The sequence below is a fragment of the Vidua macroura genome, chromosome 4, assembly GCF_024509145.1.
Source record: "Vidua macroura isolate BioBank_ID:100142 chromosome 4, ASM2450914v1, whole genome shotgun sequence".
Classification (NCBI taxonomy): Eukaryota; Metazoa; Chordata; class Aves; order Passeriformes; family Viduidae; genus Vidua; species Vidua macroura.
In genome coordinates, this window is record NC_071574.1 from 35,870,025 (window position 1) to 36,131,962 (window position 261,938).

At 36.9% G+C, this 261,938-nt stretch overlaps 4 protein-coding genes across 13 annotated transcripts; 3 read left to right on the forward strand and 1 right to left on the reverse strand.

Annotated features, from left to right (window-relative positions):
- Positions 1-284: 284 nt before the first annotated feature.
- ANXA10 (annexin A10) lies at positions 285-24,319 on the forward strand. Its single transcript, XM_053974893.1, has 12 exons — positions 285-302; positions 7,242-7,323; positions 9,207-9,301; positions 13,277-13,390; positions 15,514-15,604; positions 15,954-16,033; positions 19,328-19,381; positions 19,502-19,595; positions 20,971-21,066; positions 21,702-21,760; positions 22,831-22,953; positions 23,762-24,319. Exons 1-12 carry the CDS (start codon positions 285-287, stop codon positions 23,828-23,830), a joined length of 975 nt encoding a protein of 324 aa, XP_053830868.1. The 3' UTR covers positions 23,831-24,319.
- Positions 24,320-25,668: 1,349 nt separating this feature from the next.
- LOC128805906 (uncharacterized) lies at positions 25,669-36,622 on the forward strand. The gene is made up of 8 exons (XM_053974892.1): positions 25,669-26,421; positions 28,219-28,305; positions 28,493-28,726; positions 30,027-30,049; positions 30,924-31,069; positions 31,632-31,723; positions 31,817-31,912; positions 32,988-36,622. Exons 1-8 carry the CDS (start codon positions 25,873-25,875, stop codon positions 34,650-34,652), a joined length of 2,892 nt encoding a protein of 963 aa, XP_053830867.1. The 5' UTR covers positions 25,669-25,872; the 3' UTR covers positions 34,653-36,622.
- Positions 36,623-51,772: 15,150 nt separating this feature from the next.
- PALLD (palladin, cytoskeletal associated protein) lies at positions 51,773-242,506 on the forward strand. Of its 5 annotated transcripts, XM_053974899.1 has the most exons (23): positions 51,773-52,267; positions 53,509-53,559; positions 59,224-60,264; positions 117,303-117,481; positions 119,777-119,843; positions 120,427-120,532; positions 121,485-121,559; positions 124,067-124,208; positions 125,803-125,826; positions 134,330-134,449; positions 135,233-135,545; positions 203,173-203,868; positions 217,568-217,703; positions 220,066-220,167; positions 220,725-220,775; positions 222,155-222,376; positions 227,258-227,407; positions 231,211-231,305; positions 236,342-236,474; positions 237,452-237,659; positions 238,375-238,540; positions 239,284-239,417; positions 240,406-242,506. In XM_053974899.1, exons 3-23 carry the CDS (start codon positions 59,225-59,227, stop codon positions 240,576-240,578), a joined length of 4,332 nt encoding a protein of 1,443 aa, XP_053830874.1. In that variant the 5' UTR covers positions 51,773-52,267; positions 53,509-53,559; position 59,224; the 3' UTR covers positions 240,579-242,506. The 5 variants fall into 5 exon arrangements, with proteins under 5 accessions (XP_053830874.1, XP_053830876.1, XP_053830875.1 ...); XM_053974901.1 differs by lacking the exon at positions 220,725-220,775; XM_053974900.1 differs by lacking the exons at positions 51,773-52,267; positions 53,509-53,559 and adding an exon at positions 56,215-56,297.
- Positions 242,507-251,593: 9,087 nt separating this feature from the next.
- On the reverse strand, positions 251,594-258,372 carry CBR4 (carbonyl reductase 4). 6 transcript variants are annotated; one of them, XM_053974909.1, is made up of 6 exons: positions 258,207-258,372; positions 256,138-256,279; positions 255,484-255,604; positions 254,840-254,976; positions 254,111-254,245; positions 251,594-252,731 (listed from the first exon to the last, which is right to left on the reverse strand). In XM_053974909.1, the coding sequence occupies exons 2-6, from the start codon at positions 256,277-256,279 to the stop codon at positions 252,553-252,555; spliced, it is 714 nt and encodes a 237-aa protein (XP_053830884.1). In that variant the 5' UTR covers positions 258,207-258,372; the 3' UTR covers positions 251,594-252,552. The 6 variants fall into 6 exon arrangements, with proteins under 6 accessions (XP_053830884.1, XP_053830885.1, XP_053830886.1 ...); XM_053974910.1 differs by having other exon boundaries at positions 256,138-256,375; XM_053974911.1 differs by lacking the exon at positions 258,207-258,372 and adding an exon at positions 257,870-258,036.
- Between the last annotated feature and the right edge of the window lie 3,566 nt (positions 258,373-261,938).

Below are 261,938 nucleotides of genomic sequence, written 5' to 3' on the forward strand. Positions count from 1 at the left end.
TTGGGCTAATGACTCTGTTTACTTACATTATAATCACACTTATTCAACACATGGTTAATGACTAAGCACACAGTATATCTATAAAGCCCAAGGACACAAGGTACCAAGGTTCTGCTTCATTGTTACTTTGGAGCCTAATGCACTTGGTATCAGTTTGATTGGATGGCTGCTCACAAACCCCCAAAACAGAACAAGTTTTAATTATAACAATTGTATTTACTCTTGCTTTTAGTCTGGGAAGCTACTGTTCCATCTCAACAGAACTTGAAGACTCAAGTATCAAAATGTATTGTGGAGATTATGTGAGTATAATTATTTGTTCTCTGAAATCTTCCCAAACTTTTCATTTCTCTTAAGTTGTCATCATGTGTTGGTATCCATTTCCCTTCACTGGCAAAAATTAATATTAGGTGAAGATAATTTGTGATTTGGGTCTAATATATATCAACTGTCTAAACAAAGACTAAAATATAAAGAACTATCAGTTCCTGTCTCATAATTCTAGACCTTTCAAGGAAAAGCAACTCAAGCCTCCTTGTGAAGCTGTTTAGGTGGGTTTTCTATACTTGCACTAAGCTGCTAAACAAGAAGTTGAATTACATACTATCACTGTATTAAAGATAAAAATGTGAGTTTTTCAGAAGAAGCCTATTTCTGGCACTATATTGGGGGGGTTATAATTTGACAAGACCATCTCTAGATGCATAAAGTAACTAAATAGCTTTATCATTTACAAAAAATGGTTTTTTCATAGTGTGAAAAATATTTTAAGGTAAAAAATGCTACCTCTACAGGAACCACAACACAGGAAGAGTTATGGCTTTGATAGTGCTCTTTGAAGAAAAAAAATGGGTTCTAATGATATTTTAAATCTCCATTCTGGAAACTGTTGGAGTTACTATTTCATGACAACAAAATATGACATTTCTCTAAGTGATTTTGGAATCTATTCCTGATAATTTAAGGACAACAGAAAGAATACTATACCTTAAAAAGGTAGTAGATCAGTTTCTGTTGGAGAAGACAAGAAATAGAGTTTCTTTTCTTCTACTGATTTATTGCAACCAATTATATTTAAATAATTGACACTGCATCTGTATACAATATGTTGTCTAAAATTAATGGTAGTACCTTATAAAATAACTTACAGAAGAAGTAATTTTAAAATTATTACAATTTGCAATTATTAGTTGCAATAACAATGCAGTCTTGATAGCATTATAAAGAAAAGTTAATAGATAAGACAATTTCTAACTGTGGCAGATGTTTACAATGGTATGAGGCTTAATATAATGTAACTATTACATATTAGCCTAATGAACTACTTGAGCAGAGGGGACATCAGTTTCTAATTCTGATACACTGAATTACATCAAAATACTCCAGAATAAATGGTTTTAATATCAACTCTTTATACCCTCTTCTTCTAAACATAAAAAGGCACACTGATAAACCCTTGGTTCTTTCATCATCACAGAAACAAGAGAGTAGAGAAGCCACTGTAGACAATGGGGAACATACCAGTCCCAGGAAAGACAGGAAAACCTGATTACAGGCTTTCTCTGAAATGTATTGGGATGGATTCCTAGGTTAGGTAAATTTTTACTGTTTATTCCAATTTCCATGTGTTATGGAATGGAAAGGGAGAGAAAATATGAACTAGATCACTGGATCCTAGGAACAGACTTCTTTACTGAGGCATCCACACAGAATGGGGACACATAAGGCAGAGATGCATGTAAACATTCTCCCCCAAATGCTGCAGGTATTTCAAGAGCAAGTTGGTCATGAAGCAGTGGCAGTTTTCTTTGAAGAGACTCAGTAACAAAATCGCAGAAAAATCACTCTAGCAAATCTCAATCAAGAAAACAGGGCTTATACAGGACTGAGTGGTGAGACCGTAGCATTAATTTCTTCTCTACTCTTCTTAAATACTATTCTAGATTGCAAAAAAGTTCTAGAAGTACACTTTTCATTAGATATTTTTGAAGTAATTCCAGAACATTGAGTATACCATTAATTCAGAAGCATAATTAAAAAAAAAAAACACAACCTGAAGTATTACTTTCAAAATGTGCTTTGTTCTTTAAGATGATCTTTATATTTTATGCTACCCATATCAGTAATTACATACATTATCTGTGAACAATCAATCAGATAGGATGGAGTCCTTCAAGATCAAGAATGAGATGTACAAACTGATAACAGCAGCAGCCCTGCAAGGCATCATCATTATCAGAAATTACATACAAAAAATACCCTATAATAAATACCACAGGTAAAACAATGAGAAATTAGACAAGATGATGTCTATGACCTCTCTGAAATACATATACAGAGAGAGATGGAAGGCTTTGGAGAATGAATTTTCTATGTTCAGAAGTATCCCTTCCACTACTGTATCACATAGTCTTGAAATTAAATGAAACATATACAATAAACTCACAAACCAAAATACTCATGAAATTTTTATTTAATAAAGTCACACTCAAATGATATCTTTGCAAAAGTATAGCTAGCTCATAGTATGTGGTTAGCTAATAAAGAAAACATTTTATTTTAGTAGACATTCCCCATGAGAAATATTCAGACTAAGGAGTCTGACTTCAGTTGTTTGTTATCAGTAGAATGACTTACTGAACAAATATTATTAGGAGGTTGTTCGTACTTCAGAATGCTTTTCCATCACAAGACTGAATTGCCTGAAGTTTGCACACCATAATTTGATAAAAGCAGCCTCACCTTTTACTGATACTTTTGCTGAACTGCTTATGACTTTGGTCAGAAAAAGCTGTTACTTTCTTGCTTTTGCATAGAAGGAAGGTAAGTTCCAATTATCATTTTTCAGAACCATTATAAATTTTTTAGACCCTTTCCAATCTTTTTCGTTGTTTTGATTCATTCCACCAATACCACACAAACCCGTTATGTTTGCTCAGCTTATTTTGGAATCAGTTTCTTACAGGAGAGCTAAAAGAACATGTGCAAAAACAGAGATATGTATAGAGTGCCCACCTGGGCCACCTCTGTGGAGACAGATCTGTGCCTTTGAACATGAGGGTATCCTGATATCAAAGAGGATTAAATATCTTAATGAAAAAAAAAAAAAAAATCACTGAATCGTCTTTGGAGATTTACTTGCCTTATAAAGTACTTCAGCACTTTGTGAGGAAAAAGGAAAATACTTTTGATTTTTTCCTTTTGAAAAAGATACCCCTTTCACTAGGATGCTGCAGAGAAAAGACAGCATGAAAACCATTTTTCCATGTTCATATACAGCAGTTTGTCTAAACTAACCTACAGAAAGACTAAATTGCACTTTGAAATTACTTTCCTCTGGTGCTTTTTGAAGACATTTTCTTTGTAATGCAGAAAAGTCTGTCATGCTGAATCCTAATCTTGCAATAAGAGATCCAGCAAAATTATAACTATGTTGTGAGGGATGCTAGAATCCAGATATCAAAATTAAATTGTATAATTTTTCACATTGTTTCAGTGACTATACCAGACATTTCCCCCATTTTCTTCAGAAGATTTAGCTCTATTTGTCTATATTCATCAATCCACCTGTTCCTAGCTGTAACTTTGCATTCCTCTACCAATATGATTCAAATTCATTATAAAGTTCAATCTCTTCTGAATCTTTGTGGAAACATTGTTCAGGGGGATGAGGAAACTAAATTCTATTACCAGTTTAAAAAATACAGCAGTTGAAACTCAAGAGTCATTTATTTCATTGGCCTAGCATTAGCCAAATAACACATCCAGACTTTGGACTCAGTCATGGGACAAATCATATTTCACTTAGCCAGTGGTTGTCTCAGAAAGATCCCCATGGCTTGTTCCTAGATGGAACAAGGAGAGGAAATGAACTTCAAATAGGTAGCGAAACAGAGACAAAAGAATCAGGAAAAAAAAGTCGTTTTTATCTGCAGTGTTCACAGAACAAGACAATAGCCAGAGCATAATGCAAGTTTCTTTATCACTCAATCTCACATTACTGACACTAATGGGTATTTGATAATGTTTACTTATTTTAAAATTTTTATTGGAGAAATTCCTGTTAATTTATTTATTTGAAAAAAATTATAGAATTATTAGATTAAGTAGAGAGTTGGTAGGCCACCTACCCCAGTCTTTACTTATTAAGGGTAGGAACCAAAAGCTCCCTGAAATCAATAAAAATACTTTCATTGATGCTATCTGTGAAATTAGGATAAAGCTCTCATAATAAGAATATTAAGCAGTGCAAAAATGTTCCTACTCTTCTCAACTTACAAAAAGACTTCTGTTACTTTGTCACAATTTGTTTTACTTGTGCAGATGGGTTGGAGAGCATTGTATTTAGAGAAATGCTATTCAGTGAACATAAACTTCTTCTGACATCACCAAGACAACCACAATGCAACTTTCAGTTCTGTAGATTTAACTTTGCCATGAAGAGCAATTTCTGCTCATTCCTGTAGTGAACCATCTTAAGGCATGCAAAAGAAAAAACATGAGATCATACTGGTAATTTTCCTATGCTTTCCAGAGCTTAGGGAAGCAAAAAGATGTTGCAGAAGTAAAATAGAAGTGGCTATAGACTCAAAACTGGTCATCCTGATGCCAGAGTCCAGTACTCTCTCACTACGTTCTTTCAGATATTTCACCCATAGAGGCTGTAACATATAATATAAAGTTCAGTGATTTTACACAGGTTTTTCTAGCAGAGTAATACAAAAGGTACTGAAAACATAACACAGATGTAATACATATGAGATCTGCCTTACTGCCTTTCATGATATCCTCTCTGCTGCAGTGCTGGGCATCACAGGGAAGGAATTTATGGGTTTAAGTCAGCTTAAACTGACTTAAATTATTTCCAAATTGTTTTGCTACCTTTTTAGTATTTGTACTCTGTGTTGGGCTTAGGCAGGTATCCACTCCCCCCATGCTCATCTCGCCAAGTCAGGAAGACATTCACACTCTTTTAGTGAAGTCAGGTGTAAACACTTATACCACCAGTTCATCCTCTTAAATTTTAATAGCTACACTCAGTCTGCTTTGTGTTGAGCTAAAATAAGCTTTCTTTGCACCAGCTGCGGTCAGCTACATCCTGTCTTTTTCCCTGGATTCCATGGGCACACTCCTGCTCAGCTCCACTGAGCTTTCTTCTCTTAGAGGGGTCAGCCACAGCTGACTTCAGTGGGAATGAATGAAGCGAGATAACAGTACATGTAACTACACTCAGGTGTTCAATCAATCCTAAAAAAATGCCCTGCTTCAAAACAGGAGAGTAGAAATTCTCTAGCCAAAAATAACAGAAAGGAACAATCTAGTCATAGGTAGTTGCCTGTTCCCTAATCAAAATCCAATCTGTTGGAATTTCATTCAGTTACCAAATGCCTCTATTGCTCTGCTCCCTCAGTTTGTGCAGTGATGAACACCGCTGCTATTTAGGCAGGGCAAGCCTGTATAATTTTTGAGGAAACATGATTTTACACCTTGGGCCCTAGGTTCTCAAAGCAGAACTCCAGCTTTCCTACTATAACATTGTTTCAATATATTTCCTCAGCTTCTTGAGGTATTTTGAGCAAAAAACATTGTAAGCACAGATGCTTCTAAAGTATGACAAGATTGTAACAAATCTTTGCAAAACAAAATGCCTGCTCCAATGTTCAAGTTTATGTCTCAGCACAGGAGATTAATATAAGTCTTTCTCAACGACTTTAAATAATACCACCCTTCATTCTCCCCAGATAACTATACCTACTACTATATAGAGTGATCATTTGCTCAGAAAAACAAACCTCCTGAATTTTTGCATTACTTTAGAAGCAAGGTTTTCCTTCTCACCTGCTGTGTAGCATCTTGTTGCCACAGGACAGAAGTGCTGCTGCCCCAAATGCAGGCTCACTACCTGGTGCGTAAACACCAATTCACACACCGAGGTGAAGTATTTCTATTTTTTAATTCAAGTTTGCACAAGGTAATGAGCTATATTGCAACCCACAAAAGACCAAAAATTGTTCTGATCATGAGAACTCTACAGAGTTTCATTTCAACAGAGGCAGAGCATTCACTGGTTACAAGTTATATATTTTTTTAATTAGAAGTCAAACCCTACCTTACCCGGTTCCTACCTTTACTTGGTGGGTTCAAAGCAATGATCAATCGTATCAAGAAACGGCGTCTTCCTTCTCAGCTAAAATACACTGTTCTTTTTCAGTGCTTTTTAATTCCTCTGCTTAGATTTCAAGCCAGGCAAGAGTGATTAGTGGCCATGCACAAAACTTGCATGTCACCATACATGAAGGCACAATGTACAAAACACTTCAAGTATATGTAAAGCAAGCAAATTAACTAGCATAATTCATGTAAGCTCTGACTCTAGGAAGTATTTGTAACAATACCCCATTGATACTTATAAAATATATCCCATTTTTCTTTGAAATGTAAATATTAATTTAATGGTGTCATTTTAATTGGATATACTGAGTTCAGGAATCATCATAAAAGAATCTTTATATTTGGTACATCAGGTAAAGCAGATAGAATTCTCAGGTGAACTAAAGAGGTTAACCAGGAGATAGAGCTAAGTATCTGTCAACCTCAGTTATTTTCTTCTGATTGTATTGGTCTGCAACTCTATTAAAATTAGTTTATTATTCACAAATTTCTTAGAAAGAATAAGAAAAAATACATGAAATAAAATATCACTGAGAATGAGCTGACAATTTAATCAGTTACAAAGCAACTTGAAAAATTGCATTGTCTTCTACATGGCAATCTCAAAGCTATCTCACTTGGCAGTAATAGCACTGCTTTAATAAATCACCAGGTTTGTAAGCAACCTATGGATCTCATTCATAATTTTCTCATTAGTCATCTCAAATTAGAAATACCATGAGGAATAAATATTGGAGACTGTCAGGGATACCATGGATTAACTTTGAAATATAAAATAATACTTTTTTTAAATAGGTTGGCAAAGAGATTTACATTTTAAGGTAAATCCTCACTATTTTTTTTCCCTATCCAGGCCTAACTCATGCTAGGGGCAACTTCCTCCAATATGGTCTTTCTTCCTATGGTCAACTGCAAGCTTAAGTTCTGTTTCACAAATCAAAACCTACATATCCTGCTCTCCATTAAGCAAAGAAAGTTTAAAGTTATGATTGTTGGTTTGCAACAGAATTACATTTATCATGTTAAAAGTGTTAGACATTTCCATTAAAGTCTGCTTTTTCCTTTTGTAGACACAAGGAACAATTCTTCCCGCTCCAAATTTTAACCCTATAATGGATGCCCAGGTGCTAGGAGGAGCCCTACAGGGAATTAGTGAGTATCTTAACTAATTCTAACACCAGTTTCCCTTTTTTCAGAAAATATTAGGCAAAACAAACTCACAAAATTGTTGCCACCTATCTGCAGATTCTTCAAGGAATCACAATAAGACACACTGATGATGTCCAAATCATTTGCATTTACAGGAACTAAGAGTTGATCAAGATTAATCTAAAATCCATACCAACACTTACAGTAATGAACACTTCAATGAGAAAACAAGAAAGGCAGAATTCTGTGTTGGATCACTAGAGTGAGAGCCAAGAAATGAAAGGATTTTAGTTGTAACTGCAACAATTAAGTGCTACCAAGGTCTGCTAAGTCTCTTATTCACTCATAATAAATAAAAACAAATGGAGTAGAAAGTTTAAAGAATTCATATATCTTTGCAATTTTTCCTTCCAGTGTTTGTTCCAAAAAACTTTTGTTCACAAAAGCATTTTTCTCAGTTCAGATTTTTTATTTTCCTATTGAACCTTGTTGATATTGCTGAGGGTCAAAATATTGATCTATTTTTTTTTATCTGAAATGTTTTCCTCACTTTAAAACTGTTCTCTGTATCAGAGCTTTTATACCCTTTGGGCTATTCACAAGATTGTACAGCACCAAATCTTGCATGCTATTTTCAATTTCTTTAATGAAAATGTGAAAACTCAGATTTAATGTCGAATGCACCACAATAAGCATTACTCATCGAGAGGAATCTGATGTATCTTTATGACCAAATTGGATACAGATGATAAGTTTTAAATATCTCCCTACACTTCAAAGAGTACTTTTAAGGTAATGTTGCTAACATGAAAATAGAGATTATATTCTTAATTTAATACTCTAAGTACAAGTACACCAACCTTAATTTTAACATTCCTATCAAAGTACATGGAACAAAGTTGCAATTTAAAGGACAATTGACAAAATAAATATTTTATCAATTTACCTTCAGAGAAGGTGAAGTCACCATACCCTTTACAGCCACTGACACTCTGACCCTCAATCCTGCACAGGGCATTCATTCTTATGAGGATGCTCAGTCACCTCTGCTGTGCCACTGATACCAGTGGTACTACACAAGTAAAAAAAGTTTTATATTCATGTTTTATAAAATCTCCTCTATGTGGATCCTGCTCAGTTTTTACTAGAGAGGCTATGTAAGCTGTAAAGGTCCCTAATGATAGCCATTTTCTGAAAAGTAAAAAGGAATCATTATGTACAGTATCCCAACCCTTAGGATGAAAAAATTTAAATGCCACAGTTTTTTGAATAATACATATTTTTCATAAGCAATAATACTGATTCATTATCAACATTTACTAGTATGTTCTACCTATCAAGCAAACCATCATAGGCAACCTTCAATAAAATGCCCTTTGGAAATGGAGTAAAATAGTATATTTTAAAACTTCATACAGTTCCTCTGAAATTATAACTGAGTTTTTCAACAAATGGTCTAACAGCAATTTGTCATCCCCATAAAAGAGATCCCTAATTCTTAAATGACAATTTAATCAATATCAAAAAAATGCACAAGTATGACTTCCAATGCTCAGCCACAAATCCTGCTACTGGGCCTAGTTCTAAACCCATGAAAGCCCCTGTTTTATTGATGCTTTCAAATCCATTGAGCTTGTGAGAGGTGAGGATACATCTGGTAATAACAGACTGCTTCACTTTTTGATGGCATTACACCAGCAAGTGCAAGATACACAAGCACAGTAAATATAACTGATGTTGGTAAATATTTAGTGGGCTATTAGCCTATTGATTCATTTTTTCCTCAAAAAATTAGTATAATGCTCTTAAACAAAACCTGAGCAATCACAAATGTAAGTAATTAACACCAGTTTTTTAATTTGGAGTCTGTGTCATTTCCTTTTCAGGTTGTGAAAAAGATGTGTTGATTGAAATCCTAACTCAGCGTTGCAACTCCCAGCGGCTCATGATTGCCGAGGCGTACAGAGACATGTATGGCAGGGTACGATAAATACTTTGTACTGTTATTACTTATTTCACTCCTGTCTCCTGTGCAGCTGTCAGCCCTTCTCTCAAGTCACTCACTGCAACCACAAGCCTGCCAGACAGCTGGCTGGCACAACAGTTTTGGCACAAATTTGCTCATTGGCTACTGATACCTCTGATGGTATCACATTGTCATTTCTACAGCAGAGGCATTGTCTGCCACACAGAGTTAGAAAAGGACAGGAAAAGTTCCTTCTCCTATAGGCCATTCTTCTCTACTGACCAACCTAAAACATCTGAGCAGACTTATTTCTGCCTTTATGTTATTTTGGGACATTTTGTAATACATTTTGCAAGTTCTTGGAATAAATTATAAAATATTATTGCAACCAAAGAAAAACACCATACAAAGAGTTACAGGCTTTTTATCTTATATAATGATTAATGCTCACCTCTCAAGCACTGACATTCTCACACGTCATTCCATATAGTCCCATCTGTACACTAAGCACAATATTCATCTGAGCTGCTTAAAGTTATGATCTTAGAAAGGTGTTTAAAAAAATTTTAGACATAAAAAGTTTTTTTAAAATTGTATTTTATCTATACTTACTATATATAACAATGGAATTTTTGTTATCCAAGTTCTTAAAAGTACACAGAGATAGATATCCTCACTATTTCCAGATCTACTGTTGCTAACCAACTAACCAGGAAAGCTGCAGTGCCTGCATTTTCCTTACTTGCTGCAGCTATATAAGGACAAAAATAATAGTAATACTCCTTGCAAAATTCCTGTGAAAGTCATGCAAAGTACAGTGTAAAACGAGATACTATTTGATTAAGTTGACAAGACATGCCCATTCCCTGAAAGAAGACAGATAAACACTTAGGACAAAACAGTTTTCTTCATTTCCTGAAGCCGGTAAAACTAAGGGCTCACTGGAAAATTCCTCATAGGCCAGTGTCTGCTTGCCATTGATCAGCATGAGTAAGAACAATGAGTTGGTGCAAACACTACCACAGAGCCATCTCCCTTAATTAGGGTTACCTAGAGATGGTTCATTCAAAAACTCCACATTATGTCATGCTTTTACACCACCAGCTGATTAACCAGCAGAATACTTTGGGGGGCCAAGAAGTTTTCTGGAGACAACATTTGTGCCAACTCTATACTAAAATACCTCAAAACCACTGACCCCTGAATAAGCTCAAACACCCATTTACTGTCCTAGAACTGGAGGAAAAAGAGCTGGATTTAATCAGTGTAGTAGGTTGATTTTGTGTTGCTACTCATCTCCAGGAGATCAATGACTTTATTTGGGCTGTTAGAAAAAATGAAATACACAATAATCATGATGTTTTAGACATAGCCTTGAATGAATAAGTATATTTTATAGAGACCATAAAAGAACAATACTGAATCACAGCTATCCACCCTCCAGAGACTGTGACAATGACAAATCAGCACCTAAATTATTAAACTTGTTTTTTCTATTATGAGGTATTTATTAAGTTATCATGACACATGCAAAACATAAGTTCAGTGTTTAGCCATGCAATACTCCTCACCAAGTTTTAATGTTACTCATAGAAAACTAAAATATGTCAAGCTACCCAAAAGTGCCTGTGACATGAAGCACCCAAGCCCATTCTTCCCAAGAGCTCATTTATCTCCACCACTGGACTGTCCTTCTCTACTTCATCTATAGCAGCTGGCTGGTTTGTTTTAACCTTTTCTCTACAGTGTATTGACTGAACCTATCACTTTAATAAGAGAAAATATTTAAAATCTTGGTATCATGTTTTTATCTTTAATTTCCACTCTCTGATACATGACGATCTACAGATAATACAGTATCACAGTAAAGACTTGGCAAATGTCCTTCAGGAATGCAATTATTTCATATTCACAGAGAACACCTATTGATTTGCTCACCATTAATTGGCTCTTCTTTTCAAAACCAAAATAAAAATATAAACAAATCAAGTCCCTATGAAAACACATTACCTTTAAATTCATACCTCTTTCAGCTGTATGAGTTAACATGAAGTGCTATAAAGACAGTGGACACAGACCTAAAGATGTAAAAGAAAGAAAAAAGGCAAAGAAAACCTCAGACATCCTTTTTAACAATCTCAGTCTCTAAAACTATGAATGATAATAGAAGGGAAAGGCAAGAAAACTGTTTTCATATTCTAGCAATGGGCTACAGAATACTCTAAAAATTCATACTCCAACACACCCACAATTTTAATTCTAATTAATTCAATAATCACTGGGTACGCTTTACAGTGCAAGATTTATCATGATACTCTTGACAGTTTCTAAAAAAAAACTCACCAAGAATGTGATCTATCTTGCATTATATTGCTCCAGTTTGTGAAAGATAATTTAGCACACATCACACTTCCCTGGCTGCAATTTGTCCCACTGGTTATATTGCATTGAACAAATGCACCATTTGGCAATCCCAGTTTACAAGTGGTAAAGTCACCAGACAGAATAGACGTGGCAAGGCAAGAGCAGTTTTAACCTTCTTAGTTCAATTTATGGTGAACCTGTTGGTCCAATCCTTTTCCCTCTTTATTTCACTTCAGTCTGCTCAATATGGAAGCCACTATACCCATTCATTAGACAAATATAAACTGAGACACATTAGAAGGAGAGAAATATTAAAAAAAAATTAAGAGACCTGAATTAGCTGCATGATTCAGACATACAGAGAAGTTTTAAGATTCCTTCTTACAATTAGCCTCCAAGGATTTCTTACAGGAAAGATGATTAGCAAATTAAAATAATGACAATTTAGAGTTATCTTTTCTTATTTCCAATACTTCTTAGTTCTGATTGCAGGAGTAATTTTTAAGTAGTAGTAAAAATACCATTAACCAGGAACCATTTGTATTATTAATCCATTTTCCCCACAGGCATATTGTCAGAAGTAAAATGTCTTAATGAATTAATTTCTACTCCATGCGTGATTTAGTGGCTGTCAAATGAATCTAAAGTGCACTCACCAAAGACTGTGTATGTTTCTTCATCCTAAATTTAATTTTTAATATGCATATATCTTCCTTCACTGCTACTCTAGGTATTAAATTAATTATATTCAGAAATGTATTGAAATTAAAGCATAGGCATGAAAAAACACAGCTCTGGAAACATACTAGTTTATATAATGAAAACTGTTTCAGGCAGGTTTTTCAATTCAAACAGACTGGAACATCTTACAGGTGTCTATGGACTGCACAAGTGATGTCAATCAAAAACAGTGACTAGTAGTAAGTTAACAAGCTTTTGGCATTTGCAGTGTTTTGAAGGATGCTACTAGGAATGGAGAGGAAACTCTGATCCATTACTCAGCTATTTGACAAGAAAGAACTGAGAAATATGAGGAGGAAAAAGGGGGTTCCATGTTACTAATCCAGCATCTATCAAAAGTAGTGAATACAGTTTGAATGTAAAACATAACTGAATTGAAGCACATAACCTTCCAGCAATCCAAAGCTGATTTTTATGTACTAGAAGCAATACAGATGATTTTTCTTAAATTATTCACATGGTAACACTGAAAAAAATCAAAATAAACCACCTGTGTTTTATGACCTTGATTTTCCAAAGGTGCTTACCTCTCTCAGATTCACACAGGGAAGCTGCAGATGCTCTGCTGTGATATTCAGTTTTCCAAGACTTTAAGTAATAGTTGCACTTAAACAGCTGCATTTTCTTCTCTGTTCTAATGAACTGAAAACAAACAATCCATTGTGCCTACTGGCTTGTGCACCTATTCTCATCTTGCACCTACTCATACTAGTAGAAGACGCACATACTCTTTAAAAGAATTTTTTTTACTTAATCTTAGCCAGAATTCATCTTTTGACAGTTCATCCTTAATCATTTACAGAGAAAACAACTAATAATTTTTTTTAAGCTGTCTTAGTAAAGTGTGACTATAGAGATAATCCTGTCTTTCTTTTTCTTTTCAAGGATCTGATAACAGACCTAAAAGAGAATCTCTCTCATCACTTTAAAGAAGTTATGGTTGGCTTGATGTATCCACCCGCATCCTATGATGCCCATGAGCTTTGGCATGCCTTGAAGGTAATCTTCATATTCAGAATTGCAGTCATTAATTAGAGTACTGAATATATATTTATTTATTTATTTTTTTACATTTCATTGGTTAATAAACTACTGAAAGTTAGTACATTGGAATAGTGCACTATCACTTAGTCAACTAGTCAGCAGAAATACAGTGTTATTTCAAGTTTATCCATCACTGTGCTAAAACCAGCATAAATAATATCCTTGTCATGGAACATATACAACCCATTTAACACCCACAGTAAACTCAAAAGATGAAGAACAACTTATACAGGGAAATGTAAGGTGCTGTTTCTTGGAAGCATTTTTGTATGATACAAACCAAATTTATTTCCACAGCTAGTGCCATGCACTTAAGGTCCACCTCTCTAAAGAGCAATACTTCTTTAGCAGAACATGTCTTTGCATAAACACCTACAAATTATCCTGTGACAAAGCGTCACAGCATACTGCACAGACAAGAGGGCCACAATACACAGAGCACCGCCATGCAATTCCAGAGGGCTTTAAGCATTCACCCAAACAGAGTAACACCATACCTCATCTAAAGGCTTCTGCCATCTGCCCATACAGAGTAACATCACTCCACTTCAGAAAGCTGCAAGCATCTGCCCTTCTTGTTCTTTAGCCCAACATTTTATCCCCCTCACCTTACATGCATTGCACCTGTGTGTCCCTTTGGTGGTTGGTCAGTGCACCTGGGCACTCCATGGCTCATTGCTGTCAGTGCTGCTCACCTGCTTCTCACAGCTGTACCCACTGGGGATGAGGCTCAGCCGCAGCCCCATTCCCAGCTACCACAAACTGTGTGCCTACAACAAAGTAATAGTAACTCCACTGAAACAGAACTGATTTCCCATTTTGAAGGAAATATTTCCTTTTCTTCCCTGGATCTGAGACTGCAGTCCTCACACAACTGAAGTTTGTGAACAAAAACATTTTTTCAAATATCGGGTTATTTAATGGTGAAATTCATTCCCACAGGGCATTGTGGAGACCAAAAGCACAACTTAGTTCATAGAGGACTTCAATATATTCTTTGAAACCAGGTTGACTGTTGGCTATTGAAAATAATAATTCTTTTCAGGAAATTCCTGAATTACCAACTCCTAAAAGACAGGAAGGCATATCAGAGTTCAACACTATTTTCCTTTTCTTTCCATGAATATTTGCTACTGTCTGCTGTCACAAGAAAGACAGAGACTACAAAACTTTGGGCAAGATGATTTATCTTGCCAATTTTGAGAATTCTGCCCCCCCTCAAAAAAAGAGTTAATAGGTTTTTTCTTGTTCTTCAGACACTTAAATCAATTTTTAGAACTACTGGTATGTCTTTATTATATTTGGCATTAAAAAGATTGTGAAATATCATTGCTAACAAAGGAATCATGTCTTTCATTAACATTATTGACAAAATTGCCAAAGTTTATTTTTTCCTAAATGTAGATCAAACTTGAACTTTCTTACAATACTCTATCTTGACCTGGATTCATATGGCCAAGATAAAAAAAAGCAGCCCATGTGTATCTATGGGCTCTAATGCTCTCCCTTTATCCCAAATGCAGAATATGCATTAACACTATCCACGTGTATATCAAAAGCAGCATATACACCACATCTTATGTCAATTGAAGTTTATAAAAGTAATTCAAACCCTGTGGGAAAATACAGTGATTTGCAGCACTGCATGTACTCCATGATGTTTTCCTTTAATACCAAGCTCTATGCTAGATATTACAGACTGTATCATTCCTAAATAAATTATTAAAAAAAAAAAAAGATTATAAGAAGGGAGAAGACCAACATAATACCTATGCTCATGTCTACTTCAGATTTTCTGAACACTTGCTAGAGATGTATACTCAATCTTTGCATCTGATTTCTTTCAGCAAACAGTAATTTTTACTAAAGTTCTAAAATTATTCCCATTATGTTTCTGTCAACACTAGTCTTGCTTCATTTCCCACTTGCTAAGACATATGCTGAAATTCAGATTTAGAAATATACACTACAGAAACTGCTATTATTTTGTTATTTCTGATAAGGACAGCGTTGCTTTCTTCTAAAAATTGGGGTTTCTACTACACAACATCTTTTCATATTTACTTCTTTTCATACAGGGAATAGACACAGAAGAAAAATGTCTAATTGACATATTAGCTTCAAGATCAAATATGGAGATCTTCCAGATGAAAGAAGCCTACCTAATGCGTAAGCTTTTTTACCAAGTGCAGAGTAGCAGCTGTACTTTGTATGTTCTGGAGGTATTAGCACATACGAAAAATGACTCCTCAGTACAGACTGGTTCACATCCTCTCGCATACCTACATGCAAAAGGCTGAAGCAATGTGGTGGGTGGGCAGGCCAGTGGGGTCAGTGGCTGAGGGCCCCCAGATGGATGTGCCAGCCCCAGAGCCAGGTCCTTGTAGAACCTGCCCAGGTTCTACTCTATTCCTGGAATAGAATAAGCCTATTTATCCTTTATTTGATAATCTTCATTTGTACTATTCAGAGCATGTTAATTTGTGATTTAAGATTATATGTTTTTGGTTTAACCTAGAATATAATACTGATCTTCAACAAGATATTGATTCTGAGACTTCAGGTCACTTCAGAGATACACTCATGAACCTTGCTCAGGTATTGTAAAAACAAGAACTATGACTTAGATTTCTGAAAGACTCATAATGACTTTCAATAGTATTTGATAAGTTTTACATTTTAAGGTGACTGTGATTAAAGCTAGTTCAATAGGATTGCACTTTTAAACAAGAAACAGGAGGGAAGCTAATGAGGAAGAAAAACTTAATTCCTTCATCTACTCAGACTTTGGATATCAGATGGAAGCAAAGGTAAATAGATTATTTTATAAATTCCCATTGGTATTCACCTGCTGACCCTTTGCTCCATCTGTCTCATCTCAAAATGAGTCTACTTGCATATACAAATGTGATTGTAATTTTTAAAAGCATATGTTTTCTCCATGATCAGAATATAACATAAATCAGTCAAACATTATGTGAAAATAGAGATATATTCACTTTTGGCTATGAAATAAAGATTTAAAGAGTTCCCTGCTTAAAATATAATGCTCTTTGTGCTATTGCATATGCTAAATCACAAAATGCTAGCACAGGAGCAAAGGAAGTATCACTTTTACATGCTAACTTTTGCAGTTTTCCAGTCTGTAGTTTATACAAGAGTGGTCATCCTTGTCATTCTCATTGCAGTTACTGTGCTCATTATCTTTAAAATGTTTTGTAAACCTGTGAGTTTGAGGGCACCACATCGGGCAACTCCCTGAGGGCTCCCCTGGCAGGGGGAAGCCCTCTTGAAGCAGTCCTTTGTCAGGAAAAGCAGAAGACGCACAGGACTTTTTCGGTCTTCAGGTTCTTGTTTTATTGTTATCTTATCAAGACTTCAGCACACTGTCTGCACTCAGACCTTACATGCATGAAAACAGCATAAAATGTCTAACAAATTCACCCGCAAGGTCTTTTTAAGTCTAATCTAAAACTGAACTACCCAATTAAGAAGTGATACCTAGATTATTTCCCTTTCTAACCCAATAACTGAGCTCTAAAGACCCGCAAATGCGGATTTTTCTGCCCAATTACAAGATACCACCCAAACCCAAGAAGAAGAAGGAAGAAGAAGAAAGAAGAAGAAAGAAGAAAGGAACTCAAGACAACACCCTGTATCCTCCATCTTGTACCCATCTACAATATGCTAAAAATCCTAAAACCTAAATTTCTCACCTATGTAACATACTAAACTACTCTCTACAATCCCTACAATCTATTTCACACTTTTGTGGTCTCTCTTGTGCAGGGATATCTCTTTTGTGCAGGGATATTTCCCCTGCCCTGGGTTCCCACATAAACCAGAGTAACAAGTAATAAAGGACTGCCATGGGATAATAGCATACATAAGGTGTATCTGTACTTTTAAATACATGCATATCTGGGGAAAAACTTCTTACACAAATTTGAAATAACAGTAGGCTTCACTGCAGTTAAAAAGACAGAAGTTTCAAAAGTAGAAGCTATAAAAAGGAAATAATTTTTTTTCTCATGCTGGATGTTATTTCCCTAATCATGAAAATTTTTCCTTGCTTAAAAATGAAGAGCAACCTCACTTCTCATAATTATTAAAACCATGGGACATACTTCACCCGTCAAATGAACAAAATTTAAAATAATCTCTGACTATACATTACTAGTCCTAATTTTCTTAAACCCTAGGTATTGATAAAGAAGCCTAAAATCAGCAATTTCATGGCTAACAAAATCTGCTATTTCACTCATGGAAGAGTTGCAGGAAATTTCAACTTGACTCAATTATACTGAATTTCTGAAGATTGTTAGTCAAATCACTCATGCTTGCATATCATGTTATATTAAAATTCGGTGATATTTCATTAAAACATACCCTTTCTAGTTCTATAACCAGGCAACATTTCCATTGCATCCTTTAATGCTTTTTTGCAGAAAACCTCTCTTATGATTTCTATTAAATCGGACTACTGAGAGAAGTAAACGTGCTTCATATATGCAGAGCAAACTATTCAATTGCTATAATATTGTATCTACGGTTTTCATGTCCAGCCTGAGGCAGATTAGAAGTTATAGGTTATGGTCCTTCCTAAAGAAATTAACAGAGTTAAAAGAGTTTCAAATTCAGGCTACTTAATATTCTAGTCTGAGACAAAGACATTTTATTCTAATTCTCTTTTTTTGTGTATTAATTGAAATATGATAATTTTCTACAATTTAAACATAATTATACAAATTTTACTGGAGAAAGTGGGCATTTGACTCATGTAGAGTATAATTACAGTTATTTTATTGTATACTGCCCTGTCTTTATTCCCTTGTTTTCTTGTGTATGTAATTTTATGCAGCCATTCCATCACAATTCACTTCAGATAATTTATCCTGCTACTAGAAATTTCACCGAGTGAAATTCTCACCATTTAATTAACAAGTAAATTACCATTTTTAACAAAAAAGAACTACAAATAAGTCATTCTACAATCTGACAGCTGATACCTAATTTTAATCCTTCCCTTCATATATAAGGTAACATGACTGTAAATTTTAAACAAAATTGCTTCAAGCACATATCATTAAGGCGGTAATTACATGAGCTTCAGATTCTAAAGAGTTCTGCAAACAAGGCTGATTTGTATCCTTACAAGATGAATATGGTTATAAAAGCAATCCCAAAAGTAGCGTCCTCCTCTCTTTTTCTGACTATATAATTCAGATCATAGTGTGTTTACTAAAGAATTTAGCTTGGTTTGTGTAACTGAAAAGCTATTAAATGTATGGGAAAATGAGAACTATTCTTTTGGGATTTGCGTATCAAAGTTGTCAAACTATTTCCTAGCCCTGGATCTTAATTTTAGACAATGATTATGAGCAAGCAAAATCCCTATTATTTGATGAGCTTGCTCCTATGGTTTGTGCAGGAAGAAAAAAAGATTTTTCTGGTAATATGAATATTGGTAAGAACTAACCAGTGAATGGTAAATGTTACTCCTATCTTTGTTTTCCCCTCAGAGTAACATAGAGTAAACAATATAACATCCATAATTCTGAAAATGGTGGTTGGATTGTGATGGGCAGGTAAAAGGTTATTTAAAATAGGACTAAAAATGGGATAGGTTTATGTACTTCCCACACTTTTTCTTCTCACAAGACTTTTTTATTCCAGAATTCCTCTTATTAAAGAAAATTAAGACATTATGTGACAACTTGAAGATATTGTCCACATTTGCAAATTCAATCATGAAATATACTGATCCAACCTAATGGCCTATATATGTTACCTCAAGAAATTCAACATAGCTTCATACACAGTGAACTTTATATTCCTACAGTGGTTTAGGACTTAACCTTTGAAGAATATGTATGTCTTTTTTTCCCTCAGGGAACAAGGATGGAAGGATATGCAGATCCTTCTACAGCTGCTCAGGATGCAATGGTAAATATGCTCAGATGTGAAGCTCTGAAACATGAAATAAAACTACAGAAAACAAATGTTGAAAAGTGATGAAGGACTTACTTTAAATATTTTGCTTTTTTTGTTTTTCTGATATATTAGATTCTATGGGAAGCATGTCAGCAGAAGACAGGCGAACACAAAAACATGCTGCAAATGATTCTCTGCAACAGGAGTCACCAGCAGTTGTGGATGGGTAATCCAGCAGTTCAGCTGTTTGAATACAGAGTTTAAAGGAAAAATGTGACTTGCTAAGAAAGCCATGCTTTGCATACCAAGATAGTCAGTGTGCAGCAAGACATCAGCCTGAAACCAAGTGTGAACTCTTGGAGCTCTCAGACTTGCACTGATGTTAATGAAAATTTGGAAGTAATGCAAAACTGAACTTTGCCCAATGACTACTGACAGCTGTAGACAGAACAGACAGGCATCAGGATGCCTAATAACCCAGAGAAGAATGCATGACAAAGAACAGCAAATGTTACAGCTGCAATGAGTCTACACATGACACAACAGGATGAGGGAGATTTTCCTTAACTATTTTGTTCATTTTTCTTAAGCAACTCTTATGAGAGAAAACACCTAGAGAGAGCTGGATGGAGTATTTTCAACAAATGTTTGCATGTGAAAACACATTGCTGTTTTGAAGGTTTTCCCAGAAGTTTCATAGAAGTTTTTGATGGAAGCACTTCAGTGTTCACATCTGCTCTCCAGTAATGAACATAAACACAGAAACACAAGGGCCATTTTTATTTAAAATAGAAAATCAGACATAACTAGAGATTGCAGGAAATTTATGTGAGCTCATCCAAATCTTCCATTGTAGAAAATAAACCTATTTTACCTGGTGGCAAGTTTGAGTTTCTGCTCTGCAGTAGAAAAACAGTCTGTCTGCTGACAAGTTTATCACTGTGCAGCCAGCTGTATTTCTTACGTCAGCTTCCAACAGTAGCTTAGAACTACTTTGTTATCATGGATCAACAAATTCATTCAGCTGATGATGACGGGATTAATACACCTGCTCTATGTTCTGCTCTCTTCCTGAGATCTGAGGGCCCGCCTGTACTGTACTGCTCCAAAAGTTTTGTAGTCAGCAGAAAAAGAATTTTCCTCCTTCCATAATGGAGAAAGCACACCCTGGATATTTGCGTGTCTGCGTATCTGCATCTTGCAGAGAGCGTGCGCGTCATGCGAGTCCTGGCTCTTTGCCACAATCCAGGAGTCTTGCCAGTTTTAGCCAAGCCAAGCAAGGAAGTTGTCTTACTAACGGGACGTTCTTACAAGTGTCATAAACAGATGTTGCTAGATATGTGGCATGAATTCATTTTATACTGTAGGCTGAAGAACCCAGGGGGAGAATGTCCTAGAAGCCAGGTTTCAGGCTACTCATTTAGTTTGCCTGACCTGGGCAATATAAACATAATGAAACACTGAGAATAATAAGTGTAAAAAGTAAACTCGATGGTTATAGTACTGGGGAGATGCAAGGAAAAAAAAACACAAAAAGCAAGTTGATCATTATTAATGAACTAGAATAAAACAAGATCTTTTTTCCACCCCTCCCCTTTAAGTTTTCCAGGAGTTCCAAAATATCTCTGGGCAAGACATAGTAGATGCCATTAATGAATGTTACGATGGATACTTTCAAGAATTACTGGTTGCAATAGGTAATGTAAAGATATTTTTACTAGCAGCAATCACTTAATAAATTCTAGTATATCATCTCTTGTGCATCAAGAATACTATTTTTCTGGTATTTTGTCCACTGTAATCTCCTATATTGTGCAATTAAATTTTCAGAGATAATTAGAAAAGAATATTTTAACTACTTTCTCCTGTTAGTGTAAATCTAAAAATGTATCTATGCATCACTAGCTTCTGACTGAGCAGAATCAGTATCTACTTTATTTGATAATAAATTTTGTGTGATAACTGCATTTCCAACTGTTTTTACATATTAAATAACCAGCTATGTTTTCAGGCCTTTAGTGGTATATAAATAAGTTACAAGCTTTATGTACATTTATCTTTCATTTCTAGAGTAAAGATAAAAATATTTCTACAAATAGGACATGTGAGTGTATTCACTGATATTTAATAGGCCCTTTGATGCAACAGCAATGAGGACCCATCACCAAACCTTCAAAATTATAAATATAGTTGTATAAGTGAATATTGGTAGCTTAATTTTAACCTGATGCATGGACAGCACTACCTAGCTTTGTATTTCAAGGAGCCCAAAGCCTAAAGAAATTATTTTATAATAATCTTCTGTTTACCTGTCGCAATTCTTCTCTCCTAGTTCTCTGCATTCGTGACAAGCCTTCCTACTTTGCTTACAGGCTTTATAATGCAATTCATGTAAGTAGTCATTCTACCTCACATTTCATAAAAATAAGCTTCCCTATTTTTTTTTTTTTGTTTCTTTGTTTGTTTGATTATTCTAAAACAAGTACTTAAAATCAGTCACTTCAATCTTTAAGGTGTGATTGTGTGTTTTAAAACTGTTGGTACCTACATAAATTTCAAAGCAGTAGTGCCTAAGCAACTAAGCAGTAGAAGTGCCTAAGCAGTAGAAGTGCCTAAGCAGTAGAAGTAAAAGTTTAAGTAATTCCATACCTTAAAAATTATTTGTCTTGTAACTGTCAATTTTTTTTATCTGAAGGCTTTTTTCAATGCATGGAAACTCCTCCTGCTGTGCAGAACTCAATGTGCATTATTATTACTATGTAATTTTTTTGTCGGTAGAGATTTAATAAGTATGGCTAAAACTTAAATAATAAATTAATGTTACATGAAGACAAATGCTTATATTTCTTTGTAGGACTTCATGCAGATTCTTTTCTTTTTTGTGAGTGCTAACTTCTTTTGACTTTTTATTGCCACTAGATGTCCCCGTTCTTCACAGAATTACATTATGAAAACTTATTTAGAAACAGTTAAAACACATCTGAACAAAAGCTATGTAAATTCTAAAGCTATGGTTAAAAATCTCACATAATTCACATGAGGCAACAGTTTTTGTGAAATAGATTACTGGCCTCATTATATTTTGAACGGACTCCACAACAACAGTCACAACTGTTACTCAGAAAACTGAATTCCTAGGAATACTGACAGAAGTTTGTCATATTTTCCTTTTTTAAAAGTTTCAGTGCATGGATAAATCACTGGCATATAGGGACTCCCTGTTGTTCAGTTACACAAGTTCTATAATTTCAGTACATGAAAACTCAGTAGGATAAAACCCATAGACTCCTTTAATATCTAGCATACCTTTATGGGTATACCTTTTATATGCTATATATTTAAATACCATATGTAGGTATCTCTTGTCTTTATCTATTAAACATTGATATGAGCATACGCAGATGGGCAAACACATATTATCCAACTATCAAGTTTCCTCTCATTTTCTTTTTTCATTTTAGGACTTTGGGTTTCACAATAAAACAGTTATTAGGATTGTCATTGCCAGGAGTGAGATAGACTTGATGAACATACGCCAGCGATACAAAGAGAGATATGGGAAATCACTCTTCCATGACATTAAAGTGAGTTTTTACAAACTTCTGCATATATTCAGCCCTGGTACCATACAGACTGTATCACTCTGTTTAACCATTTGGTTTAAAACAAAACAAACAAAAAAGCAAGGTGTAAAAACAATAGCACATTTTCAGTGCCTCAGTTTGATTTGAGTAAGTGAGAAATTAATTTTCAACTCACTCTCTGTGATTTTACCCCTCCCCAATGCAAGTTGTGTATATAAACAGGGCATAACAGTGTGTGCTGAAGAGTTTGTAGGAATGGTTTCTACACTAATTGATAACATCTTACCTGATCTGATCTGTAATGCGAGGCTGGTACCCCTTTTGTGCAAAACTGGAGTAAATATCTGGTTTTATCCTTGTGCTTAGGTAGTATCTTCACAAACCCTGTTCCTCTTGTATGCCTGGTCTGCATCTTAAAACAAAACTTTGAATCTGTTTAATTGTACAAAAAATGTCTCTTGCTAAGACACTACCTTTCTTATGTCACTATAATACAACTGCAAGATGTGCAGTAACTTTACTGAAATTGGTCATGGTTTTTTGGTATTGAACTTGAGAATTAATAAAGAGATTTGATCCAGCCTTTCAAAGATGGATTGTCTCTAGGTGCCCAAGCAATCAAAGGCCATAGCAAGTGAAAAGTGTTTCCTTATGAAAAAGCAAGCAAGCATAGCAAGCGTTTCCTTATGAAAACAATATAATGTTTTACATAACCTTACAGTAGTCTAGTCCTTGTCACATATCAGAAAAAGAAAAATTCAGAAAACATACAGTCCCAGAAATGTTGATTTTTTTTTTTTCCTTGCAGCATTTTGCTTCAGGGCATTATGAGAGCGCTTTACTTGCTATCTGTGCTGGTGATACGGAAGATTATTAAGAAGATGTACTCTGAAGGCTGTGCAAACCTATTTTAAATAGAAATTGAAGCTATATGCAATGCACTAACTGTAAGAGATCCCTATTATACATAACAGAACAGCAAAATCAGTAATGTACATTTGCTAATATTAAATCTTTCTTGAGACAGGAAAAAAATGTTGGCAGGAATATGGTTTTATCTCTAGTTCTAATTAATATTTCTGATTTTACGATTAATGTAAATTAATGAAGCAAGCGGTAAAATGACTCCAGGTAGGCATTTGTTTATCATTTAGTGTCACAACATCCCAAACATTCATCAACAGACTCTGGAAGAATTTATTCACTTACACACTGGAGAGAAGAAAATATTTTGCTTTATGTACTTTTAGCAAGAGGATTTCTTCCTTTAAGGATTTTTTTCTTCTCTTTCCTACTTCTTATACCTCATATTTTATGCTCTTGAACATTATTGTTTTAGTAACAACCAGACTAAGCATCTACCCTCATCTATCATCACTATCAGAGTGCTTTTGTAGTCTCTTTTATTTTGCTCACATGGCCTTTCCCTTATTCTGCTTGAAACAAAAGTAAAAATTAGAATCAAGTACTCCATGCACTGGAAAACCTGGAAGACAAAGCACTACTTAACTTTCAGCAGAGAAGTTCCAGAGGATTGAACTCTGAATTCCATTTTTACCCATCTCATTTTAACCATTCATTGAATACTGACCTTCAGCGCATGGAGGTCGCTCTAGGCGCCATAATTCAAGAATTGACTATTCGTGGGTAACATTGCACCTCCGAGTGAGGCTGAAGGATGCGGCGCTCCCTGGAACACCCGCCAACAATCGGACACAGCAGCTGGTGACAGCAGCTCCCATAGCAACAAGGAAAGGCGGCAGAGCCCGGCCTCCAGTCCTCGCCCCACGGAAAAACGTGAATCTGCTTTAAATCCCCCGGGGCTGTTCAGGGCATCCTATGCGTGAGACTTCCCAGCCTGGGCGCACGTACCTCCTGTCAGCCTCTTAGGGAAGCAGAAGTGAGGGAAGGTGTGGTAGTGTTCACTAAAATATCTGTCCGTGGCTTTTCTCCCGCCGCCACAAGGTGTCCAACTGGACACAGACCTTCTGGATGTTCTTACAGAGGTACTTTCTGCAGGTGCAGTCCGTGTGACTGAATAAAGCACTGCTACAGAAAGGCACAAACACGTGGTTGCTTTTGTGCCGTTTGCACCTGTCGCTTCCCTCAGCCTCTGGAACTAGCACTGTAATTACAGCGTATCTGGCTTCATTGCAAATTCTGACATCGTGTTACAAATGTGTTGATTTAGAATAAACTTAAAATTTCTTTCGAATCTCTCTTGAGTTTGACTCACTTCCAAACACTTTGGGCGGATAACAAAATTGTTAAGTCAGAACTTTGGCGGGGGGGTGGAAGGAAAATGAGCTGAGCACTGTCCCATTTGCCCAGCACTAACATCATTCTAAACCAAAGTTAAGTTCTGATTTTGCAGCTGTAGCTGGAGGTAGCTCCCAACAGCCGTAGCTCGGCACTGCGGAGTCACTTGGTTTTAACTTCCGCAGGTTTGCAGCAAGGAACAACCCCATTTCTCAGGACTGCAAACGCGCTCATCTCCCAGCGCTTCCCGAGCTCCCGTCCCAGCACGTGAGGCGGGAGCTCCGCCCACGGCTCGTCACAAAATGGCGGCGGCGGCGCTAGGACCCCGCGGGCGCCACGGCGCGCGGGCGCTCCCGCACCAGGCAGGAGGCGGGTCCCAGAAGCCTCTGCCCCGCCCCCTTGGCCTCGCCTGCTTTTATTGGAGAAGGGCGACGTCAATCTCGCGCCTCCGCCTATCGCCAACGCTAATCTCCCGGCCCCGCCCCCCGCGGCCGGGCGCCACTTCTTGGGAAGTTGACGGCTGGAAGCGGCGTTTGGAGCGCGGCGCTCCTGGGTTCTGTAGCCCCCCGTGCCTTCGAGCTGGAAGCGGCGGGGCAGTGGTACGAGCGGAGCCCGGAGAAGCAGCAGGAGCGGCGGCCGCTCGACCCCTCGCCGCCGCCGATGGAGGCGAGCCTGACGTGCGCCGTGTGCCTGTCGCTGTTGGAGGAGCCGGTGACGCTGCCGCTGTGCTCGCACAACTTCTGCCGGGGCTGCGTGCTGGAGTGCCTGGCCTCGGCCGAGGCCGCCCGCCTGCAGCAGCCGCAGCGGAGCCCGGGGCAGGCCCGTCTCGGCCGCGGGGCGCCGGGGCCGGGCCCGGGCCCGTCCTGCGCCCGGGTGCCTTGTCCTCTGTGCAGGAAGCTGTGCCTGCTGCCCCGCGGCGGCGTCGCCGCCCTGCCCGTCAACACCACCCTGGCGGAGGTGGTCAAGCTCTACCGGTCCGGCGCGGCGGGCGCCGCCATGGCCGGGGAGGCGGCGCTGGGGCCGAAGCCGGGGTCCGACCTGCTCTCCCTGCAGGCGTTCGGGGGAAGCTGCCAGAAACATCCGAGCCGGCCGGTGCAGCTCTACTGCCGCATGTGCCGGCAGGCGGGGTGCGGGCAGTGCGTCTCCGAGGAGCATCAGGGCATCTTCCACTCTGTCAACCTCATAGATACGGTGTACCAGGAAGAGAAAGTAAGCGCGGCGCTCTCCGCTCTAGGGGTCTGGCTGGGAGGTTGGGCTGTCCACTGGAGATCCCACCGGGCACGGGTTGTTTTTACGCAGAAACACAGGAAAAAACGCGGGATGGTGGGCAGGAGAGAGGCAGAGTGCTAGTGCTGCTTTAGGGCAGTAAGGAGTTGGTGGACTGCCGGGTTGTGCCTTTCCGGGCTGCCGTCAGACTGCGTCCAGCGCACACAGGGGACCAGGCGTATTACAGCAGCAACAGATCTGAACCCAGTTTACCGAAGGATCTAGAGAGTTATTTTGGGGTGATGTCGGGTATTTGTTTGATTCTGGGGGGAGAGGTGTTGATGTTTGGTTTTGTTATTGTTGTTTCTCCAGGAAGATCTAACAACTCCAAAAACCCACCCACAGATGTTTTGTTTATAGGCTCTCTAGCTGTGATAGGTAATTTGGGTCACACATAATTACATATTTAGGGATAGATAGTTTGAGTGAGTAGTAATAAATGTATAAGCCAGATGCTTTACAGTCTGCATAAGAAGGCAGCTGCCTGCCATAATTGTTGGCTGCCTGGTTGTAGAAGTTGTGATTTTTAACAAAATAGGGACTGTTTGGGTAGAATGAGCTTTTCTTGCCCTGTGCAAGTTGAGATGCAGGGTGGTAGTTCTGTTGCGCAGTAATTGAAACAACTGCAGGGCAGTGATGAAAAGTACGAATATAAAAGTTTAAATACAGCACTGACTATTCTTTAAGACAAAAGTTGCTTTTACACTGATTTACCTTCTGCCTTTCCCATCAGCAATTGTATGTCACTTGGGAAACCAGGGGAAAACAGCCTTTGCAGTAGACATACTACTACATAATGTGAAGTAGTGATACTGCAGAGAAATAAAGGAGGAAGACTCAGTGATAATATTAGTTCAAACTCAAACAGAAATACATTGATTATGAACAGCTTTCTGTTTTAGCAATGTGAGGTATAAAAACAAAAAGTATCACACAATTTTTTGCCAAACTGGAATATCACCATTAAAACTTATATTGTGATAAATGTATGTGAGGGGAGGGGTTGAAAAAGTCTGAGGAAAACAATGTTTTAACTATAAAGTAGTCATTCTATGTATGGATTATAGGTAAGCCTAAGAACATTACTTTGAGAAACAGCAGAAGAAAGTTTGTGTACTAATCCAGGAAAGCATTAAATGTTATTAAGTGATGTTTTGAATCACGAGCTTTTTTACCATATCGTTCAGAATATCACAGAATTGATAGGGTTGGAAGGAACCTCTGGAGATCCTCCAGGCCAAACCACTGCCCAAGGTAGTGTCACCTGGAGCAGGTGACACAGAATGTGACCAGGTGGTGTTTGAATGTCTCTGGAGAGGGAGGCTCCATAACCTCCTTAGGCAGCCTGTTGCAGTGCTCTTCCACCCTCAATGTAAATAAATTCTTCTTCATGTTGAGGTGGAACTTCTTGTGGTTTAGTTTATGGCCACTGTTCCTTGTCCTGTCTTTTCAGAGGGCACCACTGAATAGAGTCTGGCACCCTCCTTTTGGCACCTGCCTTTGAGATATTTATATACGTCAATGAGATCTCCTTTCAGTCTTCTCCAGACTAAACAGGCCCAGCTCCTGCAGTCTCTCCTCATAAAAGAGGTGCTCCAGACCCCTGATCATCCTTGTGGTCATCCACTGGACCCTCTCCAGTAGCTCCTTGTTTGTCTCAATCTGATTCTAGATAAGCACTGAAATTATTTATTTTATGGAAGGATAAAGTTATAATTAAGTGTTTCAATTGTCTTGCAGTTAACCTTCTTTAGCATTCTGAAACAGATGAGGATAATAAATGAGAAGCTGGTGAATGAGATCTCAAAACGACCGAATGATGCAGATGTGAGTTACAAATGCTGGATATTGTGTGTGTATGTCTTTAATTCTCTTCTAGGGATAGTTTATTCACAACCTGGAGCATACAGGTGCTCCTTGTGGCATAGATGTGCTCTGAGCTTACTTAGAGAAGTCACTCTGTGTGGACATTGCTATTGCATTTACATCTGTTCTTGTGTTCTCGTGCTTCTAGATGATGCTGAAAAATGATGTGGAGATAATTGAGCAGAAATTCGGAGAAATTTTCAAAACTCTAGAAGTGAAAAAACAGCAATTACTAGAAGATGTTGAAAATCAAAGAGGTAAAAAAGAGAAAGCATTTCAGATTTGGAAGAAAATGAAAGAAACTCACAAGAAGACCATTGAGAATTTTTTGAAGGATTGTGAAAAGCTTGTCCATGAGTGTGATCCTCAGTGTTTCCTGGAGGTGATGGCATTTTGGTTTTGATAGCAATTGTCTAAAGAACTCAAATAGAGTCTGCTGTATTGTAGATATGATTATAATCGATCAGGAAAAACAAAGTCAACAAATGAAAAATATAGATTAAAATTACTTAACACTTCATACATTTTTTTATAACAATGTTTTTTTATTTTTAGAAAAGTTTGAGAAAGTTTTATATGCAGCTTATCTGTGATTTTTACTGTTTGCTTTCTTAAGAAATAGCATATTGCTGATTTCTGCAATGGGTCCTTTGGTGCCTCCAGATAAATGGGACGTTAGGAAAGAGCAGTTTTGACTGTCTGGTCAAGGACTTGTAAAGGAAAATTTAACTTTTACTTGAAGTAAAAGCAACTCCTACTTTTGGAAGAAATATTATGATTCCAGTGATTAGTATGTCACTAATCACTACCACATCTCTTTCTCAACTTATTCGTTTTCTTCCTTTTGTTCCTGCTCCCCCTGTTTTCTTGTCATTCCCCATCCCATTTTCATCTTCCTCCTATTATGTCTCCTGGTTTGCTTCATATTCTGCCTGTTACTTCTGTTCTTCCTCCACTTTGCCTTCTGTTCTTCCTCCACTTTTGCCTTTGGTTCCTTCTTAACTTCTTCATCTTTTTCCTCTCATTCCTCCCGTTCATCCTGTTCCTCCTTCTGCTATTTGTTTTCTTTTGCTTTAACTTAGCACCTCCCTGCCTGCCCTCTGTAACATTGATTTTGTTGTGTAAAGATCCAGTAGTGGGATCACCAGGTTTTTATAGGGAAGCAGCTCTAATCCAGTCAGGTTTTTTTCTTCTCTTTACATGTTCTTTGGAAAGTCTCATGTGAGCACAGTGTACTGCACTGCACTTCTTACCACTATTATATGCCTGATTTCAAACTAAAAGACAGCTTTTTTTAATAGTATAATAGCATATTGAGAGCACATAGCAGAGCCTTTCCTGTCCAAGAAATATAAAATAGTCCTTCATTTGAATGTTTACAAGTACCTGAACTTCTGAAACTGATCAGGTGACAATATGGGCCATGATTTGGCCCATGGGCTCTGAAGGAGTTCTTTTTTGTATTTATCACAAAATATTACAAGATAAATAATTGTCACAGACATACTTGTTTAGGTTGGGGTTTTTATATTTGTTTGGTTGTTATTTAATGTTAACAGAATTATATTCTATAGTTCTGTGAAATGAAGACAGGTACTTCAGTCTCTGAAGTATTTTGATGAAGTAATGACTTCCTGATAGTTGGAGAAATGCTCATATCTTAATTCTCATTTTATTTTTAGGTTGCCTGTGGCTTGAATACAAGGTATATTTTCTCATGTTTTGTTAGTTCTCTAATTTTCTTTCAGATTTTTAAGATTAAAAACAAAAAAAAAATAGCTATATTGGCTATCATAAGATAAGTAATTTTAATTTAAAACAGTATTGAGTAATTAAGAGATTCTTATAATCTCAGATTTTTGGATGCCCAATATTCCAAATTTTAGGAAATGTGTCAAGAATTTGAGTGACATACTATCTGGGATTAGAGATAATCAAGCTTTTGAATTATCTCCCTATTAAAAAGCGAATATAGAAATTCATTAATACTTGGGGATTGGATATTTTTCAGATATCTTATTTAAACTCAGTAACACTGAAGCATGCTTGAAGCTTTTACAGAAATCTTTCAGTGTAAGAGAATGTTTGGAGATTCTGAAGTATCTTTGTTTTTGTGTTGGTAGTGTACATACTCTGTAATGTCTTCTAAGGGTTCTTAATTACATTTCTGAGAACCTTTTAACCTGTATTTAAGAAAGAATATTGGAAATGGAGTTCTTTAAAATACATTGTGTTTCAGACTAACATTAACAATGCTCTCTGAAGGAATATAATTCATATTCAGGCAATGTACACTAAGGAAAGTGGAGGGGGTAATTTTTTGCTGACCTACTAGCACTACTTCTTGCAGTTTTCATTGATTGCGAAACCTAATTCAAGTGAACAATTCTAAGTAAAAAAACTAAAGAACTTAACATTTTATTGTAGACAGAACTTTTCTAATTCATTCTGCTTCCTAGCAATTTGTTTAATTTTTTTTTTTATTAGGCAGGTATCATTTAGCTAGCATGTAAGCATAAAGAAAAATATTCTAGTTGCATTTTTGGTTGTTTTTTTTTTTTTTTTTCTTCCTCTTCCAGAATGAAAACTCAGCTTGATGTGATGAATATAGCATCCAACTGGGAAAAACCACCAGTGTATATGCCAAAGAAGATAGATATCAAGTCTGTAGTTAATGAAATCTTAGCATTGGAGTTAACACCTGTGGATGTTAACATTGTTCAAGGTGGGGAAGAAGGACTTAATTAAGACAAGTTTTGGGAAGTCTAGAAATCTGGAACTTGTGGAACCAATTGCTGATAAACAACCTGCATTGCAAACACGCGCTAGAAAGCATCTGAGCAAATTAAATGGATGATAAATTCTTGAGGGGTTTTTAAATGCATTTTATGAATGTGCTTTCTCTAGCAGATTCCTAGGCTGTATGTTTGCAATCTGCAGTACTTTTGGTGTCCAGCTGATAGCGCCACTGTCAGGAGTGTGTTGCTGAACTAGACGGGCCTTTGTTGTGGTGTCATGCAAGTGTTGGCTATGCTCACATTAAGTGCCTTTACCTCACAGGAGGAGGTGTTATGTTTTCTGTAAGGCCAGACATTTCCAGCATTTAAAGAAATGTATTACACAGGCTTCTTGCTGTATATCACAGAAAATTCAGCAAGGACTAGAGTCTCACTTAGGGCACTATATTTTTGTTCTTAAATGGAATCTGTTTAGATGCACAGTAACCTTTCAATGTTTTCTATATTTAATATATTGTCCATCGCTATCCTCATGCTTTTTTCTAATAGAGCTACCTTACGAAGGAAATGAGAGCTCAACTCTATTTAAAGATACCTTAAAGCAGTGGCAGGACCAGAAGAATATACCCAGCACATTTCTTGTAAGTTATTGGCTATGTGTTCTTCAGTATGGTACTATTTTGGCTGTTTTGGCTTATCCAAATGAAATATGTCTGCTGCAAAATATTTTTCAGCCTGTAACAGGACAGGATGAAGCAGACGGTAGCAGGATCCCTACTCGCTTTATGTCAATATCAGAAATGTCAGCATTTCAAAATATGAGCCACGAGGTATGATTGAACATCAGTTGTAAGTATGGCTAAGTTACTATTTGTTGTGATGCAACTTTCTAAATAAGCTTTTAAAATGTTTTCAGTTTCCTCAGTAGAAAATTACCCTTACAATTCTAGAATGAAATCTGACTAGGATTAAAGCTGTCAGAATTTTACTCTTTTTTGCCTTTAGAAAGCTGAAACTTAATATTACTACTGACTTCAAATACTTGCTTTTATATTTAGTGTGGCTTCTTGAGTCACATCTGTAGCTTTCTAATCCAAATAAACTTCCCTGGTGTCTATTTGATGAGGCAGTCATCTGCCTGTATTCTGTTTTCTAAAGAATAGAGTTCCATCTTGTAAGACCACATAATAATTTGACATGAAACTGAATTCAGTCTCTTTTTTATTTCATTTCAAATGATGCAGTTATGCAACTAGACTTTTAATTTTTATTTCTTTTTACTTACTAGCAGCTACATGTGGGTGGCTGGGTATTGTTCTAAACAGAATGATTCCAGTTACAGTTAGTGAAACATGGCTGGCAGTGAATCACATTATGCATGTTCTGAGAACAGTAGTGACAGATGATTGAATTATAAAGTTGTTTAGGTCCTTTAAATACAGAATTTTTTTTTCTGCATTGTTTTGAAAAATACCTATTTTCTATTGCTGTTAAGAATGCAATTATATATAATAATGAACAAAACCGCCACCATCTAACTTAATTTCAGATGGCTATTTTTCATGGGAATTTGATTGAGAATTTGTTGCTTAATATCTAAGTTAGTGTTTTTATCTATTTTTGGGTTTGATAGTGACTTTAAATACAGTTTTCTGTAGTCTTCTCTTTCAAAACCTACTTTGTCATCAGGGTTCTATATGTATCTTGTTCAATTGTCTTTAAAACATTTTTTTCTGTAATGACTTGTGTCCTGTTGCCTTCCAGTAGCAATGGAAAAATATATTAGAAATTCTCTAGAGTACAGGAAAACTTTTCTTCAGGCTTAGTCACATGTGAGTTTTATAATCTCTGAATCTACAAATGCCATGTTAGATAATGTGATTTTTTTTTTTTCTGTAATTCTAGGAGCTACGTTACAAATACTATATGGAACTTCAGAAGCTCACCAATGTGTTTAAGACTCAAAATTTCCCTGCAAATAAAATGTATAAATTTGTAACTGCTGAGGCCTCCAAGAATAAGTCCTCAAGAACTCCTTTTATATCTTCACCTACCAAAGCAAATAAGACGTATAAAATAAAAGCGGAAGCCCTGCAAAGAGGAGGTGGCTTTGACAAAAGAAACTTTTCTGGAAGCAGTGCTCATAGCATCCCATCCACAAGTAGGATCTTTCCTGAAACAAATGGTGACTTAAAATTATTTCATGAGGGAAATGGCCAGGAAGTATCTGCTCCAGCCTTGTCAGATACTTCTCCAGACTTGTTAATTAAAGAAAAATGGCCAAGACAGGCATCAGCAGGTACTGTTTCCAAGGAAATGAACTCAAATTCTAGCACTTTATTGGACTTAAAGCCAGCAGCAACAGTGGCTGTTACTGCTTCAACTTCAGAATCTGTAGATGTTTCAGCAGAAAGACCTTCAGGTGTACCTTTTACTTTCAGTGCATCTAACAATTCATTACCAAGATTTAGTCGAGATACAGGTACATTTTCCTTTAAAAAGCAAGACAAGAGATGTGCTTTCCCTCAGTTTTATTTAGGGAGATATGATAAGGTGGATAAAACCAATAACCAGGATAAATATGGTCCTGAAACCGAAAACATAGTTTGTGATGCTTCAACAAGTCCTAATTTAGACTCAGCAGAAAGTGAGAAACCACACATTTTGTTTCCCTTTTGCAATTCAGAAAGAGATTGGTTTGCAGGATCGGAAGCTAGCAATTCATGTAAGGTGTTACCATCATCCTCATTTTTTAACCAATCTGAGAAGCCATCTGAGAAAGAAACATTATCTCACATGAGGGAAAAAACACCTTGTGCAAAGGAACTTGGAGGATACGGTACACAGAAACCATCTGTCGTAGGGGAACAAAAACCTCGCACCTCAGAATCCAGCACAACTGTAGCTTGTGGTACTTCAGAAACCAACAATGGAGCTGGAGTGAATGATGTCTCCAAGACCCCCCTTCTAACCAATAATTGTGCATTTTCTTTCAAAAGTAACTTTCCATTGCCTTCACCAGTATTTTCATTTGGAGGCATTCTCAGAAATACCTCTGATTTGCTGACTTCTTCCATGTTTTTTTCTGGAAACAGAACAGAAAAAATGGATAAGGAGAAGGTGAAATCTCCTGACAAAACACTTCTAAATCTAGGGAAACCTCTAACTTCAGAGTGTGCAGAGCCTGCTTCTCTTCAGAGTCATCCAAAATATGAAGGCTCATGTTTGCCTATGAACTCGTCTGAAAACCCTGAAAGCGCAGAAAGGCTTGGTGATGGTAACACTCCTTGTCAGCCTTTATGTTCAGGAGTCCTTCCTGTTGAATATGAGAATGCATCTTCCACTCAACTCACTGCAGCAACACAGCAACAAAAAATGGTAAAGGATGAAGAAACTGTTAGTGAAAACAACTGTGTGTGTCACAGAAGGGAGGATGAACCTGAGCCTGTACAGTTTCAGAACACAGCTTGTTCTGTTCCTGGCATGTGCAATGATCCATCTTTAGGAGGTTCTGTGCTTGCAGTAAGTGAGACAGGAGGAATGCTAAAAGACAGCACTTCTGACACTTAAGAGCTAAGTCAAACATCTGTCTCTACTGATACCAGCCATGCATCAGAATATTTTTCTGTTGCTGGAGACAAAATGTCAGGTATAACAAAATCAGATGTGAAGAGAGACTGAAAAGGAAAATAAGCTGGAATGAAATAAATGCTACGTAACACATTAAAAGGTGGGGATAGTTGTGATTTTACAGCTGTCTTCCCCACTTCTCGCCAATCAAAGTATCTCTGTATTGGAAACATAACTGCTTATGAGCAGTACAATGTAATTAAGTGATTTTTATAGTATAGTCATTATCTCAACAAACAACCAAAAATGTCGTGTCCTGCTCAAGACCAAAGCATAGCCATAGATGCTGCATCTTCAAGAATGCAAACCTTCTGGGGTATGTTTGGGGGATAGGGAACTGAGGTGTCCCAGAAAGCGAGTTGGGTGAAGCCTCGGTGGCAGGAGGTAGTGAATTGCTGTCTGTGTGCAGCACCACTTGCACTTAAATGGGTAAGAGAGCAGCCAAGAGCATTCACCTCACAGGCAGGGAGGGAGGAGAGCCACAACAAAAATAAAGGATATTGAAGGTGTTACTAAAAATTGTTTTGCTGGTCTCCCCTTGGCTGCTTCCTTTTCTGTGATGTGTTAAATGTATGTTGAAGGTGTAAGTTCGAGTGTAATTTCCATCATTTCTCTTGTTCTTTTGAAATGGAAGCATCGTATCAGTGTTCTTGTTACACACTGCAGAAGGATGTCAGCTACACTTCTGAAGTGCTGCTTTCAGGAAAAAGAAACATCACAATTAAGTTTCAGCTCTTCTTGGCAACAGTTTGGGAATACCTGGACAGATCACCTTGCTGTTTCATTGAAAGATTTTGGAGAACCTAGCTTTTAAAACACAAAAATTTTCTTTTAAAATCTGTGTGTAATGACAAGAAAAAAGGAAAACATCACTTCTTACTATATGTATTAGCAATTTAGAATTCATGGAATTAATCTAATTCAAAGTAAGGATAAAAAGACCATCTTTTCTACTTTGCTGGCTATTTGGTTGGATCCAAGAGATAACTGTGCTTTAGTTATTGGAATACACAGACAGTAGCACTGTTTCAGAATAAAGTTCTATTTTGTTTACTCTGCATGCTTCAGCAAAAGCTGATGCTAGGCTTTAAGAAATTAATTCTGTATTAGATATGTCAACTGGCAGTATTAAATCAAAATGCAGGATATTTAATATTCCTTCAGAAGTTTTCACTGGCAACTAGAAAAATCAATAATCTGCAAATTGCCTCTGCAACTCTGTAAGAAAAATACTACTTAAATTTAAATCTCTGCAGTCCTTACTAATATACTTACCGTAAATAAAACTTAGAGAAACTATTATTCTTTCAGGAAATGTTGACCTAATTTCATTTGTGTTCAGTTCTTGGCCTCAGTTTTTCTGTGGCAGTGCATTCCTTTATTAAATGTGCTGAAAATTATTAAATGTTTCTAGTATTTATCACAATTAATACTACTTTTCTGTCTGCATTATAATAAGGAAGGTGGTGAAAATTCTCATTATGGTTAGTCTTTTAGTTCTTGACATTCATCTCTTAAATCTTACTGTATTTCAATTTTCTCCTAAGATTATTTTCTGCTGTTATCCCTAGACATTCTTGTCATGTTCTGCATGTGTAAGAGAGCAATGTTAATTCAAATCAATGAAAGACAAAGGCTGAGCAAGATGATAATGGCAGAGAGTGTCACAGGTGGAGGTTGGTCTCACTCTAACAAAAACAAGAACAATTTTAGAGTCAGATGAGGCGCCTGTAAAAATCATTTTACAGAAAGTTGCAAAAAATGTTTTTTTCTACACTGACAAAAAAATTCTTAATGAGCTAGGTTTAATCAGAAACCATTAAAAGTTTCTGAAGCTTAAGTATTTTCAACCTGTCTTCTATTAATTTCTGTTATTTCATGAGCGTTTGATAAAGTTAAACTTCCATGCAGATACTTTGTCTCTTAGTGAAAAGATACCATCATAGACTCATAAAGCAAATATACTACTATGTACTACTTTGAAAGTAAAAGTTGTGGGTGTGGGGGTTTGCTGTAGTCCTGGGGCTGCTTTTCAAGCATTGTCCAAGTGCCTTATAGCTCAGCATTCAAGTTTTACAGGGCAGATCAGATTCACACAGAAACCCCCAGCATGAAGATCCTTGCCTACTCCCTTGGCCATACTATGCTGACCCAGAAGGGAGCCCTTCCCCTGTTCCCTGAAAATGATATGAGATTCAGAATAACCTCTGGGTCTTAGGCATGCCTCCTCCTGACTACTGTAAAAATTAACCTTTCCCTGGCTAGAAACAGGACAGTCAGTGATCTTGGGTGAACCAGAGCTTATTCAAAGAAATTGGATTCAGAGTTGTCCTTAATGCATATTTTCCTTTTTATCCATAGAGAATAACTTATACTGCTATCTTGATCATAGTCATAAAATTCTGTGTAGTGGTGAGGACTGATGTCAAAGCCTCACTTTCCTAAGTTATCTAAACATAGGTATATGTGTGTATTTTTTCAGATTGCAGGTAAACAAAAAGGCAGTGTTAAACATTTGTCTGAAAATACTGCTGAGAAATTTGCCCTTGCTGGGAAAAAAAGCAAAGAAAGATAAAAAACAAACAAACAAAAAAACCCCAAAGCACCAAGGAAATAACATATTTTACTAAGCCCAGTAATTTGTTTTACATAGTTCTGTATCTTTCTGATTCCCTAAGATACAAGAGGTAAAAAACAAAGCAATTCTACATGTGGTTGGAAATTTTTATTAGTCAAAATATTGCTATATTTGTATGAAGCCCTCTATATATTTCAGATTTTGTAAACTAAATCTGCAGACCAGTTTGAAAGCTTTTATAGTGGTTCATGACTATACTACTTCATGATTTAATAGAAACCTTGGAAAGCAGTTAAAACAATTTATTTTATTATAATAGCTAAAGTACTTGTTGAATGTACTTCACAAATGAGCTGAAAGTTTCTAGTGCTGTCCTACTGAGAGGCTAATGTCTCCAGCTGTCAGAAATGTGACGTTTGTTCAGTATATATCTGAGCGCTATATTAGCATGTGTCACTGCCTGGAAAAAAAAGTGCAACTGAAATATAAAGTACAATTATTTGGTTTTGTAACTATTAAAAAATACAGTTTATTAAAAACAATTGTTTAGTTGACATTAGAGCTGCTTAAATGTCAATTTTTAAAGGTTAACTTCCTAAAGCAAACTTTGCATTATTTTGTATTTTTGGTTTGTTTATTATTGTATTATTGGTATTTAACTAAAGATTTATTGTGAAATTGTATTTGATAACTCAGGTCTGGTAACTTTCTAACATAAAGACTGCTGATCTGTGTGGTAAGACTCTTAAGTACTGGTGCTTTGGTTGGTTTTTGTTCTTCAGGTAACATACTTCAGTTTCTCTTCATAGTTTTCTTCCAGCTGTTTAAATGCCAGTAGAACATTATTATTCGGATCATCACAGTTCACTCAGACTTGTTCTGGTTTAATAAAAAAAAAAAAAAGGGAGCATTGTTCCCTTTTAAGTTGCTTTAAAAGTGAAGTATATATTGTAATCTAAAAAGCACAAATTTATCACACCGAATAGATTTAATAAGGAGTGAAAAATCCTTGAATGCATAGTAAGCATGTTTAACCTGAAGAAAGAAAAAATTCATTCTTCATTTAACCTGAAGAAAGAAAAAATCAAATAGATATGCACTGGAACTGTTTCATTGTTAATAAACCCTGTTGTGTAGGTAGGGTAAAAATGAAGAGAGCATTTGGCATGACCTCAAATACTGACACACTAGTTGCCTGGGGTCACTGCAGAACATTTATAAGCTTAAACTAATAATGCTGCAAAAGCTTATGTTTATCTAATTATATTGAGCATATAAGACTCATGAGTAGTATTATAAAAGATAGTTTATTAATATTATATTGAGAACATGGTATCAACTGAATAACCTGTTGCAAAGCTAAACTAGAACACTGCAGACAATTCTGGCTAAATTGAGCAGGAGATTGTGTGAGCCTTCTATTAATTATGAAGACACTATGTTTTGCAAAAAGGACCCCTAATTACTGAAACAAGTAACTTAATAAACTCAGCTCCTAGTAATTAAGAATACCACATGGGGTTTTTTAAATACAGTCAATATTTTCTTGAAATACTGGAATTAAAGAAGGTTTTGGACTGGAAAGGACATTAAGGGCCATCTAGTCAGTCACCTGGGCTGGTGCAGTCTTAGACACAAATCCAGGCTGAGCAGAAAATGGACTGAGCCCTGCAGAGAAACACTTGGGGATGATGGTTGATGAAAAACTCGACGCAAGGCAGCAATGTTCATTCACAACCCAGAAAGCCAACGGAATCCTGGGCTGCATCAAGAAAAGTGTAGCCAGCAGGTCAAGGGAGCTGATTCTCCCCTTCAACTCTGCTCTTGTGAGACCCCACCTACAGTAGAGCATCCAGATCTGGTGTCGCCAATAGGAGAGGGACATGGAACTGTTGGAGCAAATCCAAAGAAGGGCCATGAAGTTGTTCAAGTGGAGTGGATCACCTCCCCTGTAATGAGCGGCTAAGAAAGTTGGGTCTGTTCAGCCTGGAGGAGAGACAGTCATGTGGAGACCCCATAGCAACCTTCCAGTATATGAAGGAGGCCTGCAGGGAAGCTGGAGAGGGACACCGTCAGGAAATGTAGTGATGGGACAAGGGGGAATGGCTTCAAACTGCAATAGTAGGTTTTGATTAGGGAGAAATGCATTACTGTGAGGGTGGTGAGGCAGTGGAACAGGATGTCTGAAGAAGTGGAGGATGCCCAGTCCCCTGAAAGTCTTCAAGGCTAGGCTGGATGGGACTTTCAGCAACCTGGTCTAGTGGGAGGTGTCCCTGCTTATGGCAAGGGGCTTGAAAAAAGATAATCTTTAAGGTCCCTCTCAAGCTGGGCCATTACAAAATTCTATAGTCTCAACTCCCCTGCTGTGGGCATGGACATCTTTCACTAGACTGGTTCAAGGGGTGTCTCTCATGGCTCTGCCTTGGGACCAGGGCTTGTCAGTGCCTTTATCAATGACACCCAGGGGCACTGAGCACCCCCACATTTGCAGGGGACAGGAAGCTAAGCGGGGCTGGGGCACCATGGAATGATGCCATCATCCAAAGGCACCTGGACAAGCTTGAGAAGTGGGACAAGAACCTCATGAGGTTCCACAAGGCCAGGTGGCAAGTGCTGCACCTGGGTTGGTGCAATCCCTGAGACACAAATTCTTCCATGTCAGAAGAGACCTCCAAATCCCTCAGGTTAGTGCTCCCACCACCTCCAGAAGCAGCACTTGGTTGGCCCTTGGGGCTTTCCCATGCGCTTGCCCACTTCCAGGAGCGCTGGCCAGCGGGGAGCACACACAGCCTGTGCCTGTCCTCCACAGCCCCTGTGGGCAGCATGTCTGACTGCCATGCACAGGCTCTGCTGGGGAATGTCTTTCCAGAACAAAGAAATCAACAACTGTGGCAATAATAGCAATGTATACTTACGTGGTGTCTTGGCCGGTTTTTCCTGCCATTGTGTAATAAGAATTTTTTGTGGTGATGAAACTAGGTTTCAAGGAAAGTCATATTTTCAATCTAGTGCTCCAGAGAAAAAAACGTGAGTACTTTTTGGTCTTTGCTCTGACCTGGGTCACGGAACAATTCAGAATTAAATACAAGCAGCCAAAAGGACAGGATTATTGTCAGCCTGGATCATGCCAATGTTCCATCCTATACTTTTATACTGATATAAGCATCAGTACAGCTACATTTGCACTTGCATTTGATGAACAGCAGAGGGAGGAAGAGCTGCGATCTATAAGCTGTTTAGTTTCCCCTATTCAGTCTAACACTGTAAGTATGATCTACTTTGTTGGTATTTTCTATTTTCTCCTTCTTTTCTTTGGAATCTGACAGCAAATTGGAGATTTCTTCTTCCTTCTCAGCATGTTGCCACTATCTCTACTGTAGTAACGATCTAAAAAATTAGAATACAATACATTGTATTAGTTTTCTAAATTTAATATAGCTATACAAACTTGTAAACCTCTTCAAAATGGCAACAAGAACTAGTGCTGAATCCACAGGTCAAAGGGTGATGTTATGCCACTAAGAAACACATTTTTTTTATATCCATTTGTCTAACAGCCATTGGGCAGCAGAAGATTAACAGTATGTAAATGGCCTGCTATGGACCATAGAGTTTTCATCATTTATGTAGTTTGTGTCCAACTCCTTGCCCTGCACAGGACACTCCACGAATCACACCATGTGCCTGAGAGCATTGACCAGATGCTTCTTGTACTCAGACAAGGCTTGGTGCTGTGATCTCGTTCCCTGAGAAACCTGTTCCAGTGCCCAGCCACTTCCAGCTGTAGAACCTTTCCCTGATATCCAACCTAAACCTGCCTGAGCTCAGCTTCACAGTGTTTCCTTGCTTCCTGTCCCTGTCACCACAGAGATCAGTGCCTGCCCCTTCACAAGGAAGCTGTACACTGCAATGGGGTCTCCCCTCAATCTCCTCCAGGCCGAACAGACCGAGTGATCTCAGCTACTTCACATACAGCTTCCTTTCCAGACCCTTCAATGTCTTTGTTGCCATCCTCCTGACTTTCTATAATGGCTTAATGTCTTTTTTTATATTGTGGCACCCAAAACTGCACACAGTGTGCAGGCCATCCAGTGCAGGACAATCCCCTCTCTTGCCTGGCTGGCGATGCTGTGCCTGATGCACCCCAGGACAGGGTTGGCCCTCCTGGCTGCCAGAGCACAAGTTCAATGACTCAAGTTCAATTTACCATCGACCAGGACCCCCAGGTCCCTTTCCACAGTGCTGCTCTCCAGACTTATTCCTCAGTCTGTGTGTACATCCAGGGTGTTCAGAGAGGTTTAAATCTCCTAAGTAGCTTCTGCCAATGCCCCCTTTGTGCCTGATTGGCTGCCAAGGGCTTCCGGGTCTGGGTGGGGCTTGGGGCTTGTTCGTGTGTCCCTGGGTTCAGGCATCCCTCTGTACATCTTGATATAATCCTCACTCCCAGACTCATGATTATCTTTGAACTTAATTTATTTCTTTTAATGCAAACATCTTCATGTGTATACACGTGTGGTATTCACATTCTCTGAACAGAGAGAGATGTGATTCTCTCTCCCAGGATTTTTCCTGGGAAGATGTGAGATGCAGTGAGAAAGCTCAGAGAAAGAAGAAAACAATTCTTATCTCTATTTGCTACTCCTGTTGTTTGGTACATGTGGAATGTGTTATGGAGATTGTTTACTGAAGACTGATTTGTTAATTGGACACTGGTGATGGTTGTTTGGATTGACTGGCCAATTGGGTCTAAGCTGTGCCATGACTGTCTGGAGACAGTCACCGGTTTTTCTTGAGTATCTCTTTAGTATGATATAGTTCTAGTATAGTAATAATGTAATATAATGTAGCTTAATAAAAGCAATTTATTCAGCCTTCTGCAGCATGGAATCAGAGCACGTTATTCCCTGTGCAGGGGGGTTGCACTGCTTCGATACACACACATAAACATAAATATATTAAATAAAGTGCATAGTGTATGGTATTACCTGCCATGTATCTGAGTAGAAATTTTGAACATGGGATCTCTGCCACTCTGTCTTCTGAAAATGGGAAATGGCCTTGTGCTTCAGAAGAAATTGAGCTACTCCCACAACAACAGAAAATGTGGTGATCTGTTTGAATGCGTTCTGGATTCCATGCAAAGTCCATCCCAGCATGAGAAAACTAACATCTTATGGAGAAATGCCATACAAATTATTCAGATATCAGTGTAAGAACAGTTAAGAAAAGTTTTTTAAAAAAAGGGAAACAAACGGAATGGATAAAAGAACAAGATGTGGCAACAACATAAAACACATACCAATATATCAGAAATTATCTGACATTCAGTTAAGGATTTCAGCACAAAAGCTTTGTGCTTTTCCCAAATATGGATACCATGCCCTGTAATCATTAGGGAGGTGGATATACAAAACACAAAGTAATTCAAAAGGATTTAGAATTTAGGAACTTCAAACTGGCCTTCAAGGCAACTCAAAACGCCATTAGGGGAGCTGAAAGATATTTACAGACGAATTTACATCCTTGTAGGCTAAAAGGGACAAGACAAACTTCCCTCTTGAATGGGAACCGCTAATGATAAGATTAGATGATCAACCATCTCAACATTGACCCCAAATAGCTGATTACCAGGATATTCCATCCCAATTACATTGCAGTACTAGGTGGAATATAACAATCCCATGTGTGGAGCAGATTTAATTAGGCAATAGTGTAAAAGAAATCACAGCTGGTCTGATAAGCAGTATATGCTTTTCTGAAAAGAAAAAGAAGCATAATTTAGAAAGAATATTATTGACATCATAATTTGGAAGTCAATTGGATTGCTGGAGAGTCATTTAAACCTGAACAAACTGCTGGAGGACACTGAAAAAAGCTTACACACTTCACTTCTTGAGCACCACTACCTGACATGCACCCTTCTGTGCTAGGCATTTAAGAACAGCTGCAAAAGGCAGCAATGTCATAGAATGGTAATATAAAAGGAAGTCCTTAATTGAAAGCTTTCGGTGCACAATGTGGCTACATGCACACATGATACAGTATTTCTACAGGCTTTTATAAGGTTAATTAATTAGTATGTCTAACGAATATTGTCCTATTTTAGCCCTACATTTTATTATGTCTATTATGTATGGTGCAAAACAAAGTGTCCTTGCTAGATTAAAAAGCAAGACTAAACAGAATTAGAAGGTAGCATAATATGTGAGAAAGTGCAACTACTATGCTAAAGTGACAAAGAGTTAGAAACTGTACAGCTGTACATTAAAATCTATAAAGCTACAGATATATAAAAAGCAAAAATCTTTATGCATCAGAACTACAGGCAATTATAAATAGTGTATCTCTGAACTTTACAGTTCTTGATTTTGTAATGTAAGTATGTCTCTCTCAGGGTTTTCAAATATTGTTGCTTTCAGATTTTGAGAAAAACAATTCCAACTATGCAGCAACAAATACATGTAGGAAAAACGGAAAAATAAAAAAATGTGATTATTATATTATTATAATCTGTGAATAATCCAGACTGTTTGTCAAATTCTCAAATCCTAAATATCTAAGGCATTTGGCAATCCTCTGACTATCTGTGGTCTCCAGTAAATCATGCCTTTTTTGCAGTAGAGAATGAATTCTTCTCATGCTTCAATAGTTATTAGATCTTTTGTTCTTCTGCCTTGCGGGAAAAAAGACAAACAAAAACCCTAATGATTGTCACATTCATTAATTTTACTTTTAAGAAGCTCCCCTAATAGAAGAAACTCTCAAAAATCAGTGATTCTCACAGATGTCCCAATGTGTACAGAAATCAGCATATGTTAAAGGTGTACTTGAAAATGCATGCATGTTTTCTCTGCAAAAGTACAGCATGCATTGTCCTATGATCTCCCATATCATTTTAGGCCTTCATTCCTATAAACATTAGGCACCTGCTGATCTGAGTGAATATCAGAGTTACTGATATTCAGATCAGAGTTACTGATGCTAGCCCACCCTTAATTCAGTCATTGCTTCAGGTTTAACTAGCTGTAGCTAGTGACTAGGTGTAACTGTCCCAGTTATTCTACACAAACTGATGATATGCTAAACTTTACCTGTTAGGTGATACAGCTTGAAAAAAAAAAAAAAAAACTGCAAGAAGTTAGTATGCAGAAAAGTAGAAATTATTGGTATGAAAAGGTCAAACCAAAGGCTCCTGCAAGTTGTTTATAATTCCCTTTCATTTCTAGACAGTGGGTTCATCAAAATTGCTCAAATCAAGCTGCTTCAAGAGCCTCAAACTGAATGGCCTGGGGGTCTGGGCAATCACAAAATAGCAATGCATCACCTGCACCAGGTCTTGCACTCCTTGGCTGACACTGCTGAGAGGGATTACTAAGCAGGAGAGGCCATGACACCCAGTGGACCTTTTTATACCTTATTGTTCATCCTGTGAAGAATGTATGTTCATCATCATTGCTAGGAATTTAGTAGAAACAGAATGTACTGAGATGTGCAAGCTTTACATAAGTACACCCTCAAAAAGCACAATATGGGTCTACTGTGTACCTTAGCATGTTGAAGCATTCTTTCCTCTTCTGCTATTCAGCTAGCCCAACTTAATCTACAATATACCTATCGTGAAAAATAACTTCTCACAAATCTCAGCTGATGCCAAGCTGATGAATTGCTGTTATGCCTAGAAAATTCCTCACATGCAGAATATGCCTCTTTCACAAAGTAATTTCCTTGAAGTGAGCTGAGCTGCACACAAAACTTACTATGAAAACATTACAATAGGCAAAGTTTATTAGTATGTTCTTCTTAACTCTTCGCAGAGTTAATTCCTGCCATCCCCTCCAAAGAAACCACAAAAATATGTACATTTACCTTTATCTAGGGATTGTTCTTTCCACTAAAACCAGACATTTCTGCCAGTACATTTCACAGAATTACTTTGGCATATTTCCAGGAAAACTTTTACCTTATTTATTCCAGACCTAAAATTGTGTTTAATTTGGTTGTCAATGCAAAGCTTTTTCAATTGTTTCCACATTTTCCCCTATTCATCTTTTATCCTTTTCTAATTTTGTTCTATGATTTTGCTTTTGAATTCTATTGATTGATCAAATTACGTATGAAGTATTTATGCAATTTTAGCTAAAAAATGCTAAGTGTCTTCAATAAATTCCAGGTTCATTACTTTATAAACCTGATTTATGTTTTCCATTTTCTCTCATATAAAATATTTACAAAACAAATCATAGTCAGTGCATATAGCACCAGTAGTAACCCAGTGATAATGAAAACCTATCCATATACCATGAAGAAAACATGTCCAAGGACAAAATTATATTAAGGCTTTGAGAACTCTGATTTTTGAGTAAAAGGATGCAAATGTACTTTACTATACAAGTAGGTTAATAAAAAACCCACAGAAAGCAGCAGAGATATTAAACTGATTACTTCATATATTCAGTCTAAAATACTTTTTTCTATTTTGTTATTCAAAGTTTTATAAATAAATTTATATGTTTACACTCTGTATCAGAGTTTATTACTATAAAAATCTGACATTTAGAATAAACAACCATTTGAAAATAAAAAAAAAAATTTAATCACTCATTTGCAAATTAAATGTAATAATAATAATAATAATGGTAATACCACCGAAAGCACTGATTGCCTGGTATGCATTTGCCATTCTTCTGTCCTGTCCCATTTTCTGAGTCTTACCAAGAAACAAAGTATCCAAAATACCCAAAGTTCTACCTACATAATAGTGCGAATGACTCCACCTTTAGGCCTCTATTCCCATACGAAATGCTCTGAAAAGATGTGAGGGCTGCAAGCTCAGTAAAGGGCCAATACTGACCCTTTGTTATCACTATGCATCACTAAACACTAGATTGAAGAGATTTATGATGAAGGCTTGTTAACATTTTGAACTGTACTTTTGAGGAAATGTGTGTCTGGATGTATTAAATAACAATCATTCAGATGCCAGTGTAGGAGAACCTAAAAAATAAATTAAACTTACACAGAGAGATCATATGATGAAACACCAGTCCATGGAACATCCATCTGTGCAATTCTAAAAGTTAAATTTCAGAAAGTCTTAGCAAAGATTATATAATCATGTCCAAGTATCCCTTTATTCCATCTTTATTCATGCAAAGTATAGGAATAATATTAAGGCTGCGAAATCAAACATTCAGAAATCAAATGATGCAGTGAAAGGCTATGTCATGTAAACCCTATGCAGCCTCTATGAGACCTTAGCAGTGAGGTAGATGTCCAGTCTGTACAATGCACAGACCATGAGTCTGAACTAATGTACAGTCTGCTTTCAAAGCTGTTACATTTAGGAACTTGAAAGACTTGGGAAAGGACTGAAGTGTGTACTAGAAAGGCATTAGCTTCTACTTGACTTACAACTGACCGAAATTTTAAGGTATTTGGTTAAAAACATTTTGAAAGTTACCTATCCATGTAGAATGCTGCCAAAGTATCAAAACAATGATGTCTGCTCTAATAATAGTGAAATACTTAGAATAAAAGCTCTATAATAAACATTGCAAAAAAAAAAATCGTTTAGATTAAAGGACCTTCCTCAAACCATGTGAAAGTTCTGATGTTTTTTGGGGTTTTTTTTTGTGGAACTCACTGACTGTCAATAACTGCTCTATTTTATCTCCAAGCAAATGTATTAGAAAATTCTCTGCACTTTTATTTTCGCCTTGATTCTCAAAAGATACTAATTTTTCTTACAACTTTAAACTGTGAGATTGCCCTTAGCATTTCCATTTTGAAAACAAACTGTAGATGCCATCACTGTCACCTCTTAGTTCATACAGGATTTTTAGAAGGGGTGATTTATCTCCACATATTACATTTTCTGTATATTTGTAAGGAAAAAATCTTATGAGCTTTATTAGTTAAATAACTTTATACATTAAGTCAATGAACTTTGAAAGATGGCAGCTAACTATTGTTAAAAGTTTCGTCACATTATATTTACTAATTTACTTCATAAGGATTTGAAGTCAATGGACAGCAACAACCCTAAGCATAGAATCTGACATCTCTTCTGTGCAATTCCCAAAACTGCAAACTCACTCTCACTCACACCAGTACAAGTGCACAGAAAAATGAAGAGCATCAAGCCTGGCTATGCAGAAAACCCTCGGGGCTGGAACTCCTTCACTGCTTGTTGGAATATTACACCATCCATTCAATTTGTAGAACAAAGGTAAGGAAAGAGTTCTTGGTCAAACATAGCTAAATGTTTTAAAAGGAGAGGTGCCAATTTCTATGGGCTTTTGAGGTAATTGACTCTTATGTTTAAAAAATCACAGGCAGCATTTCCCAAGGCAAAGCTTTAGATGTTGGTGATTCCTTCCTTCATTCACAAGACTGGTTTCAATTTAGGATTTAAAATGCATCCTGTGGGAAAATGCTATGAAAAATAGAGGTAAGAATCTTGTATTGGTTTGCTTATATAGATGTTATATATCAACTGATCATGAAACTCTGCAATATATTCTCATACTGTAAGTACAACTATGTGAAAATAATAAAATTTTTGTGTTTGCTAATTCCTGAATACTGTGTTTTTACATATTGTAGCTGTAATATAATGTTTCAATTATATTTTATATATATATAATTATTATGTATTTAATGCATGTATTATATAGTAATTATTCCAATTCCATATAAAATATATTTAACACCTCTTCTAAACCTGCTTATATCAACACAAACTTTAACTCTCCAGACTGTTTGGATCTGAGACTGGCAATAAAGGGAATTAAACAGCTTGTTGTTTGGTTTGTTTTGGTTAGGCCATCCTTCCTTCTCTCATTATATAAAGAAAAACCTAGATGGTTGTTTCTGTTGGATCCTAATCTTGCACACCAGATATGCCTCTATTTCTATCTGTACCACATGTGCAACAGTACAGTTAATGCTTTTGCAAAAAGTTTTTCAGTAAGACATTTATTGCCTAAATTCTCTGGGTTATAGCCAGGTTTTACCATTGCCCAAATTTCAAAGAAAATAATATACGTATTAGATTGCTCATATAGCATCTTCGAATTTTAGAGTCTTTTGTATTACAAAAACTTCCCCTTTCATCTGCCAGGTTCCTTGGATTTAGTCAGGTTTTGATGGCAAAGCCAGAAATTGTATTGCAAATAGTCTGAAAGTGGTGTTTCCAGTAATCCATTTAGATGAATCATTGTTTCAGTGGCTCTCTCAGCTGTCTCACTGATGCTTTTAACTCTCAAATGCATACTTGCATCATCATTAAAGGGTGGTTGTCTTGGCTCTCTAAGCTGCTTCCTCACAGATCTGCAGTCTTTCTCTGATTCACTGAATATTTTGCATGATTATCAGTGATATTTCACTTTTTGAAGAGAATTCATTATTTCACTGATCAATCAGACTCCCTTTTCTAGACTAGTACCACCGGGTTCATGTAAGGACCAGAAAATTGCTGTATAAAGAACCACTGAAACTCAAATGACATCTCATTGAACAACTATGAAATACATGAATTTACAATGAATTTTTCCTTCTTTGATACAGAAAAAACAATACAAGGTCCACATCTAATGCTGGAGAATTTAAAGCACAGAAAAACGTACCTTTAAATAACTGCATACTTTGCCTCTTTATCTTGATTCTAATCAAGATATCAAACAGGACAGAAAGGAGGTGTGCACATCTTATCATGCACTTTTCATGTTTAATGGTGAGTAGAAACCTATCATGTTTTGTCTGAAATACATTATTAAATGGTTTTTCATCACTGCCTTCCAAATGTACTTGATTTGCCTCTGCAATTTATTTTTTTCACCAGAAATAATCACTCTTTAGGAAAAAGAAGAAGCTGGATCCTGTCTAAATAGAGAGAGTGTTTGACAGCTTGTTTAACTTAAAAAAATTCTGGCTGTCAATTTTTCCAATCTGGCAATGCCAAAGTATCAGGATCGTACCCCATCAATTGTACCCCAATTTAGTCATTGGCTCTGAAGCCGTAATGCCTAGAGAGGGATATGGACTTCTCAGTACAAGATCATACTATGTCAAAATTCTAATTTTTGCTTTTGACAGAACCAGCGGATTAAATTTTGAGGTCTGAGCTCTAGAACTGATTCCAAAATGAAGATGTACAAGCATTCTCAGTGCTGCCACACAAGTTGTCATTGCCACTGAAAGGCCCCTTCCTCTCTCACAAGCTCGGAGGCCTACTTTATGTCATTCCTAAAAGCACCTATTTTTAAAGATTGTTTGTTTGCTACATGATTTATCTCTAAAAGGAAATTATTAATTTATAATGCAATAGTACCTTTCTGTTTGAAGGACATAGACACTTTAAACACAGCAGAAACCACATGGTTTTAGTTTTAAGGTGTTAAACATTTGCTACAGTAGAACACGCCCCTCCCAAACTCTAAATGAAGGCAGTTGTATTTTCAACCGACATGAATCAGTTCTTTGTCTGATCTTTTTTCATTTAACAACAGAAAGAGAGAAAGGAAAAATTCTGTTATATTTTTACATAGTATAGCCTATCATAAAACGAGAAGTAAGTTGCTGTTGCTTGTCTATGTGTTATTCACCATGTCTGCAATATTTCTGCCGCCACCTTTTTCAGCACCTGTCTGTTGGCCAATCAGAAAAAAGCAAAAGGCCTGAAGTCTCTCCAACTCCAGGGAAACTCTTTCCAAAAATATCCCCAAGCTAAGTGTCTCCCTAATAGGAGCTACTGACTGACAAATCTCTCAGCAGTTCATTCTAAATAGCCAGCTGTGTTTTATCTTTTTTTTTTTTTTTTTTTTAATTTAGTTCTACTGAAGCTAACAGGGGAAGTAATCAGCTGTTCCATTTTCCTCCCTCAGCATTCATTCCTCTTTCCAGAAGTATGGATGTCACATTCTTGCACATTTGTCTTTGTTAGTGCTATGACTTCTGGCAGCAATACACAGCTGTCTACCCCCATCTGGCATCAGACATGTTTTTAGGTGGCAGGTGGAGTCTTCCTACGGGCCATAGGAATACATTTGGCATAATGAAAAGACAGCATGCAATAGCTGTTACAAAGGTAAAGCAATGTAAAGCTGTATTATGATAAAAGGAGAGAGAAGTAAATATTTATTTTCCTACAGATCAGCATCTCACATTTTGTTGAAAGAAGCACATTCCTTTTTCAAAGTTAATCTCCTTGTAAAGAAAGAAGCTTTTATCTGGTATTGAAATTCAGCACTGTCTGTGCCTGCTCAGATCAAATACATTTCACATGCTAAGAAGGAATCCAAATACATGACTGGCTGTGAATATGAACATGTAAAATATGCACTATAGGCTTGCAGCTAAAATTGATCTAATAGAGATCATTTTCCTCACAAGGAGGAAAGTCTAAATCTTAGCACATATAACATTAAAGAATGACATCTGATGCTATAAAGCATTTTTCTCACTGCCCAGCTATGGGAATTTTATGAGATGCATAAGTGCAAGTAGTTTTTATATGAAAGAAAAAATCAGCTCTGTTTGAAATATAATCTTCACAGAGGTACAGGTAATATCTAATGTGAATAGGACTGCAGCACTTAGAATTAAGCAGTTCCATACTCTACAGGGCATAGAAGGAGGAGTAACTTTTCAGATAGAGCACAGGTAGTTATATCAAGTGTGATTAATTTTAAAATAAAATAATTGGTAAAGCCATAATGAATATGACTAACATGTACAGCATACAGGACAAAATCAACTGAGAGAAGAGTAACACTTGAAGCATTTAAGTTAAAAAAACTGGACAAAATTAGAGCTAAGGTCTTGTATATGGACTTCTTAAAAGAAAACTTAATTTTAAGAAAGAGACTAGTGTTAACTCTACTTTGCAGAGTCGGGACAAAAATTAGCTATCTAACATTAATGGGCTGCTTTTCTTCTTTCAAACAGCTTGTTTGAGTGTTACTGTTGTGACAGATTTTCCACTAGAGTGTTTTAACTCTAATTTATATCCCTTTTTTTCTTCAGAAAATTATGTAAGACTACACTGAGCTGATACAGCTTGGATTTCTTAAACTTACCATATAATTTGAAATCTTTACATGCTAGATTGTATAGTCATACAATCTTGATTATATTGCCATGTGCTACATTGACAAATGACATCCTTGCTTTCTCTATCCTTATGAGATTGATTGCATTGGTGATGCCTTCTTTAACTTTCACTCATTTCCCTCTTGCTTCTTAATTCAACGTGAAATTGATTTTTTAAAGTTTTTGTACTAAAACCAGCTGTAACACAGGCTTGCTTATTTGTATACATTCCCAAATGCTAAAATGTGGAACGGCCTTTCTACTTGAACCACAGAAGACTGTCAATTCAGAGTTTGTTGACACCTCATTTCATTTCTTTGCTACCACTAGATAACACGCCTTAAGTATTGTAATAGAACCGGGCAGTGGGAAGGCCTTCTCCAGGCCATCTCACAGCGGTGAGCTCCGCCGGTGCGGTGCGGCCGCAGCTCCACGACGCACTGCACAGCAACATATCCCGCAGGCCGAGCTCGGCCCGTGGGCACCCGCTGCCGCCACAGCCGCACAGACCGGCAGGCTCCACGCTCCCTGCCCCCCACCGCAGAGCCTCACCCTGCCTGCCCCGCCTGAGCAGCCGCTCTCGCCGAGTCTGGCAGGCACCTCTTCACCTCCAGCACCGTCGCTATTCACCGGTGCCCACTCGCTTCTCCAAACCCCGGACCCCATCCGCGTGTTCCCCTCAGCGCCTCACGCACCAGAGTGTGCGCGGGGCTGGGAGTGAAGGGTCTGGCCAGGCCGCGAGGCAGGCCCCGAAACCAGCGTGTCATTGTTGTATTGCACTACGTGTCATGCTGGCATGGCCCTGAAGGGAGTCTGATGAACACAGGGTCTGGCAAGAGGCAGGCTCAGACAGCACCGCCTTTCCCAGGGCACCGCCCGCTTCCAGGTAACGTGGACAGAGACATCTCTACCCTGGGCACACTGTTGATAGGCAAAGATCAAACAGCTTTGCCCTACGTGTCTTCGCCTGTGTGATAAATCCGTGAGAGCACAATGTGCTTCACAGCCGCAGATGCAAGAGTGTATTAATCACAGTGCACAGGGGTGCAAACTCCTAACAAAATTCCTTTGACATTTTAAGGGATGCTGGGGGCGCTCACCAGTCAAGTAGCTGTTTGTACATGAGTTCCATTATTACCTGTGTGGCTAATAAAAGTTAAAGAAGATGGCATCTTGAGACAGAATGATATTCCAAGTGTTCTAGTAGTCTTGAAATAAGGGAAGCACAATGACAAGTTTCTCAGTATGAGGTAGTTTGCCTCATCAAGACTTTAGATAGACTATAGATCTTGGACTGAGAAGTTTTCATCTCTTTCCCAGTTTACAGAATGGTATTAGTTCTTTGTGAGTTACTTAGCCTTCCTTTCTGTTTTATGGTTTCCTTTCCTATTCACAGCTGTAGTAATTCTAGCAAGTTGTATTATTTTCAAAGTTTATTGATGTGTTGTTACTTGCAGCCCCTCAATCTCTTTGTTGATGAAATATTCTGTAAAAGAAGGCTGGGAGTTACTATTTCTGTTCTCTTATTAGTTTAATTTTAACAATTGCTGTATTTCTTCCAGACCAATTACCAATACAACTTCTACCAAAAGCTGAAGGTGTATAAGCTTTCCCACTGCACACCTAAGATCCTCAGAGAAACTTGGAAAAATTGTATTTGAATACTATTGACACTGCTTACTACATTTGACACTTTCATACATATATGACAGGTAGATACTTCCAATGCACTCCATGAAAACATAGATTAGCTCTAGCTATGTAAAAAAATCCATTTACTATGTATTTACAAGCAAAATTAAATGTTTTTTGCATACTGAGGGAAAACTAAAGAACAAAGCAATGCAATGCATCAAACTACAGCAAGACATTGGCCCAGTCTGTTTAAGCACAGGCAACCAGATTATTTTCTTTGCTCTTTCAGAGGTGGAAAAAAATGTCTGTTAGTAACTCAAAATAACTGGAGGTTTCTGTGGCAACTGGTAAAGGAGGTTGTATCTCTCTCTGCTGCTTAAAGTAGAAGCAGTTCTTAGAGATTTCTATTTGAAGTTTGCATACTGGTATTTGACTTCAGGTCTTGGAAAGGAGATTGCTTATCTACTTGTATTTTATCTTGTTGCTATTTAGAGTAAGAAACAAAATAACAAGGACCATAACAGAGGAGTTCTGCTTTCTCAGGTAAGTACATTAATCATTCGGGTAAAGAGCTTATTACTGTATTTTGGTTTTACGTAATTAAAATCTTAGGATGAAAATCTTTTGCATTATGTAACATCTTCATCAGATCAAATGGTAAGCTGGTACAAACAGAATAGTTTTATGGTTTTTGGCATGAGATTTGGAATGACTCGAGCTGACTAGTGTTAGAAACTATCATTAAGGTTTCAGGGAAACTGCAGCTGCATTCTATCAAATCTATTGGTAGTGAAAACTGTTATCTCTGTGGAGTTCTGTTCATCAGCTGAATTTTCCATAATACTGCCATAGGAATGGAGTGAGCATATTAGCTGTATATCTCTAATCTTGTTTGATGCTATTATTAATTTTAAAATATTATATGCAAATGCTAAATTGTTACATCATTGCACATTAAAGCATGTTTATCTTGCAAAATGTGTAACTGTTCCAAAGTTTAGTGTGCTTTCCATTTGTTTATAGTGATTTACTGCCTTTACTACTTCTATAAAGGAGAATACACATTGTTTTTGCAATAAAAATGGAAGATCTTGATTCCAAAATATTCAGTACAGATCAAAAGACATAAGCATTCCCTAAATCATAGAAGAACAATGTTGGGAAAATTTACTCATAGCTTAATAGAGCTGTATAAAACCTTGCCCTATTTTCAAGTTATGAAGAACATTTCATTAACAGTTGAAGAGGAATTAATTGAACACAAATCTTTCACTTTCTGGGCAAATGTTTCTATCATGCTATACAAAAATTATTGGGCATACTTAATTTACACAAAACAATACTTTATTTGTATTCAGAAATCTAAATTTCTTTTAAAATATCTCTGCAAATATCTACAGGCAGATATATTTTCTTCCCAGAACTGAAAATTTAAACAAATAATTGCAAGAACCAGGATTTCATCCACCCACTCCCTCTAGAAAATGCTGAAGATAGCCCAAGGCAGCTTGTTGCTGTTTATATGCAGGCTATTTTTTACTCCCATTCCAAGGTGGCAAAGTCTTAGGCATTTAGTGGAGATGCTGGGTGTCTGAAAAAGGACCTTGATTTTACTCTGTTTAAAAATTAGGCATACAGTGATTAACTCTTGGATAACCAGTTCCTTCTTTGTGCACAGTTTTCAGCTTGAAATTTTTAGAATCATGGTTCTGGTCTTATTTGACACACTGAAATCACTGTAAAATGACCTGAAATAAAATCCTTTTAACTAATTCCACTACAACATGGTAAGGATCTCAAGCTGCAAAAATGGGGTTTGTATACATTGTGAAGCATTCCCAGTCCTGCAGTGAGTCTGTTCAAGCTGTGATTAGGGGACAGTAATTGCCTGTATGAAGATGCCAAGATGCTCTATCAACCACTGAATTAGGATGTGTGGTACTGGCACTTGTTAGTACATAATGATGGTCTGGATCCTGTGGGGTGCTCTGAGTGTCTTGTGCTCTTCTGTCACAAGAGTACATCTACTGCACTTCCATTGTTGCCAAGGGACAAATTTTAGTAAAAAATGCAAGGCAGTATCTAGAAGACCTTGAGCTAAGAGCAAATGCCAGTGTACAAAATGATTTCAAATCTGAGAGCAGATATAATGGATGCTGGCAGAAGGGACGGAGGTCTGTAACATCTCTTTGGAGCTATAATTTTGTCTATCCACTCTGGAGCATGTGACTCCCAATAGGGTGCAATCTGGCAGAAACCACGTTGCCCACACATTGCTTTTATTTCTGGAAACTATGTGATAAAGTCTCTAGATTAAACCAACTGTCTTCATGTTTACTTCTTCCTTTCACTGAGTTTTAACAGAAATTATGTGCTTGAAAAAGTGCTTTTGGACAGGTTTTTTTTTTTTTTTCCCCTGGGACTAAACTCTCACAGGAGTTTAATGAGGTGAAAGTACTTCCTTAACAGAGACAGTAAGGGAGAATTGACTCTCTTACACGTTATGCTCTACCACTCTATAGAAACCAAAAATGTATATTGATTGTTTCAGTGGTAATACATGTGTCAGAGTTGTGGGGTATTTTTAAAGCATACATGTTTTCCAGGGATTTTCTGTGTCTTTTCTGAAGGAGATACTTCTTTTCTGATTATAGTATTATTTCACTTGAGATATGAAAATTCAGTAGGTTAATTTATTTATACAGTGTAGTATATGGTTACAGATTATTTATTAGTTATTACAAAAAGTATTTCTGCTCATAAGTCCAAAAATGTTAAGGGTCTTTTCCAACCTAAATTATTCTAATTTTTTGTTTTCTACAAGATTTTAAGGTACACAAGGAAGCTATTGATTTTAAACTATTCTTAGTAGAAAAAGGCAATTATTTTATTTATTATCATGAAAATAATAAATTAAAAACATTAAAAATCTGTTACCATAAAATGGTATAGAAAGGGAATGGATAAGTTCTCTGAATTTCTGAGTAGTAAGCACACAGAACTTTGTGCCACATCCAGGCCTAACATTGCTTCTGCTGGAATTCCAGATAGTGGCAGTCTGCTGAAACATGAGTTCAGTTACCAAATATAGATGAGTGGGGTACGAATTTCATAGTCACAGAGGACGGATGTAACACACAGGCCACAGTCTTCTCGACTAAGGACCAAGCAAGCTTCAGTGAAGAGCTGGAGCAACTTTAAGCCTATTCAGATAGAGAAGGAGAAAAACAACTTTACCTACTATTAATTATACTTGAACTCTTCATATTGGCCTGCTCATTGTAAGATCTGTTTTATATTTTCTGCTAAACATAATTGTTGTGTTTGTGGAGTAATTTTGCAGGATTTCAAAATTCAGAGAAAAATTATGTGCCTTTTTTGTTTTAAAAAATCTTACTAGATACATTTCATCCTTCATACGATTCTTTTGAAGAGATAGGTCATGTTAAGTAATAGTCAGGTCATGTTAATTCATAATTTCTTATTTGGCAGGTTCTGCAAATTCAGGATGTTTATATTTCTCTTGAAATGAGTCCTTTATTTTTCTATGTTTTTCCATATTTTACTATATATCTCTACAAAACCTTAATTTGATTCGTTACTCTATTTTTTTCTGAAATTATTGTAATCCAGTACATTTCAAATTTAATATTTACCATATGATTCTTTAGAACATCTGTATTGGGATTTGAATAAGTATTTAAACTGCATGATAAAAATATGTGGTTTTACTAGGGCATAATTTTTAAATATATACAAATAGGACCCCATAAATAATCTGTATGTAATAATGTTGATCTGCATGCAACAAAATTTATGCTTGTGTCTTTAAATGATACAGTATATGGCTTTACAGGTTACCTAATGAGTAATGATGATGAAAACTGTTATAAATATATTGTAGTCTAACTTGGAGAAGCTAGAAATAGCATTCAAAATTTCTAATTATGATCTTTTAAGCTACTTGATAGGGTTAGTGATACTTCACCTCCAGTTCTCTGTGATTACAAGTTGCTCTAAAAGAATAGTGACTTTATGTATTACAGTATGGCTGAAAAACATCTTTCTCCTGGAAGCTTCCATTCAGCTCCCTAAAGCTAGACATATAAACCCATTTTCAGGAACCTTCTCACCAAGAAGGCTTATCAGCATTAGAAATTAGCAATAAACCAGCACATTTAAATCCATCAACTTTATCTAAATATCCAGGTGTAGACTGATTCAGCTAAATTTAGACACCAGGCTTTGAAAATTACAATATTTGTAGCCATTATATTTTCCCAATGACAAAGCTGAGTATTGGGAAGAAATATGTTAATTCATAATAAACTAATTTTAATCATCATGTTGGGTTACAGTAAGTGTAACAATAAGTAAGATTGTCCTCCTACCCATGAAACAGCCCATTGAAACATTAGAGCAGCTCAGTGTTGGAAGTCAGGGAAGTTTATCTGAGTATGTAATGTGTCACTTTGAGATGTGAACAAGCTAGGAACCAGTGTGTGTCCGATTTAAATAAAGATATCATTTGAAGCACAGATATTTACATGTTGTCTAAATAGCACCTTTGTTCATTTGAATACGAAGTTTTAAAAAATAACTAAGATTAAAGAGGCAGAAACTCTGCAGTTTTAACCCTTGTTTCCCTGGCATTCATCCAGTTTATGCCTGAACAGCTGAGCTTCTAGACCAACTGTTTGCTGGGCTTCTCAGATTCTTTCTTTAAAGCTGCTATGTGGTAGTCAGTTATACTGTATATACTTTTTTAGATTTTGTTGACAAGAGATTGGCATGGTTGCTAAATTTGTTGCCCTGTAAACACACATAGCAGGAAAGGAAAACTTAATCCCAGCAAATAATAAACTTATCACTGAATTCTATAAAAACATCTATCAAACCCTAAATAACCCTAAATGCTTTGGGTTTCTTAGACTTCTCTTTTATGCGTTGAGTTGTAATCTGTTGGCAAGACAAACAGGCATATCAAGAGATACATATGCTAAGCCAAGAATTCCAATAATCTATCAGTCATTTAATGACTACATGCTGGGTAAGCCCTGGTTTAGTGACTACAGGTAATTGGAGCCTGCACAAGCTGATGTAAAATACATCCGAGTGCATCGCGTGATTGTCAAGCCATTTCTCCACTATCAGTAGAGAATTAAAGGAATTTTTTTTTAATCTTATGTAATTTTTTTTCTTGTAGAAATTATCATTAGAATAAGAGAATTTTTCAGGGTAATTAAAACCACTGATGTTCAACTCAATTAAATGCTCTGCAGAAGCAATAATTATGTTTCAGATCTCATCAGCCACAATCTACTGACCAGTTAGACAAATACATTTCAGCAAGGAGATTTTCAGGCCAGTCCTTTCCTTGGGGAAAGTGTGGTTTCCCTGATGTCTTGTTTCTTGCTGACTTTAAAGAGAATGCTCAACGTAATTCTGAAGTCATGTTGGGAAACTGGAGAGGTATAAATGCTTCTCTGCTTTGTGAAACTGGTACAAAATATACATTATACACTTCCATTGAGGAGGATGATATATAGGTCCTGAAATCTATTTCTTCAGTGCTTTACTTCTAGCATATGGTAGCTTGATATTTCATTTTTCAGTGTTGGGGGAAGTGCTACTAAATTGGTAACAAGTTAAAAATGTTAGCACAATAAGTAAAATAATATTAAACATTATCAACATTAAACAGAAAGGATAACTTGGAATTTCTAATCCAAATATCCTTATGTGTATCCTCATAACAGTTTCAAGTTGAACACTACTCTCAGAATTTGATGGTTTAATGTCTGGAAGGCAATGTTATGGGAAAGAGAAAAGTAAAAATATTTCCAAAATCTTCATAAGGCTAAAACCAGAAAAAAAAGAAGTGTAATAGAATTGATGTAAAATAACTAATCAGATGGGAAATAACAGCATATATACATATTGATCCAGTGGAATCAAGATTGTGCTAGGCAATATACAGGCAAAGGATGTCTTCATACTTCTGAGGGAAGATTCATGAGGAAAATTACTCCTAAGTGCTCTCACTTCCACCTAGACTATTTGCAGTCCTGGCTTATTCTAATAGAAAACAAGGTTTATGGTATGTCACACACCATTATGTTCTGCTTATCTTAAAGCTTTGTGCCTAGCTTATGGGAACTAGGATATAACTTTTTTTCATTAAGGAATTGTTCTTGTGTCTTCCAGGATGCAAGACAGAAGCTGTGGCCGACCATTGTCTCTGTCTTTAATGCTGAAGGAGACTTACTCTCCAGAAAGAAGCAGCAGTAAGGGATATCCTGAAAATATGTCAGAAGCTTCATCTTACCATGACTTTTTCTGTGATTCCCTGTCAGACACACAGAATGGTGAATTTTCAAATGAACTTTCTGCCTTCCTTACCCAGGAGGAGATAAGTAAGAGCCTTGACATAGCTAGAGAAGCCATTGCCAATTCCATGGAGGAAGATGAGAACACAGCACCGGACTTTACTCATTATCTCAACACCTCTCTTTCTAGCCCTTCAGAAAACCCTTCTTTCAGGGACACCAACCTGCATGAGCAAGACACTTTACAGACACCTCAAGCAAGCAGTTGGACTTCATCTGCTGCAAGTCCAGTTCTCCCAAGGAATCAGAAAGAGCAATCCACTGCACCTCAGACAGAGGATAGTTTTGTCACTAGGAGACAAGCAAGCACCTCACCTTTTCTACCTGCTAGTCCCAGCTTTGTCAGAAGCCTGAAATTTTCAGAGAAAGGTGGTCCATGTATGCCTAAGACAAGCCCGAACTCTGAATCGACATCACAGGGAGAAGCTCCTTTCAGGAACAAGCTGTGTGACAAAGCTGCCACATTCATAGAGGAGTTATCATCTATATTTAGACAGGCAGCGAAGACAAGAGGCCGTAGTCCTGATGGGGACTCTTCTTCTCCAGACAGTGGATACCTGTCACCTAATAAGAAACAACCAGCTTTAAGTACCTTGGTGAACCAGGAATTTGACAAACCACATCAAGAGACTGAGCCTGAGGAAAAATTACCTGGAATTCATCTGAATGGAGAACACTATTCTGGAAGGGGGAGCATCATGGAGAGCAAAATGGTCCTGTGCCGTCCCTTCATCAACATGGAAGAGCATGAACTTTCACCACCTCTATTCACTCAGAAGCTCCGGAGCCAGGAAGTTGCTGAAGGAAACAAAGTATTGCTGGAGTGCAGAGTTGCTGGCAACCCAGTCCCTGATGTCAGGTAAGTGCTAGGTCACCTGATTGTGGAAGATACCTTAAGGACAGCTATGACAGTGACCTGCTTAGAGGCAGTCACATGCAATTTTACAAAGCACAAAGAATAACACATTCTAATGTCCTTATTTCACTAGAATGTTTCACTCTGTTTGCTTAGGAAATTAACATCTGCTTGATTTAAGAGCCACAGTGCAAAATTAGAAACAGAATTGGCTCTAGCAACATTCTATGTGATTGTAACTTCATCAATCCAGGTAAAAGAAGAGACACCTTGCTCCTAAGGAGCATATCTCAAAAAGACGATACAGTTTTTGCTGCTGATTAATTAGAATGTCTCCAAAATCCTTGTAAACTGTTTTTTGGAATTTTAACTTGGGCAGAATCATAAAATAAGAAGGCTCTTAATGACTGAGGAAATGAGTAATGAAAAACATTGCTGACATAATGGTTGGTTATTGTAAAATCAAGTGTACTTTTAAGTAATCACATCAGTATAAATTAATTTGTAACTTCTGTCTTATTTCCCTTTTGACATACATACTTGTGCTATGTTAGCAGTCTGTAGATACAGCCATTACTGCATTGTGGCAAATATGATTCATGCTAACTTTCTGGCTCTTGCAAAGCTCCCTGACAGTCAAATTAATACATGGTCCATTCTTGAATTGATTTTATTTAATAATTATTAATAATTCTCCATCTGACAACTGAAAGAAGACATATCAGTTACTAATAAAAATTGCTTTTTCAAAGTTTCCACTAAAAACAAATTTCCCCATTCGTCTCTGTTTCCTTATGGATTTTCAAGAGACGGCCGCTGCACCTCAGAAACTACTGACTTCGGAAGTCCATGCACTTCTTTTGCGTGTCCTTTCTGTAGTGACACCGACTTGGCTGAAGAGGTCACTCACACACAGCACGGGCGGCACAGAGTCCGCAAGTGAGCACTGCTGTGGAGCCAAGAGAGCAAAAACCAAGGCTCGCTCAGGGGTTAAGAGACAGCAAACACTTGAGTGATGTTTGGGTGAGACTCCAAAGTCTGATTCTTGGGGAAAGGAAGGGGTTCTTTCCAGATGAGAATGCATGCAGAAAAATATGTTGTGGATTTTTAACTATAAAAGCATTACTGGGAACTTCTGAACAGTTTCATAGTATCATCTAGGCACATCACTGTTCCTCTTTCTGGATATGAAAAGGAGTTTTATGGTGTATCCTATATATATCCAGTAAATAGTTAATTTGCTGCAGTGGAAAAAGACAAGCATATTTAAAACCACCCACATATTGCAGAGCAAGCAAAGAATGTCTGTGCTACTTTCAGAAGTATTTTCTGTAAATGGGAGTTTTACATGGTTTAAAAATAAAGCAAAACATCAGTGATACAATAATAGTTGACCATTCTCTTGTATTTTGGTAATGAAAATAATCCAGTTTTTTAAAGCGCTTTACTTAGACAATTGTTTCATTAGACTGGGTTTCTGGTTTGTAATATATGTGGGAAACAATCTTCAGACCATAATCATATGAATTCAAAATATTTACAGTTTTCTGAAGTAACTGGACAGAAAAAGAAATGTGTAAAAGGCATTAAGTTTTTGTGAAGATTTCTGAATAGGTAGAAAGTAGAAATGGATATTAGGAAGGTATTGCATTGCATTGCCAAAAGAACTATGGAACAAGCTGAACAGTTACCTGGTGTGAGAAGTGTAAGAGTGAGCCATTTGGCATATGCAAAATCTGCTCAACAGGAAATGTAGAAAAGGGCATGAGCCAGGGCTGCCATAGTCTGTACATTTGCATATAGCAATGCAATCTGTAGAAATTAAGCTGCAGCTCTTCTGGTTTTTCCCAGAAAACCCAGTTTCAATAACATAGCCACTGTAAAGGCTGTTTTTGGAACTCTGTGTGATAAGCGTGATTAAAGTAGAAAGCAGTTCAGATTTTTGTGGGGTTTTTTTGTTCAGTTGTTTTTTTTTTTGCCTCAGCTAGGAAGAAAACTGGAAGCCACATTTCCTAAAGTCATAAGAAAGTAACAATAGTTTAATGGTGACAAGAAACTCACTAAGTTCTTATTTTGCCAGGCACTCAAAAAGATGTCCACTGCAATAATGAATACAGCTGATATTTAAGCTGCATCAAGCAATGACAACTATGAAATCATCCAATTGACACTAGAGGAAAAGGCCTTCAAAAGAATCTGCATAAGCTTTTCTGATCTTTTCTCATGTTACTGCTTTTCTATGCCTCATATTTTATCCTGGACCCAAGTAATCTTCAGAACTGGCTTTCTTCCCTTTTCATAGCTTTTTGTAGCTAAACTTTCTAAGTCCTCAGTCTATACAAAGTTGAGCTAGAATCCTTCTTTATCCTGCTACTTTTCTTATGAGGATAGAGATAACAATGCTGCAGAATATTAGTATAATTGAAGAAAACATCAAATGTAGTGTAAGGACATAGTATATATTTGAAGGTTATTTGATTAGGAAAGCCTCTTAAAATTTAGGTTCCTTAGATGTTCATAGCCATACACAGCTGAAAGTAAAACAGTAAGTGTTATGGTGTGAGTGACAAAACTTGACCAAAGCAGCTTTGTACTACAAGTAGAAAAAAAAATATTTTGGCAGAAGAACTTACAATTAGAATCTTAGTGCTGAAATCCAAAAGCAAATAATCAGTTACATTTCAAGAATCATTACTTTTTTTTTTCAAAGTTCAGTGTCTAACTTACTAGTTCTATTAGCAGAAGATCAGATTTCTTAAAATGAATATTTTGTCACTGGTCAGAAGAATTCTTACATTTCTGAGCAACCCAGATTCCAGCCTAAGACCTAGTAAAGTACAGAGTGATTTAAAAAGTTCTAGGATATCTGCCTTCTAAAGAAGGTCTAAAACATGTAAAATATAAGTTGAAACAAAATTTGTCTTACTTTCAAAACTAATTTATCAGTCAGTAGTTGTCCTTCAAAGTGCATCTGCAATGCTGTGTTTAAAATACTCATATTAGCCTTGAGCTAGCTGAAGCAAATCCCAGCTGGGTGTAACTTAGACCTCTTCAGCATTCACCTCACTACCTGAACATTTAATTGCTTCAGAGGTCTGCCTGGAGCTGTAAGCCGTGATTAAAGTATTTTCTGAGGTCTACCCTGAGCTGTAAGCTGTGATTAAAATATTTACAGATATTCACCCAGCATCTGTAGCATAAGAGGCATTGAAATTTTTGTGCAAAATATATTCTTTTCCTTTTACCACAGCAAATTGATGCAAAAAAGAAAAAATCAAAATCAAAGCTAAAATAAGGCACTTTCCACATACTACATGACAAGAACAGAGTTTCTTTGCTTTAAGGAAATAATTTGCTCTCATTATAATCCTTTTCTTCTCGTAAGTACTGTTTGTCTAGATTTGACTGTAACAAATATGCAAAATCCCCACCTAGAAACATTAATTAACAACATTAATAACATTGCATGTAACCCAGAACTGTTCTTAGAAAAGAAACAAATGCAAAGTACAATACTTAAATTTATAATAAAACCAAATTATGTTGACTTCTACAGCTTCAAAATCTTACCCAGTTTTACAGGCTTTAAAGGCATTGAAGACTAAAAACATGCAATAAACTGTGGCACCACCATAGTCCTCCCATCAGGCAGAGATGCAAAGAAAATTGAACATCAGATTAATTCATGCTTAACACAGATCTACACACAGATGTGTAAAAACCCAAGTGTACAGGACAACAGTGATTAAACTACCTACACAGCAGTTGGTAGTTTTAAGTCTTGGAAATTTGATAGTTTTAAGTCTTGGCAAGAGGTGTCCCAGTTGTAGTTTCTGCTTCTTTGCTGGACTTGATTTGAGGTAGGAAAATCTGAGGTTTAGAGATAGAATTTAGTTTTATTTCTTGAAGTCTCTTATGAGGTAGATTTTGTAGTTGTAGTAAAACACCAGTGCCTTGGTGGGAGATAGAGATGTTCTACTAATTCTATAATGGCAAGGCTTTAGTGCTACTTATTTTTATCAAATATGAATAGTTATTTATGTATGTGTGGTAATGGGACATACTTGACCATTCTAGGTGTCCTTACTTAAAAACAAAACTTGTTTCATGAGTGTGTTCCTTGCTTTCTTATAAAAACTCTTTATTAGTCATCTTCAAAATTGTTGTGTTACTTTTTTATTTGTAGAATCTTAAGTATTTATGTTAGATTTTAGAATTAGATGGTGCAGGTCCTGCTTTTAAAATATTCTCATTAGCTTATATACATACTTGTGTTATTCAAGATGGAAATTTTAGTGAAGATATTTTATGATGAACTTGTTTAAAGTATTTGCTAATTCCATTCTTGTTTACTTCCCCCAGACCAAAATTTGCTTCTGAACTATGAAATCTGTCCTAAAACAGAGTTTAGTAGATTACAAGCATTATGGTAGCTACAGTGATTGCAGAAATAATTCATAAAAGATAAAAAAAGATTAGGATATATTCTGTGTGAGGGCTCTTGTGACTTGAAAATCAATAACAGCTATATATATTATTTGTATACAATAAAAAATCAATCCTGTATTGAGCTTTGAGGTGATTCTTACCTGAGTCCCAAAATGTAATATTTTGCAGTTAGAATTGATCTAAAATACTTCGACAATTTATGCAATTGTTTCTGCTCCATTATTTCAGTGTTATAATATTTATTAATATCTAGAACAGTGCAACAAGAAATAGTGGTTTATTTATTATGCAACCTTTTGTAAATAATGTCTCCAGAATATCTTACATTTATTTCCTAAGGGTGATAATTCATGAAGTTAGTTGTCAAATTGCTCACAAATATAAACATTTTTCTTAAATTCTCCCCATAGTTTTCTCTACTAAAATGTTTTTCCAATAAACATACTTTTATACAGAAATCTCCCATGGTCCTCCACTAATCTTTCCAGAGCAGAATCCTGCTAATCTGTCTTCTTACTAGCCTTTTGCAAACAGAGGGTGCTTGTTAATAATGGAAGAATATTCTTGTACCTAAGGAATTCCTTGGGTCAAAAATGTGCTGTTTGCAGATCTGGATGTTTTTCTGTGTATGGAGGGAGCATTGACAACCATCTGAAAGTGTTAACAGCATACTTATTGCTGAGATTAAATAGAAAAATGTTTTTAGCCATTTTAATCTGGCAGTACACTCATTTAAGAAATCTGCTCAGCAGTAATATGTTGTCCTTTAGTATTTTATTTGCACTCAAATGAAGATAAAATATCTTCAATATCATTCCCTTTCATATCAATATGAAAATTATATGTCAGTATCCTCATTATTTTTCTGACACAATATTTTTTTTTATTTCTCTTTATCAAAAATGTCTTTACTTTTGTTGGGCTTTTTTCTTCATTTCTTTCTTCTTTCATTTACAAGTTGAAATAATAGCTATTTGCAGTTGACCTCATTGACCTCATTATTCTTTTAACCCTTCTTCCCTCCTCATTTATTTACTTTTATACTCTTTGTTTATTGGACCATACCACGCTTTTCTTGTGTCTTTTGTTTCTTGCTTTTGCTGATTTTCAGGTAAGGCCTGGCCATCTCCAGGCATCTCTGGAATTTGAATTTTCTTTCAGAGCAGATCTGGAATGTAATGTTGAAAGTCACCTCAGTGACTTGTGAAACTGCTCTTAATTCTGCTTGTTTTAGAACAGTGCTCTGGACCAGTGGGCTTTGCTGAGGAATCGAGGGGTAATAGTCCAGCACAAATGGTAAAGCTATTGCAGTGGCTGCCTATAGGGATTTCTGGCCTGCAGGTATGAGGTGGATAGCATGCATCTTTCAGATATTTCCTTTTCCATTCTCCATTCATTTTGTGGCAATAAGAGGCCATACCCTCAGGATTTTCTGCATCTGGGGAAAACACACAGTGGGGTTAAGGCCATTGTAGGTCATGTACCCACCTGCTTTAAAAAACAGTTTGGCCTATCAGAGCAACACTAGTAGTGCATCAGTTTTCTTAACTTGTAAGTAAGTTCTTTTACCTTAGAACCACTTGGAAAGAAGATTTGCCATGGTGCTGCTTAAGAACAGCATTTGGGAGACTCTGGTATATGATTGTCTGGTTGCAGAGAGGGGGCAGAGCTTAGTGCCGTGTGGGTGTAGCCAGGTTGTTACTCTATAGGAATGGCAGGTTACCACCTTGCTCAGTCTGTTCATGGTGGTATGGCACCTAACCCAGTCCATATGGGTTTTTCCAAGTAGGAAGAGGGATTAGGATTGCTTTGTTGATGTACCACAAGATCTTGGTTTCTGACATGGTGGTGTCAAGGGCAATGAGGGTCATAAGGGATGTGTATATTCCGTGTTGTTCACTTGGCCTGGTCTTGTCCGATACCTCTGGGTATTCATCAATAATCATACCCAGACTATAGGAGGAACAGAGGAGGAGGATTTTCCACAGCCTTCCACTCCCTTCTCCTCCTTCAGGTCTGCTACAAAAGATTTTGAAAATTTTGAATTCTCTTTAGATGTTAAGAAAACCATCTTTCACTAAATTGTTATCTCAACCCATAGGCTCTGCTTTTGCCCCTCCCTCACCAGAAGGGGCAGGGAAAAGGGGAGTGGCTTATTTAGAGTTTAATTTCCTCCTAGAATTAACCCGCAATAATGATAACCAAATGTTTTGTTTGAAAGGGTGGGTTTTTTTTCCTTGCTTGCCTGTCTAACACCACATAGAGTACAGTATTTAAAATCGGTACCTGGAAAGCACAGCTCTTTTCTGTATGAAATTATCTTTACAAAGGATCATTTATAGAGGTCTTACAAAAGAAACAAATTGCTAGAAAACAGGCAGAGCAATCTGCTGATGTTACAAAATGAATATTCAAAGATCTAAAAGAATGTGTGGATGTGGTTGGGAAGATGGCCTATGGGGACACAAACTCTTTACTTGTTGGGTTTTGTAAAAGCCCCAAGGAGGAACTTTAGATTCTGGACACTGGAGTTATTCTTACGTTTCATTTATTTGTTGTCTCTCTAGAACAGTTTTGACTACATGATGTAAGCATTTCCTCATCTTTATTATACAGGCTCTGTGCATCACCAGGCTCTCTTTCTTTGCAGCTGTCATTTTTCATGAATGTGGAAATGACTCTTGTAAATTTTGGGGTTTAAAAGTTTCATGCTTTTGTTTTGTTATTTGTGTGGGGTTTTTTTCATCCTGAAAACTGGAAAAATAAAGCCTGTGAGGTGCATGAAGATGAGTGCTGTAAGAGACAGATGTAAAAACAAAGGGATAGTTATTGGAACTAGAATTGCTCTCTTAAACTGTAATTAGGAAGAGAATTCCATCTCAGGTACTTTATTTTTCTCTGTGAGTGCCAGTGTCTCTGGTTTAGTTTTTCTGATTGCATTTCTGAAACTTTAAAAACATTTCAGTTCACTTCTTTATTCTTTTATTCTTCTTTTTCTCCCTCTCATTAAAAGAATGCAGATCTAAAGTTCCTTGCTAATATTCCCAAAATAAATAACATATGGACTAGTATTTATAAAAAGACACAGAGATTAGATGAAAATGTTATCAAAATACTTGATGGATAACATGAAAAGCTTAAAAGTAAAGTAATAAAAATTATGCTGCTATCTACATAGTAGAAAAAACATAAATGACTTTTGCCTTTTATTTACATAGGAATTGGATGAGACTTGGATGAACTTTAAAATAATGTGGCACCGCATGTCTTCAGAAAGCTCTTTCACTACACAAGCTTTGTCCATGTTAAACATTTTTAGTTTAAAAACAAATTTTAATTGAAGTAGTTTTAAAATACAGATTTTCCACAAAAGTGGGGCTGAAACAGTGCCAGAGGCAGAATTCCAAGAGGCTGCTTTTACTTCATGTTTCAGAATTTATTTGTATAAATCTTATATGCTGTCTCAGGGCCTTTCCAGTATTGTGCAAAGCATCAACTGCCAAGAAGCCTGACAGTGAGGAAATACGTCAGCAATCTGCTTGTCATGGACTAATTGAAAGTGATCTGTGAAAATTAAAACTAAATGTAGAGACTAAGTAGAACAGAGGCAGGAATTAACCTACATGATTTAGGCATATTTTACTTGTACTGAAAGAGAAGAAAAGACTAGTGAGGCTTTTCACAGAGAAGTGTTTGAAGTAAGTAATTCTAGCATCATTACTTATCAGTGTTCAACAGGTATGAAGTGCCATTCCAAATCCCATTTAAAATATCATGCTTAATACACTTTGACATGTTTGCTCCTTTGCCTAAAGGCAGTACCACATCTTGGGTTGCTTTAACCTTCTTAAGGGCAATTATTGCAGTTTATTAATGTTACTTAAACAGGACATATCTTTTTAAAACACAATACATTGCTTTATAAATATAAATTAAGTAAATATAAGTATAACTTTGAAACTTGATGCTTTAAAAATTCTTTCTAATAAAAATATGTCATGTCTGAAATATACTCTGTAAATGCATTCTTGGCAATGTGAAAGCTACCTTTAAAGATATGGAAAATGAAATCGAACAAATAGGACTTCTCTGCAAACATTCATAGCCGATGGCTGAAAATGTTAAACTTCAGGTTGGGCTCTAAGAGCTGGCAGGGCTTTGCGGGAGGTAGGAAAGGCTATGGACTAAAAGCTTATAATAGAACAAACATAGAAGAAAAATTGTTAAACAGCGGTAAATAATGAGCTTATTTTATTGGTTCTAGGACCCATCTGGAAAGTGTGTTTTTTCTAACAAGTGTTATGGTTTGATAGGGCTCTATTAAGTGGGCTGGAAATGTGGTTCATTTACTAGTAAATGGACTTGCCTTTCCAGCCCATGCATTGGTAAAAGGAGTAAAAGAAATTCCTTTGTCCTCCTATTCTGTGTAACATAGGAAAATAAACAAGTAAGTCATGGAATCATAGGATATCCTGAGATGGAAGGGACCCACAAGGATCATCCAAGTTCAAGTCCTTCTCATAGTATCCATATTTCATTTCCTGAGCAAAAAGATATAAAGAAAGCAGGAAAGTTAAGGAGTTAGCTATGGAGGGTTTTATACCTTGTACAATTTTGCTCACATTTTGGGGTGTGTGGTGGGGGAAGAACATCAAGTACATATTTTATGTTGTCATGAGTTTTCACATTCTGCATGCTTTAGAAAAAAAGTGAATATTAAAAGATTATTTGGGGTTTTTACACTTTGGGATATTTAAAAATGATGTAGTTATGTAGTGAGGAGGTAGAATTTCCTTTAAGATAATGAACAAAATTTGGAAGATTAGCTTTGTACAGAATAAATCTTTACTAAGATATTGTCCCCTTAGAGATTTAAGTGTTTTGTAGCTTTTGTGGTCAAGAAAAACTTTCACATTTATTAATTTAAGAAATGTACTTTATTTCTGTTTCTGTGCTTCTGTAAGTTGCCTTATCTGAAGTGACTCACAAAAGGGGAATTGATCAGTAGGAATAGGAAAAAATTTGCAACAGCTGAAACACTGAGGGACTTGTTTAAGTATTGAAAATTTGAATCAATACCCATATGATATCTTTCTATAATCAGGAAATTATCCTACTTAAATAAGTAGCTAATCTGGATAGAGAAAAAGTGCAGTTTTATTAAATAAGAGGAATTATTATTTATTTATATTATTGTTATTTATTTATTTATAATATTATTTTTTATTATAATTATTTATTAAATAAGAGGAATCATTCGACTAGATAATTTCACCTGTATTTGCCAGGGGAAAGTTGCAGAAGGGCCAAAGACCTATACAGAAGTATCTCATCTGATGTACTGAATTACTGCATGTTCAAAATGTTTGTTACTGATCTGTCTCCAAGAACCTTATTGCCTACAAGTAGTGTGCTACCAGTTGGTGTGATACTACTCTGCATAGATGAGTACACAGCTTTAGGATTGGGAGTAGTGTGAACTTGAATAGGTCTGACTTCTGTGGGAAAGGGAAATAAGTTAAAATGCCTGAGGATTGAAGGTAATTTACAGATAGAATGACTCCTAAAATACTGGGGTTCTTTTTTTTTTTTTTCAGCTACCTGCAGGTCAGAATAGAGACTAGGAGATTTAGGATTAGATTCAGGATAGATTTTAGGAGACTAAAATTTTTCTGCAACAAATCTGTTATGAAGGCATATCTGTTATTTTTCCTTTAGTCTAATGCTAACATGCTGCTTCAAATCAAAGTGATTCATTGTTTAATGTTATTAATACTATGTACTTGCAATTCATGCATACATTAGCATTATAAAAATAGCTTACTTTGCAGTTATGCAGTGCCTTTCACGTGAGCATTTCAGCGCTTTATAAAATCAGTTTGTATAATATGTGAACAGCTTTTCTTTATCTTTACCTATTTGATAAAGTTGTGCTTTTCAGGTGGCCAAGGGAAAAAGTTTAGACAAAGAGAATCCATCTCTCATTTATACAACTGATGGGCACCTATTACTAACTGTGAACTCTTTTAACATCCCAGAGAATGTGAGAACATTGATCTTAGAGCAAATTATTCAATCTAGACTACTGGTTCCCCATTTTCAAGTGAAATTAAGAGAATTTATCCTAATCTTTGTGAAAACCAAATTCAGTTCTGTTTTTTGGGAAAGGCCCATAATCAGACAATTTTTATGGGACATGTTATGAATCTATGAACTTAAGTTCACTTTTCCAACTGAGACACACTACCTGATAAATCTATTATTGACACTGTTTTTTACAGAGCCTTGCCAGATCCCCTTACCCTCCACCATCAATTAAACTAGCAGTTGCAGTAATCTCAGTAGACCTAAGTATGTTTCTTTTTTTTCTTTTCTCTTTTTTTCTTAAAAAAAATAATTAATCTTACTAATCTTAACATTTGCAGCAGGGATTATTACAACCTGAAACCTGACTCAATGTTGTAGTAGGGTTTATACAGCTGCAAGAACAAACATGGGACAAACAAAAGCGCAGCAGTCTAGAAAACAGAAGTCTTCACTTAAGTTAAAGTTCTGTTTACACCCAGTTTACATGGTGTTCTATGAAGTTTGCTTTTCCAGTCCACAGGAGTTTTGAGAAACAAGCTGAAGGCAAAACCATTGTTCTGTAAATAGATTGCCCTTTGCTGCCTCCAGAACTGTAGGACTAATACCAAGGTATGTAGATTAGAACAATTTATCCAACTTCACTGCAATTCAAAGTGAAATGTCTGATTTTTTAACTGAAATTTGCATAGTGGTGGCTGGCAACACTGTAGCTGCACTTTTGGCAGCTATCTGGGCTTACCCATGCAATAGGTTAATTAGATAAGGAATGTCAGAGACTAAATAAGCAACTCCTGATTCCTTAGAAAGGCTCTCCACACAGCTAATAAAGATTCTCGGAATGCAAATGTCTGACAGTGGGAGATATGAGGAACCACAGACCCTATGTGTGGCTCTTCCCATATATGACTAAGGCATTCTGTGAATTGGCAGTGCAAGAAAACTACACTGCATACAAATGAAATGAAAGAACTGAAGAAACAGCCGCTGCTTTGCAATGCTAGAGAGAGGCCTAAGGCACAGCCTTTACTGGAACTTTTTCTTTGCTAGTACAATCTGGTTTTGACATCTCTTTTAGGACTCCCACTACTATCATCAAAAATCTTACCTCCTGCTCACAAATGATGAAGCTGAGGTTACTGGGAGCAGATTTAGAAGGAATACTACAATCTGACTCCTTTTTTGCCAGCGACACTGTCTTTCAATTGAAATATCCTTTACTTATTTCTACTAATTAAACTACAAGTAGAACATTATAAGAAGATACATAAACATAGAACAGAACAGATGAAGTTCCTAGTGTTTTACTGTATACTTTTTGTCTATATTACTAATGGAGTATTCTGCTTTTGAAAATTATTTTAGTAATTTGCAAAAACAAAAAAGAGATACCTTTTTTGTGGAAAAGCATTTAGTACTACAATCTGTGCCTATCCTCTTATTGCTTTTCCTAAAACCTGTACTTCAAGTAACAGCAATTTCTTTTCTCAGAAGGTCAGTTATCTCTGAGAAATAAAGTGCCTTCATAACCCTTTATGTCTACCAAGAGTCTTCATCTCTCCCTACTTTTTCCTTTAGGTATTCAGAAAATTTTCACTTTCACAGTATAAAATAGTTCACTCATGCATAGGATCCAGAATCTAAATCTAGGGATATTTCTTCCTCAGATTAGGTCTGGTTTTCAAATATAATTTGAAGATCGAAGCAGGCTATGGAAACTCAGCTGCAGATGTCTTGATTAGAACGAGAAAGCTTCATAATGTGTTGCAAGGTATTTTACTAAGATGCTAATTCTGCTCCCACTGGAATACAATTAAGACTTTTAAGTAGTTATACCTCTACTTTAGCCTCTTGCTGTCTTTTTGTTTCTTTTTAACTGCCTCAGCTGAGCTAGTACATTTAGATACATCGAACGTAGGCTGTCCTCCATTTCCAGAGAGAAAGAGTGATGCTGATTTTTCTTGTCTTTCCACAAATAGAACCAGTCCGCCCTCAATATGAAGTTCTTGATATGTGAAATGTGTTAAGAATTTCATCAAAATGCTGTTCTGTTGTTCTTTAGAAGAACTCTCTTTCTTTAGTTGCTTAGAAGTTTTCAACCTTTGAATTCTTTCTTGATTGCTGTTTGGTGAGTAGTGCACAGGGCATAGCTTCACACCATTTTATTTTTGCCTTGCATATTATATTAGTTCTATTTTCTTACTTGCTCATTTACTCCTAGTGAGCAGCACAAATACAGTTTCTTAGTACTTTTCCCTGTACTCAAAATGGAAACTATCTAGTTAGTTATATAATCTCCCTCAAAATAGTTGGTCATATAGGAGGCATCTAATAATAGTCTTTGAACAGAAATGCTTTTTTCCCTCATTGGTCATTAAAAAACTGCGACTAAATTCATGGCTGACTTAAAAATAAGTAAAGATTAAAAGATCCATGTAGACATTAAGAATGGAAGCATCAAAAACTTTGAATATGTGAAATCAATTCTCAAAGATACTGGAGCATGGGAGCTAGTGGGGGATTTTTAACCTATTCCATTACCCATTCCATTTATATTACATGTATCTCTTAGGTGTAAACATGGCAATGAACTTTTCATTCCAGTCTTGAAAAGTGTAATAATAATTCTTAACACCCGCCATCTGAAGTAGAAGGAATTTCAGAGGTGACGTAACACACATGTACTCCTTGCTATAAAACAATTATTTGCACCTTTGTTTAGAGTGTCAGTAGGCTGTTTAAAATGTGGAGTTTCTTTTTTGGTTCTTTGTTCTGCAGTGTATCGAGGGCTAACATAACCTTCTCAGGAGGAAGACACATGACTGTCAATCTCAGGGAAATTCACTTATTTTACCATAAAGAACTGTGCTTTGCTTTTCCTTACTTTAATAAAAATAAAAACAACAACAACAAAGCACCAAAACAAAAACAAAAACACCAACCAGCCAAACAAACAAACAAAAAACCAAACAAAAAAACCCAAAACCCAACAACGACTCTCTCCCCCAAAATGAAACAACAAAACCCAGCAACAATGGAGCAAATTGCATGGCATATTGAAGATTACTGAAACAAACATAGAAATTGAAATAAAGGAGTAGTGGTTGACATACATGAGCATATTTCTGGTCCATTTTAAGAAGATGCTATTTATTCAGTTTTAAGAGAAGATGTTTCTGTGAGGACTTTTAATTGGTCATCTTCCATGTTTATTGCAGTGAATGTAGGTTTCATATTGTGCTTAGTGTATCACCAGTATTATTCAAACTTTATGCCTGGAAAACAAAATGTATGAATAAGTGCACATGAGATTGTCATCTATTTGAAGTCCTATGAGGTAGTTTAAAGAACTACTGTGTTGTTTTTTCTTAAAAAAAAAAAAAAACCAAACTATTTAACACACAGTATCAAATATTCAATCTGGCACATATCATTTTGACTTCCAAGAAAACAGTGTATTGTGGGCCAAAGGGAAAAGGAGGAGGCGATTTTCTGAGGCTTCTACAATACTGCAGGCAGCTGGTATTCTAAAATTAATCTTTCTTGCATAAGCTGAAGCAGGATAGCTTCAGCTATAAAATCAATTATATCAGATGTTCTGCTAGGTTTATTTAGTGAATCTTATAGAATAAAATGGAACCTTTTCTCAGCTTGCTGAAGAATGGAATAACAAAATCTTTGAGATTGACCATTTAGGTTGGAGGGAGATTAATTTCTGACAGATACACTTTTTCTACATAATAGCTCTGGGAAAGTTTTAAATTATTCCTGCTAGTTATACTGCTAGTTATTCACTGTTTGGCAGGGAGGGGAGGAAAGATCACTATTTTAGTACTGCCTTTAATGCAAGCTCTTGTACTAAAGAGTTCTCTTAAATCCAAGGCCTGAATCAATAGAAAAGCACAATATGTAGTAAAGGACCCCATTGCAAAGGGACTTGTTTCAGGCCCATGATAAGTTTGCAGTCATATTTTGCAATGGCTTGGAAGTGTCCAGTTCTGATTTGGTAGTTAAGTAAAGCAAGAGGAATTTGCATGATAGATTGATTTTGAAGCCCATCAGTGTTTAAAGAGAGCAAGCAAGAGACAGGAAGGCTCCTGACTGTTATTTCAGTATTCTAACAATCTTTCATACTTTAAAGCTTCAACAAAGCAAGCATGTTACACAATTAGTTCCAATTTCAAAATGCCCTTCATCATAAACACAGTGCCATAAATAGAAAGCTAGGAGACTGATTTCAAGGGTCTTACAGGTTAATGTACTTTCCACGTATTTCTCAAGTCTTAAACTCTTGTAATAAAGCATGGCACCAGTGAGAGATAACTATGGGGCAGGGCAAGCTAGTGAACTGAAAAGAGCTTTGCCTTCTATCTGATGTAACGAGCTTAAAGAACTAAAGAAATCTGTAGAATATCAGACCTCATGGTCCCTTAGTTACTTACTCTCCTAATGGACCACAACAATATCACGTGATGCAAGAAAAGCAAGTATCACTCTGGCCTGTAAGCATAAGGCATATCTGGTTGGATGGAGCTTGGGGTTTGCAGCATTATTATTATTATTATTATTATTATTATTATTATTATTACTACTACTACTACTACTACTACTACTACTACTACTACTACTACTAATCTTGTGAGAGTGTTGCAGTTTTCACCGGACTTGAGTTTTACTGCATTTTTGTAGCTCTATGGCACCGTAACTATGGCCACATCTCATCTGGGATATAGAATTTCATTAAGTCACTCTTTTGTAGAGAATGACTATGACAAGGCTGTGGTGGTTGTAACCAGAGCATCAAGTCCCATTCCAGAGCTACCATTAGAATTTAGAACTCCTGACCCCTTTATTCTGCTCCTTGTTAACAAATCAGCCTGTACCTGCTGAATCTGTCCCATACATACAAACAGACATTGTTATGAAAAGATGATAGTCTACCGTGCTTTCACAATACACTGTGTCTCTCATGCAAACCTCTGTATTGGCCCCTTGATGATCAAAACCCTATTTCTTCTAGGAAGACAAATTAGAGATGCTCTGTGTAATTTCACTCAATACAGCAAGTTCTGTAGAGATTCTCTTGTCTTGGTTTGAAAATAAAACTACTTTTGTTGTTGCTTTTCTGCAGGAATCAGGAAAGGAACTTGATGTGAGAAAAACAAATAAATGACAATTGTTGCAAGTTTTTAAAATGTATCTGAATCTTTTTTCTTATTTCCATGTGGTTATATTATTTCTGTAAGTACCTCTTCTAGATATTGGATTTAGAGAAATAAAACTATCCTTTCACTTAATATTTGAATCCTTTCACTTTTCTAATTTTATGTTTCATGAAACCTTATAGCCTGAGAACCCTTTGAGAGTAGTCATCATAGATCTAACAGAATACTTTTGATATTTATCACAGCATGAAGGCAAAATGAAGAAATGCTGAGATTTAATGATGTTTTTCTTCAGAGCAGCTACTAAAAAATACCAATGGAAAAAATGTTGATCTGTGTTAGGGCCAAATATTGGCTAGAAAGGAAGTGTTTTGATTACATTGTAGTAGTATGAAATATTGCCTAAATAATGAAAGGCAAAAGGCCTCTTACTATATAATCTCTTTGGCCATCAGCCAGAGCAGGAAATTTTCTCTGGGAGAGTGAAGGTATCGAGTAACTTGAAAAGTAATATATTTTTAAAGACACTAACTTCATTTCACACTGCTTTCTAGAATTAGATTGTCACCTTAAAGAACAGAACTTCTTGTTTGAAAAGTCGACTGCGGAGTCGACTGCAGTCTAACTCTTTTTCAGTATTTATCTAAAATATGTTTTAATTGGGTAGGGAAGAGGGGGAAAACTACAGAATACCATTGTTTTAGTAAGAACTTTATTACTAGTGAATAGCAGTATACTGGGAAATATACTAGAGAACAGCATATATTATTCATGACTATAGTACAAATGTGTCACCATAAAGTCAAACACTCAAATACCATATTTGCAGTATTTCACTTAACAGAATTGAGTCTTGGCACAGTCAATGTCAGCAATAAGTCTTGAAAAGTTCAGTGATGGGTCCTGCAAATATATTCTGCTTCTCCTGTTTTGTTGTACCAAGTGAGTTTGTTCACTTTTTTGAAAGTCTTTGTGGCAAGACCATTGCATGAATGAATCTATACAAAACTAAGGCTGGAGGAGCAAGGACAAAGGGGAAGGCTGTAGATGGTTGGAGGGATTTCAAATCAATCTTGAAAGGATTTTGGTTACTGATTGAATCTTTAAAAGAACTGTTATTTATTGTACAGAAAACTTCACGCTGCTAAAATTTGAACAGTGAAATAGGATTTTGCTTAAGACAGTTGCAAATTGTTGACTACTATTCTACTTCTGGGGACAAAGCTACCACAATATGTTATTATGTACTAAAAAAGTTCTGTTTCAGAAAGCACACCAGTTTATAATGCTTTTGAAATGTCACTACTTGTATTACATTTGCTATATGAATTGTGACAGTGATTATTTCTTAGTGAATAATTGAACAATCACAATATTCATGTACTTCATGGTGAAGTAGAGGGAGTTAAGACTTAGACACAAACATTCTATTCCATCAAGGCAGCCTGATCCCCTCTCTTGCTCAAGTAGGATGGATGTTGCAACAGAAAGTGTCTTGGAGAGAATGTGAGATTCCTTCTTCTTTATCAGTCTTGTGTAGGAGTTCTACCATGGATAACATAGGAGAATCAGCATCAGTCCTGCTAGTTCTGCAGGACTGGTGCATTCTGGTTAATAATGCCAGATACTGTAATGACATCACATTATAAATTATTTCTTTGGGGGCATCCACACCTCTCTTAATTGGTTCTATCCTTTGAAGACTTGCTGATTACAGCTTCGTTATCCTTTAACTTCAAAAGTCCCAACCAATTAAAAGGTTCTGGGAAGGATTTTGTGACTGCTAAGGGTGTGGGATTTTTAGGTTTTTTCTTTTTAAGAGAGGAATGAGCAGAAAATTAGGTGTTTCATTTGCCTGAATTAAAAGAAAATCGTGCCCAGTAATATATGTATTATCCTGCCAATTCTTTAGGGCATATTTTGAAATTTGATATAGGGCAACCTTTGTGCTAGAGATGTGCCTTTTGCCACTCCTATGAAAATCCACTCAGAGCTGGCCAAGTTGCAACCTGCAGTTCTTTCTGGATTTGCATGTAGTTCCATGATTGAGGAATTTTGCCTTAAAGCAAAGATTATGTATTGTACTTGCTATCTTCATCTCAGAACCCAATCCAAGAAGCATAAACCTTCACAGGCTCGTGGATTTCTCTGCTCTCCATTAGGCTAAAGAGACTGGGACAGTTCAAAGAGAAGCTTTGGCCAGGAGTACAGGGTGCTCTTAGGATCAGCACTGAATGACATAAGAGGTCAGTGTCAGGAGCTGTGAACAAGCTGGGAACTGACCAGATAAAAAGCTCTTGAAAACCAGGGCAAGAGGGAAGGAGAGAGTGCTTGGTTAAGAATATTTGAATTGCAGTCCAGTAAGGATAAATGGAAGGAGATGGGAAAAAAAAGAAAATTGAATGAGAGGTTAGGAGGCTGTCCTGGGAAGTGTGAAGTACATGGTTTAGAGCTGCCTGTACAAAAAGATAAAGCCATGTAAAGGATGGGACCAGGATGGGTGGGGACAAAAGCATTCAACTCTCACTTCCTGTTTAGTAAGAACTTCTCATGGTAGATCAAAACATTCTGATGTGATTTCATGCCTTTTGTAATGTTGTATGATAGAACTTACCTTGTTGCCTTGGTCCAAGAAGCATAAAAATGCCTTCAGTTCTAAATAATTATTGAAGTTAGAAAGTTAATGACTCAAAATGTAGAAAACCAGTTTTCACTCAAACAGTACACCACATTATGGAGTTATATAATCTCATTTGTGACCCCCCCCCACCCCCGCATGACCTTATTCAGCAGATACAGTAGAGGGGTAAAATCAAGAAAGGAATTTTGTGGGATTCATAGGTTTTTTTGTTGCTGGAGCTGGAAAACTAGGTATTGAATGACTATGCATAGTTATTGATTGAATACTGAAGATTACACATGTTATTCTAGGTAATGAGGTTGATGTTTTCAGCTGCAACTGAAATTAATAGAAATTCTGCTCTAAATACATACTACATTATTTGCTCTCTGAATAAACCAGTTCCTAAATATTTCATATTGAATTTTGCAATTCCCTTTACTAAGCAATAATAACACTTTTTATGTCATTGTTAATTGAAAAGGAGTTGCTTATGAATTGTTCATGTAGAGGGAAATAAAAAGACAACAACTAATAATAGTTTTAAAAGTAGGTAGACATGCTATAGCAAAGAAGTCCAAATGTTGTTTGATGAAATCAAGGTTCTAAAGGAGATGGAAGAGGAACAGACACGGATATATAAAGTTAAGGAAAATGGAGAGAGAACAGGCTCCTTTCAGTCTCTCAGATCTTTATTCTTGCCCCTCCTGTGCTATTAGTATATGTTGGGAAAAAAACTGGTAATGAACAGTCCCATCCTTTTCCCTCCCAAACACCATTATCTGCTCAGCTAATTCTCTCCAGAGTGTGTGTTTGCTGTTTGGCATTTCCTAGCATCTGAATGCTTAACCTCTTAGCAATGCTTTTTAATGCACTAGGCTTGTATGCAATGCCTTTTCTTTCCAAATATAATACCGAAAGCTCAGAACCCTCTGTCATTCATTACTCATGAGATGCACAAAGTCAGCTTGTCAGATATACAGCTGCTTCAGCTGACTTTAAAAAAAACCCAATAAACTGTAAAATTATTTCAGAATTATTGTTTAACCTGTGGTGGGAAAAGATTAAAATACACTACAAATTCTATGTGCCTTTTGAAAAAACATAAGGTATCATTCCTCCAAATCTGCTAAAAGGAAAGGCCAACAACAATGGTATGAAAACAAAAGTTTCTACTAAATGTGTGGTTGGTTGTGAGGCATGAGTTTAACATCCTCCAAGCACATAAAAATGACCAGTTTTACCTGTGGGGAGTATTTTAACAACACATTTTATTCAAACAATATCAACCAGAACCAGGTTCAGTCCTGTTAATGGGATGAATTGGCAATGACTTCTGTCTACCTAGCAACCAGCAAATATTGTTCCAGTGGTCCAGAGCAGCCAGTGAGAGGCGGGGCACTCAAGGGCAGCTTTACTCATGCCCATAGCACCGTGCTGCAATGCCTCCTCCTGACAACCCCCTCCCCACTTCACGGATGTGAACATTTTTGAGTATGATCTCATCTGAAAATCTCAATTACTTGGCACTTTTATGACAGGAAAGTATTACAAAGTGCTGAGGCTTGCTTCATGAAGAATTTAGGTAGGAAGCAATTTTAATTTTCTTTTATTAATGACTTACAAATATTTACCAAAAAACATAATTATGCTAACTTATTCTTAATTTCAGTAAAAGTTTGTGTGTGCAGTATTTAGTGTTTGCAAGTCCTCATTGTCCTTAGGGCCTCTTAGTGGAAGCGCACTCAGCTACTTTTTATTGTTCATAAACAGGCAGTGACTGGGAAAAAAAGAAATCTTTTCACTACTATTGTTTATAAGATTTTAACATCTGCCACCTAGTAATGCCTCTTTCATTTTGTTCGGAAATTCTTAATTTTGTTGCTGAAATGCCCTTACTTCACTCTGGATAGAAGAATAAACAATGAAATACTATATTGCCTCCTTTTCCTTTTATATTTTCTTACTATGGAATATTCATCTTTATATAGGAAATACTTAATGTATCCAAAGAGATGAACTATATAAGTCAGGAAGTATTTGGAACACTTAACATAGGTGGTTTATATAGGTGTCTATCATTTAATGGTGTTCTCTATATAAAAACAATTTCTATTATAGAGACTTCCATCTCCATTTTAATTTAAACCCAGTATTTTGAGGTTTTTGAGTAGAAGTTTTAATAGGTATATATTACACCAGTGAATAGGATAAAGAATAATATCTTGTACTTTTTGCATATATGGTAGGGAATCTAGGTTTTAAGTCCTTTGGGGCCAATAGGGAAATTGCTGCCTTTCGTTTTAGTTGAATTTTTCTTTTAGATATACAGTTATTTCATGTTTTAAAGATAATGTTTCTGACTTGAGGAGAGAGGTGAAATTAGATTGTATATGCGAATAGTAGAAACAAAGGTCCAAAAATAACAAAAATACAAAAGTAGTGTTTCTTCCAAATTCTAAACTCAAATTTTAAGCTGAGGTATTTTGATTCTAAAGAGTTACTTGAAGTTTAAATTTTTTAGCATTCAGTGTAGGTGTCTGAATTCAAATTCATGAAATAAAACCTGCCACTTTTCATACATGACTCCAAACCAGTAGGATTATATTCTCAAAAGCTATCTGCTGTGGACCACTTTCAGTCAGCACTGTGGAGGTATATTCTATCAGATTTTTTTTCTTGAAGTCAGAAAGAACAGTTGTTTAAATATTCAGTGTCTGTACAAAGATTAGTGCTTATGCAAATTTTTAATACAAAATAATTTCCTATGCCATAAACTCATGCATTGTATATAGAGCATGTTCTTGCTGCTGATTGTACAGATTTCCTAGTGATTTTAGTAGGTCACTTAAAAGGATCGGTCAACTTCATCTGAAGATCAGAAAGCTCAGTGATATAATGGTTTCTGCTCAGTCCTTAAACATGAGTTGCACTGTTAAATTTAAAATTGGTTGGGATCTAAAAGTCTGGAACTCCAATGTCCATAAAGTACTGCTGAGAAGGAATATGAAACAGATTTTTAAAGATTAAGCAGATTAAGCAGAAAATGTTTCTAAGCATAGGAATACACTGATTTTATTTAAATCTCTTGCCTTGAATATTTCCCTGAAGTTTTGTCTTTACACTATGGTTTCTGCCTCTGTTGGTTCTATTCCTGAATTTAAAGTGAGTTAATGTTTACCCCATCCAGAAGACTTTTTGCTGAAGGGCTTGCCCGCAATATTATGTGTTCTGTGTAAGAGAAGATCATAGATTGAAGCATTTTTGGATGCTATTAGAGAAAACAAAACTGGCATAAAATTTAGGGTGTTTAAGTTCCAACATTTATGCTTGCTATTTATGACAATTCCCTCATTAAACATTAATTCTCTATCATAAGTTTCCCTATTATGATCTTGACTTTGTGGAGACAAAGGAGTAAAATGGGTGTTTAAAGACTATGCAAATTAAGACTATGTAGAAAAGGAATCGGTAAGCTTCCTTGCAGGTAGAGTAAAAGCACTGGTAACAAAGCATTTTGTTTTCATGTTCTGTCCTGGAGGAACTCAACCCATGGTAATCAGTATCATGCTGCTGGTTACTTGTACCAGAATTGCATAAATATGGTCCCCATAAGACAAATTTTATTTGAAATATCTCACATTAGGACACAAAATAGATTTAGTCTGTGTGGTAGCAAGATAACAAGAGCTTCCTTTCATATGAAATGTGTGTCATCTTACAGCAGTAATTCTTCCACTCTTCACTATGGCAACACCAAAATGATGTCATTATATATTCCATTTATACATGTTTGATCTTGAGCTTCCCATAGAACACTTAGAGAAATTCAAGCCCTGAATTATATGGTTTCCTTTGGATCCAAACTGCATTGTGTTATTTTAATTAACATTTGTAGTCTCTGATTTCCACATCTTGATGACAGATTAGCATACCAGCAGAGTGATAAAATAAGATTAAAAGGTAGACAAACTTCTGTTTTTATTAAGCCTGAATGTTACAAAAGAAGACAGGAATTTGATCATGGAATGTTCCTAGATTAAAGATCTTAATAACAAACTTCCATGGTACTTCTTTAAAGCTATTAATTGTTTACCTCTGGATTTGGATGTATTAGGAACTTAGATTTTTGACTTGTGAACCATTTTAGCTTCATAGCTGTAGAAAGCTTGAGTGCTACAGAAACTAAAAAAAGGCAAGTGTGATTGCATACCTAAATATTTCACCTAAATACTTTTTTCTTTCCTTTTTTCTTCAGTCAAAACATTCTTATCTGCTTTTTTCTAAGCTCCAAAGGAATAGGTAGGGCTTGCAGAACTGCATCATGAAGAGTTGATTCAGCTTTTTAATAGGTAGTTATCTATTATAAAGTAACATCTACCCTAGGCTCAGGAGAACCTACTAACAATTTCAGTCTTGGGAAAGATGTACAAAATGAAAATTCCATAGTAAGCGGTTAGGTCTTCGGCTTTTTAATTTTTTTTCCACTTTCTGACTAGAAATATTTGTATTGTATGCAATAGCATCTCAAATTAAATGTTTCTATTTTATAAGCTAATTCAACCAAACTAATTGCAGTAAATAAGCTCAGCATACTTGAATTCAACTTGTCTTTTGGAGTTATGGGCATTTTGATGATTTGAGCATATGTCACACTGCCATATTTGAAAATGCAGGGGAAGCAGTTTTTGAGCTTGAAAGAAAATTGACAGATAGCTGTTATTATTCCTGGATATCCCCTCTAAATTAGAGTAGTAGCAGGTGCTAGTGAGCTCCCATGATCTTATTCCTAGAAGTGCCCACGTTCATTGGGAAGAGATGCAATCAACATCAGTAACCTCTACTGAATATTATCTATTTTGTATTTAGCTTTTCCAAAGTAGCAATGTGCACTCCATAAATACATCCCTGTTTTTTTCCAGAGAGTATTGAAAGTCCTGGCCAGAGGGACTGTTTAAAGCTCTGCCTTCAGAAAGCCATCAAGGAGGAAAGGCCATGTCACATTCTGTAGGAGTACAGGGAGTAAGGTAGAGTGCTCAATTGGTAAGCTGGTGCTAGGCAGGAGTTAGTTACTTTTGCATTATGTATTAATAGTAAACTGGGTGCTCCTTTGTATAGATATATGTATAGTTTGGTCTGGTAAGTACTTTTATGTACAGTAAGTTGTCACATGGGATATCTGTCATATTCCTGATCCTGCCCTGGCAAAGAAGGCTAGAAGTATTTTCAAAGCATACTGCACAGACTGGTAGGGAAACTTATCAGTCAGCAGTAACCATACCCATAGGATTTTGAAAGCAAATTTTGTTTTTGTTTTTTACCAATCCTACTAGGCAAAGATCTATACAATGTAGCACTGGGATTTTCTCACAGGGTAAGAGGTAGTAGGGACTTGGCATTATTAGTACAGAAATAACTTCTGTAGAGATTTGTATCCAATTTTAAGATTGCTATGAATGAAGCATGAATAAAAATGTATATATAAGCAGCAGAAGAAACAGCATAAGTGTTAAAAGAATGGCCTCAAATGGTAGTAACGAAGGTAATTCCCAGCTGATCATATGAAATGCTGTGTTACTTCTATCATAAGCCAAAGAAGCCTCAGTAGGTCTTTAGCATTTTGTCAGTGGAAGACTCTGCATTTTGATAACAGAAGGATGGGAACAAGATTGTAGTATGTGCTTTTTCTTTTTCTGTTAGCCCAAGAAAGAAGAAATTTTATAGCAAAAGACTTTCCATAACACAAAAAATTGCTGCTGATCAAGAAGAAACTTCCAAGAAAACACAAGATCTTGATAGCCAGCATCCCTTGTTATCCACATTGCATAAGAGTGATCCTGGCCAGACCACTAAATACATGTTTTGCTTCTTGTAAATATGTGGGTGTGAGAGTATATGTTCAATCAAGAGTGGATGAAAGCTACAAGGGAATGACGGTGTAGGTAAAATCAAATTACCTGGAGATGCTGCAAATGCTATTTTATCTTCCATAAGGTTTTGCATAGAGATTTGTTATTTTTGTTATTGTTATTTTGCACAGAGATTTCTACACATCTAGCTAAAAATTATGAGGGAAGCATTTAATTTTAGGTATGCACAGCTGAGAAAATCATACTGAAATTTCATCTAATGAAAAATAGAAACCTGAAAAAAAAGTGTTAATTTGATGCACTTTGTTCTGCAGGAATGGTCTTGCAGTAAAGGAAAAAACTCAAACATCTGACTCTACCACCAACTCCATGTTACACACCACTACAGCCAGGGAGGGCAAATGCTATACAATTTTTAGGATGCTCAGTGCTCCAAACACTTGAAGGTGACATCTTAGAGTCTTATTTTATGAAGAGTGCTTACATCAGGGACAAATCAACTTACCATAGAATTAGCATTTTTGGTGTAAGAGCAGCAGATGCATGTAGCATTCCAATTTAGAGCTAATTAATTTGTTAGCCAAATCTTTCTCAATGGTCACTTCTTTGGTTGACTACATATTGACACTAGCAAGCCTCAGATTGCTACTCTTCCTTAAACATTACAGCACCCATTTTAAAGAGCACTTCAAGGATGCTGGAGGAAACTGTTGTTGTTCAGTCCACATGTTAAACTGAAACTTGTACAATATACTAATTAATAGATATAGGTTCCATCACCTTTTATTGGGTGGAAGAATTAGGTAATGTTACGTTTCATGTGACTGTCCTTCTAGCTGGTGTGGTATCAGCCTGTCTTCTTTGGTGATAACTGAAAACTGATAGTCCAGTCTCTAGCATTATCACTGCCATTAGGTAATGTTATGTAAATACACACTCTTAGAAAGGAAAGCTGCAAGCAGCTGTACTTCAAGTGTGGTTCAAGTCTTGGTTTTATCCTCCTGTGAGTTAGTTTGTATTCATTACTAAATGTGGTGGGCAAAACTTCAACTAAAAGAATGGAAATGTCAGATTATATTTTTTAGTCAATTGTAGGACGTTTCATTTTGGATCCTTTTAAAAGGATGGGTGTGGCAGAAGGATTGTCAGCCCTTTGCAGATTGTTTATGCTCCTACAGCCTGGATTTTGTGTTCTGTGTAATATATCTGCAGGCACACTGTTGTTTATACCTAATCCCCTTTTTAAATTTCACTTGACTTGACTTTCAGAGACTTATTGATACCATTTTGCCAGATTAAAATACTCAAAGCCTAACACCTTCATTCCACGCTGTCCTTGTCAGGAGCAGGACAGACTCTCCCTCAGACGCCTCTCTACTGCACTCTAGTGTATTGTCCGGAGATTTCCCCCATCCTATGCGAACACACGGTACTTCCAAAATTCTCATGACTTTTGGATGTCTAAAGTTGTTTTTTCCCCTCTTGCTTTTCGATACAAAATAATAAACATTAAAGCAAAATGTAATATTCTGTGGGTTGCTTCCTCTGTTGAGATTTGCCATCTATTAATTTTAGTGACCTTATGTTAACAAGTGGAACTTCAAACTGCCTGCTTTCAGTTGTGTGCTGATGCTTTCAGGGATCTAGTGAAGCTTTTCAGAATGAATCACCTGGAAGAAGATTTCAATATTTCCCTGCTTAACTTTGAGTTAACGTTGCCTGTACTTAGGTGCTTAAAAGGATCTGACCTTTGGGTAGCTTATCTTTGCATTTCTCTGACTAGGGAATGGTGCCAATGGTGCTAGATATGCTTTATGGTGACATTGAGCTGGGATAGCCAGAACTTTTGCATGAGAATCCATATTACACAAGGCGTCCAAAATCTAAAGAAAAGTAATCTCTTCTGATGGAGATAGTTTTTTGTGTGCCCACAGTCTGTGTCAATCACTCAGGCTCCTATGTATGTAATAAAATTCTGTCTACAATACAAATAGCTGTTAAAAAAGTAAACTAAATCCTAATTAAACCTGTCTTTTTCTCTAGTGAACACTTCAGAATATACACTTCTGTGTTCTAACTAATTTTTTTTTTCAGGTAGCAAAAGGTGGGATTGCAAAAGGAAAAAAACTGAAATTCTCATCAGAAAAAGTCCTTAAGCTTTGTTTCTGATAAGCAATTTGAACAGAAGCAAGTAACTTTTATTTCTTAGAAATATTTCAATCTTATGTACAATTTTAAAATGTATATCTAAAGGAAAAGTCTTACTCTCCTTTTAAAAAGCAGTGCAGCATTAACTATGAGCTGCTACCAGGAATTTGCTATAGAGAAGCAAGTTCTTGAACCTCTGACTTCATGATATGAGTTTAATATGGATGTGGACTATTTATCTTATTTATTGGGTGGCATCTGGTTTTGTTTTTTTTCTCTCTTTTCAGATTTGATGGGCATGGAAAGGAAGCCAGAAAAGTTTCTTGGTTTTGAATGCATATTTACAGGGAAGGTCTTCAATATTTTAGTACAGAGATAATATAATGCTGGCAAAATTGAGACTGTGCAGTTTGAGGTGCTTTACATAAATCATATCATGAGCTCTAAGTAGTTCAAAGTCTTTATAGTCTTGTTCAGTACTTCAGTTGTACAAGTCACTACTCTCATATTTTTATTCAATGTTGCATTTTGAAATGAATGCATTTTAATATCAATTATTTTAGATATGTACTAGCAATTTTAATAGAAACATTGTTCATGCTTGTGTGTATTGACCTGCTTGCCCTTTATATTAGAATATTACTTCATGTCCCCAGTAAGTTGTATTTGGAGCAACATTCACTTGACTCTCCTTGTCATTCAGCAGCTTGCTACTCTTCCAAAGAGAAGTAAAATAAGAGGGCATACAAAGTGGTTGTCTGTGAACCATCTAGAACCAGCCAGGCTCATCCCTTCCTCCCCAGACTAAAAGGGTGAATGCAGTTCAGCACGCTACATGCTTGACAGATTTAGAAATGCCCAGCTTTCCTTCCAAAGACACTTCTGTTGAAAGGCACTTACTGTGTGAGTTCTCCTAGAGACAACTGCCCTTGGAACAGAAGAGCTTCTGATGGAACCACAGTGGCACGGACAGACTTTACTTGGTTTATGTGCTTTTTGGCTATTTTCAAAGTGAAAAAAAACTGGCTATAGAAAATGGAGCACTATTACCTAACAACTTTAATTTCTTTGTAAGGCTAGAGCATAGCAATATTTTTCTGCCTTCACCAAGTCAAGGGCCTCAGTGTTTGTAATTGTGTAAATATATAAGCAAGTAAGTGTAAATTTATTCCAATTCCCCACATGCATGGATCACTGCAACAAGTAGTGAGAAATCAACATTAATGATACCTATATTCAGTATAGTAAGGGAGAAAGAGAAGGAAAAGGAATTAGAAGTTTTGCATTAGTTCACTACACACATAAAATTAAATGTTTTTCATTTTAAATGAGAATTTGGTATTTTCAATGGTATCCAGAGGGTAGCCTATGAATATACAGAAGAGATGATCTATCTGTGTCCTGAGAGCTCTGACTGGTATGTGGCAATTGGATGTTACTTCTGGCACTGTGTGGGCTTGATCATCTGATGAGTCCCTGGCACAGCAATCTGTGTAGCAAAGATCTGTGAAGACATCAAGGACTTGGCAGCATTGTCTGTATCTTAACAATACAACAAGCCTCGATTTGCCAACAGGTATTGCTGCATGAGTTCATTCACTGAAGGCAGAAACAAAAGCCAGTTTTTCACTGAGAGGGGAAGGAGAACAGTCTTGCCAGCTGCATTACTCATTAGTCCTTTCAGCCTAGCTTAACCCTTTTGTGCACAGTGAAGCTGTGAGAGAGCAACAACAGCATTCGTGAGTGTTCGAATGCTTTGTGGATGGTTTCTGCATTTGTTCATCAGCTGCTATAGAGCAGCTGGCCATGCTGCAAGAGGGAAACTCAAGGAATGTGTTTCCAGAACTGCTTGGGCAGTTTGCCCTCCAGTTTGTGAAGCTATTGTTGAAGGTATGCAAGGATCACAGATACTGCACTGAAGAGCAGCAGGATATCTGCTGATTAAGAAATTTGTGATAGTGTATTGCATGGACTATCCATTTTTCACCATAAATCCTATTTGCCCTGCAATTAGCTCAGAACTTGCATAGCAGAATGATGGGAAATGTGACCAGGTTCTACCAGGCAAGTCTCTTTGCTTTTATTTCTGGATACTGGTTACTGGTGCTCATCATACTGAGGGACTACAGAAAAACCTTAATTTTAAAATCTCATTAACAATGGCAAAAAAAATCTTGAGTACAGCTTTGGCTACTACTGGCTAGAAACACTATCAAACCCAGGTGTCAGCATTTATGTATGAAAAATCCTCTTCTTCGATGTTTAGGCAATGCATTAGAAGGGAAACAGCATCATGTGTTCAGTATGATTTTTCTGGAGGGTTTTAATTTTATTTTTCAATTTACCTATGAGTTCATTTCCTGACTCATTTTCCTCTGAATTTAAGAATAGAAATATGTGGTTTACCTCAAGTTACTTTTGAAGAATTACTGCTGCATGGTTAATCCATCTGAATAGCATTTTTAAGATTTTTTCAAATCATGAAAGGGGATTTGTACCAGAAGTAGGTGAAGCAAGCGGCCTGGTAAAACTCAGCCTTCACTCCACAGCTATCCAAACAGCCAAAGCAAGCTTGAATCTATATAAAAAGTATTGATTGATGTTCCAGTGAGGTCTGTTCCAGGCGATGCATGAACTGGGACCCCCTTAAGATCCCGTCAAACAGTCTCTGCTAGGTGATCTATTGGGAAGTTTTCCCCCCACCCAAACCTAATCCTTCGTGTTTGTGCCAAAATATCTTTTCTGGAAATCATCCTTTGAGACATTACAGTTTGTTTAAAAAAATTATGCATCAACTCCAAAGTGAATATGCAAAGAATGAGATTTTATTTTTAAAACTTTTATGAATAAGATATACTTTTGGCATGTTATTTAAATTTACTTTTAATTTCATTTTCTGTTGATATTAATGCTTCCTTTATGCCAAATGTTAAGTCCTAAGTTATTTCTAGTCCTTATGCTCTATATCCAAATGCAATTTCTAGTTTTTTGTTTCTTTGATATAGAAAATATTCTAATCTTAAAGGGAAATATAACTTCTTAATATAATATGTCTCAAAATATAATGTCACAAAAGCGTGAGAAGGAAAAATTGTGGCTACCTTTGTAAATTGCTTTTAAAAGACCAGTAGTGATAGTTCTTTTTCTACTTAAGTAGAAATGAATACAGCTCTTACCATAGCAGTTGGGTATGGATTTTTGGCTTACTTAGATTCTTCTCTTGTCTAACAAAAGGCATTTGTACAAACAATTTATGTTTTCTGTTAAAAGTAATCCCAAGAATCATTGGGTTTTTGAAATCTAAGACTTGGTATTCTGGCTATAAGAACTCCACAAGTATTGATTAAATTTAACATCAGAATCCAATAAAGGGTTTTTTTTTCCTTCAATTTATCTACTTTCTTGATGGCAATTTATAAATGCTGGCTAACCATCAAATCCGTTAAATGCTTCTACTGCTTAGTAAACACATCTTGGGAAAATGCAGCATTTTTCATGTGGCTTAAGCTAATCACTGTGTTTCTTTACAAGGTGGTTGTTCTTCCTATTTAAAAGCTTTTTGGTTGCTGGTTGTCAACATGCTGTTTGCTGATAATAGAATGATTTATTCTTTTATGGTGAGAGGGGCAGGATGGTTATAATTTTGCATGGGTTTGTGGTAAATAATGCAACTTATTTTTTAATAGGTGTTATGTGACTTTCAGGGGATGGCAGATGCATTGCTGTCAGTAAAAGCCTTGATCACAGTTCAAGAACAGAACCCTTAGGATGCAAGAAAAAATAGGGGGATTCCTTTCTTGCTTCAGCTACACTTTATTTAATTCTATTTTTTAGAAAATGCTTGTTGTTTCAATGTTAAATATATTTTTATTTAAATTGAAATGCAGCAGTTGCTGGATTGTTTCATTTACTGTTTCTTTCACTAATCAATACTGTAGAAATGTATTCTTTGAAGGACCAACTAGAATGGGATAAAATGATGCCTATACTTTTGAAAATAATTGTGATTTTGAAAATAAACCAGCAAACAAAAATCCCACCAGAATATGAGATATGTGGTGGGTGGAAGGGTTTGTTCCTCACAAACCTCTTGCTGTATTGCTACATTTAATTATTTAACTCCTGACAGTTACTAGATCATAAGCTAATAATTTTGGCATTGCTCATATTAAAAACAAACAAACAAAAAACACATTAAATAAGCCCAGAAACTATGCTAAGAACTAATAGTTCTCCTTCACAGACTGTGTTCTTCAACGATTCTTACAATTGCAAATGAACAAGGGGGAAATAGTATATTGTAGAGGATTTAGTGAAAATTTTGTTAATTTAATGAAAACTACTTTCCCTTAGTTTAAACTCAAAGAATTTTTTATGAGTTTCTTCTTATTTTGACTCCTCGTTTCTTAGCTAAAATGGATTTGGTGATCAGTTGGCAGCAGCATTATCTACTGACATCAGTTTCCATAGAGAAGGATGTAGTGGTAGTGTTGGAAGCCTTAGTTTAAGAACTGATAGCAGTTGCTCAGCTTCCACAGAACACAAGAGTTGCATTGATGTTTCTTGGAGTCTGGTCAGTTGTCCCAACCATTTGCCTTGTCAGCCTGGAAAGAAAGACTGTGAAATGCCTGTGGTTCCAGTTTCTTTAGTAATGTGATCATGGATTTTCTACACTCTGTTCAAGCAATATCTTTTTCTGTCATTCTTAATAGATTTTCATTAGTAAATAGTAGCAGGTAATGGCAGAAAACAAAATGAAAGGGGGGGGAAAGGAATGGAATAGGGGCAGAACTAGGGAGCATTAACACTGAAAATTATTTTGTAAGATTAGAAACAATTTTTAGGTGTAGCTCCTTATTTTTTACAACCAAAGCTGATGCCTTTTTCTACTTCTATGCTGGATTTATAATTTCTTATGAAAGGAGTAATGTAATTTTCTTTAACATCTTTTGAAGTATTCACTTATTTGTGAGAATCTTCAATTCTAGCTGAGAATATGTGCCCTATCCAGAAAGATATAGTTTTTTTATTTTCTGGTAGAATATAATGGAGAATCATTACCAGTTTCCAGACTCTAGGTTTGTATTTTCTCTCAACACGAGAATAAAGGTGAACTAAAACTGCAGATAAATAGAAGCATCAGAGAAGGCATAAGATTTTCACATTAGCTAGCAATTAGAAGAATAATTCCTATAAGCAATAATCTCAAGCAGAATATCTGATTTCTGTTAATCATATGGACAGTAAATGAATTAAACAAGTAGATGAGTTGAGTTTTGGAAATGTTTGGTTCCCTCATCTCCACCTTACCATTATCCTAGTCCATGCATCCTTTTAAAGTGCTTTTATTTAATCACTAAGCAATTAAAATGGAATCTCTTTCGGGGCTAATTATTATATACTTATCCTGGGATAACAATGAATTCCATAAACAAGGAAAAAGAAGTAGATGGTTCTGGGAACAAATACTTCAGCCATTTGACTTGTTTGGGCTTGGGATACCTGCATATATCCCCCTTAAATGTAAATGAATTTCCATTGAAATCAGATATAGCTTCTGATTTGGAGAGTATTCATTAATGGTTAATAAAACAGCTCATGGGCATTTTGATCTTTGGGGAATTCCTGTTGTCATTTAAATGGCAGATTCCTACATTCTTCTCTTGCTCTAAAATATCAGTCATGCTACTTGACAGACATTCAGGTCTAAGTACAGATGAGGATGATTTTATTTGTGTAATTGTAGCAAACATGTGCTTCTCTCAGTTTATGTTATGATGCAACTATAGAGCATTTGGAAAACCAGGCTTGTGTGATCATATACTGTTAGTATGATATAGTTATGAAGTTGGAGAGCATTTTGCTTATAGATACCATTTGTTTTAATAGTTACTGACTTTGAAAATCTTGTGATTTCTTTAAAATTCCCATTTAGGTGTGGTGTTAATTCTGGCCTTGGATTGTGTGGAAGAAATCTCATTAACTAACTTGTTCTGAGATGCCTGAATACATGCCTTTTTATGCATACCTTATACAGCTGCTTCTAATACCTTGTTCTTCTCCATCTCTACGGCTTATAAGCAAATGAACAATGTTTATAAATAGAAACGCTGGACAACCAAAGACAGAATTATGTATATTCTTTTGTCTTTAAAATAAGAAAATATTCATACAAAGCAAACATTATGAAAAATTTGTTTTCCTCTGATTCAAATCATATTATCTGTGAAAGTTTATTGCACAGATAATGTGAAATAATAAAATAAAATATTTATTTTGAAAAAAAAATAGGGAAGGAGGGAAGTTAGTTTTTCATTTCAGGTAATATAACTTAAAATATACCTCTGAGGCAAAAAAATATTTTAAAAATGATTGTGATAAGTCTAACTTTTAAAAAAGCCTAAATGCTCTTTAGGCCTTTTTAGTGTTGGAGAAGGAAATTTCAACATTAAATAATTCCAGAACATGCAAATACTTCACACATTATCTTTACAGAGAAAAAGTTCCTCCATAAACCTATGCCACAAAACCACTTTTCACATTTTAAAAGATCACAAGTCTTTAGGAGGAGTGAAGAGAGCAAAGGAGATGATGAAAAAACAGGCTTTGGGTCAGTAGCCACAGAAACCATGAAAAGGATGTATGGATAGAAAAAGTAAAACCTTTAAATGTTTTATAATCAAAGATAAATTCAGCCTGAGTCATCATTTAAACAATTTAGGTATGTAGATACCGAAAGGAAAATGTTTGAGTTAGGAAAATACAGGCTGTCTGACCTCAATCTTCCATCTTTTTGCATTTTTCACCACTCTTGTCTCTTTTATTAGATTATAGCCCTTCTCTTGCAAGTGCTCCCTACATCCAAGCAGTGTGTAATCTTTACTGCCGAATGCCAAATTTGCATAGGCTATAATGGAAACGCATTTATTTGTGTGTACAAAATACATGACACTGAAGTTGTTAAATTGCCCTGTTTACCAGAATATGTGTCTAGTAAGTGCTCAAAATAAGAGAGTAAAATATGTTCTTTCCTCTAGATACATGGCTACTATTTTATTGTACTCTTATTCTTGGGAGACAAAAAAACTAAAATAAGATGGCTTCTTGATGCAAATAGTCCAGGAGGGTCTGCCATAACCTTTCTGAATGGGCCTTCCCATACAATAATATGAGAAAATCTTGATGGTACTGCCAGCATTCAGTTCATACTTTTCTTAGATCATGGTGATCACACTTAAAGACTTTCTAAAATTTGTTCTTTTTTGCTAATTATAATTTAGATGCATTTATTTACTGCTTCAAAAATATTACAACCATTTAGTCTGAGCACCAATCAATCTGTGATGGCTATATACTACCAGTCAAAGCATTTCTAACACAAAGTGTCTCATTTCTGCATGTAACAAGAATGACATTTCAATCAAAGAATTTTTAATGTATATATTTTCGTTTCCCTTCCTTCTTTAACTAGAAATGAGAACAGTTGGAAAACAAGCTGAATTCTGATAGATCTTCATCAGAATTTGAATCTTGCAACTAAATTGTTTGTAGGCAGAAAATAAGACCTTGCTTGGAGCAGATCAGCTGCAAATTAGAAATATACCGTTATTGTAAGTTTACTAAATGTTTCAGGGTTGCCTTATATTTAAGTTAAATAACAACAATATTAGTGTTTTAATAGTTTATGCAAATAGACCCCCAAAAAAATTCATTCTAGTTCACTAATTACCCAATAACAAATAAATCCAGGGTTTGGGGCTTTTTTATGTTTCATGTATTTTTTTTATGGTTTTTATGTTTCACCTATGTAGACATTGGAGAATAACAATAATGTAGTATCTATGCTAGTAATGATTTTTTGGCTAAATGAACATTGTGGAATATCAGCTACTGAAATACTCAACCTTAATTTATCCTATGATATTGGAATTTTAAGTTGTCTGGATTCAAATTCTCCAGAAAACAGCTTTGAGTCTGGTTATGGCAACAGACAGATGAAAAGAAGGTGACAGCTCCCTAATGTTTTTTGGTTTTTGTTTTTTGTTTTTTGTTTTGTTTTGTTTTTTTTTTTTGTCTTTATGTTGTGTAATTTTGCTGAATTCATATTCTTTCAGCCTGTGCTTTTCCATAATAGCAAAACAAATTCAAATGTCTGGACTAAAACTAGGTTTTGGACTAACCTCTCTTGTGTGGAGACTGTATTGCATAGCTAATTAAACGTGGGCTTATTGTTGTCCACTTGAAGAGTGTTTTTCAAGTTAGAACTGTAATTAGTCAGTTCAGCAAATTTAATGCAGCTGATGTTCAAGATAGGATGAGGTGTAGACTAAAAGCCCTCAGGTAGTCTTATCTGTTCTTGATCTTTCCTTACGTGTGAAATTTGTTAGGTTAAATTTTGGCTGGCAAACTTCAAGACAACAAAGGAAGCCAATCTTTGTAATGCTACCAAGTACCCACAGGAAAGTACACCACACAGTAGGACTGAACTTCCTGATACAGAACTTGGATTTACTGTAACTTTTATGGCCTTCTAATATATTGAAATTCAGTCTCTAGGGAATATGCAGGAAGGCAAACTTAAATCATCATAACTTCCTTACATTCCAGATGGTTTCTATAGGCTTCTGAGATTTACCTTCAACGTAGAGTGTATTTGTAGTTTTAAAATTTATCAGAAAAAGTTTTCCACTAGTAGCTTTGGAAAAGAACTGTCATTTCTTTAATATAATGGGAATAAAGGAAAATGTATTATATATGTTCTATAAAACTAAGCTCCTATCCAAAGCTTCATTATTTTTACTAAAGGATAAAACAGGGGTGGGTCCACAAGTACTGACCCTAAATATGGAAGTCACTGTGTCTGAGCTACACTGCCTCCCATATTGAGGAACAAAGTCTTGTGTAAACAGGTGGCTGGTTTATGCTGTCATTGTTGAAATCAGCACACTAGACCCTATTTTCTAATTAGTTTCTGCCTTCTTTACTACTGTTATTTCTGTTGTGAAAATTAGTATTTCAAAACCATTCATCACTGAAGTTTACCAATTCTGCTTTTCTTAAATACCTAGCTCCACATCAAACACCTCAGAATCATGGGCCAAACTAATCTGCATCATGAGATTAAATTAAACCCAATTTTGCTTTGACCTTTCTTTATATTGTAATGTTTAAATTAAAACTTAATTAAACACTTCACAGAGAGTATCACAATAAAAGTATGACTTGCATTGTGTTATCTTACTGTATTTTGAAGGGAGTTCCTTGAGACTGAAGTCCTACTAGACTGAGTAAAGATTCTTTAGAAATGTTAACTAATCATAGAGACTCTTCCTAAGTTTATAAAGAGTTTTAGAGGTCTTAAGTTGATTTGACAGAAAGCAAGTTAAATACAAGTACTAAAAATAATACTGGGGCTATCATGAGATGAGCTCAGTTGATCAGAGCACAGTGCTAATGATGCCGAGATTGTGGGTTCATTTCCTCCATGGGCCACTCACTTCAGAGTTGGACTTGATGATCCTTATAGGTCCCTTCCAACTTGGAAGGTTCTGTGATTAATGGATTATTATTTTTCTTTAAATTTGTTCCTCATTTGTTAATGACTGTTTTTAAGATTTTTGAAAGCCCACAATTATTGAAATCAGTATTCTAAAGGATTTTAATAGAATAAGAAAAGTCACAATAGTTACATTATAGCTTTCTGATTATTCAGGAAGGATTTTTTTTTAGGTGAAGTTTTCTTGTTTGTGTTGTTTTGTAGGTGTTAATTTTCTTTTTTACACAATACTCTTCTCTATATGGAATTTGTTTTAAATAACTGTAGAAAAACGGGGCAAATTTAAACTATATAAAGATTTTCATATCCCTATTTCTGCATTATATTGTAAACTTGCAACATTTGCTATTTTGAAAATCAACACTAACAGTATCTGAAAATACCTAGGGCTGGAATTTAGGATCTTCTGGACAGGCAAATGTGACACTGTTTTTTCTGCTGTGTAGTAAACTACATTAGTCGTTTCTGATTTTTCTCTCCAGTTTGCAAACAAATGCACACAGTGTGAAATGCATGCTGGCTGCAGGATCATCAACTAAATTTCTACTAAATCATGCACTTCGTGACATGTTCTTGTAAGTGTACAGCTCCCCAGTTACAATTTAAAAGCGCAATCATATGAACTGCAAGTTACAATGGAATTTTTTCTCTACCTACTCTTGAGATCAGAATCTTAGGCTAGCGACACTCTCAGTACATGCGATAAGAAAGAAGAGAATGAGGGGAGACGGATCACTACTTGACTTCCTTCATGTTATTTTTGGATATGACTAGCATTCCTCCCCTTACACACACCCTCTTTTCCCCCAGCCCCCATCTCTTACACGCGTTACAAGCTCATGCAAACACTCTCACGTACTCTGCAGCAGCAGCAAGAGCAACAGTTGGACTGGAGCCAGAGGACTTAAACTCTGCTTCCTCATTGCCAGCAGGCTTTGTTCTTTGGACTCAGTCAGAACTAGGGAGAACGTCTTCATTGCCGGTCGTGGTGGTTGGAATTTGGCAGCTCAGCTGTCTATTAAATTTTTCTGTGCTCCTCTGTGGACTAGAATGAATTTAGAGCAGCAAAGCTAAGAGCCGGGGCTAGTCAAGAAATCAAGGACCCAGAGACCATCAGCTCTCAGCCTCTTTGCGGGGGTGGGGTCCCTCCGTGCCACAACGGTAAGTGCCAGCATTAAATGTGTATAAAGGTGCAGGAAACTATAAGGGTGCTTTAACTTACTACAATAGGAGAGGGGGTGAAAGTACGAGTGAATCACAGTGTGTGCTATTATAGTGGTCTTGGAACAGTGCCTAGCAGTAAAATGTTCCTCATTTCTCCCTTTCCAAGAAGCTTTATAAGAATGTATCTATTTTAACAAAATTCATAAGTGTCTGTACAATTTTGGAAAGCTTTACAAAATGGCTTTATTACTAGGTTTTCTGCAAACCTGTTTTGTTTTGAACCATGTGTAGTACTAAAGAGTAACTTTAACTGGCAGAGTAACTCATTTGTTTTAAGTGCAAGAGCTGAACCTGGGAAGTAAAGGTGTTCCATCACAGAGGATATGAGTAGAACTAAAGTTCAGGAGGATGGGGAGGGTAAAGAGATGATATGCATCCCAGGACTAGTTTATAGGCACCGAAAATAAGTTTGTTTTAAATGACTGGCATTCATTCAGAGCACATCCCCTCCCCCTTCCTTTCCCCGCTATTAGGAGAAAGTGAATCTCTTTTTAAAAACAAAAAGCTTTGAGTCTACTGTTCTAGGGAATCAAGTGAGAGCTAATGTACAGTATAAAAAGAGTATAGGCTTGAATAAGTGACTCCGAGAGAGGACAGGAGTCCTGCAAAAGAGACTGCTTTCTTCCCATATGCAAAATGATTTAGCTGTTCTTGCTTTTTCAAAGTGTTAAGACTGCTGCTTTATAAGTTTTCTAGCAAAATGGTTTGCTTTGTTACAAAGACTTTTTTTTTATCTCTCAGTATTGTCTTCAGGAAAAGTTTTATAATGGTCAGAACAGAGGCAGGTTAATCCAAATGCATTGCTTTCAGAAATGCCATCTAGCTGTCAAAGGAAGTTCACTGCAGGGACCCATTTGTTTTAAAAGTACTGATAAGCCCTGCTATCAGCATGCTATTATGTCTTGCTGTGTGGGTTATCTTAATAAAGTGATAAATAAGAAACCCTTGAAATCCAGAAAGTCAACTGTATAATAAATTTGACAAAGGGGGAAAGACCAGGTGACTGACTTTGCTTTTATGTACTTTTAAAACAAAAACTCTAAAGAAACCTTACTAGGACAATAGATCTTAAAAGGGGGAAAAAATTCCTTTCCCTTGCCTTAACTCTGGCTCCATCAATTACTTCAAGTACTTATTCAAATGTCTTTTGTTGACAAAGTGAGAGTTCCCTTCCCTCTACCCAGTTATTAACTGCTGGTGATCAAGTATTTGTGAAGGTGAATCTAGTCACATGAAAAATATGCTGAATGAGCAAATATGTGATTGTGCGAAGTACAGCAGTCACAGTCAATTAACTGTTTGTTTGAGGTCTGTGTGTTTGTTTTTTCTAATTTAGAAACTCAAAACCAAAGCTTTGTCATTCTGACTTTCACCCTTCATTTGGGAGAATACTCAGTTAAGTGTGGTAATTGTTAAAAATTATCTGCTAAATTATGTTTCTATGTATTGACTGTGAAACAGTTCTCAGCAGCACAATGTACAATTAGTTAGGATATTGGGGATGTTTAGTACACTTTGCTTGCCAGGTACTAAGGCATTTCTTTCTATAGTAGTTACTAGCTCTATTTATGGCAAGTTATTCACTGAATGGGAATCACACACTAAAACTAGCAAAGATTGTTCTTCAGAGCTAAAAATGGAATGTTGTTTTTCTCAGGTGGACCCCCCTCTGCCAATGGCACCATGTCAGGTTGCCTCAGCAGCAGCTGCTTTCAGTTTCACAATTTACATGGGTGCTATAATGACATTTTTTCTCATTGATGTGGTGGAAAAATCTGACATCTTTATGCTGTTTTTCCTGCTTTGATATGTTAAAGCATATTTTCTATTGACTGTGAGATTTGGCAATGAGTGTTGAGTTCAGAGATGGGCCTGTACTAAAATCCCTGGATTCCTACATCCATGAAGTATAAGAAGGTTAATAACTGGATCCAAATGTCTTGGCTCTGGTCTATTCCTGTTTTAAATGCACATCACTTTGGCCACATGTTTAAATTGTTTTTTGAGGTGATTAAGACTGAAAGAAATCTTTCAGGCTCCAGACACAGTTTTAAAGAGGAAATGGCATTTAAGAATCTTACAGTTATTTAAGCAAAGCTTGCTCATTTGCTGTTTAAATGTGACTTTTAGGAGCCCCCAAGGACCTACATTCCCTTTCCTCTGTTATAACTTTAGATGTAAGTAATATTTTGGAACTCTTTCTGAGATGTGCTGAGGAAGCTAAGATGGTTTTGTGCCTGTCCTTTCTATTTGCTTAAGGAGATTGGTGAAGAAGGCTAGCAGCAAACATTCAGATAATGCAGATACCTCAAAACAGTTTTGGATCCTAAGTGATCTACCTATAAGCTTTTAAGAAAGTGCCATGTATGTATATACTAAACTGCAAAAAATTGTGGTGGCCTATATAGTAAGCAACACTGTAATGTCGTGTAGGAGGCTGCGCAAATTGTTGCTGAAATGGTGTATATTCTGCTTTTTTAATTGATCAGCTTCTTCTACTCTGGCTAGCTTAATGGATTTAGTGGGTCTCTGTGAATACAATTACATATGCATCTGCCAGCTGCTTGTGGTATCCCTGCCTCAGCAAGAAAAGCTGTTCTTTGGCTGTGTTGGCTCACTGTGCTTTGTGGCACACAACACTGATTTATTAGGCAGTAGATGCATTTTTTTCTTGAATGATTGAACTATGATGTCACTTTTTGTCTTGGCTTTAACCTTTTAGAATTTTTTTTTTTCTGCAGACTATTCTCTTAACACTAGAAAAGTGGGAAATATCTCAGTGTTCATTGCAGAGCAACTCTGTCTACCCCAGCACATTCCAGGGCCACCGAATCATTTGTGGTGAGAGTGATTCAGATCTGGTTAAGATGATTTAAAAGAGAGGTTATGGGCATACTGCAGTTGTGCATTTAAGAAAATACGGAGTTTTTACTGCCTGATTGAGACCACATGGCTCCATGGCTTAGACTTTTCTTTTAGCATGGAAACCATTGGCTGGATGTACTCAAACGATTTATTTTTTTTTAATTGCCTAGAGGCTGAGAGTTTGGGTCATAGCATTTAATGGTAAGGTCAGGGTTAAAACAAATAGTTTTTAGTGTTCCTTTGAATAAATGAAAAATAGCTTCTTTGGATATTTTGCATGGGATGAAAACACACTTCTCTTAAAAGAGAGAAAATTTATCTCAGAAATTCTTTTGGACACTACAGGCTAATTGGTGACCTGATTTGAGAGTGAGAAGGATAGAGATAAGGGAAGATCTCCCTGTCATAAATCACAGTAAATATGTTCCACTCCAAATACATTATGGAAAATACCAAAAGTGAAAAGGAAAGACCTTTTTTTGCTGTATACAATTTAATTGCTTACTCTCAGCATTTTGTGCTGCTCTTAAGAGGATTGAAAAGTTTATATAACTAAACTGTCTTTAATTTTTGTAACTATCTACCTACAGTATATCCCTATTATGAAGAATGAAATTGTAATAATCTATATTCTTTTTATGCATATTATTTATTCTGAAATTTTATTTATTCCCTCAGTGTTCTCACTTCTTTCTTTTGGATTATAGCATTTCTCCCATAAACTGATGCATACCTTTGATGTAAAACTTTCATCCAAATAAATTTCCCTCAAATGAGAGTATTAGATTATGAATGTTATTTTATATGGATACTTTTGAAATGAGGGAAAAAGTCCAAGGTGTTTCAAACACAGAATGCAAATCAAAAGTTACAGCATTGAAAAACGGTTTATTCTTGCATCTGGAAGATGAAGTAATGATGAAAGGCAATTCTTACACTAATTCACTGTAATTTATCTAGAAATAATACAGAAGTAGTATTCTACAACAGGAAACCGAATAAACAATAGTTACGAGATTTTTGCTATCTTTAAGGATTGGGATGATAAATTTAGCTAGGGGAAAATGGGAAAAAAGAAGAAAATATCAGTCATGTAGCTGTGTACATCCCTTTCAGCTAGTTCCGTGCTTAACATTACATCTCTCTCAAATTTACAGACCATGCATGAACTTTGTTCTTAACTTTAAAAAAGTCTAAAAACTAAAAAAATACCCCAACAAAACCCAAACATTAACCAGAGTTCATTAATCACTGTTAGTTAATTTCTGCCTCACATAAACTACAACGTAAATGTTTAAAAGTTATTTGCAGATTTTTTGTGACTTTGAAGTGCATAATGCAGGTGGGAAAGCTATTATTATTTCTGAGTAACTGCTATGAGAATTAATCAGAGGTCAAAATACATACTACAGTGCCTTGACATTCCTGCCTCTGGTATGTTAATGTGTTGTGTCAGTGTTCTGTTTTACTGAGTTAAGGCATATAAAATACATAGAATCAACTGGATTTGGTTTTATACTACACAATCCTAATTGTACTGCGGATAAAACAGTACAGTCTTTTTACAAATACACAAGAAAGCCTGGCCTTTAAGATGCCCAGTCTTAAAAGACATATCTTGTGCCTGAAGTCCTTGACAAATTCTGGAGTCCCTCAGTGCTATACACATCAAGTGAAGCAAAGGTGACAAGATTCTGCTGTGTTGTATAGGTGGTAATATTGGAATATTCCTGTGTCTTCACATATATACCAGAATATCCTGTTCTTTGAAGCATCTTTAGGCCAGCTTTTATAGGGTATGTACATATACAGTTATTCATCTGTTAATAGAGTGAAAGTTGTCATTCTTCTTAAACTGTGACTACTTACATTTTTTTTCTGATTGTAATGCTAGTGCAGTCTACATTGCACTGTGCAATGTAAACTGTGCAATATGTAAAATAAACACTCTCTCTTCAGACAGTTTCTCAAACAATGGAGTGAGGCATATTGGGGAAGGAAATAAGAATCAAGGAATTTCAGGATTTACAGGGGTCATAGCAAGCATATATAAACTTGAGTCATTGCAAAGAGGAGTAGACCGTAAAGCAGTCTTGAGTGTTGACCCTCAACCTGTTGGATTCCTAGGGAACTTTTGATTTTCCACTAAAACCTGGTCTTGGTATTGTTTCATATTTCAGATATTGGTTGTGAAAAACATGCATGGTATTCTTTGAGGCATGGCTGCCTAGGCCAGTGTATGTCAGTATGTAGGAAGAATCTTAAAAATTTGAAAATAATCTTGAAATTAATGTACATGCATGCTCTAGGGTTATACCATATTGACAGCTGTCAAACATGGATGTAAGCTTGCCTGATAAAGCTGAAAGTAAAGACTGAAGTGAGGGCTGGGCTGTGTCTTGCAGCTAGTGAGGTGTGTAAAGGCACTTCAACTGATACCTGAACAGACAGCATAAGTCAGTCATTATTATTTAGAGAAAGGTGATGGCTAGTCCTCAGACCAGGCTTAGGAAGTAAATATGATCCTCCCCTAAGGAAGATTGCTTGTGTGTTGTAAAATGCACAGTGCTGCAGCGGTTAACCCTAATGACAGGTATCTCGTTGTATAAACTGAGCAAATCAACAGAATGTAATTTCAGTAAAGGAGTGCTCTTGTGAAGGATGCTGAGGAAAAATTGGCATAAGTTTTGGGAGAGCTGAGGCTCCATGACAGGCAATTTTCCTTCCCCACCCGTTCTTTCCTATTATCTGCTGTTTCAACTAGAACTTTTTATACAGCACTCTAAATCTGTCCTGGGATACCACAGATGTTATCCCAGAGTCCAAAGTCTTGAATCTTGTTTTACTTCTTTTAATGGGTAACCTTTTGCTATGTCTATGATTATATTTGCCTCTGAGGTAGGACGTAAGAAAATAGCATGCTACAAAAAAGTACCGTTACTTTTAAATATGATGGCTATTTACGTAGAGATCAAGCCTTTTTCCACAAGCAACTGTGAAAATGATCTTTGATAATATTACATATGAATCAGAACAGGTATTATCAATATTGTTTTACTAGTTCGTTGGAAATTAATTCAGAAAGCTTTCAGTTTCCTACAGACCAGTAGGCATAGAGACTAACTTGTTAAAATGGTACTTTTTCTATCCATAAATACATGAAATAAGCAACAGTTGCAAATGTCTGTGAATATAGGGCATCCTAATCTTGAGTTCTTTGATGACAACAGTTTCCTTCATTGACATCCCAGCCTTCCAAGACCTGTTGCCAGTATTGAAAACCACAGTCAGAGCAGGACTGAGGTGCTTGTTCTCTACATCCTATGGCACTCTGCTGAGTGATGCCAATCTCTGCAGGCTGAGTAAATTCTCACTGAGTAAATTTGACTGCTGTCATATGTAATGCAAGGCACTAACAAAACTGCTGACAGCTTCCTTGCTTTGTTGTCAGTTACTAAGTTGCTGACCTGACCCAAATGAATCAAGTATTTTAGCTTCTGCTCAGCAAATTATACTGACTGTCTCTAGCTTACAAATAATCGAGCAGAAAAAGGGAGATGATAGTAAGAATAGTACCCATATAAAAATGGAATCCTTTTGTATTGGCTATATACGGTTTCATTTTGCATTTAATTTGATCTAGTTTAGCTAATGTTGCAAGTGCCAATTAGAAGTTTATCTATTAAGCTACTATCATGTAGATAACTGTCTTCTATAGGCATAATTTAGTTGTGCCTATAAAATGCACAGTGATGGCAGTGTATGTCACAGTTGATATAATAGCTTTCTAAACATCTTTCCAAACATCTAAATATCTAAAGATGTTTTCCAGTTTTCAAGGTAAACCAACAAGTTCCATGGTTACCACTTCCATGTGTTCCGTATGAACAAGACTATACATCCTGAATGGAGGTTTCCTTTTACTTATTGTTGATTTGCAAGTTATTAAGGTTTCGTAATTTAATATTGTTGGTTTGTTTTCTGTGGACTAGAGTGGTTGGTCTCAAGCAGTTTTCATCTTCTTCCCCCTTTTAAGTATAATGGTTTTGAGTAGAATTATTACTTCTTCATATTTTATACATATTACATAGTCATACATATTACTTCTTCATGATATGTCTGTTGTCAGCCTTGAGTTGGCACTGATTAACTCGCCACAATCATATTAAATACAATCTACCTTATGTGTAGAATTCAAATTGCATAAATGCAATTTCATCCTTATAACTTCACATCTTTTTTCTTACTTCTAACTCTTTACAGTCCTTCCCTCAAAGTTCAGAATGGTGTTTCACTGGAAGATTATGCCTGGCAATTCTGTAATAGGTGCTCTTCCCCATGAAGGCAAAATAATGACAGCGTGCTCTTTGAAAATCTGTTTCTGGCCAAAGGAGTATACACGATAGCTAAGAGTGGCATTTCAGTTATAGGCACTATGCATTCAATTTCAGCTAGACAGGGAATCATGTTAATCCTACAAGACTCGACAGTTCTTTGTGTCTGAAAAATGTTCAGCATTTCACACAGGATTATTAAATGCTTTTTTTTTTTAACCTGCTCTAACCATCTTCACTGCCTTTTAATTTTTTTATTTTCCTTCCTTCCATGATTTTCTTAATTTCCTATCAAATATCAGAAGTAGTAACTCATTTAAGCATAGGTCAACATAAACCAAGTGATGGTATCTTCAGTCTAAGTGAACAAAGTTACAGCTATTTACTGTGCTTAGGTGCATGACTGCCTTCAGATGTCATGGAAAGTAGTCACATAATATCCTTCTGCAACAGGTAAGCAGACCACTAAGAATGAAATTCCAGTATTTCATTGGCATGCAGGGCTGTACAATAACTTACATCCATCTCTTCATGCCAATCTGCTAGCTTCCAAAAAGATTGAATAATTTTATGGCTAGCAGTACGTCTGGTAATGCAAGGTCAGAATCTGCTCTTATTTTAGAGACATGGTCAGCACATAGAAGGTGGCCTTCGAGTTAAGACAGTGGAAATTGAGTTCTAAGATGGCTTTCACCTTTCTTGGGAGACAATGGACAAAGTGTTTAACCTCAGTTTCTCAATAGTAAAACATACCTAATTATCTCATGTCCAGTTACTGTTTCAGTGCTTACAGATCTATTCATTGAGCTTTTCTTTAGAGAAACATTTTTATTCAGCAGCTGCGACACAAGAACATTCATTGTGCAATAGATTCTGTCTAGACTGTTGTTAACAGGTAGTCCAATGCTTATATTCAATAAGATGTGCCATATGCTAGACACTGTGGAAAATTATGGTGAATGTTCGTACTGAAAATAGACATAAGGGTATACCCAACCTAACAGAGAAATGGTGGAATAAAATGAGGAAGGCCTAGGCTGCTCTAGTGGGCTCTTTCAGCATGCTCTGAAGCTGAGAAAAATCTGAATGGAAACAGGCATGTTATCTCTAATACCATATGTGTGTTTTCTCTGAAGCACTAAACTTTAACTCTGTTCTCATATACTTTATGCACTACTTCTGTACTCTCAGTACAGGGCTGGATGCATTTGAGGACAATTTTTAATATATTTGGAATATCTTTCTGTAACTTTGTTTAAACAAATATTTGAGGATGCTTCATGGGACATAAACCAGGCAAAATTTCCTGAATTAACTTTCAAGTCCATTTTGGAGAGAAGATTTGTGTCTGTGTATTTCCATGCAGAGCAAAATCCTTTAGCTACAGGGTGAAAAATACAGAGCAGCATCTCTACTTTGGAAATCTAACATTCTGATTTTTGGGAGAAGAGATTATAATCTTTGCATTAAACAAAGCAGCAGATCAATCAATTTTTTTGCTGGCACAGCTACAGACACAAGCAGAAGGGGTCTGCTTGACTTACTTACAAATGAATTAGTGGAACAACCTGAAATGCAGATAATGTCTACCACACTTTGACTTCAGGGTAAGATGTTCCAGGCCCCTGAAGGAAGTTGTACAAAACCAGTCAATTTAATTACCTGTCAGAATGAAAGAAATTATTGCTCAGTGTCTGGCTTTTCATGCCCTAAAACTATAGGAGTTCCTGTGTAGTAGCTAGTTGAATGCAAAAAGTGTATGTTTCAGGTGCTGGGGTTTTTCCTCTGTTTGGTGCTGAATTCTTCTGTGTAACATGTTTCATAGTTTTGTGACAATCCTCTGAAAGTATAAAACTCTCAAAGGGTGTTAAATTAATGGCTTTACCTGGTAATCATTTAAACCTGAATTACATTAAAAAATTAACAAAAGCATCTACAGTAATATTAAGCACAGAACTGCAGAGCCAGCTATTATCAAACTTTTTATGACTGTACTTGCTCATTCATCACATTTATAAACTGTTCTGTCTTTGTGCTCTGACACATGGAAACAGCTTCCAGGTTTTTTGGCATTGGAGACAAGCTATTGCAGTGGAGATAAAAATGTAGAAGATATTTCAGAAGAAAAAAAACTTGCTGTGAAATATGAAACCTAAAAATACAAAATGAGAAAGTTACATGTTAAGTTACATGAGAATGTTAAGGTTATAAATTAATATAAGTTGATCTTTTACTCCACTTAATTCTTTCTGTCATTTCCTGCTCATATCACCTACCGACTTCAGTGTAAAGACTTCTGAAATACAGGTAAACGTATCACAAAACTAGTATGGGAGCATTTTTCTTCTGTATCTTTCTGTATCTGCTCATTTGCTTTTTTGTTTTTACTGAGCCATAATAGAGTATTGCATTTGTAGATAAGTCAGAAGACCAAAGAATTTTCCTTTTCAATGCATTTTAATTAATTTTGGAAATTGTAGACCAGATTGTAACTCTTTAGAATCTGCAGGTCTTAATTTGTGATTTTTTTTTTCTGAAACCAATAAAACCCAGAGAGATTACAGATACATTTACAACTATATTTATGAAACAAACAGCCACTTTCCAAAAGTAAATGGTATCTTTTGGGATTAAAAACAAGTGGAAATTTGCAGCTATTCAATTATTTTGCCATATCTTGCATTTAATAATATTGAAAAAAATATACTGTACTGTAGATTATGGAGATATATATATAATAAAACTGTTGAGTTGTTGCAAATTGGAGGTATTTTCAATGCAATATTTTTTTCTGCGTGATATTTGCAGGTTTTATACTTAAATGTTGGGGTCTTATAGCTGAGGAGAACAGATTCCAGTGAAGGGAAGAGAATTTAGCCACCTGAAGTTGAAAGTATTTTGTTGTGACACAATATTGGCTTTGTTCTGAAGGAAATTTATTTCCGTTTCAACATGTAATGGGAGCTTGAAAAAAATTAAATATTGTCAAGCGCAGCCATCCAAGTTGTTGAGTGATGACGTTCATTACTGAAATACAGAATTGTAATTGGAGCGAAGCAAAGAGTTCTTTTGACTCTTCAGTTGTGCCAGAAAGTGCATATTCTGAATTTTCAGGAGAATAGCAGTTTTCTCTTCGGTTACTCTGATTTATCCTTCTTCAGTGTAGCTAGCCTGGAAGACAGCAGAGTTATTGCTTAGGCACTCACAAAGAGGCTCTAGCTAGTTGGCCCAAACTGCACTGGATCTCAAAACCCCTTTTTACATTTATCCCAAATGTATGGCTAAGTTGGAAGTGGTGGTATTATGCATACATGTGGCAGGAACTCAGGTTTAGTCAAATAGATTACATAAAATACTCTTCTATAAACATTTAGATGTCAGGTACAAAATAGTGCTCCAGAAAATGCAGTGAGAATAAGTTGTCCAAGAAGAGATGATGTATGGAAACTGATACATTAAATATTGTAAATAACTTGTAATGCTATAAGTTTTCTGAATATTCTGAAGAAAACTGATGTAAAGAGCCTGCAGTTATCTAATGAGTCCAACAGCCCTTAAAAATGTCTTACAGATAGAAGTGTTGAAAGCTTCATATCTTACATTGAACATAATTTATTCCTGGATTTTTAATTCATGCTTTTTTCACATGTATGAACATGGTCACGTAGCTTTTAAATTTATACATATATTCAAATTCACTAGTTATAGAAGTTGCTAGATGAAATGAATTATTTTTGAATACATAGCTTACGTGTCACAAATAATCAACATACCTGTTGTAGGAAAGCTGGTTTGTAGTTCATAAGACATAAGCAGTCTTTGAATTGAACAGAATTTTCACTCTTTCTTGACCTGATGATTGCAAAAATATAGAAGAAAGTGAATTATCTATCTACATCTATTTGTCACTTAAATTGCAGCTTCTTCTGAAAGTGACACTTTTATAGCACAGGCTTGTGGCCAGAGGGAAAAGAAATTTCTGTGAAAGGTTTCTGAAAATGTGAAATCTGCAGGTTACACCTACACCTGAACAATGCTTTTGTCTTCAGAAAACATATAGTTAAGATTAAGAATAATAAGTACTTTGTGTTTTGTTAATGGAGAAAGATATGGAAAAAAAGATAAATCTTTTGTGGCAAAGGGTAAACATAGATCAAAATAGGATGTGATGTATAGTTTAAGCTTTGGGCTTCAAAAATGGAAAATAACTTATTCAGCATGTATTTCAGCATTCTGTAATTTCAGAAGGTTCACTATAACATAAACAATACTGTTTTACAAGAAACTTCTTTAAGAGATATTTGTTCATTCTGATTAGAGAGGTAAGCATACAGATTTTCCCTTTAATATTGACTGCTTTTTGGCCAGTTAAAGAAATATGATCTCCCTGCTGTTCTTGTTGAATAAAAACAGCTGCACAAATGTCTTTGATCTGCATGATGAAACAGGATTACCTGAAATGTGGTATCTCATTTGGATACCATTGAGCCATTTACGAAATATCATTTGCACCAACCCCACAGTGCAGCCAACAACAAGAGTCACTTCCCCGCTTTCTTTGCTGCATAGCATAAATGTACCTATGAGACTTTGAAGCCAGATCAACAACAAAGCTGCTAGATACTTTTCGTTGTTTTTATCTTCAATATTTATGTATCTTCCTTATAATCAGAGTTCTAAAAAATAGTGAGCATATCCAGTTTTATAAAAAGTTACTCCGGCAAGAAATGAATGGAAAGTAGTGAACATTACTTTAACCTCCTGCACAACTTGTTATTACAGAAATTTATATTAATCAGAAATCAATAAATTTGGATTGCATGTAAGTCATAAAGCAGGTACCTCTTTTCTACATGGTATAGTATCTCTGGTTATGTACGGAAAAGATTAGCATTAAACTTCTGCATTATAGGCATGATGTGTAATTCAGTTTTATTCATTAAATCTCATATTTTTTCCCTTTATATCCAGGTATTTCATTGCTGCCTCACAGCATACATATCTTCCAACTTTTATAACACTGCAGGATTAACACAGAGACATGCAATTTGTAGTGATAAAATTTTACTAAATTAGAATGTGTTTGTTTTATGAACTCATTCTTTTCATTAATTTTTATAGTACATAATCAAATTATGATTAATGTAAAAAAAGGTCAGTTTATTTATTTAAATTACTGTTTGTGCTTCTCTCACACCAAGGCAACTACTTCTAAACTCAAAAAAACCCCCAAAAACCACGTATGAATCTAAATGAATCTAAATATAGTTGCAATCATTCCTTTAAAAAGTAATTAATAAAAAATACCAATTTGTATTTCAGTTCATATTATAATGCTCAAAGTAGTTTTGACTATGATGCTCCTTTAAAAATATAATAGGAAGCTGAGATAAAACAGAAGGATCTAAGGAAACAAGACATAGTTGCCTCAGTTGCAAACTTATAGGAGTGAATTTCAGTACATTCAGCAACTTCAGAAAAATAATAATATGAGCAAATAATTTTAAATTAACTTAATCTAAAAAGTAACATTCTTTAAAATGTTTGGTATATGGAAAGTTGTACAGTCAGAAATCTTTGCTTTGCTCAATGTTGTGTTCAATTTTCATACTTTCTAGCATTGATTTTGTGTTTTCTTATCATTCAGATAACTGAAAGCTTCCATCAAAAATGTTTTCTTTAAAACTTCTATACTTAAAAACTACAAAGTGAGGTCACCAGTTGCAAAGTCAATGACAAGATACAATCTTGAAAGGAATTTAAGAATTTCTAGGCTGATTCTGTGATTTTTAAGACAGAACAACTACTTTTTAATCAAGTCTGACAACGCTGTGTTTCTTTTGTAATTAGCTGTACACGTCTACATAAGGCTGTGGAACATTGCAGTACCCAGAGAGAATGACATGAGTTACAGACTATAACTCTGAGCACCTTGTCCAAAACTATCAGAATCTCAAGCTAACTTTCAGATTATTTCCCCAGCTGAAACCGAGTAGAATCCTTGTTCCATGGGTAAGGTGGACTGAAAGAGGCTTGGTAAACCTACACAAGAATGCAGGGAAGAAATTTTCCTAATGACAGGAATAAGCTAAAAAAATAATCTTTGGAGTTTTACTGGAGGTTGCAATCGGTGACAGATGCCATTGCTCACAGACTGAAGCTTTGGAAGCTTGGAAGCTTTGTTGCCCATGGCTCAGCGGGTCTCATCTGTTACTTCTGTACCCCTCCACTTTGCATCCTTGCACAAAACATGATGCAGAGCTTCTCTTCAGAAGAAACAGAGTTAGCCTGTAGGAAATGGCAGACTGAAATGTTGATACATGTCTTGAAAATACAACAATTTTGGTAGTCTCTTGCCATTTCTTTGGTACTTTAGGAGGACAGTTTTGGTGTCCAAGTACCTAATTGTGCAATTTACTCAGCTGGATGTCAAATCCTCACTGAAATTTGTGAGACCTGGAAGAACACTGTGCAACATCTGAAGAATCAGTTAAATCAGTTAAATTAATGTACACTGCTTATAATGTAACACACTTTTTATTATAAAATTGGCTTCTATGGTTTTCAGTATATAGAGACATTTTTTAATTGCTTAACTGAAGGTTCAGCCAAAGCACCAGCATTTATATTCAGGATTTTTTTTTTTCCTTAGAATTACAGTATATAAATATTTAAAGTATGTATGTTGTTATTGGTGACTCTCTTATGAATTACCTATACAAATAATGAAATATCTATTGCACAAAAATTGGGCATTGTGTAGAGAATTACAAGCATCTGAATCATTTGATTTCTGCAGTATACTCTAAATCTTTTACGAAAAAGCTGATTTCTTTTAAAAATCAGGTTAAGTTCTTTAGGTAGTAATGTTTTATAGTCTGGAAGTGTTGGACTGCTTAGCTTCAATGGAGAAAAGCAAAATGGGAGTTACACAGTATTGTGATGGAAATGCTGACTCTGCCAGTACGGGAATGTCAGAGTATTTCACTTTGACTTTTCTTGCTGGACATACTTAACACCACTAAGGATAAGATTACTTTTTAATTTACAACTTATCTCTCTGCACTTTCTGTAGTGGTCAGAGTTCCCTATTATAATTTCTCCCTAAGGCTATATCTTAAAGTTTCACTTCAGCTGCCATTTTAAATTAACTTTAAGAGTGTGCAGAGAGGAAAACCTCTCTATTCCTCAGTGACTCTCAAAAAACATAAGTTCCAGCAGGATTATGCATTAGAGAGAACCTTGAACTGTTTTTCTTAAGACCCTTGTGCTTACTTAGTCAGTGTACTGTTCAACTCTGTTTATATTTTGTTCAGGGTCATTAAAATCCCAGACACACGTGCTCCTATGTATTTCCATGCATGGAGGATTGTGAGGGCATAAAGAAAAGACGAGTGAATAGAAAGGCACATTGTGTGCCTTGCTGCTTGATGTCAGTGTGCATGAACTGCTGCTTACCTGGCATCTGACTGTCCTTTTTTGTTTGCTGTTCTGGTTTTGCTGCAGTGTAGCCAGTGGAAAAGCAAAGAGGGTTTGAAGCATGAAAAATGAGTACCTACTCATTGTTCCCCTGCTACCAAAATATCTCTTCCTTGTCTGTTGACTTTCCAGTCTAGTGATTGTTTCACTGTCTGCATTAAATATTTAATTGCTATAATTTTAATATACAGGAGAGATAATATAGGTGTAAACTAAGCATGGTTGAAGAAAAGCAAGGCAAAGAGTGGAAATGCACACAAGAAGAGAAATGGTGGAAAGAGGATGAAGAAAAAAGTGGGAAAGAGCAGAAAAATTCAGTGTAATTTGAAATTTGGCAAGATAGTGAATGACTAATAAAATTGAATTCAGTTATATAAAGTGTTCCTTTTTTTTTTTTTTTTTTAATTGGTCAGCCATTATCTGACATCTTACAGTAGTTTCTGTTCTCCTTCAAGAGGACAGTTCTCTACAAATTTGCATGAACTGTAGCATGGCCTGCAGGAATGCTGGAAGACTTATTCTGGGGACTGATATGTACTCATATCTGCAAACCATTTTGTTGATGTCTCTGCCTGTTTTGTTTCTATTTGCACACTTAATGCCATACTGAGAACCTGCAACAAAAAGATAGGGAAATGAGTTGATATTTTTATACTTGGTATCCAGAACTTATGAAAGAGATATCTTTTTAAAACTATGGTCTCTATATAGAGAATTTTCTTTTTCTCAAAGTGTCTGCTGTGCATTTGTTCCTCTGTGTTATTTTCTTTCAGGTTGGGTTTGGTTTGGGGTTTTTTAATTTGCCAGAAGTATTGTTGTCTTCTCAGGGCTAGAAAATAATCCTCTTATCCCCAAGAGGATCAGTAGGCTGGAATAGACTGGACATGAGTTAATGCTGCCCTAGTTAGCATAAAACCGGAATTTTCTTGTAAGACTTGCTTTGTGGTTATTTTTCTGTGTCTAGCCATGAGTCCTGGTTTCTTTGGCTCAGTTTCCCTTTGATAGTGATTTGTTGCTTGCTTTAGTGATCCCTTCGCAGTAAGAGGGAATGCTTCAAAGATTTATCTTTGAATCTTTTTCAGTCCTTAGGAGCAGAAAATTCTCTTCTATGATTATTCTGATTGTAATGCAGTAAGGCTGACTGCACAAATAAATATATATATAAAAGATGAAAAAGTGGAATTCAGTCTGTGTTTGGGAAAAAAATGATTCATTTATTTTTATTTGATGACCCTTTTTGAATTCACAAACTCTCTTGAACTGAACTGGCAACTGGCAAGTTATTGCTGAATAAGTATTTAAATTGAGTATTTTCTTATTCACCTAATTTTGATGTAATCACCAAAAGAAATTCATGACAAGTAATCCTCCTTTATCAACATGTACACAGGAAAAAAAATACAATTAGAAAAGGAAAAAGAGTACAATTAAGCCTCTTCCAGTGTTCATCATTTCAAATACCTGTGCTCTTGCCAATTGTGAAGGTGAATTCTTCTTTCCACAATAAACAATGGAGTCCCACACCAGGTGTGTTTCCCATGCATCAAACATTGCCTTAATGATAGCTGAGGTAATGTGGTATTGAATTGCTTACTTATGTGCTTTCCTCTGGGGCAGACAGTGTCTGATGAAGCAGGTCAGGACTCGTTTTCAGTATGACACTGACAGGATACAACAAGTCTTAATCCCAGCTAGTGCTGAGGAATAGCTCCCACTACTTGAGACTGACCATGTGTATGCACAAATCAAGGGACAATGTAGAACTTGTCCTTCTAAGAAAACAGTTTACTTATTAAATGTTATCTGACAAAAATATATAAATGGATTTATTTTTTTTTTTGGTTTAGGTTCTCATGCTTATGAAAATTTCTTAAACATTTTGTGAACATAGAATTTAGGAAACAATCGAAAGCCATACAGTTTGCATGAAACTATAACAGGATCTGTCTGAGAAAATAATTAGGCTTGGAGGAGAGGTTTTCCTTTGCAGGATGTTTCTGGAAAGGAAAGAAAAATAGAACAAATGGTTATGTAGGTCCTCATATTACAGGCTCTTGTCTGTGATTGTCTAGAAATTGAATTAACTTCTCTCTTGTGCATATTGTTAAAAATGTAGCTTAGGAAAACCTACACAGAGGTTAGGACTCTGAAGGTCTAATAATCAGAAATAGTAGCAGAGGTCCTCACACTGGTAGAAGGGACAACTTGTGACAAGAGGAAAGGAGGGGAAGAGGGGAAAAAGAAATGTTAATTTTGGCAGTAGAGCTGACAGAATAGATTTGTCTCCAAGGCAAATAGTTGTAAAAGTAGGCCAAAGGAGTCTGCTGAGTAAACAAATGGAAGTTTGTTAGTTTTTTCCAAAAGCGATACTTTCTCTGTGCACTATCTAGGCAACAGAAGACAGAAAAGGAACTTGTTAGTATTTTAATTACTGAAGACAATTGCATATAGCTTTAATGCCACTACAAACTGAGGGTTTTCCCTTCAGGAATAAAAAACCTATTGTTCATAAACACAGAGAGCTTGCCCACAATTATGCTGTTATTAAGGGGAATTGTGTTATGTGTAAACCTGGTAGGTTTCTTAACTCAGCATTCTGAAATAACCATGACATTTCAAGTTGTACAATGCAATATTTTCAGAAGGATGTTTTAAAACATTTTTTAATTTATGTTAATTGCATGAAGTTTGTAATTAAGAAGAATAAAAGTGAGGCGGTTCAATTTTAAAGACTCCTCACTGATTGTTATTTTATAGTATCTGTCATCCTGTAGTGTTGCATGCTTTTCCTGAATAGGTAGGAAATCCTTGGGGTTATTTTGATTTTTGGGGGTAATGGGAAGTCATCTGTTAGAGGGAAAAAAATTTTAATTGTGAAGAATTACTGGAATGTAACTGCAAAAATTCTCTCATCAACACACACAAATTGAAGGAAAAATACCAAATTTTTGTGGCAAATTTTAAGTATTTAAGAATTATTTTTTTAAATTTGGTTGTCTTTTACTTTGCGTTGACTATCCATAAATTTCTGAAATTATATTTGTTCATTTAAAAAAAAACATACTAGAGTAGAAAACTAAAATTTGGGGGGGAAGTTCCATTTTGAAGCTTGCTGTCGAGAATTGCTCATTTTGTCTTTAGTCTTGTTAGAGCAAGATTTGAATATTGGAGTTGCAGAGGAAGAAGAAGGAAATGAGAGAAGGAAGACAACATGGAAAAACTCAGATTAGGATTATGGGGTGAGAAGAAGGGAAGAAAGAGTGGTAAAGACCAGAGTGGGTTTGCAGAACTGGAATGGAAATAACAGCCCTGGCAAGGCTTGGCAAAATTTGTTTTCAGGATATGGGGACAATTTGAGAACAGAAGAATGTTTGTTTATGAGTGATTTTCCTTTAATGACTCTCCAATCTGCCTCTGCTCCCTGTAAAAATGCACAGCAGACACTATAAACCAAGAATTACTGACTTCTCATACTTCCTGGGCTGCCAGAGATAGAGATAAATCAAGGCATAGCCTAGGGTAATAGGAATAGGGTAATAGGTAATAGGCTGTTGATATGAGGGCATCAAACAGAATAAAGGTGGGAACAGGTACTTTCATGGCAGCAGTATGGGCTGAGAACACAGAGTAGTTTACACTGGCAAATGCTTGATTGACCTGATGTAAACGAAATGATGCTGTGCTTTTACCTACTTATAAGTCACCCTAGATAAGTGTCTGTTTTGTCTGTACCTAAATCCAGCGCTTTTGTTGGGACATTCCTTTTTGGTAGTGGAACATATATTACTTACATGCATAAAAATCCAGGCCTAGGAAACCAGCTTATGTTCTTGATCTAAAGCAAGAGTAAACCTATTTAAAGCTTACCAATATGGAACCTGTGCCATGGGATTATGTTAGGTTGACTGGGCAAGATGGACAAAAATCCCAGAATCCCAGAACGGGTCAGGTTGGAAGGGACCACAGTGGGCCATCTGTCCCAGCCTCCCTGCTCAAGCAGAGCACATGGCACAGGATTGCATCCAACAGTTCTTGAGTATCTCCAGTGTGGGAGACTCCACACTCTCTCTCTGCAATCTCTTCTGGTGCTCAGTCACCCACACACTAAAGAAGTTCTTCCTAATATTCTGGTGGAACTTTCTGTGAATCAGTTGCCTGTTGTCTCTTGTCCTATTTTTGACACATTTTTGAGCAGAACCTGGATCCATCCTTTTGATACCCTCCTTTCAGATACTTATATACATTCGTGAGGTCCCATCTCAGTTGTCTCTTCTCAAGGCTGAACAGGCCCATCTCCTATTCTTATATGAGAGATGTTCCAGTCTCTTAATTTTCTTTGTTGCCCTCTCAACACGAGCTCCAAAAGCTCTATGTCTCTCTTGTTCTGAAGAGCCCAGAACTGGACGCAGCAATCAATGTGAGGACTCCCCAGGGCTGAGTAGAGTTGCAAGATCACCACCCTTGACCTGCTTGAATGTTCTTCCTAATGCTCCCCAGGACACCATTGGCCTCTTGGCCACAAGGACACTGCTGGCTCATGGGCAGCTTGGTGTCCACCAGCCTATACTGGTGTGTGATTATTCCTCCCCAGGTGTGGGACCCTGCATTTGCCTTTTTTGAATTTTGGTTGGTTCCTCTCTGCCCATCTCTCCAACCTACCACGGTCCCTCTGAAGAGCTGCAGAGCTTTGGGGTGTCAGCTACCCCTCCCAGCTTTATGTCATCAGTGAACTTGTTGAGGAGGCACCTTCTCAACCAGCCAAACCATTGATGAATAATACTAGGCCAAATATTGACCCTTGGGGGACACCACTAGTGACAGGCCTCCAGCTAGACCCTGTGCTACTGATTACAAGTTGAGATATTTTGTGTGCAGAATCAGTGGGGTTTAGGTAAAAGGGAGTGATAAATTATATCAAAATGGATTAGACTGTGGTCAAAACAAGACAATACACAAGTTATGCAGGAAAAACTCATTTACCAAAACCAGGACAGCAGTTTTAAAATGTAGGTGTGTTGTGTACAATTTTCTTAGTATTCAGAAATGTCTTTTAAACAAAGTTTATTTTAGCAAGTTATTTCTTTGCAAAATACTTTCTTTGTTAAGCACTTCAAAGCACTATGTGCTGATTTCAGTAGCAATTTAGATTTTTGCAGCAGATTGTAATGTCTTCTTGTGTGCAATGAGCCTGAACCAATCCTTTATATTCTTTTTTTCTTTGTCTTTCTAAATGTGTGTGGGCTGCAGATGGTTCTGTGAAGGAAAGGAACTCCAGAATTCCCCTGACATTCAGATCCATTCTGAAAGTGGAGGACTTCATTCACTAATTATAGTAGAAGCCTTTGAAGACGACACTGGGCGCTATACTTGTCTGGCTTCAAATTCTTTTGGTTCAGATAGCACATCAGCTGAAATATTCATTGAAGGTAAGAGATAAAATAATAAAATCCTTGCTGCATATAAGAAAAGATAATTAAGCTGAAGTTTACTTTTGGTTCTTAACATTACATTCAATATGGTGGTATTTTTATGGTATTCCTCTGCTTTTTTTTAACACAACACATTTTGAACATCACATCATATTAATTCAGATATTTCAAGGAATGTATCAGGAATCACTGAGTAGATTGCTATTTATTTAGAGTAAAAAACAGATAAAGAATTAAATAGAAGGAACCAAAAACTTTGGCATATCATTAGCTTTTAAGCAGTACCTCTGTAAATCACTAGTTAAAGATTTGACTAGTGATAGTAATAATGATTTTCGTGATAGCAGTAATCCCCATCTCAGTTTTGGTATATTTGCCTCCCTGTGCAAATATATGTGGCTGCCCAAAATGAGTCGTCTTTAGCCATGTGTAAATGTACTGTAATCCATTATCTTTGGCATACTGATTTTAAGTCAGATTAAAGTCAGTCGTACCAGTTTTGTCCACAAACAGCTGCTAGTTATTGTCAAAATACTTCCTGACTGCAAAATTAGTAATAACTCAAGTATTATTTTCTCTGAGAAAAGTTAATGATGAACATGACTAAAATTATTAAGTTATTTTTTAGCAGAGAACTATATTTCAGGCAAGATTTTTAACTGAATAGCAATTTTTATTTTAATTCATACATCTCCCAAAAAATTGGGTGCTATATATTCTTTTACCAGTTTTGTAATTCATTAAAGTTAATTTAAATGGTCACTTGAAAGCATAAAATAAATTAACATGAGAAATATTCATAAGAAATCTGAATAATGACATGCTAAAATTATTAAATAGATTTTAATTAACAAAACAAAACACTTTTCACTGTTAATTAGCTAAGTCATGACATATGTGCCTTTATAGGATTTCTTTCATTATGCTTTTTATTCTCAGAACATTTTAATATGCCATTGGGATATAATAGCAAAATCCCCAAGACTTTTATGAATCTTACAGATTCTAGGAGTTTTCTCTATAGTAGTAATCATGATTTCAGAAATACTCAGTTGTAGTACAAATGCATACTGCTGTGTGAAGTTATAAGGACAGAACAACATTAAAAGATGAAACTGCTAGGTAGAGTGATGCTGTGAATAAAAGAATTCATTCTTTGACATTTGCCAATTTTGTTATATGGAAGTCCTATCTTGAAGCTTTATAACATGTTACTTTGAAAGAAAGAGACGTGTACAAGTCATTAGGTTCAACCCCTGTCATTTTTAAGGGAAATAGGTTTGTCACGCAAGCGCTGCTTTGTACATTAATAGACTTGATGACACTGATGCATCATACTTTCTTTTGTGCAGCAGGCCCAGCCATCTGGTTGTTCTGTGTTCTTAACAAATCCTTTCATGTATACCCACTTTGATGACTGGACATTTACTTCTCATCTGTTTTATACTACTTATTGCTTTGGTTTTTTTTACAGCATAAACTTTGTAAATCAATAGGGTACTTGGGTATTTTAGTCCCAGCATTGTTTCATTGGAATCTGTCTATGCTATACTATGCATACTGATTATGAAGTGCTTATGGTTTGTATTAAACATACAGCTATCCATATATATGTGCAAATTCCTTGAGGAATAATATGTACTGCATAAATGTCTAGAATAAATGTGTGAAGTATCTGTTGTTAGGAAAAATTAGGACAAAGGGAATAAGTGCTTTCGCATTTTTTTCTTTAAGTAAGCTCAGGGTATTGCCAAACATATACATTATATCAAGACTTCCACTGGCAAGAAATAGCAGTACATAAATGTTATGTGTAGGTTAATGTAAATAGTCTGAAATGCGGACATCATGGGCAGCAAGTTTAGTCTGAAAATGTCTTGGTATACTGAGTTGCTCTTACTTAAGTTTGAAGATTTGTTATCTGTGTAAGCCATATGTTTGCTTAAGCTTCAAATTTAAAATTTAAGTAAATAAAATTATACATTTCCCGTAGAGCAATTGTACTCAGCATTTTTTTTTCTGTCTTGGCCATATTTGTTTCAATATGAAGGGAGACAGCTAGGAGCCTAGGGAAAGCAGTGTGCAATTAAATTGGCATGGTTATGATTTCTGTAACTGTCTAAAGTACATAGGTACAATCCTTATCAGATTAAAAAACTGCTGTAGTTTGTTACAGAGGGTTCTCAATCCTTGAAGTGAAATGCAAAAGTATCATAGTTTTTCCTTTGGAATTTAAACATTAAATAAATCAATAAAAATATATGAGATTATTGAAAAAACTTTCTTTTCCAGGTGCCAGTTCTACAGATTCAGAGAGTGAAAGTTTAATTTTCCAATTAAAATCTGGAGCTATGCCACAGTAAGTGTGCAAAGCATTATTAATATTGTGTATATGTTCTTAATAAGGGATACTGGAAAATCTTTAGTAGTTTTACAATCTGAATCTACAATCTGGGGTACACTTGTGTATGCCTTGTCATTTCTATTTCTCTCATGTGATATAAATGTGTAGTATTATAATTGTAAGTCGTATTAATTTGCTTGTTCTGTCAGAGAAGGCTGACCTTACCCTGACAAAATATTTGTTGATACCAACTTCTCATATTCAAAAGTAAGCTCAAGTTAACCAAGTTTTCATTTGTAGTCACCCACTCCAGGGCCTCCAAAGAAATACGTAGAGGAGTACAATTAAAGAAACAAAATACATTTTAGTTTCATCTTAAATCAATACTTTTTATTGTGTGAGGAAGTGTAAATTAGCAAAAGGTTGTGTTCTACTCATGCTTCATTCATCCATCTTGATATTCAGCAGTCATGTTGATCTTTTCAGTTGATAATGACACATTTAAATATGTAGAAAGTACAAGGTAGCTTATGTATCAAAAACTAACACATTCTCATTTCAGATCCTATAAAGTGCTTCCTGGGTTTTTATTTTTCAGGGCCCAAAAGAAAACCACTTCTGTTTCCTTGACAATAGGATCTTCTTCACCAAAATCAGGAGTGACCACAGCTATAATTCAGCCTATCTCTATGCCCAGTCAGCAGGTATTTTTAGACAATTTTTAAATTAGTAAAAGTATTTCAAATTTTCTTCCAAGATTTGCAGCATCTGAAAAACTCTGTCATTTTGAGGAATTATATTGTTAAACTATAAACTTATATTACTATATTAAGAATTATGATTTTTTTAATTAAGTATTTATCCACTGAATGGGACATAAAAGTAAATATACATATGGATTCTTACACAACGTGTATCAACACAGCACTTAAACAGCAGACAGATCTGGTGATGATGAAAATTACAGTTTATCACTTAATAGTGACTTGTTCTAGTCCCAAAAGAATGTACTACAAATGAATGCCTGCAATATTTTTTAGCAAAAGTTTTACATTTTGTTATTAAATTTAATATTGCTGTCATTTCTTTGGGCCTTTTAGAGAAAAATAAATTTTACTATCCAGATATTTAAATATAGAAAATTTTTGATCATTCATTTTTACTAAGTCTTTAATGCCTCTGTGGCTGACTTAGAGTTTACATGTAAATCATAAAATACAAACAAAATTAAAATCTCCGTCATCCTGTACATTGTAAATTATTTTCCCTTCCTTGAGCTAACCTTGATAAGCTTAGGTACCTGGATTTATTTATCACTGCATCAGTGTAGGGATGTAGTAGCAGGAGAAGCAAAAATGCTTCAGTGCGAAAGATTTACTTGAATCTATTAAGAGGAGTCAAATTCTCAAAATACTTTCAGGCAAAGAGAGTTGGATACAAAATGCTCATTGGAAGTATAGAAGCCTTCAAAGCCTGCATTTTGATTTCAGAATATAACAGATGTGAAATAGTGATGTCTTCCAAGAAGTATGGTAGAAAGAGAACACCACAATAAGACTGCACATGTGAGAGTTTGCATTTTTGCATATACGTTGGGGCTGTATCATTGAAACTAGTATTCTTTCCATTTCACAGCATTGTTGCATTGTTTTGCAGGTTCAAAGCCCTACTTCATACCTGCACCATCTGGATGGACCCAAGCCTATCTATTCTGCACCTATTTTTACAAAGGTATGTTTTATCCATCATGATTTTTATATCATACTCTTATAGTCCAAAAGAAAATATCAAAATTATGTGTCCTAATGCAGGAAGGCTTGATCAAGTTCAAATTTTTCAGTATCAATGACTTCCTAAGAAAATACTTTTCCACTGCAACAATGAAGTTCCTATGCATTCCACTAGTGGATTTAAATGAATATTCTGTATGAGTTTTCTTATGCCCGTGTCTACTCTCCATTGATAAATCTTTGTAAAATATAGCAAGCACAAATTACTAATAAGAGTCTTGACAAAGCCTCATTCACAATAATTTATCTACTGATACGAACAAATAACACAGGCATTTTAACTGTGATTTAGAAAAAAAACCTGTAAGTTAAAAATCATAGAACCACTTAGGTTGGAAAAGACCTTTAAGATCATCAAGCCCAACCATTAACCCAGCATGACTAAGCCCACTGCTAAACCATGTTGATAAGTGCCACATCTACATGGCTTTTAAATACCTCCACGGATGGTGACTCAACCACTTCCCTGGGTAGCCAGTACTTGGCAACCCTTTCTCTGAAAACAATTTTTCCAATATCCAGTCTAAACCTCCCCTGTCACACCCTGAGGCCATTTCCTCTTGTCCAATTGTGTATTACGTGTGAGAAGACCCCAACCCCCACTTCATTACAAATTCCTAGAGAGGCATTACATCCCCCTAAGCTTCTGTTTCTCACGACTAAACAGCCCCAGTTCTCTCAGCTGCTCCTCATAGGATTTGTGCTCTAAACCCTTTACTAGCTTTGTTACTCTTCTTTGGACATGCTCCAGCACTTCAATGTTTGTCCCGAGAGGGACAAAACTCAGCATGGGATTCGAGGTGCAGCCTCACCAATGCTGAGTACAAGAGCCAACCTTTCTCCTGCTGATCATACTTTTTAGAAGAGACATTTCTATTCAGAAAATTCTATTCAGAATTTCTTAGGTAATTACTTAAATCAATATTTATCTTCATGTTCATCCCAAATCACACTTAAGAACCAGGAATTAGGTAGCAGCAAAAAGAAGGATAGCATGCTTCCCTATCTATAAAATACAGCTTCAATTAAAAATAGTATTTCATTGTGCCTCAAACAATGATTTCCATAGTAGTAATTATTATTTAATCACTACCTGCTGAAGCCAAAATGAAGTATTTCTGGTTATTACTTCAGGAAAGCATTTGATTAAAAATTAATATGGACAGCAAATAGTTTCGCCTAGAGATAAGAGTAAGAGTAAGCAAGAGTAAGCCCTGCTCTCTACAGCTGTCTAGTTTGGCTCCAGTATATTCCTGTCTCATGTCAGGAAAGGTCCTGTCCCTCATAATTCTGCACCATACTGCAGGTGTCACAGGAGGGTGAATAGTGGAGGTGCAGGAGATTAGAGAATGTGGTTGCTGCAAGGTTGAGAGAAAGGCAATTTCCAGGTAAGAGTGGGAAACAGAAGTCCATCCCCCATCCAGAGACCACCAAAGCCATCAAAACTCTGCTGTTTCTTCCTAATGCTCATATCTCTTGTCCATGAATTTCTTTACTAACTTGCTTAAGAGAGCTGGGACATACCAAACAAAAAAATCTAATTACAGAAGAAGAAAACCAGATACGAACAACAAAATAAAAACTTAATCATAAATTTTTCCCTATACAAAGTTCTGGGAACAGCTCAAAGATTTTCAGGTTTCCATGTAACAAAATTCTTATGTATTTGATTAGAGATCTACGAATATAAACTAGAATAACTCTTGAGCTTAGACCTAACTTCAAGTGCTTTGCTGCATTAAGGTCTAACACTTTGTCAATAAATTGCAAAGGGAATGAGACAGCCGCTGCAGATTAAAAAGGACTCCTTGATTTATAATCTTAAGATAGATAACAAAGGTAAAAATAGTGGCTATCACCTGTCAGTTCTGTTACTTAAAATGTTGTGTAGCTCTTCATTAAAGATCTAGACTCTTCTGAAATTTTTCACATGTTTACAAGGATTACAGCCAGAGTACTGCCCCAGAAGCTATCCATACACTAGTTAATATATCCTAATCATATTGGTGTCATCTAATTTTGCTTGGTTTGTTATATATGGCTCAGATGAAAAGCAGATCCACCTTCTAGAGCTGGCCCCAAAAGCAGCTCAGCTACTCTCTCAGGATTAAGTCAATCAGCGTTTAGTTAGTTCCGGAATTTTCATTTCAGTTTGTGGAAGAAGAACAAAAACAGAAAGCTCAAACTGCAGTGATCTGCTTGTGTTAATTTAAGGAATTAAATACTTCTGCACTTTTCCAATCTTTGGTCTTTTTAAGAATGTATTTGTAAATAACCTATTTGATAATTTTTAACTATATAGACATATTAAATTCAATCAGAATGAAAGAAAATGTCTACTGCAAAAATATAATGAGACATAAAGTTGAATTAGGAAGGGAAGAAAATACTATTTTTAAGAATGTGAAGTGCTCCTGGTTTATTTTAATTGTGATGTTTATATTTCAGGAGCTACAAAACGCCACAGCATCTGAAGGACAAGTCGTAGTATTGGAATGCAGGGTCAGAGGACCCCCCCCCATTCATGTTAAGTGGTTTCGACAGGGCATTGAAATTCAAGATTCTCCAGACTTCAGAATTCTCCAAAAAAGTAAGGCAATGACATGGTTTAACTTCAGCCAGCAGTTGAGGACCACACAGATCCTCATTCACTCCCCCCCAGTGTGCTGGGGAAGGGAATTGGAAAAGTAAGAGTGAGAGAACTCATGGGTTGAGATACAGTTTAAGAGGGAAAGCAAAAGTCTCAGAAGCAAAGCAAAACAAGGAATTTTTTCACTCCTTCCCATGGGCAGGCAGGTATTTAGACATTCTGAGGAAAGAAAGGTTCCATTACCTGTAAATTGCTTGGGAAGACAAACACCCTAACTCTGAATGTTACCCCTTCCTCCTTCTTCACCCAAATCTATATGCTGAGCATGATGTCATATGGTTTGGAATATCACTTTGATCACTGCAGTTTGTTTGTCCTGGCTGTGTTCCTTCCCAATTCTTTGTGCATCCCCAGCCTCCTCACTGTCAGCAAGATACAAGTAGCAGAAAAAGCCTTTATAAAAAAAAGTCTCTGGATTACCAATACTATTTTAAACACAGATCTTAAACATGGCCCAATACCAGCCACTGTGAAAAAAATAAACTCTATCCCACTTATACCCAGGACATTTTCCACTCCCTTATTCCATACCATTTATGTCATGCTCAGATCCCATACTAGCCAGGAGATTCTCATGAACCACCACTTCTCATCCTTTGGTCTAGTACACAGATATCATTCCCTAAGTCTATGCATCATCCCTGTAAAATTTCACAAAACCTACTTTGAATTCAGTTAGTCCATGTCTTTGGGCTCCATCTGTTATGATGATACTCAGGACAGGAGAGGTGGTGTTTTGCATGGACTTACTGAGCACCAAAGCCACCCAAGGCAGGTCACCACTTGCACTTCTTGTACTTGCACTTCTTGCACTGCTTCTTGTGAGGGCTTCTCCTCAATTGTTTCACATTGTTCCTGGTACAGTAATTCCTATAACATGCAACTCAAATCACAGGTTACAACAATTTAAAGGTATTTCCATTACAATCTTCACCCGTGGTCCCACTGGACCCTAGCATTGGACTTAACATTGCAATTAACTCCTCTCCTTGTTTCTAGCCTGGCTAGCAACAAGAGGTTCTGGCTGTCTTCACCTCAGTCAATTCCAGATGTACTAGACACCACTTCAAGTGAAAGCCAACTTGGCCTGCACTCTGCTGCCAAAGGGATTGAGGAAAAACACATTAGTGATGCCAGTTGTGGCATCCCACTTGGCTGCCTTTGACTCCAGTTCATCTTGAAGTTCTAGCACATCTAGCACAGCTGCACTCAGCCAAAACCAGCTCAGGCAATAATCTGAAGTGGCTGCTTTTAATACAGGATGGAAAAAGATCATGAAATTAGTCTGTCAGGATTCAGTTTTGGACACAGTCCTTTCCTCTTCCCATTTCAGTGCTAATGGCTAGAAATAATAACTGGACTGCTGCTACTAACAAACAATTTAAATATTGTTGATTTTGTAATGTCTGCACAGGTTCTCTACTTATTTACAGTATTTCAGTATAATATGTTCATTCAGTACACTGACATTTATTAATGTAATCTCTAATAAATTTTTCTTGTTTGTTTTCCTTCCTTACGATGCGATATGCAGAGCCACGATCTGCAACTGAACCTGGTAAGAATCATATGAAAAAATAATCTCTTGATTCACTAGCTCTTTGAGTTTGTACTGAAGCCATAAATAGAAAACTGTTTCTGCTGAACATTGGTAAACTGAAACCCCCTTAAAGACAATGCTACTTTATCACACCTCCCATACTGTAATCTGTCCTTTACATCAATTCCTTTATTAGTTAAACAGTAAATTCCATTTAGACCAGCAAGGGGAGTAAATGGTTTGCTTGCTACTGCAGGAAAAAAGACAAGTCCCACAAAATTCCATTACCCAAATGGTGCTCATAAGAATTGCATAACACCCAGCCAATAAGTGCTAGTTTTACCAATCCAGCTTGGCAGATGTGATGTGTCTTAAACTCAAGTAAAACCTGATCCTACGAAAAAAAAAAAAAAAAAAAAAAAAAAAAAAAAAAAAAAAAAAAGTAAAAAGAGTAACTGATTCAATTTTTCTAGCCTATTCACAAGATAAAAGTCCTAGATTTCAACAAGTAAAAAGTGTTCTTCCAGCTGCATGTTTTCTCTGTCTGCTTCATTTTCCCATTATACATCATTATATACTGGGGGAGATTCTTGAATAGTAAGTGGATGCTAAAAGACTGAGAATGTTCTTTAATATTTCTAAGTCAAACATGTAGAAGAGAAGACAGCAATACAGTCTGAACTTTGCTTTAAGTGTTGTGCCAGTTGTGCTTGAATATTCTTGAATTTGGAGAGAGTGCTAATTATGACACTGAAAAAAACAGAAAAGTTTTCTATCTCGAATCTGAATGTTTCCAAAGAATGCCTCTGAAGGATGCTGGCAGTGGAGGGATGTTTTAACTCTGAGGGGTTGAATTGATAGGCAGGACAGACCTAGCAGCTGAGAGATATTTGTAAAGAGATATTGTGACTATGAGGGTACAGGCTAGGAAAAATACATCTTTCCTTTAATTTTCATGGAAATTAGAGGAAGGAAATAGGGACAAATCTTTTCTTTGTCAGCTATTTGCTAATTTTCTTGTGACTTCACAAAATTGTTATATACCTATTTTGCCTCATGTCCATTATGCATATAGATTGCACACACACACGTGCGCATGCTCTATCCTTACAGTTAATACTATTAATCATGGTACGCAGTATCGTCAGCTCTAGTATTAGCTGATGCCCTGAACACATGTAACTGAATGATTTGATTTGTGGAGGCTGGAAATGTGAGCCATATGAAGGAAAGAAGAGTATTGGAAAACCAAGTTAACCTCTAATGAGGAATTAAAACATGTCCAAGTGCTAGCAATGGGCTATTAGTATTTTATAGTCATAACACAAACTTTAGGGTTTAAATATTGGAAGTTAGGGTACAAAATAGTTTGAAGAGAGTTTCAGTATCATATCAAGCCTCTGGATATGAAAATAAATAAAAGATAATATGTTTGTGTTGAAATAATTTTAATTATATATCTTTCTTAGAACATTTTCCTGTAATACATAGTACAGAATAAGTCTCCCAGTTTAGCTGTTTTCTTGATATCTTAAAAAGAAAAAACAATCTGATCAATAGGTTGACTTTTTTTCCCCTTCTCAGAGGAACATTTCTCCTCTCAAAGTAGCAAAATCTTTTCTAGATTTAATCTATCAACATTATCAGAATCATACCTAGGATATCTGGTTCATTCTTACTAGGAGCTTCTTTCCTACAAAATCAAAAATGAACTGTGTTCAATTTGTCCTTTAAAATTATAGATAGTATCTGAAAGGAGTGAAATTTTACACGAAAATTTCCAAGAAGTATAATTTTACCAGCCTATCTTAGAGTTTTTAACATCCAATTTAAGACTCTTCTGTCAAAACTCATAGTCATGAATGTTTGCTTAGTTTTGGTAATTTTTTTTTACCCTTTCACCCTCTTTAATAAACCTAATATGTATAATGCTAGATAAACTAAATATTTTAGAGTAGGAATGCAGCATCATCTACTAGAAAGGAGAAGCACTTTTTTGCTAGAAAGAAAAGGTTTCCTTTGTGTGAATAGTTGAGTGCTAGAAGATTTTTTTTTCATAAACAACTAATTTTCATATTGTTAGTTGCAAGGTTTGTATAGCCTCTCTGAGAGTTATTGCTATGGAAGAAGTAAGAAGGTTGGTATTAGTTCATGAAACTATCAACTTGCTTTCATAACTGCTGCCTGAAATAGAAAACAGAAGGTGAGATTCTGAATCCAAAGAGATCATCACCTTGCCAGCCCTCTCACATACCTGCACTATCGTGTTGAAAGTGCTGAACATTCTCCTTCCCATTTCTGGTTAGCTTGCAGGCCCTGAGAGAAGATCCCCGAAGTCTTCTAAAGGTACTAGGGAATGGATTCTTACATGAAAGGTGCATTTCTTGAGTCTTCTTAAGTACAGAAAAGTTATTTAATGTCGAGGTATCTCATACCATTCTCAAGGGAGTTGGCAAGACAAGAATAGGAAGACATCTCAAAACAGTTTGGTATCTGTATTGCTGCAGTTTTATAAACATAACAGTAGTGAATGCTTGACTGCATTCTGGCTGGTTTGTTGTTGGATTATTTCTGTTTTCAAGCTTGTAATTATGTTGCAATATATATTTATGAGCACCTTCCTGTGCTTTCGGTCTATGAATGAATTTCAATTTGGTATTTTGTTCTCCCTGGAATCATTGAGCTAAGTACTATACTATCCCTTAAAGTTTTGGGCACTTATCTTTTCCTACTAAGCCCTATGAAATAATGTCATATCTTAAATAGTGCAGTGTCTTACACACTACAGAAATTAATGACAGTACACTTACTGGCTTTTTTGTGTAGGAATTGACACTGTGCATGCAAAGGGAATGTAAATAAAGTTTGGGCAAAATGTAAATATTTCCTTTTGGCATAAATAATGAGCAATGTTTTGTATATTAGTAGTGCCACTAGTAATAAGTAACACTGGGTTTTAGGATGTCATGAAAAATCTTAAAATTTGTACAACAGGAAGCTGGATATGGATATCAGAAATGTAATAGATGCAGCACTGGTTTGTGATGTAATTCAAACTCTTAGAAGCCAGACTAAACAATGCCTTCAGAGGAAATTTTTCATGAGCAAACACATAACTGCTATTCGATGCAGATGTTTAATACATATGCAAGATTGACATGGAAACATGCATATGCTAGATAAGTATTCAGAATTTTGAAAGATGGAAATGTTTTCTAAAAATTTTTCTAAGTGTAAAATATCCATGGAATTTTACATAAATTGTAACAAGTTGTAGTGTGACTTTAATTGCCGTTTGTCAACCAAAATCCAACCATCAATAAATACTATAGCACTCAATAACACTGGTTGTCCTTTGATAGGTCAGTACTAATGATTTAAAGGAAAAATATTCAATGAACTCACACAAGTAAGAAATTAGGAAGCAAAGGGGATTTTTGGCTACTTTTTTTTGGTTACACTCTATCTACTCTAATGTGTTTTGCACTCCTTTTTCTGTCTAGACAGAAATCAGTTTGCATTGCAAATCCCTCCAGACTGCTTTGTGAATTAATAGCTAGTCAGATTACTCAAAGCCAACATCACAGTTTGTCAAATTACCTGTTCTCTACTTCTTTCTTGGACATTTTGACTTTATATTGATTGAATCCTTCAAAAACAGGCTGCCCGAGAATGAAAAATCCCATGGAATCACTTGCCAGCTGTTGATATTTTGACCATTACTCAGCTGTCTGGAGACAGCCACAAACTGTATTGAATTACATTAGAACGATTGTCTAACAGCATGTAAGAAGAAAACTGTATGAAGTAATTTTGCTTAAATTGCCAGGGAATTGCCACATATACATGCTTTTTTTTTTTTTTTTTTCTAAGCACAATACTGTGTATGTTCACAAAACACATCTCAAAAGATAGTCATCACTTCTCTTGGATTGTGCTTTCTTGTTTCCTGTTTAACGGCTGTGTTCCAGAGTCTCCACTCTAGTTAAGTAACTCCTTTAGAAATCCCCCCCCCTATTCCTACATAACGTTTGAAACTGAAAATAAATGGAAATGTTAGAGAAATCCTTACTTCTTCCCTGTACCAAGAAAATCACCTTTCTGGTAGCTGATGAAATTCAGAACATAGAAGCTTTGGTAGGCTAGCTTGCATGCCAGATCCTTGCACTCTTTAGTGAAAACAAGAGAATTATGACTAAGTATCTGTCTTCTTTCACTGCTGAGAAGCAAACAAGGGCTTGGAGAAAGCAATCTTCTATGATCCATATCTCAAGAAGTCAGATTAAGAGAAAAACTGAAAATAGGCTAAAATTCCCCTTCATTTAAGGTGGTCTGATCAGCTTACATATTATTGCTTGTCAATTAAATTTTCAATTGTACTCTGTGCTCCCAAGATACCTACAGAATTCTGTCCCTGTCAGTGGGACTCATCTTAAGTCTGACTGCTACAACTATCCTTGCTTGTTGATGCTTCCAAATTCAAAGTAAACAACTGATCTGTTTTGTACTATGTGATTTGAAAAAAAAAACCCAACACTGTCATTCCTCTCCCACTGTAAACATTTAAAACTTTTTGGAGTACAGTAATATTCACAGCTATGTTGCTGAATGCATTCATTCCAGCCTTGATGTATATACCTGACTTAACTTCAGACTAGGTGCCTTAGGCATCTACAGTATCATAACTACCTTAGGGTAAGATTTAGCATAAACTTTTCCTTGACAGTGATAAATGGATTAATTTCTCCTCAAACCCGAACAATGTTTTAGGGGCTAAAGTTTTTGCTGCCATAGCAGTGTTCCCATTTATTGTACCCAATCTGGCTAGATAGTGGACGTCTTGGTTATTGATTACATATTGTGTAACCTAGGCTCTCCACTCTAAAACTGCATTTTATTGCTCACAATCACATTTTCTGTTGTTCAGTTTTCTTACCAGTCTTTTTTAAGTGCTGTTTGAGATGTCTTCAAATGTAGTCAGTCTTGTGCATCTTCTAAAAACTTTACTTCCTTGAGTTCATTCCTTGAGTGACATAAAGCCCATTAAATAAACCAGAACAGCTGTCTGACTGGATAAAGGTATATGCGATAGTGATTATCAGAAACAGGCAAATTGAATATATTTTTTGTTGTTATTGCAAGCTAAGGCATCTACAGGTCTGCTATAGTACCATTCATAATGCTACTCTGCATATTCTTCTCTATTTTCACTCTTCTCTATTCTCTTTATATGAAAAATGCAGAGATACCTAGATGAGAAGTAACCTGATGGGCCTATTGCTTTGAGTTTAACTGGAGTTAAACACTTGTGGAACATGAGGGAGAATAAGACACAAGTTGTCTACAAGTTGGCAGAGTTCTGTTTTGTTGGATTTTTACCAGGAAACCACAACTGTGACTTCCCACTGTCTCTGTGTATCAGAAAACTTACGGCTTTGAACCTACAGCTCTAAAAAGTGATCTTTCATTGCATGGGAATGAACAGCTACCAGCAAGGGACTGTACTTATTTCCCCAACTGTGTGTGCATTGCAGTGGAGGAAGTTAATGATCACATTCAGAAGTGAAGTTGCAGATATAAGAACTGCTCTACCTTTAATGCAATACAGAGAAACATTCTGAAGTAAACACATTGTCAGTAATAAAATTCGTTAAAATACAATAGTTTTCTCTTTTACCAAAGTTTATTCTTCCTAATAGACTCAAGAGCCATAAAGGGAAAGAGTTGCTGTGTAAAATGTCATCTTTCTTCCTAAATAACTAACAAAACAGTCAAGTACTTGCATGCCTAAGCATTTTACATGTTTCAGTGAACAAAATGCTTTTGTATTCATTTAGTCAAGTGTTAAATATGTTTTAAGGCCCTGAGAACAGCATTTCAGAGCTGCTTTCTGGAACACATTTCTGTGATGAAGTTATTTGTCAGCTGATGAACGCCAGGAAGTAGAACAGACATTATTTCCCTCAAATCTTCTGATTCTGCTTAGCACAGTAACAGAAAGTAAAATAATTACATAAGTCAGGATGTAAAGGTAGAAAAACACACAGAACACTGAGTATATCCAGAGTGTGTTATGGAAATCTTGAAAGAACCTTTCTTTTGCCAAATTAGTATTTCATTTCTATGTGTTCCACAGTAGTAAGCCTTTTAGCAAGGACCTGGAGGTGAGTGATTCTTGGCTTGGAGGACGAAAATCGATAAAGAAAATGGCAATGTGTTGTTCACATGTGCTTATTGCCCATGCTGCCTTTTGATTTGTTCTTAGGATTTTCATGTTTTCAGTTTAGCCAGCTTTCTAATGATTGATCACAAATGTGTTGCAGTTTGTTCATCTGGTTGAAAAGACTAAATTTTAATCTCTGATTATTTTCATCATTAAATTACTCTGAAACTTTTTACAACGATTTCTGTAATATAATAATAAACATATTTTAAAACACACCTCATCAGTAAGCAAAGCACATCATTGTAGAATCCATTAGAATTCTTTTGACACTGAAGAGTGAAGATTGGCTCTTCTCCTGTGATCATTTTATATATTTAAAAAGCTGGAAGAATGTTATGCATTAATTAGCTCTGCTGTTCGAAAAATAGGACTTCTGCTGGTTGCTATGTTTTATATTGCCTTTGACCTCTTTCAGAGAGCAGTTCTTAGCCTGGTGGAGTGATCTTCTTTTGCAGTCCTGAAAGACTCAGTTTTCAGCATTCTGCTGTTAAATGAACAGGAAACTAGAATGCTGCCTGTATAAGATTACATCCCCAGGGTCAGTTCAGTCCAGGAGTACGCACGTGTGGTTAACAATACAGCTTCAACTGCTTATGACACACCAAGGCTCTAAAAAAAGCTGATCTCAGTAGTTCAAAAACTAGCTTGTGTTACCCATTACTTTCTTGATAAGACCTTTCATGAGTCATTAATCTTCATCTGTGTTAGATAAGATCCAACGTGCTGCAGTGTTACCAGACATGACTCTTGCAGCTATACAGAATGACTGGTTTGCAATGCCAAAAAAAAAAAAAAAAAAAAAAAAAAAAAGGCACGTTCTGCTGTCTGAAAACCAACTCTGAGCCAAATATTTAGTCAGTCATTCATTTTTAGCCCATTTCCAGTACAGGAAGCTTTTGGATTCATTGTAATTTATAATTGGAAAAAACTCATAACTTTTTTCGTTAGCTGTCTAAATGAGACAGTGGTCTGTCATTCCATGGGGGGAAAAAAACCAAATAACCACTATTTGAAAATGCTTTCCAATTTGAACTATAAGAAGTGAAGTTGACCTTACTGAACCTCTTCTACAGTATAATTTTCATATGGAAGTTATTAGATTCTAAAGTACTTTTCCTCATTTTACGGTATGCTTTTTTTAGCTGATTATGTGATAATATATGGGAGTGTGTGTAAGTGTCCAAATTGCAAAATGCATTTTTCTTTTTTTTTTTTAATTAAACTGAACATTATAAAATTTCTCTGCTTTGGTTTTGAGATTAAAAAAATCAGCATAAACAGAAGAAACTCTGAATTATTTGAGGAGACCTGTAATGTAGCATTGTCCATGTATAAAATTTTATCTGTGTGTTGTGTAAATAGTAGGATTATTTAAATCATCTGTACTGTGACATCTTTAAAAAAACTGTACCATTACAAGTAGAGATAAAATAAAATTACTTCTTAGAAGAAACTGGAAAAAATATGCCTAAACAGTTATGTGTGCTTATTATAAATGGATAAAATGGATTTTGTAAAAGTTACTGTAAGGCCCAACCTAATATATTTCACCAAATTTTCTGACAGAAGCTGTGGTATAATCAAAGCCTATACCATGGCTTATCAAAGTAGAATGAACACATTTAAAACAGCTACAGAATCTGTCTGTCACAGCGTTCTGAAGAGGTTTTGGGGATACTGTTTTTTGTTATATTTTTAATGTATCAATTCTCACTGCTGTGCAGACAGTGACAGAAATTATTTTCCCAAACTCTGCATAAAGAGAATATTTATGCATCTGAAGTTTTTAATTCTGGTTAGTATATACAGAAGAACTAATTGGAAGTGGTGATAAAATGTTATCTAGTTTTACTGGAAATGGGATATGATATGAATGTTGCATTAAATACAGAAAAAAAACAGAGAAAGAAAGAATTGTGTGACATTTGTACTGATGGTGTTATTTAGAGATGCAAAAAGAGCTTGCAAAGATAATTGTTTCTGGAAACCATTACATTCATTTGTATTAATTAGTACTGTCCTGCATTAAAAAAACATTGAGTGGGTAAAATGACTGCACAGCCTTGTAACTGCAAAATTACTGTTCAAGCCAGTTTTGAAAACTTAGCTTGATTAATTTACTTCTTTCAGATGCAAAATTATTTTCCTTAAAGTCATTTATGTTGGAAGTTCTGCAGTTCTCACAGAATTTCTTTGTAAAAGTCTACTTTCTGTTCTTTTAATATACAGTGCAAAAAACACTACATGGTACTTCAAATAGTTTATGATGCACTTTATTTTTCTGTTTATTTTCAGAAGAGATATGTACACTTGTAATAGCAGAAACTTTTCCTGAAGATTCAGGAATTTTCACCTGCACAGCAACAAATGAACATGGTTCAGTAACAAGCAGTGCACAACTAACTGTCTGCTCAGGTATGCGACAAAGAGAAAGAGGAGCTTTTGGTCATAAATCTTACATAAATAATTTACCTGTGAGGTTGTCAGTCTGCTTTCTTTGTGGAAAACAGCTGCTGTAAGACATGGGGTTTGTCAACCCCAGTGCATTCATATAAAGCAAACTGAATGTTTCTTATGTTCATTTCCTAGTTTAATATTTTTATTAATGTGAAACACGCTCTTAAAGTTCTGCCACAAGCCTGGCATATCTTAAGCATTAGGGTTCAAGACTAGATGGCAGCAGAGGCAAAATTAAAGAGATGAAACGATGCTACTAAAGGTGGCCTTCCGTAAAATAAAACACTGTGACATAATATGTTTAGTTTTGTGATATGTTCCCATATATATTGTCATGGGATGCACTAACCCAGCTGCCATTGCAAACTTGCCATGTATACATGCTTTCTTCAGCATTTTTAAATTATTTGTTCCTCAGTGATCCTGAAGCTTCAGGAAGAGGAAGTCCTGTTTTAGCTGTTGTTGTCCATACTCATCAATCTCAGTTAGTGCCTTGATTCCTTGAAATAGATTTAGAGAAGTCCCTAAGGTTTCTAGTTGTGCCTTTTGCATGAGGCACACTCAGAAAATGAATAGCCACCCATGTATCTAATTCAGCATAAATAATCAATATGAAGACTAGAAAAATGCCTTTATAAAACCAAAGACATTTCACCTTTAAAAAACTGAAAATACACCTTGTATTTACCATGTACTTCGTCTATGACTTGTTGAAGAGACATTCTTTTTGATTTCTTTTAGCCAACTTGGAATGCTCTAGTGATGATTTCCATCATTTCTCACCACTTTCTCCTGTTGAAATTAGCTCTCTTGAGCTTCCTCCTAAGAAACTTACAGATACCCACGAAGCAAACAGCACTGAGTTGAGACCTGGTGTGATAGACCTTCAACAACAGCTCAATACATCTGAGGAAAAATCAAATGGCATTCATCCTCTTCATGGAGTAAATGGAATGATTAACAGCAAGCCAAATGGTGATAAATCCATCCCACCTCCAGCTGCGTTGCTTTCACCCACAAAGGAGCCACCACCTGTGCTTGCCAAACCAAAGCTGTGAGTATTTTTGAGTGTTTTGTTTCCTATAAACTTGATATTTGTTGACAGCAATTTTTTGCCTGAAGCAATTTAGCATTAGATAAATGGACAGTCACGGTGCCTGTCCTTTGAACAGTCTTGCTGCTGCTGTAGTTTATGTGTCAAAGAGCTGAATACAGGAGACACTTGTTTCCTTTACGTAGTGCTACATCAAAGGGAAGTACATTCTATATCCCAATGCCTTTAGAGAGGTTTAACATAAAGTCACAAACAGAGAAATACTGTAGTGGCTGTTGCTCCATGCCTTTTTTTCCCTAGTCACCATAAAGATCATAGTGGCCTGAGATTTTTGGATGCTATTTCTCTTTCAGCACTGGTTAGGTCTTTTTTTTCTGCATGTGCTTGGGTTTGTGTAGTCAGTGGATATTCAGGTGTGTAATTTTTTTATTATTTCTTATGTTTATGTATAACACATATCTCACTCTGCTTTCAGCCAGATTACAATTGCTCTCTTATAGCTAAAAATCGGAGAAGGCAAAGCTCTAGGAAAGGACAGAGAAATGAGTGGCAAAAAAGTTACTGTAACATTTTTACCTTTTGTTAATGGTGATACCTTATGCATAAGCAATATTATGCTCCCTGTTAACTCATAGTTTGATTTTAACATTGCACAGACTCCTCTTTTCCATCTCCCTCCAGAATATTTGGAATGTGATGAAGTAAAACGCTACTTTATTTCATTTGCACCAATAGTTGGAAGGAATTGTAAATTATAAAAATGTGTTTAAGAAGAACCATGAAACATGGTCCTCAAGCTTAGCGAGGTCATTTGCTTTATTCCATGTTTTCACACGAAATTTGCAAAATACAAAAATGCTGTTATTTTAGCACTCATGTTTGAATTTAAATGCACAAAAACACATTTGAGGCAGCAAGCCAACAGTATTCCCTTTCCACTCTCACCACTTTTTCTTTCAGTTGCTCTTTGTCATTCTAAGCAGTCTCTGGCAACTGTACAAGGGAATGAGGAGTGGAAGAACTAGAAAGACAGAGTAGTGAAGTAACAGTATATATGGTGGTGGTTGCATGTATGGGAAGGAGGTTGCTGAGAATGGCAACTTGCAGATGATAGGTGATATGGAGAAAGCCAGGTGGTCCTGTACCCAGCATACATATCTCTGGCAAGATTCACTCATGAAGAAAGGAGATAGTGTCTCCAGCAGAGCAGTAAAAAAGAAATTTCAGCCCAGAGCTTTCTTTCCCAGAAGCAAGGTTGCCTGAGATAAGGGAAAGAATGTGGTGTAAAAGACTTTTCACTGTATAACGTTCACTGCTATGTCTGCAAAATTTGTTTTGTTTTTAAACACAGAGTCAACATAAAATACTGTAACGTAAGAGGGATGCTATTGCAAAAGTCCCTACAGTTGCTGATGTCCAAATTGATGACCTTGGAATCCCTTGTGTAATTACACTTGATTCCTGTTTTTGGCAATTAACAACACTTGATGCACAAGAGACTGATCTTGATTGCAGTCAAGATACATGTTTTGCTCGGTCAAAGGCTGTGTACATCTGTGCTGCTGTCAGAAATTGAAATCTTGCCTTCTCCTCAAGCATTTTGCTCCCAAGCACAGTGATAGCATAAGGAAGGGAAAGAGTGCCAACAAGAGGAGAAAAAGAAATGCCTGACTGCAGAGACTTGAAATCAGCTTTCAACATTTGGAAAACTGCTTCCTTAGTAAAAATGAACAAAATAATAACATTAAAATTAGCTGAGTAGTAAAGTAGCTCTCTCAACCGTGAGAATGATCTCTCTTGAAAAGAACTGATATATGGAATTGTATCTGTCTATAGAGAATTAGATGACAGAATCAGCACATACTAGCAGTGAATAAGAGCAAGCACACTTATTATAACCTTTTAAAAAAGTTATTTAAACTTCTAAATTGTTAACTATGGAGAGAGCTTTAAGCTTCTGAAAATCATTAATAGGTTTATTTTTCAGGAAGACTGGTTTTAAATTTCCAAAATAATCTTTTGCTTTCAAGTTTATAATAAATTATAAATTACTTAACAGGTTTATCTGTGAACTCTCTGAAAACAGTTTCTTCAGCCAACACTGAAAGTAATTGCAAAGAGTTTGGGAATGATAGGCTAGTTTTGGTTTTATGTTTTTTATTATTATTTTTAATTTAACAGGAGGGAGAGACTGAGTACCTTCTTGAAGTATGAAATAAATCTGCATCTTGGCAATGTAGCTGTAACCAACAGCTATAAATAGTGAGTTATCACAATTCAATCTAATGCAAGAGTGGACATGCTATAGAGAGTTACTGTAGGTGTTTTCAGGCTTGAAAAGTGCTTTTAAAGTCCTAAAAAACATTCAGGTTATGGTTACAGACACTTTAATAATCCTTAAGCCATCATTAGTTGTTGCTTCAGTGTGATGCTAAGAATTTTTAAGAGTTTAATATGACAATATTAAACCTGGAAAAATATATATAGAATTAATTAGGGAAATAGTCAACACCAGATATTTGCTAAAGTGAAATCTAGAAGACAATAATTCTAAATATGGTTAAAAAGCACAATATTTAGCGCTGTTTTGTTTGCAACATGAGTTTCTGTAGAGAGAAAGGACTGCTGAACTGAGACAAAAAACCCTGATTTCTGTGATTCTGATCTCTGCTGCAGTGACCTATTTGAGGAGGTTGAGCTATTACTGTGCCTTGGACTTTTTGGCCCACAATGCTGTAATGCACAGATGAGGTTTCAGAAGATCCCCAGCAATGTGTGTTATCTTAAGATATTTTGCATCTCTCAAAATCAGACAAATGATGTTAATAGTAATTTCAGTGTGAAGTCTGTGTATGAGCCTTAAACCCCTCATAATCCCCAGTGTGAATGTCTGCAAAAACGACACAAGGCTGTCCTGTAGGACTTTATATAACATCTATGGTTTCAAATGAAGAATTTCCTTTTAAGTGGCTTGGTATCACTGTTATTTTTCCATGTGTCGGTTAAAACAGTAAGAGAAAAAAAGATGGTCTGGTTACTGGATATACCTGTGTGATGTTTGTTGGCTTTGTGACAAGCCATCATTTCAAAGTTCATAGACTCAGTGTAATGACAGTGTGGTGCCAGAGCTTCCTGACTGTCTAGAACTTTAACACCTGACCAGAGAGCTTCTCTGCAGCTGTCTCGTGTTCAGCCTCTTTATGTTGCAGTATTATCCAAGTCTGTCATATACAATGGCCACAAAGAGTATAAGCTTAAAGGGAGTTTATTATTTCCATAATAATTGTATTTGATATCTGCAAACAGTAAGAAACTTTTTAGAATACATTGAGAAGAGCTGGATAGAAAAACAATATGTGAGAATAGGCAACAGTTCAATGATTCATGTAGCTTTAAATTCATGAGCAAAGGTCTATCCATATCCATTTCTTTTGTTTCATCTGCTCTGCTCTTCAGAGGCTGATAAGGACCTTTGGATCTTTATCTTGCTCTTAAACCCTACCCTCAATTAAACCTTGATCTACACATACTTTCTACTGTAGTAAAAATAACTAATGCTAACTAAATCTGCTAAAATGTAAAGCAGGATAACTGCACATAAGGTTAATCTCTTGATAATAGTACAAGTCCAGAGCATTTTCTGCCTCTATTTTCACAATTAATACATTGATGTTTCATTTGTAATGCTTTTTTTCCTCTCATTCTATACCAATACATTTTTAACAGAAATGGAGTTAAAACAAGGAAAAGTTTTGTGAAGCATTTCCATTTCAGTGATCAACAGGCACTTGGACTAGGGTTTATAATTTACTAATAACAAATAATATATGAAAATAGATGAGGTTTTATGAGAGAATATACTAAGAAATAGGATTTTTCCCCATTTTCTCAGACTCATTTCTTATGCAAAAGTTGCAAATCCTAAAAAGGAATATGATTTCCTTGATGAAGTGTTATAATTTCTCCTGGTATACCTGTGGACTGAATGCAGTAGGTAACAGTAATTTTAAAACAAGGCATTAGTTGTCTTTTTTTTTGTGATCTTGGATCAGTGTGAAAATCTCTGAGACTACTGGAAGACAGAAGAGACAAAATAGGAAATGTTATAAAAAATAGGTTGAAAGTCAGATTTCATTGCTTATTTCAGATCAAGGAATAGCATGACCCAAAACCAGTGGCAGTTATTGCTGAGAAATTTCCTTTTTACTTGTGTCTTTGTTAACATAGTGTCAAAGGGTAATCACAAATGAACTTTAAGCCTTTTAAAATCTGCAGCAATAGGAGTATGAATACCTTTCTAACAATAGATGTGAAAAACAAGAGAGGTTAAAGGTGATACATTTATTTTTAGTTTTTTTCTCCTTTTGGCACTGATGTTTTCTGACCCAAGCAGGTGGAGACACTTAAGTGTACATCCTGCCTTCATAAAAACTAATCAGTATTTTAACCAGAAAAGTCAAATATCCTTGAAATAGTCATGAAATACTTATACTGTTTGTGCCACCATCATGGTATGCACAGAGAACTTTGGTATTTTATCAGATTTGTACTTTAATGCTGAAAGTAATCTAGTTTACAGGACAAGCAGGGACACGAGGGAAATTAATAGAATCATAGATTGGTTTCAGTTGGAAGGACCCTTAAGGATTATGTAGTTCCAGTCCCCCTGTAATGGGCAGGGACTCCTTCCACTACACCAGGCTGCTCAGAGCCCCATCCACCCTGGCCTTGAATGCTTCAAGGGATAGTGCATGCAACAGCTTCTCTGGGCAACCTTTTCCAGTGTCTCACCACCCTCATAGTAAAGAATTTCTTCCTAATATCTAATCTAAACCTTCCCTCTTTCAGTTTAAAGCCATTACTCCTTGTCCTATCATTATCATTACTCCTGTATGTCCTATCTGCTCCAGACTTCCACAGGCCCCCTTAAGGTACTGGAAGGCCTGCTCTAAGGTCTCCCCAGAACCTTTTCTTCTCCAGGCTGAGCAACCTGGTTCTCTCAGCCCATCTTCACAGGAGAGGTGCTCCAGACCTCTGAGCATCTTCATGGCCTTCTCTGAACTTGTTCAAACAGGTCCATGTCTGTCTTATGTTGGCGACCCCAGAGCTGGATGAAGCACTGCAGGTGAGGGCTCACAAGAGGAGTAGGAAAGGGAGAGTAAGCTTCCTCAAGCTGCTGGTCATGTTTCTTTTGGTGCTGCCTAGGATATGGCTGGTCTTCTGGGCTACAAGTGCACGAGTTCAGCCACTTGCTTGAGCCTGTGCATTTTAAGCTTTTGGTTAAATACATGCTTTAAACTTGTAAAAATCTTTAGTGCCTCCAAGAGTGTTTTCCCTCTCCTTTCTGCCTGAGTGTTGTTTTATAGCTCTGTTGCCTCTCTAACACCTTTGTTACCAACATCACCAGCTCCTCAAGGTTCCAAGAATGGGCTTTTTTCTAAGAAAAGGATAGCAAATATTGGGGGTGGGTTGGATTACGTAAATAAGGCAATTTGGTTTTTTATGTAACAAGGTTGAGTAGAATACTATGCCAACAGTTTATGATGCACCTTTGAACCACAAAATATAGCAGGAAAAGTTGTACTATCCATCTGCAAACAGTTTATGGATAGTTTCTTGATAATCATGAACTAAAAGCATTGAAATGAAATATTTCTGTTATTTTTTTGTTTGTTTGTTTCTTTCCTTCTCACCTAAATAACTGAGTGGATTTAATTAATTAACTTGGAAATTATCAAGCAAAGGAAATTGAAGTGGTCAGTTCTTCTAGAATGCAGTATTTTCTGAGAATTTCTCAGTGTGCTTTTGGATTGGGAGTTCCTGCAGAAATATTCAAGGATTCTCTTGGTATCACAGGATAGAAATCTCAAACAAAATGATTAAATGCTTCCCTGCATGCTAATCCTTGCAGTCTAATCATCATGTGTACTTAATTTTTACGTGGCTTTGAATATGGCATGCAGCCACATTTCCCTTCATATTCTTTCTTCCCTGACCATGTAAATATCCAGTCTACACATAATTTTGAAATCGTAAATATATCATCTTATGCTGGTTATGAGGAGGAAGGTAGATGAGAAGGGATATAGTTTTTGTTTTGAACCACCTTTGTTTACTCTGTCTTGATACAGCTAAACCCATTTGCCAGGACTGCTCACTCCAACTTGTAAAAGGAAGAAGATGAAGCTGAAAAACTAAAACAGATGTTGTTCATAATTTTGGATTTGGTTTTCAGGAAAAACTAAATTTTAAAGTCTCAATAATAATATAACTGTCATTTTTGCCTTCTGAGCGACTTCTTAGAGAAAGATCCCATCTAATTCAGGCGAAGAGCTTACAACTAATACAACAGAAGATTGCACTAACACTTCCTTTGGCACCCAGCTCTGTTGAGAAATTTTAAAAAAACTTCTGCATATATCACTTAGTATTCTAATCCAAAATGAGAGTCTGGAAATCCTTACTCAACTGAGATATGACATGGAAATTGATTAATATTAAAAATGCAATATTTATTTTAGAAAATCTGCTTGTTCCTTTTGTACAGGTTTTGACAATATCTTTTATGATGTTCAATTAGTCAACAAATTGAAATAAAAGATCAACCAATATCAGTTTCTGAGACAGAGAGAGGAACTGGCCAAAGCTTGTTTTGCCAGTCCTCATTTTCTTTGGAAAATGTGTTTGGTAGAGTCTGGAGAGATAAAATTCCTTTTGATTACATGAACTTCAAAGTATTATGAACACTACAGTTCTCTATGATAGACAAGCATAATTATGTGAATGGTAGTTGGGTTAAATAGTTATTATTATGTTTGAATGTGATTTCAAAGCTACATGACTTCGCCTTGAAATCTTCAACAATATGAGGACTGATTAGCAATTGTTTTGCTATTCTTTCCTTGAAGAAATAATAAAAAAAAAGGTAATTTGAGGATGTTTTTAGCGAGGATAACTTCTGAATAGCTAATTTGCTGCATGCTTTTTAATATATAGCCAAAAAAGTAGCTAAACTATCTAAACACAAGCTCAAGTTGTTAAACAGAAGTTCAGGTGCTGGCTACCCTCACACTTCCAGTGCCTACTTTTTCAATAAACTTGTTCTTGGAATTTACCCTACCATAGAAACCATCTGCAATTAGTTCTACCCGTCTACCTGCAGTTGGTCATGCCCATGCTTTAAAAAAACTCTGCAGAAGTGTGAACCCATCCTTGAGTAAGGAGACTTGCTGTACAGGGTGCTAGCTCATGCAGCTTAATAATAAACTCACATAGTTATATAGCTACTTGATTTTATTATTTTTCTGTTCCCTCTTAACATATGCCAGATTTTTTTTATGAAAGTGGTGCAGTTGTCTGATGGTTTCCATGCTTCTTCCATGTGTGATTGTACTACTAAGTTTTTCTTGTATGTCATTTCAATTTTTCATGCTTGCTCTCAGGTATATCTGCCGTTATCTCTTGCATTTACTTATATTAACTGTGTTTAAATTTTCTGTGTTAAGAAATGTTTTCTGGTGATGAAAATAAGAGGTTGGAACCCAGTGGCATTTGCTTTTTTCTAGTTCAGTGTGCATGCTATGAAACTTAAATACAGAATTTCTATATGCTATTTTTTCTGTCATAAACAGAATTAATAGAGGTAACTAAATATACCAAAGAAGACCTAAGAGTTGAGCAAGTCTTCAGGTCCTGCTCTGTCAGCCTTATTCTTGTCCTAAGAAGCCTTATTGCTCTCTTAGAGGTTTTATGGATGTAAGAATGGAAAAGGCTTATCCAGTGGAGGGAGCAGTGTTGCTTGAGTAGATATATGTCAAGGAAATAAATTGATACTTTCTAGAACACTGACAAAACCACATAAGAGACAGCAGCTGGACTGCTTTCAGAGGGCTTGTTTATATTCTATAAGAAACACCAAATTAGAAGCACAAGTCTAGAATTTGGCTGCAGAGGAGAAGTTCAGTATTTGGTTTGAAATTAGTTGTAGGGAAGGCAGAAAAGACCCCAAAGCTTTTTGACCCCAAAAGGCCAGGATAGCTGTATTTACACACAATAATTCCACCACTGGTGTAGGAAGTGCCTCCAGGGGATGATGAAGGGTTGGCCTTAGTATCAAGTAGAACAGTTGTTAACTAGAAATATAATCAGTCTCTCATCTTTTGATAAAAAAAAAAACAAAAAAAAAACAAAAAAAAAAAAAACAAAAAAAAACAAAAAAAAAAAAAAAAACAACCTAGAATTCCTGCCTGTTACCTTGTGGCTGGCCTTTAGGTATCCTTGCCAAACTCTGCAGTGTATTTAGTAAGAAAAATAATTAGCTGCATTCATTTTCCTGCTTGAAGGACTTAAATACTTGCATGATCCTGACAGATAAAATGCAGATCAAATTGTTTAAGTTCTCAGTGGGTCAGAAAGACAGGGGAGAAGCCTAAATTTTAAATATGAAAATTCTGATTAAAGAAGTTTCATTAAAGACACTTTGTAAAATGATTTTTGAGAACTGGTAAGTTCTTTGTAATATTAAATGTTTTTACTGGTTTGTTTTAATAGAACTGACATTACAAGGCCCTGTATTTAGTTTTCTAGAAATGACTGTGTTAACAGTATGCTTAGAGTTTGAATCATTAAGTCATTTTCTTACCTATTTGAGTGAAAAATCCATTCTGTTTCTTTATTAATCTCACGTTTGGTGTTCCTCCATAGTCGTGTTCTGATTTGTTGTTCTGATGTTCTTGGTTTCTGCAAGTGCTTATAATTTCTCTATGTCTTAATATTACATTTTTAATATATGGCTGTGAAACAGTTAGTGTGTTGACCATGTAAAAAAACCTCTACGTAGCTGTGGAATTGCTTATAATCCGTTACAGCTTCCTAATATGAAAACCATCATATAACACCTATAAACTCTACTGCCTTCTTGGAACTGACATATAGGTATTAAAATTTTGGTAAAAGCAGAACTTCCTCTCCATTGCATGCAGAAATGGATATGATATCAATGTACACACACAAAAGTATACATGCAATTCCTATTTCATCAATTACTAGGTGAGATATTTTCTTATTGATAAACCAGCTATTTTACCCAACGACCTGCCATGCAAATTACAAGCTGATGATAATATGTGAATGTGGCAGATGTGAGTTTAACATGCCAAACCTTGGTTCTAGTTTTAAATATATCTAAATAAAGTATAAAAATACTAGAAACATATTTGAACCTGCAAGTGGTATATGGGATAATACTTAAAATTTCTCGCTGATTGCAGAAGGATACTTTCTCATTATATGATTTTCTGCTTATTCTGTTGGTGCTAGAGAGTGACATAGAACCTGGAAATAAATGCTCTTCTATAGTGTTGTGCGTGTACAGTGTATGTGCCAAACTTTAACAGGCACTGATCTTTTGGCAATTTATCTAAGTTTATCTCTTGGACTTTCATAAAGTACCTTGCCAGTAAATGCATTGTGCAAGTCCTTTGGCATTTTTTCACCACTCCTATCTGTACCTGTTTCCTTTTTAATTTCATCCTGTAAATGATTTCTTAAACTAAGGATTTCTTTGGTTTTTATTTGTGCTGGCAAGTACAGTGCAGTGTTATTCTTTTTTCAATTTGGAAGATAATGAGGGAAGTAAGCTTACTAAGCTTAAAGCCTGCAGAGTCCTAATGAGAACCTGCATTCAGAGTACTTGAATGCCACCTCTTGCTAGTTCAGCTTCTATGACAGGAATTGTGTAAGCAAACCTTGTATCTCTGCAGAATCTCTCTCTCTCCAGGTTTCAGTAGCAGTAGGTATGCAAGTGGTGATCTGGTCGAAGAATGCAATTTTGTGGTTTAGTAGCAGTAGTGGTTTAGTAGTAGCTATTCTCCCTGATAGGTGAATAAATTGAAGCATCAACAGCACATTCCAAAAGGTAAAGCATAATGGAATGGGCTGCTGCTGTTGTAGTTTAGGGAAAGTTTAATGTCTGCTAGATAGCACCTTTCCTTTGAGAAAATGACCTGTTAATACTCAGAGAGAGAAAGTCAAGCAGTCACCAGTGACAACGGCTTTATTGCAGCAGTTTGCTTCTGATTTTACCTAAAAGATGGAGGCATCTTTGTTTTCCAGCTTTCAGAATTCAGTAGTAACATTTTCTGTTGTCACTTTTGTCAAAAATGCTTTTTATCTTATAATTAAATACTCAAAACATATAAAATTGGAGACATTACTGTAAAAGTCTGATTTTATTTTCTGACAACTAATTGCTCCAACATGCATATTACATCTTTAAAATTCATGAATTTTCATGACTGCTTACAGGATAAAATTGTCATTGGAGATTATATAGAAGTGAGAAGTCCTCTGAAGTGCTTCATTTTGTCTTTTTTTAAAATTAATATCTGTAGTATTTTAAATACTTAGGGAAATAGTTATATTGGCTTAGATGTTACTCAGAAATTGCTTAGAATTTTGAGTTTTGGATACACTTCAACTTTTGTTTACTTTTATAATGCTCACTGGGAATTAACTCTTCCTCCCTAAAGTAATGTAAGATAAGCAGTGTTTTCTGTCAGAAGCAGAAATTCACAACTACCCTTTTAGTTCCCTTGCTAATCATGTTTACTTAACTCTCAACACATAGTGATATTTCCAGACTTTGTTATCTAATAAATTCTTGTCTGAGTGAAGTTGCCAAGTCAGCCCCTGAAGGCAGAGCTGCGTGTCTTCAGCTTCCACTAAAACACATAACATGATGCTGGTTATGAGCAAACACCCTAGAAATGTGTGTAAAAAATACTCAATGTGCAGAAGCATCCTTTTAGCATCCACAGCCACTGGGATTATGTAATGAGCCTTCTCCTTGCTTTATTAAAGTCACAGAAGAATTTGATGATATGTCACAGCAGGGGGCTGTATGTCCTGCATACAGAGTCAAAACAAAATATTTGAGGGGTGGGGGCAAAAAAAGCCTTTATAATGTCCAGAATTACAAATGTCCAACCTGCTATTGCTGTAGTACAGGGAAATATTATGTTCTTTTTTTTTCCCTTCTGTGTGTTTGTGTAAATGAAAGACAAAGAATTGCTAACTTAATTAAAAACAGCATGGTACAAATGTGAAGGTCCCTGAGACAGGACTCTACAGTTTTGATGCTGATGCTTTTGCTCTGTCCCATTTATTTTTCCTAAGTGAATATTTGTCTCTTACATTAGAAAGACTAGGAACATAAGAGAATTTGAGTTTTTCTATCACTAGCTCATAGGACTTCATAACTGACTGATGTTGCAGTAATGTGTTTTATTGCAGAACGCTACAGATACAAATTTTTGAATTTTATGTTCCCCAAACATATTTTATAATTTCATTACATCATGAAGGGGTAGTTGCTGCATATAGAGATTGTTTGCACACAGATATCTTTGTCTCACACTTCTTAAGATCCATGCTCAGAGATTGTGAGGGTTAGCCCCCCTCATCATTCCTTAGTCAATAATCGGATTACGTGACAGGGATCCCAAATGCCTCTCTTCAGTATTATCCAGAATTGTAGCCTCGCCTGCAGCATCTCAAAGATGGATTAACCAATTAATTACAGATTCATCAGGTCACTGAGTGTAATCCTTTTTTTGGCCACAAAGGTTGTTCAGGGAAAAGGACTCAGTATGACTTCTGATTTTGAGTCAATTGCTGGAGCTGGCTGCGAGGGTCCTTCCCCTGGATCATCACTGTCCACTGGCTGATCGGTTTTAGTTGTGTGTTTCCCACATCTTGTGGTAGGGGCAGCAGCTATTCGTTGAGGCTCATGGTCTGGTTTAGCTGCAGGCTTAGGCTCACTGTCTGGTTTAGCTGCAGCCTGAGTGACTGGGGTAGCTGCTGATTTATCTCCCTGCCCCCCTGCCTCTATCTGCTGCCCTACAGTATTTAGCAACGTGTGATAAGCATAGGCCAGCTTATTGCAATCAGCTTTTTTTTATTAGAATCATCACGGCACTTTTCTTTCAGATATTTTCCCTTGTCACCTGGGTTCTGTATTTGTTCATGTGGAAGTCTCAGATTACAGGGTCAGAAAATTCTTTCAGAGTTTGGCCCATAGCCTCCCATTCTCCACACCACTCAAGATTTTTTATGCTTGGGTCCATGGCTGGGTCAGGTATCTCATTAGCTTTTCTAGACATATTAGCCCTCATTTTAAACAAGTTGCAAACTATATAGAGGAAGCTTATTAGATAAAATACCAAGAAAATGGTCTCTTTAGCATTCAGGTGAAATTGAACATTGTCAAAAAGTGATGTGACAGATTCAAGGCAGAAGAGGGGAAGGAAAGGAAAGGCTGAAAAGCCTCATTCCCTGCTCCTCTTCTAACATTTTGGGTGCAATTACAAATCAACTCACTAAATATGCTATTGGAACTAGGATGCAGGCTAGGACAAAGAAACCGTGAACCATACATATCTTGAACAAACTTCAGTACCTTTTTTAATTCCTTACAAACCATTATTACTACGCTCAGCACAGTAACAACCCAAATCCATAGCCCTCTATTGTAAAAGCTTCGTGTTAGGAACAATACTGGAGCTATCTCCGGATAAGAAAATAAGTCTAGGGACCAGAAAGGTATTAAAACTTTTAAAAAGCCTAGCGACCAGAAACACATGAAGGCTTTCACCCAGAGAGACATTATGAATTTAAGCAACATAGCTATTGACTGCTTTATCCCACTACAGAGTAAATGAAACTAAAATGCAATCAGTACAGGGTTTTTCCATTTTCTCAAGCCACACACTGAGCACCAAAAAGTATTTGTCTTGGTTTAGGGCAAATGTGGGAAGAAACTTTTGAATGGGGTTTTTTTGGAAAGCAAATTCAAGCGGCCCTTTTTCTCATTGGTTTGGGAGAGATTTCTTTGAAGAAAAGTGGAAAAAACTGTTTATTTAACAAGCAAAGTACTCACAAACATGAAAAAATTAGTGATATTAAACAATGGAATCTTTCATTGTTTTGAGGAGAAGGCAAATTCAGAGAGAGTCCTTTTCATGGGGTGTAACTTGGCTCTCTTCCAGTCTCTCCGGGGCTCAGGTCCCAGCCACAGTGCAGCATGGGGGCCCCCCCCAGATGATAGTCCTGGTCTTCTTGGATTGAACAATAGTTGAACAGTTCCAAAAAACTTCTGGCCTCAGCTAACTAAAAAACACTAACTAAAAGCAAAGGAGTGCTCGCTCTCGCTGTCCGTGCTGCGGACAATACAGTCCATAAAGGAGAACACGGGGGAGCAAGCTCAGTTTCTGTAAACAAACTGCACGCTTCTTTTTCCCCTTCACTCTCAGAACCAGTCTTAAAGGTGCAGAACTTAATATCCAGCATAAACAGAACAGTTGTCGTAAAGTCATCCTAGTGCAAGTAGTAAATACTATTCTCACAATAGTCTGAGAATGAGGAAAATTGGAGAGAAACAACTCCTCTCTTCTTGGTTAGTGTTGAAACAGCTAAAGCAGGTTATTAGAGATGCTGTTGAATAATCAGCAGTTATTTAAGTTATTCCACGGTATTCTCATGGCTAAGGTGATTAGTTAAATTCTAATGATTCTGTGTAAAAACTATAAAACAATGAATAGTCCAGATTTTTCTTTCACTCAGAATATTGCATGTCCATCTCCCATGGTGTTTATAAACAAACAATTTTTTGTTCAAATGTCCCTGTTGTTTGCTATCACATTGTTGTAGGCAGTATCTGGCAGCAGATTCAGTTTTTTATAAGAATTTTCCTATAGTGCAGCTATTTATTAAGACCTCATTTAAGGCTCTCTGCTTCTCTCTGTGGAGAAAAGATGGTTGTGAAGAAATCTAGTACCATTACAGGACAATTGTTTTATCCTTGATACACATGAATTTCTAACAAGTTATCAATATGCAAGTGACAGGATGATTTGAGTAGAAAAAATCATATGTGACACTCAGGAAAGCATTTCAGTTTAACCTGAGTCAGGGATAGGTGTTACCCAAAACAGGGTAATCTTCTGTGCTGATTGGTAAAGAGATATTTTTAATATCCTCCTAATTCTCTCTGTAAGTATTAAAAGGAAGGCATTGAAGGCATCTCTAAATAGCCTTGCTGTGTGTTGTTCTAGTGCCAGAATGAGAAAAATTACTAGCAAGTTACTAGACACAAAATTGTGTAAGACAGAATTCAATCATCTTTGTTTAGGGTATCTAATTGCTTTATGTAAATTTGTCAAACTGAAACTCAAAATGCTGGAAACTTTAGATTTAAGACATGCTTTTGAATATGAGTATGGGAACTTAGAGAAAATACAGTCTCATATGTGTTTTGCTTAGTAACTAACTGAACTATCCGCAAGAAATGCTATGGGACATAAAGTATAGTTCATCAAAGTAGCCAAAGGACAAAGAAAAGGGAGTTGGTTTGATTTTGTTTTTAAAGTAAGCTAAATATACAAGTGGATGAGTTTCTGAGGCTTTGATGTAGCTAGCTTTTTATTAGAGGTTTGTTCTGCCAGTTCTGACCAGGATAGAGCATGGATGTCAAATCCTTTTCTAAACAAGCCTCTCTGATTTCTTCCAGAGAACCAGCCTTACTAAAGCAAGGCAATGTTAACTCTTATTTAAGAAAAGTATAATATTATGCAAGTTGAGATAAAGAAAGAGATTATGGCTCACTGAAATGGTGCTTCTAACAATAGACATTGATTTAAGCCATTAAATAAATGATGGCATTGTTTCCAAAATGAGATAAGGACAATTCAGATTAAATAGCAAACTTTCAAGTTACTATAACAAAAGATAATTTCACAAATCATCCTTTAGTTTTTATGGAAAAATATTGAAAATATTCATTCAGCAATTCATAAGATTTTATAGCTGAAAAAAAATCAAATTTTCTGGTAAAATGTGAAGTACATAATTGTGTTTTTTATATTCTTTTACTACAGCCATACAATCAATACTGGTATTAGTAATGGCATAGAAGTAAATCCTTAGAAAATATTTACCTCTCTGTAATAAATCTTGGTATAGTATATCTTTTATGACAAAAATGAGGACAAAAAGAACAGTTTTGAAAGATTAATTCTTCTGAAAAGGCATGTACATGTTAAGAACCCCTGCTGAAGCCACATCTAAATCCCATTTTATACTCAAACAGTGAAAGAGCAAGCACTGGATTGCCAAGCTTGACCAGGCATTATTTGAACTCAAACATTTAGAAACAGTGCTGTGGATAATGATATTCTGTAAAGCTTTCAGATAGAGGTTAATATGTAATAGCAGATAAGTATGAGTATAATTTTAGTGAAAACATTGTGAAGTCAATGACTGGGGATTTGGACAACACAAATGTAACTTATTAAAGGAAATATTAGGGATAGGAAATAGCTGTTTATACTCAATTTGTTATATACCACTTGTATATTTCATGTTTACTCACCCATGGAATGTTTCAGAGAAAACATTAACTTTTTGCCAACGGAAAATGCAGTACAGCGTTATTTAAGGACAGAATAACTTTTTTTAGGAGTCCAGATTTCAGACAGTAACTCTGTCAGCTTTGGATGCTGGCTGTTGGTTGTTAACCTTGTTGAAAATAAGCACAAATTCTATAAGTATTCTGTACCCATTTGCTCTTATTTGTGTGGGAATCCATATACTTTTAAACATCATAATCAGTTCTAGTTACTGCTTTATACCACCAAGTATCCTCCATAAATTAGGATCTCTTTCTAATATGGTCAAAGGCTTTCTCATAAGCTGTCAGAAAGCAGTTGGTTTTTGGCCCAAGTATTTTACAGTTTTAATTTGTGGTTAGAAGTTTTTAAAACTTCAGAAAAAGTGAATGAGAGAAATATTCTCTCTAAAATGAAAAAGAAGTATTAAAAACATAATTCAGAAAAAGTGAATGAGAGAAATATTCTCTCTAAAATGAAAAAGAAGTATTAAAAACATAAAACATCTGATATAAATGCCAAAACAATTTTGAGAAGCCAAAGGTATTTTTGTAAATTTTGTTTTAGTAATGGATGTCAAACTTCACAAATATCAAAACCATAAACTTCCAGACCCCCACTTTAATTTGCAATGACTTGACTTTGATTTTCTTTGGATTTACTGGAGTATCTGCTTAATACCCTGTGTATATGGAGATTCTTGGAAAGAGATCTAAAAACCCAGTAATATTGCAGCTTAATTTAGGCAAAAATTCTGATGGATTTTGTTCTTGTTTGATACAAGTAAGTAATACTTTTTATTTTCTTTTTTTGGAAAGGTATAGATTTCTACAAGACCCTTTGAAATGAGATGTATATATTAACATGAAATTAAGAAGAATGGGTTTTTCAGATATTAATAATTTCATCTCTTCTGAATGTTTGCAAACCATTGTAAATTTCTGTAAGTTCTAAGCTCCCAAAAGATTTAGTCTTGTGCTGCTTGGATTAGAATCCAGCTATACTCCTTACCAGTCCTCAGAGCAATGATGTTACACACAGCTTGTAGAATGTGGAAATAATAGCTCCTTCCTTCTATGTACAAAAATTATCTAAAATATAATTGGTTATGATATTGGGTAGTAGTGTACATGTGTGTGTGTGTATTCCTATGATAATCCTTTTTGAAAATTCCTTTACTTAAAAATATTTTGCAGTACTCAAAAGGAAACCTCAATCTCTCCAATTTAGAAACTGTGCATGATAGTCATTGTGCAAGGCATGCTAAATGTGAATTCACTTTTGATTTTCTGGTGTTTACCTGGAAAATATTTCTGCATTCATTTTAGTTTTGGTAAGGGTTTTTTGGCTGTTGCTCTTGGTTTTTCCTTATTTGACAGTTGTGCTGAAGATGTATCCCTCAAGCTAGTTCTATGTTTATTGATGGAATAGATACAGCTTATAGCTACTCCAAGAGTATTAGGACATTGTGTGCTTCTAATTCTTCACAGATTCAAACTTATTAAGACTGGATCTTTTTCTCTTTGCTTTGATTGCCAAGAACTGTGTCTACAACTGCCTTCTCTACATCATTGTCTTTCAGAAGCAAATCTGAACAACCCACTATCTGTCCAGGGGAGTAGATAGAATATGCATTTCACTGGAGAGGCTCATTTCACATGGTCATTTAGAGGTCAGTCTTCAAGCAGAGTTCACACAATCTGTTAGAAGTCAGGTTTTAGGTATCTAATCTAAGCTTGCTGGAACTGGAGTCAACTTTGTATGTAAGTCAACTTATATATGTAGATAAGCATTATTTATGACAAAATAAGACTGCTAAAGCAGCACAGAAAATGTAAAACAGTGATAGTGCATTTACAATTTGAGTTTCTTGGCAGTATATAGTTGCAAGGTTATTTTTATATGTGACTGTTTTTAAATGAAACAAAAAATCTGTAGGTCTAAATGCAAACTACATTTTATACGCTCTTGTTTTACCAAAATGCCAGATGTTTCAGGTACAATGAGGCTGACTCTTTAGAACTGGTTTGTTCAGCTCAGTCAGAGACAGCCTGCCAAAACAAGGCAGGTTAACTCCAAATCACTGCAAATGTGCTCTGGGAAAGAGGAAAGACAGCAGTTGTTTCTAGACCAATTAATTACATACTTCGGGTTACTGTTTTTAGTGGGTGGTTGTAATAACCAAATGACCCACAAATACTCCATGGAAACCTTAGAAAAAATATTCTGTTTGAAGAACGTTTTTACTGTGTACTGTACAGCTGTGATCTTTCAAAGAACTTTTAATGCTAAGAATAATTTCAGAGCAAGTCAGTCATAGCAAAAGAAGGAGGTATTTTAAACTTTCTGTAGGAAACGTAGTTTTCTTAGATGGATGGGAGTCTGAAATATTTCCAGTCTTCTGTAGCTTATATTGCTTTTTCTTTCAGTTTTTTTTATGGATTCACAGTAATAGATAATGTTAGTGATATGCATTCCAGGAGGCCTCTTCTGCTTTGGCCTACTTTCAACATACCAGTACAGAAAGATGTGAGAGGATTAGTTTAGGCTGTAGTCTCATGTATGCACTTCCAACAAGCGTAAGTCAAAGCTGCCATCACCCTGTTCTGTCTTTCCTTCTGCCAGGCTGGTCCTATGGATCTTCTTTGCTTGGATCAGATAAAGAGTAGCCCAGGGTGCCATGCCAGGTAAAAAGCAGTAAATGCAGCAGAGGCCTACATAAAAGCTTGTGCTGGCTTTAGGGTGGTAGTGGGCAGTGGGTTCTGAATAACAGTGACACTTTTAAACATCTCTGTGTGAAGCTGTGACTTCAGAACTCCTGCCATTCCAGTAATGATGCTCTCCTGCTCACTAATTCTACTGGAAGAAACATTATTGTTGCTCTTGGGTTTTTCTGTTCTGCTGTTTTAATTTTTCTGTTTCATGACAGTGCACTATAAGTGGTTTTTAGTTTAAGAGTAAGGCTTTCTGTCCCAGGATTTTTATCCATGAGTTCATCTGCTCCTTATGTTGCTGATTTTTATTTCTCATTGAGGATTTACAGTCCCTTGATGTTTGGTAAATGAAAAGATAAAGCTGCAGTAACAAGTATCCTAGAAAATCAGACTGCAAAGAAACACCTGCAACTGATTTATACTCTCTGTTTCCTTTTCCTGCCTACCCCCTGTCCTGTCTCCCTCCCCTCAATTCTTGTCTCTTCAAACATAGTAGCCTCTCCCCAAATTCCTTCAAATTTTCTGCTATTTACTCAAAACCAGACAAGCACCCTTACTATGAAAATTACCAAATGCAGGTCCTCTTCAGGGTAAGCTTGTCTTTCCTTCTGTTGTACAGTTGTAGTGCTACTGGGAATCTTGCATCTTGTACTTTCAGTAAAAGTTATTTTTTTCCAAATGTATGCAATGCAACTGTGAATTTTGCTTCATAAGTCAACTAGTAATTTATTTGAGAGAGAAGAATAAAAATAAATTGTTTGTCTCTGAGGTGATGGAGATAAATCATAATCATGTATTAGAAATATTATTTATGTTACATGGCAGTCAAATTGCTCAAACAATTGTATCAACAGAGAGGTGGGAAACTATAGCAATGGTGCCTAGAGGGATGATGAAGTGACCGAATAAGAGGGGAACACTCAAATTCCTGAAATTGCAGATGGAAAATGTTTCTATTCTTTGTCCTCAGCTACATGTTGGTCTTCATCAAATTGTGCCAAGACCAACTGTGCATGTCTGAGACACTGAAACCTCTTTGCAGTGTAATGAAAATATTTCTCTTCTATGAACATCATAATAATTCATATAGAATTATGATGATTTTAGAGCCATAGAGATACTTCACAGAATTATGTAAGGCATCAGACTGTAAAGCAAAAATTGCATCAAACAGTACAATCTGAGGTAAAATAGTTAAAGTAGTCGGAAAATATGCCAAATTCTATTTCCCAACAAGTAGATAACTTGTATTTTATGGTTACATTTCTTTTTCTACAACTTACATTTGCAGTTAAGTGTTTTTCTCAGTATTAGAGAAAAGTAAACTAGATCAGATAAATTAGGATGCAGTCATGCCACCTTCTTATCTAAAGTTGGTCCACGTGCAAAAATGTTTGGAGCTTTTTTTTTTTGTTAGCTGTCAAAATTCCATCACCAAAGGACTTTCTGCTTTTGATGTCAGACACCAGTATGCAATAGTCTGAGCTTTTAAGGCCAATGTTGAAAATTCGTCTGTATCTGTGTTTTTCTATTCATAGCTCTGCTTTTGGGGGGAAAAAAAAGGAAACCATTTTTTTTAAAAAAGTAAATGTACAATTGCATGTAGTGTTTATAGTAGCACTTAGTCTAAACATCCATAAAAATGGTTGTAGGGTATCTGTGTTTGGGTATTTGTGAGTGGCTGCAGCATGGACCCATGTGCATTGATACGAGCTGTATGCTGCAGCTGGTTTTTCTCATTTTAAAGATATGACTCTAAAACTATTTCCACAAAGCAAAAAAAAAAACAAAAAACAAAAAAAAAACACAACAAAAAAAACAAACAAAAAAAAAAACCAACAAAAAAAAAACAAAAAAAAACCACAAAAAACTATAAAACTGCTTCTACAATGGCTTTCTTTTGCTGAAGTGGCAATGTGAAAAAGGATTTTCCTGGGCAGATTAAAAACACTGGGTGCTCCAGACAGAACAATCGAGCATTTCAGAATGAATTATACAAACTTGCTGAACCAGACTCTTCTCCCTCTGGGCATGTATTTGTTTGCATATATTTATCAGTCTGCTTGGAAACAGAATGAGAAACATTCATGCATTGCCTTTTAGAGAAGAATCTGAATGGAACTTTTTTTGTTATTGTATTAGGGGGAAAAAAGCATCCTAGGGAGGATTGTAGCCACTTACTGTAAAGTAGGAAGAGGCTGTAATGGCGCTTCATCCCACTGATTTTCAGAATGTGAGTTGCTAGTTCATCTTTCCTTTAGATAATTCCATGCTCCGATTTAACAGTAAAGCATACTATAACTCCCTGTCTCGTAGCTCCCTAAAGGAGGTATTTCAGGAAACCCTTACTTGCTTGTAGTTTCTTGACTGTCAGGCTATTTTACTTCTTTATTTTCATTCATGACCACACATGAAGCGCTTCAGACGTGATCTGATTGCTAGGATTTTAGCAATAAATTCAAATGCTTCCAGAATTAAAAGTTCTTAAACTAATGGCTCCCTTACTACATTTAATATTTTAACAGCTAACTTCTCATGAAAGACCTTACTGGTTTGTTAGAGTTATGACTTTATGGCCTCAAAATCAGGTTAGATCTAATATTAACTGTGGTACTTCACAGGATACAGGTCTATCTAGCAAGCACACAGAGCAATTACAGCTCCTGAAAAACTGCTGGAATTCTCTTCCCTCGTGACCGGAAAAACTGTTCCAGCGTTTGACATAAAGCAAATGCTTACCAGTCACTGTGCAAGAGGCTGCTTGCAAAGACTATGGGACGTTCACACTGCTCAGTGCACACAAAGAAAGCTGTATTAGGAACCTGCTCACACATCACTGATGTTGTTAGTAAGGAGGCGAGTTCTTAGAGTGGTTGTTTTGATTATTGGTCTGCAGAGCCCAAGAGCACTTCAGGGTCCAGGTGCCCCATCAATCCATGTCATAATTTTATCTCGTGAAAAGGCTCAGGGTGCACCATTTGCTCTTCTCAAATTTTGTTTTACCATCTAAGAAGACTGATTTTCTTGCTTTTCTTCTACTTTTTATGTCCTTGTAAATCAGTGCTATTGGACATTTGCTAATTTCTAGGTTAGGTTGCTTATAGCTCCCACTACTAGAAGTCTGAATTGAAAACCAAAATACCAATACAGACAACTTCAGCATAGCTTATACATCTTCATGTCAAAAGACATGAATATTGCTGGAAATAATGAATATGTAATCACATATTCCATAATGAGGAAAGTGTCCTGCTCTTTCAAGAGTATACTGAGGATTTAGGGATATACCCTCTTCACTTAAAGCTCTCCTTCTGTTATGTGAAAAATGTATTAGGCCACTAGAATGACAGTTCCACTGTTTTTCCTTATTTGATTTTACTTTCTAATTAATCTGACTTATTCATTCCAAAGGAAGCTGGTGCCTATCTTGGTTAATTGTGGATGTCTGTTTATGTCTTTGTACGAAGATTTCAAGCAAGGCTATTTGGCTTCCATGGCTATGAAAATATATTGGCAGGAATTTTAAAATCTTGAGGAGAATTTGCTTTTCGGTAAAAGCAGTAATGGAATCAGTCGTTCACTTTCACCCACTACCTAGTAGATTATAAAAGCTGGTAGAAGTTTTTAATAAGGAACAATGCCAAAACACTGATTGGTGAAATTGGGTAAATAGGGAACTAGGGAATAACACAATCTTTAATGACCTCCGCATTTTGATTTAATAACTGTTTACACAGAAACTGTAGATTTTTCTTTAAAATGGCAGTTGTAACCATAACATGCCATGAGGATTTTCTGCTCCATGCTTTGGCTGTTCATTTTCTGGGCCACAACAATCTTACTAATATAATCTGTATAACACTGGATTTATTTTCACGTACTTGCTTTTTACTTTTTACCCAAACTTGTTCTCTATGCTAGGGATCAAGAAATGGTTCAGACTGAAAATTATTAATCCAGTCCCATTTTCAGCTATATATAATAATTACTAAATCTCCTTCAGTTATTTTTCATGGTTAAAAAAAAAAAACCCAAAACCAACAAACATTTTGGAGTGGTGTACCTCAACCATGAGGTGGGAGGAGAGGAGAGCTTTAGCTTACATCAGACAGACAAATCAAAGTCAAGAGTTGAAGCTCCCAAAGGAAAGCTCTAAACAAGACAACTGTTTGACAGTGTCCTGTAGAATATCAAGACTGACATCACATCAATCTATGTTCTGGACCAAGTATGAAGCAATATTCCTGAAATTTATTTGTGGTCAGAATTACTCTCATAAACTGGCCCAGCATTACAGTTTAGCATTAGTGTATCCTGAAGGGTTAGTTGCTATGTAGTTGGAAAGGCTTAGAGAATTTCTTGAAAACCTTTCAAGATAGCTTCCCTTCCCCCCTTGCCTTGCAGTGAGACAAGAACCTGTCTCATGGAAATTTAGCCAGACAGACTGCCTTACAGATCTCTTGGTCCAGTGACTTGAAGCTGATGTAACTGTGGTTTAGATTTAAGGCCACTGCACATAAATTAATTTAGTTACATGATTGAGTAATATTTTTTCGAGTTGAGATGAACACTTTCAGAAACAATTGTATGTTTTAATTCATTATTCAGTAAAGATGAATTTTAGACACCGGACACTCAATAATGAGTCTTTGTAGATGGAACCTGTGGTTGCCTTATGCAGCTGATGCTACCAGACCTTTCAGTGGGACTGCAGAGGAACAGAGCTGGTGATGCTGGGGGGTAGATCAGGCAGCATGTACCTTGGCAGGTTTCTCTCTGCCAGTATAGTTATGAGTGCATTCCCAAGGTGAATGTCATTTCAGTGAGGAAAGTTTGCTTGAGTGGGTAGGGTAGTGTAAATTACCTCTTCCTCCAGCAGCAGAAATGCAGAAACCAAGCTGTTTTGCCAAGTAGGGATCTACTACTGCTCCTTGAACTGCTTGTTACAGGATTAAAGAGAGAACGGGGCTTTTTGCTGCCAACATACCTAATATCCCACAGATGTTTTGGAGAAAAAGATTATCTACCTCTCCCGTTTTGATCTGTGAATTCAACGTACGTTTAGTATCCTCTAATGTTTATTTAGTAAACCATTCTACCATATCAGGGGGACTGCAAGATATAATGGAACCATTGTTGTCAAATGGGGTTTTTTGAACTTTGCAAAGAAAGATCAGAAGGAATTTATCTCAATAGAGACAAAAAAAGGTAATAAAATCATATTCTCATTCAGAAATGACCTAGCATTTTTAAGTAGGTGGAGTTCCTTCCTCTTAATGAAATACCTGTAACCTGCTTCTCTGCTATCCTTTTTTCTCTAAGTATTTTATAAATTCTTTATGCATTGTTTGTCCAGTCGCTAAGTGTGAAGGTTCACAGTTTTTTATTCTCTTCATCTGAAGTCTCAGATGCCACCTACACCTTAAGGAAATACATGGCAGAATTTAGTTGACATGTTCATGTTGTTTGCAGTGGGTAGTTTTTTGTCTGGATTATGCTGCACCAAGGGCCATATTTTGCCACAAAAAGGATAAACCTGTCTTCCTCAACCCCCACCTTACAACTTCTTCCCTTGCAAAGGCACCAGCAATCATGCAGCCACATGACTAGATCAATTAAGTAGCTGGTATAGTTGAAAAATAAGCCCAAAAAAAAAAAAAAAAGTTCGTTTTTTCACCAGATCACTACCCTTTCAGTATTGGCCCAAAATAACAGTGAAACTGCATTTTTAGTGTGGAGGGTGGCTTCGATACATCCTTAACAAAAATCTTTTACATGTCACTTCTGGTACAGAGCATTTTAGATCAGGGGTTGTTGAAATGTAAAACTTACAAAATATCACTGGCTGTCCTGTGCAGTGGTACTTTGGGAAACTTTCTTGAACAACGACTCACTAGCAATACTTCCTGGTAACATTTATTGTGTTGATTCTGACATGACTCCCTGCAGAATAAAAATCTTGACATTAATGAATGTCTTGAAAGGTTTACAGGAATTCTTTAAAACTGCAAAATACCTGAAAATTTAACCAGAATATATATTAGGAGAAAATCAAGGGGGAAAGAAGCCACTTCGAATTTCCCATTTTATTTTGTGCAGTTGTTTTCTGTCCAATTTGTGGATTTTGTCATACGTACATTATATTATCATATGAAGGAACTATTGATCTTCATTAGCAACTCTGTTTGGACTGATTTAAAAGGTAACATTATTAAACTGATCAGAAATATTATGCCAGACATTCAGAGTAAAACAGTCTGTTTTCTGTAGTATGACTACATCTAACACCACTTCTTAAAGTTGTTTGTTTTGTAAAGCACTTTCATACTTGGAGAATATTTTTCAAAGTTACACTATCAGTATGGGTCCACAGAATTCTTTCTTTGCATTTCCAGCTGCTCTATAATAAATTCCATCTGTGTTTTAACTATATTTGTATTGAATTTTCAGCTATGCTAGCTTATGTCTGTCCTCTGTCTTACTGACCCTAAAGTCAACCAAAGTGGTGGGCATACAGCCAATTAGATGGCATTTGGTTAGTTTACTCCCTTTTAAAGTAGTTTAGGAAATGTTACTCAAATATTTCTCTTTTTGTCAAGACTGTTTAACTTTCATAGCTTCACCCCCTTTACTCTGAATTTCCTCCTTCTCAGTATTTTTCCAGTTCTAGGGTAAGGGATTAGAAATGTACCTCACCTCTAGCTATTTTCATCATAGTTTTCTTCCCAAATTTCTAGGTTTTTTTGTCTAGCTATGGGGTTTTTTTTCCTAATACTGGGTGTGCGTATAATTTTGCTTTGTACTACTTTGCATTTGTCTTTTATACATAGTTATATAACCCCAACACATAGTCTACGCTCATAACTTTAAAGGGAATTAGGCTGTGCAAGGAGTGCAAGATCAGGCATTTGGAAAAAGATCCAGTGGAATTGTTTTCTTTTCCCTGTACAATGAGTATTTGTCTTAAACAACTTCCATAGCTCTTGGAAACTTATTTCACTTCTCCTTAGGTAATCTATTACCATTAGCCTTTTTTGGTCGGAAGCCAGTTCATTCCTATAGGCTTTACTAAAGTGTGAGTTGGGTTTTTTCCCCTTCTGTTTGGGTTTGTTGGGTTGCTTTTTGGTTTGGGTTTTTTTCTTTAACCATTCTCTGAAATGATTCATGTTTTCGTGTCCCAGATCAGTGACCAGAAATGCAGCTTCTTGTTTCAAAAGCCCAGACCTTTACTTATATGTTGTTTTATTGCAGAATGGATGGGATGTTGCCAAGGCAATGTCTGATTAAAGTATGATAAGAAAGTATATTTAGTGATTAGACTTATCAGACTTATTTCATTTTTTGAGAATCACATCCCAGATCATGTATCACACCATACTATTGATAATACCATACTCCTGTCAGTATTATTTAGGACATGTTTTTTCTCATAGCTTACTGGGAAATTTAAAAAGAAATAAAAATATTGTATTGCCTTTTACATACACGTGGGACGGTTTCCTCACTTCACTGTGTGTTGTGTTCTCTGGAATGTGTACTCGAGTAAAGGAAGCTGTACAGTATTTCTTAGAAGAACAAGCCAGGAAATAAATTGCAGTGATGCAAATAAATCAGTCCGACGGACAGGGTTTTGAAGAGTGAACTGGTGTAGTTACCTAGCCGACTGTATCCAAAATCCAAAAAAGAATTGCAGTTCTTTAAAATGGGCTGAGGGGGAACAAGGCGTCCTTAAAGCGCACAACAGAAGGTGCAAGGAAGAGCAAGTAATTTAGGGTAATAATGAGATACTGACTTCCTTGTGTGGTGGTGAAAAGACCTGCCAGCAATAAGGGGATTTTGTGTGCAGCAAATGCCTCAGAGGTCCGTGCTCAGCTTTGCTCCTTTAGTTGTTGAAAAGTCAAGGCTCATTTTGGTGTGGTTTCTGTTTCTGGAGTTGTTTAAACATAGTTTCTATTGTTGTTTGTACTATTGATATCAGTAGAATGTGAATGTGTAAATAATTGTTCACCAGGATAACTGTGATACCATGAATTGAATTTGCTACTTAAGAATGACTGCTGTAATTGCATTTGCCTTCCCAGTGGGTACTTGCAGAAGTTCAAGAAATTATCGGTATCCTTAGGCTCTGGCCTGCAGCACTCCTTTTGGGGTTTATCTTCTCAAAGGAACTTTTGACATTTCAAAGTTGTAGTTGACATACAGCATCCCTGAGCATGAAGTACTCCTCAATCAAACCACACATCACAGTCTTTGTCATGTTCTGAAAACAGGTGTTGTGTGTGCTTAGCTTTGTCAAAGAGAGGTCTCTCCTACGGTCTAACACTGTAGAAAGCAAAATATCAAAGAACCTTAGCACCTATGTTATCTACTCCATTACCCTTATTAGTCTCCAATAATTTTAAAGCCTAGCTACAAATTCAAGTAGGATCTTAAAAACTAATAAAACCATGTGAAAGCAAAATGTCATTCATAACAACTCATATGGGATAAAAAAACCCAATAAATTGCCAAAATTGTGATTTTTGTTTTTTTATAGAGCGTGGTGTTTTTAAGCCATGGAAACTGCATACTTGCAAAGTTGTTGTACCTGATGAAAACCTATACAGATAAATAGAATTTCAGTGCTTTTAGAAACTCTATGTATCTGCTTCTTCATTGACTTTTCAGAATATTTTACCACAAGATACCCCATGATACCTGTTCAACCTTGTTTTTAAAGATACTTGCAGTTTTGTTTTTATTTAAATTTTCACTTTAACAATGAAAAATACTCTTTTAGAGAAGAAACATATGTAGAATACTTCAGAATCTTCTGAATATCCGCAGGTTAATATTTCTATCCTACAACAGAAGTGTGGACATTTTATTGCATGTTTTAATTGAGTTTAAAGTGAAAGCCACCTTTTTAAAATAGAATTGCACAGTGAGAGTGGTAAAGTTTTTATCGAAATTCAAGATGAAACAGCAGAAATAATTAAAAGTATGGCACAATCTTTTTACCATTTATGGTCATGGTAAAAAAAGAAATCGGAAAAAATGTGCAGCATTCACTGGAAACTAGATAGCAAAAATGAAGTGATTAATGTGAAGTAATTTAGATTAAGAAGAATACATCTTAGGAAGGCATCCAAACCTGCAGGCTTATGTCACACTTCACAGATTTTGCAGAACTGTTCCCATAATCCTACTTGAATGAAATGTAGCATTTTAATATTCAGACTTACTGCAGTATAAACACATTTGTCTTACATCACTTTCTTGAAATGAAGTTTTATGATACTACATCCCTTTATAGTTTATTTTCATCTCAGCTGAATAGCTGATGTATGCAAAACTTGATGCTTCCTAATTATACCAGTAAGAAGCCCAGAAAGAGATGTAAGGTGCAGACTCTCTCAAAGGATTTCTGTGGAAGTTGAACATGTAAGACTGGGTCAAAACCAAAGTTAAAACTAATTTGGACAAGTTTGTTCATCCATTTCTACCCAAACATATCTCAAAAATTACATGAAAATGCATTTATAAAGTCAGGTACAAGAAGTTATTTTCTTAGTCTCCTGTGAGTTCCTTTAGTCTATGTTCTCTCACCGTACAGCATCTCAATCAAGTTGCCCTGTTGTCATCTTGAACAAACATTGGGAATGAAGGCAAGATGAACTCCTTGCTTTCAGGTCTTACGCCTTTTATCTGCGAGTCAGAACAAAACGTCTAGAGCCATCCTGCTAAGCCAGGAACAGCCCAGAGATCTCACATAGGCTGCTCTATGTGTGTGATTCATGGACTTCTGACCCAATGTAAAAAAATGCTGGAATGATGATGTCATACTAAACATGTGCAAAGCTTAATCTTTTGTAGCAAGGGGTTTTGCTTGTTTCTTTTTAAATAAAAGAGCTTGTGATCAAGCCAAATATGGGCATTGTTTAGTGTAGAGAAAAAGTCTGATTTCTGGCACTATTCAGATCATCTGTCATATAAATTAATTCTCTACAGAAGTGCTCGCATGCTACAATGTCCTTAAGATGTAGTAAGCACACCCCTTTAATTAATTTCAACTTCCAAACTTCAATTTCAAAGGCACCTGATTCCCACAAATGGAAATGGTACAAAGCAGTGAGAAGCTGATTGCAGGTTCTTCTATCAATGTGCTGTGGACATCTTTCATAAAAGACGATGTTACACTTCCAAGAACGCATTGTTGCTTACCAGCAGACTGAATGCTTCCTCCATGGAAACCATGGAAAATGTCCTGGTGGGTTTTGCACCAACGTATTTGGCATAGATGAGGGTTGTGCTGGCTTAGTGTCTCTTTGGTTGCCATACAGAGAAGAATTGCTGATGCAAGATGTTTTGGTCTGTAAACAAATGCAATGGTGAAAGAGCTCTCTTAAAAAGCATTTTGTTGCAGTGTACAGTGTTGGAGTGGTTCATGATCCACTAAGTAAGGAGAAACACTAGTCAACAGCTTTTCTGTGTATTTTAGAACAATTGCATTCCTTTTTCTAAGCCAAAATATAGCCATCACCATTATATAAATGTAAATCTTTCTTGAGAAGTCTGGTTCTCTTCCTTCATTTCCTGTAGCATGTTAGCTGCAGCTTATTTCAGACTGTTTTCTCTTAAGCTCCCAGAAAATGTAAACAGGGCATAAAAATCTTGTCTACAAATCTTCTCAGTAATAGTGAACTCCCACAAGGAGTACATTACCCATAAAATCAGTTATTGCAAATTACTATTGAAGTTTTCCGGGGTTGTTTTGTTTAGTTCTGATTTTATGTGTTTTAATGTCTAGAAAGAAGAATTCTGGTTTCTAAACCAAAATTAAGTCTTTAGTATGTTGTGCTTGGACAACCGCAATCTTCATGATGCATGTCTTTTTGTTATACATAATGGTGGATTTTGGTTCCTCAAAGTTCTGTTCAGCAGGTGAGCATGCAACAAACATGATTCTACAAAGGAAGATCTTACTAGAACACTGCGCCAAGAGAGCTAAAATTATTTTGTATTGTTAATTTTTTTACAGTGCTGCTTTATTTTCTTTTTAGTACTGTCTGATCTGTGGATCTTCTATTTTGCTTGACAGACTGAGTCAAGTCAAACTATAGAATAAGACTAAGTTTTCCATTTATAGTCAGCTTCAATTTTTCACTTTCATTCAATTTTTCATTTTCATTTCAATTTTTCATTTTCACTTTTTCATTTTCTTTCAATTTTCATTCAGTCTGTGCTTGTTTACTATTTACCACTTGCAGATATCACTAGTTATCATGTAACGAAGTGATGCATTATATATTTCTTTGTAAAACCAGACTGAAAAATGGTCATCTACTTGCAGTTGACAGTGGTTTCTGTGTATTTTATCCATTTTGATGAAAACGTGTTGGTAAATTTTTTCCAGATCTAAATGCAATGGGGCTTGCCAGCCATGCATATGGAGAATAGTGTTTCCTCTTCCCAAGAATTTGTGCCCAACTCTCTCAGATATGTTCATTGTCCTTGACTGCTGCTCTAAATATAACTCAATGCATGACTTTTGACCACTCAATAACTACCTTACCTTTCAGAGTAGCTTTCATACAGGTCTCTCCCAGCACAAGTTTTATTACTTCTACACTGAAAATTCTGACAGTATTACTTTGATATGGGTTTCTTATATAATTAATGTTGCTTCCATGGGTCTATAATCATAAAAACATGCATTAAGATTAAATGATAATTCAGTTGAAACTATAAAACTGATGTGTAGTAATTATTGTTGGACAGTTGTGATAGTGAACAAACTGGCTAGTGTACAATGGTCCTGTTTTATCAGTTAAGTCAATACAACGTCTCATACTTTGGCAGGGAATTTTTTGAAGATCTGTATTAAAATGTATTATTATCAATGTATGTATCTATACAGTCAGAATATGTTAAGATGTTTAGTCTGAGAAATATGATTTTGTGTTATTCAATATGTTTTACAATATCACTAAATGTTTTCATGCTTATGCTACAATGCCAGTAGTTTTTATTACAAAGCTGAACATTAGCACGGAAAATCAGTTTTAATTTACTGATAAAATGCTGAGGATTTTTTTCATTGTTCTCACAATTCCTTTAATAGTAGTACAGATTTTGTAATTTTTGAATTCAGTATTTCCAAGCAGCAAGTTGAAACAGTTGTTGCCAGTACTCTAACCTTGGTAAGTGGTTGTGCACTGGTGCTGAATACTTTCATATTCAGATGATAAAACTACTCAAGTCTGTTGGGTTAATGACGTGGTCTTTTATGGCATATATCTGTTCCATGGCTCATTAATTGCCTTCTAGTTTTTGACTACATGAAACTGCCACAACATGGATGGGGAGCTGGACAGCATGAGGACACCCTCTGGCAGAAGTGACGGAGAGACAGGATATGGTGTGGTTCTCTGAGGAAAGTGCTTCAAACTTGTGAGAAGGAGGCTGCCATGGCTCAGGCTGGTTGCAGCTGTAGATTTACTGTGAGCTGTGGAGTAGCTGGAGTGAGGGGGTTCACTGGGAGGGGAAGCGAAGGAAGCACAAACTGGCAGGTACCAAAAAGAGAAGATGGCACAGGGAGCAGATGTGCTCTACTTGCATGGAAATAAACTTGCACATTAAAAGTTGCCACTGGGGTCAATGGCAGCAATTATGCTATCTAGAGTATGTAGAGAGACAAAACCTGTACTTTGAAACCTGTTTGACCAGACAGAGAGAGGAACTTTCATTGAAGGTCAGTTGAGTAGTAACTTCCAGACCTCTGGGAGGTCACCCTTTCTGCAAGAGTAGAAACCTAAGCTTTCATATGCATTAATTTTAGATCTTTAGATAGCTTTCTTGAGAGCATTGCCAGTTTCTGTTGCAGCAGAGACAGAAGAAGAGTAAATGTTGAACAGCGCGTCAAAGGTCGAAGGATATGTCCTTCTACCCTGAACACGTCTCTTGTGGTGTCATTTGTTCCATTCAGATGAACTGATGTCAGATGACAGGGCCTGGACAGTAAATTGCTTGCAGAATCAGCAGTGAGTTATTTGTCAGTAGCCTGAACACCTGCTGAAGATGATGGAGTAGTTCTGAAATAAACTGGTATTTCTGTAGCCTTTAGCAGTAGAAAGGATGAGCTCCATAAGATACTGCATTTTGTTTAAAATTACTATTTGAAAATGCTGTATCTTCGTTACCTTAGTTTAATTTATTCTTGAAGTATTTCTGTATTTTGGATTTTTATTTTAGCATTTTGTTTGTCAGTTAGGAATGTTTTATTTACATTAATCTTGAAACAGACAACTTGAAACCTGATCTTTCTGGGCATAAATTCTCCTAAATTGCTCCTATATGTTTCTTATTTTGCTGAAATTGTTTGGTTTGTTTGGTTTTTTTCTGAGGTGAATTTTAGCATGCTAATTTGAATATGTAGTGTAATTATGATGTCATCAATATATTTATTCTGTTATTTTATTAAGCTGTTTCCTTATGTTTTTCTAGTCTGAGAGTTTCTCACAAGTAAACAAACTTGTTCAGGCCTCTGTTGAGGGCAAGAATGTGGTATAAAAATACCAGAGTCAGTTTTCTGTTGATCTGAAAGTACAACTGACTTGGGTGCAGCTGGAGTCTTACAGGAAGGTGGTTATAAATGTACCTTTGTATTCTCCGTAATTATTTTTTTCATGCACTTGTGTTCAGGAGCAGTCATTATTGCCCTGTACATCAGTGACTTAAAGCAGTGCTCTCCATTCCAGTTTACTACTTGTTTTCTGCTTCACCCAACATCCATGGGAGCTCACAACAATGGAATGAGTTTTAGCATTATTTAAGGACTTGTTTTCATAACTTAATATTAAGGAACCATATTGAGAAATACAGAAATGCTTCCAGATTCCCAGACAGAATTAGAAAGTTTGAGAACTACACCTTCTTGATTTTTTTCAAAATGTTGTTTCGTGTCATACTTCATGAAAGGACTGTCTCAGAACACTTTTACTAATTTTAAATCACTACTTTATTAAGGGTATTCCTTTTAAAGAGTAACAGCTCAATAAGCTCCTTAGTCAGATAACTAGATCTCTGTGGATCAACTTTTGTTTCAGTTGTCAGTGTGGACATACTCAGTATATATTCTCCTGAACTGTTGTCATTTTATCATTTAAGTTTAAAGAAAGAAATCACTTCCTACAGGATACCTTGATCTTTGTTTAAAAAAAAAAAAAAAAAAAAAAAAAATACAGTGACCAGCAGGAGTGGGTTTTGGTTGGGTTTTGTTTTTTATTTAAGTGTTCTTCCTTGCTTTGTGTGGCTCTTATATAGGCATATATAATTTGACTGTCAGTTCCTTCTCATGAAGTGCTACTAAAACTAAGTATCAAGCAACAGTAGCAGCTGTAGGGAGTGTTCCCCTAGCACATTTCACTATCTTCCTGCAGGTTAGCTCCTCTTTATAAACGCTAGTTTTAAAAGTTTCAGAATATTTGGAGAGTAAAGCTAGTCTTGCTTTGTTTCTTCACGTAACATAACAGAATTGTAACTTTTTAAAAAGTAGGTAGCAGAGTTGAGGGATTCCTTTTCTCTGCAGAAAGCATCAGTGAAATCCCCACAGGACACGCTGTAACCTGTTCTAAAGAACAATGGAAAACATGACAAGAATCTGTGAGTTTTTACACTGGAACTTCATCGCTTCATTCTCCTTTGTCTTGTTGCCAGTGGTTTGCAGTCGCAGCCAGGGCGGCTCGGGAGCGCTGCTGCTCGGGAAGCGGCGGCGGCCGTGCGGCGGGAGCCGAGGCTGCTGCAGGGGCGAGCGGAGGGAGCCGCAGCGCTCCCCGCAGCTCCCGGCCGGAGCCGCGGCCCGCCCGGCCCGGGAAGCTGCTCCTTACATGGGCATGGCCGCGGCTCGCCCGGGGCCCGGGCGGGGTGGCCCGCTGGAGCCGGGCCGGGCCGAGCCGGGGGCGGCGCGGCCCGGGGGGCTCAGCCAGACAAAGAACAGTCCCGGTAACCAAATAAGGAAGTTGGAGCTGGAGGATTTCAGAATAGGAGCAGAGGGGGAGATGCCAGGGAAGCCGGGGAAGCAGTCTGTGTGCAGGGAGCTGCTCTCTCCTGTTACCCGCGGAGTGGTAAATGCAGGGGTTCGAGGCTGGCGGACTTGTCCATACGCTCCTGTGATCTTCAGCCAGCAAAGTTAAGAACTCAGGCTGTGTTTGTCATATTTTCTCATGTTTCTGAAAGCTCTCTACAGATTTTTGTTTAGAAAGGAGGGCTCTTTGGCAGCCCTGTTGGTTAGCAGACTGAAGATAAATGAGTCATCCTTTGCCAGGCGGAAAGAAGAGACCCATTGCAGATAATTTCAGGCATTACAAAAACATATTATAAGTTTTTGTCTATTGTAGTGTTGTAATGAAAACCTAGAAATTCATCTAGAAAGGGTACACAGGCACCCCTGAGTGTCAGAAGTGTCTTTGCAGTTAAGAACAGTAGTAGAGAATGAGAGAAAAGAAAGAAAATAAGAACTATAAAACCCTAAAACTGTCCTGACGATTTGGATAGAAAAGCATTTCATAACAATATAAAATATAGAAAAATGTTATGGGATTTCAGAAATGCAAGTTAGGTACTGGTTTAAACATAGGTGCAAGATTCATGCCCTGTGATCCAGTGTCTTGGGGTGTTGTTTTACCTGCTTATTTGGGCTGAAGTTAAAAGGTCTTATTCCTGGTAGAAAAACACATGGAACACCGTTCAGTTTTTCCCTTCAGACTCAAAGCAGGAAGAATCCACACAACAAATATTCTGAAGGAAGAACCATAATCTCTGCTGAGTGTGTGGAACCTAGAATAGAGAAAACTAAATAGCTGTGGGCACAAACTTCAGCAGTAACATTTAACATACTGGCCTGGTTTGCTCTGGTTTCAAAATGTTAGCAACAGAATGTGTCCTAAAGTCACAGCCTTTATAGCAAACAATTACATGCACTGTGAGCTTGACATCCTGATGAAAGGAAGTAAGTTATGCCTTGATCTTGAAATTGTGACAAGATCAGCTCATAAACAGCTACTGAAAAACATTTTAAATACTGTAGGGAAGCCTGGCTCAGAAGAAACAGCTTCTTTATCTTCCCTGACAGGCCTTACAATTACAGCAGCTGTAAGTTACTGAAGTGTAGCTAATTGAAAGATACAACACACTCACTATTGCTGTATCGGGGCTATTAAAGAAGGGAATGTAGTGTTGAGATTTGAGTTCAGAACTGGGAAGGACTTATAGGTGACATTCAAACTGCTGTGATCCTCTGCAACTTTTTTTAAGCCTTCTAACAATTTTAGCATCTGAAGTGCAGGTAGACCTCTCATAAATCCATGGCAATGCTTGTAAAAGTGAATTTCAGTATCATAGCTGAAGTGTCATGTCAGCTTTACTATGAAGTAAAACCTAAGCAGTGAATGGATTTTTTTCTATGTTATATTTTGTTATATTTAATTTCCAGAGCTCTCACACATTGCTGTATCAGTAGTTCTGCAGGCCAGGAAATCTCATGGATTACTCGTGGATAAAACAGACCAATCATGTGGGTACTGAAGTGTCTAGGAACTTTAAGGAAATCATTGGGATACTTGACTTCCCCATATACTAGTTGTTCAACCATCACTGTTCCAGTTCCTTATTAGAAAGTGCCTACATAGCAGACCCACAGTTTTCCTCTGTGCTGTCATAGGGGTTGCACAATAAGTCTGATCAATATCATTTAATTTTTTACCCTGAGGACCTTTGCTATTTTAGTCTGAAAGGTGAAATAGTGGTATAACAAGGAACACTTGAGTGTGAGTCACTTCGTCACCATGTATGTATGCACAAATGCATTTCCACAAAAATGGTAACTGCTGCCTTTTGAAAATTGACTCGGTAATAGAAACTTCTAATCTTTGGTTTTCTGTTGGTATTATTAGGAGTTTGGACAAAATTCTTCTTGTCATTGTTATTATTGTTGAATCCTGTTTTCCTAGACCAGAGACTGCAGTATGATTTGCTATCAAGTGTTGACCCTAGCTGTGTTTTCCTTTTTGTAGAGCACATAGCTTCAATGGTGTGTATTTGCAGAATTGAAAATGATGGGAAATGTTTGCTTAAATATTCTTTCTTGCAACAAACATGATCTTTTATTTTCCAAGTGCTAAGAACAACAAAAGCCACAAACAGCTTGGTACTTCTAGTTCAGACATTGTGAATTTCACCAAACAGAAATAGTACCAGACAAATCAATTTACAGTTACTACCTCAGTGTCTGCCAACACCAGCCAAGTTAAGTAGTACAGAATACTTGAAATAGTGCAAAATGCTTTGGACTGGCACATGTTTGGTAACTACCATTTCAGAGGTATAGTCAGTCACTTTTGGTTTTGGGAAATCCTAATTTTGCATTCTAAAGAAATCTCAAACTCTCACACATTCCAAGAAAATCAGTGTCCTGTTCCTGGCTTAGGAATCCACATTCAAAGCTATGCAGAAAAGTTTTGACTTTTCTGTCAAAGTTTTGTCCCACAGTATGGGAGGTGATATAGTTTTATGGAGATACTTTTTTTTGTTTTAAATAAAAAAATTAAAATCTGCAATGGTTGGCATGCCAAAGCTTATTTTGCACAGCTAGTGTAAATGGGATGCATTTCCCTTATGTAGGAAAAGCAAGGAGATTGTTGAACTGGCCTCCATAGATCATTGAATTCAGTAAGCTGCATATGAATCAGTTTGGAAGCTTGTAAACCCTTTCAATTCCCTCTTCTGGTCAGTCCTTGGGGTCTATTTTACTGACATTTCCATCTGAGTTTAATGATGTTTGAACTGTAATATGATGCAAAGCTTCATTGTAGCTAGCTGAATACTATTTGGGTTGATTTACAGGCATGCCTATATCCTTGCATTCATTTACAGATTTTAAGACAGAAAGAATCTCATGTCACATGTCTCCCTCATTAGAAAACACCATTTGAATCTCAATCACAACTTCTTCCTAGATCTCGGAATTTTTAAAGTTTCATTTGTTGGATTTTTTTCTTTTGTCAAAACATCCTGTTTTGATTTAAAAAAATTTGAGACTTCTGGTCTTAACTAGTGTGATCAGAATTGCACACTCCAGTATAGCTTTAAATGTCTCAGTTAAGTCAGCAGCTACAATGCTAAATTTTACATATCATAATGAGGGAAAATCAAGGAGGCAAAGATAAGAAAGGAAACAGAAGCGTAGTTTTTTGTATTATAGTAGCACCTGGAAAACAGCTGTTGGTTTTATTTATAAAAATATATGTACACTATTAAAATATACTTCCTTTGCTGAAGATACACTGCAGGCAAAAAGATTGTATTAAATCCTACAAATTATTCTGTAATAGTTTAAGAATTTGACAGACTCTCTCATGAAATCCATTGAGTTATTTTCATTTATTTTCACTCATTGCTGAGGATGTGATTAGTTTGTTAAAGGTTTTCTCCCTGCATGTTCAGCTTTTCTTTCCTGAAGGCATTCTTTTTAGTTTTTGTACTTCAAACAATACTAATTTAATTTTATTTATGGGGTGATTTGAAAAGTAATCTTAATTTTGTGAAGCTTTTCGAAGTCTGAATGAATGCTAGCAAGAAAACTTCAGGCAGTTTGGTGTTTGCCTGCTTTACTAGTGACATCTACCATTATCTTCCCTGGTCCACAGAAATTAATTGTTGGGCTCCTTTATTTTTCCAAAAGCAGTTTGTTTTCATTATAATTATGTTTTAATTATTTCTTTTAAATAATAGGACTTAACTGGAATTGTAGGCAATTGTCTTTTTATGTGTGAATTAGTTTCCCTCATTTGAGGTTGCCAGTCATGCTGTAGATATAGTTGGAAACTCCTTAAACCAGAAACAAATGTTCCTGGGACTGGAATTACAGGCAAAGTTGTTTACAAGAAAGAATCACAGATCATATTAAGTTAAGCATATGGTTTTACTTCTTTTCTCTTTGGATCTTTATCTTGCAATGTGCCTCATGCTTGTTTCCCAGTAAGCTGAGCTTCATTTTCACTTTCCATGCCCAAATATGCTGGGGAGTCAGAGAAAAGGAACTGTCTTAAACGAAGCTGATGTGCACAAGTTGTCTCTGCTTTCATCTTCCATTGCCATGAACTGAACATACGCATACACACACAGACATAAAATTCTTAGGTGCAAAAATTTTAAGAGCTGTGACAGAAGAAATGTTTGAGAACTTAATGCATGCCTTTGATGCAGTATTATCTCAATCTATTTTAATCCAACGCAAAGGAGAAGGTGCAGTTAAGAGATGCGAAGTCCAGGTAATGTTTTTCTATCACTGACTTTTCCTACTGTACATCAGTCTGCTCTTTGTTGCATGTTTTACGTTATCCGCACCTGTTACAGGCTGTAACAGAACTGCATTCTGCTTTTTAGATAAAATTCTTGACAAGCATACCTACCAAAAATCATAGAGAGACCTGACCAGCCACGAGTGATACTCTTCTTATCTTTGTGCTATCTTAATGCCATGTGTATGAACTGCCATGCTTCTTCCCCAGAGTCACGTAGCAGAATTGGAAACAGGGTGCTGGTGCAGCGCCAGCCTTCTGACTGCCAGGTTCTGGCATGCCACTCTGTTCTACCAATGGGGAGATGCTTCATTTTCCCCACCCTTTTTCCTAATTAGCAGCATTCCTCTGTTCTTCCTGTTGTATTCTGGAGGGATTGAGTGGTGTGGAGTGAGTTCTGAGTCCTAAAGAGGGCTTAATGGTGAAAAGGTGTGAAAGGGGTTGAGTAAGCAGAGAAATTTTCAGTGCTACCTTATTCTGCATTGTCCGCTGTGGAATGATATTTCTCAGATAGAGGTCTTGCTCATTTTGGAGGTTCATACCAGTTGGGGGAAAATAGTTACGGTGATGTTCTTGTAAACCAAACATATTCCCAGCCATCCAGAGCTGATCTGTAACACACACTGATTGGAAACTGGAGCTCAGAGAAGAAAGAGGATCACCCTTGCTTTCACCTGCCCTAAAAATTTTTAACTGTTTTTCCAGGATGTTGAACTGAGATTAACGGCAAAATGTTCATACATTCACTTGCTGCTTGTGAGGTAGAAAATGCAAGTGATCACCTCCATGGGCTAAGCATGGAATTGAGAATAGTGATTTTATAGATGTATCTTTTGAGATTATCTATCTTGTTTTAAGCAGATGTTGAAGTAGATATTACTAGTCATTAATTGTGTACTATGATTGCTTATGAAACTGATGTTGGCATGTAACCTGTAAGAAAGCACTGGATCTGGACTAAGTGGCTTATAGTAGGAAGGGTATGAACCAACAACAGAAATCTGACACTCTTTATCTCCTTGTGGGAAAAAAAGAAGAAAAAAAAAAAAAGGAGGAAAAAAGAATTGTCTACCTTCAAATTAACACCTTAGTGGAATATGTAGTAGTAATTAATGTATTTAGAGTAAGTGACACTCTGGAAGGTTTTGCATAATTAGATCACAAAACAACTAGATTTTTATATCATATAGTAATTTTTTTCTGATCACTGATGCTATTCTTTGGCAGATGAAGAAGGCACAAGAGAGTACTTGCAAAACAGATGACTACCGTGCAATAACATGATAAACATGATATTTTTTTTCTGAAAAAAAGTTTTAAAATCAGTTTAACTGAACACTTGGGGTCTTGGTAATGATGAATAGTGGCATAAGTGTTAATTTAAAAGAACACAGAAGTGTTAAAGGGCTTAGAAGAACAACTTGAGACATTGCTTCTGCAGCTTTACATTATACGTGTAGCCATCCCACCCGCTCTGTCACGCAGACAAAAATGATGTGGCAATCGTGGAAACTTTTGCCTCACAGAAGAGCTGATGTAAATTCTCGTAGCGACACTTTTGTGCAGCTGTATGGCAATATGGGAGAGCCTGGGATGTTTCTCTAGGCTGTTGCAGCGCCTTCTCAAGTTTTTCTGCTGGCTATGGATGTTCCTGGAGGGGAAAAAAAAGTTTACTTCCAGCCTGGCACGCGAGCATTTTTTTGGCAAAAAGTGTACCACAGAGTTACAGCTCTTGCAGCTCCGAGGGAGAGTAACTTAGGCTGTAGCAGCGGGTAGAAACATCCCGATGGCTTCGGGATCCCACGTCTCCCTGCCGTTCCCGGCAGCCTGGTAACGCCTCCCGCACGCATCGGGGCGCCCGGGGCGGCCGCGGGACTCTTAACGTGAAGCTGCCGGAGTGGGACGCGCCGGCGGCGGCTCCTCAGTGAGTCACGGCGCGGAGCGGCGCCCCGGGCCCGCCCTATATAGCCTGGGGTACCTGCGAGCGCCGCTCCGCTCCGCTGCGCGCCTGCTGCCGCTCGCCGCGTCCCCGGGACACCGGCGCTCGGGTATGTGAGAGCTGCCCGCTCCGCCGTGCCCAGGTAAGGGTACTTTCAGGATTTCGCGGTGACGTGTCTTCTTCAGATGAGGTTAACGCACGGCAGAAGCGGTGATGGGAGGCGAAAGGTCAGGGCGCATGAAATCATGCTGTAAGCGGACCGGGCTGACCGCCTTCCTTTCGAGTATTTCTACTTTTGATCTTCTCTTTCTTGATCTTTTGGTTTGCCTCATCGTCTGTAGTCGCGTTCGAGTGTGGTTGATGCACTTTAGTTGCCGACCCCGGCCGTCCCCTTGGTGTTTCCAGAGGCAGAAAGGATGCTTTTGTGGCGGCAGCGGCTCTGTGCATCTCTGTAGCCCAAGACTTTCTAAATCAGTCCTTAACAAATATGATAGGGCAGTAAACTATGAGTGCCTTCCCAGCCTTCTTTGTACGACACTTCTGTAGGAACCCAGTGATAGTTCTGGAGGAAGAGAATTGGTAATAGACAGGAGACTTGCTCTTTTAGAAGATTTACTACAGCTTCTTACCCAAATGAAACCAAATATTGGAGTTTTGGGTTGTTCTGTGGAATTCATATGTCTATAAGGAAGACATATTTGGTCATCTAGCACTTAATGTACGCTTGTAGCTAATTTTTTTTGTCTAATGTTTGTCACTGCTCGTTGAAAGGAATTTGGTGTTACTTAGTAACTTTATAACTTATAATAGTAACAGCTTTGGAGGTTTTTTCCTTTTTTTTCCAAGTCTACAGCACACATCAGACATGTATTTAAATTTTAGTAGTGAAGACAAAAAAAAAAAAGAAAAAAAAAAAAAAGAAAAGTTTCCTGGCAGTAGGCACATAATTAGAAAGAAGGCTGGGAAAAGTAAGACTGGCCTTCTTTATAATGATGTGTTTACAGAAACTTGGAAAGCAGAGATATGCATTGGCTATCAAAGAGAAACCAACGTCTGCTATTGGAACATTTGGGTCAGCTTTTATATTAAGGAATATGGCACTGCAGAGCACACATCTAAAAATAGGAGTGGACACAGTCAATGTTTGATTAGGCTTTGAGGTCAAGAAACTGTTTTTCCATGGTATTCTGTGGCTGTATTGCACTGAAACCATGATTCCTGTGAACAAACCTTATATTTCTGAAATTAACTTTGTAAGATGTATTACATACTGTGCAGAAAGTTTTATGTTCATTCACGGGTTTGTGTGCACAGAAGTACACTGGCATTCTGGGGTGGGAAAAGTTTTGATGATGTTCTTCAAGGAAGCCCAGCAGTTTCCAGACATCCAGAGCTGGTCCGTGATTCACAATGCATACCAGACATAAAAGGATTAAGATACAGAATTGATAACAAGAGGATGGAAAAAAAAAAATCATAGAAATATTAAATGGCTCTCAGCATATGTCCATTGGTTGTATCTAAACCACTTCACTATGAAAATGGGGCAAACACTTGTGAGAACAAGAATCTGAGAGAGATTGTGTTGCATCCTGCTTTTGGTTGGGGAACAAAACCTGAAAGAAGTGTCTGTGAAATGATGTTCTCTTACTGATTTTCCTGGCCAGAAGGAGAAACCCTGTGGGAAAAAGGTGAGGGCAGATGGATAAGAGTTTGAATAAAAGAAACTGGAAACGTGGGGTAGGAGATATACAGATGTTCTTGCAATGTTTGAAACACGTAGGAATATGTAGGTAGGATATTGTTGGAATTGGGAGTGTCTCATTTGGATAAAACAAATCCTCATCTTTGAGATAGTGTAAATCTGATAGTGGATCTCATATTTGAGATGAGATTTCTCTCATCTTTGAGATAGTGGAAATCTGATAATCACGAAGTCAGAATTTACGAAGTTATCACACGCTGCAATCTGATGTAGCACTTTTCCTAAAACTGCAATGGTGGGTATGTGGTAAAGGTTTGTTAGCAGTTGGCAGATATATGTCACATAACTTTTCTTGCAGTTTTCTGAGTCAAGAACACTTTTTTCAGTAAAAAACTGTCCTGAAAATTTGAAGTGTGTTTTAACTAACAATTAAAAATGCATTGATGTAAGATAAATGTTTTTGTTACTGAAATCCTAGAAATTTCTCTATTATCTTCAAAGTGTTCTTAAGTTTCTTTGTTCTTTTCTTTTTGATTTTTTTACTGGCAAAGCTCATCTTGCTGGACACTCAAGCACCAATTATTGTGGGCCTATTGACTAGCCTGAGCCTACTGTTTTCGCTTTGCAGAGACTATGATGGTTGCAATATATAAAACTTTGCACTGCAGAATTTTTTGAGCTGATATGATGGTTGTGGAGGGCATGAGAGTCCAAATACTCCACAAGCAGGAGTGTGATTGCAGTTTTGTCATCCACTTTGTGGTCTGTGTGACTGCAGCAGGCATTTCTAATAGCTATGTTAGAACAGCATGCCTCCTTTTTTGTAAGGACACAGTGGTAAATCCGATGAGTAATGTTCAGCTGTTGGGCTTTAGGCATTGGAAGACCAAGGAAGCAGTCTGCCTGGAATTGATCTGTGGGATACTGGTCAGCCCACTTACTTATATGGAGAATTTCTTCCTTCTCTCCTCTACAGAATTTCTTCCTATTACTCTGTTTCAAAATGATCCATTAGAGACTTACTTTATTGAACTTACCTGTTTCTCAGCTGAGCAAAGTAAATCAATCATACTTATAAAATCATGCAGTTGATGGAAAATAATGTATTCCTCTAACAAGAACCTAATTTCTCATCCAGTTCTACTTAAATTAGCTGCTTTTCAATTTTACTTATGCCAACATTCATGTGGATCCATGTGCCTGGGAGCAGAGTAGACTGTCTGTGAGTGTGATGTCATATATGTAGGTTTTCTCTGTGTGTATAGCATCATTTCCTGTAGATTATGAATATTTCTGGACACTACACCTGAAAGACATGAAGATAAAGGCCTTTGCTTTTAAAAAACTGAGTTTCCAATCTGAAAATGTGTAGATAAGTGCACAGTGCCAAGAAACTCTGAAAGGTGAAGATAGCATATGCAACATTAGTTGCATAATTTCAATATAAAATATTTTATATTATTACTATGTATTTCTTTCATTTGCTGTTTACTGTCCAAGAAAGGAGTCTTCAAGTATTTGGGGGCTGTGCTGGACCTTTACTGATCTGCAAAGAGTTGATGGCCCTAAGGTTTTGTTCTCCCAATAAAAATTTCAGGATTATGTAGAACATATAAATTGACTTATAGTCCCAGATATATTCTTGAGAACATAATAATTGACTGGAAATCTTTTATCCTTGGAATATTATTTAATCAAAATATACCTGTGGACTTTTGTATTCATGTATCATCTTCCATTGGAAACATTCCTGCTTTCTTAACAGATAGCATTTCAGTGCTAGATTAAGTAATAAAATTCCCTTTGGAGTGAAGTGCCCACTCAGTAACAGCAATACTCAGCAATGATTTCATAGCAATAATAGATGTATGGAGCAATTACTAACCAAATTATAGTTTGCATAGAAGACTAATTTTAACTTCTTACCTGCAGAAGGTGAAGAGTCTTGTGACCACAAGTGTCAGAACTTATTGGAGCATTATAGATAATTTAACATTTCAGTATTCATATATTAAAAATATAATTATCATAATTAAAGATATAATTATCAAAGAAGAAGAACCAATAATTAAGGCAGTTCTTTTTACATGTGTAGTCCACTTTCTGGGTTAGCACATGAATAGAAAATTTAGGAAATACTTTTCCTCCACATTTCTGTCTAGACACTTACATGGTCCTTTTCCCACCTGCTTGAGACATTCTAACCTTTGCCAAGGCAGGAAGTTTGTATTTCCTTTATTGAAGCAGAAAGTGATTGTAATTAGTGTATTGTGTATGGCACTCCCCAGCACTTCCCCTTCCACAAAGGGAAGGAATTTTAAGATAAACAGCACTTACTTTTATATAAATAAATAAATATAGTGGGCTCACTTTCTTGCTGGGCTTTTTCTGCCTTATTCACCTGTGTGAGGTGAGCCAAGAAGCAACTGAATCTGCTTTCCCTAGTTTTCATAGTGTGCATATATCTCCAGTGATAATTTGAAGAAATCTTTGATAACTTTAGATTATCTTAAACCATTGTCTGTAGCAGTTACTCAGAATTATTTCCAGTCCTTCCCAGGACATTCTTCTGAGCCTGGGAAATTGTATTCATTCACATCAACAAAATATGTTCCTGTTGAAATTTCTCTTTAAAATGGGCTTCAGATTTTGTTTGTTACCAATTTCAGAAGATCGTCTACATTATATGTGCTAGACTATAACACAGGATAAGAAAAAAACAATTCTTCTAATTATTATCTTTGAGAAACAAATCTGATATCACAGTTCACTGTAGTGTATTTCAAGCAGAAAGTGGTAATGTGGGGTTGAGTTCCCACCTCTTCCTTAATAATATGGAAGAGTTATTTAGTTGAAGATTTGAGTCTATGCATCAGGAGCTTCTATAGTGCATTGCCAAAATGTCCAAGTTCTGGTAAATGTTCATAAGACGGCACATACTTTATTTGTTCTTTTGGGACTGTTTAAAGTAAAGGTTTTTTAGAAAAATACTATTATTTGCAGACACGATGTGTCAGTCAGCAGAAATGTACAGGAAAATATTTTTTTGGTTTTCGTTGGCAACATGGTTACATTTTTTTTCCAGGCTTAAATGTAAAAATAGATTAGCACACAAAAAAAGCTGTTTTAGTGATGTTAACGTTTATACCAACCATATTACTCCATTGAATTCCCAGTAAAGGCTGATACTTGTTTTGTGTGCTACTCTACCTATCACAACACAGAACCTGAGGTGTACATGTAAATAATGGGAAAACAAAAGGTATTACATTTCCAACATTAATATTTGACTTTTACAATCTCAAGTGGATTTGTTTCAATCTTAGCATTTGCATAATTTCTGTTTGCTCTAAAACAGAAAGCCAAGAAGGCTGATGACATCCTGGCCTGTATCAGCAATAGTGTGGCAGCAGGACCAGGGCTGTGACTGTCCCTCTGTACTCTGCACTGCCAAGGCCACGCCTCAAGCATTGCGTTCAGTTTTGAGCCCCTCACTTTCAAAGTGACATTTTGATGCTGCAGCATGTCCAGAGAAGGGCAACAAGGCTTGTGAAAGGACTGGAGAACATGAGGATTGGCTGGGGGAGCTGAGGGTGTTTAGCCTGGAGAAGAGGAGGCTCTGGGGGACCTCATTGCTCTCTACAAGTGCCTGAAATGAGGTCATGTTGAGGTGGGGGACAGCCTCTTCTACCTTACCTGCAGTAAGAGGATCAGAGAAAACGGCCTCAAGCTGAGAAGTGGGAGATTCTGATTAGGTAAAAAAAATTATATGGTTTTGGTGGTTTAGAAGTTACAGTGGAAGTGCTGGCTTGATGGTTGGATTTGATGATCTTAAAGGTCTCTTCCAAAATATTGAACTATGATAAACATTCAGTCAGCTGGATTTAATTTTTAAATTGCAAATTAAAATGAATTCCTCTCCTATGATGAAAAGAAATGTACATCAGCAAGCAAGAAATGCATGCAGGCAGTATCTGGTACACAGGACAAACTTCATTAGGAGATCCTGCCTGGGCTCTAGTGAATAGAAAAAGAGAATGAAATATTTAGATTTTTTATACTTCTTCTGCTACAGATCCATTTTAAAAGTATTTCTTCAGCCACACTGAATACAAAAATCTGGTTTAAATCAAGACCCACATATGTTATAGCAACTTTTCTCAGGAGAGCCAACCTGCTTGGTTTAGGCCAAGCTTTCAGCTGAGCTTGCTCCTACCCATTTTTGCACCTTACTCACAGCTTGGAAGACTTATCCTTAAAATAGTGTAATTATTTTTCTGTAGTTGGATTTTGAAGTATTTTTAAATTTTTACTCTATGGTTGAATTCATTCTTCTGAATAGGCTGAATCACAGTATGAAAGCACTAACTAAAAACATAATTGTTTCTTTCAGTTCTAAGTGCCATGTGTGTATGTACATCCAGATGTGTGTAACTTTAAAGAGCAGATTATGCAGATTTTTTTTATTAAGGAAGATAATGCAAGTGTGTTTCTGTGTGAATATGAATCTCATGGTGTGTGAATATATATATATATGTGAGTGTGTGTTTGTGTGTGTCCTTACACACACACACACATCTATAAAATTTCTATCTGACTTACGAGGGTGCTTTGTTTAAAGCAGCTATTAAAGTGAAAAACTATTTTAATAGCCAACTTTGGCCAGCAAGCAGATTCACCAAGGCAATATAGAAAGTTTTGCACAAATGAAAGTAGAGTTTCCTTGCTCAGCAACCCAGTGGTGCTGTATTTCTTTTAGCCCACCTCACTCTACTTACATTGGCTCTGAAATACAAAGCTTTGCTTTGCAGTGTTTGAAGGTTTCAGGAGGGCAACCTGATTTATGGCTATTTTTGTTCTGACCCAAGATCTAGTGAAATTTTTAGTATAAGTGAAGCTTTGAAAATCCCAGAGGTGATCATAATGTTTTGTGGATGGGGTGTTTTCATGCAGTCTGTGTTTGTGTGTGATTTGTTTTTCCTGTTAAAACTTCTAGGGGATTTAATAAAGGCATGAGTTACTTGGTATTACATTACTGATGGTAAGCATATTGCAAGATGATGCTGTTTATTTCTGTGCAAATCTGAGGTACCAGAATTACAGAAAGAATATTTAAAGGGAATATTGACCTATACAGCTGCAGAGGTGTTGGTGCATATCAAGAAATGTCTTTCAGGTGTTTTAATGAAAAGACTTTCGGAGGTCTTTTTGATGTGTTTTTTGAAAGTTTTTCTGAAAGTGTTTCAGTGAACACTTTCAAAAGTGTTCATCTGTATTTCTCAGCTGACAAGCCACCTGACTGTATTTTTCTCTATAAACTTCAGATTGTTTTCTTTTCCACAGTATATATCTTCATCATCTGACATGGCCAAATTCTACTCTTTTTCTGCTTCCAATGCTACCTGATAATTTTCATATATCCATGGCGTTTCTCATGTGCATGAAATCAATGTCCTTGTTGAATAATGCTTATTTTTTCACATATAACATTTGTAGGCAATTTTTCCAGGCAGTAAATAGATTGCCATACTGCTTGGCTGTGCTCTAGGAGAAAGTGCTCTTGATTTCCTATAAAACTTCATAGTTTTCCTATCCTTTTCAAAATCTGGAGAGCTGTATGTGATGTGAAAAAGAGACCTCTTCTGTCAGTGTCTGTAGGCATGTGAAATCCGCAAGGTGAGACTGTGGAAGTTCACACTGTATTGAAAGTACATTGTGTTGTCTTATGAGTCTCTAGGATGTTACATTCCTTTATCTTTAGTGACTTTTGGAGTCTCTGCTAGAGATTTTGCAGTTATTAATGGTTTAACATTTTCTTAAGTGGTTCATATGGAATTTCTGGAAAATGGTTGCTTCTGTTTTCTGCTTTGTATTAAAATACCTAAGCCTCTTTTTTTGTTGTTGTTTGTTTGTTTGTTTGTTTTTGGTTTTAAGAAAGAGAAAAACAATCCTATCAGTTGTATTTCAGAAACACTTTATGTTTAGATGCTGCATTCATGGATATGCAACTGAATTAGATGACTGTTGTATGCACATTTTCCACATAGATGGAGAGAAAAAAGGAGTGTCTCAAGATAAAATCAAAATGATATGTCAACATTTTCTAAAACAATGAACTTTCGGCTATTGACTCTGAGGCTACATCTACAGTTGTCTCAGGCACATAAACCACAGCAACTTTAAGTGTTTCTGTGATTTCAAAGATATAAATTATACTCTGATTCTAAAACTCTAGGTTCCCATGTCTGCCATCCTTTCAAAAGTTAATGGTGATGTTGATAGATATACAGAGACAATTAATATGAATAATGACATTTGTCAGAATCACATTAAATACCCAGAAAAAGGAGGAGGAGGCCCAGAATCACAATCTCTGCCAGGTTTCCCTTGCTCTCCTACCAGTTATATGGCTGCCATCAGCAACCAGCTGCAAGCAACGCATGAGCCTTCTCTGCAGCCCTAGCTGGAGCCCATTGCACCACTCTAGTTCTGACATCAAAGGTGCGCCATGCGCTGTGCAGACTGGTGCGGTGGAACCATTCCCGGCATGATGAAGCTTAGCACTGACCACATGCATCACAGTTAGCACAAAATCAAGGGCTTGGTTTCAACTCTGAGGAATCTTTTAGGGAAGGAAGCAGTGCTTTTTGGAGCAGGAGCTGATATCTTAAAGGAGCAGAGGTTTGTGATCGTCTAAGTTTCAGCATATCCAGCTGGTGTATGGTATCTCACTGAAGTTTTCTTCAACAAACAGTCCCAGGGATTCTGCAGGATCACAGAAGTATCAAGAAATTTAGACCTCAGAAACACAGAAGTTGTGGATATTCTGTTTGTTACAGGCTGCAGTTATAAACGAGTGTATTAACATGTGAGCACAAATGTTAGGAATTAGTTTCAGGTTTTTTTGGTATCCAGGTCTTGAGATGAAGTAAGCCATTTGTGCACTTCTTTAACAGATCTGATTATTATCTGTGGGCATGGCTCTGTGTGGTGAAATGTTTGGTTCGAAAAAGTATAGAAATCTTTAATGTTAGATTTAACATGTTGTTTAGGCAAAAGGTGATAAAATACCTCTGGTTCCATAGTCTTCTGGCTGCAGTTTGCTCCTTCTACAAGTTGCCAGACAGGGCTATTGCATCCTCACTTTTAACAGTCTTTGAAACTGTTTTGAAACTTTGTAAAGCTAACATTCCTGTTGAGCACAAACTTTGGACTTTTTTTGTGGTAGACTGTAACTAGAAAAGAGAAGTGACCTAGGGACAGTTAGTTATAATAAATTACAAGAAAGCTCCGTTGACCACTGAGGCTAATTGTCAGTTTGTAACTAAAACACAGAACTTGCATTATGTCCTTTTTTGGGTTAAGAAGATAGATGTTTGTGCTTTAAGCATTACTGTCTACAAATGCAAGAGACAGGCCCTGTTTACTGAGTGAATTCTTGTAAGAGTACTGAATCAGAGGAACTGTTTGCAATGCTAATATTTGAAGGAACATGCTCATTGATAAAGAGCAGAACAGAATAGAATTGGAATGCTTTTAAGCAGGCAGTAGATGAAAGCTGGGGGAGTTCAGTGAATTTGTATTAATATACAGAGCTCTGTGATGCCAAATGTTTTTGCTTAGTAACCTCTCTTTTCTCCAGAAAGATTTATTATGTCTGTCAGAATTTCCAGTACTGGCAGAGCAAAGTTGATTATGCAGAGTAATGGAGGATTGACTAATCAGAGTGAAACTGGGATGTTTGGGAGAGAGTTGTAAAACATGTGAATAGTACCTTTCTAATTAATGGAAAGGCCAGGGCCCATATAAAGAATATACAATACAGAAGCTGCTTATCTGAGAGATTAAAATTTTCACAAATTCTTAAATAAATAATACTTACTGTGCTTCTGAGTTATGGAAATTCTTTCTGTCATTACTGATGGTCTTTTTGGTAGAGGTAGAATCACGGAAATTTTCTGTCAAACTTCCTGAGTTACCGATGTTACTCTCTGTGGTTGGTTTTTGAAATTGTTTTCAAATGCTTCCTCTGTTTAATTACCTCAGATTCCTCAAAATTGTGTTATGGGTTGTTCACTGCTTTACATGAATTTGAAAATGTCTTTGCTGAGAAATTGATAAAGGAAGGTACTAATATTATTAGTTTCTCAGTTAATTGCCCTTCATTTTGAAAACTTCAGGGTTTCCTAAAATCACTGACCAATGGTGAGGTTTGTGGAATAATTTAAGCTAAGCAACTGCAACATGCTGCATTAAGGACAGAAAAGAGGTAGTGAAATAGTTTTTTGGATACTGGGGCACATGAAAAATGTGTTTTCCTTATTGAGAAGCAAGTTAATGTTTCAGAGTTTTCCTTGGATGGTCTTGGATGTATCCATTCAGGTCTAAATTAACGGTTTGTCCTGTAAATTGCTGAATGTGCCTAATAATTTTGTTATCTGTAATCAGGTCTTGCATTGCACAGACTCCAGTCATATGACTATTGCAGGTTGATGTGCAGATTGGCATGTTGTGTGGACAGGAACATGTTGAAACTAAACCTGTGCTTTTTGTTTAATGAAACCATTTCAGTGCCTTTTTTTCAGAAAATATTATTAGTTTTGCTATTATGATAGTACACATTGTCCAGTGTTTTTGACTGCCTTTCTATTCAAATTCTCATTAAGGTGCTAACTCTTAGGATTTATCTGTGGCATGTTTGGATTTTTTGTTCCTCAGTTAAATAAGAATTACATTTATTGCTGTTGGTGAATTTACATACTGGCCTAAATACTGAAAGGCAGGTAAGCCATCAGAAATAATAGTGTTGTATATAATATCCAGGCTAAGTCAGGCAATGGCTGGGAATATCTCAAAGCTATAAAAGTTTTTAGGAACTGTCAAGTTTACTTAGTTGTGCTTCATTAACTCTAAACTTTTCTCTTTCAGTTCTATACTAAGTATGTATGCCTAAGTAGTTTGGAGCACTTGTGATAGGAGTACTTATCTGATATAATTTCACCAGCCCAACTGCTTCCTTCAGTTCTAGTTTCATGTTTCCTAGCTGAAAACAGAGGGAAAAGCAAAACTAAAAGGTGAACTAAAAGGTGAAGTACTAAAGTACTTTTCACTTTAGGTGAAAAATACTGCATAGAATTAATACAACTGGTTGCTAAGCCAAAGTTAGCTAAGTGATAATTAGGTGGTATTGAAGGTGATGCCTTCTGATTTATACATTTCTAGGCATTTTAAGCTGTTATTCAACTGCTGTTTCTTCTGAAACTTCATTGTGTGAGCTATCTCAAGATTGCACAGAAAAGACCTTTAAGATCATCAAATCCAACCTTTAACCCAGCACCAACACCATGTTTACCATTAAACATGTCCTCAGGTGCCATATCCACACATTTTTTGAACACTCCCAGGGATGGTGACTCCACCGCTTCCCTGGGCAGTGTTCCAGTTTACAGCTTGTAAGAGTTATATATTATTGCTACCTTGGTCATTTAACCAAAAAAGAGTTCTCCTGAGCTTGTGAGAAATTCCGCCATAGCACTTATTCCAATTTGTGAATCAGATGATGTCATTCATCAGTGTTATTTATACAATCAGGATTTGTATGCCATGGTAAGCCTTCTCTGTGGTCTGAGTATTTAATTAAATCTTGGAAAAAACTCCAGAGTAACACCAAAGGCAGGGAGTTAATATCCACCCAAAAAATTCTCATACTCCTTTGTATATAGGGACATCTTCCAGGCACAAAAGAAAGATTTTTGCATTTTCACTGCTTAAATATGCTAATAAAGGTTGATGCAAAAGGTAGCACATTCAGACATTGTAACAAGTTTTCTGGAAAGAGCATGGACGCTGATTAACTTCAGTCACACTACCAAATGCTGATCAGGTGTTTTCCATTTCTGTTGCTACTGATAGGACTTAACCTGGAACCTGAGTATGAAATCTTTGCATCTCCAAGAATTTCTATGCCATTTAAGTAACAGAAAATTAGTGAGATACTTCATTCTTCTTAAAAAAAATATTACTCTGAGAGCAAAAACGAATATTTTTTAATGTATTTCAATACTTGGATGAATTTTAAACAAAAATTTTCAAATTCACTTGAATGAAGTTAAATTCATACGAAAGTTGCCTGATTTTCAGAGCTACTAATTACTGTTGCTCCTGTTGGTTTCAATGGTATGTCTGTGTGCTTGAACACACAGACTACTAGTGTGAATTCGTGAATTCATTTACACAAGTTTGGAAAGCAGTTGTAGCTTGATTTTTCTGTGATAAAACAAAAAGACGATGGATTCAACATGTACGTGCCCAGCTAGCACATCACTTCTGCTTGTGGTTGCCATCTACAGTAGGATAACTTGCATAATAATAGTTGTGGGATGGGTGAGTGGGAGACTTGCAGTTGATTTTTTCCATTACAGCTAATTCTAGCAGATATTTTCTCTGATTCTAAAATGATATAGCAATGCAGTATGAAATCTAAGAGCTGAAACTTAAGAGTTATAACAACTTACTTAGGAGGACCTCTGTTGTCCAATCAGCTGGTTTTGGTGAAATTTCCTTGAAATAAGATTCAATTAATGTTAGATAAATATAAGTGCTATATTATTTTCTATTTTGTTTTGAGTTTAACTTCATTCATCTGCTTTTCCTGATGTTTTCTCAAAATCAGGCATTAGTTGAAGTAACTGCTAAAATGATAGCTTGATAAATGAACACTGGCTGATGCTAACAATTCTAATATTGCTTTAGAAAAAAAGAAAACCTAGTTATGGAGTAAGTAGCCAATTCATGGATCAACAAAAATACATGAAAGTGAAACTGGTCAAGTGAATATTGTTATTTATACCTTTGTCATTCATGCAATCAAGTCTTAAGCTACATGTCTTAATTTTTAGGCCTGTACTGGGTTCTTGGTAAGAGTGTAATATTGCACAAATACCCCTACTTGAAATCTTTAGATAGTGGAGGTGAAATTTTCTCCAATTAGTAATTGAGCACACTAACCCATTTGAAATTACTTTTCTCTTGTTGTAAATGAAACTTTGGCTTTACCTCCATTAAAGACTTAATTCATTTTTGGGGCAGTTGAATTAAAAATGTGTATGTGAAATAAAACTTCATTATCTCATTTGGTCATAGCCATTGAGAAAGTAAACAGCAAAGTCATCCTTAGAAGAATGGATATAGAAGTTCATTCTTATCCTTCACAATTACCAACTAAAGATAGGCTTTACAAGCCCTTCCTTGGCAGTGTGACTTATGAGAGGTCCAGCTTTCAGGTGCTTGCTCCTGGACAAGCACCACTTTGCTGCTGCACCAGCAGAACCCTTTGGGTGGCTGCTCTTTAGTCTGAAGGAGTGAACAGACTCAAGATTTAAAAAGGCAAACAAATAAACAAAACAACCCATCACTCAAAACCAAGCCACAGAAAACCCAACCAACAAACAAACCCATCCATTTACCCAATTCTATGTTGACTTTCAACTTTTAATTCACTTGCTCTTTCTGCTAGGGTCCTGAGCTGTTGTGCCATCACAAACAGCAGTGAAAGAACAGGTTTGGACGTAAGAAGTATTAAGGGATGTCTTGCTAAGTGGGATAGAGAATTCATGGCATTGTAAGACCAGGTGGTTCCTAAGTGAGAGCAATCACAGTGATATTCAGTGTAGCTCAGCTTACATTTATTTTTTGCTGTATACCTTTGCTGTATTTTTTGCTATATACCTTTTCTAGATTAGTATTTTCTTTACTGAGAGCCACTGATGTAAACATGGCAACAATTACTGTAAATTTTTTAAGATTGTTTGCTGCCCAGCTGCTGCTAAAAGCAGTAGGAGCCACTCAGTGAACTTCTCAAACTTTTTTGGAAAAAGCAGAGGACGAAATGACCTACCATGACTTTTTGTACTGTGATAAATACATTTTTGTGTTCATGTGTGTGTCTGTGTGACAGTGCCTCAATAAATTATGTTCTCAATAAAATTCCATGCCAGCAAATACAGCATGCAGACTTGAAGGGGAATTGGATTTTTGCTCAGCAATATGCACACTAGAAATACAATAACCGGAATTTATGTTTACATTAATTACAACATCAACATAAATTTCTCTGGGCTCTTTCCTCTTCCTGTACTATGTGGGTTGCTTTTCATCCCTCAATGTATGACACAATAAAATCTCTGTGATAGATGAGAAAAACTGAGTGCAAGGACTTGTTTTTTTTTCAGAAGAATATTGTAGATCCACTGGGTTTTGCTGCATATATAATTTTTCATTATGTACAGTCAAAAAGTCCTACTGTTTTGGTGAAGAGCTCAACCTATGTGGGTGGCAACATCTGTCTCTTAGTAAATAAATATCATATAATATTTTACAGTAATTCTTCAAAATAGAAGACTTTGTTTTTGAGAAACACAAAGAGTAAGCAGCAAATGAAACTGTGATAGATACTTGTGTCTCTGTCCTATTTATATCTGTTGGATTAGGCCTCTGTTTTTAATTTGTTGGTTTCTAGAGGAATTTCTGAGTCTACAGAAGTAGCATCATAGAAATTAGAATTTTATCCTTTTCTTTTTTCTTTCTATCCTTTTATTTTTATTCTTTTTTTCTTTCTTTTTAAAATTATGTACATTTTACACATGTCTTTTCTTAGATATTTTGCAACTCCATTGCTCTCTGGTTGGTGACATTTAAAAGGTAGTTTTCACTAGAGAATTTCTTTTAAATGTTGTATTGGGGATCCAGCTTCATGTTCTAGCCCTTTGAGGCTAACTCCTGGCCTTATATGATGATCCTCACTGAAGACTTTGTGGACACTTCTGAGTGTTTAAAGCAAGATGTTAAGTTGCAGAGAGGTTTCCTATTAAGGAAAAGTGATGTAATGTCAGTGGAACACTGCCAGCTTCTCTCTGCTCATTTTATTTATATTAGCTGCATACCAAAGAAAATGCTCCATAAAGCATGAGTGAGTGCTCCTTTCTATATTTAGCCAAGCTAATATACTAATACCAGGAGATTATGTTTATATGCAATTGAAAGAATTATAAAAAGATTTGGGGGCATCTTACAGAAATAAAAGCGGTTGAACTTGGGAAAAGTAAATGCTATATTTGCTCCTGGTGCATAAAATGACTAGGGTAATTTTTTACATTTGTACTTCCAAGATATGTATTGCTGTGCTGAAAAACAGTTTAACATTTTAATTGAACTATTTTGCTGATTGTTTAGGGAACGTAAAGTACAAGGAAGTTAGTTACATTGATCTGAGCCTTATTAGTCTAAGCACTGCAGATGTCTCACTTTTAAGCAATTGACAAGATTGGCATGATTAAAACCAAGCTTGCCATTCCTGTTCCAGTCTGATCTTCTGGTCTGAAATATTCACATTCCTCTTCATACAGAATACAGTGTGATACTCTGCTTTTTTGGCAATGCTTAAACTCAGTTTGGCATATCTTTGTCCATCACCTTCTCTGACTTTCTTTAGGACTGTTTTTTAAATGAGTAAATGAGTTTCCTTTTAAACTAGTGGATTTTTTTCCTCCTGGCTTTTGTTCAACTTTTTGTTCTACAGCTGATGGTGTTGATAAATAATCACAAGATTTCTTCCTGACTCTAACAATGTTACTTCATAATGCTGTTAAACAATTTGACCTTTTCTATTAATTCTACTCCTCCATGGTGACACTAGCTGGGTGTGGTAGTGTTGGAGCTATGGATCCTCCCTGATACAATTCCACCTAAAAGAATATTCCCCATCAAGAGTACTAAGTACATTTGTTAGCTGATAAATAAGAGCTGTCATACTAGTTAACTAAATCATAACGTATATGAAAAAAAAAAGGTACTTTAATAAATTAAATGCGAAGTCTAGTGTGACGGTGAAACCATGTGATGTATTACGAGTTCTTCAGTTGTCTCATGAGCTACTAAGTTGTGGGTGGGGGAAAGAATTTTGGGTAGTGTTATTTTTATCTGCATTACTGAGGGTGCGTTGAACATTTTATGTGTTTTCTGCTCGAATCTGAGTCGTCTGTCTTTATTTTGAAGCCTGTGGTTTATTGGGATGACTTCTAAAGATGCTCTTTGAGGGAGTCTTCATACATTCTGACATTTAGCATCAAATTTACACACTCTGAACGGCACCCTGGAGGTTTCCCTGACTCTCCAGGAGGCTGTACTACTAGTTATGTGAGATGCCAAAGAGGAGTGATGAGAACATTTGCCTATGTATCTCCTTTTGACTAGAAGAATTAGAGTGACATGACATCAAACTGAAGGATAGTAAAGAAAGGCAAATCATCTTTTAGTCATGTCACAAATCAGATGTTACAGTTTTACACATCTGGAGCTTGTTTCAGAAATATAAAGCTATCTAATGTGTAGAAGATTTGAAAATGATTGTGAGATTCTGTTGCTATTTCCAAGTAAGCAGATCTCTTCTCATTCATTCTGAGTGATTCATTGGGGAAGTAGATCATGCTGCTAAAAATCATGAGAAAAAATTTTGAGTCAACCAAGGGTCAAAAAACATTTCCTACAATTATGAATTATATAAAACTAGGATTTTTGCCTTACTGATTGCTCTTAATTTCAAATGTAAGATTTTAAACCAAACAAAAATCTTGAATCTTGAGATGCTATTTCCAGTATTAGGCTCTTGCAGGCAAATGTTCTCCCTAGTGTAGAAGATCAGACATAACTAATCTGTGAAGTATTGCCTGGACAGTGTACAGCAAGCATTATGTGCTATCAATTCTTGCTTAGCAAAGTTTGTTTCCCCACTTTTTAAATGAAGGCCTGGTGGATTACTGATTATTTGAGTAACTTATATATTGAAGTCTTGAAATTCATTTGGAAAACTGCAGTCTCTGAAGGTTTATAAAATGACCAAAAAAATGGACAGCTTCAAACAATGCTGCCTTTAGGGCGTGAGAATGTAATTAGTGTGGTAAATCTGAGTGCATGGACTCATTACAGTCTTGGCATGAGAAAGAGGATGACTGTAGGGGAATGTACTTGTTTTCCTCCAAACAGAAACACTAAGCAGCAAAGTCTTTCTGCAATTCTGGGTGCTCACTTTCCCTGATATATATATATATATATATATATATATATATATATATATAGGACAACTAGTTGGAGAACTTTAATGTCCTTGCCTTATTTTGTACCTTTATGACAAAAACTACTAAATTTTTTAATTCTTTTTGGTTTTTCTAGCTTTTTGGCTTTTTACTTATTTTTCTGCATATTTTGTATGAATTGTCTAATCAGTTAGCTGACCTCAAACCATCCAAATGCTTTTGTTATTGTGTACAATTTTATTCAGTGTTATGCTTGATATTCCTACCTGAAACAGAATAGGACTAGAAGGATCCTTCAAGAGAGAAACAAGGTCAATGTACTGTGTAAATTTTATTTGTGGCTACAGAGTAGCTTAAGTAAACTGGCCCAGAGACACAAGGGTCATGCAGGTTCAAACACCTCAAATAACTTTCCTTGAGTTCACAGTAGAAAACTGTAGTAGATGAGGTTATTGTAGACCAGTGTTTTCCAGAGAATGAAACATAGTTTTCCCAAGAATGAATCATGGTTTTCCAGAGAATGAAGCATAGTTTTCCAGAGATTCTAGCATATGTAGAGATAGAAGGTAAAGTCATGGATTTTGGCATCATACACCCTAGGAAGGTCTTCTGAAGCTCACAGGGGGTGGTGAAGACGTGCTGGTAGCCCAAGGGAAGAGGCAGGGAGACAGATGAGAAGGCAGACCAGCATTATACCATGATCTGAGTATTGCTGAGAGAATAGGATCATGTGGAAACTCATAGTGAAAAAAGGAAGAACCATATGATCCCCACTGATGCTGACTTTAGTGCTTCCAATGTTGTTATTGTCGATATCCTTCTGTCTTTGAAGTAACCCGGAAGTCCTAAATGACGTATTTCATATGAAACTATTGGTTGTTTATCAAAGCACAGCCTGATTTTTCTCTTTCTTTATATCAGCTGTTTTTGAGGTAAATGATACTTGGAGTCCAAGCTGTTATGATACTTGTAGAGAAGGTTTACACACAATTAGTGTTGGCTCCATTGTGAAAGATACATAGTGCAGCTTTTACATCTTGCTATCACTTAGAGTGATAGAAACAAAGCATGGATTACTTTTTTCTAATTTCAGTTTACTAACAGTGATTTACCAAGAGTTTCCAAATGTAATTTTAGTAGTCTACTTTTATGTGACGGAAACTTTTATATATAGAGTTGTGTAACATTTTGGGTAGGAGAGGACCTTAAAGAATATCTAGTTCCAACCTTCCTGTTGTGGGCCAGAAATGTGGGCAGGAATAAAGTGCACATACAATTCAATGTAAAAACCTTTTACAACAGGGACAATACGGACAAAACAAGCTGCTGTTGGTCAAGATAAACCAACTGAACTTTACTATAGCAGTAGGTAAACAGCTCTTCTTGCCATCCATTCTGGAATGTTTATTTTAACATAAATCTTATCTTAATAAATATGGAAAAATATAACTTGGAACCCTTAAATCAGACAAGTGCTGTTTCTAATATTCTTTCTCTGAGAGTGTCCAGCTCCAGGCTAAGAAGGTGCATGAATCATCAAAATAATGAGTCCATAAAGAGAGAATCTTCATAATTGTCAGACAAAATGGTTTTAAATCCTGAGAAATACACTTTGTAACTAGCTTTTTACAAACTACTCTGTGATCATACTGAAAGCAAAAAAAGACGTGTTTGTTTGTCTGGGAGGTTTTTATAGCAGGGCAGATGGGAGGAGTGGAATTGATTTCTGGAGGTCAGCTGCAGACAATCGAATAGGAATAGCTGTACTACAACATAGAAATAGTAAAATTGCTGACTAGAATAGGTCAATACATTGTCTCTGAATATGTAAATGTTAAATAATATGCAAGATACCCTATTTTTGACATGTATTACACATCGATATGTTGTACACTTTGAAAGTGTAAAGAAATCCTATAAAGAAAGCCCTATAAATCAAAGACATTCATTTTCAGTGTATTCATTTAGAAAGAAAGGTGATTGACTTACCAGAAATTGACACACAAAATATAAAGCCAGAACCTCTTGTGGTATACACACTTAGTTTGAAAAGCCTCTTAGATTGTATGGTTTGGCTACCATTTCACGGTAGTTTATTCAGTGTATAGCCTACATTAGCAAATAGTGCACAGAAACAAGGGTGGCTCCATAGAGTGAAAAAACATGCTGAGGGTATTGTATCTGCACACTTCAGGGTCATTGAGCTTGGGATTTTGGTTTTTCCTTTTGGAGTAGCTCTAGTCTGTTCCATGGACTGAAGATCATTAATGGCTCAAGATGGTTAGTTCATGTCACCTGATGGGAAAGGAGTTCATGTTCTCGCAAGGCTTCTCATGGATGCAAACCACAGAAAAAGGAAGTGGGAAATGGTTGGAAATTTGATTTAAAAGCACGTTTCTGACCCAAGCAAAAACCCAAATGCAGATGTGTCCTTACTGTTCCCTTAGGAGAAGTGTCAGGTTCCATGTTTTTGGCTAGTCACTGTACTGGTCACAATTACATTTGGTAAAAAATGTAATATAATTCTTCCTTTTGTTTTCTGTGTATAAGACGGCTGATTGCTTTCACTAGGAGCCAAGCAAGATTCAAAACAATTTTAGGGAGGGAACCAACCATTCATACTCATTGGCACAGTATTTGTCTATAACAAGTGTTTATCATTACATGTTTGCCTGTATGATTCCTTCTTTTTTATGTGATTATACATCACTTAAGGTGCAGCTTAATTCAGAGAATAAGTCCTTACTATATGTCTCCCGTACTCAAGGTTGTTTGCTGTAGTAAAAAACAAATAGTATCTGAAGTGAATCATATTTATGGAATGTATTTTCACTCTGAAGTACAAAAGAAATTATTTGCTCTGCCATTTATGCATAAGGTATTCCATTTAAGCTTTCCAGAACAATATACTGTACACTTAGCTAGCAGTTAAAAAAAAAAACAACTCACCATTACATCAATTTATAAGCTAAATTCTATTTAAAATTATGTGTTGCCATTGCAAGAAGCTAATATAGATTGTATGCCAGTGCCCAAATTCGTGTAATTTGTATGCATTGTTTCTCTTTATGATGACAGGGAATGTAATTAGTACTGGTCAGGTTTGTTCAAATATTCAGGCACATAATATATTCTGACTACTTAAAAGCAGATTTTGGCTGCAGTGACATTTGTGTACTGTAGGTGGATTTTGCCTCTGTTTAGTAATCCTGCTGAAAGATTTTTTTGTTTTGTTTTAGTCAAGCAATGGGGAAATTATGTTTACAATGCCCTTGCAAAAAGTAGCAGCTCTTCATATCTGAGGGTGCTTTAGCAACGTTTTGGGTACCATAGTTTTTCTTGTCTCTTTATACATCAGGAAAGATGCCTTTTGAAAACAAACAAAAAAGTTCGACCTCCAAATTCACATTTCTGAAGTACATGTCTGGCTAGATAAGGTGTGACAGTGCCCTGTAAACTATTTTATTTTTGGGGATATAGCATCTTCTGCAGTATCAAGCCTAAGTTATAGTTGTGTTAGGATTGTATTGGTTGAGTAAATGTCACGAAAGTTCTGGGCAATGCTGTAATGTTATTTTCAGTTTCCAATGTTCCTGACAACCAGGCTGAAAGATTAATACTGTCTTTAGCAGTTGATCTTACTTCTTGGTGATTCTTCTCCTTCCATAAAAGTTAGTGTAGGTTGTTGAGGGGCTTATGTTTGTGTGCACAGAAGGACTTCAGGAAGAATGGTACAGCACTAAACTGTTATGGCATTAAGATGGGGCTGACACCCACAGTAAGTCTATCATATTGTTATAATGGAATAATTGCAGAAGTGTATAATTATTTCATGTAAATACCAGTTCTTATGTATTTATTTCCTTTTCAGTTGTTCCTTTTCCTATGGTCGTTTAAGAACAGGGTGCCTCCACTGAGTTTCAGTTACATAAACTACTGATGTGTCAGCTGGTAATATCCCAGCTTTACATGAGGCAGCTACCTACTCAAATGTCAGACCTGTTTGTGAATACAGAATAGCTGGTAAAAGGGCCTAGAACTTAGGTTCTAAATCTCCCTTTGTTTTGTGAGTATTTTTAATAGAGGGTTGAAATTTAAATTTTCCTAAAAACACACTGAGAGCAACTGTGTGCTGCCTTTAATGTCAGGACATCCAGCAGATATTAATTTTTTCCCTTTTTAATATATTATCCATTCTTCCTCATGAAAGTATTTCTTTCAATAGTGCAAAGCAGTCATCTTTATATGTAACCCAAAGAATACACTTGACAGATACTGGAATATATATTGATACTGAAAACCTAGAAGTCTAATTTTAAGCCCACTGTAACAGTTATTGAGTGGGCATAAAAATAAGCAAATCTCCTCACTCTGGTGATCAGTAGTAGATAAAATGTAATAATTTATACAGCATCTTATTAATCAAATATATTAAATTTAAAATAAATATGTAAATTTAAAAAGACAACTGTGCATGTGTTGTTCCAGTGAAAAAATTTATAGTACTAGGTCTTTTTCTTCTGTTCACTTTTTTTTAGACTAGCACAGTTTTTCATACTTTGATTTTTTTTCCACCACTTATTTTCTTGGAATATATAACAACCAGCACAGAACATAACTTTCTGTGTAGTATAGCATAATCAGAGAGAGAAGATCTATTTTTCTGTTTGCAGGTCAATTCATTCCTGCATTCCAAGTAATGATTTCCTACACTTTGGGCCAATTCAGCTGCAGATTGGAACCTGTATTGTAATTAGTGTCTCAGTACAATTTACCTCTTAATAACATAACACTTTTAGCTTCCTTTGTCCGTAAAACCTGTTGCTTGTGTAACATTTTAACTGCTGTAACTGTCACTGGATAGCCTGTGCACTAGTTGTGCAACACAATTGAATTACCAAGCCAGACAGATTTTTGACTACCAGACCAATTCTTATGATCTAACCCTACCAGAGATATGAAGTTTAGTATTTTTGCTAAAGCTGTATTGTATCTTTATGAGTTTTGGGAACAATGAATGTGCACAAGAGCACCATTTCCTCTCTTTCTGTACCCAAGCTAAATGTGTTATCTCGCTAGTGCATGTTTTGAAAAATGTCCCTGTAGTGGTATTGAGGGGTAAAAAGTGGTTCCTGTCTCTGAAAGAATGGCTTGTGTTTGCTGAATACTGGCACCATCTCCACTGTTGGTTTCCTTAGCACAGAAATTACCTTGATGTGTTTGACAGATAATCAAACCAGAGTGGAAAATGGGCCCCGCTACAACAGCCACTTTTTAGGATAGATAGAAAGGTTTTTAACAGCCAAATTACAGCAGGACTTCCTTGCAAGAGAATTCACAAACAATGCAGATGGTTTACAGTTCTCATCTATGTGTATAATGTTTCTTAGATGAAAAGTTAAGCTCAGCTTCACAGAGTGCTCATAAGACAGTCCCTGTGTTAGTTCTTGCACAGTATTTCTTTTTCTAGGAGTGTGTTAGGTTACATTGAAATGAATTATAAATGCTCCTGTATATCAACCTGAAATATGGAAAATATTTGCATGAATCTGCATTTTCAGTTTGTTAAGCTTTGAAGGGAAGGTAATAAAAATGTTAAAGGGTTGCAGCTGCTGGAGATGGTTCCTAGTTATACTTCTCCAGTATACTTACCCAGCATGAGGTTTAAATTGTAATGACAGCCTGCATCCTCCTCGTAATCTGTTAGTGAGGACAAAATATACCTCTGAATATTTTCATGCTAGAGCCCAGACTGTTGCTGATTTCTGTGTGTTGTTGTTGTTATTCCCCCATCCTGTCCTCTCCATCACCTGCCTCCCTCCCCAATTTTATTTTAACTGATAATTCTAGTCTTACATAAATATGAACCCTTGCAGCATTTAAAACAGTCCACTTCCCCTCCCCCCCCACCAATATACGGGACTGTTCAGCTTCAGAAAACCTAAAGCTTGTCTAAATGCATTTGTATTGATACAGCCTGGAGGCTTTCTGTGTTGAATACACAGCAGTTTTTGTTAAAAGAGGCACTTTCTCCCTTTACTTCACATTCTTTCCTTGACATATATGTACATCTTTAACATTCCTAAAAATAAGCAAATATTTCTTCAGTAGATATTTCAGTCTGAGTTACTTTTGTAGTCTGAGTATTTCTTTTCAGTACATCTGTTAATTAATTCACTGGCAGATTAAATTATGTTTTGGGATTTTTTTGTTTTTAACAACTCAGTAATTGATAAGTTTGGTGGAAAATTTTAAATTGCATTAGGAATTTTGTCAAGAGTAGAATTCCAGATATCAGTGATTACTATCACATTTTGGATAAGTTGGTATGTATATTTTAGTCTCTTAAATAGTAACTATCAGAAGCAGTTAAGAAAATTACTAATTTTCAACAGGTACTATATCAGTAAAATACCCATGTTGTCCTGGTAGAAAGCAAATTAAATGTCTTTAAGAGCTACCTGGCAGATCTGTCCTGCCAGCTGCTGGGAGCCATCATCCTGTCTTTTATTGTATAAATACCAAAGTTTAGAGATAAATATATCTAAATGTACACATGTAAAAAAGACATCTATACATAGAGAGGTGCTGACATGGAACTCAGTGAGAAGAGCCCCTGCCATTTGATACAGTGTGATAGTGACTGTCTCCCTTTTGGTAGAACTCTGGCAGAATTCGGAAGCAATAGTATTGAGTTAGCAGCTAGAGCTTCTTTGGAAAGCAGAGTTCATGGAGGTGAGTGGTTGTTACCCCAAATATACAGACATTTTCTGGCATTGTTTTTGAATTTTAGAAAAATAGCTCAACCTTTTAAAATTGTGCTTAATTCTGATTATTTTTAATTTAAAATATTCCTGTACCTTCATTTCAGTGGTATGTTTTGTATATTTCTGTAGAACTGCACCATCTGTTTCTCAAGGAGCAGGTCACTGATAGGATTGTGAAGGGGCTGGTCTGCTTTTGGTCAGGAATGACTTAAGACAGAAAGGAGCTCGTTATTCTTCCATACCTGAAATAAACAGGACTCTTTCTTTCAAACAAAAACTATCTTTCTTTGTCTGCTTTCCATTTTCTTTTATTAAGATCAGGAGGTACAAAATTTGGAATTTTAAAAAGTTATAGAAAACATCACTTAATCTTCGTTCTTTACCTGTGTAATTTATTTCCTTTTACTTTGTATGCTGTGTTGTAAAACACTGACTAAATTTCAATGCCCTTGCATACTTTGTGGTAGGCAAAACTCAGTAGGGTTCATTTCACGTACAAAGGCTTCAAGGCTTGAACAGCATTTCTCTACTGTTTGGGAACTTCCCCTTCCAAGAGAGGTAGTTTGGATAGAAGAGCTTCCATATGAACTTTTGTGTTTAAAGGTACACAGAGTTGATGATTAAACTGCAAACAGTAAGATACTTCCCAGAAGAGGGACATTGTTTCTCTAAATAAGCTCTGTAATGTAAGATAAAAGTAAAGCTGGTACATATCCTAACACTGGGAATATGTGAATAAGCCTAGGAGAGAAGTTAAGTACGAAGGATTTGTTGCATTCCTGGAAATGCCATCTGCTGTAATGTTCTCTGCAATCCAGTAGCCAGGTCTTGTTGAGACTTTGAGAGATGTGCAACCACTACCTGTGTCCCCTCCTCTGCTCCACTGTGTTCAGGCACTTGGAGTTACAGTTCCTGATGGGGGTTGTTACCAGTTTAATTCTCAGTCACAGACTGCTCTGTTTTCAGAGCAATGTGATACAGAGGTTATCGGGAAGAAAAAGCATTATGAAAATGGGATAAAAATATAAACCAGTCTATTGTCTTTTAAACCAAGTGCATACCTCACAATATGATTATTTCTCAAGTAGCTATTAAACTATGGTGTGTGTATTGGCAACCAGTGTTGTCCACCAAGACACCTAATGTCTCATGTATCTAGTCTTTGCTTTTAACATCTGTTTTCAAATGTTTCTTGCTATCCTTTAGCTCTGAAAGTCATCACCTTACTAAGCATGTTCCGAGTGCCCAGTACCAAACCTGTGCATGAAGCTGCTCTTCCAGGCAGCGTGGCTCAGAAACCTCACCTCTTTTGTAACTGATGTCTGCTTTCATTAACATCTTACTGCCTTACTGCTTGCATTTTGGAACTGTTGTAGCATACCTATTAGATCACCTGACAGTGCATTTTAATATCTTGGTTAAGAATATCTGGTATTGGAAAAACACTGCAAATTCTAAAGCACAACTTTTAAACATATTTATGTAGTACTAGGCCTGCTTTTCAATGAGTTGATGAAATTTCTCAATATTCATTTTACCCTAGCTATGATTTTTTTTTTAATTACTTACCTTTACCATTTACTGATTGAATTTGCTAAAAAATTATTTTTAATGCTCATTCTTATGTTGTTACAATTAATTATTTGGCAAAACAAAAAATTCCACATGAGAAAATAAGTTTATGCTCTATTGTTTATACAAGCTTGATGCGTTCCCTGAATGCATGTGTGCCCTTTAAAATTGCAAAACATATTTCAACTAATTGGAAAGAGGATGTAGTTACAATGAAATTAGTTTTTCTTGTAATCTTGTCCAAAAACTAAACTCTTTTAATTGCCTCCTTTGTTTCCCTGCTAATGAGAAATTAATAATTTTCATCATTTTGGCAGCTGGGCTCTCCCTGTCTTTGTCACAGCAGTGTTATCTTTCAAGGATCTACCTATGTGGAACTTCCACCACTGATGATGTCATTCCAAAGAAACACTGGTGAATTGTTATTCTTTCCTCTCCTTTTCTTCTTCATAACAACACATCTCTAGAATACCTCTCCTCAAGAAAATAATACAGCTGTGTGATGTTAAAAGAATATCTCTGAGGTAGAGAACATTCCTTTGCAGATAAGGATTGTCCACTTTTACAACTGGCATGAAAATTTACTCTAAGATGGTCTTTGTGGCTTTTTGCCCCGTGGACTGATGGCGATAATGGTTGTGTTTGCATGCTATTTTTCAAGCAAACAAACACTTGATTTAGGTGGATTCTAACCTGGCCAAAAGCTGTTCAAGCAGAATCAGCACTGTCCTGGGCAAATAAACCCTGATTTACAGGCATGCATATTCCCGTGGCCTCAAGTCAAGCTAAGTGTGAGAGCTGAGCAACCTCATTTTTGCCTGTCACCCTTTTGTAGGCATACCCTGAGTGTGGTCTCTGCTTCTGCCTGGCGGGGTCAGCAGCAGTGCAGCGGCAGTGCTGCAGCGCTGCACTTGCATTCACAGGGCCATAGATGGGCATTTGTGGGATGCTGCTGGCCGGGCGCAGCGCCATGTGATTTGCCAAATGCAAATAAAAAGGTCTCAAGACATGACACTCCCACTTGCTTTCAGCACATGTTGGATAAACATAGTAGTGTTGGAGACAGCTAAGTTTCTTCTATATTCAACACCTCATTTACAATGCTAAATTTTCCCTTTTTTTGTTTTTTTACCTTAGTCTGTCTGTAATAAATCGAAAAAAATTGAGGGCAATTATGATGCAAAATAAAATAACTATTATTTGTTAATAATTTTAGAGGTATTGAACAGTCGGTCTGCAAATATTCAGGCCAAAGATGCAGAATGAGGTGAAAGTAGTAATCTTGCAGGGTTTTCTCTGTCCAGTCAGAAGTGACCTGAACTGTTTCTGTCATCAACTAAGAAAGTCAAATGCTGATGGAAACTAAAATTGTGTTGTTTAAACAGATTTAAATAAAAGTGACTGTTAAGTAATTTCACAAAAAATAGAAGAATAAGTTTCAACCTGTGTCCTGTGAAATGAAAAGTTGTACTGATAGGGATTTAGACTCTCTATTGTCAACATTAAAAAATTAATTATAAAATTTACAAAGGGAACTGTAACATTCAGATGTTCTTGTTGCTATTTTAAGTTATAAGAAAAAGTTAATCTCCTTTTAAGTGCTGAAATTTGTATTGTTAGTGAGACATTGCTAGAATTGATCTTTGCCCAAGAAAGGCAACTGTTAAGTAACTGATTTTTCAGTTTTCTGCCCTAAAACAGCTTGCTCCCCTTTTTCTTATCTAAGCAATCTCCTTTGGCCAGAGATCAGAAGCAGAATTATTGTCAGAAAACATTTCCTGGGAAATGTAGATGGTTGCAATATCGAAATTAATCTTCAAGTGGAAAATATGATGTTATTACCATTTCTAATTTTGTTGCTATCAACAAAAGTATATTGTTGTGCCAGAATCACACATTCATATGCCATGCATTAGGCAGGCTGCTTCTAAAATATCTGCTTAGATGACCTAAATTATACATAAACAATGACATACTTGTATACAATAAAGTATTTATATATTAAATATACAGAAAAGGTATATGTGCATATGCTGAAACTTCGTGGATATCTGGAGTATTGAGATAAAGTTATGTTTTCCAGCTGAAAAACAACAATTTTTAAGCAAGTCAGTCTGATGTATTGTCACATGATAGACCACACAGTTAATTTTAAGCTTAATGTCTTTCAAACTGCTGTACTGAGAAAAAAAACCCAGTTCTGATTTGCTTCACTGCTGGACATTTTACTTTTTTCTTTCTTTTTTCCCCCTCAATTAAGAGTTCTGAGTGCTCCTGAATATTAACTTTTTTAGTCTCGATTCTTCTTCCAGTGAATTTCTGAATTTATAAATGAAATTCTTACTTCCATTTGAGCTGATAGTACTGCAATGCCTCAGAACAATATTAAGTATCTACTAAGATTTGTCTCAGGATATACAGTTGAAAATAAAACTGGGGAGAAAAAGACCTGGGGTAGCTCAGTTCACAGCTTCCCTAGGTTACAGATGTTTCTCAGAAGTCTTTGCTCATCTACATACATGGATGGCTCTAACACAGAGGTTGGTCTCTTGTCTCCAAGTAACTCATTAAAAGTATGGCTGTAATTAGGTCTGTCTGATTGGCCCACAGAGGCTACAGCAGAAATTCAGCTATGGCTGAAGTTGTTACTGGGTAAATATTTCAGCCTTATTATTGAAACAGGGCCATTGAAAAAAAATCACAAGAAAAAAAAGAAACCTTGTTAAGAATTCCAGTACTTTTACCTTTAATTCCATTATCTGGATTGTTCCTTTAAAATATCCTAACTGCTTCAAATTGCCACATAATTTACCTTTTTGATGAATTGATGGTTCTATTAAATTCTAGTATGCATACCCTTTTTTCTTCATCTTGAGGACAAAAATGTACTTTTGTAGCAATGTGTTAATTCTGAAGAAATGGGGCTATTCAATATATGTAAATGCTTTAAACTTTCCCTTTCTTTCAATTTTCCTGGAGCACAGATCAGTGGAACTTTTACCTCTTCCCCAGTCAGAACTGCATGTCTGATCATCTTTTTGTCTATTTTTCCTTCCCACAGGGACCCCCAAAAAATACAGCAACTGCAGAACCAAATTCGTCTGGAGCAAGAAAGTGGACAGTGGTATCGTCACCAACAGCAACCTGATCATCATCAGCACCCTCCCTCTTCTCCTTCCTTTCCTCCTCCCCCCTCCTTCCAGGAGCTTGAGTCCAGCCAGTCTGCCACCTCTCCTGTGCCAATGAGTATTCTTAACTCTCATACTTCCCCAACCATGCAGTCTTCCAGCTCTTTCAACTATGCTCGGCCTAAGCAGTTCATTGCTGCCCAGAACATCAGCCCTGCTTCAGGTTATGTGACTCCATCTTCTGGGTCATCAACATCTAGCCTTCCTTCTCCTATGTCTCCAACTGCTTCTCAGAAACAGTTTGGAAGAGTGCCAGTTCCTCCCTTCTCTCAGCAGTTTGCTCCAGAAGGGGAATATGCCTGGTCTCCTTCTTCTCCATCCCCTCCACCCCCACCTCCACCTGTCTTTAGTCCAACAGCGACATATCCAGTGTGTGATTCCTTTCCACTTCCACCTCCTCCACCCCCTCCTCTTCCTTCACTTTCTTCACCTTCCCACAGCCTGTCTCCAACTCCAAGATTTCCTAATTCCAGCCAGTCGCCAGCAGCTTTTCTCAGCTCCATGCTGCCATCCCAGCCACCACCCATTTCTGTCAACGCATTAGGCCTCCCGAAAGGAGTGACGCCTCCGTAAGTATCAGCTGATGAGCTCCTTGGTGTACTGAAGATTGCAATGAAGATTATTGCACTTGCTTCATTTATGCTTTTCTAGGGTCCTTTGCTGTTAGCGGTTATCTGAGAGGGAGAGATGTGTGAATAAATTGCAAATGCTTCTGTGCTAGAGATGTGAGATAGTTTTTTAACCCTCACAGAAGTGAGGTTCTGAAAGACCTCTACAGTAGGAACGCAACAGATGAGAAGCTGAAGCTTTAAACTGGAGTTTAAGAAAATGTGAAAGCAGGAGCAAAAGGCTCTGCAGGCCCAGGGCAGTGAAAGGAGATCCGAGAAAACCCTTCTCGTGGCCCAGTTCTTTTAAAGTCACATATTCAGTGGAATTTGCAGTTTGTGTTCCTGTTACATCTGCAGGTAGAGAAATATCAAGTAAAGAGAATATCTTTCTGAAGTCCCTATAGCTTTGTGATACTGAAAATGCGAGGTATTAAAGTATACATCTGATAACAAAGTGGCCATAACAGTTCATTGGATTTGGCTAGAGATTTTGTTCTGAGGAACTTTGGGAAAGTGTTTAGGGAGGGATTTAAAATAGAAGTGCATAAAAACAAACAGAATCCCTATCCCTAACAACTCTGCACACTTATTTTCCCCTTTTGTCTTCTCTAAAGGCTAAAATAGTATTTTGGAGCATGTAAGCTCCCATCATAGATCAGTTTTTCTTTCCACTGGCACTAGACTCTCATTCCATCCTTAGAGAACAAAGAGACATGCTGAAGAACAAAAATGAGAATAGCTGTATTCAAGGCTTATTTATAACTTTGTCCAGAAGTTTGTCTAAACATATCTACAGTATCTAGGTGACTTGCTGAGCTACATACTGTTGCAGTGGGAAATTCTGTTATTTCAGTCCAAGATATGAAAAGGAAGAGAAAGAAGAAAGAGGACAGATAACAAAGTAATAAGTCATGTACATGCTTTAAAAAGCATTTTTTTATCTTGATTTGTTTAATACAGCTCATTATGGAGTCTGGCCATGAAATGGTTTTAGGAGAAAAATGAATAAATAGTGCAATTTGCCCTTGCAGTCATAATAGTTGTGATTTTTCTGTCTGACTGTGTCCGTTGCACTGGCTGAGTTTCACTATTGATACTGAGCACTGAAAATTGCATGATTAATTTACTGACAGCTTGACCAGTAAGTACAGCCCACCGAAGCCTGCTATTACCCTTGATTTTCCAAGAAAAGGCTCTAGTCCAGCTATACAGCTCTGATGAGAACTAGATTAATTTTTAAGCTCACCTCTGTGTGCTGTGAGGGTAATAGCAGCAGCTTGAGCCTCTGCTGTGTCCCTTTTTCCCTGTTACTCTGTGCTTATGGATACATGTTCTCACTTGAAGCATTACCTGTGTTCTTCCTCATTCCCTTTGATCTTTGGACAGAGAAACAACTCTGCAAAAATTCTTCCCCCTTCCCTATGCCACTCACTTCCCCAAGAGCAGCAGCCAGTCTGGGTATGCACATGATGCTGTGTCTATCCATATTCCTCCCTCCCCCACCCCAACAAGGCAGCAACCTTGGGGTCTGAGCTGAGGATGAGGTAGTTGGCTGTTTTTCTGCATTCCCTCAGGAAATAAAGTCCAGATGGGAGCTGGATTGTGTTAACTATACTGAATGTATGTGTGTATAATTTATGTGTGTATATATACACATGTGTGTGTGTATATACACAGTAAGCATTTATCATCTGAATTCTAACATTAAAACACGGTAAAATATGTGCTGTGTGATGCAGAAAAGCCATAATCTATTATGTATCTTTGATGCCAATTTTTCCCTGGCTTCTCCTTTTTCATGTTGCTGTGTAGGTTAATGTCTGGTGTGTCTTGCTGAGTAAATCACTCTGTTTCCCATAATCCTAGTACCACTCCTGAGCAGTTCTTCCCCTGGCCTCCATTTCCCCCTCAGCTTTAAGTCTCTTCTGCTTTATGCTATAGCCTCAGTTATTTTTTTGACCCCTTTCACATTTTGCTTCTTTTCCTTTGTCTTTTGCCTCATCTTCACAATGTTTATCCGAGACATAGTTTCTGAGCTCCACACGCTATTCCATAACTTTGGCCTGTAGTCTCAACATTTTGCCATGGTCTCCAAGATCTGTTGGTTGAAAATGATGATACAGTTTCCTGACAGTGTGCTTTACAGACTCGGTGCAAGGAATAAATTGCAGCATTCAGAGTTTTGCTCAGCAGCTGAAATACTAGTCAAGCTATTTATCTTCAAAGACTTTGTCGTTGCTAAATCTTGGCACAACTACAGATCTGCTCTTCAAAAGCAGAACTTGGTAGGCATAATTTTTTTCAGTTTTGTGTTGTGGTAGGAGCAGAATAAAGGTGAAGTAATAAACATTGCAGGTGGAGGCAGTTATTTTTGGAAATGGTCAAAGGCAGCACCAGTAAAGTTCTCTGTGGCTGTGTACAAACCAATAGTCTTTGTTACTCCTCTTGGAGTCAAACCTTCCCTTAATCAGCTTTCTTTGGTCATTTCCTTTCCTGTGCATGTATCATATTTGTTCTACTTAAAAGAGAAATCAGTCCAAGGAGATGCAGGACACAGCAAGAGGAGCTCAAAGCTTTGGCCCAGTCCTAGAGATACGACATCATTGGTATAAGCAAAAACTGGTGCAATGAGTCCCGGGACTGGTGTGCCATGAAGGATGGTTACAGGCTCTTCAAGGGGGATAGGCAGGGCAGGAGAGGCAGGGAGGTTGGCACTGTGTGTAATGGAGGGTCTGGAGTGAATGGTGCTTACAGTTGGCAATGTCATGGTCAAAAGCCTCTGGGTAAGGATTAAGGGACAAACAAGTAATGCAGATGTCATCATGGGAGTCTACTATAGACCTCCTATGCAGAACAGTGATGCTGATAAGTTATTCTTTAAGGAACTGAGGAACATCTCTAGGTTAACTACTCTTGTCCTTAGGGGGGACTTCAACTTGGCAAATGTTAACTGGGAATACCATACAGCTAATACAAGCAGGTCCAGAAGGTTCCTAAACAGCTGGATGATCACCACATGGTGCAGACACTAAGAGAGCCAACTCGGTAAGATGCCCTCCTTGAGCTGCTGCTCATTAACAGAGAGAATCTCATGACTGAAGTGGAAATTGGTGGTTGTCTTGGCCACAGCAACCACAAAACAATTGGATTTAAAACTTCAGACTGCTTAGGGAACTAATGAGTAAGGTCCCCTGGGAAAATGTTTTTGGTGGTGCTGGGGTCCATCAATGCTGGTGACTTTTATTTAAGCACCTCCTCCTATGGGCATAGGAGCAGGCAATTCCAAAATGTTGGAAAAGCAGGCAAGGCAGAAGGCCAACTTGGCTAGGCAGGGATCTTCTTCTAGAGGTAAGGGAAAAAAAGGTAAATATTTGACCAGCAGAAGTAAGGTGACATGGGAGGACTACAGAGATGCTGCTCGCCTCCATGGGGAGAAAATTGTAAGGGAAAAGCTCAATTACAGCTGAAGCCAGCCAGTACTGTATAGCACAATAAAAAGAACTTTTAAAAATATGCTAGTTGCAAAAGGCAGTCCAGAAATAACAGTGACTTGTTAAGTTATGAGGATGTTCACCATATGAACAGGGACATAGACAAGGCGGAGGTGATTAATGTTCTCTTCGGTCTTCATAGACCAGTCATAGACTATGGGTCCCAGTGCCCTGAGCTGAAGGATGAGGATTCTGAGAATTATAAACTCGGAGTCAACTCTGAACTTGTGAGGGGAATCACTGCTCCAGCTGGATCCCAGTAAGTCTATGGGGCCTGATGTGATTCATCCAAGAATCCTTAAAGAGCTGGCTGATGTCATTACAAGACTCCTCTCAATGACTTTTTGAACTGTTCTGGGAATCTGGAGAGGCCCCACTTGACTGGATGCTGGCTAATGTTGTCCCAGTTTTCAAGAAAGCACAAAGGAAACCACAGGTCTGTTGGTCTCATTTCAGTACCTGGTAGAATTATGGAGAAGATTACTCTTGGAGGTACTGACAAACACCCGAAGGATAATGCAGTCATTGGCCAGAATGTTTTCATCAGGGGAAAGCCCTCTTTGACTAGCTTAATTTTTATTTATGACAAGGTAACCCACCTAGCTGACCAAAGGAAGCCTGTTCATGTAATCTCTTTAGACTTCAGGTGAGCTTTCAATACTGTCTTTCATGGTGTCCTTCTGGATAAAATGTCCAGCATTCAGCTGGATCAGCACATCATATGATGGGTGCGCAACTGGATCACAGTCAGGCACAAAGAATTCCAGTAAATAGGGTTACATTAGGCTGGCAAACAGTCACCAGTGGGGTTCCATACAGCTCCACTGTAGGACCAACCGTGCCCTGGCGGGCATCAGGCACAACATCCCCAGCTGGGAGGGGATTGTCCTGCTCTGCTCTCCACTCAGGTGGCCTCACCTCAAGTCCTGTGTGCAGTTTTGGACAGCACAATACAAAAAAGACATTAAGCCATTAGAGTCAAGAGGAGGGCAGTGAATATGGTGGAGGGCCTTGAGGGGAAGCCGTATGCGAAGCAGCTGAGGTCACTTGGTCTGTTCAGCCTGGAGAAAAAGAGGCTGAGGGGAGACCTCATTGCAGTCTGCAGCTTCCTTGTGAGAGGAAGAGGAGGGGCAGGCACTGATTGTGTCACTCTTGCGGTGACCAGTGACAGGACCCAAGGGAATGGTCTGATGCTGTGTCAGGGCGGGCTTAGGTTGGATACTGGGACAAGGGTCTACACCCAAAGGGTGGTTGGGCACTGGAACAGCTCCCCAGAGAGGTAGCACAGCACCAAGCCTGACAGGGTTCAAGGAGTATGTGGACAATGCTCTCAAGCACACGGTGTAAATCTTGGGGTGTCCTGAGTGGGGCCAGGAGTTGGATTCAGTTTTTCTTGCAGATCCCTTCCAACTCAGAATATTCTATGATTCTATAAAATAATTTCTAATCCTCTCTTCAATTCCTGTATTCTGTGGGCCCACGAACAGTAAATACCACGGTTATGTTTCAACATTTTCCTTAGTTTTGAAGTCTGAGATTCTGTGGAAGTGACTGCATTAGCTAAACCAGTTTGAACCAATGAATAGTCTTTCCAGTTAAATTTGGATAGATTTGGAAAAATTGCAGTGGGAATTGTTAATTTGTTTGGAATGGAGTTTTTTGTGGTTTGGTTGTTTAGGATTTTTTTTAATAGCATGTGGTCTTACAGTCTTGTGTGTATTATGGGAATACCTACTTGTGAATTTACTACATTTTATTTGGACATCTGAAACAACAGAAGGAAGCTTTGTGTCATTAAGACCTACTAATTAATTTTTAAATATTTTAAGCATTTATTTGTAACAACATGGTGAGTGTTTCCCTTGAAAAAACTATATCTCAATTTTCTAGTAAGCTCTAGACACTTTGTAGTGACTCGCATTTTCAAGCTGTGGCTATGGTTGGTGTTGGTTAAACAAGCTTTGGCAATAACCTTTTTTTATTAATGGAGTAGATTTGGTGGACTTTGTGTCTTGCTAGAGCTTGTGTTATTAAGCAGAAGAGAAGTGCTGGTGGAACTGCATAGCTAATTAAGTACTTAAGGGAATTATGAGCACTTGTCAGTAATTTCTGAGGTAAAACTTGGCTGGAGTAAGTTTGTTGAATAGTGTTCTTTAAAATCTCAGTTTTTTCCTTCTTTACATAAAGAAAATTCGAGAGTGGGTGGATCTGTTGTATTCAGATTAGCTTTTGGTTACAAAACGCTTTCAGGGAAGAGAGTTAATGTGACAGAAACATACGACTGAGGGGGGGTTAGTTCACAGTTAAGTTTGTAGAAGGTAGAAACTAATCTTCACTGTTCCTAGAAAAAAACTCAACAAGTTACATGTGAAGGAACAGAAATAAGTATACCTTAAAGTTCTAGCTAAGCACATACATTATATATTTAGATGAGCATTTGTGAAAACACAAATAATCCCATGAGAAGGATTTATTGACTATTTATTTAGTGAATATTTGCTTTTAAAAATATAAAACCTGCCACTAAAGGGTGTGGAATTATCCAACCTCTTTCTAAGTAAGAAAATATATATATTGTTAGTTATACAGATATCCTTTTGAAGGCAACTTTAAAAATTAGTGATTTTCCTTAAAGCAGACCTTTTCTTAAAGTAGATATCTTCAGTAATATTACCTTAGTTAAAAACAGGAAAAAATATGACTGTACAGAATTGGTGAAAGAACATGAATATTGATTTACTGCTTTCTGGAAAAGGATGGAAAATGGAAAAGAAAGCATTACTTGAATGCAAGATTGTCCAAATTACCTTGTAGAAGGTAATTAAATACTGCTTTTATCATTCTACACAAAATATAACTGCTGTCTCAGTGACCTTTAGAACATTAAATCCAAATCATAAATGAGATAATGTGGGAATCATGAGAAAAGCAATATCAGAAAGAGATTGTACTTTTTTCCCCTTTGAATCAGAGCTGCTGGTCTGTTCTTGCAGCTGTGTACTGTGACTTGTCCATTGCATTCTGTCTCAAATGGAATTGAAACAAATATTTTAGTAATCATCATGTTCCTGTAGTCAACTGGCAATGATGGAAATTACAATTTCCTCAGACCACTCTGAGGAAAAATACACTTCTCTTTCTATCTCACAGCCTTCAACACTCTCCCAGCTTTCATTTTAGAGTAAACTGCATTGCTGTCCTATGTAGATCAGACTTATACTTTTCCTGTTTCTATAAGTTATGCTTGTCATAGTTTTTTAAAAATGGAGGTTATCTACAGTATGATTGATGTGAAAATTGTGATATGTAGGAGGAGGTACCTTGATTAAGAACTGCAACATCAAACTGAGAAGACAGGTCAGGTGTTTCTGTGCTTCTGAGAGAGAGAGACTTCATCTCTCTTTGCTGCCTATTCTGTCATACGTGGAGGTATTCCCAGATAACATATTGGGAAAACATATCTAAAGACAAGTATTGCTGTAACTGGAAAAATTCCAGAAAATATGAGGGTTTGCATTCATTCTCAACCTCCAATTTTGTTAAGCTATTGCTCCTGTCCATTAAACCATTTTTTGTTTACATTTTCTTGAAAATTTTCTTTTCCCACAGCTTGGATACTACTTGTAGCTGTTATACCAACACATGAGGGGTGTAACTGTGATATTAGACCAATTCTTGTCGATCATACTAAGAAACAGCTCATTTGGGGGCTTTGTTTTTGCACTTTTTGATTAGGCATGTGCATGGGATTTTCATAAAATACATATCCATATCAGCTTTTCTGAAATATGATGAATGCATGTTTGTTCCTTAGAACATGAACTTAGAAATCTAGGTTGTGCCCCAGATGTAATCAATTAAAGCTGTGCAAAACTAGAGCTCAAGGATGTAACATGGAGACACACAAACATTAGCCAAAATAACAGTATCTTGACAATCATTGCATCTGGAAGTATTAATTTTCAAGATATTTTTTATCCAGTTATTTTTCAAAATGGTATTTGCAGGCACTTAAGAATATTGAAGATGGCAGTGAACTTAACTAAGAGAATTAGTACATGTATTTCCCTGTTGAAAAGACAGAGAGGCTGTTCACAGCATGGCCTTGATGATTGTTTTGGTCTGCAGGTTTTTCTTCTCAGGGGACTTTATTTTATAACTTCTTTATTTTAAACAGATCTGAATGCTACAAAAACATCTGTGAATGTGAAAGCCAGGTACAATGCTGGATAGTTGCGGAGACCTTAACCAGTAACACCACATCAAATGGAATTGGTTTATATTTTGGATATAATACCTTTTCCCAGTCCAGTGTAGCTTTTTCTTCACATACTTCTCACAGTTACCTTTTCTTCTAAAGATTTCAGGACTGTGAGGATTGTGCCAGCCTTTTCTACACTCAGGAGCAGTTGGTGCTTTAGTTATTTCTTCTTGACCATCAGTTCTAGCATACTGCTGGTAACAAATCAGAAATTCAGATTAAAAAATAAGCATTTGATCTTTAATTTGATATCGAAATCTATGCACACCTTTTGAAAGGCAAATGGTGTTTATGTAGCTACGGTAACCAGTGCAGCATGAGGCAGAGAGATAGCTTGCTCAGGAGGGGAAGGAACTGAACAGGGGAATGAAAAAGTAGTAATTTTTCTTTTCATGAGTAGAAATGCATTTTTAAACATAAGCTTTAGAGAAAAAAAAATGGTAATAGTCATGTACTTTGTAGGTGAGTTGTACTATTTGTTATCTAAACATTAAGAGGGAGCAAACATGTTCAAAAATTTGTTTTGTTCATGTCAGTCTTGACCCTATCCAATGCTGAGACATGATTTATTTTTTTCAACTACAGTTCCAGAATATTGGGTGGTAGAAATAATTGAACTTTTGTTACATTTGTTCCATTTACTGGAACTCATCCTTAGTCAGGTCTGTTCCTCAGGCATTCCCTTAATTCAGATGCATGTAACGTCACATTACTGGATAGAGCTGAAGCTCCTGGTCTCCACAGCATGTATGACAAGATCAGACTAAACCAATTTCATTTGCAGCTGCAGCTACAAAGTTTCTGACCTATTACAGTGCTTGTAGTAACTTTGCTTTTACAGTAAGTGAAAAATGTGTGAAGTGAGCAGGAATTAGCTGTATTTTTGGAAGGCTTTAGTTTTAAAGGAAAAAAAATCAAGTTACTGTTCATTACCTCAGTACCAGAGAATTAATTTGGATTTCTGTGAAACTAAGCCATATTGGCTGCAAACAGGAATTTGTTCTTGGAAGGATAACAACAACCAGCCTGTTGCCCTTGTTTACACTGTAAAAGGTACATAGGAAAAGAGAGAATTGCATCCAGCATGCACTCCGTGTAATTAAAACATAAAGTACTGCTGGTTTGGCCTTCTTTCTAAACAAATGTCAGGACAAATATTCAAAACTAAGGAGAGCCAAGCCAAGGCTGCAAAAATCTTTGCTGTCAAAAATCTCTGTGCGAATTAAAATGACAGTTTTGGCAATTTCATTGCACCCTTTCTGACCAAAAGAATTCAGACATTTATGCTTTTATCTATGCCTGGATTCAGGCCCCCACTGACTTAGGTGATATGTATTTCAGAGGTGCTTAAAATCCATGTGAGTTGCAGCCTATTTCTCAAGGCTGTTCTTTTCTCTGCACATTTTTGTTGATGGTTGTGTGCTCGAGACTGATGCTGTCAATAGCCTGAAATATGCTGTCTCTTGCTAGCTTAATGCAGTAAATCTGAAATTTGCCTTGGGCAAAGAATGAACTTACGAATACATAAATGAATTGGCAGATTTTTTTTTTTTTTGTTTGATATTATCCCTGTGAGAAGACAGAAAGAAAGCTCATGCGTCACTGAGGACACAAATCTTTGGAGCTAAATGCATCCAGATAAGGGCATGTAAGGATGGTGGAAAATATTTGCAAAAGCAGCTGAAGAAAGTTTGCTGCCAGGCTGTCTTGACATGTAAACCATTACTCAGGCTGAAAGGATCTGTGCTTTGGAAGATAGGTTTCCTAAAGTCCTTCTATTTGTTATCATTGCTTTGTAGACATTTTGAAATTCACCCCAAGAATGTATGTCTTAAGAGTTAGCTTGCTGTGGGGTATGTATGTATGCATATATCTATATCTATCTATTTGGATAGTTTTAAAAGTGTATGAATTTAGAGAAAGAGATTCTGAAGAGGGGATGGAAACAGAGCAATTGCAGGAAGAGCTGTGTTTCCTCATGCACTGCTTTGAGTTTTTTGTCCCAATTTAAAATGGTACTGAAAGAGCAAGAGAGAAGCTCTCCAAAGGTATTTGAAGAAATTCTGACCAGTGCTCACTTTTATTCTTAAATTTTTGAACCAACTGCTTCCTTGTTGAAATACTTAATAAAGGAAAGATAATCTACTTTTCATGCAAGTTGCCTTGACTAGGTCTCGGGTGACACTTCCACACGGACTGTGCAGAGCTCGGGATCATCTTACACAAACCCAGAGATCTGGAAGGTTGTTAAGGACTCTGCCTCTTCTGTTAAAAGTTACCCTGGATCCCCAGGCCACTGCTGTCATATTTGCATACCTTGTTCTTAAATAAAATTCCTCTGTAGCTTCACTACATAACTTGCTCAAGGGTTTAAATGCCACTGTTGTAGGGTGGAGGAAGGAGAGTTCTACATTGTTTGTGTCTAAGCTAGGCCTGTTCTTCTTCAAGTTATTGTGACTTATCATCCTCAATGGACATGAAGAATGATTAAATACCAGCTATTTTCTGATGTCAGCTGTTGTCTGATTTCTGACATTTCATTTGATTTGCCTGTCTATCTTCAGTCTCCTAATTTCCTGACCAAATACACAAGAATTTTTTGCCTCTCTGTGTGTGACACAGTTTGTCACAAAAGCCATGCTTTAAAACCATGCGGTAGTTTTCTTGTTCTAAAACTTTCCAGTTTGCTGTGGTTTTCTTGAAGTGCAGTGGTCAAACTGGATTCAGTGTTTAATAGCAAGGAATAAAGGAAGAGCTCAGTTTCATGTCTTATGCTGACATGTCCTGGAATTATATTTCTTTCCCTTTTGAAATAATAGTGCTATTTTCCAAGTTATAATCTCATAGATTCTCAAGAGATGCTTAACATGATAATGCTAGCATTGCTATCATACTTTGAACATTTTCCTGGGTTTCATCATTAGAATACCTCTAGAAAATCATGAAGATTGTTGTAAATGAGAGTTGTTACCTGCAAATGAATTGCAGCCTCTGCAAATTCAGTGTCATCAGCCAATTAGAGAAATGCGTTTCTCTTTTTCACTTTTCCAATTAAGGCCAAAATCCTAAGTGCTCAACTTAGTATACAGAGCTCTTTGAAATGCTTCATTGGACTATATTATTTCAGTTTGATAGAAAAGGAAATCACTGGTTATCTCTGAACAGCCTTTTCTGGCTGAATAGCTTTATGCAGCCATATAATAGAAATTTCAGCCAGACTCTGCTTCCCTGATTTACTAGGGAACTTACTGCAGCTCCTGAAGGCTAACTCAGAAGCCATAAACTGAAGTATATTAAAGCTACTTGTTGTCTATCTGCATGCCCTTCAGCCTGACAGAGAGATAAACATGAGGTTTGACATGGTTCAATTTTCATTTTCTTATTATCCTACATTGTTTAGAAATAGACTGTGATATTGTTTTTCTGTGTTTAGTATGGATGTTGAACTTACTAACTTTTAATTCTCTGGGTACTCATTTCCCTTTGAAAAATGTGTGTATTTGCTTAGGGGGTTTTGTTTTCAGAGATAATCAGTAGTGCTTCAGAAAATCCTTTACTTGAAATCCACTCCCAAGCAAATAGTTCATTCTTCTTTTCATACACTGTTGTGACTTACTTGAGTGGACTGTACATTTCACCTTTACAGCCTATTGAGTCCCAAGCATAAGCAGGCCTTTTTCTGGTAAAACTCTGTTTATTAGTCAAGTATAACATTTGTGAGAATGAGAAATGAAAGCTGTTTCTTAATGTATCACTTGGCATTTTCAAGGGAGGACGCATGTCTCCATTAAAAGCTGGCACAGGATAAAGCCAAAGGTGAAGTTAAACTTGAAATTTGCTGCCTTGAAGTTGGATGATTTTTGGGTTGGGTTTGTTTTATTTTGCTTGAGTGTTGTTGTTGTTTGCTTGGGCTTTTTAATTTTTTGGGGGGGAGGTAGTCTAAAACATGACAAAATTTGGTTTCATGGCAATGCTGGCCTAGGTGATTAAGGACTGGGAGGTGAAGGGAAAGACTTAAGGGTTCGAAACAGATGGCACCTGCCCACTAACCTTCCAGCAGGTACTGAGCCTTCCTGAGGGACATACCCTTCTCATCCACTCTTCCCACCTTCTCCTGTCCATTTTCCTTCCATATCTTCCTTTACATTTACTGTACCAAATTTCTGGAGTTATTGAGGCATCTCTTTCTTGAAGAGACCTCATCCCTGCCTCTTAAATTCTCTTGTCTTCCTGTAGATGGGACAGTTTTCCTGTCTCTTCCCCAAAACAGAGTGGAGGAGCCTTGCTTTCTTATTTGTGACTGAAAAAGAGCCCCAGCTGAAAGCTGAGGGAATTATTTTACTTGGTAGTCACCAGATAATAGATGAATATTTCTAGGGCAAGGGATGTAGTTTTGTCTCTTTGTAAAATTAGGCAAATGTCTGCTCTTCTGCTGTGATTTAATGTAAACATGCAGTCCTTTTTACAAGAACTTCACTGTTTTCACATTTTGCATTTAGTTACAGTAACGGAATATGAAATGTTTTAGTTAGGAATGTTTCCAACTATTGTCTTCTGCATCTATTCACTTAATTCCTTTGTGGCTTTTGACAGTATATGTGTATTTTTTCTAGTGCTAGGAATTACCATTGAAGGCTCTTGCTGAAGAATGAAGTTTCTCTAACCATAGAAACAGAATTGAATAATATCCAAGAAAATTTGTTATCTCTGTATGATTTTTCTTTAGAATTTTTGCACTGGTAATTAAATTATTAAGTTGAGTATTGGAAAGAAATTTGCCAATTTCATGCTAGTCTGATTTTTTTTTTCTATATCTGTCATCTGAGTTTGTCTATTTATCTGATTCAATTCCATGTTTTCCATGTCATTCCCATGTAATGGGGCTGAGCCCTATTTACTCAACAAAGATATAAAAACCCTGCAAACTAATGTTGAACTAATGTTATCAGTGCTTTAAACAATCCTGTGTGACTTCACTGGAGAAACAGGGTGTGCTACAAGTTTCAAATAGGATAGCAATGCTGATTTCTTCACAACTGTGTTAAGAACAGCTGATCTCCAGTAGAAACCAGCCATGTTGGACATTTCCAGCAATAAAGCCATCATAACATTACTGAAAAGTGTTAAATATTAGTGCAGTCTGGAAAAATAAAATTTCCTGTACCGTTTAAGAAAATGGGAGTGAAAATTGCTGAAAGTACAATCCTATCCTGTCGGCTGGTAAGAGGAATAAATCAGCCCTGTGAATGTGAACTGCTAAATGGTTGCTATTCCACTGGGAAATCTTGCTGCTGAGAACTGCTTCACAAGGATGATTGTTCTTTTTGCCAGTGTAACCCAGACTGTGAATGGCTCTTCTTTGAGCAAAAACATTTATATGTTGCATTTTGGGTATGTTTTCACAGAGATATGAAGAATAAGCATGAAGTTATGCAGTTATTGCAAAGTTGCTACAAGGAATTAGTTAATAAATAACATAAGAAAGTAATAATTAACTGCCTTGTCTTACATCTTCCTGATCTTTATTCATCTGGTACTTCATAGGAACCTAGTTTATCTTCCATCCCCATCCCCACTTATCTAGTCATGCTTTCTCTTTCATGTTTCCTCTCATTTTGCTTTATTGCGACTGCTCGTCTGTGAGTGTATGGTGTTTACAGCCATCGCCAAGCAATCCTGAGGGCTATTTTAACTAAAGCACAAATAAAGGATAGTTTCATCTTTATCCTTCAACTAACCATTTAATCAGTAGTGTGAGTTAGTAGGGACACTATAGAAAGAAAGATGTCAGACCTCTAGTTTCAAAGATACAATGTTGTTTTCTTCATTAATAGCAGTGATTCCAGATACATTTCTAAATACAAATGACTTCAGGAAAGCTCATTATTTTTTTTGTTCTTTTTTGCAGCGGATTTCCCAAGAAAACAGGCAGAACTGCTAGGATAGCATCAGATGAAGAGATTCAAGGGTCAAAAGATGCTGTAATTCAGGATCTGGAGAGAAAACTTCGCTTCAAAGAAGACCTTTTGAATAACGGGCAACCGGTATAAAAGCATAAAATACTCTGGGGAATGGGAGTGAGTGAGAGTGGGCACCATTGGTAGTTTCTGAGATATGCTGCATATAAAATAATTGTTGTAGATTGCTTTTTTAATGCATTTGTAATTTTTAATTGAATTTTCAAAGCTATATTTCCAAAAGGAATGATAGCGTACATTTTGTTCTATCATTCCTTCTCCTGTTTCACAACTTTACTTGGACTTAACAAAGCAATGGAGGTTGCAAAAATGGTGAATTTGCATAAGAAGCCTGCACAGTCTGTACCTCCACGACTTTTTGAGCCTCAAGGGCCATTTGCTTTCAACTATTCATTATTGAGTGGATGAACGTGCACAGCTCTTTTTCAGTCCAGGCTCATTCTACCTTGTGCCCAGCCACTGGACGATGGGGAAGCAGTAGGTGGTAATTGGACATCAGAGGAGGTGCAAGGCAGTTCATCATGAAAAACAACCCAGTTGGAATCAGGCATCATTAGATTCTGCAGCTGGGGGGGCTTCTTTTGACCAATAGAATTTTGACCAGTAGAATAGAAATAACCCATAGTACTAACTTACAGACTCAAGAGTTAATGACCTGCCTAAAGAGTCAAGAAATGAGGCAAAATGAGCATATCAAGCAATGGAAATGCACAGCCACAAAGATCTCTGTTCCTTTTTATGCACTTAGGATACACATGAAAGATAAAATACCAAATTCTTCCTGCTCAGAGTTGATGAGAAGCAACTTTCCTAAGAATTTTCTACAGTTATTAAGACACTATCTTTGAAGCAGGAATTTCTTCTAAAGAGAAAATGATTTTAAAAATGTAAACTGTCACCCCTCTTTTGTCAATAAAAAGGTTTTTAAAAAAATCTGAATACCTTGAGATACCTTTCTGTCACTTTGAAAGGAAGTGGAATTTTACATTTCTCAGGACAATGCCCAGAATTTTACTAAGTTTACTACTAGGTCTGACCTGTCAACTATGGTGGTGTCAGACTGTCTATCAACATTGCTTGATTTTGGTTCGTAATAAGGTCAATGGAGTGAAATAGGGAGAATGTTCAAAGTGTCTGCTGCTTCTGTTACCTTTCTCCATTGACTGCACAGCATTTGGCAGTTTTCTGTAGCAGTTAAGCAAAATCACTGTTATAGTATATTAGTTCCTGTTTTTTCCAAGGAAGTGGGCTGAGAATGACTGTCAATGCCTATTTTGGAAAGTGAGGGAGATGTTTGGCCTGGGCAAATGAATGGAATGTCCTGAGAATGCCCACATGGCCCAAGGTAAAAAAAAAAAAAAAAAAAAAAAAAAAAAAAAAAAAAAAAGACCAACTGTGATCAGATGATGTGGGAGCTTGAAGTAAATAAACTCTGTTTTGGTGCTTGCCTTGAGGCTTTTGCCTTGCAGATTCCGTCCTTGGGTAAATTCTGTATGTGTAATCATGGCAGTGGCCACTTGGAGTGACTGCAGAAGAAATAGAAGTGAAGAAAAATTCATTATTTTCTTAGATGCTTGTTAACGAGACAACACTGCTACCTAGTTGTCATGAGTTTAGCTGGCTGGTTTAGCTGCAATATGACATTAAGACAAAAATAAGTTCAATTAGGTTTTTTTTAAAAAGCAAGCATGCAGTAGATGTAATGTTTATGATTTCCATTCTTCATTAGTTTTTCATTTTTCTCTTTAAATGAGGTGTTTCACCATGAAATGAGTTTGTCTTCCACAAACTTGCATTTTTTTTGCAATGTTGATTTGTAAGAAAATGTCTGAAATGCATTTGTAAATGCAGGAAGAAAACTAATAATGAAATAATTGATTTATGCATTAAGATTTTCCTTTAACTTGTTTTCTCTTCTTAGTGTAAATTGTCTTTTGTAAGCTGTCTTCTGAATTTCTGAAAGAGTAAAAAGAAATTTTAAAATCTTGAAGAATACATTTCTCTGTATTTTGGACAAAATATTCAATTAGAGTAGAATCTCTTTATTTTAGGCAGTGGTTTTTGCCTAGTGGTTCTAATGTAAAAACTGAGCAGAATGACTTGGATAAGATTTGGAGTGATTTGCTATGCCCTCTTCTGATGGCCATGATTTAAGCAGTTCCTATTGCTCATTCCCACCCAAGTTCCTGGCACGATGATGGAAACAAATGGCAGTCAGTGCAAGGGTTGCTTAAGTCAAAAGAGCCACTTGTAATACTAAAAAAATGCATTATAAACTGTGGTAGAAAATTTCTGTTAGAAACATTGCTGCTCTCTTTTATCAACATTACTTTAAGCATTGCTTACTGTGTACTGCTCTGCAGTTGGAGAAATAATATAGTTTCTTTCTTTTGCCTGCCTGCTCATATCCTTTTTATTTTTTGTTCAGAGATTAACATATGAGGAAAAAATGGCTCGTCGATTGCTGGGAGCAGACAGCGCTGCAACTGTCTTCAATATACAGGAACCAGAAGAAGATCCTGCTATACAGGTACCACATAACTACAATTTCACAGGAAAAAATGCCTCTCAGTTTTTCTTTTTTACAGACTATGACTGTCATTAAAATAAAGTCCTACATAAGACAATAAATATACATAAGATAGGATGGTTATTGATTACAGAAGTCAGATGTTATCTATTAGTGAAATAAACTGGAGGATCACATGTCTATTGCTCAGTTTTTCCATAAGGTTGAGACTTCTCGAATGTCTGCTTTCTGCTTTAAACTCTTCTGTTTATCCTGTTCTGTCCTGACCTTTAAGTCTCTCAAGGCAGAAATGCATCTACTATCTTGAAACCATCTTCTCTTTATTTGTGTAATAGGCGCTTTTTGGGTGCAGACCAAAACCACAACAGAAAGTCTGCTTGAAAGGCCAGGTACACGCTCTCCATTGTTCAGATGCCAGAGCTGCTATTCAGAAATATGTAGCATTCATTTGCTTATGGTGCTGCACAAAGTACATTCTCCTGATAAAAACTGAGGAACTGTCATGGATATCTCTTGGTCTTCTTTCTGCCTCTTGATCTTTTTTTCTACCCTTGCAGGAAGCTCGCTCTGTTGGTGCTTCTGTAGTGAGTCCCATGGATATTCAAAAGGTTATAATTTTCACCTTTTTCTATCTTTTTTGTCTGTTTTTTTTTTTCTTTCCCCTTTCCATTCTGCTGTTCTTGGTTAATAACAAGAGGTCACCTAGCAGTAATAACTGTGGAGAATTGGGCTGCACTCCATTTATGAGGATGTTCAAGTTGTTCTAGAAGCCTGTGTGAGTGTAGACAGTTTAACAGCAATCATTGTGTGCTCCACTATCTTTGTGCTGTAACAATAACATACACTGATATGGTACTAACTGTACTTCATGTTTTATGGTACACTTCAGGAAACATGGAAAATTTAAAACTATCTGCAGTTTACTAGGTATTCCTCTGCTCTTCCATTTTTTTGCAATTATCGAGGGTTATGATTAGTTCTGTAACCGATGGCAGAAACATGTCATTCTCAGACCAGAGGCAGCAACAGAGGATGGGGATGTGAAAAGATACTTAGTATGAAATGCATGTTCTGTCTTAAATATAGCAAGGGTCAGAGACAATGGCCATAGGTAATTTGAAAGAGTGTCTGAATTGCTGCTGACTGAGAAGAGCATTGACTAATTTTTTTTTTCCTGCTTCTGAGCTATTTTACAGTCTGACATCATCACTGTTATCAGTGAGATTCCAAGCAGGAATTCTGCAAAGTAACAGTTCAAGCAAGCAAATAACAGTGTATATCAGTAAATCATAACAAATTCAAGCAAGTCAGAGTGTTTTACACTTGATGAACCTTTCTGATCTTCTTGCTATATCTTCAATACGGTTATGGTAAATTTTGTTTCTAAGGGAGGATCCCACACAAAGGGCATCATAGCAACAGGAGTAAAGGGAAACAACTATCATGGACTGCCACTGTTGCAATTTTCTCTTATTTTTGTCCTCATTTTTACAGGCAACTGTAAACAAAATAATTTTATCCTTCTGGTTCAGCCTCTGGTAGAGTTCTATGCAAATAGCAGATGTGAACCATATGGTCTTCTAGCCATCTGGAAACAAAACCCACCCTAAATCTGTCTGTACCCTCAAGGAAATATTAGTGTGTTCCTTTTGTCTTTATGAACTGCCTCAGAATACTTTTATTCTTATAGGATTTTTTTTTAATGGAAAGAAAGCAACCAATGAGTTTCCTTCCCCTTATAAATTAGACCTTAAGACAACATGAAATACAGTTTTTGCCTCATACCAGATGTCTCGATTGTTTCATAGAGAAGCTATTGGAGACATGGATTATAGTGTTTTTCTTCAAGAAGACACAGTTTCCTTTTATATGTAAAAACTTAATGGCTTGTTAAAGATTGGTAAAATAAAAAAATCCAAACATTAAGAACATATCTTCCTGAGCAATGTTTGAAGCTGGGCACTAATATCTACCTCTTGTTTGACAGGAATATAAAGTCTCCAGCTTTGAGCAAAGGCTGATTAGTGAAATTGAATACAGGCTGGAGAGATCTCCTGTGGAAGAATCAGATGACGAAGTGCAACATGGAGATGAACCTATGGATAACAGTATGTCACCATATTTTGAGATAAAGCTGAAACACTACAAAATCTTTGAGGGAATGCCAGTCACATTTACATGCAAAGTGGCAGGAAATCCAAAGCCAAAGGTAAGAAAAGACAGTAAATATTTCTAGAATTCCTCTGAAGAGTTCTATGTTGGTCCTTTACCATCAGACTCTGGACTCTATGGGCTGTATTTTACAGGAACAGGAGATATTCACACTTGACAAGAAAGATGCCTATCTGGCATAAACTGCCAAATCTCTTTTGGCATAACTGGAGTTATTCAGTGAAAATCTAGTAAAAAATGCTACTATGAGGCTTCTGCTCTCAGTTACTCCCTCCTGAGAGTTTTCCTCAATTATTTTACCTGGAAGGAGAGCTTCTGTCATTTTCAGAATTACCTCCAGGGTACACTTGTGGCACAGAATGCAGTGCAGTGTTAGAAAGCCCCATATGAGGTGGCATAGGAGTCCCAAAAGCCACCTCATCTTGCTAGCATGGGTAATTACTTCAGGCATGGTAACATGCTAATGCAAAATATGTGGGTTTTAGTTCAGAAGCCAGCATGGTATCTCTCATTCTTCAGCATCTACACACACTAACAAGACTGGATTTTACTGGAATGTAGAAGGCGGCGTAATAAAATACCATAAGCTCCCATATATCCCAACAGCAAGATGAGACATGATGGTGAGGTTTTAATGATGAGCTTCTGAGGGAGGGTTGGGCTTGGGAAGCATTTCCTTGTAGCAAATGTAAAAGTACCAGCTGCATGATGTCAGTAGTCTGGAAGAACGCCCTCCTTGGATAGGTTGCATACAACTATTTCAAAAATTGCTTGGCAATCAACTGACTGATTATGCAGCAGGCAAACAGCAGCAGCTTCTTCAACTCCCCTGCCAAAGCCAGTGTCTTCCCTGTGAAGTTCTCGCAGCTCTCACTGTGACCTCTCATGGACAGCAGCCCTTATCTTTTTAGATAAGAGCTATGATGCCCTGTCTGATATATAAGACCTTCATGGAAGCACTCACAACCAAATCTCTCATCTAGTGTAAGTTTTATGGGTACTTAGGATTTCAAATAGAGAGAAATGCAACAGATTTTATATGCCAAATGATATATTTGTATGATACTGTACAAGCTGTTAATTTAAAAAAAAAAAAAAAGGACTTTATGAGGTAGCAGAGGAAGAACAACAGAGAACTAGGGCTACATCTACATCAGCAAGAAGTGAAGAGCAGAGGAAGAAAATCTCTAGAATGAGATATCCATCCCTACACACATCAGAAGGTTTTACTCCAGGCTAGCTCTAATCTCATCCCACAGACTGAGGCAGAATGCACACTAGATGAGTTCTTAGAGCACATTAGGCTTAGTTTCATATGAAAGGAATCCAGTTCTGTGCTCCAAGAGCACAGCATGATGTGAACCATTGCAAAGTATCAAACTGAAGATACACACACACACACAGAAGATAAATCCAGTCTGACTGAAACCAAACTTTTCACGTCTAGGATTACTTCTGAGATGACCATAGGTAAGAGTCTGTTGTGCTGAACAAGGGTGGAATGCAAATGGGTCTGTTGCTGACAGAAGTGCAGTGTGTGCAGAGATATTCTTTCTGCCTGAGGCTTATGACTAACTTGCTAGATGACCTATTATGAGTCAGCCTTAGTCAACTTCACCATTCCCTAATTTCCACAGTTTCCAATTAAGGTGTAGTTTCTCTGTCTGATTTAAGACAGATGAAAGGGGATGTCTTCTTTCCCTCACTGGGCGATAAGGATTGCACGGCCAAGAAACCGCATTCCTAGCACTTCCCCTAAAGCATGCCCTTACAGAGGAGCATCTGATGTGAATGCCCTGTGATTCACTGCGATGTTCTGTTTTCCTGCAGTGTCAAAGCCTGCACATTAAGAAGTGATTTGCTCTTGCACCTGGAACTCTGGCCCTTTGTTCCATTCACTCGCAGATGCTTTGTGTAATTTGTTAAGTTGCTTGGGATGGAACCAATCTCAGTCCTGTTGTACGGCTGCTTGTTAGCCAGGCTTCACAAATGTCCAAGGCCGTGTCTCCCCCTCATCTGCCAGAGCATTCCAAGACAGCAGTTTTGAAAAGCTCAGTGGCTGAGGGCTGCCCTTCTGCTGTCATTTGTTGAAGCTGGAAGTGTTGCTTGTGAATAAATCTTTTACTCTGGCAAATGAAAAGCTGGAAATCATTTACTAACTTGAAGCTCCTCCCTTCTAAGTATTCTGTCAGGTCTGCCAAGGAATGGCTTTGGGAAGGACCGTAGTGTTTGTAAAATCTGGCATTCATTACAAGGGATTTTTCTAAGCGGAGTTATTGGCTTGATTATTTTTTCCCCTGAACATGCCATGTAAATTGAATACTGATGTGCAAATTCTGTCTTCATATGTATGACTTTTTAAATCTGAGCCTACTCTTTGTTATAACCTTTGGTGTAATGTAAAACTATTTTCTCATTGAAATGAGAAAGCTGTGGGGCTACAGGAGGGACTATGGAATACTTCTTTTAAGGGATTATTTCTCCTCAGAATTAAGACAATGCCATACAAGAGTTTAATTGAGACATAAATGTTACATAAATCTCATACTGCTCACTCTTCACATGGCTGAATATAATTCTTGGTGATTAAAAATGCTTGTGCTGCTCAAGATCAACCCCCTCCCTTTGTAGTGTGCATACCATTGTATTCCTAGTCATTACACACTGGTTTCTGAAAATCTGGCGCAAATAAAAGCAATGCAGATGCAGTGTTCAGTGCTTACGTAGTTTAATGGTACATTTATTGAAAGTTATCCTAGAAAGAAAATACTTCACTGCAAGGGCCATTGTCTCCTGCAGTGGTACTGTTTTACTTATTAACTCCATGTAAGATAAAGGTAATATTAAGAATTTATTACTCATATGGGATGCTAATGCTTTTAAACTTAGTTGATATAAGTTTTGGACAACATATACATGATGTTTGGCTAGCTGGTTCAGTTAATATTTGTGTGTATTTCCATGCATGTCTCCTGATATTTCTGATAAGTATACTGCTATTAAATAGTTACTACTTAATGCAGTAGATTTCCAAGCAACATTATGACACATGTAAAGCATGCAAGTTAAAACTCATTTTTTGCAGCAATGTTGTTTTAACACCCATTAGCATGTGTATATAAGTGATCAAATATCTCTTACATCTCCAGTAAGTGCTCTGTCAGCAGACAAGAAGATGACTAAATCTTTTGTTCAGGCCACAGAGTCTCTGCAAGGCTGCTGACAGACAAAATGGGAAACAAGTATAACCAGCTACTGAGGAAATGAAATCATTTCAATTTACGCATAATGCTTGTTAATATAAAAATCATACACAATAATAAATTTTTAAGGAAAATTTCCATTGATTTTCACCAAAAAAAAACCTCCATTGTTTTTTGTGAAATTCAAAAGTATACCCTTAACTTTGCCCCAAGTGAGTGAATGTCAAGCTTTGAAATGTTGGCACATATGAAGAACCCAGCAGATTAAGCTGTATCACGAATAAAATTGCACATTGCTCTGTCACTTCATTTTTTACTAGAGAGCCAGCACCCTTTCCTCACTCTTAAGACCTAAATTCCCACTTCAATAATGAGGCAGGGCAAAATGTGTGCGTTTTCCTCATGCTAAATAGTCCCAGCAGGACCAGGACAAATACAGTTGTACTTTGAATGAGTTGGCCTCCAATGGTGTAGGTATCTGCACAAGTAACTGTGGCGTAGGTAATCTGCACAAACATCTCAAACGCTGAACACAACTGATGTTGTGTGTAGTACACATTTCAGAAACGACAAGTAAATAATATTCTACTTAAATATGGGTTTGGGCAGCTGAGTACAACCTTCCTAGTATAACATTTTTCAGATATTCCTTTGTGTGTGTTCATGCATACACAACATTTACTTTTGATTCCAGCAGATAGCAGTTTGGGATTTTACTTTATTATGATAATATTAAAAAAAAAAAAAACCTGAAAGCTAGGTCAATTTTTTTTTTCCCTTCAAGTTTGAGGCACTAAAAGTACTTTTTTTTGGTGTGTAATTCATGGATTACTGTAAGATATTATCCTGCATACATCATTTTTTTTGGCTCACTAAAAGTACATCTTGGGTCAGCCAGAGAATAAAATTATGTATCAAAAGTACTGGAAAAGCCCTGTGTTTGATAGCCAAGGTAACTGTTCTGTGCAGCTTGGAACTGTGCTGGTGTTGGCATGCAGTTATTAATGGATGTCGATGCGCTGCTTTGCTTTGAAGTATTTCCTATTACTTTGCAAAGCTGTTCACTTGTGTAACTGGCCTGTCACACCGGGGTGGGGGTGACACTGGTAGGTTCAGTCATGTCATTACACTGAGCTGGCCCCTCCACACACTGAGCTGCTCACTGCCAGCAGGAGCAGCTCTATCCCCTCTGGCATTTTGATCCAGTCCAGTCAGCGTTATGGATGAGACAAAACGGATGTTTCAACAGTGAGATCATTGCTTCTATTTTATTCATCATTGAATTAATTAAGCCTATCATTATCTTGGGTTTTTTTATTTATGTTTTTATTTTTTGAAAAGAGCGCAAAAGCATTCTCAAGGTTTTTCTGCAGCTTCTTCAGATTTAAGCAAAATAAATGTAAAATTAGTAATCTCTGAAATCAGTAATCTCTTCTTTATAATGACGTTTAGTTTCAGTTCTTGAAATGCTCAGCCCTTATGCACCTGTATGTTTTGTTGGAAATCGTTCAGGCTGTAGTTTCTCTTTGGACCACTGATAATCTTGTAGCTGTTAGTGAAAGTGACTCATAGAACGAGGAGTTAGTAGTTTTCTTTTACTACTTATCAGAGAGTTTTTTCAGCAGTTAATTTCGTTAGTGCTATTAAATGAGAAATTATGGCAATGAGCACCCACCTCATACCAGCTGTGCTTTGTTTTTTTTTTTTTCCTGCAGATTTATTGGTTTAAAGATGGGAAGCAAATTTCTAAACGAAGTGATCACTACCGAATTCAAAGAGAACCTGATGGAACTTGCTCACTGCATACTGCAGCCTCCACCCTGGATGATGATGGGAATTACACTATTATGGCTGCTAACCCACAGGTAAATGAAGATTTGGCTCCAGAGTAAACATCCTTCTGGACATAAATCTTCAGAAAACTATCTCATCTCACATATGCATGATTTAATTAAATGATGAAGTCACCGTAAAGTATGTAAATTAGATTTCTGTTTTCATCTTGCATCAGTAGGGTGGGACCTTTCTATCTCCAAGAGATTAGCAATTTGACAGTAGTTTTTTTTTCCTATGGTTTGAGGTTTTAGGGGGAGGGGTATCATTTTTTAATTACTCTTACACTAGTTGTTTCAGCTGATATCTCAGTATTCTAACTAAGCACGGATAGCACATATATATAAAGGGAGAAAAAGACCCAGTTTACCAGCAGAAGTAACCCAGTCCAGAGATGTAACTTTCTCTTGTTCACCCTACTCACTGACTGAGGCCTATTTTTTTTAAACGAGTGGCAGTATATCACACCTCAACATGCTTACATTAGGCCGATTGCAAGTTTCTAAGGCAAAAAAAAAAATCTAGCACTCTTATGTAGCAGTCCTGTGTTGATCTTAAACAGTGCTTTTCTGAAATACAAGAGTGTTACTGATTTAGCAATGCCATTTTTTCTTTGCAGATTTAATACAAGGGTTGAGGTACACAGCAAAAACCCACTAGTTCATTAGACATAGCCAAACTTACAGGTCACTCATCCTATGGAAGCAGCTTTTTCAATCCACTTTTCCTACACCACAGCAAATTGCGGGTAAAGAGTTGCATGTGTGAAACCAAAGCAGTAACATAACTTTTGGGATGTAATGAATTATTTTCTTCTGTAGTGCCAAATATCTTGCCAAGACTAGGCCTGCAAGGAGAATCACACTGTAGAATAACAAACTGTATCACTGAGACAGAGTTTAATCTAAGCGGGAGTGTTGTGCTCTGTTATGCACGTTGCTAGGTTACTCAGCATGACGCTGCCATTTTTGTCTCACTCTTCAGCTTGTCAGTCCTGCTCATACTGCAGAGGGCTTTTGAATATAAAGGGTTGTATACACAGGCAACACACAGAGAGCAGCTTTTGGGTAGATTCTGTTAACTGCAGCGCTTAAATATAGGTGGTTTAATTGTTATTTCTACATGTATAAGTAAAAGAAATATTAATGAAATAGCGTAAAGCCATGGAATTGTTCAAGCTGGGAGCTTTTACACCTAGATGACATTGTTACAATACTTGGTACCATTTAAACAGTGACATTTCACAACAGCTTTAAAAATATATGCATGCTCAAGGTAAGAAATGTTCCTGTTCATCTTCCTTTAAGTGTTGTCTCAGCGCATGCACAGAGTTTCACTGTGTAGTGTTACTGTGTGATCCAAAGTCTTAAAGAACTTGATGAACAAATTGCTTTTGTGTTTGGGCACTGTACTCTGTCCCTGAATATTTACAGCCTACTTTGGAGCATTTGTTGTTCTGGATAATGCTCATTCAATGACACAACTGTGACCCAGGTTAACAGTTCTGGTCATTGATGGCACTATTTTGTTAGTGGGTTTTTGGATGTACTAAAATGAGCTGGATTAGCATGGTGGAAAAGCAGCTTTGTTAAATGATAAAATACTTGTGCTTATGCCTCTTTCCCCTCTTTGGAGAAGAACCAGAAGCATTCTCCTTTTTACAGTGTAATTCCCAAGCAAACATACTTATCTCTTCCACTATTTGCTTGCTTTTACTATGCATTTAACAGTACAATGGAGGCAGAGAAGGGCTGTGAGTTAATGTACTAGCTTTTCACACTCAAAGATCTGAATTCCAATTCTTTTAAGTCATCCTGAGTGGAAATAATTTTGGCAAAGTCTTCTCAATTCTAATGGAAAGTCATCCACATCTCAAAGCTCTCACAAACTTAAGCAAGTTTGGCAACCCTTCCCTAAGAATGCAAAGTACGCAAATATAAGGGAGCTCACATCAGAACTCTGATGGACTGGTAGATATTTGCTAGGCTGTTGCTGTGTTTGGTCATTGCTATTGGAATCACCAAACTCTAAAGCAAAAGATGCGTTCTCAGCTGATAGAAATTGGTTTCATTAAAGCAAAGGATTCAGTTCATTAAAGCTCTGCCAGTCCATGCCACCTCATGACCTGGGCTAACATAATAGGATTTATGTGTGTAGAATGCCTTGTTGATAGACCCTGGAGTTTGTCCATGGTAGTTAACAGGGCAGGCCCCATTGCCCACGGCATAAAGTGCAGTGAGCTGGAATTAAAGTTCTGACACACCACTGGGGTTTGCTGTAAAATTTGCCATAGAAGTTAATCCAGAGCAAATGGACCCTGGGCCTAGACAAACACAAAACCTTGCCTGGTTTAGGCCTTTAGTTAGAGATTATATCCCTTAACTGAGCTCTTTCTATGCACTGTATGGGCTCACACTGAGTTATTTTTCACCTTCTTTCTTTTTATCTCATTTCCTCTGCTTCTTTACATTACACACCCACAGTCCTCAGGCTGGAGTTCCCTTAGTTTCTAGAACATCATCTCATGAATTACTTCCCACTCATTGCTTCCATCCTCTTCATCCTATGACTTTTCCGAAATCTTCGGCTTCCTGCTTAATCTTCCCTATCCAAATTCCTTATTGCCCTTTGTGTTTCCCTTTGTGACACCATCATGTACTGAGATATGCAGAAATGATCCCAAACTATGTGTATTCATCACCTGCCAAAAAATACCAATATGTAGTGGTACCCAAAATAGAAATTCATTTGTTCCAGATGTCTTCAATGGTCTTGTAACATAATGGGGAAAATAAAGCTTTTACATAAGGAATTGCTGTGGGTCTTGCACAATGGCTTATTTTAATGCAGGGATTTTACTTGTGGACTAAATGGGTCATGGGAATAGAAGTGGGACACAGACTTCATTTCTAAGTGAACCCAAAAGTTGTTGCTATTTGAAGGCTGCTTGTGAGCCTGGTGAAATTGTTTTTTGATGGGCTTTGGACAGTTCTTAAAGAACTGCTATTTGCAGCCCTGCAAGAACTCTGGTAAAAATATTTGTCACTTCTATGCTGGCAGACCTGAGTGTGGAGCTCACAGCTTAGAGCTGAAATACACTGCAAAGCTGATGTGGATGTTGCTTCACTAATACCAGCCCAGTTATTTATTAGGACCGTCAGATGCTTTTACCCCTAACAGGGCAGTCCCATCCCAAATCTGTTAGGACTAGTACTTGTGGTGGAGAACCTGTCTTCTAAAACACAAAGTAAAAGAAAAAAGGGGGCCAAATACACCAGAGCCATGTTTTATTTATCATTCATTGAAAATAACCTGAATTATCACCAGTGTCCATCAGCACAGCTGTGCCTTTCAGTGCAATTCCTCAAACCAGATTCACCCTGCAGAAGAGGACCTGTTAAGTACCTGTCACATTCTTTTTGCTTTCACGTTAATGAGGGTTTTTTTTTTTTTTTGAGTTTTGGGCCCAGCAGATCAAGTAGATCAATCCACTTTGGAGGTAGCAACTCTCTTGTTAACTGCCAGCACTCACCATGGGCCATCTTCAGGACATTGAACTTGTCATTCTGCCCACTGGCCACACACAGAGGAAACCTCCTGCCCACATCAGTAACAGTCAATAAGAACTTGGAACTTGATTGCTAGTGGTATGAACAGTCTTTAATAAAAAAAAAAAACCATGAATGTATTATAGTCACAGTCATTCCAGTCTGTTCTGCGTTAGATTGGAAGCTGATAAAATGGGTAGGAAAAGAAAAAAGAACAGATCAGGTTAAACATTTATTATTACATATTTTAAGTCTTTTAATATTTCTTCTCTCTATCATCCTAACAGGGCAGAGTAAGTTGCACGGGCAGGCTGATGGTTCAAGCTGTAAATCAAAGAGGCCGCAGTCCTTGGTCACCTTCAGGTCAGCCTCACATAAGAAGGTATTTGATGCCTTTTTTTTTTTTTTTTCTTTCTTTTAATAATATGGATTTTGCAAAATAACTATGGTAAGGTAAAGAATGTGAGGTAAGCAGGTAAGTTAAAAGCATGGCATTCAGGAAGAAATGTGACCTTTGCTGTATGAAAATTGCTGCAGAACTTGCACACTCAGAAGTATAAGCAACCTCTGAAATGACATGACTTTTAAATATCTTTAAACTTCCCTGTCTCCTCCTCCTTTCTCTGTGGTATTCACTAGTTCTCTGTACCTCAAATTACACTATCAGCTGTTGGGAAGGCTCTTGTCACTTAGGCTTTTTAAAAATATTTCATGTGATTAGGATTCTGACAGGAACCTCCATCTTCTGCAGCTTCTATTAAGTGTTCATTTAATAACTGCATGCCAAAGAGGTTTATCAGATTTACATTAGAAATATTTTAAATTTCAGTATTTAATATTTCAGTTCAGGTTCTTATAAGGAATTATGAGTCAGAAATAAAGTATTAAACTTATCTTTGGTGAGTTTACAGTTATTCCCATATGAAGCTATGGGTTATGTTTTTGGACCATAGAAGGGAATTTTCCCTTCAAATATTTTTTTTTTCTTTGCCCAAAGCATTTATGAGGCTGTTTAGCTCTGCTTAGACAGCTTTAGATGATAGAAAAAAAAGTTGATTTTGGTTACCAGAGCTGTTTCAAGGCAGTGTGAGGGCTCTGGTTTCTGGATTCTGCTGTAATAAGGCATGTGTTTTGCTTAATGCTTCCAACAGCCATAGAATCTCAATATTGCCCAACTAATACACAGAGTACATGTAATTACACAGTCAGGGTACAACCAGGAAAGGATTTCTGTAACAGTTAGTACTGGTATATAATGTACTAGTATATACTGTAGAAGTGCTGCATGTAAAACAGGCTCTCTTCCCCCCTTTGGTAGCTATGAAGTATTAGGAAGTGAGGCTGGTTGGTTAAAAGATCTTGTCAGTCTTATTCCTGCATGGAACAAACTGCAATCCTGAAAGCATTTTCCAGCGTTTCTCTGAGATGGCCACCAACTCCATCTGCAGTGTGTCACCTTGTGTTAAGCCCAAAGCTCAGAGTGCCTCTGGAGGGGAATATCCTGCCAGGCTGCACTGTGAGAACAGCAGAGAAAAGGCTGGGACCACTTGGTGTAGCCTCTCCAGTCACTAATGTGCTTAGCACCTTCAGGTAATTGGTAAAAATGGAAAGTCCACGTTAACCTCTGAAGGGAAAAGCTGCCATGAAGAAACAGGTTTCAGCTGAATAAGTCAGTGCACACGGGGTGACAAAGGAGAAAGACCTTTAAAAGCAAAGACGATGGGAAGGTAGGTAGGGAGTGAAAGCATCAAACAGCTGTCACTCCTGCAGCTTCCTGAAGGACAAAATGTGTGTGTCTCTCTTTTTGTGAGGGACAGAGCCCTCCGGTAATAATACAGGAGGCTCTTTTCAATCTCTCCAAATGAATTCAAATTCCAAGGCCACTTCTGGCTGGTATTTTATTTCCTAGTGGAGACAGGCACTCAAACAGCCACTATTCCTTTGGATTGGGTGTCCAGTGAGTAATGAATTAGAAATAAGAGATTTCTTTAGAGCAGTTAAATTAAAATCAGGGCAATTATTGAGGATTCTTATTTTCTGTAAAATAACCATGTGAAGGGCTTATCCCATTATCATTGCTCTGGAAAAGCAGTTCATGTAAGCATTCAGCACAGAATCTCTGTTTAGTGACAGTTGTTACTATGGCCACCAGAGGGTTCACCCAAGACTGATAAAATGGGAGAACATAAAACCTTCCTAAGACAGACTCCTGCCACTGGCTTTTCTAATGTAGTATCCCACGTTACTGTTCCCCCATATACTGTGGTATTTGTCATATCTATTGCCATTGACTTTTGATAAGTAATATTCCTATGGCACTACAATATTATTTCTATAAGATTTTCTGCTTGAGAGTAACAAAACCATTTGTTTGCTTCTTTTATTACAAGTGTAATTATTAGCTTAATGAACTTTATGACTTGTTACGCTGTTGACAGGCTTTTTCCTGAAATATATTTAATCTCTTACAGAATGTGTTCTGGCGGAACTCTGGGTTTTATTTCACTCTTAATGTATTTTTCTGAAATTTGCTTAGCTGATAAACATCAGTTTCTTAGTATCACTTGATTTGGGTGGCCACTTTTGAATTTTCTGATGTGTACAAAGCTTGGACTCAATCCCTTAGATGACAAGGTGCTCAACATTGTGTCACCTAAGCATGGCAGCCAAAGTCCAAAATAAATCATAAAATACATGAGATTTAAAGAAGATTTAAAAACTAAACATTCCTATCACCCTGCTTTCAATTAGGAGATTAATTTGAACTTAATCTCCTTTAGTCCAAATTAGTGATCATTACCATATGGTCAGTGATAAAGTCTTTTTCATCTTCTTACTCAATGAAATTCCCAGTGCATTGTATTGTACCAACCTGTGGAGTCTCCCCTGGACACATTTAGTACATGATGTCAGTTCTGCTGAAACTAATCTCTGCAATGTGATGGCCGCATTGCAACTCTGAAGAGCCCACAATGAACCCAAGTTATTCTAGTCTTTTGCAATTTGTCATTCTTAGACATCTGAAGCTACTTGGCTCTACTCATTTCATTATTTGTTTAAAACCATAAAATGTTTTAGAATTGAAATGACCCTAGTTTCACCTCTCAAGGCAAAGGCTTAAAAAAGAGTCTGTGATTTTAGGGTAAACTTAACAAAGAGGTAGAAAACATCTGTGTTCACAAATTCTTAACTTCTTTGCTTTCCATTTTATTTGACATAAATTCTCCCCATACACACCTCCCAGTTTTGACCAGTGCTGCCTTTTCCTGCAGCTGCAGCAGTGAGACGCTGACTTTCACAGTTCTGTGGTGCCAGTTCACCTGTTTGGCTCAGCTTTGCAGAACGGTACAAAGCATCAGTTACTCATACTTTGTTGGCATCCTACCAACAGGATGCTTATCAATAATGCGGAAACAGATTTTGCTCAAGTTGCTTGCACTGTGCTAGATACCTTACTTGATACTTACCTCACTTGACTAGATACCTTAATTTCTAGTTGGTCTTGCAGAACTGATTACCAAACAATTTCAGTACACTTTTTCCTTATTGCTCTCCATCTTCCATCCCATCTATCTGCACAAGGCATCTATGTCTCTAAAACTTATCAGGAGCTCACCAATTAAAGCCTAGAGCTGCTTATGAGCTACAATGTTGGACCTACTGAGGTAGCTTTAGACATGTTCAAGTGGCAAAAACTATGAGCTGCTCCAGACATGGATTTAGGCACCTGAAGAGTTATGTGAGCTCTCAGTGTGTGCAGGGATGTCACTCTGTGTTCCCATTTCAGTATCCACTCCTACATTATTAAGCAGTATTGACTGGATATCTACACAAGCCCCCCCAGCCCCTCCATTTGCCTTTAGTTATAGCTGTCGGATAACTGTGATGATCATTAAAAAGTCAACATTGAGCTATTAATAAGAGAATACCATAGCACAGGTGATGCCTGGCCAATCCAAACACAGCAATAGCAGAGAAAAGGGCAACAACAGAGCAGGGCGAAATAAATCAAATTCAAGCAACTCTAATTAACTACAGCCTCAGTGGAGCAGAGCGTGCAGCTGGAGTTTTGTCTTCCATGCAGTAGAACAGCATCTTGTTTTCCAAGTGTAACCATTGAGGGTTTTAGGCTCTTTTTTATTGTGAATTATGTCAACTTGGAGAAATGACCTTGGGCAGTAGAAAATGCATATGGGCACCTGTACTGTAGCATGGACACTGCAAACAGCAGCCAAAACAGAAACACTGGCAAAAGTTAACAGGATGTTGGATTCAAAGAAGAGAATTTCACTGTAATGTGTCATTGATAAATGAGGTCTTTGGAGGACATTTGAATAGCTCCTCTTCTTTACACAGGATGTCACTGTAGGCAGCAGCTGGCTCCAGAATGGAGCCCACTGGAACTGATCAGGCAAGGAGAAAAATGGACATAAAATTTTGTTTCAAGATTCTTTGATTACTAAACCACACAAATGGAATAATCTAATTTCAATAGAAACAAAAATCTAGTTAAATGAGGAATCACTTAAAAAAAGATTTGATGGATTAGATTAAAAGGGAAGAATAGCCAATGCTGAAAATGGATTAAATTATATCTTCGAAGCTTAAGGTGATTGATACTGTGTATGGGGACAGGAGTTATTTTTCTTTCCTTCTTATTATTCATCAAACTGTTTATGGTACCTTTTATATTAAAAAAAAAAACCAAAAAACTAGCAAACAAAGTTATTTGCCCTATTTCTCACAATTGAAATTCTCATTGTTTCAATTCCACAGTTTGGTGGCATTGAAAATATTCAAGAGTATCTCATACAAAAAAAATCTGTTAAATGAGGAATAAATATATCCACAACAATTCAATACACAGAATTTTCTGTACAGTCTTCACTAGTGCAGAACAAGAGAAGATAAGTCTGATGTGAAAGGTCTCTTGTCAACTGAGATGAGTTAGCTTTTAGCTGCTGTTATTTGCTGAAAGGGAACCATGATTAATGAACATGTCCATGTAATCAGCAGCAGTGAGGGGATTAAATACACAGGACACTAGAAATGGGGAACTGAAGCTACATGTCAAGGATTGCCAACTTGTTTTATTTGTATTTCAGTGATTTAAAGACTAAACAAAAATACTATCATTCATAAAATTAATTAATATTACAAGCTATTATTCTGTAGCAATATTGCTTTATAGGTCATAGTTTGTCACAAGATGGGAATTAAATGAAAGTAATTAAATAACCGCAGTGTCATAATTAACGCAGTCTGGGCCAAATGCTACTAGTGCATGTGTGTAAATATGGGGTGATTATGGTACAGGTTAAAGAAATGGTATAAAATTCAAACCAGTCTTCTACGTGATTATGGTTCTGATTTAGCAGAGAAAAAAAATAATTTACCTTTATTTCATGTTATTTTAAGACCACGATCTCGATCAAGGGACAGTGGTGATGAAAATGAACCAATTCAGGAACGATTCTTCCGGCCTCATTTTCTGCAGGCTCCTGGAGACCTGACTGTTCAAGAAGGAAAACTATGCAGGATGGACTGCAAGGCAAGTGTCATGCAAAGGGTAGCAGCAGCCTTTTGATAACATCAGCTGACTCAAAAACCACATTGGTTTCTTTTCAAAGCAATTTTGCCTATTGGCAGTTTCGGTGCCTGTTAGCAGGGTAATTAATCTTATTGCTTATGGGTGAGTAAGTGGACAATAAAAGTTTCCCTCCCCTCCAATGAAAGTGCTTCAGGCAAATCTTAGAGCTCACAGTAAACTGATTTATAGAATTCAGCTACGCTGGGGTGTGGAGGGAAGCAGCACACACTATAAAGACAATGTGTTTCTACATTTTAAGTCTTTACTACTTGAGTTTTGAACCCCTGTTAAAAGTTTCAAACAGTATAAACCTGATTTATGACTCTGCTGAGCAGAAATAATTCAGGCTTGGGTGACTTCTGTTTACTTTATGCTGACCTATTTGTGAGAAGCTGTTTGCTCTGAAGGAGTCCCCACAGCAAGTGGCATAGCTTTCAAGAGTGCAAGACTTGTCCACACAGACCAAGCATTAATTAGTGCAGATGGTGCTGTCACTAGGGCATACCTCAGTGGAATGCAACTTCAGAGGTCAGTAGTTAGTCAGCTAACATCTTTTTGTCTGCAAGTTTTCCAATAAGAAGTTAATCTAGAAAGAAGAATCTTCTCATTCCACCTGAAGAGCAAACAATAAAAAAGACAAAAGGTGTCACCCTGCCTTTTGTTTTGCAATGTATTATTATTTAGCTTCTAGCCTATCTACACACTGATCTTTTTTCAGTCGCACCCATAAGACATCATGGAATTTAGGGAGTTGGCCAGAAAGTTAAGTAAATGACTACAACTGACTCAGTGTGCGATCAGGACAGAATTAGATCTTTAAATCTTCTGGTACACTTGCAGTAGCAAACCAAACCAAACTTCCCTGAAGAAACAAGTCAGGACTCCTCTAGTGTTTCATGTGGCTAAAACAATTTCCCACTGTTCTTTTTACACTCAAGGTTAGTGGATTACCAACTCCAGACTTAAGCTGGCAACTTAATGGCAGACCAATTCGCCCTGACAGCTCTCACAAAATGTTGGTGCGTGAGAACGGGGTGCACTCCTTGATCATAGAACCAGTCACATCCAGAGATGCTGGAATCTACACATGCATTGCCAGCAATCGAGCTGGTGAAAATTCATTCAGCCTGGAGCTCACTGTTGCAGGTAACATCTTCATGCTAAGCTTTCAGACCGAGTGCTGCCAGGATAGCATGAAAAAAGGCATCATGAATGATGTCAAATGACACGTTGAGGGGTGGAGGGTAAAAAAAGGAAACCTGGCAGTAACAGAAGTATGGTATATTTATAGGTGAGCTATTCATGTTACGTTGTGGCATAAGTTGTCTGGCATTTAAATGTCTGTGCACACAGTTAAGAAAAGGGGGTCAGCCGCTGGCCTTGAGGCCACAAACCAGACTATTTCCCTGGATGCTTCTTTGTAATGACAATCTGTGCAGACCCACGTCTACCCCTGGGCAGCCAGTGGGAATGCCTTGTGCGTCTCACAGCACATCAGACTAAAGCCAATGCAAACTTCTGGTAGAGCAGTTCCTTCTTCAGTTAAAAGTCCATGCTTTTGTGGAATATGGGGGAGCACTTTTTACCAAGCATAGTGCAGCCAGTTTATCTAGTTGTCATGCTCTACGTTTCAATTATTTTATGAAATAATCAGCTTTTTAGCACTCACTTTTTCCCCTATTAAAATAATTATGGGATTGTTTTCTTTAGAGGAACCAGGGCTGAACGTCACGATTAATGAAGACAACACTTAGGTTTCCTGCCACTTAGGTCTTTCAGAATTGTTTTTTGCACACTGCTGAAAGAAAGGCTATGTTTTCATAGACAAATGTCAATATAACTGCAATCTTTATTTTCACAGCTAAGGAAGTACAAAAAGCACCTGTGTTTATAGAGAAGCTACAAAACACAGGTGTGACTGAGGGATTCCCAGTGCGACTGGAGTGTCGAATCTCAGGGGAGCCATCTCCTCAGATATTTTGGAAGAAAGAGAATGAGTCACTCACATACAACACTGACCGAGTGAGGTTAGACTGACTTAGAATTACCTCCCCATATGTAACTTCAATGATGATTTATCCCGTAAAACCTAAAATAAAAACCTTAAAGGTCACATGAACACTTTCTGTAAAGGGCATCTCATAAATATTAACTAGTGATTGTAATAATTTATATTTGCTCAAACTTGCAGCCAGCCTAGTGGCTGAACCAGAAATAAAATGTTACTGGTTTTCCATCATTAGACAACTACATTTGCACTCTAAGCAAGAGGAGAACGAGTTTTAATTTTCTTGAATCAAGACTACAGAAATTTGCTAGTGAAAATCAAGGTTCCAGAGGAACACTCTGTGCTTTTCAGCAGAAACTCTGATTCATAATTCTGCTGTACAATTAAGCAACTAAGATTCAGTATTTTATATTTTAAGATCTTCCTTGAGTTTCTTTATCCTTTCCACAAAAAGTCTGGCTAAGATCTGGTGTTCCTGCTACTAGATATCTTAATCCATAATCATGAAAGAAAAGTTACTTCATGTGTTTTTTCTTCTTAGTTTTCAATACAGGATATTAAACTGACAAATTGTCACGCATACTCAAGGCTTTATTTTCTACTTGCTAAGTTCAGAGGAAGTTCCATTTTAATTAAAATTTTAATTAAAGTTAGACTATAATCAAACTGTAACTAAGATTGGGTCAGTTTACAATGCCATTTTAAAATAGCTTAAACTGGTTTGTGAATTAAATAGTAATTTTCTACTTTTCTTTTGATTAGCATGCACCAGGATAACTACGGCTACATTTGCCTGCTTATTCAGGGAGCTACAAAGGAGGATGCTGGCTGGTACACTGTTTCAGCTAAGAATGAGGCTGGGATTGTGTCTTGCACTGCCAGGTTGGATGTTTATAGTAAGTGGCTTCAATTTTCATGATCATATTAATCCCCCCAAATGCAACAGTTCTATAAGTTTTGGGTTGTTCACAGAATGGTTTACATTGGTCTCTCTCTCTTTTGTTTATAGTTTCTCCTCAATAGTAAACATCCACTTCAAGACAACAAATGCTCTGTCAAAGTATATTTCACCATCTTTCAGACACCTAAAGCAAAACAAGCTTGCATGCTTTCAGGTTTTGCTTTGTACATTAAATATAGCTAATTAACAACAGATAACGGCATGATCATATGATTTTTGTGGATCATTATTACTATTGTTTTGCTGGCACTTCCCTAACGTTTTGTATTCTTTTGTACATTAGTCTGTAATACACCTGTGACAGCTACCAAAAGCGTAGTAGATGTTTTTATGGCTTTCTGCTTAATTACTCAGTTTGTTCCAAAGCAGCCCCATACACAGTGAATGTTTTCTTAAAGAAGTGTCTCTTACCAGTCTTCTCACAGCAAGAATTAACTGGGAGGGGGAAGGGGAGAGACTGATAAAGGATGGTTTATGGGGTGGTGCTGGAAGTGGGAATTGTGAATAAGAGATTTGGCTCAGCATTCTTCAGTATACAAGGGGTGGCAATGGCAAGCAGATAGAATTTCCTTTTATATGCAACAACTAAACCTAGAACAGGCCTGTTACTATAATAGGAGTGCACAGAAACAACCTCTTTGCTGTCACCCTTCTCAGTGGCACAAGGAAATGTAGAAAACAATGCCAAAAAGTAACACAGACTGTTGTATTTATTTACCACTTTGGAAGGTGAAACTAGATGCGGAGGAAAAAAAACCAAAAAACAACAATGTGAAGAAATGAAACAAATTTACCTTTGATATAATGGTTTCCTGCTTCTCAGAAATTACTATCTCCTTCACAAAGGGTTGATTGAGCATCTGGCACACTTAGGCGCACTGCTAAGGACAGCTAACACTTTTTCTTTCCTTTTTAATCTATAGCTCAGTGGCAACAACCCCCTCAGCAGACCAAGCCAAAGAAGGTGCGGCCCTCAGCCAGCCGATACGCTGCTCTCTGTGACCAAGGACTAGACATCAAAGCAGCTTTCCAGCCGGAAGCAAACCCAGTCCACCTGACGATGCAGCCTGGCCTGGTAGAGAGCGATGATCTGTAGATTCAACTGCCGCTTCCATCATTTAACTTTCAAAGCAGAAACACTGAAAGCCATTGCCTTGACCAATGATACTCCTATGTCACTTTATGCAAGGGCAGACACCTTCATGTACAAAAGATAAACAACAAACACAGTAACCATATATTCCTTATTCATTGTACCAAATTAGAAGAATAGATAGATTATTAATAGAAATGTACACATTGCACAACAAATCACATTCACCAGTTCCTTAACCTATGTTGCTTCATAACCCTTTTCATAGAGGCCAAAATGCATCAGAGAGAAAGGTTTTTCACTACATATCTTCGTAAGCAGTAAGTAGATGCTACACAGTCTTAATGGTGCAAGATGCTTTCTTCAAGGGTTATCAACAGTTCTAAAATGGCTACACACATTCTGACAGCTACAATGAACAAGTGCAATACTATAAGAATGAAACAGGAAGGGACAAGGAAAAGAAATGTAAGCAAATGCTGTATCTCTGCAAACTGCTTTCTATTCAACAATGAAAAAAAAATCTTTCTTTCAATGCTGTTAGTACGGACATCAACACCCTAACTTTCAATTAATTTGTGTTTTTCCTTTTTGCCATCTTGGAGGAGGCTTATTTACAAACATATAGCAATGGCAGTCTAAGCAGCAGTAATTTTACTTCTGCAGGACAACAAAGAAGAGTTGACACATAGCAACAATCTACTCCAGATTACACATTGGTAACTAGACGGGAAAAAATGCTGATAGTATAAACCACTACAGTGAGTTACTGCAAGGGGTGGGAGGGGGACTGGGCAAAAGGTTGAAACTCTGGATTTCTGGACAGCAGTGTGTAACCTTGTAATACTCCCATTCAAGATTCTGAAATTCTAAGGTGAGCTGAAAACTAGGGAGTGTATGTATAGAATGCCTGACTGTTTAAAGCTTGTGTAATATGTATGAGGATTTTAGAAATGTATAGTATGTGAAAAATGGATTGAAACTACAATATGGATTTAAGTGACAAGTCTACACCACAGGTGATAGGGTTGCAAATCTGAGGAAGTAGAAAATGAAGATAGGCAAAAAAATCCAATATGCTTTTTGTTTTTTCTTCTTAACATAACACGTCTCTGGTAGATTTTATTTTTTCCTTCTCCTGACTGCAAGCAAATGTCAACTCTTTTGAGGGGTAGAGTCTATGCACCATAGGTGAAAAGCCTGAAGGCTACTTACAGAATGCAAGGCAAATCCACTAGGAAGTGGAGCCCTACTTAAGTCACACCCGACTAGGTAGTTTTAAATTAGAACCAAATGAATTTCAGTTGAATGGGAGGGAGAGAGAATGGATAGAAAAATTACTAGGCCTGACAAGGAAAATGAGTGTTTGATGGTACGAGCTACGATACTTTGCTAGGAAAGGAAAACACTGTATTCCTTATATGAAGCACATATATGGTATCTTTCATTATTTATAATAAAAGTGTTGAAATCTTTTATCTCAGTTCATTTATTCAGAAGTCTTGTACTTAGGGGTTTGTTTGTTGTTTTTTTTTAATTTTGTAATTGTGTACACCATATATTGCATTACTGCTATACGTGTATTGCTTTGTAAGTACACAAAGTTTGTTTTGTTTTTTAGTGACTAATAAACTTTAGCACACAAGTAGTACTATTCTGGTGCAGGATATGACTAGCAATGGGGATGGTTAATCTAGATTAACATCAGTCTGTCAGGTGGGAATAATCTGAATTTATTCTAGAAGTATGTCATATCTTTTGCCAAATTTTCCTCAACTGTGACATGCTAATTTACATTTTTGTTTAGCTCCACTAGCATTATTTTGCCACTTTTTATTTGTATTTATAAAAATGTATTATCATTACTTTGGACTGTTGTGCTGATATAATGTGGGTTTAGCATCAATAAATATTACACAAATAGAAAGTTTTCCTTCTGGTAAAGAGTAATAACTGTTTAAGTACAAGCATTCAAGTGTAAGATATGGAAATTTTAAATATTATGAATACAGATTAAATGAGGCCTAAATGCAGCATCTAAAAACTATTAGAATTTATCAGAATAGTCTGCTTGTGACCTGGAGTCTTGTTTGAACAGAACAGAGGAACATTACTCATAAATTCTGAGAAACTTTTGCCAAATAGAAGAACTGGAAGATACTTTTTTTTTAATAGGCTAGAAAATATGCAGGTCTGTTTTGTATTTGTAAATTTGCAATATGTCATCACTTACAACTGATTCTAAGCAAAAGACATGGTCTAAGCACTGGTAAGTTCATTTAAGAGCCTAACAGCAAGACAATATCAAAATTTTAAAAAAATAGTCAGATTTACTTAAAAATCCTGACTATTAATGAGTTTCTTCTTTTTTCAATGTGAAGATGCCAGGAAAGATGCAACATTATCCATTTTTTCTTTTGGGTTTACATTTCAAGCAGTGATCACTACAAACAGGCTTATGTCAGCAATTAAGTGAGCAGTGACATTAATGGCGATACTGCAACTGAAGTCACTGGAGTTGTGTCTGCTCACACTACGTTTGGCTTTGGCTTGGGGACTAAAAAACTGAGACTTGTTGAAGATGAGGTCATCATCACTTTTTGCCTCTGTATATATGTACAGACCCACTTAAGTAGTAAATCACATCTCTAAGCAGCAACATTGTTTTTATGAAAACATTCAGCTGTGCTGTTACTTAGTTACCGGGACTGTTTGGGCTTACAAAGTCAGAGATAGAAGTGTGGCATAAGCAAGTTAACTTCTCAAGCCAAAAAGCAAAAATTCTTGGAAGCATCAAAGTAACTTTCAGAAGTTTAATCTCATTCCACATAGTCCAAAGATAGACAGTATGATCTGAGAGTGTAGTTCTGCCATTTTTTAAGACTAAAATAATGAGCCTTGACTTTTTGCAAGACTTCCAGTTTAGGTATGGGAAGATTTAAAAATATTCAGGAAGCTGATCAGTCCAAGCACATTCACAGCAATCAGAGACTCAATGCAACAACCATCAGGATGACAACAGAAACCTGTGTAAAGAATACCAACAGTGAGGTGCAAAATTCCACACGCATGAAGGTTGTTCCAGCTGGTGGTGTTACCTTAGCACACAGTGCCTTTACCCTACAGCTTTAAGGCAACAGCAACAATTAGTTAACAAGCACAATTTGCTTCCATCACAGTTAACTGGCAGCTGGGGATGAAAACCAGTCCAGCTTGAAACCCCAGCTTATAAATCATTGTTTCTTTCTGTATCACCACTTTCAAGGTCTATTTTAATTTACTTAGGATGTATGCTAAGAAATGCCTTGATCCTCCACATCTGGACCACTACATCCTCACCTCTGCAAGTAGCCCAAAACATTTTTCATATCTAAGTACTTCATGAGGTCACATTATCCAGCATGCCATGATGCTGAGGGGATTAACTGCATGCTCGGACTGCACAACCCAGCTGCCAAACCCACACCGTGCACTATAGGTAAATTCATGCATAGACTAGAAATGCCTGCTTAGACTATGCATGTTAATTAACTCCCTCACCATTCAAATGTACATGCAAGGGGTAGAATTTACTGACATTTATCTCATTCTCCTCAAGTAAAAGAAACAGCCTTCCCTCTGCACAGATTTTCTGTTTGAACAGAAATATGAGCACATGAAACACATCAGGCAGGATGGAAACACCGTTCCTGCCCCAAGGAATTTACAATGTATTCCAGACAGTACATAGTATTCTTTGACTTGTCTTAAAGCTTGCAACTCTAAATTCAAAATTAAGCCATTTTGCATTCTTTAGCAGAAGTGATTAAAACGTAAAATTATCTTATACTGCATTGCATCTCTACTAAGACTGTGTTTGGAACATAATCTCAGTCCCATCTAGAGTAAAAAAGCCAGACTACGAGCAGCAGTACCTGTACAGTAATGATTTCAGCAGCCATACAGATGGAGATGAACTCCAGCACCACCTAGGAGAAATTTTGTGCTTTATAAAACAACTGCAATGTAACAGGTAACCCTGGGGTCTGGCCAAGTCTTGTAACTGCTATCACTTTCTAGTTCTGTGGTAGCATAAATGGTCCAGAAACAGCTGCAGAACAAGAAAGCAGAAAAAAATAACAGTACCTGGCCATTGCACAGAGTGATTACAACACTTACAGAAGGAGCTCCGCAAATCTCATCACACCAAATGGATTATGGTAGGACTTTTCTCCTGTGTGTTTAACAACACAGTTTCAGGGAAACATATTGACAAGCTTTTTTGGACAACTGTAGGCCTAGACATAACAGAGTATTTGTACAGAACTGAGGCTACAAAACCCAGACTGCCAAACAGGACCTTTCTGAGCTACTGCAAAAGGTGCTGAAAAGAAGATAAGACTCTCTATAGAACAGGAACGACATCTCTAATCTATTGCAAATTAAGGACCTCTCCCATGTTAATGTCCTGAAAATTATGGTGAACTATGAAATTACAGCTGCTCTCTGTTCTATATATGCATTCCAACAACAGAGCTACAAGAGCTTGCAAAGAATGGATGCAGTTCCAGTCTGCTGCTGGCAGGGACATCTCACCATCAAAAATCATACATGCACACTAAATGATAGCTAAACAAAACACAAGAAATTACGACATTCCTTCTTTTCTCTGAAGTTGCAGGAAGTTTGCAGTAGAAATTTACCAACTATCTGAAAAACTAGGATAAAAGGTCATATTGAGAGGATCAGAATTAAAACACTGCAACTGAGACCTTTTAATAGGTCATCAGCATCCAGATGTTGACAATACAGCCTCCAGCACAGAGCTGGAACATGCAGTTTAGTGCATTCAGCATTAGAAATACAGAGCTGAGAGATCTGCAAGTCAGAATTCACAAAACATCAAACTGCTTCACTAACTTCATTAACAAGCTTCACCAATACCATATAATCACTTTGCAGTTATTCTTAACAAACTGTTCAAAATTTCAAACCCATCACCATGCTACACATGCAAGGGCACCTCAGTACCATCAGCCAGCATCCTGGGAAACATTGAGGAACATCCACACAACTCCATTTGTTCAGTGACATCTGTCCCCACGCTCCCACTGACACTGCCCTAATGTGTGTATAATTGATACCAAGGAAGCTTTGGTGGCTTTTACTTGGGTGTTGTCTCACTGCATTTGATATAGACATATCCAAACTGGCAGTTTTGTTATATACCATGAACTAAACATATCCCAGACCTTAACAGATATGAGCTGTTAATATAAAAAATAAAACCATAAAAATACCAGACCAGTTGTGATTATAGTCATGCTGATCTAAAGATGTCTGGCAAGGTACAGGTAGCATTCTTTTACTAACAGATGTATCTACAGCAAAAAGAAGCCTTTAGCATATGATCTGAAATTTAACACAACGTGTGTGTGAAAATCAAATATAACCTGGGACTTTGCAGAGTCCTTACTTCTTCAGACACTAAGCACACCCAAATGACTCGTCTCCACAACTACACTTGACCTGTCTTTTCAAACACTGATTAACTGAATCAAGTGGGTGCACTTGGCCTTGAAGAGTTCATTTTTCATTTGCTTTACTTAAATGAACTACACTGTTCTTCCAAAAAAATAAGTCGTATAATTGCAGCAGGCAATATACATTTCAGGGTCATGTAATACAACCTCACATTATGCAACACATGAAAGTAGGAAAATTTGTCTTACAGCAATAAATAATCATTACAATGTATGTTTTAACTGTAGGTACTAATATAACAAAGAAATTTTGCAGGCTGGGATTAAGATATCCACTTCCTATCCAAATTTCACTGATTTCAGTATGAAATCCTTTCTATCTTTAAAAGCCTTACAACTCCCAGCAGCTCAAAATATATGGAACAGGATTTTACAAAACCAGTAACAGGGATGCCAGCCATCAGCTTTGCATCTACACAGGCAACTCCACTTCCCTAAAACAATACAGGTTTACTCACCAAGGCATTACCAATACAATAATGCCTTAGGATAGACTGCCCTCAGGAGGCCACAGTGAAATCTCTTCATGGGATACAACTCTCACTCACTCAGCATGCACCAACTCAGCCAACATGGTATACTTCTGTTACCACACTCTGCAAAAGCTGAGCTCCTCCTTACAGCTGTAATATTTTTTAAAAATCCCAAACCAAAACCACCTCATGAATATTTTATGTGTCCTACTACAAACTTTTACTGATAATAATCACAGAATCACAGATGGCTTGGGTTGGAAGGAACCTTAAAGATGATCTAGTTCCAAACCCCCTGCCATAGGCAGGGACACCTCTCACTAGACCAAGTTGACTCACTAGACCAGGTTGCTCAGAGCCCATCCAGCCCATCAATTGCAACAGATGGCTCAAGAGCAAGAAAAGACTGTTTGTGTTAGACAGTGACTCGCTACAGCAAATTCTATGTTACAAACATATTTCTTAAGAGATAAGCAGAAGTAAGGCTTCAATGTCCTACCTAGGACATTGAAGATTCCAAGATGAACAAGAGTAATCCATCATCTTCCCAAACATTAGGAAAATGCAGAGAAGACATACAAAACAATTAACTTTCTAGGTCTACAATGTGCTTCAACTAACCCCCAGAACCTGCAAATCACACTACCTGAACTTTGAACTGAATCAAACTCAAAGCCAACAGAAGAACAATTTTAGGTTTCCTAACTTGGCAGTGACAAGGCATGTCATAGGAATGAGTAAATACTGGAGTACACAACCTTCTTTTAGCAAGGATATCCTCTCTGAAGCAGGAACTCAGTTGAGTAAAAACTCAAAGCAATCATTATGGGTGAGTCAGAAAGAGGGTTGCTGTGTAAGAGGACTGCATGCTGAATTAAACGACAGCTGCAAAAGCAGCCACCCTCAAAACCTGCCTTGATGGTCTCTTTAGAAATTCTGTGGCGGCAGTGAAAGGCTATGTACAAACCAGTGAGATGGGGTGGGGCAGGAGAAAAGATGTGGAATAAAACACAGAGTAAGTTAAAGACCAGACTTGCACTGCAGCCTTCTTTAAATGCTCCCAAAACTAGGTGGATGAGGCAAAGTTTCAATGCATGCCTGAAAAAGCAGTTGTAGGAAGAGGATTGCAGATTCTTTAGAAACTGCATCATGGAGTAGTGGGAATCCATAAAATACTCTATTCTTAAAGAGAAAAAAAAAAGGCAAAAAGATGCTGGTATTTAAGAGATTTTAGGAGAGTTTTAAGCAACACAGAGGGTGAAGAAACACCAGATGGATAAGAGCACATTCTTTCACTTCCATTATGAATGGAATCACAGAAACTATATCTAACATGATAGTGCACTTAAGTTTTCAAATTTCAATAGAGTAATCATTGTAAGTCAGTCAAGTGCAGTCTAACTCACAAACACCCATATTCAAAAAACCCTAAACATTTATATACAGCTTGGCATAAATGCCAGCAGCACAAGATGTAAAGCCCAAATGTCTGCTTTTAATCAAAGACGGTGACAAAACAGACATACCAGAAATATGTAAGTAAGATAAAAAAGTAAGATATTGATACAAAATATATAGAAGAGTCATAGACATAGATATCAACATATAAAATCATCCAATCAAACACATATTGAATTTCCAAACCTAGCAAGGTAAACTCTATTATTAGATGATATTGGTACTCACACCACTAAGATGGATATGTATAGCCATAGCTATGACATCTGAGACGTCTAAGGCCAGCAATGTAACTGTGATGACAGACAGCAGTCATGAGTATGTTGGATAAATGTCACACTGAAGAGGCCAAGATCACTTTTTAAATATATTCTTTTTCATCCAACTGATCAGGGCCATCTCAACTCTGGCTGTGGTCACCCCAACTGTACATGGCCTGAGCCAAAATGCTGCTTTCAAATAGTGATTTTTCTTAATGGTGACTTTTATTTCTGCATTTATTTCCCTTTTATTTCTATTGAGCAAGTTTATTAATAAAGACAGAAGTCCACCACCACAGACTTCCATAAAAAAGAAGCAACATATAATAAGAAAATATTAAAATGAAGCCAAAAAGAAAAGTCAAAATTGAGATGCAGCCCAATGACAACACTAAGATTGAATGTACTGAACTTCAGTACAATGATTTTAAATACACACATCAAATTAAACTTATTTTTGTGGAGAGGGGGAAGCTCCTAGCATTTAAACATCAACCTTTGTAAAACCAGCAGTCTAGCTTTAGGAGTCAAATGGAATCAGTCACTGAATGTAACATTTACAGCCAGACAGAGTGCAGAGGAATAATCTGCAAAAGTGCATTGGCACCTCAGGAACAGGCACTGTGCCTGAAGAAGGCAAGCAGATGATCAAAGTAAAAAGCAAAGTGCTCAGGGAAGGAAAATCCACCAAGGAAAAGAATCCCCAGACTCCGAACAAATCCCTATGATAAGTTTTTGGTACCATGCAGGAACTTGAGGAGAACTTCTACAGGCACCTTGTTGAAGGTTTTACTCCTTCCTTTACACTGGGAGAGGTTACAGAGGAAACAGTGACAAAGGGGAAAGATGGGGACTTTCACTACCCAATTCTAAAAGAAACCAAGTAACTGCAGTGTGAAACTTCTGAGTGAAACCTTCCTCAAGTGACCGGAAGCTGGCAAACGTGACAGCAAGTTCTTGTGATTTTAGTGGGTGGAAGGACCACTTGTTTTTTAAGAAGACATTCCAGAGGGATCCAGGGAATTAAAGCCTAAATATATTTTTCTGTACACAGCAAAGTGCCACAAATTGTTCTAAAGCCAAAAAAACAACAGGATAAGCCTACAGAGTTGCTTTTGCAAAGGAATGTCATGTTTGATAAACATTTTAGAGTTCTTCTAAAGAAGAACTTAAAATAGATGAGAGTATGGAGATCTAATAATGGTGCATACTTGAAATCCTAAAAGGCATCTGACACATTCCCTTGCCAAAAACTATTAAACATACTGTGCTGCCAAAAGAAGTTGCCATATCAGTACATTGTTTAAAGACAGAAGACAAAGGGTATGAATCAGCAGATGTTCTCCCCTAAGGATGTGCAGTGCAATGAAACACCACAGTTCCTCTGCTGAGGCAGGCCAAGTACAACCTATTTCTAAGGCTTCTGAGACAGCAGTTTCTGAATGCCACGGTGTATTCCAGTTAGTCAAAGTAACAAAGGGATTAACAAATTAAAAAATTGCAGAACCATTTCACTGAGGAAATAGATGTTAAAACCAGCAAACCAAACTCATTGCAGATATTTGAAAACAATTCATGCTGAAAAAAATACAAAAATTCAGACTTTTGTACATATATATGTAAATCAACTCCAAGTTGACCATTAATTATTCGGGAATGAATTATTGTTCTGAAAATCTAAGTGTAAAGGCTAGGAAAAAGCAAAACACCTAGGCATCATTTTTGGAAACAATATAAAACAAAACATAAAATAATTCAATTTTTTTAAATAGATCCACAGTGAATTCTACAAGAAGTTCTACCTGGTGCTCCTTCCTTGAGGAACTGGAAGAGTAAAGCAAAGTTCAACAAAGACAATTTAAGATATGAAAGAGCTCTCCAGCAACAAGCAATTAAAAGAAATACGACTCTTCAGTACGAAACAAAAACAACTAAGGCAGGCAGGATAAGATAGAGGTCTACAAATTCAAAAGCAAAACAGAGATAGCACCAGAGGGCAGTTTTTAATGCCTGCAGGCCTCAACCAGAGTTACCCATTAGTGGGTTCAAATATCCCAGTCACAAACTGCTGGAGGTACTGGAGCCTTCTAAGGAGACACACACCTGATCTGTTACCTACTCTGCACATTCCCTACTTCCCCTATCTGAGACCAGATCACACCAGGCCAGATAGAACCAAGATTATGTTAATCACTTTTCTGTTCTAATTTACCAGTTTGAAGAAAAGGGAGCAAAAGCTTTTTAGAAGTATGATTTAAAGCTACCAACACTTCAGTCTGGCCCTATGGCAACAGCAATGATAAAAACATAGTATGTACTGGGACTTTTTAAAGAAATTACTCTGTGGCATGCTGAAATTCTTCTGACAGCATTATTTCAGGTTTTAATTGCAAATGTAAACTAAAAATTCCATTGCTAATGACTTACTTAACAGCTCCCTGACCCAAAAAAACCAAACCAACAAAAAAACAAAAGAAAAACAAACAAACAAAAAATTGATAATAATAATTTGGATCAGAAGTTACTAAAAGTGAATTATTTCTAGTTTCTTAGATTTGGCTTTTGGTCAAGATATGTCACACAGGGTTTGTTTGTAAAATACCAAGGATGGGTATGGGCAGCAGCCAAGTCACTGACATATTCCTACTTGACTAGTGAAAATGTACCAGCTGTCCTTCCTCACCTTCAGTGCCCTTGGAAAAAATTCACATCATCTCTGGCCAACTCCTTCTATCAAGGAAAAAGATAATTAGCAATTATATTTTTGGTGCAAAGACACATATGACACATAACAGCGATAACAGGAAGATAAGGACTCCTGGAAGGATTACCTCTAGTGGTATTATATATTCCAAAGTGAGTAGCACAACCAACTGTAAAATCTCCTGATCAGACAAGTACTGCTTGTATTATTTCTCAATACATACCTGCAAGAAGCTTGAACATGCATTGTTTTCTGGCACAAAGACAAATTTTCTCAGCTGCACAAATGAAGAAAATCTCAGACTTTAAAGACTCAGTTATCATCAGCAAGATCTCTTCTTTCTGTATTGTGGTGTGTGCCAAGACGGAAAGTAATTTCAAAAGCTGAATCAACATCTGGATCATGATGCAATGAACACCAGAGTTAAGAGGTGAAGGTCCTGAACCACATTCATAGTTTTCTTCAGAGATAATAAAAACATCAATTATCAAAAATTATTTAAGCTCAATAGAAAAGCCTGAGGTCAAACATTTGGTAAGTTTTCAGCAAGACAGGAACACTCAGAATCATTAACAGCAGAATAATTACTCTGCTTCAAAAGTTGCTTTGAATAAAATAAATGGCTATTTTATTGACTATACATACATATGAGAGAGCATCAACTTAACAGCTGAACTGAGTGTTCATGAAGATACAGAGCAAAACACAGAACACCTTGACTTTGTGCTCTGGAAGTGACACATGTTCTAAACATCTTCTGAGTCCTTGCAAAGTGTCCTACAGAGCAAGGTCTGAGGCCATAGTGTTCAGCAGTGAATGTGCAGCTCAAGCTGAGAGTATGAGAGGATTAGCAGCTCCAGTGCTGTAGCAATCCTTCAATAGGCACGTGCAAGAGCCACAGGATTGAGTGAGTGCTGTACATACATACAGGAATGGAACCAAGTAGGCTTTGTCTTTATAAAAACACATTGCATATAATTAAAGCTTCTAAAGGCAACTCAGGTATGCCTGAAGATCTAGAAGTTCCTAGCTTTGTAGTGTTAGGTACAAACAAACAAAGCTCAAAGGAAACTTTTTGCTACTTTGTAGGGACTAACTGATAAGAATGCAAAACTATGCAGTTCACAATCTTTGCTCTACTTGAAAAACTTGATGCAATCATACCTGCCACCCAATAAATATGTCTCTGCACTTTATTAACCTTTGTGCAATGTGATAATTCAAATAAAATCTCATTCTGTCCCAAATTAGCAAACAGGACTTTAGAAAAATACGGTGCTTTAAAAACATATCAGCACATTATTAAAGCTATCACTATATCAAAACCAGATCTTTTTCAAATTGTTTTATACACAGACTTTGTAATACCAAACAGACTCTTTCAGGCAGCTAAACACACACGTTGCACTTCGCTGCTGGTGAATTTCTCCTCTGACTAAATAAGACCAAGTCAATTATGTACATCAATCATCAAACGATTTCCAACCCTCTCCCTTTATTTACTATATATTTATATATTACCATCATGAAATTAAAGCAGTCATTTATTCAAGGTAGTACTTAGGTCATAAGCTGTAAGCCTCCATCTACAACCAGAACACTCCCTGTAACATATGGGGATTCTAGAAGAAAGACAACAGCTTGTGCAACTTCATGAGGCTCTCCGAATCTTCCAAGGAGAATTGATTTCTTCAACTGATCTTCTTCCAAATGAGCTGTCATCTCTGTGTGAATAAAGCCTAAGAGCAGAGAGATATATGAAGAGTTACCTAACCTTTGACTAAATTTATCTAGTGGATTTCCCACTGAATCTTACAAAGTGAAATCTATTACCAGGATTCAGCACCAGCTACCATTCTTAAAGTCTCCCAAAGCAGCCCACATCACTTGATGGCCAAAACCACTTTTTTATCTCACCAATAAAATACCTTTCATTTTTGGAAGCAGTGATGTAATAATCAAAATGCAGAGATCTATAGAAGTCCATTTTAAAAACCCAAACAAAACCAACCAACCAACCAACCAAGAAAGGGTAACTAAATTTCAATCAAAAAACTATACTTAGTATCACTTTTCCGAAAGACAAAATATACTCATTTCACCAAAATGTTCTCAATTAAAATACGAGCACAAAATGTCTGGCAAGAAACCCTCTCAGACTTTAAAGTGTTTGCATTCTATTTTAGAATCAATGGCAGAGCTTGCATAGTTTCTATTTGAGCACTCATTTGAAGAATATTTCTTGACATTTTTGAAGGACCTTTTCTACAATTTTCCATTATCTGAGATTTGGCTTTCCCACTGCTGCACAACTCTACACAAAAGCTGCAGCTTTATAAAGAGCTGATCTTACCTGCTTTCTAGCTGCCACCAAGAAGGGAAAGCTTCCCTTTTGCTTTCTACTGTAATACTCTGCCCCTTTATGATGGCTGTGGATGAGCTGCTCAACTCACTAAAGTATTTTTCCTGCCTAGTTCACAAGCTGAACAGGTTCATGTAGAATTCTGAAAGGCATCAGAGGTAGCAGAAGGTGAGCAGCAGTGTACACAGTTATGAGTGGAAAAATTCAGAAAATACAGAAGGGATTTTTCCTTAAGGGTGGCAGTTTGCTTGAATTAGATCATCTTACAAAATCACAGCCTTTACTCACAGAAATAACTTTCAGGACTCCCTCATTTTACTACAGGGAGACAGGGGTGCTTTTATGACAGCTTTCTCATGGTCTGTCATGTTTCCCTAATAACAAACAGGCATTCTCTAGCTGGAGACAAGGGTAGCTCTCCGTCTCTAATTAGATCTAATCCTTCCATCTGCAAGGACAGCAAGTTTTGAAGAAGGACCAAAGGGAAAAAAAAAAGACATTTATTATGTAATAATGGAAGAGGAATAGGTAGACTCACTTTTCCAAATTTCTCAGTGTACCCTTAAAAAGACTGAAGGTTTCCTAAAAGAATGTTCTATACATTAAACAAACAAACAAAAGATATTAAAAATATTTACTTACAAAGCTGAAGAAAATAATAGAAATTAGTCTGAAGTTACTTTCAGAGTACAAGAAATATCCACAGTCTTAATGAATTGCAACAGTCAAGGATGCAGGAATTCCTTAAAAACTAACCTGGAGCAACAACGTTGACTCGGATTTGCTTTTTTGCTACTTCTTTAGCAAGAGAGCGTGAAAATCCAACTAATCCTGCTTTGGTAGCACTATACACACTTTGACCAGAGTTGCCTTTAAGTCCTACAACACTCCCTAAAATAAAGGAACATCAAAGAGAAGATTAAATGGGCAACTTGAAACATTGTACTAGCTTTATCATTTTAGTTTTAAACTTGGAATGAAAAATGAGATCACAAGAAAAGAGTAAAATACGCATGACTTTATGCACTTTAGCCTGCTAGGATAAGCAAATCTCCCAAATAGTTGTGATTTTTGTACAATTCATGTATCTATGCTGACCGACAGGCACCAGGAGAGTAAAAAGAACGCTTTTCTAAAAAAAAAGTATCCTTGCCCAGATTAAATAAAGAAAGAAACTGACGGACCCTATCAATTCTTAGTTAATTGCCAGCAACTGGTGTATATAGATATTGAAAGAATTGGTTAAGAATAGCAAAGCTTCTTTTTTCAATAAAATATAAACTCTGAGGTGTTTATTACTGAAAAAAGCTATCTAGAAGCTGCTGAAATTACACAAAAGAATAAGCATCCATGAAGAAATGCTAATTGCAGAATATCTAAATACAAGGAAAAGGAAAACAAGTAAATTGTAACAAGCAATGTAACACATTACACCTGCTAAACATTTCTAGAAGACTAGTACTCAGAACTCCACAAGCAACTTACCTATATTGACAATAGCACCTCCCTGCTGTTGAATCATGACCTTTACAGCAGCCTTGCATGTCAACATTGTTCCCAAAAGGTTAGTGTGAATCTGGGCTATCATATCTTCAGTCTTGGTTCTCAGTAGCAAACCATCCCTGACAAACAAACCAAAAAACCCCAAAGAATTCACTGAACAACCCCCTGATCATGTTTACTCATAAATGCAGAGAAAATACTCATGTTTACTCATAAATGCACATAAAAAAAAAAAGACTGTTGGACAGAATATTAATGGGGGTGTATGTGGTTCCATACATTCAAGCATTCAAAATTACAACACTGCAAGAACTACACATAGCAAAAAACAAGTTAGCCATGCTTCTGGACACAGAGCCTCCTTTGCAGACTGGTATCAAGCACTGTTTTGGACCATTCTGGGGGAAGAAGTGGAAGAAAGAATAGAGGAGGAATTCAAACTCAGAATGCAGAAACTATAGTGAAAGCTGTATCATACAGCATTTTACTGCCATCAAGAACAAAATATTGGCAAGCACTTAATATTGTTTTCAGATGTGCTCATTAACAACACCCTTGCTAAGCACAAAGGGCCAGAGCACCTTACAGCGAGCTGCCTTCATCTAGAATTACCTATAGTAACCAACCTGTTGATCCCAGCTGCATTAACCAAGTAGTTAATAGGACCCAAATTCCTCTGCATCTCCTCAAAAGTCTTTTGGACTTCTTGTTCACTGGATACATCACAGCTAAGTGCCAGATGTCCTGCTGTATTGAAATATATATAAAGTCACAATAAAAGCTGTATTTAATTCATAAACCTTCAGAATGTATCAACACAGTTGCAAAACAGATATTGAACTAGCTATAATTTAAGGAACCTATTTAATCCCCAGGCAATTAAATAAAGACTATTTTCAAGTATTGTATTCATTAGTTATGTGATAATTCCTTGGTTTATATTTTTTGCCTTTTGAAGTCAGAAGTTCAGCATGAGCAGACTGGTCGCAGTTCTGGCTTGTTCAGGAGCTGAGATGACTCAATTCACACCACCTCTACTGTGACCCCAAACAATTCCATTCATCTTAAAATTCTCATTATGCAGATAAAAAAGTTAATCTGCTTTCTCAACAACTATTATGAAAACAAAATCGTACCAATATAGTTGGTTTTTAATATTTCTCAGCCTTTATTTTCCTTTCCATCTAGTTAAACAAGGAGGGGTTTTTAACAACTCGCTGTTTTCACAAGTCACCCAAGCACGGAGCAGTGAGGAGATAAGTGCACAGCAGCATACGTACCACCAAGGTTACGGGCAGTGCTCTGGGCCACGTCCAGATTCCTAGCAATGATGGCCAGGCGGCAGCCTTTCTGTGCCAGGAGCTCTGCCACAGCTTTGCCTATCCCACGGGATCCTCCAAAAACAGCACAGACCTTGCCCATCTTCAAAATAATTCATAAATTGCAAATAAACCATCAACTTCATGTCCAGTAGAGCAAGACATTAACTGCTGTTCTGGTCAACATCACAGCTTTTACCTGTTTGTAGCAGTTTGTAATAGCAGGTTACAAAATTAGTGATTTGGGTTTTAGTCACTCGTATTAATTTTTTATTCAAAATAAACAGCTGAACTAAATCAGACACCACTTCTACAAATGAAAGTTAATTCTTAAATATTTCTGAACCAGTAAAAAAATTTTAAAATCACACACATAATCTAGCATTCCAATACTACAGTTATGGTAACTCTTATTCAATTGATGAATTATGTGATTTATGTACCTAAAGGCCATAATGTATTGTTCAGCTGCTTATTCAAAGCTGATGTATTGGTTGTAATTATATTGTTCTTGCAACCATTATTCTTGTGCTGAAGTCATTTAGCCTCAAGGTCTCACTTTATCCAAAGTATCTGTGTTGGACACTGCACTGCAAATTTACTGAGTATGATTTGAAACTATTGTATTTACACTGGTTTAATACTATCAGACTGTGTTTTACCACTAGCCTGTTTTTTTTTTTCTGCTTTTGAAGGAAGAAAAAAAAGCTTTTTGAAATATGAAATGATTCTGAAGTAGCTAGCTTTGATGTTTAGAATGGAGCACACAAAGAAAGTACTTCTGTAGAATGATCTTTTATTCTGCAAGCTCTAGAAATCAGCTGTTTTGGGACTTCCTGAGGAGACAGAGGCAGAATCCAAGCAATAACAATGAATCATTTTTCCATACATTTGAATAAATCCTTTTTGAACCCAATTATACTGTCTTCATCCCGAGGCAACGAGTTTTATTATTTGTGGGAAAGTACTTCCTTTTGTTCTTAATTTGCTTTCTGATTAGATAATTCTATGCATTTCTTCTCACACCTTCCCCTCACTGTTTCACTCTCCACCTGTATCCTCTTTCAGGTCTATTCAGACCTCCTACACATATGGAGCTATTCAATACCTCACTAAAGTGTCCGAGTCCTTAGACCTTACCCTTGGCCTCACTGAGGTCTATTAAACCCTTCTGGATGAATGATAATCAGAAAAGCACATGGTACTAAGTGTACCAGGCCACCACCAACTCATACAGTGGCACGGTAATTTTGGTCTTCTGCGACAGAGTCTGAACAAGCAGATGGTCTGTCCTTTTCCCTAAGTACTCACACGTGCCTGAAGCCAGCCCACGTGTCTGCCTTCCCTGGCAAGTTCTCGGAGCAGAGAAAGCCCCTTGTGCATTAGCCAGGCATTCACAGGTGGGGCATAGGGCCTACCTGCAACACAGTACATACAGTCTGTGCTTTAGCAGAAACGCCATACAGGCTCCCTGCAGCTGTGACTTGAGAGGGAAAAGCTGCAGCAGGACTAATGACCCGCTGTTCCCTGGATAAATAACTGAAGGGAAAACCAGGTATACTTGGAGCAATAAGCACACGCAGGCACCTTTATCACTTCTGCTCTTCTTTCAGAGCCAAACTGTTTAACGCGTGACCCCGGGGCCCCGAAGGCACCACCCCACGGCGCTCGGCTGCTAGCCCAAGGAGGGCACCTTTAAACAACGGCGAGCGGGGCTCCCGGAGCCGTGTCCGGCCCGGCGCCCCCCTCCTTCCCTCCTCCGTCCGTGCCGGCGGCGCGGCTGAGCTGAGCTGGGCTCCCGCTCGGGCCCGGCTGCAGGCGGAGCCCTCGGCACGGACACCGGGAAGCGGCGCCGGCCGCGCCCGCGGGGCACGCCGGGACGCGCAGCCCGCGCGCGCCGCCGCTGCCACGGTGGCGGCGCCGTCCCGGCGTGTCCACCCCCGCCCCGAGCCAGGCGCGGGCTGCGCCTGCCGCCGCGCCCCGGGCACAGGAGCAGGACGCGAGGACGCGTTCCACGTGCGCTCCGGTACCTCCGGGCCGCCGGCTCGCTTCCGTCACGGAGCGCGGTTCCCTCCCCGGGCAGGCCGGTTCCGCTCCGCGCTGAGCGCCGGCGTCACGGCGAGCGGCGTGACGTCACCGCCAGGGCAGAAGGAGCCGGGGCCGCGGGCCCGGCCCGGCCGCTGAGGGGCTCGGGCCCTGCGCTTACCGCCCGCGACCTCCGCGCTCGCACACGGGAAGCCCCTCTGCTTTCACCTTACGCTTTTGCAAATCCGTTTTACAGCGTCCGGCGTGGAGCTGAAGCGCTCAGTCCTACCCTTGTTACCCCCTTCCTGAAGAAAAATGGACTTTATATATAGATAGAAACAATTAGATGAATCAGGATTTTGTTTCTCTCATTTTCATGTATCCTTGCCCCAAAATCCAAGGATCTCGTGTGAGGCATCACTGTACCAGAGTTAAATTTCAAACACACTAAGGTAGATAAGCCTAAAATACAGAAGCATCTGTGAGAGCTCATATTCAGGAACCAAAGCAAACTTCATGATATGCAATTAAACTAATATTATAAAAACCATTCTGTTATAACAGTAATGCTGTTTACAGTTATGCTCTATGTCTGATGATGTGCTGGAGGGGTTTCTCTGGACTCTTAACTAAAAGTCACACACACTTGAGTAAATTTTACCCCCTGAGGAATACTAATAAAAGCTATGACAATTTTGTACACGAGTACACTTCAGATTTTTTTTTTTTTGAGGATATTATTATTGTTGTTATTATTAGTTATTATTATTTTCCACAGAGTAATATGCTGAAATCCTACTGGAGTTTCTATGAGCAAGCATACAGTTCTTGCTTTTGACTTGAAAGGTGTTTTTTCAGAATTTCAGATTATACGTGTTTCCGGGGAGATGTAAAGCATTTAACATTAGTTCTATGCATGTGGGATTCTTCTTCCACAGATTATTCTTTACATATAGAAGAAAAAAGCAGATTTAGGCATTGGCAAACAGGTGAACAAGAAAAATAAAATTTTGAAGGAAAGCTATTATGAGAATTAGTTTCTTTTAGCAAGCATATTTAGATTGCAAGCGGCTCTTTTTCAAAAGAGCGAATGAGATTTTGTGATACAATGACGTTTCAGATCATGCCATATTCTGAAAGCCTGGAGGTCCCAGTGATAAAGAAGAAAAGGCACTGACAGATGAGACTGTGACTCAGAATAGTCTCTGATCAAACCTTCTGATACCTAGCATAATTAAGGACCTGGATAGCTTTTCCTTCAAGTGAAGCTTATAAGCGAAGCAATACAGAATGCAAAAAAATGATCCTTAGCGATGTTTTCTGAAGATGTGCATACTACAGAGAAAATAATACCTGCCTGCTGCTGTCCTTATACAATATGATGCTCATAGTTAAGTGAAAAAAAATATAAGTAATTATGACTTTACCTTATTTCTGACCTGTGTCCTTATCCATACAGCTGACCTACACTTGTAAGAAAGTTAAAGAAAGACTAATCTGTCCTGTACTGTTACTATTTTGCTGACAAAGAGTAAGCATGACTTTAGTGTGGGGGTTTTAAAGTGTGTTATAGTTGACAAAGTTAAATATCCTTTTCAAAAGTTCAGACAAGATTCTGTTTAATTCTGTTAAGTTCATTAACTTAGTGTTCAAAACCAGATGTATGTTCATTCATTGGCCTAAGTGACATTAGCCTTTTTTTTCCAGATGCCTGGTTAAATCAGGAGATCAGATTAAGCAGAGTTCATCTGAGCCAGTTTATTCACACTGATTTCCCATTAAAACTAGTGGAGTGCAAGAGACAGATCAGTGTCATAATTATTACCTCCCCTTTTGGGGGAAGAGTAGCTGATACAAGAACTTGATCTGATAGACCTGTTCCATCTATCATGACCAGATCTGTAACAGCTAGCTCAATATTGGTCATTATTATGCCTGGATTACTGTTAATGTGAACATTTAAGCTAATAATTCTTGTATGTCTGTCTGTGTGACCATGTATATACACACACTTGGAACCTGTCCACAATGTACAAAATGATGCAGCTGTCTTTCCTCAAGCCTAAAGCATTCAGGCATTAAAAATACTCTTCCTAAGAGAGTTATTTTTTTCCTTTCTTAAAATTTTTTAGTCATTCTCCCACACAGCCAAGAAACTTCTTTCAAGTATGAATTTCTCTATTAGCATGGGAAAAAACAGAATAGTCTCAAACAGGAAAGGATACTTGATGTATCTGAAAGCACAAAACGCAAATCAGAGCAAAATAGCACAAAACGGGCCACTGTAACTGAGGTCCCCTCTATCAGGTATTTCAAATTCCTCCTGGGTTTTGATTTAAGGCAAGATTTACAGAGGAACTTGAGTCTAATCATTAACCACAGTGGTGCCTGAATCTGTGGCCTCTTATATTTCTGCCAAGAGTCACGCATGAAAGAGCAATGCTGCTCTAATGTCCAGCAGCATTTTCATACTGCTCCCTGTACTGCTTGTGAAAGCGTACCTCCCACATTACATGGGTTTTGTGTAAGGCCTGGGACAAAGCAACTGGAGGACTGGCTGCACATGCGCTCAGTCCTGTTGGAAACAAACACCCGCTGGTTGGAGCACTTGGCTCTGAGAAAACCTGCTTTCAAGTCTCCTCCCTTACTGGAAACATGGCCGCTAACTTCAGTTTTTCACCACTGAACAAGCTTGTCATAGCCATCAGTCTGAAGTCGTTTCAGTTTATAGGAACAGAACAAAAAATTAAAGTGAGCCAAGGAGATTTGACATTCAAGCCAGATGATCACTGTCCAGAAATGTAAAACCCCAGGGATTAAGCATCAATTGAAATCAACATTCAAGAAACTATTTTGCTTTTCAACTGGCGTATTAAAGATGACCTCCCTAGCTTAAGCAAATCTGATGATGGGGGCATGTATCTGGGATACAGGAGTCATGGGCTTAGAACAGAATTAAGCCAGGGAAGAGCTTAAGAGGTTTCCTTCTTTCCAGGTCAAATGATAACTCAGTGGCAGGTCACACAGTCAACATATTGCCATGCATTTCTTCAGTAAAAAAAGGGTGTAACTGGACTAGTTGCCTTGTTTTAGATGAGCTCTCAGGGCTCCTCATCATTTTCCACCTTGCCTGGACAGCTCAGCACTGAGGCTGCTGTCTCTTTTTGTTCCCCTTTCTTCAGGAATGCACTTGTTTACCTTGGGAAAAATCCAGCCTAGTTACTAATTTTATACATATATATATGCTATATACGCACATACAAAATGTATAAATAAACAACTAACAGGTTTTATGTTGCAATTCCCAAATATCTTTGATATGGCCTCAGCCTTCGAGGCAAGTGACACAAAGCTGAGATAAACTGCCGAGGAAAAATCCAACAGCCTTATTGTATGGCAGAAAGAAAACACCCCTCTCCTCCCAGTATTTTGCCACTTGGCAGACTTTCCCCAGCCACAGCAGTTCAGATATTTAAGTGGCCAAATTGCCACATCTTTGCTCTTAAGTTATATTTTTTTATGACACTGCAGTCTCTTTTGTTTTTCTAGACCATGCAAAATTTCTGCAATATTTGTTCTTTTGTGATAACAGTGAACTTTTATCATGCCAACATGATAAAAGTTTTATACAGTTTATACAGTCTAGGTACCTTTTCAAAAAATTGAAAACTTCTTCCTCTTAAGAAATTTCTTTCTGGTACCTCTGTAAAAGGTATAAAAGCTCTGCAAAAACTCTA

What these genes read in the sequence shown, in the direction of transcription:
- ANXA10 (XM_053974893.1), top strand. An exon ending in CACTCATGAACCTTGCTCAG is followed by an intron (nt 16,034 to 19,327) that starts GTATTGTAAAAA and finishes TTTTTCCCTCAG; the next exon opens with GGAACAAGGATGGAAGGATA. An exon ending in GGCTTTATAATGCAATTCAT is followed by an intron (nt 21,761 to 22,830) that starts GTAAGTAGTCAT and finishes TTTTCATTTTAG; the next exon opens with GACTTTGGGTTTCACAATAA.
- LOC128805906 (XM_053974892.1), top strand. Translation starts at nt 25,873, where the DNA reads ATGGAGGCGAGCCTGACGTGCGCCGTGTGCCTGTCGCTGTTGGAGGAG. An exon ending in GGATGTTAACATTGTTCAAG is followed by an intron (nt 31,070 to 31,631) that starts GTGGGGAAGAAG and finishes TTTTTCTAATAG; the next exon opens with AGCTACCTTACGAAGGAAAT. An exon ending in ATATACCCAGCACATTTCTT is followed by an intron (nt 31,724 to 31,816) that starts GTAAGTTATTGG and finishes AATATTTTTCAG; the next exon opens with CCTGTAACAGGACAGGATGA.
- PALLD (XM_053974899.1), top strand. Translation starts at nt 59,225, where the DNA reads ATGCAAGACAGAAGCTGTGGCCGACCATTGTCTCTGTCTTTAATGCTG. An exon ending in CAGGAAATCCAAAGCCAAAG is followed by an intron (nt 222,377 to 227,257) that starts GTAAGAAAAGAC and finishes TTTTTCCTGCAG; the next exon opens with ATTTATTGGTTTAAAGATGG. An exon ending in TTATGGCTGCTAACCCACAG is followed by an intron (nt 227,408 to 231,210) that starts GTAAATGAAGAT and finishes TCATCCTAACAG; the next exon opens with GGCAGAGTAAGTTGCACGGG.
- CBR4 (XM_053974909.1), bottom strand. Translation starts at nt 256,279, where the DNA reads ATGGGCAAGGTCTGTGCTGTTTTTGGAGGATCCCGTGGGATAGGCAAA. An exon ending in AGGTGCTATTGTCAATATAG is followed by an intron (nt 254,246 to 254,839) that starts GTAAGTTGCTTG and finishes CCTTTATTTTAG; the next exon opens with GGAGTGTTGTAGGACTTAAA. An exon ending in AGTCAACGTTGTTGCTCCAG is followed by an intron (nt 252,732 to 254,110) that starts GTTAGTTTTTAA and finishes CTCTGCTCTTAG; the next exon opens with GCTTTATTCACACAGAGATG.